This window comes from Xiphophorus couchianus, chromosome 23 (genome assembly GCF_001444195.1).
Source record: "Xiphophorus couchianus chromosome 23, X_couchianus-1.0, whole genome shotgun sequence".
In the NCBI taxonomy this organism is placed as follows: Eukaryota; Metazoa; Chordata; class Actinopteri; order Cyprinodontiformes; family Poeciliidae; genus Xiphophorus; species Xiphophorus couchianus.
Window position 1 is genome coordinate 1,202,440 of NC_040250.1, and position 288,358 is coordinate 1,490,797.

The window sequence follows — 288,358 nt, forward strand, 5'->3', positions numbered from 1 at the left end:
CTCAGGGTAAGAACAGTGACCTAAAATGATAATTAATTTAAACCAGTTTTTGCATGAGATGAGATAAGGGCATTTTGAGTGACCCGTGTTCTGTCTGAATCCGTCCCTTTAATTCCTGCATGAAGCCGTTTTCAGAACATGATTCGCCTCCCAGCATGGAGCTGCTGAAAACACCACCGCTTAGCTATTCAACGCCTCGCTTTGAAAATCCCAGAAGAAGAAAGCTTAGGTGACATTTAAGCATTTATGAGTACAAATGTAAGTCTTCTTCTTGAGGGCTTAACCTTGATGGAGTTTAAATCACTCTTGGTTTCACAATGTGGGAGGGAAGAGTTTCCACTCCGCTTCCTCTCATGTGTGGAGTTCAGCTGCTGCAACACTTCCAAAAATACACCTGCAGTGATGAAATATCCCAGAAGAAATTTATACAAATGTAGAATGATGCCTCCTCAACAGCAAAAGCAGAAATAAATGATGACTTTTTTCTATCAGGAGGAAACATTGAGGTGGAATGTGAAACTTTCTGTCTCTTCAGCCCCATTTATCATTAAACAGTTACATAGGCAAAGAATTCAATTTTTCCTCCTCATTTTGTTTTTTCATGACTGCGTATTCGAGAAAGGGCAAAAACATAATTACAGAATGCAGCAACACACTAACAAAGAAATATTGACTGTTGGCTTCCAGGAGAGCGCTGGGTGTGAACCATGCGGCGGTTTCTGTTGCTAATATCGCTTCACCCTCTATTATCCTGGAGACATTTTTCACTGCAGGCTGGAGCATTAGAGAGGTTTACATCTAAAAGGAAGGAAATAACTTTCAGGCCCACAGCTTCATCTTTACAGTGAGGAAAGACAAAGGGAGGCAGAACGCTAAACAGAGTTAAACAGAGTTAAACAGAGTTAGCGTTCTGCTAACTCGCTAACAGAGTTAGCGTTCTCCAGAGCAGGTTAGCGGAGGTGCACAGCAGCACATGCATATGCTCGTCCTGCAGACAGACGCAGCTTTTGGATGTCAGGTTGGAAGTGGAGTCGGTTCACATGGGAGCTCATTTGGCAGAGGGAGAGCCACTGGGGAGCCTAATGAAAGCACAGAGCTGGGCTGGAACTGGGACCAGTCAAACCACCGGCTCTCTCTCTTCCTCTCAGATGATTTGCAGGTTTTTACCATATTCTATATTCTATGTGCTACAGTCTGTAGCCTGAAGGGCTTGAAAATCTATTCAAAAGTGTAGCGTGTAATTTCAGAACTACATCAGTTCTAACAAGCGCATGTTTTTTTCCGGATTCCTTGGAGTTGTTTTGCAGATATGTGTATTCACACCGACTGCAGTGGTCAACATAAGCCCTCCTCATCCTCAGCTGACTTTTTTCTCCCAAGAAACGGCTTATTGACGCGTTCATCCACCCAGAGCTCCGTGTTCAGGAGCTTCAGTGGGACACAGCGCCTCATATCCTTCACTCCGTTAAAACATGGCGCTCTGAGAATTCACAGCAGCTTCAGCTTCCTGCTGAAATCCGGTCAGTTTTTGCACAGAATGGAAAAACTGAAACAGCTGCAATTTCACAGATGACATGGATTTATTTCACACAGAATTAGGGCCTTTATTTTGGTTGCAGTAGTTTGTCACTAACACAAACATTAAATCAGACCAATAAAATAGGATTTTTCATCCATGTCCTGCACTGGGTTTCCTGTTGCATGAATTACTGCATCAGTGCGGCGTGACATGGAGGTCAGCCTGTGGTTCTGCTGAGGTTTGATGTCTTTGTTGGTTCTGGTGTCTCTCATCTTCCAATAGATTCTCAATTTGGGCTCAGGTCAGATAAGGTTGCTGGTGTTGCCATGGCGATAGTACCAAATCATCACAGACTGTGGAAACTTCACTCTGGATCCTGGCCCACTCTGCTCTTTCTCCAGACTTTCAGACCTTGATCTGCAGAGGAAATGAAAACTTTTCTTTACTCTGAAAACATGACTGGTTTCGGTTCTGGTTCTCAGGTGAGACGGTTCTGAGGAAGTCTCTGGCTTTGAAGCTGGATGTTTCTTCATCGTTCTCTTAATGCTGAAGTTCTGAACATGTAACACCACCGGTGAAAACTGGTGATAAGACATAGAATCATAAACTAACTTTAAATTGGGGATGAAATGATTTCAGTGTTGGTGGTTTAAAAAGTGTGGAGGAGGCGGAGGAAAATGCAGATGCAGCAGTTCAGTTATTTCCTCTGAGGCCAAACAAAAATATGTTTACTTTCATTATGGATTTTTATTTTATGTTACCTTTTTAAATAGTTATTTTGTTGGTTTTCTGTGATGTTTCTGTCTGTGAAAAAGGTCCAGATCAGTGAATATGTTTAAAGGCCCAGTAGGTTCACCATCACCGCTGAGTTCAGGTTTTTTCTTTAGTATTTGTGTCGACTCAGTGATGCTGCTGCATATTTTTGCGTCTGTACATTGTTTGGATTTATAGAATAATATGCCGTCTCAATTTGATCAAACTCTCCATTCAACCTTCATTTAATCCGCAGCCTGCTGTGGGTGATATTACACATACAGGAACTTATTATTTCTTATTGATGCTTTTTTTCTTTCTCAGTTAGGAACTCAGCAGCAGTCCGCCGGATTAAACTGCAGATGTGACACAGCTTCATACTTTACGATGTTTACTCACTGATGGTTTCCATTGGTGATAACTGCAAAGGAGAAAAACAAGTGCAGATTTCCAGTTTCCCAGCTCTATGCTTGATTATTCATGTGATTAAAAGTTCTGAAGGGTGTCTGACCTTTCAGAAACGGCATAATTTCCATTTTGATGACTGAGGTAAATGACCCCTTTGATTGGTTGTGAATAATTACAGTGATAAGTCTGTTGGTGAGGTTTTTCCTGTGCAGCTTGTGCCAACGACTGTCCAGTCTGAACAGGAACTGCATTAGTCGCTTTAGGCTGAGACGCCCATCTGCTTTGGAAAATCGTCTCCCTAATTAGAAGAACAGAGATGGTCAAACGAGTCAATAGGTGATGAGAGGAGCAGCAGCTTCACTGTGGTCACACCTTTAAACATGCAACAGAAACACACAGATCTGATCAAAACACAATTAGCACAAAGAGATCTGCATAAAACCAATATCTCCATGGAAATGTAATTCACATTTAACCCTCTGAAATGTATCCAGGCTACACATACCGACCTCCCATCCAGTGGTGTGAATCACTTAATATTTGGAGGAAATGAAAACAATTAAATTTAATAATAATAGGTGGAAGTCAGTATTTTTGTTTACATTTAATAAAAATATATCTTTAGAATATGCAGTTCTGGTAAGATGTTTACACCTGAATGTCAGAATTAATTATTTTGAAGTGTTTAATGAAGCATTTAAATTGTTCATTTTCCTGAGTGGGATGGTTATGTGACATAATTTCAGAGATTTTTTTTTGTCCTCATCAACGTTCTTTGTGCTTCATGTCATGAGTTGCGGTGCAGATAGTGAGGCAGAACGCTTGGAGACCCAGGTAGAGGTGAATAATGATGATTTAATGTAAATAATCCAGAATTGCACAGTCCAAATCTCTAGCAGCACTGCTGAGTGGAAGCTGAGGCTCAACACAGGTAGCAATGGAGAACACGAATGGACAAACCTGACACACGGCAGAACAGACGCCAAATGAGACGAGGACCCAACAAAGACACAGACACACAGGTGACACTAAATACACAGGAGGTGATCAGGGAATGAGACACACCTGGGAGTAATCAAGGGGAGAAAGGACAACACAGAGACTCAGACACAGAGAACTCGAAATAAATACACAGAAAAACACAGATCATGACACTTAATGCTGCAGACTGATCACTGGAATTTAATGTTTCTGTTAAAGAACAAAATTCTTGGTTCTGCAAACCGTTCAGGTCGTGCAGCAGTAAAGCAGCTCCAGATCATCACACCACCATGTTGGATTTTAAGAACGATGCTATTTTTATGCGACTACTCCTCTCATACTTGTAGTAGATTACAGTTTTAATGTATTTATACATCTTATTCTGGTTAATTTAGGGCCTGATGCACATCTCTGGTCTCTAAGGGTGAGTTCATACCAGCTCTCTTTATTCTGCTGTAATCAAACCGCAGTTTGTTTGGGGACGTGTGAACCAATCAAACTCTGGTCTGGGCTCGGTTCAAGTGAACCCTGATGCAACTCAAATACATATGTGAACACCAAGTGGACTGGAGAATGCTCCAAAAGCAGGAAGTGGACTACAGCGCAGAGCATTCTGGGTAAATACAACCGAAACAAACGCGTGAGTCTAATGGGGAATTCAAGGTTTTTACCAAAGACTAAAGAGAAATCCTCCAACCTCTGTTTCCATTTGGTAAAGAAGGAAGTTGCGCTCTGTGTCAGATTTCCATGTGGTTTAATTTAGTGGTTGCTGGTGCAGCGCCCCCACAGGTGAGGAGGGGAACAGGTTGCCCAATCAAACCGGCTCTACTGGACTATCAGGTGGGAAAACAGCCAACAACCTTAAAGTCATTTTATAGTACTTTATACATTAACAGTATTATTATACATTAAACCTGCAAAGGAAAACAGAGAATCTGGGGCTGAAATCTGTGTAGAATTGCACATCCTGTGTCTGATATCTATATGATGCAACGACAAACCGTAAACTGGAGCCAGCATAATGTTAGAAATATAACATTAGGAATAATTGGACACATAGGTACAAATACATATTCATTTATTTCACATACATTTTTTCAACTTTTACTTTTTGTAGTTTTTACAATCTATATGATTCAACAACAAAATGAAGAACTACCACAACAAAGTCCAAATTTTCTACAGGGGAAAATGATGCAGATGTCACTTTTGTAAAATTGACACATGTAGTTAGTCAACCAGCAAAGATACAGTTAAAGTAAAAAAAGACAAAAATAGGACAAAAAGGTGGTTTGTGACCTGGACTAGGCCATTTTCAGGATGATCAGAGGTTCGTGTTAGGTCCTGAACAGTGTTAGAGCGTTGGCTTTTGCAAAATTATCAACATTTTCCATAAATATTTATTATTAGTAAATTCTATATGTTTCATATTATCCAGGTGGCAATCGGGGGACAGGGACAGAAACTCAGCCATAGAGGAGAAGCCCTTCCTAAATCAATGGAAACTCGTTCTTGCAGAACATTGGGGTTACAGTTTTGGCTAATGTATCCCATGAATATTGCTATGAATAGTTCTGTTGAATGAATATCCACACAGGTACATAATGAAGCATTCAGTAAACATACTGAACAGAAGAACTCATGGTGTCTTTCATTGTTCAGTGAATAAGCATGGCGCAGGACTAAACAAAGTAGGTTAATAGCTTAGATACAAATTCATACTGTACATTGTGTAGACGAGTCTGTAGTCAACCCAAAACTAAGGGCTTCTTTTAGTACATACAAATTTCAAAAAGTTAATACATGACACCTTTTGCCTTTAGGTCCCCATGGCAACAACTGTTTCCATGCCTCTTCTGAGAAGTCGCCAGCTGGCAGTTATGTAAGACGTGTAATGTGCTTTTCGCTGCTGAATCTCGGCATCAATCCAGTGATTTACAGAATGTCCCTTTATGCTAGATAGTCTAAAAAGTTTCACAACCACTTTCATTCTGTCATTCTATTTTCAAAAAAATACTTTATACTCCAGCTGTGTCCACAATCCCGTCCTCTTCCGTCTCGCTTCTATATATGTATTTATAACTTACATCATTTTCATGTTAAAACGCCGCGGACCAGCCTGTCCCTCTGCTGAATCGACATTAGTACCGTTGGACTTTGACCGAGGTACATATTCCACATCGATGTTGTTTTTATGTTTTCCTTTTCCTCTGCTCCACACAAATAGGAGCAGGAAGCAAAACAAGACCACTCCCAGGAAGGTGAAGCAGCCCATAGCGGTGGACACTAAAATAGTCTTCAGGTCCAGACCAAGGGAAATGTTGGCCGTTTCGTTGGCAGTGCCGTTGTTAGGGTCTGTGTAATGCTGGGTCCTGTTGGCGTACAGCGACCCCAGACTTTTCACTGCTAATGAAGCCATCAGGGTGTCATTTCCAGCAGTATTGGAGGCCAGGCAGAGGTACACGCCACTGTCTTGTATCTCTGCAGACTTGATCTCTAATGTGCCATTGTTGTGCACCGTCAGTCGTCCGTGGTTCCGACTCGTCAGTACTCGTCGACGTGGGGACAGCCACGACACGCTCGGCCTCGGCGTCCCTTCGGCGCTGCAGCGCAGCATTGCCTGCTGGCCCTCGTCCACAGTAATTGTTTGGGTTTTATTCTCGCGGATTTTTGGCTTGGTGCACGTTACGTAGTAAGACAGGAGCGCCTCCTTGAATTCCTTGAAAGGCCGACCACGGATCCCCTCGGGTGTGCTGCATTCTGGCTGCGAGTCTCCAAACAAAATGGAGTGCTTTTTCTGCAGGATCCACATGAGACGACAGTCACACACCAAGGGGTTGTTGTTGATCAGAAGGACCTCCAGAGCCTCGGGGGACTGGAACACGCCCTTTTCCAGGGTGTCCAGGCGGTTGTGGGAGACGTTGAGCACCTTGAGACCCCGTAGGCCTTGAAAGGCGTACAGATCGATGGTGGTCAGCTGAGCTCCCACTAGATGCAACTCTCGCAACCGAACCAGCTCCATCAGCATCCCTCCTTCGATGTGGCGGATCCGGTTGAAGGACAGGTTGAGGTGGGTCAGGTAGGGCAGGTGCTTCAGGGCTTGGTAAGGGAAGGAGGATAAGTTGGTGTTGGTTATGAACAATGTGGTCAGGTTCAGGCCATGCAGGGTATTCACTGGCACGTGGTCCAGTGAAGGCCAGTTATCGATTTCTAAATGCCGCAACCGGAACAGCTTTTTGAAGGAGTACGGATGCAAAGTGCTAATGCTGAGGTAACGGAGATGAAGGCTGACCAGGTTGTGCAGGTGAGAGAGCGCCTCGGTGGGTACAACTGTAAGGTTGCATCGTTCTAAGGTTAATTCCTCCAGGCTCAGGAGTCCACTGAACGCACGGTGAGAAATATAAACCAGGTCGTTGTCTCCCACTTCCAAAGACCTCAGATTATGTAAATCCTGGAACATGTAATCCAAAAGAATGACGATCTTGTTGTCACTGATATCCAGTTGGGTTAGATTTGTCAGGGCTGTGAAAACCCCCAGAGGGATGAGCTTGATGCGGTTGCTCTTTAGGCTGAGTGAGTGCATGTTAAACAAGGCGTTAAAAGCTCCAGGCTCGACGTAGCTGATCAGATTCCCACTGAGGTCCAGTTCCTCCAGCCCAGGGAAGTTAATAAAGTCATCAGGGTTGATCATTGTCAGCTTGTTTTTACTCAGGTCCAGGATCCTGGTCTCGGTCGGGATGCCGTCTGGGATGGTGGGCATTCGCTTGCGGTGACAGACGACGGCCTTGGTCTGGGCCGAGCACTCGCAGCGTGAGGGACATCCTAAAGAAGAGCCCACAAAGGCAGCCACTAGTACCAGTCCAAGGAATGGCTGCCAGCAGGAGACGACCGCGTGCAGCATGACTTTGTTCAGACAGTCCACCGTTCTGTCACGGTTCTGCAAAAAACACAAAGACCAGAAAAAGGTTCTTAAATACCAAATCAGGTTGGAACTAATCTGTTTTCCTGCAAAAACAACGTAAATGACACAGAATAAGACTCAGTCTGATTCTCTAGACTCATTTCTAACTTCTGGCTTTTGGTTTTGAGCTGCTAAATAATTCAAACTAAACTAAACTACTGGAACTTTTTCCCAAAGCTTTTCCAACTCGATTAGACCTCCAACATGACGAGGTTCTTCCTGCGTAAATTCAGGAGCTTTTCAAGGTATGAGAAATGTAAAAAGCTTTGATTCAGACCACAATACAAATTCCTGAAACATTCATGGTTTAATAAAACGAGGCAGATATGAGGCGCAGTGAGAAAAGGCTGCAGAGTCACATCTGGGTTTCTGTCGTCCTTCATGTCCAGTTCAGCAGAACCAGAAACAGCGACTGAGGTCATCGGTGCAACGCCGTCATCCTGCTAACGCAGTCAGTCGACCCACAGACAGCTGCACTGGAAATGTCTCAGTCACAACATCTTTGCACATCCTCAGTTTATAAACACTCATTTTTTTATTTTCACATCACAAATATTTTTGTATGAATCATTAACGGCCGTTTTACATTTATTGCTGTTTTCCAGATTCTAAACAGCTGATATGTTTTTATTGGTCAGCTAAAGGATCATTGAGTTTGAAAAGTTTGTTTCCTACGTTTGTAGTCAGACGAATCCAGCAGAGCGAAGCTCTGACCTGTTGACTCCGTTAGTGAAAGTTATGAAGAAAGCTCCAACTGTTTGTTCATTTCCTTAAATACTTTGACGTGGAGAGAAACTCCTCAGGTGGGCGATCAGAAATAGTTAGATCTAAATATTTTTTCATGTTTGGGTCTCAGGCTGGAAATGATCTCGGTTATTTTAAAATAAAAAACTCCCATCATGCGACAGTAACTTCAGAAGAGAAAGAAGTTCTGCAGCGTTTCAAACATTTCATCAGGAAGTAGTGAGCAACTGTGAAGATGAAAGACAATGATTCATGGATGTTACATGATTACAAATAAAAATCTGAAAAGTGTGGTGTGCATTTCTAGTCAGCAAAACGCTACAAATTCACCAGCTGGTTTTATGGAGTCGTTCTTTTTTTCCTGAACTTTCTTTTTCCAATTCTGCCCCAAAATCAAACAACCACAACTAAATTCAGATTACATGAGGAGCTTCTAGAAACATACATTTTCTAGTTCTTCCATAGACTCTCTGTTAGTTTTAACTCTACTTTGACTAGGCCATTCTAACCCATGCCTCTGATCTTTGGCTGCATGTTGAGGATAATCGTCCTGCCTCAGCCTCAGGTCTTCACCTGAAACATTTGGTAAATATTCTCTACTTTGGTTTGTCTTTCACATAAAGTCTCCAGATCATACGCTGAAGTTTTTGTTTTTATTTTAATGTGACAAAAGATTTTTACAGAGTCCTCACATGAGCTAGAACAGGATCTAGAAATCTTCCTCTTGTCTCGTTTTGCTTCATTTGGAGCTACTTTAGTTTTTTCTTGTGGTATTTTTGGTTCAGCCTCCAAACAAAAGAAAACTTCTGGATGTTTCTGAATTCCCTGCCTTGGATATTCTGGGTTGTACAAATGAAAATATGTGACGAAGATAATTAAAGATAGATGTCTAAGAAAACTTTAACAGTGCCATCATGATGAATATGCATGCTAATTGAATAGTCTTCAGATTTATTTCATGGTTTATGATTTCTGCAAAAAATTCCTCATTTTAGTTATAATATTGATGTAAACACCATTTATTTAAAATATGCATCTCCTCTTTCTTTTTAAAGGTCTGCTGATAATAACTACAAACAGATCAAATTATGTTGTGAGTTCAAAACATGGAAAACAATTATTATTTCACAGTGAAAGTTCAGGGGTTCATTAGTTAAATTACTGTGAGAATGAAGCTGTTCCAGAAGGAATGTCTGACATTTATCTCCATTAATTTGTTGTTTTACTTCCTGGTAGGACCAGAAATAAGGATCTCTGGTTCTGCTGTGAATTCCTCCCTCCGAGTCCAGACAGGATCAAGGAGCGTTTTCTGGAGCAGGTAGAGATCCTGAGCAGAACCTCTCTGGTCCACGAAGCAGAACTTCTGCATAACCCAGCAATGATTCGGTTTTAATTAGAGCCGAGCAATCAGGGCTCCGATTATCCATCAGCGTCTGTCTGCCCGCCATGCAGAGTGGACACCCGCAGACCTCAAATTATTCACCAACTAATTATCCCCACAGCTCAAAAATGGAGTAAATATTGTTATGCAATTAAAGTATATCTATATAATATCTGACTAAATTGTGGGCATTGCTCTGGTGGAGGTCAGCTTGTTTCACTTCATCTTGGCAATGCTGCTGTATTTAAAATGATAATATTTACTAAACCTACGTGATTAGGAATAATCTAAGAATATTTGTATATTTCTGAATATGTGCTGTGGAAACTTACAGCATGTTAACAGGTCAAGCTGATAAAAGTGCAACAGAAAATGAGTAACAACCTAAAATAACTTGGAAACAAAAGCATTTCATTTCTACAGGTGACTTTGTAAGTTCTGCAGTTTGTTCACCTTTAGTGTGTAAAATAAATGGTCACTAAATGTAAACATTTCACAAAGGCGTTGATCTGAGGTTGAACACCCTGGATTCTCATTTCTACATGTTGATGAGGATGCAGATAAAAAGCTGGTCTTTGTGCAATCAGCCAATAAAAAGCCTCTGAAAACGTCCGACTTCGTTCATCTGGAAGGTTTTCACACCGTTTGATGGCCTCCGGTTCTGATCGCTGCACAGAACCCAGTTCCTCCTCCTCGCTCTGCTCATCATGCTTTCTTTACCAGCCAATCAGCAGCAACCTTTAGGAAAGTAATTAGTGGCAAATTTAGGTGTTTTTACTTGGATAATGGATGCATAAAATGGGAAATGAAGGAAAACCATAAGCAGGAAAATAATAAACGCATCGTTATGAGTATTGATTCAGGGTGCGAATTTTCTGCATGCTTGGTTCGGCGTCTGTTCCAACTTTAGAGAGTCAATTTCTTTACAGCTGAACTTGCAGTAATAAATATTAACTCAGGAGATAGCAGAGAATATTGAAAGAAGGTAACTAAAAAAAAATCAGTTCCAGAAAGTGAAAATGTTCAATTTAAAGGTTATTTACCCCAAAGGGGAATTGAATGTTGTAACTCATAACATACAAGTTTCTTCACACAGTCGTGGATGTTGATGCTTTGAGTTAAAAGATTCATCTTTACTGTCCAGTTCGCTCAGCTGCTTTTTAATTGATGATCAAAAATAGAAAAATTTAAAAACGACTTTTGTCATTATTCATTTTCACATGAGATTAAAAAATACATCAATGTTTTATTTGTATTTTTGACTTCATCCTCACATGAAAAACATTTATGATTTGATTTGGATGTTTATTTGGTGACATGGTGTCTGAAGTGAAGATTTGTTCCCCTGCAGCAGAACAAAGGATTCACTCACAGGCATAAAAACACAAACACAAGATTGTTTTCAGATTTTTAACAGTAATAATCTTTAAAAATCATATTTTATTCCCTCTCCACTTCACAACCACAAAGACTTCAGTTTGTGGTTGTAATGTAACAAAAGTTTAAGAGGTTTAAACATTTTTGCAGCCAAGATTATTCTTACTTTCTGTGACCATGAAGGAGACACTGATCTACAGATGTTCATCTGACTGCTTAGATTAGAGGCAACAGCAACAAAATCAGGTGAAGTCAGCCTGCACCAAGCTGCAGTTACTCACATGAACACTAGAGGTCTCACATTTTACTACATTTATCACCTCAACAGGTCAACAATGAATTTCAAAAACAACACAAGGCAATAAAACGTTCAGATTGGTCTATTTAACAGTTAAACCTTATATGGGTTATTAAAACAGTAAAATGATAAATAATGATTATGTTTATTTATGCAACTGCTGCTCTAAAAGAAAAACATTAACATGCATGTTAGCTCAGGATGTGAGAGTGCAATTAGCCCACCTTTTGAAAACAGCATCAGTGAGTAATCAGGTGGGTCCTAATGAGAGGGACGAGGCGGCGCTGCTGTTATGGAGACGTTCAGCACATGTGAAACAACATGGACGCCTTTAATAAACCCATCCAGTGTCAGGCAACACAATGTGACCCGGATACGAGTCAAAACAATAAGCAGCCAAACGCATCAGGATTCAAACTAAAACAGCCAGAGCTTCACAGTTACTGCAGATGAAAAGAACGCTCGTCATAAACTGAGCTTCAGCAGGCAAACTCCATAATTCATTAACACAACCACATGAAAAAATCAACACCATCATAGTGGCATGATTTAGGGTTTTGGGACCCTGAGCCCTTAAAAGAGAAGAGCAACAGCCTCAGGGTAATAATGGCCTTCCATGCACAAATGATCCTTCTGCTTGGCTTGCAGAGCGAAGTTAAAGCTCAGTTAATCCGTGTTAATTAGAGATAAACTTGGTAGATTGAATCTGTTTCTCCTTTTCAGCCTGATAACGCTTGGTTTGGGAATGAGTCAAAGTGCGGCATCAGACAAAACAATCTGAATTCATCCCAGAGGGAAAGCTGTTCGGCTGAGAGCTAATCCTGCGTTTAGTGGCTACAGAAACACAACATTTCTGGAGATAAGCTAACGCTAAGAGGTTGCAAAAGTTAACAGCTACATGTAAAAAACAAAAGCAACATGGCGACACGGAGGACAGCTGACCTATTAGATCATAAATGAGGGAAAAACATCTATTGTCATTTATTACACAGCAGTATGTGCAACAGATGTGGTAAATATGCATATAATATGAACACTGTTGCACTAGAATATTGATACTGAAGAATAGATGCCATATTCCTTTATTAGTATTTATAGCAGACATATTCACATATACAAAGAAAATCAATACATCAGTAAATTCAGATATGTGGATTAAAGCGAAGCGACACAAAGAATAATTATTTCAAACCAGCAGAAATAAAAAAACATCTGAAATGTGTCAGTTTGTTTAGTCCAGGTTTGTCATGATCAGAGCTAAAAGCTCTTTGGTCACAGATGTATTCCTGAAGCTCTGGATGCTCTAGCTCTATGCTGGATGCTCTAGCTCTATGTTGGATGTTCTAGCTCTATGTTGGATGTTCTAGCTCTATGTGGCTTCAATCATCATCACAAACAGGATTCAGCGTAAATCAGATGTGACCCGGTGCTGCTCGTTTCTGACAGGAGTTAAAGGAATTACCAGGAAAATCAAAGAGTTCTCAGCTAGAGCTTCACAGCTGGTCCCGACCTCACTGCAGCGCCGCAACGACCCAAAACCATTCACAGCTGGTCCCGACCTCACTGCAGCGCCGCAACGACCCAAAACCCAAAACCATTCACAGCTGGTCCCGACCTCACTGCAGCGCCGCAACGACCCAAAACCCAAAACCATTCACAGCTGGTCCCGACCTCACTGCAGCGCCGCAACGACCCAAAACCATTCACAGCTGGTCCCGACCTCACTGCAGCGCCGCAACGACCCAAAACCCAAAACCATTCACAGCTGGTCCCGACCTCACTGCAGCGCCGCAACGACCCAAAACCATTCACAGCTGGTCCCGACCTCACTGCAGCGCCGCAACGACCCAAAACCCAAAACCATTCACAGCTGGTCCCGACCTCACTGCAGCGCCGCAACGACCCAAAACCCAAAACCATTCACAGCTGGTCCCGACCTCACTGCAGCGCCGCAACGACCCAAAACCCAAAACCATTCACAGCTGGTCCCGACCTCACTGCAGCGCCGCAACGACCCAAAACCCAAAACCATTCACAGCTGGTCCCGACCTCACTGCAGCGCCGCAACGACCCAAAACCATTCACAGCTGGTCCCGACCTCACTGCAGCGCCGCAACGACCCAAAACCCAAAACCATTCACAGCTGGTCCCGACCTCACTGCAGCGCCGCAACGACCCAAAACCCAAAACCATTCACAGCTGGTCCCGACCTCACTGCAGCGCCGCAGCGACCCAAAACCATTCACAGCTGGTCCCGACCTCACTGCAGCGCCGCAACGACCCAAAACCCAAAACCATTCACAGCTGGTCCCGACCTCACTGCAGCGCCGCAACGACCCAAAACCCAAAACCATTCACAGCTGGTCCCGACCTCACTGCAGCGCCGCAACGACCCAAAACCCAAAACCATTCACAGCTGGTCCCGACCTCACTGCAGCGCCGCAACGACCCAAAACCCAAAACCATTCACAGCTGGTCCCGACCTCACTGCAGCGCCGCAACGACCCAAAACCCAAAACCATTCACAGCTGGTCCCGACCTCACTGCAGCGCCGCAACGACCCAAAACCCAAAACCATTCACAGCTGGTCCCGACCTCACTGCAGCGCCGCAACGACCCAAAACCCAAAACCATTCACAGCTGGTCCCGACCTCACTGCAGCGCCGCAACGACCCAAAACCCAAAACCATTCACAGCTGGTCCCGACCTCACTGCAGCGCCGCAACGACCCAAAACCCAAAACCATTCACAGCTGGTCCCGACCTCACTGCAGCGCCGCAACGACCCAAAACCCAAAACCATTCACAGCTGGTCCCGACCTCACTGCAGCGCCGCAACGACCCAAAACCCAAAACCATTCACAGCTGGTCCCGACCTCACTGCAGCGCCGCAACGACCCAAAACCCAAAACCATTCACAGCTGGTCCCGACCTCACTGCAGCGCCGCAACGACCCAAAACCCAAAACCATTCACAGCTGGTCCCGACCTCACTGCAGCGCCGCAACGACCCAAAACCCAAAACCATTCACAGCTGGTCCCGACCTCACTGCAGCGCCGCAACGACCCAAAACCCAAAACCATTCACAGCTGGTCCCGACCTCACTGCAGCGCCGCAACGACCCAAAACCCAAAACCATTCACAGCTGGTCCCGACCTCACTGCAGCGCCGCAACGACCCAAAACCCAAAACCATTCAACAAGGTTTCACATTTAATCCTTGAAAAACAAGAATCTGCCTCAACGTTTGAGAGACATGTGGATACCAGCCATTGCTGTTAACACACAAGATACTGAAAAGGATCCAGAACCTCCAGAACCTCCAGAACATCCAGAACTTAAAGTCAGTTTGCGGGAGGAACTGGTGAAAGCCTAACAGGAGTCTGGTTTCTCCAGACGTCCTGAAGCTTCTCCACTGAACACATTTCACTCAGCAAGTTAATAAAACTTTCTTGTATCGTTTAACTTTATTTCACTAATTTATGGACTAATTGGTTTGGATTTCTCTGAGGCTTGTTGCTCATATTTGATGTGAATTTTATGCCATCAGCCTCATTTACTGGGAAACATGAGTTTTCCTGCTGTAGCTATAATCAGCATTAATTAATTTATTTTATTTAATATTGAATAAAATGTGGTGAGATGATTATGCAATGTGCAGCGAACAAACAATATTTTTTGTTTTACATTTTTATTTCCACGCTGACGGTAATCCTGCCGTCATAGATCATGGATGCCTAAAGGGATTTTCCCCCGTACAGAGATTAACCCACAGCGGCTGAGAGCTGCACCGCTTCCTGTCCAGAGGTGCAAACATCAGTGTGTCAACAAAAAGCCTGAAACCCGAGAGCTGCTGGGAACAAAGACCTACTCCACGAATCATGTCAGATTACCGCCAGCAGGCTGAGACAGACGGATAAACGGCAGGAACCAACAACGAAACGCCTTTTCTTTCATACATTCAGTAACAAACTGCAGCACCAGCTTCAACTCGCTGATTGTCTTGATCAGGTTGTTGTCTGTTTAAACCTTTTAAACATTTTTCAAAGGGTAACCCTCACTTCACGCTGAAAAGCCCGGTTAGATAAATGGATGGCCTGATTACAATGCATATGGAGCCAGCATTAACAGTGTGTGGGCTCCTGAGAGCCCTTGGTCTCCTCTGCCCCCCTCCCTGTCTGGTCAGCCTGCATCAGCTCTGAGTCAGGGGGCGTTTCATCTGCGCTCTGACTAAACCACAGGGAGAGTTAAAAGTGATGGCAAACCCCTTTAAACCGCCACCCACACAGCTCTTCCAGGCCAATACTTCCATCTAAATGGTCTAATAAAAACTAAATATACCAAGCAGCCTGCACAACTTCAGACCAAAGGAAGGTCTGAGCCACATCAGAGAAACAATGCAGCAACATATCAGCTGTAATACGAGAAGACATGCATGACTCTCCACATGCCTGCAGCAAAAACTTACAAAACTGTACGAGTGAAGGAGAAAATCAGTTCCTGTTGCCAACGCAGTTTACAGTGAAGCAATCCAAGTTTATCTGTTTGCAGTGTGATGATGCAAAGATTTACAGAACGTTTAAAATGCTCCAGCTCTATGTGGCTCTAAATTAAAAATTCTCTTATCTAAGCTGACATTTTCCGAGGACAAACAGAGATTAAATCTAAAACGATTTGCTAAAAAATGTAAAAATATTTACATTCATTGTTTAAAACTTCTTATATCCAAAAAAATAATACAGGACGGTCAAAGTCAGAGTTCAAGGTCGGTATCAATGCTGCTTCTTTAGCGTCTCTGCAGACAGACGAAGATTCAGTCAGGAAGATCAGAAAATAACACAATCACACACAGAATCTGGAAAAGGACAAAATGTTTGGCTATTAATCCTCAGCAGCTGGAGGAGGAGAAGGCAGAACATTTCACAGGCTCATAAAAAGTTCTAATTTAAAAAATGTAGAGAAACTGTGAAGCTGGTCAGTTAGATGTAAATGTTTCGGTTCAGTAAATTCTAACATAAGGCGTCTTCAGGGCAGCTGCTGGTTGATCAGTTGACCTCACATGACCTCTGTCTGATCAGCTGACCTCACATGACCTCTGTCTGATCAGCTGACCTCACATGACCTCTGTCTGATCAGCTGACCTCACATGACCTCTGATTGTGACTAAAAACAAACATCCGGCCTGAAAACATCAATTCTTCTCAGGAAATGTTTCTGTGTCTTTTGGTGTTTTTTCTGATGTACTTTAACGTAATCTCTGCTCTGGTAGCTAGTGGAGCTGTTTATCAATCGGTTACCACGGCAACCGGAGTGTGTGTGTGTGTAGTGCGAAAGCCAACAGAAAGCGAGAAAGCAGAAAAATAATGTTCATTTGTTCCTAAACATGCAGCCACCAAAATGTCTGAAAGTTCAACAGACAATAAAAACTGGACTAATTCCACATCACAATAATTATAAGTAATTAAATAAAATAAAATATTTCACAAAGTATTTATGAATCCTACAGCAGCACTTATGGGAGGTCTGGACTGCAGTAAAGACATTATTAAAGTACTAAATAATTTTTGCATCATTTAAATTCACTCCAGAATTATAATCACCATTTAGAAAAATCACAATCTGCCGTGACCTTTGAACTCAGTGAGAGAAAAGGTCAATAAACTAACAGAGTGCGAATCAAGAAGCCGTTTAGGTGATTCAACCGATTTATAGCTAGCTGTTAGCGTCTATCCGCTGCGGTGCATATGAGCATCACAAAGCCTTATTGGTTATTGATCAGGTTCCGTTTCAGCCCCGTAAAACAAAAGGAAAAAACGAAGGAAGGAGGAGAAACTGCAGGTTATTCCACCATGATGGTGGTTCTGATCCTGACTGGAATGTTTCAGTCGATAAAACGTTTTATGGCTCATCCTGTGGATCTTTTTCCAGAGGAAAGTCTCACAGTTTTCATCATGGTTAGAATATTCTCCATCTTCCTTAAGAGCAGCAGAAATTCCCTTCAGCCTCTAATGGAAACAAAACCTGAACATCAATATTACAAACATTTATTTGATTGGAGTAATTATTGTCTTCTTTTTATTACATAGACTATAAAAGTCTTAAATGACAAGAAGGTCATTCTTCCACTAGTATTGCAACCAGAACTTTACGCTATATTATCTTAAAGAATGCATAAGAAATTAAATTTACATCTGAAAGCAGATACTGATACTTTTCATAAATCTGCTATTTTATTTTTTAATATTTGGTTCATTTTGATGTTTGTAAAAAGCTGCTGACTCGGCTTCGGTCTAAAAACTGGAGCTGATATGAAAAAATAAACCCGTCTAGATGAACCAGCTGAGTTTAAAGCATCAGTATAAAATCCAGCGTCAGGTCGGTGTGTTCTCACACAAGAAGAATATAATTCCTCATCTATGTTTAGTATATGATTAATTATCCCACCATTAAACTTTCCCATCTACGCTGAATAACTCATGAGGAAGTCCCAGGTGGTCTCACTGCTGGATCCACAAACTTTTTACTTGGAATAATGCTGGGAAGGGAAGCAGTGGGAGTGAAATGAAAAGAGGAAAAACAACAGATCATTAAATTTGAATCCGGATCTGTCGGGCGGCTTGTCAACGGCAACAGCCACAGGCTGCACTCAGTCAAACGAGTGTGAGTAGGTTTGTGTTTGCATTGCCACTGGCTGCTCCAGGTAATGTCACAGCATAAACACTGTTGACTTGTGAAACACTGCAAAACAAAGCAGCGAGTTTAATTACATTTTCTTCGCCTCAAGTACAAACACAGAAGTGAGATAAGCAGACACTTGGAGCAACTTTACAACCATTCAACTTTGGCAAAGTGACGTATCGTAAAGAAAATGCTTTCATAATCAAACCATCTGCTGTTTGTGCCAAAGGTTCCCATCAGATTTCAGTTTGATGAAATGAAACATGTCCCACTTTTCAAGCCCCACATTGTGACGAAGGAGAAGGAAGCAGATTAACAGCATTTCTGCAAAATGGAGAAAGTTAAGTATTCAAACATTGTTTTATGATTTTACAAACAGAAAACTCAATAAATGAATGTTCTCTGCTTTTTTCAGTGCAAGTATATGAAAAGCATCAATTTTTTGTCATAATATAAAACAACATTCTCTATTGCTGCCTTTTATTTTCCTAACATTTAACTTTTTGAGTTGTGTTTATTAATTTAATTCATGTTTGACGTCTTTTTGCTCTATTTGCTTCCTTTGAAAAGTGACGGCATCTGGATTCACTGTGGCGCTTTAGGTAACGGAGCCCTGAGTGATCACTTCAAGCATTGGAGAAGAGTTTGTGCTTTAACTGTCAGTCTGTCAAGGCGATGTGTTCAGAGCAACGTTGAGCTTCTGAACTGGGTTTTTTGGACTTGTTTCTCAAAGCAAACAGGAAATTACAACTGGAACAACTGGATTCCTGTTTCACTGAAGGCTTCATAGAACAGACTGAGTTATTAAAATATATTTGAAACTTCTCACTTCACAATGATGCACTTGTCACATAAATCAGCATAAAATACACAGAAGTACACAGAATACATTGAAATGTATCAATATCTGAAAAATTTCAGGACATGCAAACCTTTGCAAGGCTCTGCATAAAACTATAGCAATAATCTAGTTTTATTTCTGCAAAGATGAAAAATCTATAGTGTGTTTTCTGTGAAGCTGTTCAGTCGAAACAAATAAGACCAGCAGTGATCATCCTATGTAACATCTACCTGACAACGAGCAGCTGATTCATTTTGGGTCTGAATTTGGTTTTGGAAGCAGAAAAAATGGGCAAGCGGAGGGATTTGAGGAACTTTGATTTTTGGCGGGTAGATGGCTGAGTCACGGAATCTTCTGGGATTTCTGCTTGGAATCAGAAGTCATCCAAAAGAGGAGAACTGATGAAGCTGTGACAGGGTCACGGACAGATTATTAAGGCCTGCTGGGAGAGAAGTTGGCTGGAGTCGTCTGATGGAGAGGAGAAGTCACGTCTGAGTGCACAGAAAGGTCACATCAACAGGAAGTGGCAGAACACGCAGCAGGAAGTTCATGATGGGTTGATTTCTGACAAAAATCATGCATCTGAACGCAGTTTCTGAACAAACACACTCCTTCAAGGAAGACCAACTTTCCTGATAGTGGTGACCAAACAGTGAAAAACTTTTCTAACCCGGATGTTCAGGCTGGTTGTCCTGCTGGAAGCTGAACTTTGACCCCAGGCTCAGGTCTTCTGACGCCTCCAACAGCTTTTTCTCCAGGATTAAGCTGTTGGCTTTTCCTGACGTTTCTCTGCAGTTATGCTGCTGGAAGACAAACTGACCACTTTTCCTCACCTTCTTCTTCCTCTGCTCTCCAACCTGCATTATTTGCTGTTATTCTAACTGTTCATGTTTGTTCCTCCCTAGACGCTCCGCCTGGTTCTGATTGGCTGCGGTTCCTTCCTGATGGGAGCCGTCGGCTCAGAAACTCGTTCTCTCTCTCCTCATATCAACTTTTTACTCCTGGATCAGTGATTCTGTTTCTGTTCTGTCTTCTCAAACCTCCAGTCGGTCGTAGCAGATGGTCGTTTGTCCAGAACCAGGTTCTGGTTCTGGTTCTGGTGGAGGTTTCTTCCTGTTAAAGAGGATTTTCTTTCTCTCCACTGTCGCTACATGCATGCTCAGTATAAATAAGTCCAAATGAGATCCAATATCTGCCAAATTTAAAAAACCTTTTCAACTTCCAGAGCCATTGAAAATGTTCTGATTGGCTCAAAGGTTTTTGCTCAGAGCAGCAGAGAGATATTTTACTATATTAGTAGAATATGTGACCACTGTGGCGTCTGACTGTAGATCTGTGTTCAGGTTTAAAGTGAGTCTGAAGCTGATCGTAATGAGTGAAGATCTGCAGCTGAAGCTGATTAAAAGTTACTGCATTATTATTTCATAACCAGAGATAATCTGTCAAAGCAGAGAAATGATAAATCTGGTCTGATGTAAAACCTTCCTGATCTGATCTCATCTGAGTCACAGTAACATTTTCACACATTTCTACAAAATAACTTTAAAAAAAAGTCAAATAAAACTGAGAACAAAGTCAAATCTCCTCTTTGTAATTTAGTCAGAGGTTGGAAATAAAACATTGAGCTGTTGGAAGATTTGTTTCCGTTTGTTGTTTTGTAGAAATCAACAGCGAGACATTAGCACAGTTAGCCAAATCAAGCTAACTAGCTGGCCATGTTTTCCATGATTAAATATATTTACAGTTGACACCAAATTACCCAATAAAAAGATTTTTTTTATCACTTCCTGATGTGAAATCAAAAGTGGAATCAGCTTCATTTGAAATTTCTCAAACATTATGAGGGAACCGTGTGACAACGAATCGGACCTGATAGGAAACAAACCGACGTTTCAAACCAACGCCAGCGAGGCAGAACGTGTTTTTATAATCGATCAGATGAAGACAGCGCCGGTCCAGCAGGTTCTGATCACTCAGTCAGGATTAAAGCCGACGTCGGGCCCAGCCTGCTGAGCAGCAAGCAGTCAGTTTGGCTCAGTTCTGTTCGGTTCTGTCGGCCTGCAGACATCTGGTGGATCTGAGGATGTTCAGATGATGAGACAGATTCAGGGACGGTCCTGATATCCCAGCAGCATCTATTCATGGGTCGAGTTTTGCTGATGCAGCGCTCCGTGTAATGACGCTCAGCAGATTGTTGAGGCTCCACCTCTGCTAACCTGTCAGTAGAAGTTTGTTGCCACCTGGAGCCTCTGGGCGGGTTTCATCACGGTTCTGTTAGCTGCAGATAAGCAGCAGCCAGCGCCGCTGCAGACAGACCCCTCTGCACAGAAATCATTAACTAGGCCATTTCTCATGGCTCTTCTCTGATTTTCTCCCATCATTTCCACGCTGACAGTGTCTGGTTACTTAATGACTTTCTTGACTTTTCAGAAGTGAGGAAGTTCGAAGTGCAGCTTTAATCTTTGAAGGAAGCTGAAAGGTAATGCGGAGCTCCGGATGCTTTATTATAAAAACACATTTAAATAATCTTTGGATTTATCAGTTACTCCATGGACCTTCCTCCACATCACCGCAGTTTTAATAAAATGATTTTTTTCTTTCCCCAATGCACTGTTTATGTTTCATTCTCCACACAAAGTATACTGATTATTTCTGGTTTTTAATGCAGTGTAATCAGTGTTTGATTTCTCAGATGGGCTAAAAGCTAAAGGTTGCCATATTGGAGCTGAACTCCTGCAGTAGGACATGAATCCTCAGCTCTGAGCTTATCATCTGCAGCAGCCGTTTCATAAAGCAACTGCACCTTTCAGCCTGTTTCTGGCCAGCCTGACGCCATCAGAGTCCATCTGCCGCGGCGCCGCTAATCTGCCCACAGCTTCTGCTTTTAAAATACTTTTCACCTGTTTACACAACCAGAGATTTCAGCAACATACAAACAGTCTCCTTCTACACCAATCTCTGGATCATAATTTGTCTGCATTTTGAAGACATGACTCATCTGTTACTGTTTGAAAAGAAAATATCTGGAAGACGATGCAAAACATATGATGCAGATGCAATCTGTGTTTTCAAACAGCAGGCAGGATTCTTGAAGCTGCAGAAAGTGACTGGTCCTCTGGAAGGAGTTCAGTATCAGGGAAAATAGATGTTTTATTGACATCAGTTATAATCATAGAGGAATAAATAAATAAAATGCATCAGAATGCATACTCACACACGGTTCGATGTATTAGCCAGCGTCTGCTTTTATCCACTGATGGCTGCAGCCGACATTTAGCTGCACACAGATGAGCCTATTATATTTCCTCAATGGATCTGCTGTTAAGATGATGCGTTTAAGTGCCGTTCATCATTTCAATGTTGTGTTAGCTTAGAAATTCAATATCATTCCTGTACGAAGGAGCATTTAAACTGCCCACTACAATCAGCGCTGGACCAATAAACTCTGGGTTTCTACCAGCACATCCAGAAATCACAATGTAACAATAAAACGCAACGTTAATATGATCCATTAACTCAGAAAGAGAGAGAAAGAAACAATTATTTTCAAATGTTGCTTCATCTGTCCAATCCAGCTGTTTCAGACTGAGCTGGTTGCTTATTGCTTTTTAAAAATTCAAGCACCATAAATCATCTGCAGGCTGTGGCACTTTTTCTATCATTACTGCATATGAAAGCAATTATGGCAACTAAATTAAGGATTCCTGATGTCTAATGCATAAAAGCCGGTGCTCAGCCGTCGGCCTTCGTGTTTCTGCTTCCTCTGTGATGCTGTGATAATTCACTCCCTCTAACTGCTCACTTTTTGCTCCGTCAGTCAAACCAAAGCCTGAACTTGAGTCACAAAGTGCCACCAAAAGTGATTAAAGCGAGGAAGAGTCCTAAGCTGGGACTTTTCTTCCTCTGTCCGTAATGAGGGCTTGCCTTGCAAACAGGATGAATTATGCTGCTGCTTTTCTTAAGCCTCAGCACTTCACTGAAACCTGAATGCTCATTACATCTCAGGACAAAACGGCTCACAGTTCCTCACCTTTTCACCACTAAGGAGATTAAACCTCAGGCTGACGACACACAAAGGCCTCGATGCTCTAACTGCAAAACTATTCAAACCCTTCCAACTTTTCACATTTTGTTAAATTACAAACACACTTTAATTTATTTATTGAAATGGGACCAACTGAAAGCAAAGCATACATGATACTCTGACAGTCCTAAAGAAATCCAGTCAATCTCAAGATTTATAATATTTTTCTGTAATAGCTTCAGATGTTCATTAAAACCAAATACTGGCTCATTAAAGAGTGAATTCCTGATATTCATCTGCAACCAGCTGCAATCAGCAAATACTTGAACAGGCGTATATCTGACTACTTTAGTTTAAACACCAAAAATACATAAATATGCATTAATACGGCCGGTGGAAACGTCTTATCTCCACCACAGCAGCTGATTCCTACAGATTTCCTTATTTCTGCTCTTGGAGGTTCAGCCAATCAGCAGCAAGGATGGTAAACGCTGCCCCTGGATTGGCTGCTTCGCAAAAGTATTTCAGCATGTCCAGCTGCATTTTCTTTCAAATATTTCAGATACGCTGCATGAAAACAGCATATCTACAGTTTGACCCCATCCGGGGGTTTCACAGAACCTCAACACCGACTGGCAGTAATTTACGCTCCCATGATGTTTAAAGCAACATTGTGTTCAGTCAGACAAGCTGAAGTGGTCCGTCAGCGCTGAGCTGTCCGCTGCAGCATCCGTCACTCTGCGGCTCCACAGGAGCAGATGAGTTAACGGGCCGGGACACGCTGAGGTTCTGTTGCCGGGCGGATGCGGCTCGGTAAAGCAGCAGAGACATATGTGAGCCGTTGGCGGCCTCACAAAGGGCAGCTGGCGTGGGGATCAGTGTGGTTCTGGAGGACGTGGGGAGGATCCGACTGGGTCTGCTCCATCTGTGCAGCAGCAGGACGTCAGCAGACGATCCAGGAGCGGCTCACGCTAACTGTGCCGCTACGCAGCTTAGCTGCTACAGAGTTACCCCAAACACTTTCACTACACAAAGAAACATTAGCATCAACTTCCTGAGCAGAGATGGAGGCTCCAACAATTTTACAGAATATTAATTAGTGATTGAATGAACTCTTGTGAATGAAAGATTCTGCTGAATCAGGCGCTGATGGGACTTTTTCCATTTAAAGCACTTTCCTTCATCACCAGTGAGAAATTCTTGCTGAATAAAAATACATTATTATAACCAAATTAACTTCCATGATTCTGCTGATTGATGGGAAATATTTACTGTGTAATAATTAGTCCATTTTTAATCAGAAGTCTGAAATGAATACTCTTACCAAACCCAACAGCCTTCTAACTCTGCAGTCCTGATTTCGTACCTCTGAGCCTCGCAGCGGCAGGAAGCCGCGGCATCGCTGACCGGCCGGAAAAACGAGCCGCGTTTGTCACTCAGATCCCCTCCAGGTCCAGGGAGCAAATCTGTTCAAGTTCACAAAGATCGCAGAACGCAGGAATACAGAGCAGCTCGGATGGTTTGGTCTGTTTGTCTGCTAATGCAATCAGAGGAGGCTAGCTAGTTACCTAGTCTGGTTAATTAACCCGCAGAGGTTTGGAGCGAGAGGAGGCTGTGATCTCAATAGGCCTACTGGGCTCAATCAAGGCCGCGAACTGAACACTGTATATGGCATAAAAGTGTTGTAGTAAACACATTCTCTTCCCTGTGGAAGCCCTGGGGAGCGACTAATCAAACCGCAGAGCCGCACACAACGGTACCCATCCACCAAATGAAGAGCAGGAAGGAGAGAAAAGATGAAACTCTGAACCGGGAGGCCCCTGGCCCTTTACTCCAAACCCCCCGGGACGTTTCGGCTCCGCCGCTCCCTGTCCGGATTGTTTTCTCTCCAATGATGGGAAGAAATCGTGGTTTATTGCTGAAGTTTTGCTTTGTCTGTAATTACGTGCTTCACCTTGCGTGGTTTTGTTCACAAAGAGTTAGCATGGTGCAATTAGGGCAATTTCATTGATCTTTGTTTAATCATTCAGCACAGGCAGCGATCATTAGCAGGCTGTTGTTGATTAACTGAGCTCCTGTTTTTGTCTTTTGTTCCAAAAATGATAAGCCTAGTTTAACCCAGCGCCGGCGTCTCTCTGCTATTGTTGTGCCACTGAAATCTCTTTGTCTTATTAATTCTCAACCAAATGAACAAAAAGCTCATTCTGTTCAAACTCCATGTGCTTCATACCATCATCAGGCTGTTCTAATGGCTTCTGAGCCATTAATAAAGTGTCCTAAATATGAACAGAAAACGATACAACACTTTTATTTCTACTTATTTAGTAATGATGGATTTAACCTTTTCCAAACACATATAGTGTAAAGAAAAACAAAGTAAAACACCAGAGTGATTCGTTTCCTTATTAAACTCCACCTGGACTGAAACAGAGGAAAACAGCAAAGTTTCAAATGAAATCAGCAGGTCAGAACATTTATCATCCGTCCAGGTCTTCCTGTAAATGACGACAGGGTCTTGCCCCCAAATTTCCCAGAACACGGGCAGAAAATAAATAATTAAAAGCCAATTTTTTCCCCGCGAGTCGCCTGAATGATGAATGATGAGGCTCCGGCTGCAGGTTTGAGGAGCAGAGTTCAGGCGATGGAGGAACAGAGGGACGACGGGGCAGGAGTGATGTGTGATGCTGCGGGTCACCTGCTGACCTTTTATTCTCCTGCTGAAAGTGGTTGACAACATCTGTGTAACGCTTTCTCAACAAGACGCAGAAATCTACTCAAACTTACTAACATATCAATCTATGAATGCAAATATAAAGAAAATGATGAAAACTATGTTTCAGAGCCAGAACTCTGAACGCTGCTGCTCTGGTTTCAGGCTCTTCAGTGATTTATTTAAACCCTTCTTTAATAATTACACGCGTCACATCTTTAATTATGTTTAATAATTATACGTCGGTGCACAAGTTTAAACTTATTGGGCCTTTTCTCTAATTTTCACAGGGTGAAAATGATAAAACAGATTAAAGCTGTTCATGCACCCATAATCTCTGGTTAAATGTTCCTTAGCAAGCTGCAGAGAAATGAAAGACTTTTTCTACCAACAAGAATCTGCCATCACTCCTGCTCAACCTTGGATGATTCATTTAAGTTACTTATTTTAGTGTCTATAAATGCTCCATTGGGCTGAAGTCCAAACCTAAAGTTAGCCTCTTGAATCCAGTCAAAACCTGAAACCGGCCCGTCATGTGAAGGCATGTTGGTTATAATATCCAAGAAGGATCCTGGCCAGATGCACATTTTTATGGACCAGAATGAAACCCCTGATTCAGCATGGATCCCTTTAAGATCCACTGGGATGTCCAGCGGTGGCTGCATCATGCTGTGGGATTATGGAACAAGAAACAGACCAGAACTGCTTCAAATGTACTGTTAGTTTCAGACAGTAAAACCTGAACAGAACCGGTTCTGAAATGAATGAAAGAAGCAAAAAGTCTTAAGAACAGAAAACTGCCAGTCCTGCCAAGGAGAGCGATAACATATACTAAAATATACTAAAAAATACTAAAATATACTAAAAAATACTAAAACAAATACTAAAATATACTAAAAATATACTAAATTATATTAACTCCTTCTGGAAGGTGGTTGATGGACGTATAAATGAGGTTCCTGAAGACTTTAACGTTAAAGTTAAATCAAATGTGTATGAAAACATTTGATCCTTTTTGCTCTGAATAAATGAATGAAATCATAAAATCAAACTAGTGTCCTCGTTCTTCACCTGGTATTTAGTTTTTACTTCCTGACTGATTGTCAACATTAATCACATTGATATGAGTGGCAGTAAAAATCTGAACATTTCATAGTAAAACTCCCTCAGTCCAGATCTGATGACTTTGACCTCACTGAGTTCATTTTAAATGTTGTAATTACATTTCAAACATTGAACCTGCTGATGAGGCTCTGCATCAGAAACAAACATTAAAACTCAGAATCTGCTAAAACATGAAGTCATCTTTAAAAATGGGATGAAACATTTTGAGTTTATGTTTTTACAATAGAACAGGCATAAAAGTCCAAACCACTCCGTGTGGACGGGATCAGTTTTGGCTTTAAGAGGGTTAATAATGGTTATTTTTCCAGATGAATCACAGTGATTTCAATGGTTTTGCTTTCTGTCGCAGGTCGCCTACTTACTCTGAAAAACTCTCAACAAAGAGTTTGAACTTTTTGAACAAGAGGACGCAGCTAAGAGCAGCAGCTCTGCTTTAAGCTGAGTGGATGCATTATTTATTATGTTACTGGGTTTTATTCTCTGAACAAACAGAGACGAGCATGACTTTACCGTCTGATGCTGGAGAAGGCTCCAGTTATTAAATAAAAAAGCATAAATTTAAACGATTCATAAGAAGAAACTGACCTCTATTAATCAGGTCAGTTTAATAGAGAAAGGAGAAAAGATCTGGTGTCTGTAAATCTGAAAAGCTCAACAGTAACTCAGAGATTTGACCTTTTCTGACATGTATCATGGTTATTTATCACTTTTATGGAAATTGTCCTCATCTCACTCAAATCAGCTATTTGTGTTTTGCTTATTTTTCCTTAATTTTGTCTTATTAGTTCACTAGAGTGTTAAGAAAAATGATTATTTTCTGGTGCTTAATACAGTTAATCTTACGACATGTGTAAAGGTATAGCCAACACTCTTATTTGGAACACTTTTCTGTTGAGCATTTGGGAATTCAGCTGAATAAGCAGGCCGAAGCAGGGCCCTTTGCCTCCCCCACACACAGAGCAATAAAATTTACATTCCGATAGGGATCTGCCCGTACCAGACAGAGATGACCACGAAGTGGTCCGCCCTTTTACTTAGACAAAAACCAGACACCTTTGCCATAAATGAGGGGAGTTTCCAAGTTCCTCTGAGGGCGGAGGGAGTTTCTAATTGGTCAAAGAACGGAACGCCTTGACTGCATATATTAAATAGGGAAACACCTATTTAGTTTAAAATTCCAGGTCAGCACGCTGAGCGAGAGAGAGAGCGGCCGCTATTTTTGCCTTTTTGTCTTGGTTTCGTGTTTGTTTGTCTTCCCCTTGTGTGTGTTTATTATTATGAGAAAAATGCATATCTCTGTTCCTCTGCAGCTTTGTTGTTCATTGCTTTGTATGAGATTAAACTCTGTGATCTGTGACGTCAACACGCTTTGTTGTTGTTTCGTTTTAGCAGGACGCCGTCGCTGCACGTCACCCACGGAGAACGTCACTCGCCAAGGACTCGGGAGAGAAAAGAGGAAAAGCCAAAACTTTTTGTCCAAAGCTAGCATTAAATGATCCTCTTTTTTAATAAGAGACAGTGCACAAATTACTAATGTGTGTCAACAGCACTGATTGATTTCTGGCTGGTTTGGAATAATTTAGGATTTTGTGTTTTGGACAGACTTTAAAAACCAAACTGACCAGTTTCTTTCTTTTTTTTAAGCAAAAATTGCTCAAATTTCCCCCAAAGTCCCAAAGAAAACTCCTCTTGGCAGCAGAACAAAAGGAAAACGGAGCTTTAATCAAAGGGATGATTTCTTCAACAGTTAAGCTTCCTCTCCTCCTGCTTTTATTCGTGCTGAATTTCTAATCAAATCACTTTTTTCTGCTTTCTCCTTAAGCATGAATCTGGTTCTGGCAGATGAATCCAAACACGTCACTTCCAGTCATTTTCACAAGATGAGGTGGTTTTTAAAATATTTTTTAAGGGCAGAGACAAAATATGGGTTGATGAAGCTGCCAGGCTGTGGAGTGAATGATAACCACAGCAACATGTTTCTGGCACGTTTGCTTCTCTCTGGGTTTCCTGATAAACAATAATTGACAAGTTTTAGTCTACATGCCTGTTTCCAAGTGGAGAGTCTGCCTGAAAAACATGTCAACTTTATTTACACCATCCACTTAGCAGCCTGTCTTTGCCATTTAAGTCGGAGCATTTCTGTCCCTTCTCAGAATATTTCTTAAAGCAGGAGAAAAACAATTTTCCTTCCCGACAATAAATGCTACCTGCTGAGTGTCGCTGTGTTTACTCTGTATCAGTTGAGGCGTTATTCAGCGGAGGCAACGGGAATTGGACGTGAAAGCCTGGGCAGACTGTTTATCAGACCATCCAATGTTTTATGTGACAGTTGAATCATAGCAGATATTACATTAGTTATCTGTTTTTGAGGGCCGGAGCAGCCTGCTGGTGAGACAGAGGAAATAAACGATTTCTTCAATTTATTCAAAAAATAATAACAGCTGGAAAATGTTGAAAGTTCAGGCTGTAAACGCGCTGACGGCGGATCCTTCAAGGATTCAGGTAAAGCTACGTGACAGACAGGCTGGTGGGTTTCCTTCCTTCCTTCCAGCTAAAAGTGACCTTTGACCTTCATATCTTTACCTCTTCTAACAGCTGCTGCTCTCCCTCTTCACTAAAATCATTTGTGGCTAAAAATAAAAAAAAATCTTGAATAAAACTGAACAGACTGAACCTACAGGGACAGATATGATCAAAATCATAAACAACCTGATTTCAGTCCAGTTTCTAGTGCAAATATCTTAAAAATAAGACAAAACTCAGTAAATATTAAACAAGATATAGAAGCTTGTTTTTAATCAATAATTCCTTATTATTGACAAAAAAGTTTTAGTTCCATTGGTAGATTGTTTAATTTGTAACAACATTAATCTATATATATATACTGTAGATATATAGAGATATACAGTATATAGATATACGTAGATATACCTATCTATTTATCAATAAATAGATAGGTATATAGGCAGGACTTAAATCTGTTTTGATTAAGTCTAGAAAATAATTTCTGATAAAATGCTCTGCACTTGTTTTCTTCCAAATTTAGCAGATTTTATTTTGGCCCTTTAAACTTCCTAAAGCAGATTTAAAGTATTATAAAACATTATTTAATTATGTAAACTCCCATAACCAAACTGCTTCATGAGCTTCTGATTAAATTCAACTTATAGAAAATACATTTTCTTGTGTCGTTATTGAAATGTCGTCCTTTGAAAATATTACTTTAATCCAAAATCAACTTTATTCATTTTATGTGAAATAAGTCATTCATTTCCAGTCTCTTCATAACCTCCCATCTTATTTCTTACACATTTTTATTATGTTAGATTTTCTACTCTTCATCATTATTATAAGAACAAACATAACTCTGTTTAACCTTCCATCTGTCACTGCGTCTGTCGAATTAGAGAATTTATCCAAATCCCAAAACAACTAGAGAGTTTAACTTAGATTTGTTTTATGCAAATATATGTTTGAGATTAGATTTAATTAAGATCAAATATCTGAGAGCAATTTTTAAGGATCTTAGAAAACATAAAACATAAAGCAGAGATCAGGAAATTACTGCCGTTTTAATAAAACACCCTGAAGCCAAATAAACGGACAAGACAAAGGTCAGGCTGTACCAACTATGAAAGCCTTCAAAATGCGCATGAAGGAATAAAACTCCCATCTGTCTGCTCTAAGAAATATGTGTAAATAAATATAGAAATGTAGTTTAGTGTGAGAGTGTGCCGTCTTTCCTCCCCCAGCCTCAGGTGAGGATATTATTGCGTTATGTTTTAGTTATCATGTCTCACACAGTCAGCTCTGAGAATGAATTTCTGCATGGCTGCCTGTCGTTTCCAGACCGATGCTTCACAGGAGCTGCAGCTAGAAAGACTTTCTTCTTCTCTGTCACATTCTGTCCCTTTTATAATACACAACCATTTTTTATCTGCTAAGTTTTTTCAGCCACCTGTCCACCGACAGCAGCTGAAGTTCAGTGACTGACCCTGGCTGGCTCAGCTCTCAAACCTCTCTCTGAGTTTACTGATTTTCTGACCATTATGACACCCATGAATTTCCCCACCAACTTTGAATTTAACACTCAATGAGATTTAGTTGAGCATCAGCAGAAAAAGCAAACCCAGGATGTGAAAACCTGTCTGAATGTTGAGTTTTCTGTTTCGGCTCAAGTTTCTAAAACAAGTCGAAGCCTTTAAAGTGGTTAATTCATCGCGTGGACAGGAATGAAAAGTAACATGAGGCAGATTTTCATTGATACGAGTCGATGAGATGTGAGATGGTGAATCACCAAATGGATTCGCGCCCAGACCGGCAGAATATTACAATTGGCCCACTCGTTCCCAGCCTCTGCATGGACAGACAATACAGCCTTTTGTCTTTCACAAATAACACAAAACAAACAAAAAACCACTATTACTCACCAATATTCTTAGATGATCACAGTAATATGCAAATGCGTCATGAAACATCTATTCTGCCGTGTCAACAGCACACACATGCAGAAAAACTGTTGATCGTCAAGTTGGACTGAAATATATTTTACAAGTTTACATGAAATGATTGTAAAGATGAGATTTAATATTGGTTTTCAGAATTTTACTGCTCAGTCTCAACAGCTAAGCTGGGATTAAACTGCAGCTCCTCTAAACACAACTGAGAAAATTTAACCAGAACAACAAAACGTGTCTGAAAAATCAGGGATGTGTTGATTTGTGTAAAACTGGAGGGACTTCAGATCAACGTTGTAATATTATTTGAACCTTATTATTTTCTTCTTAATCTTTTACTCTCAGTAAATATGTGTTGCTGCAGATGACAGCAGAAGATGGATGTTTGCATGTTGCTGCCTGGCCAACCTCGGTCAGGGTAAAACAGAACCGCAGCTAGAAATGGATACATATCTTTTTCAGTCAATATGACCAAAAGGGGCAAAAGCTGAGTTACATTTATTCTCAGAAACATTCATCAAATGTGTCTCCTTTTGTGTTTGTGCTGCTGGTGCATCCAGAGAGGACGTCTGGGGTTGTTTTTCTTTTGGTGGATAAAGAATTGTAGTTTAAATTATTAGATCGGTTTTGAAATAGGCTATTAGTGAAATTTTTGAATCTTATATGACTTTATTTTTCAATCTGACATCAGGTTACCTCTTAGAAAACCAGAGTGAACAGTTTGAAGCCAGCGACTGTTTTCCCATTAAATCAGCGTCGCTGTTCATTAATTGTTCTGACTGACTGCAGAAGCAAAACAATGCAAAATATCACTGACTGAGATAACAAAGTATTTCCCAAACATCCTGTTCAGGCGCGCTCGGCACTCAGTGGCATTTATGTGATTAGTTGAGGTTGAAATTAGCGACTCTCTTCTCGCAGCCGGCCTTAAAGATCCTTCCCGTTCAATTTAACGCCATGTTGCCCTTGTCCTCCTTAGCTATTTGCCTGCGCCGTTCCAACACAGTGCATCACTTCTGCTCTCTGATTGGACAGGACGCGCTACAGTCCCAGCCAGAGTCTGGGTGACCGTAACCTCTCACCCAGACTCTGCTGCTTCACTTAGCTCAGATTTAATTAACTCCAAGCAGCAGCACCGGCTCCACACCAGGAAAGGAGCAAAATTACAAACTAGAACCTCAAAGAGACATGCTGGTGATTTGGGCGCAGTTAGTGAAATGCATGGAAGACAACACAAAGCTTAAGTTGTGTGCTTTGGGCTACCATGTCTCCCTGCTCACCCAGCTCTTTATTGCACTGATTTCCCAAACTTCACTCCTTCCAGCTTCCTCTGTTGTTGTAGCTCTGCTTAATTAGGCCCCACAGTTACACAAAGCTATCAGCCTCACTTTTCCAGCAGGAGGAAGAGAGAAACAGAGACATGAGGGGGTTTCTCACTCAACTTACATAAAACTCTAGGAGGAAAAAGCCTGACATGCTATAACTCACCTCCAGCTCTCCCGCTGTGGGAGGAAACCAGCCGACAACATGCAGACACATGGGATTGATAATGCGAGTTCGACATGGCGGCTGGATTGATTCTATATTTAAAGACATGCAAAGTGGCAGATCTATTTAAAAGCAGCGTGTCCAGCTGCTCCAGCCTCTGTTCCTCCTGAATCCAGAACAATCCGCCCGGACTCCTCCACAGCGGCTCAGCAGCACTTGACAAATGTGCTAGCCTTGTAAAATGCTTGTTCAAGCACAAACATATCTGGACTATTTATCTTCCTGCTGGAAGATTTATCAGAATATGAAAGCATATCAACCACAGCCATTTCGTCTGGAATCAAACCTGACAATAACTGGCAGACATTTGGACATGATAGATGGTGGAGGAGAAGTGAAAATGGCTCTTTTCACACTAAAATTATTTCATGCTTAATATCCGCTTGGTTTCCTCCCAGTTATTCACATTTCAGTGGAGTAATTCTGATGTGCTCAGAGAAAAGATTTTCTCCTGGATCAACTTCTCCGACCTGATCAGCCATAAAAACAAATCTTCTCTTCTTCAAGATGTCGTATGAAGTTCTGTAACTGGACGCAATAAGAGCACAAAAATATTAGATTTTTCTTTATTCTAACAAAGGGATTTAATGTTTACAGGCAGATTCCTTCATGCTATATTTAAAAAGGTCGATGCTTCTTGATATAAATAGATTTTGTTCAAGGTGAGCTCTTCAGACACGTTTAGATTGTTTTAAACGTCTAATTTAAGTTTGAAATCCTTTGGGAGAATAAACCTCAAGGTGACAAAGAGCTTGACTTTTTGTCTCCAATTCCAAAAATACACAATTTAAAAACTTGTTTTTCTCTACATGTTCGGTTGGTTTCCTTAAAATGTTGCTTTTCCTAAGTTTGCTATGATTTTACTGTAAGTAAAATGAAAATATACAGATGAACAAACCAAACATGTCTCTGAAGGAGACAGGTCAGTTCTGATGACCTGAAAACATCAGAACTTCCTTTAAACTGACATTTTTTTAAGGCTTCCTGAGTTTAATAAAACAGCTAGAAGCTGAGCGGTTAGCTCCGCCCACTGCAGCGGGGTCAACAGAGGTCACAGTGGAAGACCAAACATGGGCGTAGGAAGGAAAATGATTGATGTTGTTTTCAACAATACTTAGATAAAATCTAATCTGAGACAGTATGATATATTATAGTTACAGTACATATATAACATTTATTATTATTTAGTATAATAATATGATGTATTATAGTTACAGTACATATATAACATTTATTATTATTTAGTATAATAATATGATGTATTATAGTTACAGTACATATATAACATTTATTATTATTTAGTATAATAATATGATATATTATAGTTACAGTACATATATAACATTTATTATTATTTAGTATAATAATATGATTATATTATAGTTACAGTACATATATAACATTTATTATTATTTAGTATAATAATATGATATATTATAGTTACAGTACATATATAACATTTATTATTATTTAGTATAATAATATGATATATTATAGTTACAGTACATATATAACATTTATTATTATTTAGTATAATAATATGATGTATTATAGTTACAGTACATATATAACATTTATTATTATTTAGTATAATAATATGATATATTATAGTTACAGTACATATATAACATTTATTATTATTTAGTATAATAATATGATATATTATAGTTACAGTACATATATAACATTTATTATTATTTAGTATAATAATATGATGTATTATAGTTACAGTACATATATAACATTTATTATTATTTAGTATAATAATATGATGTATTATAGTTACAGTACATATATAACATTTATTATTATTTAGTATAATAATATGATATATTATAGTTACAGTACATATATAACATTTATTATATTTAGTATAATAATATGATGTATTATAGTTACAGTACATATATAACATTTATTATATTTAGTATAATAATATGATGTATTATAGTTACAGTACATATATAACATTTATTATTATTTAGTATAATAATATGATATATTATAGTTACAGTACATATATAACATTTATTATTATTTAGTATAATAATATGATGTATTATAGTTACAGTACATATATAACATTTATTATTATTTAGTATAATAATATTGATGTATTATAGTTACAGTACATATATAACATTTATTATTATTTAGTATAATAATATGATGTATTATAGTTACAGTACATATATAACATTTATTATTATTTAGTATAATAATATGATATATTATAGTTACAGTACATATATAACATTTATTATTATTTAGTATAATAATATGATATATTATAGTTACAGTACATATATAACATTTATTATTATTTAGTATAATAATATGATATATTATAGTTACAGTACATATATAACATTTATTATTATTTAGTATAATAATATGATGTATTATAGTTACAGTACATATATAACATTTATTATTATTTAGTATAATAATATGATGTATTATAGTTACAGTACATATATAACATTTATTATTATTTAGTATAATAATATGATGTATTATAGTTACAGTACATATATAACATTTATTATTATTTAGTATAATAATATGATATATTATAGTTACAGTACATATATAACATTTATTATTATTTAGTATAATAATATGATATATTATAGTTACAGTACATATATAACATTTATTATTATTTAGTATAATAATATGATGTATTATAGTTACAGTACATATATAACATTTATTATTATTTAGTATAATAATATGATGTATTATAGTTACAGTACATATATAACATTTATTATTATTTAGTATAATAATATGATATATTATAGTTACAGTACATATATAACATTTATTATTATTTAGTATAATAATATGATGTATTATAGTTACAGTACATATATAACATTTATTATTATTTAGTATAATAATATGATATATTATAGTTACAGTACATATATAACATTTATTATTATTTAGTATAATAATATGATGTATTATAGTTACAGTACATATATAACACCATGATTTTGATATTAAGTGAAATAACTGAACTTTGTTTATTTTGGCAAAATGTACACAAATCATGTTAATATGATAGTAAACAAAATAATTCAAAGGAAAAACCACAAAAGCACCTAAAGGTCAGAAGTTTGACGACACATCAAACTTAAATTAAAAGTATCCATATCAGTATAAATACTGGTGATGTATTTACTTGATATTGGACCGATACCAAAATATGCAGAATCATAAGCGGTAGATGAAGTTAAAACAATGTCTGCTAGTTTTTCTGTTTTCTCTGGCTGACAGTGGCTCTTCGCTCATCAGTTTGAACTGCAGGTTTTCTAAGACACTGTAGAAGTGACGGCAGCGACCTGACCTTTAACATTTGGTTCTGTGTCGTCGCCTTGGAGTTTTGAGCTCCCGGCCCTTTAAAGGTCTCGGCACGTCCCTGATAGAGAGACTCTGCTAAATCAAGTCACAGGAAGTTAATTTGTTTCTCTAATTCTCCAGTCTCTGCAAAGTTACCACATAATTATTTACTGTGTAGAGCTGAGACTGAAACTGATTGCCTCATCTGACCTCAATCTAATCTGCTGCAGATTTTCATTTGAAGAGACGATGTGTGGGTTTTAGTAATAGCAAGTGTTGGAATCCCTGATTGGATCTTCCAAGCCACAGCATACTTCTCCTTTTCTAAAAGTTTATTAAAGAGCCACACTATTAAAGAGCAGTAAGGATTTCCAAAAACCAGGTAAGTGTGTGTGTGTGTGTGTGTGTGTGTGTGTGTGTGTTTATTCTTGGACACAGAATGGGAAACAGCTATGCATAATGGAAGATCCTGTGAAGAGATGGATGAGTTATTGAGGAGAGATAAAAATGAATCTGCTGCGATCAAGAGAAACAAACTGAAAATCAGTTCAGTCGTGGTGTAGAGAGCCGGACGGAGCAGAAACTATAAAACGGTTAGAAAAGCTTTCAGCTGACAGATGATGTGTGATGTTACTCCGGATGAAGAGCCTCCCCGCTATGCTGCGACTTCACATGTACTTCCAGATACATGTGAACCCACCGGCTGGCAGGGGGCCTCTTCTCTTCTACATTATAACTTATTGCTTCGAGGTTTGGGGAAAACATGCAGCAAAATCTCAAATCTAATTTTTATGCAGCAAAATTCAAGAAAGAGCAATAAGAATAGTTAAAGCAGCGCAGCTATAAACTTACTAATTCATAAAAACACTTCAGTATTTATTGATTTAGTTGGTTTGAGTGTAGCTGAAAACCCATTTTTACAGAGACAAACATCATAACTACAACTAATAATATTAGTTTTTTTATTTTTATTTAGTGTCGATTAATGTAGAAGTAATTGTAATCATCCTGGTTTTCTCTCATAAGATCATAATTATTCCCAAAAAGGAATCTAACCTCTCCTCAACAACAGCAACATTTCCTCAGCTCACTGTAATAATACAGACGTTGCAGTGGAGTGATTGTGTTTCCACTCTAGGAGGAATGATAACGAGCTGCTGCTCCTCAAACCAAACAAAGTGGAGACTCATGCTAAGTGTAAGTATGCTATGCTACACCTTAGCCCACCAGTGTAATGGAAAAGCATCATTAGCGCTGCGCGGAAAGTGACTGGTGTCCTGAAGCGCTAATGGAAACGTAGCGCCAACGTTTGGCTCTGAGTTTTACCTTCAACAGAATCTGTTGATCAGCAGCTTTCACTTTATATGACTTCCTTCACATTCCTGTCCAACATTCCCAGTTTACGAGAAACGATGGTTACCAGCTGATGCACTAATTAAAGGCAATGACTTGAAGTGAAAATAGCACTTCCTTTACAAATACATCCAACTCCCCTGAACATTTTCACATTTTATCACATTACAATCATCACTTCAATGTGTTTTACTGGGAATTTATGTGACAAAGTTTCATTTGTAAAAGCAGTGTACTGCGTCTGTGTATATGTGGTTGTTCTGCCGGAGGGTGAAGCTCCACTAGAGGCAGGAGGATTAATCCAAAATATCCCTATCAATATCAGATCGATACCAGAATGATAAGATCGATACTTTTGTTTGAGATTCCCTCTTGAAATGTTATTGTATTGTTTTTATTGTAGTTTCTCAGCTCTAGTTTTGTTGTGATTTATTCTTCAGTCATAATCTTTCACACTGTTTAGAAAAAATGCTGGTAAAGAGAAACAGAGTTTTAATCCGAACAACGTTCTGCTGGTTCTCCTTCATTCAAGTTTATGTTGACAAAAATAAATCAAATTAGGATTAAAAATATTCCTGTTCAGCTGATATTAACCAGACTTTTTCTTATTGTAGGTATTTTGAGCTGATTCAGTTCCCGTCTATTTTTAACCTGCAGTGCCAGGAAATGAGCTCTTGCTCTCCGGGTGTGAGATCCCCGAAGATTTAAATTACTGCTCCACGGTTTCAGACTAATTCTGCAAGCAAAGCAATTTAAACTTTCACAAGTGGCTGAAAAAAACAGATTTTGTTGGATAATAATATTCTTATCACATTTCAATCAGGGTCTAAATCATGACGGCTTCAGATGATTACAGTGACTTTACTCAACAACTAATGTGGAAACAACTAAAAACAAAACTAAACAAAAAACAAACTCCAATCTGTCTCTGAGAAAAAGCTGCAAATCTTCCTGTTCTTATTATAATCTGTGGTCCAGTTCAAGTTTGGGTAAATTCAGTTGAATCTAATTTATTATTATTCATTAATTCATCCAAAGTATTTCAGAACTATCTATGCCTCCAACCATCTTTATATGTAACATTTTAAAATAAACCACACATAGTTCAGATTATAGTCGCTTGTTATTTTTGGGCTTAACATATGGAAAATCATTTCTATGTGCATTTTTTAATGGTTCATGATTTATTCACAAACTAACTGAAATAAACAAGCAGAAAAGCCAGACCTCGGTGAAAATGAATCAAAATGATGGAATCTTTAAAAATAGCATCCACCGTCATTAGAGTAAACATGAAAAGCCTTCATATCATGCAATCATATTTATTCCTTTGGTCAAACAATGTGGTGCATCATAACTCTTGGGCTGAACTATCACTGTGTGTTTATCAGTGGGAATCCTGGTAAACAGGAAACAGTGAGTCCCATATTTACACTGCCTGGAGAACGCAGCTTTTAAATCATTTTTATCAATGAAACTCTGTGCAGCATATGAATTAATAACTGACTCCTGGCTGAATTTCTGGAGGAAATTAACTGCTGATTAGCTTTTTTAATTTTTCCCTTCTGGCAAAATTCAGTTCTAGAATAACCTTTTACAACAAATATAACTATCAGTTTAAAAATGTTTTACATTTGTTCTGATTCTGAATGTGATAGAATAATCATATTCTAGCTGTAAGATAGTTATGCTTTTCTATTATTTCAAAATGCAGCAAACGGATCCAAAGCCTCAGCTCTGGAAGCCATTGATGGAGACGAAGTGCAGGAACAAGAAGTTGGCACAAAGCGTGGCAGATTCAGTCAGGCTTCCTGCCATTTTGTCTCAACTCGCTCGTTCTCCACGGCGAGTTGAGACGCTCGCAACATTCCTGTCAGAAAAAGAGAAACAGCGGTGCTGCTTTTGGGAAATTTACATTTTTTTGTACCAGGCTCTGCAGGGCATCATCACATTCTCAGCTCATTCTCCACCCAGTTTTATTTTTCAGCATTGTTCTGCCTTTTCATTATAACAACTCATCTTCATGTACTCTCTGTAATTTGCCATTTGTGGTCGCCTATGGGGCCTTAAAACGGAAACAATGATGGAAAAAGACAATGATAAGTGAGGCTGGGGCTCCATCTTGGTCCGCAGCAGAAAGCCACATGAACTATGTGTTTGTACCTTAAAGTCATTTTGACTGCAGCTGCGTTTCAAAATGAGGGGATAAATCTTAAGGGAACAGATTTGAAATTCGCTCTGCTCAGTACTAAAGAGCGATATGTTCATGAATCTTTACTTTCTGCAGTTTCTTTGTTTCTCTTTTAAATATGAGATGAAGTGGGGAATAAGTGTCTCCTCAGCATCAAATCATGTTTCTGGTATGATAATGGGAAATCAAACCACAGTATTTAAAAAAGGAGGACAAAAGGCTCAAATGCTTTATCAAGGTTTTGATTCATATCTTGGATGATTTCTTATAACTTCACTCAACTCAGTGAAATGATTTCAACTTTTAAACAGCTTTCAACATTTTATGCAAATGATCTTTTTTTAATGATTATTTAGCCAAAAATCCCGAGCCGGAACCTTTGCATGGTGTTTCTGGTACGGCCAAAAATCTGACGCACAACGGTGAGCAACACGATGGACGATGACGCTGCGTCTCTTGGTCCACTGGGGTCATTTCTGCTTCTAGACCGATCTGATTGGGCGCAGGTTCAAGTTGTGCTTGAAAAAGCATCTAAACATGTAGCATCAGAGCAGATGCTAATGCTAATGTCAGCGTCCACAATCTACATTTACATCAGTTCCATGACTGATCAATTAACTCAATTAATCAAATTAACAGAGTCCCATCACTGATTTCTACCCGTCAGGGTTTCATTGGACAGGAAGGCAGATCTGTCTGGCATTTCTCTAAAAGTGTTTTTACAGAGAAGTTTGTGATCTTCCAGTGGGTGGCGCTGTGTGGAGCGACGTGGCTTACAGGCACCAACTGCATCAACACCGACACCTGCAGGCTGACAAACGGCCCATTCTTATTCCACAGAGCCACGTGTTGAGCATGAAGAGCAGAATGAAGAACGAGTTCCTGAAAAAATTCTAAATCTTCTGATCATTTTGTGTTGAAATGAGACCCAGAGTAACACACTGCGAAACTGCAAAGTAAGCAGTACTTTAGTGTAAGTGGCTGTGATTTTAAGTGCTAGGGTGAGCTGGATACTCCGATGTGACATAAAAGAGGTGTCTAAAGGTGGTCTCTTCTCCAAATGCACGTTCAGCTTCAGAATGAATATTTTATAAAACACTCCATCACATTCTCACGGAGGCCAGAGAGTCTGGAGGATCCAGACGATCTCTGAAAGTCTGAATGAAGCCATATCTCTGTCACCGCATCGTCCTCTCTCCCCATCTGCAGGAGAAATGATAAGTGCCAGATGACTTTTTAAAAACCTTAAAAGCACCCATGTTTCCATTTGTCTCCGTGCCGCTGGCTCTCCTCTCCTCTTAAATAATCAGAAAAGCTTCCTTTCTCAGCTCAGACACGAGGAAAAATAACAGGACAGCTTCTCTTCAATATCAGCCTCTCGGTATCATAAAGAATCAAGGGTTGATATTTCTAACACAGTTATTACCAAGGTGCAGCTGAGAGGTGGGTGTGTGTAAGCAAAGATGAATGTACTCATTCCACACTCCACCCCAGCATTCAATTCAGTGGAAGTGTCCTTGTGTGTGTAGCTGCTCTTGAAGGATACGCTTCTCGGAGTTGTGAGGCTGAGCAGCGAAGGAACAGACACCAAACAGACAATCACGGCCGAGCTGAGAGCATCCATTAAGGCTGTCAGTTAGCGAAGGCCTTGATTAATTGCACGCTGCACAGTGGCAAATTAAGGTAGATCTCAAGCCAAGCCCCTCTAAATAATTAGGAAAGAATGGATTGCCAGAGAGAGGAGGTTGAACACTGGCTGCCCGTGTCACTCAGTCTGTCTTACATGTAATAAAAGGTCTTAAACTGCTTAACTATGGCCAATAATTGTGTGTGTGGGAGTTTTTTGAGAAGCATTGCATATCTGTAAGAGTGACTGAGACTTGTGAGAGTGAGTGAGGAACAAGTGGAGCTGGCAGTGGATTTAATGTTTGTCTTGTTAACCTTTATCTGCAGTGCGTCCAAAGCTCATGAGTTCCTTTATTTTGCTTCTTTACATGTTTAGTTAAAGTGCAAACAGAGACGGAGTAGATTCACATCAGAACCGCCATTTCATTCCTGAATCCAGCGGCTCCTTGTGCAGGAACCCAGGAATCCTTTCTGAAAACAGTCCTGCTGCTGCAGCAGTGCCTCCATGTGGATTTCATGTTCTGATAATAACGGATGCTTTAACTTTCACAACAGTGGAGCTGAGAAGGAAGCTGAATCAAACAGCAGCAACTACATCCTGAATTTAATAAACTCCAGGGAGGGCTGAAGACGATTCAAGCACAATCTGTCCGTTCCTGTTGTTGCGTCAGCAGAGCTGCAGCCCACGGTCATTTCTGACTCTACAGCAGGGACAGCCTGACCACCTCCAGCCTTCACTTCAGAAGCAGCAGCGTTATCAACCAGTCCACATCTGCAGCCTTTTCTCTCAGCTGTTCACTGCTTTGTCATCGGTGTGTGTGACGGACACGTTTCACCTCCGCTTTAATGAGTGCAGCTGCCTTTTCTCACCACATAGCAACAGATGCCCCATTTGCACTTAAATGTGTTTCCAACATGACGCATGTTTGTAGATTTCAGCTCCAGTGAACAGCATTTTTTTCTGCAGCAGATAAACGTGAATGCAGCCGGACCTCTCAGTAACAGAAATGTTTCCTCTCCAGTGGATCTTCTTTTATTTTATGAACCTCATGTTGAGGGCCAACAACTGACTGGGCCCCAGGGCCACTTTGTATCTCAACATCTCTATTTTCAAAGAAGAAAATTCACCAAAGACAAAAACTCTTTTCCTGCAGGTCTTGCCGTGTTAGTAAATATACTTCTATGTTTGTGGATAAATACAATCATTTATATTTACTCATATGATACACTAAAAGGGTTGAGTCATATTTTTGTTACTTTTTAGTTTTGATCATCTTTACTGTTATTATATAAACCTGATTAATTCAATTACTTCCAGAAGTATTTATACAATGAAATCTGATGTCACCTTTTATTTGCTAGTAGGATCTCAACCACTCAAGAGTATCGCTGCTGCCACCGCCGTTTTGGAGGGGAACTGCGTGTTCCAGAGGCGAGCTCGCCTGGTGACTTACCGACCAATGGGAACAAAGAATCAGTCGGCAGGGGTGGCCAGTGATTGGCTCCCTCTCTGCTCTTTAGCGCCTCCCTCTAGACGTTTCCAGGCATGTCTAACTGGGAGGAGACCCGGGACGGCCAGAACTCACCGGAGGGACAACATATCCAGATTAAACTGGACGACGTCTGGGGTTCATTCCTAGACCTGTTGCCCTGGCAACCTGAACTCAGATAAGGGTAAGGGACGGACGGACGGACGGCTGTAGAGAAATACGCTGCAGCCTGTTTACTGAGTGCATTCAGTTTTTAAACCCAGAACTGTAAAATGGCTCCAGATGATCAGGAAACAGAAATCTGCAGATGAAACTTTGTGATTGCAGCCGGCGGCTCCAGAGCTGCAGTCAGTTTCCACTGTGCGGTTTATTGGTTTTGCTAGACAAACTGTTACAGAAATAAATAACTTTGTCATATATACAGCAAACTAACAGATGACAGGGTTAAGCAGTTTTTCTGTTTTCATGCAGCGTCTGTATTGAGTTTTCAGAGCAGAATCACAGCAATGGTACAAGGACAGTTTTATTTGAGTTAGGTCACAAACTATGTGCTCTTTCAAAAAAATCTACAAATATGAAATGTTGTATTAAAGCTAATCACATTCTTTACATATTTATTGTCAAGATTGATCCATGTCTGCTACTGAAAGAAGGTCAAAGCTGGGATTATTCTTTAGTTTTGTATATTCGTAGTGTGTGCTGCTGGAACTCGTCTTTCATGGACGACAACAGGGATCTCTTCTTCTAATTATTTGCAAACATGTTGGGACTGGCAAGTCTGTCCTCTCTAAAAAATGATTTTCAGCAACAGAGAAGATAATTAGAGAGATGAGCCGGTCTCTTTTCTTGGTGCAGTGATTAGTCTGGTATGTTTCTAACAGGTTGTGACGCAGCAGCAGCACCTCTGTCCTGCTCCTTTTCTTTGACAGATCGCCCTGGAGATTTTGAAAGTCCTGTGGCCTGACTGAACCCGCTGGATTTCAGGCTGGGGAAGAGGCCAGAGGCTGACGGAGACCCAGGGAGCCACTCATGTCTGAATGTATGATTTGGTGTTCAGGAGGAGAAGATAGCAGCGATGCTACCTGTCTGTATAGAAACAGACAGGTGTCTCTCTGTAGAGAAACTCCTGAACGTCTGCAATGCTCAGCTTTCCCTGCAATACTCTAAGCTATTTTATTCACTTAGTCAATTCTGCTGGATGATCCAAACTAAAACAAGTGGACACGATAAGACAGAAGGTTTTGGCTGTGGCCATGTGGGATTACAGAATGAACTTACACCGGCTCCCCAGTAGGTGGCGGTGTATAAAGTGGCAGTGAAAAAAGATTTGTCCCTGTGAAGCACAGGAGTGGCAGCATTATGCTGTGTAAGTGGTTTTCTTGAGGAGGGCCTGCTGAACTTCACACCAGCATTCACTTTACATCACTCCATTCATACCAAGCATGCATATAGCAACAGTGGAGAGAATAAACTTCCCTTTAACAGGAAGAAACCTCCAGCAGAACCAGAACCAGAACCAGAACCAGAGCCTGGTTTGGTACCAGCGGCCATCTGCCACGACCGACTGCAGGTTTGGGAAGATGGAGCCAAAACACAAAGAAGAATCACAAACTCCAATCAGACAGACGCCAGACTGGGAGTAAATTAGTTCTATTTAACTTAAAACATGTTCTAAAATATGATCAAATACCAAATAAAGGGTAATGTCTGTGTTTAAATCTATAAATCTCTAAGAGTCTGATTTCAGGAGAGGTTATCTCCTGAGATCTCCGGCATTTTCTGTCACAAATGTTCACCACAGCGACAGCCACTGAGAACCATCATGGTAATTGTTAGATCTGCCATATGTTTCTTGTTTTTGAATTGGGACTGTGTCTGTCAGTCTCCCATGTCTTTTTCACTTTCTCATAAAACAACAAGCTATTTGCTACGCAGCCAGAGCGTAAACTTCATTGTCAGCAGATCTCAGCATGTGTCTTTCAAACGCTGATCAAATGGCTTCTGAGATGTGGATTCCCCAGGAAGTGTGCATTGTTTTGGTTATCCAATTTGAGCAGTGGGTGTACTACACCTCAGCATAAAATTGGAATTATCAGCAGCAACAGGAAGAGAAAAAAAATCTCATTTTGTGCTATAGATTCAGCGTTTGAATAAGAGTAGGGTGAGACTGATGTAGTGTGACAAAACAAATACAGAAGATATGCCACCAGGGAGCACTGTAATGAAAGAACAGCTGAGAAGAGAGGCAGAATGCGGTTTGGCTCGGGTATTTTACGAGACAATGGTGGCGTGATTCTTCTTGCGAGGGTGAGCTGAGTGCGGGCTCTTGCATGTGTCCTGCTCACAGCGCCTGAGCCAACAGAGATGCAGCGAGAAGACTTGCTGCTCAATCAAAGCCCCTGGAGTAATCGCTCATAAGAACACAGTTGGAACAGGCGAGAGGATGGCCGTTTCATCCAAGAGTATTAAATCCCTGTACCCACAAACGGTACACCCCACTGAGGCAATGCAATTTTGAAGGCGATGTGAATACGAGTAAAGAAAAAAAGTATTCATAAGGCTAGTGTTGACACTAAACAAAGACTGGAATGAAGAAAAAGGGAAGGCAACATGCCTCAGTGATTGGCCAGAGGAGGAACTCCCCTGTGTCTCAGTAGATACGTCTTTGCTTCTCAACATGGCGGGGCAATTTTGTCCTGGTTATAGCTCCTCGATCTTCTCCCAAGCTACTCCTTATTTCAGCATTTCAATTTCCTCCCCAGTGTAGGAACTGAGTACTAACCTACTTCAGCCTTTCTCTCAGACAAGAAAGGAGGGAGAGTGGGAACTACAAGGATGTTAGTCTGGTCACTCTTCTGGTTCAAAACAAGAAATGCTGGAAGGTGATGTTTTTCAGAAGCATGCCTCATAAACTACACATTTCCTTGTTGCCAGAAGACGTCCTTCATGAGCGGTAATGCATCTTTAACTGAGGCTGTGTGAAATCACTGCTGCTTTCAGACTCTCAGTTAAAACTACATCTGAAGGAGACAGGTAGGAGACAACCTTAAAACCCAGAAAAACGTCTTCCCAGTGGACAGGCTTCTGGTTGGAATCAGTTCCTGTTACATTAATGGATGTTTTCTCTGTGAAAACTGTTGATGCTGTATGAATGAGAGCAGCTGCCACGCTGCAGGGCTGAGGAACAACTTCCTCTCTTCTCTAAACAAATGTTCATGTTGGATAAAGAAAACCTGAACAGATATAACCGAGTTTTCAAATTCTGAATTCATCCATTAGTGGAAAATCAGTCGAAGCCAACCTGGCCCAATGTGAAATTTCCCCAAACCTAATAGTTGCTTGTGACAGCGTTGGCGACAAGAACTGTGGGAAATTTATACCTCTGTGAATAAACTTTGGCCCACTTTTCATTACAAAATTGTTCTCATCCAGCCACATTGGGAAGTTTCTCAGCATAATCTAAGTGTTCACAGTCACACGGCTGCAGTTCAATCAGATTTATGCTCATACTTTGACTACACCACTCTGAAATCTTCAATTTATCTTTTCAGTGATTCGTGGGTGGATTGGCTGGTGTCTTTGTCTTGGTGTGTTTAGGTTTAAGGTCACAAACTGATGGCTGGACATTCAGCTTCAGGATTTTCTGCTAGAGAGTAAAATTCAAGACATCTAGTTCCTGAAACAGCCAAACACCTGAATGCTCCCAGAACATCCGGATCTACGTTACAGGATGTACATCTGGATATGGAAGTTCACAGAAGCTTTGTTTGTCTGGTCTCTCTTTTTTATTGTTCGATAATGACCTCTGACCTTTGGGGTATTGCAGAGCCTTAGGGTACATTCACAGCTGCCCTATTTATTCTACTTTAATTGAACTCATTGATAGAAAGTCCGGTTCGTTTGTGGAGATGTGAATGCTAATCGAACTCTAATCAGGACCAGAAAGTGAACTCTGGTCTCCCAACAAACCTCAGTCTGAATTCGGTTGAGGTGAATTCTGGCTCAGTTCGAATGTGAACGACAAGCGGACCGGAGACTGATCTGAAAGCAGGAAGTGGATTACAACACAGGGCCTTCTGGGAAAATACAACCAAAGTAAAAGCGAGTCCAACTTGTCTTTTTCTAAAGAAAAAAAAATAATACAACCGTTAAAATCTGACGCTATTCCATTTCTGTTTCCATTTGGTGAAGCAGGAAGTTGCACTCATTGTTTTCTTCAGAGGATTTCATGTAATTTCCTTCAGTAGTTCTTGGTGCAGCGCCCCCTCAGGCGAGGAGGGGAACAGGTTTAAAGGGCGACTCCGTATGAAAACAAACCACAGCAGCTGGAAATGGAACAAATGTTTGGTCTCTATAACTTTGGTAGGTTGGTGACTCCTGGGAAGGTTTTCTCCTTCTGTAGATACTGGTTTCTCTCAGAAACCAGTATCTATAGATACTGGTTACTCTCAGAATTAGTTTGGTCATTATTCTGGTCTGATGGGCGTCTTGACTTTCTAATCTTGATTTTCTCTATATTGTGACCTCATATTTTATTTTTTTTAGGTTTATTCTTTTAGGTTACTTTATGACTCTATGCAGGTTCTATTGAGTGATGGTAGTAATCAGAACTGGTAGTAGCTCTGACATGAAATCGATTTGACACTAACTGAATTTCCCCTGTTTGGGACAATAAAGGTTGTTTCTATTCTAACATTTTCACTTCGGCCTCAGTTGGTTTGGACAGATTTTCCCTTCATCAATGATCATTTAGAGCTGCATCTTTTGTTTACTCAGGGTGTCTATGTCTGGTATTAAAACTGTAATATGACCTGAATCATTAGAGCATGAAAAAGCAAAACCAGAAGAAATCATGAAAGGGACGTATGGCTGGGTGAGTGTATGTGATGAAGACTGGCTGCAGGAACTGATCCCCTGACAGACACAAGGTCTTACAGCCACTTACAGAAGACAAGTGGGTATTTTGCCTGATGTCAGCTTATTGCTAAAATGTTTCGACACTGATGCTCCTTTGTTACCCTCAGGAGCTCAATTGTAATTTATTATTAATTCTTTAAGTCAGTTTTATTGCCCTGAAAAGATAACAGAGTTCTACCCTCATTAGCACACGATCAGATCAATTAAAACCAATCTACAATCAGATTAATGGAGCCTCTCCAGTAACTTAACTGTCTTCTACAACAGCTCTGAGAATAAAAAGTGAAACAGGTGATTGTTTCTGTAGCCTCCTGCTTTCCCGTCTGTTTCATCTTTCATGCTTCTCATTTCTACAATATCTCAGCGTAATCGTCTTTGTTTTGGGATTTTCTAACTATTCTCTTTCAATGATCCATCGCCTTTTCTGCCTGACACTCAGGGAAAGCCTCTCTTCCTGTTGCTCACAGAAGTCAAACATTTATCCACTTCTGAGACATCCCTCCCCTTCAGCTCCCCTTGAAATCGTCCTTCAAAAGGTTTCCACACTTGCTTTCTAGTGTTCCCTGAAGACCAGAACTAGAACGAGAACGGATGCATATTAAAAAATAAACACAGTTTATTCCTAATTTGAACACAGAATTCCCAGAGAGAATTAAGGACCTAACAGTGGAACCAGCCATGGTTGCTGAAGGTTAAAATTACTGGAAAATCTAACAAATCTGGTTTTGTTTTCTGTCCCAAATTAGTGTTTATATTAGAAACCAGTTCAGTCCTGAAACCACATAAATCCTTTGAGTTCTGATGGATCGGCGTTATGGATCGATCTGCTGTGTGCTCAAACTAAATCATGCCAGTTGTGATTTCCGACCCGCTCTTCTAATCTTCATGTTCCAGCAGGCCTCGCTGTGAACTCTGACCTTCAGGTCTGTTCACAGATTTTCAAACAGATTCATGTCAGACAATCGGCTGGAACTTTCTAGCAGCTTCACTTTCTTTCTCTGAAACTAACGGAAAGTTTCCCGACTGTGTTTGAGATCAACGACTTGCTTAAATTTCTGCCTTTATTCACCCCAGATTTTTATCAAGAATATCCTGATAAATTTCTCTATTCATTCTTACTCATTTACATAAAGTCTGTTTATGCTTTTTGTTATTTATTTTCTTCATGTTTGCAACACTTATTCCCAGAGTTATTTTGCTTTATTACGCAGAATTTACTGAGTAGATTCATTTTATTTTTACCTTACATGTGTAAACAGGCGATGTAGAAATGTCTGCTCAGAAAATCTTCATGGTTTTCCCTGTTGGAATAAAACTTTCATAAATCTCAAGACGGCAAAATATTATTGCAAAATAAAATTCTACTTTCTTTTGAAAGATTTGCTTGAATCTGAATCTCTAAACTGAGTGTGAGAAGATGTGAGTCGGGTTCCTGCACTGTGACCGGACCGATCTCCCTCCAGATCGAACCTCGGCCTCCATCACTTCAGAAGGACGGAGCTTTACTCTGCACATCCAGCAAACCTTTGGGAATAGAAACGTCCTCAGACCTGAAAGGTCCCTGAAAGGTGGCAGCCGCGATGTAAGGGTCTCTCTCTCTTTCTGTTTTTTCTGAAAGTGGGACGCTGCTTTTCCCCAGAGACTTTAAGCTCCTAGCAAGTGTCCGCCTCTTTTCCTGAGCTGTGGCGTCTCTCCGAGTCTGCTCGACATTTAAAGGATTTGGGCCTTCAACTATCAAAGTGTGGCACACTGTGGCAGGAACTGTGGGAGAGCTGTGGCTTCGGCTCGGAGTTTGATCTGCCCCGGGGCAGAACAGGTCAGTCTCCTGGATTATATGAGCTTCAGGAGACACTTTAGAGAAATCCACAAAAATTCAGGTGAAGCAAATAAGTCCTGGTAGCAGATTCCTGGCTGAGAAGAGCCGACAGCTGAGGTAAGAGTTTGAATTGATTACTGGCTAACAAAAGCTCTGTGTTAGTGTTACTCTCACTGCGGGTGTAAGCACCAATGCCAGTAAACTGTAAACTTGATCTCCTTCTCTTAATCTCTTAAAAAAAAAATCAATGCACTTAAAAAATAAAAATAAACTTCTTCTAGAGAGAAAGGATGTGCAGCCATTTTCTAGCCATGTTTGATAAGCAATTCAGAAATGATATATAAAATACTTATGTGCTTCTTTGAATGATCAGAAGTCGATGTAAAGGATCTGCAGAGCGAAGGAGACCAGGTGAGAACAAAGGCACTCAGATATATACATCTATCCGTGTAAAGCCGATCTCAGCCCGGGCTTAGGAAGCAAAAAGATCCACCTCCTTCCTGAAAACATGCAGAAGCTCTCAAGATCAGAACCGTAAAGAATCTTTATGACCTCTTTGATCAGTTCTTAACTGAATCCCGCTGAAATTACACACCGCAGCGCTCGTCTGAGGCACACGCCAGTTCATCTTTTTCTAACTCTGCGCTTCCTCTTTACCTCCATCCCTCAGCAGGTTGGAGTCTCTCCACAGCAGAAAGGAGTTTCTGGAACTCCAGGATAAAGGAACGAACAAGTCTAGGATTTTCAGAGCAAACTGACTCTGCCCCAGCTGAATAATTTATATCCTGTGGATCAGACCAGATACTAAACATTAATGTTATTACCGTCCTCCATGTTATATGATGGAAACCAGACTCTGCAAATCATTTCATCTTCCTTTTATCAAATACATTCCTGGCCTTGATGCCTCCAAAGGTACACAGAACAAATGTACCGCTGCAACAGAGTTGTTCAGGATTTAACACCTACCACCGCTGCACATGGATCGAACAACAGTCTCCATGGCAACAAAAGACCAACTTGTTCTTTGCCATACGGTTATGAACCAGAAGGAGTGCATTATTTCATAGAGGTCTAACTGTGATGCCACTGACTAACACGCTCCTGTGACAACACACTGCTGCACAAAACACCTACACACACACACACACACACACACACACACACACACACACACACACACACACACACACACACACACACACACACACACACACACATGAAATTACTTACCTACATCAAGGGAAGCAGAGAAGAAAGAAGACAGGAGAATAATATTAAAGCCTCTGGGAAAATACTAAAAACATAACAAACATATATATTATTGTTTCTCTTATGCAACAAAGCGTATCACTTGCCGTGCTTAATTCATGCCAGGCACCTCAGGAAATACTTTTAGCATTACAAATAAAAGGAAAGGCACACATACAAAGGTTTGCAGCGGCACACGCCAACGCCTCGCTGAGCAACTCAAACAAATAAAGTGAGCTTTGAGACTCTGTTAGTGCCGCCACTCAGCTCCACTTTACCTGACATTTTGATTTAAAGCATGAATTAACCACATTTTATGGTAGTTTACCCAAAATTAAGCACTGACTGGAATCAGTAAAACTATACAAAACAACAACAAAGAGTAAATCATCTAAAACTGTTTTCTCTGAAGTACCAGAAAGTCAAATCATTATTATTCCCATCAGTCATTTCAGGTTAGAAAATACTAAATAAAATCTAAGGAGACTTAAACATTCATCAGAAAATATGACCTACAGTCAACCTTTCATTTAATCTGAGCTAGAAATATATATTTATTATTTTCCCCTAATTTTAAGGTCTCCTTTAACCAACAGGACATAAATTGTCTTCCTTTGTAACATTTCATAAAGTTAGAGCAACATAAAGATGAAGAAGAAGAAATCTTTTGCAGATTTTTTCATAGAGCACATCTAAAATATTCAAAAGAAAATACAATGCTACTTGTTATTCATAAAGCAGCCAATCCAGGAGCAGCATTCAGTTTCCTTGGTGCTGATTGGCTGTGTCCAGAAGAAATAAGGAAGTAATAAGGAACAGGGTATATAGATGTTAGCTAAGTGCTAGCACTAAAGTGGTTTCCACTGATCATAGTAATAATGTTGAGATATATTTAGTCTCTGAACTATTAAATTAGGCAGATATAAGTATTTTTAGGGGGAGTTTGAAGTATTTTCAGATTCTAGAAAGCAGAACGGAGGGAATTAGGTGAAAACTTTCAGCTTTTATCATTGCTCTTTGTATAAGTCAATATTTTTGTAAAATAAATGCAAAATGTATTCATCAGGCCAAGTTTCCAAACCAGTTGAGATGTTCCAGCTGGAGTGATGCTGCACTATAACTACTGGGAGGAACTGGGATTTTATGTTAGCTAACATGATAACACTCATCCTCCTGGAAGGAGACTTGATGTTAGCTCTGATGTTCATTCACTCATCCTCCTGGAGCTGAAGGCCCGGCGGCACAATCTTCCTCTTAAAGGTCATTAAGATAAGCCTGAGTAATTATTTCGTGGTTTATCGGTGATAAGCACCTGGCATGCATCTCAAGTGAATTCAATCAAACCAATTGCTGATGACAGGATGACAATACCAACAATTAATTAGCAGAAATGTTTGGTATGCTTGGTGTTGAAGCGGTGAATGTGTTAGCCTGCATGCTAAAAAGAATAAATAGCTCTGGGTCTAATTCAGTAAACATCTGCATGATAAACAAATAAAATAAATAGTATAGTGAGAAGTGGATGTTCCCTCGGTGCGGCTGCTTACCATCTCTTTTATCCAGCCCATTCACTTCGCACTGCCCTGGGATATTTGCACATTTTTAGCATTTAAATTAGATCAATTTCACTGATCCCACAACATACCCCCAAGACCTGACTTTATGATCATACTTACAAGTACATTTTCTCTCAAATTAATAAATGCTTTTACTTCAGATGCTCTTTCAAATTGCTTCCTGCTGATGCGGTTGACTTTGCTGGTCCTCTCCATTACAACAATGGCAGTAAAACACAGCATGCTACTCAGATATGCAATGCACAATTTATTACTGCACTACGAGGAGAGCAGCAACAGTAAAATAATGCCAAGTGGTTCGCTGTCTTTAAGAACGTGTAAAAGTGCTTTGTGAATAACTGACACATAAAGTCTGTGTTTAGCTGTGGAAGCAAAATGCTGAAGCTTAGAGCAGCTGAGGATCACAGAGGCTGCAGTGATTTCCACAGAGAGCGTCTTCCACACAAAGCCTCCTGCATTCCGACAGAGCGCGCTGCGCAGCATTAATTACTCAGCCAACACTTAAGAACAAGGTAAAAGGCGTGTTAATGAGATACTAATAAGGTTCCAATTTGAGTCTTTCAGCTTCGCCATCCTCTGCAGTGATCTCAAGGACTCCAGTTCTTTCCGTGACTGGTCTCTGTTATTGCTAATTACTATCGCTCACATGACAGAAGGGAGTTTAGAAACTATTATTGCAGGGAAATGAAGCCTTTGTGTTCTGTCCTTTGATGAAGGACACCCAGGCTGGTTTACTTGGTGTGAGAAATGAGAGACAGAGAAGACAAACTTCCCAAAAGAGAAGCACTTGGTTGTCAGCCAGACGCTGCACTTCCTCCGCTGCGTCAATTAAAAGTTGACGAACAACCTAGATTTTATTTTCTCTGGAGCTCCGGTCCTCAAATCCTTTAAAAACCAACTCAACCTCAGCAAATATCAGATTCACTAAACGTCACAATCGTTTTTTAAAACAGGAAGACAAGAGGACTCCCACACCTCAAAATGACAAACAATGACTGAAGGAAAATGCCTGGATGTCTTTAACTTAGAAAAAAAAGTGACTGCTGCCAGAAATGAAAAAGTTTACTAACATGTCAAATTATTTGTGTCAGTATTATTCATCCCTTTACTTTTTCCTGGTGTCAGCTACACCTTTCCATTTCATCCCTTCATTTCATGACGTAAACAAACCATTTCATAACCATCCACTTCAAAATGAAGTACAAGGTTTTTTTTGCTGTTGTATTGTTTTCGTGACTTATGGAGATAAATCGTCATGACAACCCTTAACAGCTGGTATCAGTGATGCCTTGCAGCAAGAAGGTCAGGGGTTCAAATCCCGGCTGGATCAGTCTGCATGTTCTCCGTGTGCGTAAGCAGATTCTCTCCTGTGACTCCGGCTTCCTCACACAAAACCTCAAAAACACTTTTAGTCTCACTGGTCTTACTTATTGCACTTGGCTTTGAGTGTGTGTGTGTGTGGGTGTGTGTGGGTGTGTGTGTGCGTGTGTGTAGCTGTTTCTGGACCTCATGCTGTCAGATATTTTGAAATAGAATCATAAAACCAGACTCTCTGACAATAATCTCAATGACAGAAAATCGGTTTAATCATCTCTGTGTTTTGGTGAATCGATCAGCTATGAATGACTTTTCACTCAACAGCAACACTTTGTACCTGGAAAACTGTAAAAGTATGAATTAAAACTGACATTAGTTTGTTAGTAATTGCTTCTCACACGTTACTAAACAACCTCCTCACTAAACATGTTGCAGTGCAGAGAATAAAATGATCCTTTGCTTTTATTGTTAATACTGGATGTTAATCAGCAAATTCCTCTGATTTTCAAACTCTGATCTTTGGGTTTCAGTTCTTTGGGTTTTGACGTCTGTCCCAGGTCCAGTGTTAGCAACAATAAGCACATTTGTATCTTTCTTCAGTTTGCATTGTTCGATCATATTTAATATAAAAATAATTAACACTAGCAATAACTGGCAGTCCAAATACAGAATGCAGGACTTGTGCCAGAGTTTGAGAACTAAAGTTTAAATGGTAATCTTTGCAGATCTGGAGCAGCAGAGCCCATTAACCACGTGTCCATTTTCCTGGCAGCTGCAGAACCGCAGAAGTTTAGTTTGTGCTTTGAGCTCTCCAGAGTTTTCTGCTAACTGCACATCTGAGCAGAGGATCTCCAAGAAAGGTAATGAAATTTCCACTTCGAGCTTCCTGCAGGACCAAAGTGCCATTTCACAAGCCTGTGCACCACAATGAACCACAAACTGATAACATAAGTCAAAGGGAAACTTTAACTCGTGGAGTGTAGCAAGTGGAGGAAAAGCAGACGGGGATGGAAGCTATTCTCAAAGACATTTGAAGATACAGCAATTTCTCGGAGGCAATCATTTGATGCTCTCATCCTGTGATGGCTGAGTGTCACTACTTTTGCGCTCCCATCGCTCAAGTGCATCCAGCACTCCAAGAAATTGATTGTTGGAGGATAGAAGTAGAATACTGCACACGTAGAAAAGTATACATCTATCTCAAAGTAAAACCGTTTCTTTCAGCTCAGTGATTCTGCCAGAGGATTTCTGTCTCATTGATGCTTGTAGGTCTTCAAACGCTGTGATTCTATATATATAAAGATCCAAATTGAAGGATTTACTTATTAGGAATTTCTATTAAACATGAGAAAACAGAAATCGCTGCTGTTCTACAAGATCTTAAATCTAAATTTCCTCAGAGATTAAAATCCAGTTTTGTGAGCAGACCTCCAGTCAGACCCCTAACTGGTTGATATCTGCTCAGATTTCACATCAGCTGCTCCGTAAACCTCTTGTTGAGTTCGACTTGGCCGTATCAGCTACAGGAACGGATTAGTTCAGCAGATTATTTGCCTCCTTTGAGCAGGTGCCCTATAATCATAGTAAGCAATGATTACAACAGACTGCGCCACCGGAGGTTTTACTTCTCCTGATCTCAAACATCCAGAGCCCGGCTCCTCCGCATGCAGATGACTGAAGGTCAGATGAGGTTTAGTGCGTAATGAACAGCTCTCAGTTATTACTGTGGTCCTGTCACCAAACGGCTTTAAATAGATTAATTCCTCCAAAGTGTTTCATGAAAAGGCTTCGAATGTTCAGGCTCAAGCAGCTTCCAGAACATCCTGCTTCACATGTCACATGCGTATCTCTGTTTTTTGACTAAAAGAAGAAATGAAGCCTCAAAGTGTGATAATATTCTGACACATAATGTGGTAAGACATAAGAAATATTGAAATAAATGATTCTTTCTTCAATGTAGCTGACGGCTGAAGCCCCCTTATCACATGAAATGACAGTCTGTGGCATTTGTTTCGTTTTCCAGACACTAAAATGATCTAATAAAGTCTTTTGTTCCCAGTTTAATACTTTCCCCTCGTTCTTTATTTGAAGAGTCTCACTGTGACCTAACACAGAGCACTCGACAACTTACATGAAAGCTCTCTGCAGCTAATCTTCTGGCTGCTTTTTGTTTTTTGTCTCTTTCATTAGCTCAGAAGATTTCTCCTCCAGTCACCCAGATTGTTTTTCCAGCGCGGTCAGTAATGATTCTGATCATAATGGCATTTTTGCAAGTATCACTTTGTTGATAATGGCAGAAAATGTTATGAACTGTTTTGTTTAAAATGGCAAAAGATTTGAGTCAGATATTTTCCTTTAGAATGGAGACATTGTATAGCAACAGAGAAACTATAAACTGTTTAATGCCAGTTTATGGCCTAAAGCTGCACACATTAAAACAACATCAGACAATAAGACTGAACAGATGAGAGACCAAACTGCACGTAATTTACAAATATAAGTTCATACGATCTAGAGACTTATGCAGAAAAAGTTATTGCATATGTAAAAGATTATTGGATATTTCTGCAGATTAAATAATAAAACGCAGAACTTTTCCTGGAAACATGAAACTCCTCCAGTTCAGAGATGCCTGCTGGTCCGGCTTCCTGCTCCGTCTTAAATCACTGCAGGATCATTTGACCTTTAAGACAAACCTGTTTTTCTTCAGGAATGAAGATGACAAACCGAAGGCCTTTAAACCAGAGGCTGGTTTGTTAGTTTGCCAAGTGTGTTATAATATTTATAACACACTTGGCTGTGAGCTTCCTTAGTTCTTGTAAAATATTTTATTTGTTACTACTTTGTTAATAAAAATTTTCCTTCTTATTAACCTTAACTTTAAACTGAAGTAATGCAAAGATCAGATCCAACAGTGGAGACTAAACAGAAAAGCAGAAGGCATATTGAATTCAGTCACATTTTTAGGTTGCATCATATTTTTGCTCTAAGCTGCGTTTTGTGTGCAGCGTTGTCATGCTAACTCATTGTAGCCTAAAGAGATTTGCTCCTGCATCCTAAATGCAGGATCTATGCATTTTTCTACCTTCCTAGAGCGCTGGGAGGGAAGAGATGGGCATCCGCCTCGTTTGCATTCTGCACAGGATGAACGATTCAGGGCCTGTCAGGGAGGAGCTCGCTCCTCTGAGGTGCCTTTGAGAGCTCAGCAAAAAGAGATGCATGCGAGGAGTTCTGAAGTAGGGTGAACTTCACACTCGCCTAATCTCGAGTTCGGATCCGTCTGTCATTCGGCGGAAGTGCCAGCTAGCAGACCTGGCACTAATTCAATCGCTGATTGTTGATTGGCAGGAGAGCAAGCCCTTGGGAAGCAAAAAGAGTCTCTTTTGTCCTTAAAGCAGGATGGAGGGTAGAAAGGCGGAGTGTCTTCAAACTGAACCAGACCAGTGGCTGCTGCCGGTTGGAGGAGAAACTTCAAACAGCAAACATTATCAAAAGGAATCAACTGGTTGCTGCTCCAAAATACAGACAAAGCCAGCATGCAAATGTGTCTTTGTGTTTCTCCTCCACCTATACATGATTAACATAGAGGAGGACAAACAATGACACTTCTATGGGTGTAATTCAGGGAACGGTGAAAAACAAGCTGCTGCTGCTGGAAGTTTAAACATCATGTTGATGTTGATGAAATTTCATTTTTCCAACTTTAAATTCAGCCGTAAAATAACAGGAAAAACAACTCGGATGGTGGCAAAAACAAAAACAGCAGCATTTCTGAAATAATCTGCATGTTATCGTCATGATCATCCAGATAAAACTAGAAACTTTTCTTCAGCATCATTAGAAGCATTTCAAAATAACAAGTTGCTCTTTATTCATCCCAAAAACGTTTCATCATCAGATCTGGACACTTTCCCCAAGAAAGTAACATCTAGTAAAAGTTTATATGGAAAATAATTTCATTAAATTCAAAAAATGCTGTTCAATCTTTCAAACCTTGATCTAAAACGCTAATTCACAAAAACAAGTCAAAGTCTCTAAATTATGTTCTATACCTGGAAACCGAGAGGAACATTTGAACGTCTGAAGATGGAGAAGATAAAGTTAAGATTGTAACTTTATTATTGATTTTTCACTTTTAAACCACAATCCTTGACAGAATGAATGAATGAATGAATGAATGAATGAATGAATGAATGAATGAATGAACCAAAAAAGAATGAGAGAAAACTATCCTTCCACCTTTCACATCACATTCATCAACCCAAATTAAAGTTTTTTCATGTGATTCTGGAGAAGTTTGAAGATGATACCAAATATGACTCCACCTGATTCTCTGAACCGTCTTATGGGGAAAGTCAGGCAGAGTATCTGAAATGAAGCCTGGAGGTAAAAATCCCTGATCTGAGGACGTGTGGAAACGACAGGAGGATCTCCATGTTCGGCCGTTCGGACCGCGGTCCGGACCGCCGTTCCACGCTAAGCCACACAATCCTGCAGAGCTCCTGAGGAGGATCATCCCTCCAGCTGATGTAGAATTCAAACATTTGGGAGAAAAGAAAATATTCTGCTGAAACTGCAGGAGTTTGACCATCAGTGATGGAGCAAAGATTTAGTCAAACATCATTTAACACATGATTTGTTTTACATGGTTACACATAAATCTAAGGATATTAAAATGTATTTATTTATTACCAAAATAGTTTTTTTTTCTGGTAAATAATCAGATTTATCAGACTGAACAAAATTCTGATTAATAAAAGCTCCTGATTCTATTTTAGATCCACAAAAGAGTAAAAATCCTTCAGATCTCGTCATTATTTACCTCAGGAAATGTTACACTAATTAATTGTTATTCATTGTACAAACATCATGCAGGACAAAACAGTCTAACTTTAAACTCAGCAGTTATTAATTACATTCACTAAACTGCACTTCCAGTTAAATCCACAGAAAAGCATTTTTACATCTGTAATGTATCGGAGAACTGCACAGCTTTGACTTATTTGCAACAACAAACAAGTATTTGTAACCTTCTCCACTGAAATGGTCAAATCCATGCGGCTCTCTAGAAAAACTGATTCAGAAAGTGAAGATAGGGCCAGTGAAAGGGCAGCGAACACATTCAGCCCACCGAGTTCAATCTGCTTTACCAACTCAGAATAACATACATGGCTTAGAGAGAAGCCATGACAATCTATTGGAGTAGGTGCTTTTAGAAACTGCCATGTGCTACACGCAGATAATAAAAAGTAGTGTAAAAAAAATGCATGCTCTAATTTCAAGCTTTCAGTGTGAATCAGTGGAGGAAGAGCCCGTTAGCTCTGTTCTGAGCCAAACGCTCACATAAAGGCTTCCGTGAAATGTTAGGTTCTCAAATATGCACCCAGCTACTGGATTTATGCAGAGTGCACTGCCAGTGTTGCATTATGCATTTCGCTCGCCTAGTTTAAGAAATGCAAATCACCTCAAGTTGATGGAATCCAATCAAGTTGATGGAATCCTTCCACAGACATGACCATGAAATATTTGTGAATCCTCAAATGTTATTGATGCGGCGAAAGCAAACGGAGGAACGAGGAAGGCAGAGACGTAGGACCGAACGAGTAGAACGCCTTCAAAGTCCCGTCATGTGGAAAAGGACGCCAGCTGTTACCGACTTTCTTTCCTGCTGTTATTAAACAAGGGATGAAAGATGGAGAAGCACCATAAGCAGCTTTCTAAATGAGCTCAAAGAGGCCATTTTGCAGAATAATGTGTTCTTCACGCTGGGCGCCGTTCTCATGTCTTCTGGAAGAAGGTTGTCAAACTAAATGCCAAGCAGAATTAAAAATGTTCCTTTTCTAGAAATGAATGTTTTTAAAACATTTCTGATTTAACGTTGGAATTATTATTGTGCAGATACTAAAAACAGAACAGGCTAATAAATTAGCATAAGATTAATTTCATGTAGATATTATGCTATGTCCACACAAATCATAGAGAAGATGGTCGATGTGCTTTATGTTCACTCAGTGTTACATCCAACTACATGTGGAAAGTTGAGTGGAAGGAAAAATGTGGCAAAAGCAACAGGGATAACCAAAGCCTTTAGAGGATCTTAAAGCCCATCAGAGTCTGAACAAGCAGCCCACCTGCATCCAGGATGTGACTGTCTGCTCCCTGAACAGGAGCTTTCATGGACAGAAGAGAAAACAGCTGCGTTACGCTCAGACGTCCAAATCCTTCAACAGTTCAAATGGAAATCAACATGAGAGACCAGAACCAACATGCAGATGAGCTGGGAGTTACTGAAGCAAACTGGACCTCCATTACTCTTCAGCAGAACCTCACACTGCTGCCCTCCGTGGCACGCTGCATGAATGCAGTAATTCATGCAAAAGGAGCCCAGACCTGGTGCACAGACACAAACGTAATATTCAGAAGCCTGGCATTCTGGTAAAAATGTCAACCTTATTTATGTGATGTCATATCAGATCATAATTATAATAATCAGATTTTATTTTCATCAGAACTACAGTAATTTTCTGTATGATGATGAAACCTTGGAAAAAAAGCAAATGAATCCAAAATGATCATAATGAGTTTGTAAACCTGTTGGTGTTTGTCCACAGATTTGCTATGAAACCATGGAGACGGTTGTAAATGACAGATGAAGCCTGAGTGAATAAAGATGCTATCAGAGGAGCCGTCTGATCAAACTCCATCAGTTCTTCCCCCAGAAGCCATTTGTCCTCAGTCTCCATTGTTGTCCCATCAGCGCAATGTCACACAGAAAATTGCCACCCAGCTTGCAGGCTGAGTGGGAAGATGAAGAAGAAGGAAGTGACACGACTGTTGACTTAAATTGTTATCGATTCAGCTGTTTGAACGTTTTTCTCACAAAGGTTAAAAGTCAAGGAGGAGCAGAGGAAGAGGTGCTTTCATCAGTCCAGCTCTGTCTATTAAACAGCAATTCAAATCATAAATCATCTTCTGTTTGTTGCAGCTGAATATTTAAAACCTCCTTCAGTTTGTGATCTAGTTCTGCTTTGGCTTCTGGAAACGGCTCCAGTCGGAGTGATTGGGTCAGAATAAAGATTTAAAGCTATTGATCTGGAAACAATGTACTGTGAAATATTTTCTACAAATATTGACACAAATCTGACTTGATTTTCACCACCGGTTATAAAAGTTATCGACTGCAAAAGCAAGTGGACCTCTGCTCTCCATGCAGACGGCTCACAATAGCAAATGGCCTGTAATGGATCATGAGCTCAGATCAATAGCGACGCCTGACAGTTTCTATCAAAAACATCAATGTAAGTTTGGACACAGAGGGAAGGAACCAATGCAAGAACAAAATGGCAGAACTCCAGTTGTTCTGTTTTAATACGGGTCCATTAGCATCTAATCTAAAAATATATTTCATCTGTTTGAAAGTGAAACTAATAGATTCTCTCCACACAGTGATTTATTTATTTCACACGTTAAACTTTCAGTAATGAGTTTCTTAGAAAAATAACTGCAAAGTAAATCAGTGTAGAATAAAAACGATCGTAAAGAATCTGAATTATGACGGCAGGATTTGGGCCAGGCTGATGAAAGTGTTATGCTTTTTAAATGTAATCATAAATAGTGGGCGTGTCACAGTGGCTAACAGCTGTTATTGGTCATTTAGCTCAGTTATCCAGAGAAATGCTAACCTGACAGAAAACTGATTTTATTGGTAAGAAATGTTGAAAATGATGCATCACTGTTCTTTCATTCCAACTTACTGTGTTGTTCACATTAAACCAACAGAGCTGCTGCTCCTCAACTTACATTGAGTTTGTGAGAAATGTAAGAAAATGTGACCAGGCTGCAGGGGAAACGTTTCTGTGGCAACAAGTTTAAACTAAAGCAGGAACAACTGAGAGTCTCTGTGACAGGAAGTCAAAGATTCAACATCTTCACAGTTTGTTTTTCTAGTATCTGGTTCTGTTTGAGTCCAGGCTGCTCAGTGAGCAACGGATCAATAGTTCTGTTCGTTCCTGGTTCTGTGGTCACGCCCGGCGTCTCACAGCAGAGATTATTACTTTAAGTTCCAAAACGTAAATTTATTTTTAATTTCTCTTCTCATGACATTTGGTCTAATTAGTCACCAGCAGTAATGGGCACCACTAGCTGTAAAGTACAAACATGCTATTTAGGGAAGCTAACGCTAAAGCACCAACTCCAGCCACGTTTAATCATCATGATGCAACATAACAGCATTACTGCCCTCATTATAACACAAAACTATAGGAAAGATTCTTAACAGTCCAATAGCAAAACTTTAACGGATGTCGAACTTTATTCAAATAAAAGTTTCCAAATCAGCCAAGTAAATTAGTGCTTTAGAAATTTATCTGGAAAAATTATTTAGCGGAAGCTAAATGTGCTAAATATTTTCACTACTGACACATTCATTAGCAGATCAGTCTTCTGTTTTTTAAAATCAATATTTTGGTTCATTTTGTTTTAACAGTTGCTCAACCATCAGCTGTCCAAGTCAAACAGTTACAATCTAACTCAGACGTTAAACTCTGGTCCTGTTAGATCAGGGGTCTCAAACTCCAGGCCTGAAGGGCCGCAGTCCTGCAACGTTTAGATGAGCCTCTGCTGCACCACACCTGTATAGAATAATTAGGTCATTAGCAAGGCTGGGAGAACTGAGCTACACCAGGAGGAGGTCATTAAGTCATTTCATTCCAGTGTTTTGTACCTGTGGCACATCTAAAAACTGCAGGACTGCAGCCCTCAAGGCCTGGAGTTTGAGACCCCTGTGTTAGATGAAGGTTATCAAGTCAGCTGGTTTTCAGAGCATTTGACCAGTTTGAAAACAATTTTACAATATTTTAATATTTCTTCCTCCGTGGCCACTGCAGAGGAAACAGACTGACATTTCATCAACTTCTGCCATCTCTCTGACATCCTAAATATTTGTTTTATTCCACAGCCAAATCAAGCTATGAATATTAAAACCACCTAAATTTATAACTGTCACAACAGAATCTCCATATAATTTTTGTGATTTATCTAAGTAACGACAATAAAGAATTTCAGCAATAATCTCTTTGCAGAGAAAATTAAATGAAACGTCTCTCCGGGTCTCTGTAGGATTATGTTTTAAAGTAGAACTATTTTCAAAGTGCATTAAAATAAAGGGAAGTTGGAAAAGAAAGGAGATGAAATATTAAAGCCTCTCCTGGGCAGCAGCAGGCAGCATCAGTGTTAACCTGACCCAGCTCTGCCTGTCGCCAAACGCAGCTTCCCAGCACTGAAATATTAACCACCTGCAATCTGTAACACATGCAGCCGCTGAACGGCTGCGGCTTTCCGGTTTGTCCACGGCTCTGATGATCTCTGATTAATCACTCTGGGTTGCAGCTTTGCGCCATTTCCTGCTGATTTTGTAGTTTAAAACTCCGTGTGGGAGTTTTTAGAGTTTCTGTGTTTGTCGTTCTTGTCAGTTGAACTGTTATTTATGCTATAATATTCTAACTCCACACCTGGAGGGCCGCTGCCCTGCAACTTTCAGATGAGCCTCTGCTGCACCACCTGAACAGAATAATTAGGTCATTAAGGCTCTGAGACCTGATCTACACAAGGAGGTAATGAAGCCATTTGATTCCAGCGTTTTGTACCTGTGGCTCATCTGAAACCTGCAGGACAGCGACTGGAGGCCTGGAGTTTGATTCAGTCTCACAGCTCTGAACAAGATTTTTGATTCAAACGTTTCTTTAATCTGCATGAGGGAAATAATGTTTCAGATTAAAGTTGGTGAAGAGTCTGCTGAATATGTTTACATCATGTTGGGATTTTATCTGTAGGAGGAAAGAGGCGGGACTTCCTGTCTGCAATGGAGCGTCTGCCTCTGCTTCAGGACTTCAGGCTCTGGGAAACAGAGGAAGGTTTTCCTGTTTCATAAGGAATCAGGACGTTTTCCTTGAATAATCAATGTAGATATTCAGAAAGCGACAGATCAGTGATGCATGATGCCGGTTTCCCTCTCCGCAGACATCTGACCATAAATCTGCTGAATATTGGTAACAGTGGCTGATTGTGAAACTTGGACAGTGACATCATGGCAGAGCATTCAGAGCATTTCATGGAGAGGAAAATGTCAGACAGACTTCCAGTGCTGCACATGTTTCTTCTTTTGATTTGAAATAAAGTTGCCTGGAGGAAAAGTGACGAGATGAAAACGGACTGGACTCAGAACAACAAGGACCTCTGCTTTCTGACTCATCTCTGCAGCTCTAACAAGCCTTCCTGCAGAAAGGCCTGGTCTCTGTCAAACCCACGGTAGCATTCACCATCTTCATCAGCGCTCTCCTCCTCATCCTCCTCTCAGGCTCATTCATATGGTTAAACTGCAGACATGCAGAATGAGCGCAGGCTCAGCTCCTCTGCTCTCTGACAGAAATCCTCTGACTAAGATTCGCTCTGCCTCTGAGAAACAGGCTTTTATTTTGACAGAGACAGACTGAAACCAGGAGAATGGATCCAAATGTTGTTCACCTATCAGAACCCAGACACATTTCTCCTGAGAGAAAGAGGCATAAACATACGATCAACAGATCTCATAGCTCCTGATCAGCTGCTCGATCACCAGGCTGCACAAAATCACAGGAAGTTCTGCTTCAGTTCTGGGACCCAATGTTCTGTTAGTGAACGTAAACTGGTGCCGTCCAAAGATTTGGCCAAAAACATGAAGCTAAAAGTACATGTGGGAGACGAGAATTACATTTCTCTCAATTAATACATATAAATTATTTGATTGTCACAACAATAAACTAAACATGCAATAATTTGATTGACTTTTTAAAAAGTACCAAACTAACAAGTCTGGTTTGGATTATTTACTCTGAAATTAAAATTAAGACAACCAAGACAAATACTTTGTTTCCAATGGAAATCTCCTCCAGCTGGATTAGTTTGAAATTATCTGCTAAAATGACCATTTATCTTAATTCTTATTTAAGAACTGAAACTAGGAGATATATTAATATTTTTCCCACATTCTACAGTTTGAAGCCTGCTGAGATGCTCAAGTCAGAAAATATCAACAGGCTCGTTCATATTTTCTCAAATTGGCAAACGATAATTTATTGGTAATATGTGCTCCACATAAGGCAACAATAACGTTACTGAAGAAAGTTAAGAAGATAAAGATGGAACAGTTTGCCAATAAAGACTAAAGAAAGCTTCTAAAAAGCAGCATGAGTTTCTCACTGCGGGCCGACCGTCAGTCCGACATGTTTCAGGGTTTAACGTTTCCTCTTGGGCTGCAGGGGAACATTCTCAGAGTTTGCATTCGCAGCCAGTTCATGAGGATTCCTGATAATCCTGCAGACAATGAGTTCAACCCTGCTGGAAACAGACGGATCAACAACAACCGGTCACAACGACACCAGGACCGGGTCAAGCTGGGCCCGCTTGCTCATCCATTTCCTCTCCCAGAAAGACGCATGGCTGCTGACAGTCTTCATCTTCAGGTGGCGGATTTGTGTCAAGCTTTTCCCCCAGAACTCATTATCTTGTTCTCATTGTTAGAAGAAGCAGAAAGCCCCATTTCTCCGTGTTGTTTCCTCTCAGACTGGAGGTCGAGCTTCACAAACAGCTCAGAGTATTTCATAATAAATCACTGTTAAATGAGACAGTGTGAGGGTCACACTTTAATCAGCCGCACCATAAGAAACAAGAGACAAACGGCTGTTAGTTTTAAATCGGCCGAGCGCGTTAATTACAGAAGCACAGCAATCCTCCCCCTTTAGCATGTTTTTACATGATACAACCAAAAATATTTACGTTTTTTTTTTAGTTTGGGTTAATTTCTAAAAAAAAAAAAAAAAAAAAAAACAATCTGAAAAGTGTGGCCTGCACCTGGAATCCATTTCTACCTGAAAGTCTCTTGGAGTTCATCTCATCCACAGGATGAAAGTTTTACCCATGGTGCTTTTCAAAACATCTCAAATTCAGTCAGTCTGGAAAAAAGTGAACGTGAACATCAGCTGTCGGCCAGATTGATGTCTGGACTTTGACTAGGCCATTCTAACATGAGTCTCTGTTTGATCTAAACCATTCATAATATCTCTGGCTGTATTGGTTGTGTTGCTGTAAATTATTTTTCTTAAATTTAAATGTCTTGTAGAAGAAAATGTATCCGACCGATTAACAAAACTTTAATATTATTCATATTTTTACCCTAAAAACACAAATGCAGCAGACGAATATCATTTTCCACAAATTTCAACATCACATAGATGAAAATATATTTATTTTACAAAAATGCAATGTTTTATAAATTTTTTTAGACCTAAAAGTAGATTTTTTTTTTTTCTGCACACAGACATTTCTTAAAAGTTACAAGTTGTCTTTTTTGAAAGGTCAGGTAAGATTTGCAGCTCTGAAAGAGTTTTATGTCGCTGGACGGAGGATGAAAAGGCTCTCTGGGTTGTAAAGGTTGCAGACCTATCCCTGTAAAATACATGCAGGTGTTCCTGCGTTCAGAAGGAGGATAAACCTGAACATGCTAGCAGCCAGGAGGCCGTTCAGCTAGCAGCTCTGCTGAATATGAATCCTGCTCTGACCAGATGACGATCTGCGAGGAAACGCTTTTAAAGAAGCAGCTTGTCTGCTTCATTATAGATTACTGTAGACTTGAATCATTTAATTCACTAGAAATGTCAAGTGTCAGATAGCGTCCTGCCCGGATGGAGATAGGCTCGGCTACAACTAATTATTCCTGAATCAATACAGGAGGACATGAAACATGTTTGGCTCGCTGTGTTTTCCTCTCCTCTCCATCAGCGCTGATGCGATAGGATTCCTCTTTACAATGAATGGAAATGTCGAGCGGGGAACGTTCCCCCACACTTTACGGCCCGTTTCCCCACATATCAACACACACCGCGCCGTGAGCTGTCATAGCCGTAATGAATAGCAGCAATGAAAAGCAGGAGGAATAAGATAAATAAAATAAAATATTGCTTTGTCACCGGATTCGTTCAAACTACTTTAACTGGCACACGTCTTCCCGCTGTCAGCACAATATCTGTTAGAGCCGAGCGACCTTGCCGCATTATCAAGATATTAATCATGGGGTTGGATGCTAACGCCGGCTGGAAGCCCTCAATCTCCATTCAGAAATGCTGGGCTGTTAGAAATCTCCGGACACGTCAATGCATATCTGAAGATCCTCTTTGTATTAGTTTTATTATCACTTTTCATCCCATGTAATTGCCTGTCAGCCCCTCCTGTGTCCAATTACGTGAAATCCAGCAAAGCACATTGCCATGCCATCAACATTATCTTTCTTTATTACGCCGGAGTCACAGAATGAAACACGCCTCACCGGAGCGCTCAGCTGACACGAAGAGGACGTCGCTTTCCTACCAGCTGCTTTTATCCAAACTAAATAAATCAAAACGTCAGGATCGTTTTTATTATTTCACATCTCCTTCTGAGGTGGACCACCGCTCCGGTTGGTTAGGAGACAGAATGAAAGCTAAAGCTGTTAGCACCCGGATCACTTCATCAGCTCACATTAAAATATTCATTCATTACTCCAAAATAAGAGTTTACCAGATAATTAAACCCACTTTTGGTCTTGTTCAAGTTCCAGTAAAAGTCCAGAATCTTTCTGTGACGTTATGTTGGGAATTCCCAACTGGGATCCTTCCAAGGAAATTATGGGAATTCTTATGGTTTAAGTTACAAGTCATTTCAATATAGTGAGACGCTTAATCTGCTTTTCTGGTTGTTATAGAAATGCTGTACTTATTAAACATGACCTAAAAGAAATGTGACATTGCCTTTTCAAGCCTTGAAATCGGGTCTTTGTGCAGAACCTGCAGAGGAAGTTGGTTCTAAAGCATCAAAGACTCAGAAAGAGACATGAAACTTAAACGCCTCACCTTCAGATTTTATTTGAACATAAAACTTAAAACCACACTAATTCTGTTGATCGATCAAAAATCATCTCTGTAAAACTTGTTGAATTTTGTGGATGAACTTTAAACAATATGTGAAAAAGTCCAAATGGTATGAGTCTGTTTCCATGGCGACGTCCAGACTCGGTCAGAACCGGTACTTTTAGCACGCATTTGTGTTGGTGATTGTGACGGCCGTGCGGTGCTGTTGTATGTGTGTGCTGTATAGTGCAGGCTGCTTTTCCATTAGGTCCTTGATTGTGGGAGGTGCCTCCCAGACCTGGATGGTATATAAGGAGCGCCGTTCCATCAATCGGTGTGTGGCTGGCTGACAACAGAAGCAGACGATCTGGACTCAGAGGCGGCGCTGACACCTTGTGTTTTTTAATAAATGCCTCGCAAGAGGTTAAAAACCGTTGGGTTTGCCGTGTCCTCCCTACTTTTGTTGCGGCCATCCGAGCCGGGCCGTAACAGTGATAAAAACTGAAATCAGGAATCTGTAACATCTATAAATAGCTACAACCTTTCAATTAAAATTAATTTTAGTGAACAGGCAATGATCTGCAGATATTGACAAAAGGCCAAAAGAGCCAATCAGCTTTAACCAAAGTGACATTTAGTAGGCCAGTGATGTGCCTGCAGGGAAAAACCACTGACTCACATTTCCAGTTTTTAGAAAAGATTTCTTATCAGACTTATTTTGCTTATTAAAAAAAGTTGTTATATTTAAAAGGACATTGTGGACTGAAGTCCTGATAACTCGTCTAATTGTTCACCAACGTATGTAAACGAGGCGGTGGCGGCTGCGACTGCTGGACAGGAAGACATCGGCTCTCTGAGTTCATGTGAGTTTGTGAATTTCTCCTTCTTTATATGTAGCCTCAAGATGCTTCTCTTACATCAGCCATCTGTTCAGCAATCAAACAGCCAAATCCACTGATCTGAGCCAGATCCTCCATGACAGGCACACACAGCGATGTGTCATACATGCTTTTTTAGAGTTTAAACCTACTCAAGCTCACTAATGGAGTTTAATGTCCATGTTTAATCAGGCCATTCATCATTTGAGCTGACATAAGAGTGGGAACGGAAAAAAAAGATTTCTGTATCAAAAGACACAATAATAGAAACCTTCATGTGAACTTATGGTCGACAAAAAAAACATGAAAGTTTCTGTTTTAAGGAGACATAATTTAGAATCACCTCAAAATGTTCTTGCAGTCTGCATGATGTTTGACCTGAGAACAGTTTGAACATTCAGAGCAGCTCAGCAGGAAGACAGAAAAATGTTGGTAGCCTTTATTTTCCTCCCAGGAAAGACAGCGAGCTTCTAAAATAATTAAAACAGAACTAAAACCGACAGTTTGGAGATAAAAGGTGCCATGAAGAGCTTGATGTCTGGCGTCATGGCAGATCATCCTCCTGAGAACGGACGAACGCTCATGTTTTGAAGTCCTGCAGGGCGACACGGTGCAGCCGGGAGTGGTTAGAGAAACGACAGAGTCTGACAGCCGCAGCAGAACTGAACCCGACAACACAATCAACCGCAGAGCCGAGGTTCTGCAGGAGAACCTGGAGGCTCATTTACTGCACAGGCTGGACGTGACAACAGTGGTGGATAATCCAACCACATAAACCAAACAGAAAATGTTTTCATGCTGTAATTATGACAAAATACTGACAACAAATAACAGGAATAAAAAGTGACTTTTCTCCCTTTATAACCAACAAACTTTCATTTATTTTGTTGAGATTTTTGTGTAAACTTTACAGATAAAACCTGGATTTACAGAACATTTAATTTGTTGAGCTGCAGTCAGAGTGGATGTCCACCATCCAGGAACATCAACTCAGAAACAGCCAGAGTCTCAGTTGGATAGACCTGGCCTTTGACTAGGCCACTCTCACATATGAACATGCTTTGATTCACAACCTTCTGCAGTTAGACTCAGACTAAACGATTTGATTCTCCAATGAGGTGAATTCTGATGGAAACTGGTTACACTGGATTTTAATTATCTCAGAAATTTATCATGAATCCAAACTGGTTGAGAAAATCCAGTTGAACTTAAAATGATTTCCCTCTGGCTGAGTTTGTTCCTGTCATCAGTGACTCCATCATCTGACGTTTTTATCCAAACTGAATCTTTCCTATAAAGACTCTGATCAACAGGGAATACTCACTTGGCTTTTTGGTGCCCTGAAAAACGACAGGACGTCTTTTTCTTTTCTCTGCTCTGTCAAATGACCTTAATGTGTCACAAAAAGCCCCCCAACTCCCCATTGCTAATGCACCGGCAGCAGATAACCCAGCAGCTTGGAACGGATCTTACAATGTAAATGTTGAATGAAATAAAGTCAATGTTTAACATCCAAAACGCCAAGAAACCGACCAAAAGCTTTAAAATACAGCCTGGATGTTTCTTTTGTAGATTAAGTGAAAATAGAACCAGGATGTTTTATGAGACTCACCTCTTTCAGAATTATTTTATTTATAAAAATGTAATTTTCTCTGCGTTGACTCTCTCTTTTATTTAAAACAGAGACAAACTGCTGCAGCTGCAGGATCAGCACAGAAAACTGGGCTCTGCATTCAGCAGGGAAACATGCAGGAAACAAGCTTTACTCCTTCTGACTGAAAGAAAGTGTTGACACATCCATTTAATTCAGTCTATAAGCAGCAGCAGCAACTTCCAGCAGGAACCTGCAGAATCAACAGACAGGAAGTTGGTTCTGTGTCCGGGGGGGGGCGGACCCGGAGACCCCAAACTACCAGGAAGAGTCACCAGAGGAACCAGCCGCCTTCATTGACAGGTTTCCTGTTTCAGCATTTATCCTTTACAGAGATAATTCAAACATGGAGTTGATGTGACAACCCCGCCACTAGGGGTCAGGGTTTATTTCTGCTCTTCAGGCAGACGGTTCAATCTGCGACCCGGCCGCAGAGCGGTTCTGGTCTGCTGAGCCGGGATTTCTTCTGCACAGAGTAACTCAGTTTGAGGATTTTCCTAATGAAGAATCTCCGTTCACAGCTTTTCCCCTCAGCTGTTCATGTGACTCTCAGATCACTTCCTGCTCATTTGGTTCACGATTTCTTCCAGAACCAAAGTTTCCATTTGTTTTATGGAGGTCCGGTTTGGAACCGAGGTCAAACTGGCTAAATATATTACTAAATATTCACTGAATATTTAGTGTTCAGATGAAGAGATTTCTTCATTTCAGTGACAGAACATTTCAGTTCTGCCTGTTTGTAAAATAAGTGATAAGAACCGTCACACTTTAAGCAGCAACAAAACGAGCTTCACTAAACTCTGACCTGAACTTTTCTTGCTCTACATGAAGGTTATAACTTTTGGTAAAACTCTAATTGTTTTATTAAAATATCAGAAACTATTTAAACCCAGACTTTATCTCACCTGCAGAGATTAAGATTAAACATTTATAGAAGGCCTTTTTTTCTTACAGTCTGACAAAAATTCAATATTTTGTGACAGATGAAAATCTTGTTTTTTAAAAAATTGATTATTATTTTTTTGCATAAACAGAACATGTAATTTCAATTTAAATTAGTCTAAAAACCAACATCAGATTAACAGAAACATAAACAGATAATCTGTAAATGTAGGTGAGCATGCTAACAGGTTAGCTTCCCTTGGTAGCCTGGACTAAATAGCAGAAGTCATTTCCTTTTTAATGTGCTGCTCTTTGACGTTTAATGCCTTATTATGATTGCTCAGCTGAATTTTGTTGTTTGTAAATTAAATAAAAAGCTTTGGACACCATTATTATTCTGCAGCTTTTCATTTGAGCTAATATTAGCTCCAACGCCCGGCTGCAGTCAATTACCCGGGTTTTGGAAAGTTAGATAGTGACCTTATCCAGGCTGACAAATGGCCAATTTCTTCACACCCCTTTGCATCCGAGTATGTGTCGCCTTTTCTTATTTATTGCTTCTTTCTAAATGCCACATTTGCTCATGTGTTGCTGCGTAGAGGGTCGCCTCTCTTTCATTTCTACTTTTCACTGCGTTGCATTTAAACTTTTGTTGTGTTTGTCTATCAAACCCAAGACAGAAATAGATTTAATGTGCGTTTCTCTGGGCTTGTTTGCCTTTTGGATTTCATACTCAAATTAATCGAGCATCATATCTTGAAATAGAGCAGACACCTTGTTGTGGAACTGTGTAAATATAGTTAAGGACGGGCGGACTGCATTATTTTTACGGTATGAGCCAGGCATAATCACCTGTACCAACAAAGCGATAATGGCCTGGCAGTGCTCTTGCTCATTTCCTTGGGGTAATGACCCCTCAGAGCCACTGAACCTTCTGTGTATACTTATGCTGCACTGGAAGGCGTTTAACCGTCTCTGCAGCCCACATGAGAGGTCAGGATCACCTTCAGTCAGGCATTAAAATAACTCTCCCTCACACAGCCTATCACTCACGGCCATTTCCACTCCCAAATGAACACATAAAATGTACTCTTATGCGCTACCTGCATCATAAATTTCCCAGTGAATTGATGAGTTGTCCACAGCGGAAAGCGTTTCAGGAAGAGGAGCTGATGGTGGAGGCAGTTTATTTCAGCCAACACAATCCCACAATGCAGTGTGGTTTCCTTCAAAATCATTATGCTGAATTAATTAAGTAATTAATTAATTGCACCAAACTGCAAAAGTTGAGCAGCAGCAGAATGACATCATTCCACTGTAGAGAGATGAGATGAGAGTCAATAACTGAAACATTACGCTTAGTGAAGTGCTATCGTTCATTTTCAATGATTATGTTTCATAAGCAGCTCGAAGCTTTCAGCCTGGATTTAAAGACACTCAGTGTTTCGGCTGTTTTGCAGTTTCCTGGAAGTTTGTTCTAGATTTGTGGTGCACAGAAGCTGAATGCTGCGTAATCCATGGACTGAACACACGGGTTTTATTTATTTAAAAAATAATAATTTTCTGCTCAGAATGACAATATTTGTATATTTAATTTGGGACATAAGTTGCCAGTTGACTGTAAAATGGAGGTTCTGGGTTCAAATCCCAGCCTGTGTTTCTCTCTGACTGTTAAACTGTTTGTAGTTGTCTGTGTGTGTGTGTGTGTGGGGGGGGTGCGTACGCGTGTGTGTCTCTGGATCAGCAGATCTACACCATGGACGGATGGATTCAGTCAGTTCATATCCCTATAAAATCACATTGATAAAATCGGTGATCTGTTGGATTTTGTCAGGAGTAGCTTGTAGAAATGATCATCCTAGTCCTGGTCTTTATGAATTTTATCCCAATAATTTATAAACATCGGCGAGAGGCTGGTCCACCCAAGGTCATCAAAATGAATCATTTTAATTTTATTTCATTTGATTTCAGTTTTGGTTTTTTGTGTGGGATAGAGAAAGTCCGGCTTTTATAGATTGAAGCAGCTCTGATATGATGGTTTATCTTACGGATATGATTTGATGTATTTCATGTTTCAGTCTGATGCCGAAGCTTTCCTCTAACGCTGACAGCTCAGCCGGCCGCTTCCTCCACAGCTGGTTTACAGTTTGATTTGAAAGAATTTGCCTTTAATCTCCATACAGTAACCCGCCGCAGGAGGAAACTCCCCTGCCACTTCACGCTGCACCAGCCTCTTCCAGATCTCACACAGCCACTCATCTATTTCCCACCCTACTTTCATCTGAGTTGTGAGGAAAATCTTGCATGAAATATTTATTTTTCTCCGTATTTCTTCCTTCAAATCTGGAGTTTCCCTTCCAGTCACACCTGCTGATCCATGCCGTATTTTCAGGCACGGCTTTAGCGTTCAGAAGGTTCAGGTTCTGTAACGTTCAGCAGGTTGGAGATGCATGGCTGCACATTAAAGGCTGGAGAGGAAGAAAGATCCAGTCCTGCCTGTCAGCAGCACCGACATGCGGATATTTCTCCCATCTACCCTCAGAGTTTATCGTCTGTTTCTGCTCAGACTGAGGAGGAAACCTAAAGAAACGTTCATAAGAGATTATTCAGTCAGTTAACAATGAGAAAAGATTTATCTCCAGTTAAGTTTTCATGTTTGATCTCATTAACACAAACTTCAAAGCATTTCTATCTGAATACAAATAATAGACGTGATTGTGAAGTGGAAAGAAAAAGCTGCATAATTTTCTAACTTTTTCTTAAATAGTCTAGTAAACAGCCTGCATATGTTGTGTTTTGTGTTTTCGGCCTATTTTAGATTAATTCCACTGAATAAAATCCAATGCCGCCAGTTCCCTTCTGATGCTGTTTAACTGTGAAGCAGAAACCACTGGTGTGTAACCGGATCCAGTTGGAATCAAACCGAACACATCCAGAGCTGCAAATGAACGACCATCTATTAAATGGTCCAGTCAAAGTACATACCTTTGAAAGGATGATGATTTCTAAAGGCATTCTGTCCAATCTGATTGAGTTGAATCACTTTGCAAAAGTGAACAAAATCTCCAGTCAGTAGAAGTTCAAACTGATAAAGGGAAATCCCAAAGAATCTGCAGCCAGAGGCACACCACACTTTTCAGATTATCATTATTATTATTTTTTTACATTTAGGCCTCTGCTTTGGTTTCTCACCCAGAATCAACAGGGTGAAGTTTATATGAGAAGGAACGTGATGGGAGCTTCTGCAGGTAAAATTAATAAATGTTAGATGGTAAAATTAGGGATCAATAATAATTGATCAAATTTTCCACTTGTAAAAAAACAACTATTATCATTCAGTCCCTAAGAACATTTTAAAGCAGAATAACATGTTTGTGAAATATTCCTAACTTATGTTTAAATACAGTTAACATCTAAAAGTGTTTTAAATTTAAAGGGAAATTATTTTTGTAAATTTGACTCTTAATATTTAAAAGAAAGTTTATGAAGCAGAAAAAATGAATAGCTGAAGCGTCTGGACTAGTAATGTTAAATATTTACAGAGGCTGTTCAGAAATACTATCTTTATTCACCAGATGCCACAATTACTTTAATGTGGCAAAACTTCTGAATGTCCCAAAATTCAGACGTTTACATACGCAGATGGTCCAAAAATAATTATTTTAATCCAGTAGAAAAGCAAAACGAGCTGCAAAGCTCCTCAGACAGGAAGAAGCCAGAACGTCTGGAGAAAACTGAACGTCCGGGAGGAAAAGTTTGTTCTGTCGGCAAAATAACACCTGGAAGAGTTGGCAACAGTTTCCACTATTTCATAACATCACCTGATCCTGAAACAAGATGAAGTCTCCTGATGTGTGTTAATGTTTCTACATAACTTTTAAAAATGTCAGAATATTCCATGTTAGCAGCCCGAACACACAGACCATCAGTTCAGGTGAGGCTCTCTCTGCAGTCATGACCAGGCTCAATTTCTTGTCCCCAATTTCAGAAATACTTTACAGACCAAACGCCTGCAGGAAAAAAGTACGGAGACGCATCATGGAATCCATAAATAATACAGCACACATAAATTAAACATGGGTTTGTGATAGTCGCTCACAGTTGGAGGACTGAGATGATTTATCCCTGCTTCCCCTTCTAAGATTTAATTAAAAACTTCAAATTTCCTGTGAGAAGAAACAACAACAGAAACTAAAAACAACCAACAAAAAATCTAACAAACATAACAGAGAGCCACAGGGAGTGGGCCCTCCTGCTTCCCATAATGCACCCTGTTATTACAGGCTGCTGTAATTGCTGGTTGTCTGAGAGGACAAAGCTTCCAACAGTAACATCTAATAAACACTCTGGCCTCTTTTATTCAGCGCTGCCTTCGTGAAAGGTCACAACTCCGTTTCCTTCAAGGCCCCAGACGCTTTCATGTGTATCGGTTTGCATTTAACAAGACGGCAGATGCATCACAAACGGTGGTGGAGACACGGTTAGTGGCAACATGGCGGATCAGCGGAGGACGGGAAGAACGTCTGAACTCGGCATCAAAACGGGAACGCAGATTAAAGCTGCAGCAGGTCATTTATACAAATATGTTCCTACATTTTTGTTCAAACTGTCACTATGTCCTGACAGAATCACATGAGACGGATAATCTGTGACAGAAACAAAACGCCTCTGCCTTCTGTTTGAGGTCCTACTGCCACCTGCAGAAATACACTGCATCCAGTAAAAAACAACCAATCAGAGCCGGGGGGAGGGGCTTAGTGCAGCCAATTACTTAAATCTGCTGCGTTACAGGTCCTCGCCCACAGCAGAGCCAGCCGAGAATGCTAAGACCAGTTAGCTTGACCACCGCTGACGCCGGGGAAACCGGCAACCTTAACCAGCGTTAAGTGCTGAGCAGGCGGGGGTGAAAGCATCATTGTTGAGTTTAATCCAGATTAAACTGAGAAATTCTTGTTTACATTAATAAAAACTGAAACTAAACATGGAATATTAACCTGTCTGGAGCTCATTGTTCAGTTTTTGATTCTGTTTTGGTTGATCAGAAATGCTCTTTATTGTCCGTCAGTGAGGAAAGTCTGTCTGTCTGTCTGTCAGCAGCAGCTCAGTGATAAATTATGGTTTTATTCTGACAATAAAGAAATTCTGCTTTTTGTTTTTGGTCTGATTATCTCTGCCTGATATTATCCTTTGTCGTTTTTTTTCTGATTTTTTATTTTATGTTTAGGATTTAAACCAATTTGTAATACAAACAAACCCAGGAAATGTTGGTCAAACTGTCCAATGCAAAGTGATTTGATTTTGGATCAAATTCAATTGATGTGTTTGTGTTTCTTCTGATGTTCCTCTTAGCCAAAGATATTTATTCATCCTTATTTCCCAAAGCATCCCTCTGTTGCGTTTCCAACCATAAAGCTAATTCTTTCTGTAGCAGAGTTCACATTGTGGAGTTAATGCTCTGCATTTCCACTTATTTGTAAAATAAACGATAAACTGAGGAGCAGCTCAGAGTGAAGACGGGTATTTAACTCCCGACCCGTTACCGTAATGATGGACTCACTGCGCTACGATCTGCATCTTGACTTTTAGCTTGACCTCTGCCTGCTGAAGTTAAACCAGTTCATCCTAATTAGCACACAAAGCTAACGCCGCTCCACTGACTGGTTCTTCACCACGACGGTAGAAATGTCGAATCTGACTTTTAAGATCTCATGACGTTTTCTTCATTACTAAATATCTGATAAGGCTCTCCGGTGGGCCGAGCAGCATGTTGATGTGCCGCTCAGTGATATGTGGGTAGGAGGTTTGAACTGAGGAGGATGAGGATGATGATGATGCTCCCAGTCACTTTGAGCCACTCACCAAATCCTGCTTCTGCTTGATCATTCTTGACATGCTGGGTGAATATTCTCTCATCAAGGCCCAAACATCTCATTCCTGCTGTTTCCCTGCTGGCCTGTCAGCAGCTTCATGACCACAGAGTCAGGAAGGAATCAGAGTTTTTCAATAAAACCAGGAGATAAGAAACGATTCGTCTGAGCTGCAAAATCTGACAAAACCTCTAAAAGATTAGTCAGGCAAACTTTCTTTTATTGATTACATAATGATAAATTAATGAGTTTTTTAATATTTAAAGGTTTCAGATGACAATTTCCACTATCTCCACCCAACTGCTGTGCGCCTTACAGAGAATCAAGCGCCCCATCCAGTCGCTGCAGTCAGATCTCTAAGGTAAACCTGCTCACATCGTGATCTCTGTTCAGACTTCAGCTGAAATCTTCCACAAAGACTCATTATTCAAAGTTTTCATGATTTATGTTTAATTCAGGAAAAAAAAGATTTTCTGATCATTTAATTCAATTTTTCTTACGTGTTGGAATACATAGCTAGCCTATTTCTTTCACTGTTAAGTTAAAAGTAAATTATTTAAGAAACTAGTTAAATATTTAAATCTGAAATGAGTTTCTTGTTATTTGTGATGCTTAATGTTTGTCTCATCTGTTTGTAGGTTATCAACCTTCTCAAGTTGCACTGCTGGTGAGATTCACTTCAAAAGAAAAGATGAATGAAACAACGTGAAGCTGAAGTGGCTTAAGAGTAAAAAACCTGACAGATCATCAAGCTAATTTTAAGAGAGTGCAGTTAGTAGTTCGGTTTGTGGGAGGAAGCCAGAGTACCCAGAGAGAAGCCATGAGAGCCCAGGAAACCATGCAGACTGTCGGCAGAAAGACCGCAGGCTGGGATCCGAACTCAGGACCTTCCAGTCTGTAAGGCAACAATGCAACCCAGCAAAAACAAATATTTCATCTAATTATATCAAATAGAAAAGCAGTAGCTTTAACCCCACTATGTGCTTCAGGGATTTTCAGTTGTCTAAGAATAAAGAGGCAGAATCCTCCTACCAGTTGAATCCCATTCATCATAAATCCTAATGAGGTTTGAACCGAGTCTGGCTGTTTGTTTATCAGCTGTTTGCAGGCTTCCTGCTCCGGCTCGGTTTTCTGTGTATGAAACGGCGGCCGTGCTTCCCACTGCGCCTCGCTGCTCTGTCACTACCTTCCTCATTCACATAGATTATTTTTCACTTTCATACCTCAGAATGAGCAGCCAGATCTAATAATACCATGGCCAATTGATGCCGGGGAAATGTACCACTTCATTGGGGAGAGGAAAAAAACACAACAAGAGTTAAAAATACAAACCATGTTCTCCATCAGCAAATGTCAGCAGTGGAACCTTCATGCAGCTGCATGAAAAAACGGCAGATGAGAATTTTCATGGGAAAACATGAAAACATGCATGATGACTAGCAACCTTCTGTCTGCAGAAATGAACAGAGGAATATGAAGACTGCTCTGTTAGAATAAAGGCCACAATTTGATCTGTCCGCTTTTTAATTAGAATTAAATGTTTGCTTGACATTAAACGATAAGGGCTGATTAAGAACGTTAGAGTACAAGTAATGTTTGGCCCAAACATAATTAAGTTAATAGGATGCAGCAGCTTTGACTTATGCAGCGTGCTAAGTGAATTAATCCCTTTTACCTGGGGAGTGATGGTAGGAGAATGTTCTCTGTCCTGAACAAAGACATTCAGAACTGGGCCTAATGCCATTAGGACCAGTACAACCAGTACAGGGACAGAACAATACAGAAAACCTGTTAACACAAACCAGCTCAACATTTTCCTCAGTTTGTTCAAACAGGATTATTTTCTCAACTAGAGTCACGATCAGTGGCGGAGCTAGACTTTTAAATTTGGGGGCCCAGTCAGATGTCCGCCCCACTCTGGCTCCGCCCCTGGTCACGATCAACACGATTCTGCCTCAGTTAAATATTAGATTTATTGGCAGATGTTTGTGAGAACCAAAAACTATTTAAACAACTAAATTTGACACAAAATGCCACTTTGAATGATTAATATTTATAAACATGCTGCTATGATCTACAGGAAACCATAAAGTAATTTGTCAGCTAACCCAGGAATTTTGAACAGTTTTGAGTATTACTCATCAAGTTACAGTGAAGGTTTCTAGGCGTGACTTTCTAAATGTCGGTTTTAGGGGAAAATATGAAGACCAATATTCATAATTTTCATAGCCTCCTTTTGATCTTATTTTAGGTAGTTTTTTTATTTAACATCCTCAGAGATTCTTTCCAGAGTCATAAATATGTTTATAGGAAAGTTTGAAGAACTGTAGCTGTCACTGAGTCAGTTAATAAAATCAGCATTTATTCAATCACTGGTAAAGTTACAGATTAGCCTCAGAGTTAGCATTCAGGAAAAGTCATCAGTGAATCACAAAAATGTCCTGGTCGTTTCATTCAGTGGAAAACTGACATTTATGTTATTTAATATTCATTCTGCTTACAGTTGAACTGACTACAAAAAAACTTAACACCCATAATGCAACTGGCTCCAGCTTTACACAATAATACCTTTGCTGCTCTGGATGTTTATTTTAATCTCTGCTTAGATCTTCTGAACTGATGTTAGAGTTTAGAAAGAAGTTAGTAGAAGCAGCAGCTGAACGATCAGCAGGTTCATCCGACGTCGCAAAGCATCAAAATAACATCAGATTTTAACTGGAATGAAACACTTTCTGATTAGGATGCAAAACAAAACGCCAACCTTGGATAGCTCCTCCCACGAGTCGCCGCGATGTTCAGATTAAATGTTGAGACGGAAGAAATGACATTATCTGTCTGCAGACTCTTAACACAGCTTCACCTCTGCTGCTTTTCTTTATCTTTCTACCCTTAAAATGAGATGCATCCTTCTCCACAGCCGTGCCACTTTCATTTCATTCTGAGCATTCAAACACATACACACACACCAACGAGTGCAAATGTCTGCGCCCCCACACGGACACAAAATCATAAAGTGATGCATGCAATCTAAAATCTGACAAAAGCTTTGGAACCGGAAGGCAAAGTTTGACTTGTGAATAAAACCTCCTGTCAGGAGAATCTTTTTGTTGCTTGAATTCTGGAACTGACTTCAGAAATGAAGGATTTGCTCTCAGATGTCAGGCATGAAACGTAAACGTATCACAGGAGGGTTCAGATGTTCTGGGTTCTGCTTCCATCAGGACTGGTTTTCATCAGTAACATGCTCTCTTTTCAAAATAAAAGCTAATATTCAGCAGGATGGGCCTTTGCTTTGATCATGGCACATATTACCGGTACTTCTATAAATTTCTGTAGAGAAATCATTTCTCTCATTAGATCTTGAGGAGACGATTTGGACGGCTTTGGAAATTCATGTGAAACATTCCCAGTATGGATCAGTTTGGACTTGGCCAGACCAAGTGTGAAAACTCTGTGTCACGCTCCTTTAACGCTCCTGCACAGTTCGAACCATAAGAATCGTAGCATTATGCTCCTCCTCCACAGCCTGGTGCAGTGGACACCAGCATGATGGATGGATCACTTCACGCAACCCTTTCCTCCTCCATCACCGGTACCACTGCTCCAGAATCCAACCTCTGTGCTTCCATCCAAACCACCTCTTTTCTCAGATCAACTCTCTGATCTGTGGATTTCTCCAGACAACAAGGCTTAGACCCAAAGCCTTGATTAGATTTCCCTTCCTCTCCAGAGGAAATCATGAGGGATGTGCCAAAAATCTGATTCAAGAAAGAATCATCACTGTCATTTACTGCAATTCAAAATCAGCTTAAAACGTCATAAAATCCATTTTATAACAATGTGAAGCGATCTGACGCCGGTAATGGAACATAGGCAAGTGCAGAAATCACCACAATAAAGAGGAAACTACAAGATGAAAAAGAATCAAGTCCCGACAGAAAATATTTGAACTCATTTTGGATTTTACCGAGAGAAGATGGAGCTGGACATGAGCTTCACTACGATCAAGGTTCACAAAATTAAGCTTGACAACTTTGGGAACAACGCTAATGCATGGAGCTAAGCAACAGCAGCACTGTGATATAACGACGCTACGCTACAGCGACGCTACGCTACAGCGGCGCTACGCTACAGCGACGCTACGCTACAGCGGCGCTACGCTACAGCGACGCTACGCTACAGCGACGCTAAGCTACAGCGGCGCTACGCTACAGCGACGCTACGCTACAGCGACGCTACGCTACAGCGGCGCTACGCTACAGCGGCGCTACGCTACAGCGGCGCTACGCTACAGCGACGCTAAGCTATGCCATACCCTCCAATACAGAGCTCTGTGATTGGTCAGAAGGTTGTGGCCATGTTTTATACAGAAATGTTGATATTTCGTTTCAACTGGTCCACTTCCACTGTCCTGTTTTAGTATCTGCAGACGACATGAATATGGCGCGTGGAGCGCATGGAGGTGATTAGCTGGTTAGCATTGTTAGCTCTGGTCTCATGTTCCTCTTTGCTTCACAAGGCTGCAAATTATATGTGTCGCCTGTTCTCTTTCCTCTGCAGCTCTAATGAATTTAAATAATACATGAGGTATTTTCATTGGATTACTATAATGAATAACATTTTTGTGGTATTCTAATTTAATATCATATGATGCGCAGTAAAGTAATATGTCCAACATTGTTCTGTGGAGTAATAATGAATTCAACAAATCAGATTTTATTACTACAAAACTCATAGTAAGTCAACATAACATCCACTCAAACAAATTGCATTACTCATTTATGACGACCAGGCCTTAGGATATTCAGTTGCAACCACCTTTGCCTCAGTCATGTCTTATTAGTGTCAAATTGTGAATGTATCTGTAATGGCTTCCTTCCTTAAACCAACGTATCCCCTGATATTTCAGGAAGCACTAAGAGGCCGAATTAATGAGGGATCAGATCTGACTTGGATTCCAGGGGTCAAGCCAACTAATGAAAGAACTGGTGACCTCCTGCTGTACTTGGATGGAAGTCAGAGTTATAAAAAATTAAGAAAAAGATGATTTCAGAAACTTTTTGAATAAAAACATGCTTTTCTTTCACCTCAAACTTGACTTAAATACACAATAAAAACTGAAATGTGTCCCTGAAACTCTCTCCTTGAATTGATTGTTATATGAAACTCTGCAGCGATGTACAGACACCCTGCGAACGACGTTCTCTACACAACTCAACGGGAAACACACCGTATCTAAAATCCATGACTGTGAATTATTTATGAAGCTTTCTTTAGACGCTCCCAGCAGTTCATGGAATCACTGCAAACTTAGCAGCACCTTTTTGTGTGACCGTGTGTCCAGAGCCATTTGTTTATGATGCGGCCACATTTCCTGCAGTTTTAAAACACTTTTTTCCTGGATGTACTGCTGCAAACTTTAAATAAAAGGTCAAAGGTCACAGAGTGGTAGATGGGGGAGAATCTGACTCAACACTGCTGCAGTGAGCTGGAGCACATAGAGCCAAAGACACTGCAGGAGATCAATGAGTCCAGGGCCACCGAGCTGCAGGTCTGAGATCAGACAAAGTTCTGATTTCTGATACAAAACAGACTGACATGATCATAAAACTGCAGATCTCAGCACCATGCTCAGGAAAATATTTAATATTTAATCTGACGAACAAAGTTTCAAATATAACTAACCTCTATGTGAAGACATGGCCCCGCCCCTCATAAATGTAGAAAGTCTCTGCAAAATGGGAGGAGCCAAGAAACGCTGAGAGGCGTGGCTAAGAGTGGCGATGAGGGGGCGTGGTCAGGACGAAGACAGACCTGGTGCTAACTTCTGGTCTGTCATGGTGAACAGAGAGCTGAGCCACAAGACGAATCCTTCCATTCACCCACTGATCTACGTCTCCATCCTCATCTAGGGTCATGACCTCTGGGTAGTGTCATCTGGGAGGGGATGAGACTCCCTGCTTCTCCACACCAAGAGGAGCCAGGGGCCCGGACAGAGGGTTATCAGGTTGGGACGCCTCCATGGTGAGCAGCAGAGACCCAGAGGAAGAACCGGGACTCGCTGGAGGAACTATGGTTCTGATCTGGGAACGTCTGGGGATTCCCCCGGAGAAAAGGGCGTCTCTCTGCTCAGGCTGCTGCCTCAGATAAAGGAGGGATGGACTGAAATGTTAGCAAGGAAGCCCCAAACTGAAATATAAAGTAGATGTAAGGAACACAGAGTCATGTCACGGCGACCGAACACAGAACAGGAAGAAGGCCGCAGGTTTGATGTCCGCAAAGCTTCCTTTCTTAATCTAAAAAAATCCATAAAATTTCAGAGAAAGATGCATGAAAGTGGCATTTTAAGGCTCAGATGTAGAGGTTGTACAACGAAGCAGCTGAGCTTCACCTCAATGTGAGATCCACGGAGAACCAACTGAGCAAAAACAAAGTCCACCGAGCGCCAGGCTACCCAGAATGCACTACTGTTCACAAGGAACTTGACATTTCACCACAACTGCCAGGATAATGCTGCAGCACATGTTGCATTTTCTCTGGAGTTAAATTAACAATAAAACTGATGGAAAATCAAAACAGAACATATGAGCAAAGATAATTACAGCTGAGGAGCTTTGAGGTGTAAATATCGCGAGTGGAAAAGTTTGACAGAGAGCTGGCTGTTTAATCAGAAAAATCACAAAAATATATTCATCTGAATTAGCAGGGCTCTTCAGATGACAATAGGATCAAAAGCAGGTGTTTGATTTGAGCTTTGATTTGCTGTTGGCATCAACTGAACCTTTTGATCGAACACAAAACCACAATCAGGAAACCATGACGACCACAGAGACATTCAGGAAGGACAGTGGGAGGACAATCAGAACCCCGAACTGGATCAAACTTTTACATAAAACGCCAAAGTCTTCAGTAACACTTTATGAGAGAAACCAACACAAAAAAATGCAAAAGAAATAATTCAGGATTTGAACTATTTTGTGTTAATAAAACTCTGAAATCCTGGTTTGTCTGTGTGCTGTTGGTGATCCGGGTTTCCAAACACAAACATAGCAGCAGCTCAGCTCTCGACCGGTGGGAAAATGTTGATGTTCTTTCTGCACAAAACACTCAAACTTTTCCCCAAAAAACAGCTTAAATCTCCCGTTGAGCCCAAACAGAGAACCGGTAGATAACCTCACGACGAGCCGAGTTCAATTCACGTTCAGCGTTCTCACCATGCGAGCTCCGCTCCAGAACTCAAAGAAAATGTGCTTGGCTGGGCAAAGAGACCATTAATCGTTAATAACAATTAGTGGTGAACTTTATAAATCTGACTTTTATAGAGGAGCTGTGAGAAGAGCGTCAGGATGGATGCAGTTCGCCACAAATCAAAGACAGAAAACAAGGTGAAGAAAGTGATCTGATCACGAGTTAAAAACAACTTTTGTCTCAATGAAATGGTTTACATCAAAAACATGTTCATATATCAAGTTGGTCTAGTCAAAGTCCAGATTTAACTCCAAAAGTTACTGTAACAACCAGTTCATGGTTGTCATAGTAACTACCTCAGCTGATGGTCGGTAGTTTCTTCATCTCCTTTAAATAACTGACAGACATATCTGAGAAAACGGCTGAAGAAACAGAAAACATGGAACGGCTGCAGCTGAAAGAGAGAAAGAGCCTGGAAACAAAATGGCTGAAAAGGAGAGAAATAGCTTGAGTGCTGGCCTTTATCCGACATCCCACAGTAACTACACAAGTCAGCTAAGAGACTGTAAATGTTGGCTGCTTACCACTTTCAGAAGCAATCATCCTCTCAGCCATGCTCTGTTCTTCTCTCTCTTCTTCTGCTGTTTCTGCTTCCACTTTTGCTCTTTTATCTGCAGAGCAAGAAACGGGAGGAAGCAGACAAAAAGTCACACTCCGGCTAGCAGCAGCCACAATCACTGGAGCTATTGAAATGCTGTGAAAATGTTTCTTAATTTACTCGGCTCATGGAATTGCTGTGTGTTTACTGCAGCTATAGTTTTGTACTAAATTGGAGACTAAAGAAGAGAAAACTGAAATACAGGCAGCTAAACACAGACGACTAGTGATTATGATATAGTTATGTATATATGTTATGTCATTAGGTCTTGGAGACATAATGTTGTTTCATTGCTGTGTGAAATAAGGAAGCAAACAGGGAAAGAAACAGACCCATAACCAGAGAAGCAGGAACTCCAGTCAGACTTAAGAATGAGTCGAACTTTACGTTTGCTCAAGCAGATGATCTACTGACACTGAGAAACGATAAATACCAACAATTCAAAGGACGGAACAGAAATCAGCAGTTTTAGTGGGATAGAAATATAAATTACCTTTAAAAATATCTTAAAGTCCATAATTGATTCCCCATCAGTAAATCTGCATACAGAAATCATCAAACTCTGTGTGAACGTGACGTTTCTGTCTGGAGTTATGAGGATGTTCTCTCTATCCACAGGCAGCGTCACTGATATGTTGATGAATCTGTTAGGAGGCGCAGGCAGATCTCTCTGCCTTTTCACACATCAGCTGCTATGTTTACTAGAATTTAATCACCTGCTAAATTAACACAACCCTCTGCATGCACAGGGAACAGAAACAAGTTTATCTCCCATTTTATGTAGAAACAATAAATTATTAGTATTTCTCACTAATTGACAATGTTTCACATCTTCTGGTTCAAATTGCTTCTCAGCACAAACACTAATTGGAAATTAAACATCAAGAGTTTAAACTGAGCAGATTAATCAGAGCTGATAGAAAATCCCCTTCAGGATCCAGATATTTCGATTTTAACCACAGAATTTAAACTTTAAGTTCAACAGGTGCAACTAATGAATGCAGCAAAACACATTCCCTCATACTATTTATGAACATGTTTATCTAAGGTCATTGAAGTCATTTTGTTCATACATTGGTGCATAAAATACAAGTCAGTTACTGAGCACACCATTGAAAAGTTCATTTCATTAGTTATTCAGTTTAACATGTGAAACATTCACACTTTACAGCAGAATTCTGAGATTAAAGTCCTGATTATTTTCTTTCAGTGGCCCTACTCCTCTTCTGTACACTTCTTCCTTCCACTCAACTTTCCATCAGAATGCCTGGACACAACACTCTGAACTGAAAGCGTCTCTAGTAACAATGGCTCCTAGTTTATCTTCATTGTGGACGTCATCAGTGACTGCCGGACACCTGGCCGGTCAGCCATGATTATTTACTCCATAACAGGCTAATTACACATTATTCTTTGTTACTGGCCGTACGTAACGCTCATTTTGAGATAAACTGTTGTTCTGTGGTTTTGACTCCCTCTGTTGTATAAAGGCAGAAACAAGTGCATGTTTGTTTTGTTGCTGGTGGCCAGAGGACATGCAAGATAAGAAGAGCTGCTCCAGGACAGGTGTGTGACAATTTCTTGACTTGTTGCTTCAACAAATCTCTGCTAGGGGATTTAGAAAACAAGACGAAGCCGCTAACAACCGGAGAAGCAACCAAAACGCTGCTGTCAGAAGCGTCAGACGCTCGGACAGGCAGAGGGGTTTAGGAGCTCCTTCACAGGATCTGAAGGATGCCGGGAACTAAACGCTGCGGCTTCTGCTTCCCTCTGATTCTTACACAGCTACAAGATAATGCTAGCTTGTTCTTTTGTCTAGAAAAAGCAGAGCCAGCGTTATGAGGAGTCTTCTTCACTGCATTATTGTGACTCTGGCTGCGCTGCAAAACGGACCTTTTCTCTGCTGTAATGAGTTCCCCAACCAAACTGTAGAAGGAGGTGATTATGCTAAAGGCTCAGCTGACTTGGTGATTTAATGAGAAAGAGAGCAGCAGAGAAATGTTTCCTTTCAGTGTAAAGACAGAGAAATGAAACGTGAAAAAGTTTGACTCAGGACGCTTCAAATTAATTAACTTTGACACCTTGAATGCCATAGAGTTTAACTACAAAAGACACCTTTCCATTTATTTTTTGATAATGTGCGTCCCGTTAATTACCAGAGCAGTGTTCCCTGTGATTCCCACAGATTACTAATGAACTTTAAAAGGGTCATTTTACCGCATTTCTAATTATACCCTTATGGACTGCACTTGATATCACTGATGATTAATTGAAAACTGCAACGCTGAGCCAAGCCAGCCGCTCAATACTTCATCTAAAATGTTCACATTTTATGTATTGGAAATTCCTTCTTCATCATGTTCACAAAGACTTGAAAGTTTACATAATTGAAATGAAACTAACGTATCTTCCAAACAAACGTAAGGGTTAAAACATTTACGACTGACTGCTTGTTGCTTCGCTGGTGCAGATATTTTTGGATTTGAAATGAAGTGAGTTCATATTTCACCATGAGACCCGTCTACCTTGATGCCAGAGGCAGCTCTGATTTCAGAAAGTCAGTCACAGCTTGGAAACCGTCTGCAGGTATCATTTTATTTCTGCAGAGCAGAAACTGCAGTGGAACATAGAGGCAGCCAACTGCTTCATATGACATACCTGTAACGCCGAGGCCGGACACAGGAAGGACAAGAAAAGATGAAAATGAAGAGTTAAATCCTGCAGGAAGACGCATCGGGGGAAACGATCATTTTAATTTGATCCTCACTTTTATTTTAGAGGCATGTTTTAGTCACAAACAACATATTAAATGCACAGCAGAGCCGGTTCTTCACATCAGCTATTTGGGTCGCCACCCAGGGAGGCATCATGTTAGGGGAGTACCATAAATGAGAAAATAAACATATCATAAACAATAACAGATTTGTATGAGACTGAAGATAATGAGTTTCTCTGGATCTTGCTGAGACATTAGTCCTTTAATCCTGGAAATGATCTTCAGGTGGTAGAAGGCCGACGTAACTGTCTTTATGTGGCTCTGAAGGTTCAGGTCAGAGTTCAGCCTGATCTGCTGACTCCAGATCGTTCCAATCGTGTCCATAGATAATTTTATATATATATATATATATATATATTAAAGAAGAGGCTTCCCAGGAGGAGGCCTGGGGGAACCCCACAGATCAAAGGTTACTCATTGACCTGAAGACCTGAACTGAGCCGTTCAGGTTGTTAACACCAGAAAACATGGATTACCTCCACGACTCACCAAAGACACTGAAGTTGGTCTCTGGTTTGAGATTCCCATCCACTGCAACACTTCACATCCATTTCTCTGCTCTGTTTTTTAGCTACTCGTTGTACATCTGACATGTCAAATATCAAGACTGGGATCTGCCCTGACCCCCGATCAGACCTTCACTGTTACTTCAACTCTTCCAAGGTCACAGAGCTTGAAGCCGTGCTACATTAAGGTCATCACCATGTGCATGCCACTCTCAGTTTCTCCTTCAAATCAAGTAATTGTGGTTCACACTCACACCTACAAAATATCATTACATATAATGGGGAATAATAACCATATACTGACAATCATTCTTTCTCCTCAGAAATAATGGCATCAGTTCACCTGCCAAAACATGGCCTTAACTCACAGGGATGCATTAAGACACCATTTGCCACCTGGAATCAAGATGAATATCAATCATGATTATGGCTGCTATCTTTAATTATCTGGCCACAAAAAATGTTTAATATGCAAGAGCACCTGGATGCTGTTAGAGAGATTGAGGCTTCATCAGCATTTGCTCTTCAGAAGCAGCTCCAGCCCATATAAACTGAGCTTTATGTTATGTGGAATGGTGAGGGACAGATCGGGAAATGGGCCACTCCTTTTTCTACCCCAATTTACTGAGAGGCTAACAGTGAGAGAGGGCAGATGCATCTCTGTGGGAAAAACTGCAAGAAAAGTTTGAAAAGAAATCTATTGTGTTGTGTTTTTAGAGATGATTCGACTGTTTTCTGTGGGTGTTTTTCAGGAAATCAGTAACAGGCAAAATTACCAAAACATTAAAATAATTCATCCCCCTGTTTTCTAAGTTTGTGCTTTTTACTAATGATACACCACTAATAAAGCAAAACCAATTGCTCTGCACAGCTGGACATCTTTTATATGTGCCTTCACATCTCAAGCATTTGACTGCTTGTAAATACATGCCTGATTTAGACTTCTTTACAGTCTGAAAGTCAGCGGAGCTGCTGACAAGAAAGCAATTAATCACATTATCATGCCAATTAAAACTCGGTCTGCTCCACTAAAGGTAGAGAGCCAGCAAGAGGAAGGAAGATGTGACATTGAGGTACTTCAGGAAGTACGTTTAAACCATTAGGTCTTATCTATCACTCCGATCGGTGATTCGCAGATTAAACACTGAAGTATGTATCCTCTAGATAATTCATGAACTAAATATAAGTGTAACTAATTAAAACAAAACCTTACATTCTGTGTTTATCCATCCAATCTGACTGAGCTTCAGTTGGAGGAGGATGGGTGAAATGTTCATATTTAGATGTGAAAAGTTATGAAGAGGAATATCTCAAAACCCCTGCAGATGTTACTACAGAAAAATCTGGTTCCAAACTAACTGACAGATTTTATTTAGATGTGATAATGCACATTAGTGAACATGCAATGTTGCCATAAATACACCAGATCTAGCAAAATACTCATTTTCATCCATAAAAACAAACTGCACAAAATACAGACATTCATACAAACTTACATAAAAATACTAAATATATATAGTTGGGAAAAACTGGGGAAATATTGCCTGGATATAGATTATTAAAGAGCATTTGTGTGTTTTTCCTCTTGTTTACCATCATGTGAGATACATAGAAATATGTGGTTGTAATGTGATAAAGTTTAATACGTATGAATACTTCCTGATAGACATTCATGTCAGGTTAATCAGTTAAGGATAAATGTGATTGTGCTTTTAAAATTTCCACTTTATAGTCCAAGATTTGCATCTTTTCTAAGGAATTTATTTTTACCTTTCATGACTTCCATGATGAGAAAACAGAAAACCTGTCTGCCAATAAGAGTGACCTCAGAGTGAGATGTTTAGACAGCAGATGCATGACTAATAAATAGACGACAGTCAAGATAAACTCTGAGCCCATAAAGATTTTCATCCTGCAGAAAACAAGCAGCTCAACCAGCCGGTTGGAGGGAGACATGCTGGAGACCCCAGAGGCCCAAAAGCAGACGGCCACTCACTTTCTGCTTTCTAAAGAAAAGACGTGTTCGACTTAAACATCGGCAAATCGCCAAACACTGAAATTTCTAGAATAACTCTTATTTTATTTACAAAAAATAAAATTGTTTTCTGATGTGAAAAAAAAATCACAAATTTGTAAATGTATGAATTTTTACAAAGTCATAAAAGTGAAATTAATGAAAATGTTTCTGAGGTTTTTTTGGCTGAAATTCACTAGACTTTGGTGTTCGGTCACTTTTACCTAAAATGGCCGTAATACTTCATTATATACAGACAGAGCTGTGGGAGAGCTGGGAGTGTGTCCTGGTCCCAGTGTGTGCTGGTCCCAGTGTGTGCTGGGTGTGTGTGCTGGTCCCAGTGTGTGCTGGGTGTGTGTGCTGGTCCCAGTGTGTGCTGGGTGTGTGTGCTGGTCCCAGTGTGTGCTGGGTGTGTGTGCTGGTCCCAGTGTGTGCTGGGTGTGTGTGCTGGTCCCAGTGTGTGCTGGGTGTGTGTTGACCCTCCAGAGAATTAATGATTATATCTAAAACCCAAACACTACATCATGACAACCTCTACAGAGAACATGTATGTCTGAATAGTGAATAATGAGATTTTTTGGTTACTTTATTAAACAACTGAAGCTCAAAAAGCCTTTCAGTAATTCCTGGATGATGAAGCCATTATTTTGTGGGAACATCTGTAGATTCATTTTAAGGCAACACATCAAACCCATTGCTTACTGCAGCGACACGTTGGAAACTAAACAACTGGTTTGGTGAGAAATTTCAACAAAAATCAAAGTTAGTGTGTTGCACAGTTTAAAGGCAATTCTGCCAAATATTAAGTTAATGTATGTAAACTTATGAATTAAAAAAAAGCTTTAAAAATTCTCCAAAAATATTTGATCTCTCATTCTTGTGTTTTGCAAATAAAACTAGAAAGAAAACATTTATTCTCTTATAATGTCAGAGTTGAAAAAGTTGTGTTGCTGTTCATCTCTGATTCCAGCTGAACTTCTTAACATCCAGCCTGCGATGGTATATTTGTGCTTAAACAAGAAACAGACCGAAGAACTTCATCTTCCAGCTGGATATTCTGTGAAGCAGCCGCCCTCTGGGGAAAAAGAAATAAAAAAAATCTCTTCACGTCTCTGTTTGATGGGTAGTTTCAGGATTTTTGGGAGGTTTTGCAGACTGCAGTCCTCTGGGTTTTAATGAATCCACCACCTGCAGCTGCACCAGTTGTAGCAACGTGTCGACACAAGCACAAATTCAAGGTGCTACAAACCTGGAGGTGAAGTTACTTAAGGCATGTAACAAATAGGATCAGGTCTGCTCTGCACGTTTTATGAATTATTAATGTGTGCATAGATAAAAAACTGAGGTGAATAAACATTCAGGTCTCAGCTTTGGAGCCGCTCTTCACCATCTGCAGCAAATATTCAATAAAGATATAATAAAATACTAAAATAGCCTCACATGTTGATCATTCTGAAGGTTTGATGTTTCCTGTAAATCCAGAGACGTTTCCCACCGTCGGAGCGGACGGATCCTCTGTGTGGATGTGTTCCCCTCTCAGATTTTGGGTTTCCAGCCACTGATCCTGACAGTGGGCCCCTCCAGGGGCCTCTGCATCAAGTGGAACCATTTTGACTGGTCCTGACTCAGGGGGCCGCAGCGTGACTCCAGAGAGGAAGAAATGAGCAAAGCGGTCACATTGTAAGCTGCACCACTCGCTCCCGATCCGTTCCTGTTAGCCGACTCACTGGCCTGAACCTTAATGAGATGCAGCAACACTCAGACACATGTAGCACGTCTGATCTAATTACACAAGAAAGTTTTATTGTCTCCTGCAATCCGTTCTGGCATCATGAAATTCACTCCAAATGGTTTTTTTTTCTTATTTCCATCTCTTTCATCTCTAAAAGAAAAGAAAATAGTGTGATGAGCAGAGACAGCTCCAGCCTGGCAGCAGAAAGCAAAGAGTGTCATGTTTATGCTAAGGATGATGATTAGACTCAGAACAAATATATGAAGCTTCTTTCTTCTCTTTGTGCTGATCTTACATGGATATTTCAGGTAATTCACAGCAGAAGATCAGATTCATTTTCACCATCAGCTGTAAGCGGAGGTTTCTTGTCATAACGTGTTTTTGGTTCAATAGAAACCACAGTTCAGTATGATCCTACTGTATTTACAGTGCTCATCAGTGGCATGAAAGAAATTTTATTGTTTTCTTGGATGTTGTTTTTTCAGGGTGGAACCATTTTGCAACACATGACTTAATATTGACTACATTTATTTAGAAATCTAGACGTCCTTTTTCTGCTGCTCTCCTCCATCAGCTCTGCACACCGGTGTGCCTGAATAGGCCACTTCTTCTACTGGGATAACCAGACGGGATTGTTGAGTATTTGCACACTGCTGCCACCTAGTGGCCGGAGGCTTGTTTTTATTGGCCTAAGTTTATGACATCTAAACCTCATTTACTTTGTTTTTTGTTGTTTTCTGTGTTTTCCCTGGTTCTCTCTAAATGACATTAAACCAAGTACCAGTGGAATGGATCTATATACAGTATCTGAGCCTAAATGTGTTTTTTTTTTTTAAATCTGTGTTAAAATTTAATTAAAACCTTTTCACCAATTTCTTGTTTTTAACATTTATTGATTGTATTTCCTGCATTATTTTTCTACCCTGGTGAGAGAAAGGTCTGAATGCATAATTAAAACTCTAAAGTTATTATGAAATTAATACCCTGAAGGGGGGATGACAGAAACTGCATTTTATGCTACTTATGCATCAACTCATTACAAATCTATATAAAGAAATTTATTGTCTGAGTGAGTTTTTCTGGAGTGTTGACCGACCATAATTCAGTTTGAGAACTGAGGTTGTCGGGTGTTTCTGTTATTCCTGATTAATTACTACGGATACGTTTAAGGTTTAATTACTGTTTGTTAAATTACAGAAGCACAAAAATAATTTATATGGAAATTAAGCTCATTTAGAAAAATTAAGGTGGTTATGAAATAATTCAACAATATTTATTAAAGCTGCAGTTTGTTTTTTCATTTGATTTCACAGTTTTGGCTTTTTAAAAGTTACCAAACGTCTTCCAGAGGTTGTCAGAGTGAAATGAAGAACAGTTTGCAGTTCTTAGCTACACGACGTTTCTCTGCAAACTGCAGATGTTTTCTGCTAACAAACCGTTTTAAACAGGTTTTCTGTTATTTGCTTCTATTCCTGTTTTATCTCCTAATTAAGAAGGTGGCAGGCTAAGATTGAGATTTACTGTAGATGGAGGGGCTGAGGAAATATTTGGTAAACAATTTTAATAAAAGGCTATTAATTTTAGCCCCAATGTATTGCTTTCTCATAGTAGCATGTTGGGTCCCTTGGTGTGTTTTATTTCCATACCAGTTCACTTCCAGGGTTGTACGTCGCTGCAGCAGCTCCAAGTGACTGATTGCTGTTATTAGTTCTATCCTGGTGGGTCGGCTTTCTGCGAGCCCTCAAAGGCGCTGGCTGGTGCTAAAGGCCTCTAAATGTGGATCTCAGAAGGTCAATTTTCATACTGAATGAAACAGAAATGTTCAGGGAGATAATTATAAAAGTCAATTCCTGAATTTTTTAATTTTGCAAACTAGATTTCTAGGTTCATCCAAGTCGTGTCTGTGTTCAGTTCTGAGGTTTAAATTAGCGACAGCTTCCAGAAAGTCTCCAGAAAAGCTGCACATTCAAACAATAGCCTCCAGTTTCATTTTATGACTGTTTCACAGCCATAAATAGTCTGCAGGTATATAAGAGCCAAGTTACTTTCACTGCTCTCTGCATTTCACCCTCCAGGCACTATACAGCACCATTATAGTTTCTTGCTTCACAGGAATTGGTATCATGTGTTCTTTTGATTTAACTGACCGCTGGACGAGTCCCTCTGTTTATCTCTAACTGTTGGACAGTGTGTGTTAATCACCAAATGGATCAGGTGATGACGTCATGGGGACAAATACGGCTTCCATGATCACTGGACACCAAACTGACAGGTTTGGCAGGCGCTGCCTCCCCTTCAGCTATCCATAGTGGGGACTATGAAATATGGACAGCAGAAAATTGAGATTCATCAGGCACGCCTGCCTTGCTCACTGAAATCTATATTCAATTTTAGAGCATCTGTCATGGCGGTGGCAGGCAGAGGCATGCTGGGATTGAGAATCACTTAAGTGCTCTGAAATTGTATGTAGTGGGTAAAAAAATCTCTGTTTATCTCTCAGTGTATTTGCCTGGTGATCTGCTGCAGCTCCTTCTTATTCTATATCTATGGGTGAATTGGTGTAAGAAGAGGCCTGGCCGGCAAACAGAAAGGCTGTTTGATTCTCAGGTGAATTACGTTCACAAGAGTTTTCAGCCTGAAGCCAAACTGAGTCTTAGATTTCATAAGTTTGCTGTTTCTAACATCCATTCCAGCTAAACCAGTTAATGATAGTGCTAAATATAGATGTGCACGTTTATTATGGATGTGTTCATATACAAGTACAACATGAATTTCAGACACAAAGTTTAAACATGTGGGGCTGCTTTGCTGCAGGAGGAACTGGTAAACTTCATAACACAGATGGTAAAACAAGTCCAGTCCTGCTGACCGGTTCTGTCAGCAGGACTGGACCAGAACTCCAGAAAACTGGAGCGAGAAGGTCTGACCCAACAGAGAGTTCAAAGGCAACGCCACCAAATGCTGAGGAAATGGATGGAAATGTCTGATTTCAAAGACATTAATAAATAAATTCAACATATTATTTCTCTCATTATTGAGCCATTTGTCAAACAGAACAGATTAATAATCCTGGCTTTTATTTTCTGTAAATGGAAGCTGCATAAAAGCTCTTAACCCTGGAAAACCAAAGGCTGGTACTGAAAATGATTTCCTCAATGTCTCATGTTTTGTTAAACGGTCGATAATCATCTGCAGAAACTCCAATATTTGGAATTATTTAATGTTTCCATGCAAAATAAAACCAAATAAAAATGTGAAACCGTATTCCGGCTACATGTAACAACAAAGACAGATTATCACTTTAAAACGGCAGAAGCCAGGAAAACAGACTCTGGTTTCCTCTGTTGGTGCTCTGAGGCGTTCATGATTAAGAGGAAGGAATTGGCTAATTATCTTCAGAGCGCCGGGGCACAAAGGTCAAGGTTTTATCTGCAGGTTTGGTTTCCAGCGGCTGTGCAGTGGGTCAAAATGAGGCTGAGCATTCTCATTACTGGCCATTAGGCTGAAAATCTGTCAATAATAGAGCTGCTGGAGTAGTGTGTCCTTCTGACACACACAGCATTAAACATGGGGCCCCCTGGCTGGGGCCCCGCTCCCTCACCTGATGCTTTCCTTCTCTGATGATGGAGGAAATATGAAAGCTGCTGGTAATTGTTGCTCTCATCTGCTGACCTCAGTTTGTTTCACCACAGCTAAAGCTCAGCCGACTTTCCACAGCAGCGCAAAGTCTGAAAGATTACAAAACATCTTTGCTACAAAGTGTAACTTAACATGGAAATAAACTTTTTGGTTGATAAAAGTGTGTGAATAAGTTATGTAGCAATCAGACGTAATGAACAGTTTCTGTGCAGAAAAAGAACGTTGACGTCACACAGCAGCGCATTGTTTATGGAGTCGTTTATGGATCGATTTTAACGTTTATTTAGAACTGAAACAGCAAAACCACAAGGTCACAACAGCACAAGGTAAGCTAATAAAAAGAAAACAGCCAACAGCAATGGCTTCTGGTGTCTGGATGAAAAGCCAGGAGTCTGAATGTGAAGCGATGAGCTTCACTGATACAGACTTCTTTCATAATTTTATGGTTATAATTTTCATTCACTGTTTATGTCCAAATTTACTGCGTCTGGCTTCTTCTGGTGCAGAATTATGAGACACGTCTCACATTGAGGACACGCTGACCGGCTGTGCAGTTTGGTCATATCAGATAAATTACAATATGAGCGTTCAGACTGCAGACACTTTAAAAACAATCAGACACATTTCCAAAATATGAGCACATATGGAAGTGGCTCAGATCTGATGTTTGGCTGAACAGATCAGAATTGGGCCGTTCAGTCGGTGGTGAAGAAGCTGATATCACATTTTCCTGCTGTGTGAACGTAGCTTATAGTTTCCTGTGTAAATTTTGACAATTTTGTGTAAATTTGTTTAGTTCTGCAATATTTTGCCTAAAATCATCACAGAGTCTGTTTAGGCAGAACCGTCTTTTCATCACACGACGGTTCAGGTTTAAATTCATCTCAATCTGCCAGAAATATCAACTGGAAGCTCAACAATTTTTACCAGCGTTACAGTTTATAAATCTATTTTAATCAAAATGTCCAACTTTCATAGACAGGAGTCAATTAATTATATTGCATCAGAATCAACTAGCAAATAAATATTTGTGGCAGGCCTGTTATTGTATCAATATATTTATAATAATTTAACATGCAGATTTTTGCTTACTGAAGGAATTCAGCTCCTCCGTCTGTTATTGTTCAAACATAAAACGACCTCCATGTTTGCGGCTCGCCGTCAGTCAGTCTGTCTGCAGCAGAACGGCCTCCGTAAAGATCTTTATTAGTCTGTGGCGAACAATGAGCCGTGTCAGCTGACAGAGGGAGACCCCCCACTCCTCATTCCAAACACTGGAAACCAAGGAAGTGACAATCAATAGAAATGCTTCATTTGTTTTATGTGTGCTGCACACACCGCAGCACAAACAGACTCCCTTCACTTTGTCGTTTTAACACATTTCCACCCACAAACGTGCCGTTTGTTGAGTCGGCAGGCTTGTTATGGAGGCCAGACGCAAATGATTACAACAAAAACATTTCTATGGTTCTGTGTGCAAGACTTTCTCAAGCAGTTACTCTTAAAAAATTTAATATTATGCAAAACAAGAGTTAAACAGTGAAGGTGAATGTTAAGCAGACAAAGAGACACGTTTTGTGAATACAAGTAAGAATTTAGTTAAAACTGAAAACATCTGAAAAGAAAAGGTTACTGCAGGTATTCTGTAGTATCATTTATAGATACATGTTTCTATTTAAAACACCTTCAAAGCTTTTGTTCATTTTTGCTTCCAAAACTCAAGAAGAAATTAAAGTTAATAATTATAATAATATAATTCCAATTAACATGCAGTTGACAATATGTTGCAACAGTTATTAATTGGAAAAAAGAAGGAACTCGGTCAGAACCGGAGTGTGAAGACTCCCATCACACACACACACCGAGACAACGCACACAAACCGAGACAACGCACACACACCCAGACAACGGACACACACCGAGACAACGCACACACACACCGAGACAACGCACACACACCCAGACAACGCACACACACCCAGGCAACGCACACACACACCGAGACAACGCACACAAACCGAGACAACGCACACACACCCAGACAACGGACACACACCCAGACAACGCACACACACCCAGACAACGCACACACACCCAGACAACGCACACACACCGAGACAACGCACACACACCCAGACAACGCACACACAGCCAGACAACGCACACACACCGAGACAACGCACACACACCCAGACAACGGACACAAACCCAGACAACGGACACACACCCAGACAACGGACACAAACCGAGACAACGCACACACACCCAGACAACGCACACACACCCAGACAACGCACACACACCCAGACAACGGACACACACCGAGACAACGCACACACACCCAGACAACGCACACACACCCAGACAACGCACACACACCCAGACAACGCACACACACAACGAGACAACGCACACAAACCGAGACAACGCACACACACCCAGACAACGGACACACACCCAGACAACGCACACACACCGAGACAACGCACACACACAACGAGACAACGCACACAAACCGAGACAACGCACACAAACCGAGACAACGCACACACACCCAGGCAACGGACACACACCCAGACAACGCACACACACCCAGACAACGCACACACACCCAGACAACGCACACACACCGAGACAACGCACACACACCCAGACAACGCACACACACCCAGACAACGCACACACACCCAGACAACGCACACACACCGAGACAACGCACACACACCGAGACAACGCACACACACACCGAGACAACGCACACACACACCGAGACAACGCACACACACCGAGACAACGCACACAAACCGAGACAACACACACACACCCAGACAACGCACACACACCCAGACAACGCACACACACCGAGACAACGCACACACACACCGAGACAACGCACACACACACCCAGACAACGCACACACACCCAGACAACGCACACACACCCAGACAACGCACACACACCCAGACAACGCACACACACACCGAGACAACGCACACACACACCTAGACAACGCACACACACCGAGACAACGTACACACACCCAGACAACGCACACACACACCGAGACAACGCACACACACACCTAGACAACGCACACACACCGAGACAACGTACACACACCCAGACAACGCACACACACACCGAGACAACGCACACACACACCGAGACAACGCACACACACACCGAGACAACGCACACACACCGAGACAACGCACACACACCCAGACAACGCACACACACCCAGACAACGCACACACACACCGAGACAACGCACACACACACCGAGACAACGTACACACACACCGAGACAACGCACACACACACCTAGACAACGCACACACACCGAGACAACGTACACACACCCAGACAACGCACACACACACCGAGACAACGCACACACTGATCCACTTCAGACTGACGAGTGGAGTCAGAAGTAGAGACCAGCCTCTGCAGTCATGCGATATTTATTTTGGAGAAGGAACCTGAGCTTTGTGGACTCGGACGAAGCGGCTGCCGCGATTCGATCCAGAATAAATGGAAAATAAAATGTGAAGATGGAAGTTTTAGCTTTTATTTAACCTATAAAATACAAAAATTTGATTTTTTGCCCTGCAGGTCAAAATTAGTCGGCGTATTCTGAAAGTGAAGTTTAGCTTTTCCATTCGATCAACCATGTTGGGACATCAATGCATTTCTAGTTCAGTTAGTTTTAATTTTGCATCCATCTGTTAATGTAAATTAAACAGCTTGATAACCAGAAATTGTCATTTGCCAGCTAAGAGATTCATTCTAACCAATTATTTATAAGAATCCATTTTAAATGTGTTCTGATTTGTTGCCGTTTGATTTCATTGATCCGTTTTTCTCAGGGTAAAACCCTGAGTGGACAACCTGCTGCGTTTTCCTACTTTTCATTGGATGCAACAATTTTACAAACAGTGTTGACATTTTGAATTATTCTCAGCGGTTCTTTAGCAACGTTTTTCAGATTTGATTTAATTTAGGTGAGTTAACTGAGAAAAGTTATGTGAGGAGAAACAGCTTCATTCACACAGAACCTCAGAATGAGAAGCAGCCTTAAAAAAAACTATTATTGTGAGGTTTGTTCCAGAGCTTGAGGTTTATGAAACTTAATGAGATTTTCAATAAATGTGTATGTTTATGCTAAGTTTGATGCTGAATGTTTAATAAGCAGCTGATTCCTGAAACCTTTTTAATAAGCTGACTGTAAATAAAAATGTTCTGCAGATATTTCTGTGCTCTGGTTGCTGCGATCGGTGCGGTCGCTAGGTGGAGGGGAATGCAGGAGGAAACGCTGCCAGTAGGAGGCGCTCTGCTCCCCGTCAGCTGCTCACTCATGGAGTTACAATCTCCACACTTCACCTACTGGAAACTGCAAACACACTCAGAGTTTATATATGTATATATATATTACTCTACAAATACTGAAAAACATAACATTTGCTTCTAATAAGCATGATTTTAAAAAGTACAAGGATTTACTAAAGATTGATTATGTTTAACTACAGACAGAAGTTGATGCTGCAGTGATATTATTTGGAAGCAAACTGTGTTGCTGAGTTAATGATCATTTAATGAGCAATTCATTTTAAGCTCCTATCTTATAAAAATGAAAAGCAATCTGAAATTAAAATCATATTCTATTGTCCTTAAGTGAGATAAAGCATCCGGAAAGCAGGATGGTAGTTGAAGGAGTTTATTTGTTCACAGCGGCGCCTGAAATCAGGCAGCTATAATCAACTCCATAAACATTAAAAAACATTTTATCAGGCTGGACTTTTACTGATTAAAGAAAGTATTCACGCCCTTACAGTTTGATTCAGTTTTTATTATTTCGCTACAGGTAAACATTTCAGATCATGACAGAACTGTCAATATAAAACTAAAAGAACCTGATTAAATACATTTTAAAAATTGTTTTTCAACAGATGATTTTGACAGTTTTATTTTGAAAAATTCTGGAGAAACGTCATCCGTTTGATTCTGTATCCCAGCTACGATGTGAATGGAGGGAAGACTTTAAAATCTCTCAGCCTCCTTCATGCTGTCAGTCAGGTGCTGTTTAAGTGGTTCCATCCAGAACCTGGTTCTGTGCGCTGGCCTGGTTCTGGGAGAGTTCAGGCTCCATGCAGGCGGTTTGTTGCTGCTCTGGACGTATCGATTCCCCAGTGGACAGTTCTTTGCTCATGGATGCGTTGTCATTTGTCAGCGATGTGAGCGAACCAATTACAGGACTGTTCACAGGCAGCACAACACACTCATTTATTATTTATAGATAGATCCTAACAATGAATGTCAGAGACAGCTATTCTTCACTCCTTCCCCACGAGATTCTACATGCATGCTGCCGAGTGGCCCGCTGCATCACTTAGCCTGACGACTGTCGATAGGAGGAGAGTCCCACAGAACGCATCCCAACGCCACATTTACAGGGATTTATTACTCTGACTGCATGGAATAAAGAACCGGAGCAACTCTCAGCATTTAACAGGAAAATTAAACCAAAGCAATCGTTAAAATGACTTCTTCTACTCTAGAGAGGCTTGTTAGATGCAGATTTTCTTTTGCAGTTTTAGTAGATCCCACTTCAGAGAATCCAACTAATTCATTACAATCATAAAGAGGTCAGAGTTGCATTGTGTCCAGTAAAAGCAAAAACATTTGGGTGGTTTAGTCGGCTGCCATGTTTACTCTGACCAACAGAATGCCTTCAGAAAACCTGATAGGAGACCTGAGACTGGAGCTTCTCCCTCCAGCAGGACAGCAGCCTGAATATCCAACCAGAAAGGCAACAGAATGCTTATGAGTTAGGATGGCCTAGTCAAAGCCCAGAAATAAATCTAGCTGTGTGTCTCTGGCAAGTCAAGAAACAAGTTGTATAAAAATTAGCACAACTTCAGCCTCTAGATATTGATAAAGAAATATTTGTAAAAAATTAAACACAAAATCTAAAAACAAAAAAAACATATTACATGTATATTTTTTTCACCTTCTGTTCATTTCACATTTTTGGCACCACTGTCTTGTTTCAAATATAACATGGAAGAAAAAATATTAAGGTCTGTGGTTGAAGCATGTTAAATTTATAAAGGTCGAAGGTTTCTGAACTTCCATCCGTCCACATAATGATAGATTTAGGAGGTTTCTGTAATTTTTCTGTCTTTATGAATCATACAAGCATTAAACTCTTAACATGGATCCACATTCGTTACACATTTAAGTACAAACACATCCCAGTCTTCCAAAAACAACCCGATCTAAGCTTTAAAAGTTGCACAAATATCAACAACCATCAACTAAATAAAGTTTTGAGTTTTGAGCCGCTGACAGATTCTCCAGTGAGACCAAACCATCCGATTCTGTTACGAGTAAAACCCAAAGTCAGAGGAAAGTGGACCTGTGGCCTGGAGGTCACAGAGTCTGGAGACTGTTGGTCAACATGAGAGAGTGACTACTCCATTAGGCATTCACCAAAACCACACAGTTTACCAGGACGCCGTCAAACAGCTCTTCTTTCAAAGTAGAGTCCAGCCACACAAACAGCAGTAAATAAATCAGACTGGATTACGTTTCCTACCTGGAGCGTCCGGCGGTTTACTGACAGCAGCAACGCTAATCCACCACTACGCAGCCAGAACCGGACAAGCTGAGGCAACAACCACCGGAGCTATTTTAAGTCCTGAACTTTATCTTCCATCTCAAGTCTCCCAAAAAATGTTGAATATTTTTCCCCACAATGAAACAGACACAAGAAGTGAATCCAAAACGGATCCAAAAGTTTTCTATGTTATAAGATCAGAAGACAGAGGAGATTTTTCCACGCAGCACACTGAGGATCTATTTGTTAGGTGGTGGAGGGAGGAGGAGTGATGGAGGTGAGTGGAGGGTTCACTTCTGGTATCAGGTGTCTCCTGCACTTTTCAAGAGAGATGGTAATGCCAGCATGTGGGGCTTGTGGGCAAATTAAATGGAGAGACAGAAAAATGCATTATTGATCAGGGTGATGCAGAAGTGTCTCGCTCACAGTACGGGATCAGGTTTGGGTTCAGGGTAATTAATCCTCCGGCCTGAATAAAAGCACAGGAACTGATCTGCAGCCCGTCTCTGCTTCTGCTTGTATGTAAGTCTGTTTTTGCCTCAGCGCCGTGAAAATAGGTCGCTAGCTCGTGGGCAAAACCGGTCCAAGGCACCACTGGGCTAGCTGGGGCACACTTAAACGCTTCCTACTCATGAACACCCACAAGCATGCAGAGAGCTGGGTAGGAAGGTGAAACAGACGCAGAGAGCACCTGGGCCTTTTTCCTTTCTGCCAATTTGAGCGAAGCAGGTGTCAGATTTAGCCTGAAAAGTGAAGCGTATTGAGGAATTAGACTCTGTAATGCTGCTCAGAACACAGAATCCGTTTATCGGATAAACCGAGACGTTCATGTTCTTCATTTTCTTTTGTCCTTTATTTGCTTTGTTCCTCAGTAAAACATTAGAATAAACACAAACCTGAAATTTTCTTCCATCTGCCAGTTTTTTTATTTATGGAGCCGCTTGCGAAGCATTTTTACCTAATTTTGCATTTTCAGTGGGATTAAAGTCTGGACTTTGAGTAGGCCGTTCTGACACCTGAATCTGCTTCATCTAAACCATCCATCGACTCTCTGGCTGCATGTTTATGGTCGTGTTCCTTCTGGACGGTGACCTTTCACCCCACCAGGCTCCAACAGCTTTTCAGCTTCACCCTGAATTTACCTCCATCCATCTTCCCTTCACCAGGCCACCGCCTTTGATTCTCATCTCCCTTCACTGCTCCATCTCGGATTCTTCACATTGGGCTACATTTTTCTGGTTGAATTTTAACCAATCGGTGATCAGGAGGAGGATCTCTGGTACATCACATACGTCACTGCTAAACGTTAGCCGGGTTAGTCTTCCCTGTCCCCTCAGGATGCTGCTGCCACCACCATGTTTCACTGTGGGGATATTAGGGCGATGTGTGGACAACGTTCTGCATGAACAGCCAGTTTTCCTGTCATCTGAGCGAAGCGGCTTCTGCTACATGTCTGCTTCTGTGGCTTGTGGTGAAATTTAAATGGGTCTTATCAGATTCTTCAATCAGGATTTTTAATTTCTCACTTTTTGCAAACAGTCAAGTTTATGAAGTGCACCACTAACAGTTACCCTGCTGTCAAATTCTTCCTCCTGAGCGGTGGATCTCTGCAGTCCACCCAGAGTTACCATGTTTGTCTGAACGGCTCCAGAACGTTCTCAAACTGAAAACACAAACAAACTGATTCATAGTCTGATGTTTAGAGACCTTTTCTTGTATTCTTAATCTCCGTTAGTTTTAGGCCATATGCTGCTTCCACTCAACACAAAGGCCTGGTTATGTTTGTATAAATTTGCAAGTCATTATTCGTCATCATGAATTCCAGTGCGAAGAACTGGAGCAGATGGTCATCTTTATGCACTTAGAAATGAAAACACATCAAAAGATCCCATCAGCAGGTTTATGTTGAAGTGGGCCGGATCCACGGTGTGTGTGGGCTAATGCTGCACCTCTGCATCCCCACAACGTCTCCTACAACCACAGTCAGGGTTTTAAGTCTCCTCTACCTTTACAAATGCCGACACTTTCTTCCATATTCCAGACGTTTTCATGCAGGACGTGTCTTTGTTGATCTAATGAGTCGTATTAATATAATCCTTCTCGTTCTCCTGCTATCTTTAAAAGACACACATGGTTCACACATAACCATCCACTGCAGATACCACCTGTTTTCCCAGAACAACTGTTCCATCCGTCTTTCCGAGTGTCACCCAATTAAAGCTTTTTGCCCGTGATGAAATGAACCAATTAAGCAGAGCACTTCTGCTTGGGCAGAGATCCATCTCCTAATGGGTGAGACTCGCTCACAAGAACGCCGCGTCCGGATCGCCTCTGCACCTCATTATCATGCGGCTAATAGCCATCACTCACACCAACGAGGCTCACACTCGCACCAAGCAAATGGGCATCCATCCATGAGCTTCGGTGAATCATAATTCTCCAACATTTGATTATCTGGAACACAACACAAACATGGTCCATGGTGGCAGATAAAATTAGATGGGTTCAAAAGCACAAATACTCAACGCTGAATCTTTGTTGCAGAAAATAAGATGATAAAGGGCAGAATTGAATCAGATAATATTACAGAGTGAATCATTTAAACGTTATTATCCTGCATTAAATAATCCTCCTGACTCAAGTCTTTTTGTTCCAGGTAAATCATTCACCATCAGCTACTGGGAGAGAAACCACCTTCAAATGGAGGTTAAAGAAACACATCATTTTTTGAGATTCATAATATAAATATTAATCTTAAAAACTTGCATTGGAATATTTTTATATTATGCAGTTCATGCTGAGCGTATTGTGACTGGATGAGGGAATTATCTCAGCAGTGATAAATTTACAGTTCAGTTTCAAACTGGTCATCTTTCCTTTGGTTGGTTGTTAAAAATGAACGAGGAACGACTAAAATTCAACTCATAAAATATAGAACAGAGTGAAACACTCAACTTTTAATCGGTAGTTTTCAGTTTCACCTGTTAGTGTAAAAGGAAATAACAGCTTTATCGGCCCTTACAAAGGTTTTCTAATGTAGAATCAGAAAGTTTCTTTATAGCTTTGTGACACATTTTGATTTATGTTAGAAATTTCAGGATGATCTTTTTCCATAAGGTCGACATTTGATCAGGTTTGTGGGTCTAACTCTGTTAACAGAATGGAGGACTTTACTGTAACTGAATCAGCTGAGGCGTTCGAAGACATGCCTTCTTGCATTGCTCCAACACACTGGGCTCTTTACGAGGCGCGGTGCGGCTAACTGGTTTAGCCCCCTCCATCATGAGCCGCCGCCCTGACTGATCACAGATGATGCAGCAGGTTTCAGGTCCTGCTAAGATCTCCGTTTGGCAGCTGGAAATCTAACCTGACCGCAAGAGTCTGACCCACTTCTACGGGTTTTTGTTGCCAGATTATCCAGAACCTCCAAATGGTTCTACTAAAAGACTCTGGTTTCATTGCAGCCGTTTAGAAAACAAGTAGAACAAATGAGAGTAAAACAGTGGAAAACAGTAACAGGCTAAAGCAGCTCCTTTCAGAAACAGAAGCAGGGATCCTTCCAACTGAAACACACTCAACTCTGAAGATGCTTTATTGTCAGGATGATTTATAAATGCAACACAATAGATAACAAAATGATCAGAATGTTTTGTTCCATAGAGGACAAAACATTATTAAGCTTATTAAGTCTGGACAGCAAGTCTGCTGTAGGCAATCGTTTCCAGTTCAGATAAATGATCATTTATTCAGCCCTCATTTAGTTAATCATGACGTTAGTCTGAGAGGGGCGGAGCTCTGGCGGAGGGGCGGAGCTATGAGGGCGGAGCTCTGAGGGAGGAGCGCTGACGGAGGGGCGGGGCTATAACGGAGGGGCGGAGCTCTGAACACACCTGGAGGACATGCTTCTTTGTGATAACGCTCCATCTTGGAGGTCATTTCGACCTCAGCAGGAGGCGTGAAATGTTTACAAAAATGAGCAGTTTATAAATTTTTATAAATTCGGCTGAGATTCCTGAAGATCGGTGAACAGTTCTGAACTTTGTGATGTGGAAACCGTTCTCTGTTTGTCCTGGAGAATCGTCACATCGACAGTTTGAAGGTGACCGGCTCGTCATGCACAGCAGAACAGCAGCGTGCATCACGCCTGTGAACAGGAAACTTTTACAAAGTCCCATCAGCGTGGACGGACAGACTTCAGATTTACTGATTTTAAAAGCTGATTGGCTGTTTGATCACTTCAGTGTCACTTCCTCTCAGAGTTCGATTCCAGGTGGCAGAAATGAAAGTATTTGAGAACAAAATTGCCACTCGTGTTTTTTTACTCCAGCTTGGGGTGTACTGATGTTAACTCTAATGTGTAAAACAACCTCTGCTTTATGTATATTAGTGCTGTACTGTATGCATTTTCATACAGTAACAACATTGTTTGAAGGTTATAGAGTGTAGCTTTTGTCCAATTTTGAATTTTGCATAGTGGAACAAAACTCCTGAGAGGCCTAATTTGCAGAAACCAGAGGTGGAGTGGGCACCAGCGGCTCACTTTACCCCCAAGAACGGCAGCTTTCAGCAAAGAGGCAAAGACAAGGTTAGAGCTGAGCCGCTACGCTGAAATATACAGATAAAATATGCTACAGGCATTTCGTAAAGATCTCATAAAAAACCACAAAAAGGCCAAAAATACTATGTCTTCTTTAGAAATTTGGAAAATCTCCTTATGCTTGTTATCAAAAGACTATCAATTTTTTATTTCTTTCACATCATTCAATATTCATTAAAAGTGCACTGGAAAGCTCATATTTTAACTATTTATACTTGTTTACTTACAGCTTTGACCTCAGAATGATTACATTATCCATAATTTGTAGAGTGTGCTCACATTATGAATATTTCATGGCAGAGGTCTGAATCCTGCCCTGAAGATTCACAAGCAGCATGAAGAAGCATTAAAATGTTTCGACGCTGCCGTTAAAACCAACAACAAATAAGAAATACAAAATTAGACACTGTAAATATAGGTGACAGAAATATTAATATCCTTAAAGATCAGGCGATGCTTTATGAGTTCATTTGATTCTGAATTTATTCGATGATGTTCCTCCATTAGGTATTGAAAAATGGATACACTCTGTTTAATGTCTTTTTTGTGTCTCTATACTTGGACAAAACTCTTCTCTCATCTTGTGTGTGTGTGTGTGTGTGGGCATGTGTGTGTGTGTGCGGGTGTGCGTGGGCGTGTGTGTGTGCGGGTGTGTGTGTGTGTAATCACAGCCTGCATCTCTGAGATTAGCTCCCTGTTCTCTGGCTGCCTGAAGCTCTCTGGATGTACAGTAACAATTCGAGTCGAAACCTCAGAACAGATATCCTTTAAATTCTCACGTTCTGATTTATTATGATGCTCTGGAAGCAGAACCGATAAGAATGTGGATTTATTCACCATACATACACAACCTCGCTATTTTACATTTTGGTAACATTATGAAAAATAAATCAACTTTATTTATTCATTTAAAACTACAACCCCCTCTGGTTCTGCCCCTGTTTCTGCCCCAGCCCCTGTTTCTGCCCCTGCCCCTGCTCAGGGCTCTTGTTGAGTTATCTTCTTTCTCGCTCAGAGCTCATTTTTCTGACACTGCCAGGCTGAACAGACTCTTAACGCCGAGCGCTTTGTGCTTTTCAATTCTTTACGCCTCGAAGTGTTAATGGGTGAAGAGTCCCTAACATTTCTTTTCTCATGAGGACAAACTTAAACCTGAGAAAGTAAAACTATTCAGTTTGGGTAAATTATGGTCTGAAATTATTTGCAGTTAAATTTTGACAGTTAGAAGATTTTGACATAAATGAAATTATTCCACACTGGAGTGGATTGATTATGACCTTATCAATTTATTGGAGATTAATCCCACACAGACCTAGAATAAAACGGGTCAAAATTTGGTTCCTCCACTCAAACATACACGAGACCTGATGACCCAGAAGGACAGAACCAATCGGACCCGGATCGGTGAACCACGCTCCACCAAACATCCCAGAGGAGGATGTAGATCCGACCGTTTGAACCAGAACCTCCAGAACCAAACTGAAATAAATCTGAATGAACCCGGCATACCGCCCACACACACACACACACCACACACACCGCCCACACACACACCACACACACACACACACACACCACCCACACACACCACCCACACACACACCGCCCACACACACACCACCCAAACACAAACCACCCATACACACACCACCCAAACACACACCACCCATACACACACACCACCCAAACACACACACACCGCCCACACACACACACCACACACACACACACACCCACACACACCACCCACACACACACCACACACACACCGCCCCCACACACACCACCCACACACCGCCCACACACACACACACACCACCCACACACACACCGCCCACACACACACCACCCATACACACACCACCCATACACACACACCATCCACACACACACCACCCAAACACACACACACCACCCATACACACACATCGCCCAAACACACACACCACCCATACACACACCGCCTTTACCCACACCACCCACACCGCCCAAACACACACCACCGTCTCTCACAGTGATACAAAGATATCAGCAGGAAAACCAGCGTATCCACCTGAGTCTGAAAAGATTAATCAGGTTAATTGATTATTAAAATAATCTTTAATTGCTTTAGTAATCACATCACTAACTGGAGTTTACTGACTCTGGAAAAACCCTTTTGCTGACAGAACAACAGTCATAATGGGAATTAAACCAAAACTCTACAAAAATATACATATTTTGTATTTAGAATAAAAAAAACGCACAGCTGTCAATGGTTCACAATCTGTAAAAAAATCTCAAATTAAGCACCTTTTGTTATGAAGTTATTAAACGGAGAATTAAAAAAATAATCAGCAGCCGCTCGCTGATTGATGTTCAGAAATCTGAGACTTTTGTTTAGCTGCAGATGAACCAGAAACTCCAGAAAAATGTTCACTACTGAATACAATAAAATGCTTTCATTCTTATTTAAAAAAGGAATTTGATTATTTATTTGCATCTTTTAATGTACATGTAATGTTTAAAAAATGCTTCTGGAGAATGTGCCAAGTTTTTTTTAAATAATCAATAGAATGATCGATTACTAAAATAATTAGTTAGTTTGGCCTCCAGATCTCCCTAACTTTACTTTAATCAATAAACTGAGATTCTCTGGACAAACAAGACATGAAAATGTTTCTCTCTGATGGAAATGTTCCTGTAACCAGGTGAAAAACAGAAAAACAAAGTTTAGACTGCAGGAAAGTTAGAGTGCAACGAACACCGTCCCAGAGACGACATCACAAACTCCAACAAGCTTTGCAGAACAGATTCTGCAGCAGAAGCAGCAACTCAGCAGAAACTCCCCATGGAGGCCACAGCACATCTCCAGAGGTCAGAGGTCACGCCTCAGCGGGGCGGGGCTGGTTTTGATCCAACGCAGCAGCCGGCCTCATCAGTATTTATATTTATACAACAATTCATGTTTCTTCATTTACTACTTCAGGCGCCGAGCCAGATGAGTTTTTGTAAAGCAGTTTGTCTGTCAAACATTTCCTCAGAGGAAATTAAATGTTGTGTTTTTCCTCGAAGACAATAATGTAAGGTTTGAAGGAGAAACACGCAGTCAGAGACGCTGTGCACCTGCAGCCGCTGATGATTCAATCTTCTGCTCAAGGGTGTTTCAGCAGAAACGGCTTTATTCTGCATGACAGAGAACCATGAAATCTCAATCAGGAGACTGTTCAGCTGAGCAAAACAAACCTGCTGCCCCTCTGCCATTAATCAGAGGCATTTGATGCATAAAAGGTTACTCCAACGGTGAGTGGGAAAGGTTTCCAAGATCCAGAAAGGAATTGTCTCGTTCCAAGACTTTACCAGTTATATTCTTACCACTAAATGGGAAAATAAAATCCAGCAGACATATTGTTACATACTGTAGTTTTCCTATGCTGCACAGTGGCTACTGTAAAAACTTTAGAGCATGTTTGCAGCTTTGTGCTTTTGTTAAAAAGATGTCTGCTGCAGACACACGTGCCAGTACATCTGGTCACAAACATCTGGATGCGGTTTAGCTGAAATTAGGCAGCAAACATTGAATATTTTCACCTGAATTAACAAAGTGCTCCATTTAGTGGTCAGAAAAACAGAAGCTGCCAACGCTGCTCTGCATGTTGGCTGCAGAACGGCTGCTGCAGCGCATATGGCCTCTGACAGGAAGACGGGTTCATTTACAAATCCTGGAGGTTCTGCTGCTCCGACGTGGTTAACCTCTGCAGCCGCTCAATATCTGACTGAAAATTCACAAACATTTAAATCTCAGCAATATTCACTTAAGGTGAACTGAAACAATGGTAAGAAAATGTACACATTTCATGTATTTACTCTACAGACCTTAAATCTCACCAATAAACACACTTTTTACACCAACTATTATTATAAGATATTATTTAAAATATATATTTTTAATGTGCTAAAATTAAAGTCATTTATTGGTGCCAATTTTAAAGGTGGCTGTAAATGTACACAGTTTATTAATTACAGGTGGAGGAAATTTTATCATAAAGGTTGTCAGGTAAAAATATAAAACCAAAGTTCCCAACAAAACCTGTACTGAAAACTTCTGACCACCCTGATTACAATAATTAGATGGTTGCTAAGCAGCAAAAGGTAAATAAATCTTCCCATAACTCATTGCTTTACAGGAGAAGTGTTGGCTTAGAGCTCAGGTATTCAAACTTTTTATCACTGGATGAAATTATTAAATCAAAACTACCAGCAGACCAAAAGAAATCAAATGATAGTTTTTGGTTTATCCAAAGCAAACTAATGGCTGGATAAACTTCAGCTCACGGATCCATTTACCAGGAAATGGAAAAGCAAAAAATCACCATGTTTTATCTTAAAACATGGTGATTAAAAGAAAAATCATCTCTATTTTAAGCCTCATAGTCATCTCAGCTGTTTACATGTAGAAAAGAAAATATTGTTCTGCTGGATCAAAGGTGTAACAAACAAACAAACACACACACACACACACACACACCTGCACACTCTCATATGAACACCAGTATTTAAATATGTATTTGTAGGTACAAACATGCAATCACAGCTGCAACTAAAGATATAATTACAGCTACACTCATGTCACACACAGTATGCTCTGCAGTTATGCTACCAGAAGGAAACAGTGCAAATATACTGACACTAAAAATGAGAAACAATGATCACAGTAAAGTAAAACTCACATACATTTTGTTGAACCTAACATTTTCTATTTTATTTTGTCTAGTTATTAGAGATAAAATCTCTCCAGGGGCATCTGAGCTGCACTTTCACACTTATGGCTTAAGTTGAGACTTTTCTATCCTCCTGCAGTGGCTAGCTCTGCTGCAACACCACTTAAAAAGGAAAAATGAATGGACATTTGATTTCAGCTTTATTATTTGTCTTATGTTAATGTGTACATCAGCTCTATAGTCAACATTTTGTTAGTATGTACATTAATAAGAAAAACATTTTTATGACTTAGCGTATGGTTGTTACACGTTATGTACAGATTTTACCTCATTTCGGCATTTAAAACATTTATTTTCTGATTTTTCTTGAGAGCTCATAGATAACCAATCTTAGCTGTAGATTTCTTTTTATTGATCTGCGCCTGCATAATGCAGCGTATAGTTCCTTCATGCAGTGATTGATGCGGCCGGCCGCAGACTGCCTCAATCTCTGCCTAATGGCCACTAATCAGACGAGTCGAGCTTCAACTTTATCATCTGCCAGAAAGAGTCACACCTATTATGCTGTTCTCTCATTACTCATGTAAATACACATTATGGTCCTAAATGAACAACAACACATTGCCTCCTAGTTAATTGACAGTAGTGAACAAAACAAGGAAAGATTTTTCTTTTTCTTGGATCTTTGATGATTTTTATGCTGTAAAAAACCAGGCATAAAAAGAGGCTCCTAATAAAACCATGATTTCCAGTTAAAATGAGAAAACATGCAGATGAGTGTTGGAATGGCTGTGCTGTTGTTTTACACACCAGAGGTGTTCTGAACGAGCCGGTCACGGGCCCGGATGGTTCCAGGCCTCCCGCCTGGATCCACACGGAGCGCCACAAAGAAAAAAGCTCCTGAGCTGAAACTGAAACACCAGCTGAAAGGCGTTTCTGGACCAATTACACTTCTCCAGCTTCATGATTATTGGGGTGACTTTGGAAATGGCAGGTACATGATTACAGTCATTTTCCTTTTGAACAAACTATGTGATCTGAAATTAGCTTGAACATTGGAAAAATAATGGATTTAATGATAGTTGGAAATATGTTGATATATATTTTCAAAGGAGGCTGAAGTTTGTTTTATAAGTATGAGGCTTTATTGATTGTCTATTGTGGTGAAAGCCACTCCATCCATCCATGATGGATAGGAAGCTGGTAGCTAAAGCCAACAGTCAGAGCAGGATGCAGGATCCTGAACAAACCTTCAGTCGATGAGTAAAATCAACTCAAACAAGGTGATTTTACCTAATACCCCTCCTCTAATATTTCAGATTTTTTCTCTTTTGAATGCAGGGCTCGTTTGATAAAGCCATAATCCTGCCGGGCTAATTCTTCATATAGATATTTCACATCGCCACATTGTTCTGAGCAGTTCAGCTCTCACTTCATTTGGATTTCAAATGAGACTCAAATATAAGGAAATGCAAATGGTTGAGAAAAGGGGAAACAAATCAAAGAGATCCATCACTGACCTCAATTTTCTGGGGCTACTTCATAATTCGGTTTGATCTGAATACATTTTCTTGCTTTTCAAGGCAAGCCCCACTGATTTGCTGCAGAATCACAGTCACCACTAATGAGAAGGGAAAGACTGAAACCGTTTTAAGGCTCGTCATCCAAAACATAAATGTAGCTTTTTCACACTAGTGAAAAATATTTGGCACAAACTGAAACTGTGGTATGAGAAAGCATCCGTCTGCTGAAGTACTCTTATCTGCATCCTTTAAAGATTTATATACATGTCCAGCAAGCAGAGGTTCAAGCTCTGGTTTTATAGATGGACTGTTTAATCTTTTGCTATTTACTGTATGAATGAAGTCATGAATCATTAACTAAATGTCTATGAAGGGGCAGAACCAATACAGAAATAAATATTCTCTTTATTACAAGCCTGCGGATAGAGGAATCTACACAGATGAGCTTGTTTACTTTTCTCTGGTGTTTTTGTCTCCGTATCGTAGAAACGCTGGACTGAGCCACTTCAGTCACAGACAAAGAGCTGAAACCCAGATTGATGCATGCAGTTTCTCGCTCTCTGTTTTGGTGCATTTTCCAAAGAGGTGTTTGGATGCTGAAGGTGTGAAATGATCATTACTACCTGCTGAAATCTGCCTACAACACCATGGCAACGGGAAACAAATGCAACCATAAGATGTGCTCCAGTCACTGGGAAGATAAAACCCACACCAGTAAGGACTGGGAGTGAACAGACACTTTCACAGTGGTCACTGCTCAGACTGGTGAGTCCTGGAAGTTCAACACGTTTCCCACACACAACTATCAATCCATAAATCCCACTCAGCGGAGAGGCAGAGGAAGCTAAGTCTGCAACATTAGAGTTAAAAAAACATTTGGATTTTTTTTTAATTAATGTGAAAGTGAAAGAAAAATGTAGGTCATCATATCTGGACGGTAAACTTAAACCTGTCCTAGGAAACAACAATCATCTGAGACCAAAGGAGAATTTAGTGACACATTTAGTTGTTATTCATGTGGGATGGAAAAAATAAAGCACATAAAAACTTTCTAAACCTTTCGGTATTTTACCCTTTAATGAACTACACGGCACTTGGTTACATTTTTCAGTGGTTTTGCAGCTTTTAGACAGAATAAGAGGAAAAACTGTAAACCTGTTTATCAAGGTAAGACCTAGAATCAGATATTTTTTATTCAGTGATGAAAAATCTTGAGCTAATGAGAGAAAAATGTTTCTAATCAGAATGTAATGAGAAACTCAGTTGCATACAGTACATTTTCTGGATGAACTGTGGTTATTTTGACATGAAATATAATAATTTATTATCAGACTACCAAGGTTTAAACATGAATATTATAGAAAATATGCCTGGAAACAGAGATTTCATTTTCTAAAAATAGAAATACATCCATATTTGGTGATCAGCAGCATGGTTTGGTTCCCACTGGACGACCTCTGGACGCATTAGACACTTGAATCATTAGGAAACTGAGACATCATTCATATCTTTTAGCTCATCTCTCAAAACGTGATTAATTCCACTTGATGACTTTGGAAAAAGGTGAAGTGAACTTGGCTGTCCTCCCACTGGTTGAGGTCTCTACAGACTATTGCTTTCTAAATCATTTTTTTCTGAAGGGCAGCAGGGTTAAGTAGGTTCAACAGAGCAAATAAATAATGAATTCAATGAGGGTAATTAAGAACGAACAGCAGCGGAGCAGAAGATGACCTCACCGTCCCTCATAAGGCATCATTCTTTATAAAAAAACTTTTTCCTCTTTATTTCTCCATTGACCTAATTATTATTACATTATTATCACTCATTTTAACAGTCAGCTCCACTGCTGTACTGGTGAACAACCAGTACATATTAATTCAGCTGGAAAATGACGGGATATAAATACGTTTTACTGAACGTCGGTTCCATATTCAGTGTTACTGATTGATCCCAACATATCTAGTTTTAGTTATTCCTCCTTCACCGGAAGTTTCATTGCTGAATGCAACAGTTTGTCTGAAATGAGGCAATATGTGAATAATGTTAGTTGTTCTGTAAGACACAGTGTTATGATATTATATTATCTCTGTTTCAAGCAAAAATATGTACAAATGCCAACTTTTCTTCTGTTTCTCTACTCAGATGTAGAAACTGAACTGTGTCGTTCAGTATTGGAATACTATAAAAGTTCCTAACCTGATTCTCTGCACCAGATGATTCAAAAAACAAGCTAAAGGTATTTTTTAAATTTTAGTTTCGTCATTACAATGTCTGGAAAATGTGTGCAAATCATTTTAGTGCAACACTTTCCAAAATGCAAAAACCTTTAGACTTTAATTACATTTTTATACAAAATTAAATTAACCCAAAACAATTACTGTCAAAACATCCTATTTTCACTTATGAAGTACTCCAAAATAATAATAAAACATAACATCTATAAGGTTGAACTTTGTTTCTGGTTAAATGTTTCAAAGCAGAAAATCTTGGTATATAAATAAACATTATTCCTTTTATATGGTCCAGATTTTTTAAATTCTGAACAGGCACAGAAATTCACATTTTTTCATTTTCTATTGTATAATAAAATACAAAATACAATGATGATAATAATAATAATACAATAATAATAATACAATAATTGAACTATTTTAGTGCAGTGGCCATTAAAAAAATAAAACTGTTTCAAGGTTCTGAGACTATAGAAAACATAAATTTGAATGTTTTTTTCTTCCTTTCTGAGCATAAAATTTTTTTTAATATTGACATAAAACAAATATATACAAAATAATGACTTATTTTTGAAAATCACCAAAATGTTCGTAGAGTCCTTAATGTTTTGTGTTTTGATAAAATGAAGATTTTTCTTCATCCAATGATGAACGGATATTTATATTGGAGAATTTACACTAAATGAGAAATGGTCCAAAAACTGAGACAAAAAGCAAATTTCTCTTCATTTAAAGATGTTTCAGGCAGAGTGAGGAGGAACTGATTCTGGGCCGCAGCGGTCACGCCAAACAGGAAGCTGTTCTCCACCAGCTTCCTGTTCAGAAACATGTAAACATCACGATTTAGGAGAAAACCCGTAGTGGTCTGCTATTTCCATTCCAGAGCGGCGCACATTTAGATTCACTTCAAGCCAAACGCTTTAGACTTTCTTTTATTCATGGGGTGGATAACAGCGCCACAGCTCACATGACACAGGTCTCTACCCTCTTCTGCTTCGCTGCGTAAAGTCACGCTCCGGGCTGCAGCCGCTCCGTCCGGCTGACAGCTGGAGCCGAGCGCTGCTGCTGGTCTGAAGACCTCCCCTCCTTCCTCCCGCTGTAAATATCCAGATGACAGAGAAATCTGCTAAACTGAACTGGTTCCCATTGATCTCCAATCAGCAGCAGAGTAAATCTGTTCTATTTACAACCGCTACTTAGCGCGCCGCTCCAGATGCAGTAAAGAAGCGCAGCTGATTGGACGAAAGCCCGACACGAAGAAGAGATAAAGACAGCAGAGGGATAAGAAAAATTCATAAAGAAAATGAACTTTGACACAAAATATGGTGCAATAGGACATGTTGTTGATTCAAATATTTGGATTTTGATTTGTTTGTGTGTTAAATAATAAAGCAGAAAATGGTCAGATGTGGGATGTGATGACGAAGGCAGTGGAGGTTTTCTGGCCTTTTATCCTTTTGCATGAATTTTCTTTGAGTTAAACTGAAACCGAAGATCTGCAGTCTGGTAAAAGAATCAGCTCCTTAAAGATTCCTTCTGTTTTTGTATTTTGTCACAAATGTTTTAGATAAATTAAAATGCAATGGACAAAATAACCTGAGTAAATCCTAAATGATTTTAATCGAAGGGAAACGTCAGCCTGACCTGACAGGAAAAGGTTGGTTCTCTCTGAAACTTTTAAATGATTGTTCCACTGAATATTAGTAAGAATTGGCAGCAAATCTTTTGAAGCTCTGCTTTACCACATTAGAATGTTTTTCCAGCCTGTTTAAGGTCACAAAATCTCATCAGAACCAGACTTTGACTAGGACAGTGTATAACCTTCAGCTATGGTTGGTTATTTTTGAGCCATTTACAGACGAACCAGCTGGTGTGTTTTGGATCATCGTCCTGCTGAAGGTCACAAACTGATGGATCAACCATCTGGAGATCTAAATTCATGGGTTCATCAGAAAGTTGTCCAGGTTCTGACCGTCCCAGACTGAGACGGTTGGTTTTAAAACCAGTCGATTTTAATGGTTAGTGAAGTGTTAGGATGAGGAGGAATCGGAGCAGAGCTGCTGCTTCTCCACATCGTAAGCAGTCAGAGGAGGTGGTTTGGGTCTCTGATCCAAACGCCTTCAGAATAATTCCTCTCAGGTTTTCTGGGTCACTTTCCACTGGAAGAGACTCCAGTAAAGACCAAGAACTTACTGGAGGAGCTGGGAAGGCCTTGGGATCCCCAGAGTGAACTGGAGGGAGTCAAGATCTCCAAAACATGGAAGATAACAGACGGGAGAGCAGTTCATCATGAGTTACTGTTCCATTTTCATGTCAGGATGAAACTAATTCATAATTTAAAGAACAATTTGCTTTATTTTCCTGGGTTGTCTTTGTATTATGTTACAAATTGTTTGATTGTAAACATTCTAGAGCAAAAAAGACATTTCTAACAGGACAAATATTTGTTTTACATATTTTCACTGTTTTTCATGAGCCATAATTCATCAAAAAGGAATTGAAATGCAAGTTAGGGCCTGGCTTCATGCGTGGCAGTGATTTATCTGTTTGTATGCAAAACTCAGATGACTGGCAGAATATGTGAGAGATGAGGAGAGGAGTGAGAAAAGCCACAGCAAAGGTGTGAAGACCTATTGAAATTTTCACAATGACAGTTTCTTTACCTCATTAAATTATTTAAATGTTCCAAAAAGATGGAGATCTTATAGGAGGATACAATTCTCATCTTCTTTAAGCTCTGAAGATAAAAAATAAAGAAAGAAATCCGTCCAACCACTGAAAAGGCACAAAAAGCCTCAGGGAAGAAGAAAGCAAAGGAAGAAGAAACTAGTTGACCCAAAGTTGACTCTGGATAAAAAGAGATAAAAAAAACCCAAAGATAATGTTTGACTGTCAAAAAATGTTATCATTTCCACACGTTGTATATTTCCATAAGTCTTCCAGATGACTGGGATCCCATTTGTTCTGCACAATCAACACAGAGCACAAAGAAAACAAAAGAAACAGGATTTTAAAAACATGAGCCTGGAAACGACGTTCAGTAGGAACATTATGTAAAGAGCAGAACCTTTACAGCGATTTTATGACATACCAAGCAACATGTGGGGATTTTAAGGTCCTGACGCTGCACCAGAACGCTGCAGTGTGTGTAAACCGCTCCTTGCTGGAATGTATTTGCATAGTTCTGATAAAGACATCATAAGCGCGGTCAGCCGGCTCAGACTCTCCCACTCCTTCCAATACATCTCCGAAGTCGTGTGTTAACTCGGCCTGGCAGCAGCGATCAAATCCTGTTCCAGTGGAGAGGGGAATGTGTGGGCGATCCCACTTTAGCAAGAGATGGCCAGATGAAAGCGCACAGACATGCTTTTGTTCCAGGGAGCGAGTCCCGATGCAAATAAAAAAAATTAATACAAGCAGACTCATTTAGATTTTCAATCCCAACAATCAGAATCTGTTGTGTTGGTCTTTATGAAAAGACAAAATTAAAATCTGTTAACAGAACCAAGAGAAATAAAAAAATTTTCCTCAGTAAACGACAGGACTCCCTTTAAGGAACAGAACACATTGAGCTTTTTTAAAAAACTCAAATCAACACCTCATTACTGAAGTTATCCTCATCATCCAGATGTATCTGAAATGAGCAGAGAGCCTTTGCACTCACTTAACAAGCCACTCAAAGAGTAATTACCAGATGGAGCAGCAGCCTGTGGTGTATTTCCTACAAGAACTTCTGATGTAAATTTTAATTACTGACAATTTCTCTCCTATTAGACGTGTTTTCAGTCTGAACAGATTTTGATTGGACTGTGTAGGTCTCTGAGTCCCCATGAGGAGACTGAAAAAGACTCGTCCTCAGATGTTATGTAACGCAGCGGCGCTCTTTAGCTGGAAGGCTTTTCAGAAAATCCTATTTCTGCTTGTTTCTTGGTCAACTTGGCGATTTGGGAATAACTGCTCTGTCAACTGTGTGTTTCAAGTGGGCAGCAAAAGTAACATTTCTGTGGATTTTTCCTTTTATATAAAACTTTGGCTAAAAAAATAGGAGACGCCACAGAAAGTTCAGCTCTTAAAAGGATCTGACCTTTATCCACTCATTAGTATAATCAGCTGATTTAAATCTGAAGTCACTGAAACATTTTTAATGTACTGTTTATGCAAACATGCATCCTGAAACTCATCTGTTAACTCAGCAAATCACGTCGCTTCGCAAATCACGAGTTCACGTTGGAGAACTCTGGAACGTTTCAGCGTTTCGTCAACTTACAACCTCAAACTTTTACATTTTACTGCAATTTTATCAGAGATCAATACAAAGTAGTGGATTATTACAAGGTGGAATAAAAATGACATATGGGTTTCACATTTTAACAATCTGGAAAATGTGCAGTTCCTTTACTTATCTCCTTTAGTCTGTTACCCCTAAATAAAATCTGTTCACAAGAACTTTCATCCAATCAGGTTTGAGTTGTTTGCCTCAAGTGGACAAAGGAAAAAGATCTTCTGGATATACAACTGACTCAGCGGCTAAAATGTGAACACAAATAAGAGTTTTCAGTTTTTTATTCAGAATTTTGTTTTAAAAAATATATTTTTTCATTCTGGTTCAAATTATTGTTGTTTATTCCATAAAATCATAATAAAGTATATTAAAGCTGTAAAAAACAACGCACTGAAGCTATTTCCTGGTCATTTGTGAAATTAAATATCTTGCAATATTTCAATAGTTTTTTTGTCTACTTGTGGAGTTTAATGACCCAATCATGTTGGAAGTTACAATAAACCTTAAGAAACCAATCAGGTCCAGTTCTAGTTGTACCAGCTTCATCTGAAGCATTTAATAACATATGTTTCTAAATACTAGAGCATAAAGTGAATCTCACCTTGATTCATTAGCGCTGGTTTTCTAACTGCAGCCAACTGGGAGCCATTAAAAGCTGTGACCACAGACAGTGGGAGCGTCTGAAGCTCCTCTCTCTCTGCAGGTTGGTTTGTTTTTCCAGTCAGCCTGTCAGACTTCACTGCTCTCTGTTGTTTACTGTGGTTCTCATTAACAGCGAGTCCACTCAGCTCAAAGTGAAGGCTGCAGCGCGGTGGGAGGACCAACACGGCTCCAACCAAGAAACGTTTGTCTTCTAGCTTTTCACTTAACTGATTATCCAAAAAATAAATGAGAAACCATTTTAAAATCTTCAACTAAAGTTTCTCTTCTGCTTTTCCAAATGAGACATTTCATAATTACACAACAAACTGGCCTGACGTGTTGCTTTTACTTTGATTTTCTTTCTGCTACTTTGCTTTGAATGTACAAAATAAATGACAGTTAAAGCTGAAAATAAGACAAATCTGCTCTGAGAAATGTTTAGACTTTACATTCATTTTCCATGCCTGCTTAATCCCTGCAGAGTGTTAGGATCATGGGGGGGTTCCTGGGTTCCTGTCTGCCGCAGCATGGGAGAAAGTTTTAGGTCATTTATTTGAAAGCATTAACTGAACATCAGCAACAGGAGCAGGTCAGCAGGTCAACAGAGATACACAACCATGCACACACACACACACACACACACACACACACACACACACACACACACACACACACACACACACACACCCTATCGGTAGTTTAGGCTAATTAAGTCACCATGCAGGCCTTTTGGTTGTAAGGAGAAGCATCCAGAAAGAACCCACAGAGCAGCTGCACTAAAATCCTAGTTTGACATCAATCAGGTGGAAATTACCTGGTGAAAGTAGCAGAGGGCTGCATTCAGAGGGACCCCGGCGTTTTGGTTTTTCTCTGTGACCTGCTGCAGAAACACGCAGACGCAAGTGATGCCACCAATCAGGAAGGCGGAGCACGTCCCGCTGCTCTACCTCCGTATATCTAACAGGAGTCTGTACGTGGCATGCAGCGACGCCTTAATGAACTCTATTCTCTACTGTGCTGTTGAAAAGCCAATGTGACATTTAATTAACAGCAAAACATTTGGTAAGCATGCATGCCCTTATCTGGTGCAGCCATGTTTCACAGCCCATTGCTCAGACAGAATCACAGTCGAGCGGCGTGGGACGCGGCGCCGAGCGCCGTCCAAACACCCTGCAACCACAGGACGGTCACAATGTCTCACTAATTTAGCCCATAAGACAGGAGAGGCAGGAACCGCTCCAAACTGGGCTCCATTTGCATCCGCTGCTCCTCCTCATGCATGTTGATACTCGGCCTTTTACTGTCCGTTCTGCTTTCCTTCAAGTGACCAGAAGGACTTGAAAGGTGATGGCAGAGATCATTACATCACCAAACACCCAGTGGCCATTGTTCTCAGCGACTGCCGTGGCGGATTACCGCCGCTGGCCTCCACAGAGGAGTGGACAGCGCATGGACGAAGAGGAGGAGCTGAAACGGAGAGGAGCAGGAGGAAGAAACCACAGATTTATAACAGAAATTAGAAAAGGACAGAAAAAGGACAGAAACAGGTGGAGAAGATGTTACAATCAGTTGCAGTTTGTCTCTATCCAAACTGTTCTATCTGCTGGAATACCTGGCATTTCTATATCAGCAGCACAGGTAGCATTGGCCTACACACACACACAGAGATAGTAAAAGGTCAAAGGTCGAGGACATGTGATAGATTTCAGATCTTTCTGTTATCACAGGGCTCAGGAGAAACCTCTGTCTGCTGAATGCAGGAATCGTCTCACATTCAGTTTGCATGAGGACAGAGCCGCCATGTTTCCTCATTCCTCCTCTGACCTCCATGTGAGATGGATCAGAAAAAGATCCATCAATGTAGAAAGTATTAGTAATTAGATACATAGTTAGATAAAGAGCCTTTGGCAAAACGCAGGAATCCCTGCATTTCCTTCGCTACCAGCACAGCTCCATGAACAGGTGACAGGTGGGCTGAAATCTCGCCTGTTTGCCGCCAACTCTGTGGATCCAAGTCATGTTTGTAGTTTCTGACTTGTCATCTGGATCCAGACTGGTTGACAATTTGAAGATCAAGCTTCTGCTGACGCCTCCCCATCTGCTGCAGGATTTCCGACTCTTCCAGTCGCTACAAGAACTCGCTTAGGATCCATGGTGGCAGAAAGTGGTTTCCATATGCTGCAGTCCTGAATAGATAGTGTTCAAATTAATTCGGGCATACTGCCTTATGTTATCAATAAAGTATTATCTTATCTTTTTATTCCTTAATTTTGCTAAACCAAATAAAAGCCATGCAACTCAAAAGGCCTCAACGTTATTTATTTAGAAGCCTAATTTTACCTAAATTCACAAAACATAGTTTAATTTGAGAGGAATTACACAACAATTACAATATGACCCTAAGGCCACTCAAAACAATTATTTTAAGCTTTTTATTTTGTGTAGCATCATTTTCTGACAGAAATAAATAACGACGCAGGATCAGCTGTCTACATATTGATTATTAATATTTACAGTAGTAGAGGTGAGGAGAAAAATGAGCCTTTTGGTTTTGAAGGACATTTTAAACCAAATGCAGAGAATTTATGATTTACCAACAATAAACAAAAGAAAAACATTATGAAGCAAATAAAGTTGCAGAAACCTTTCAACAGTCTTTCACTAACAATTCAGATAATTAACCATGTTTCCATTTAATGTTCATTTTGATGCATCGCCAACAAAATATTGGTGGAAATGACAAACATTAACGTAACTTTCTCATTTCCTCAAAGAGTTTTTATTGATGTGTTTGGCTTTCATTCACAGCATGGAAACATTACATGGTGACCATCCAATCCTCTACTAGACACACAGAAAAGATTGTGACATCATCGCAGGAGCAGCGTAGCCGTTCCTGACGGAGCAAACCGAATCCCTCACCTCTGCACTATTCAAACAGGGGCAGCATCAAAAACACACACTCTTCAAACTCACACAGAACCTCGTCTGGCACAAACTCCTCTTCCTCACATTCAGGCTTGTGACACATTTTCAAAATGACATGTAGGGTATGAAAACAGGAGCAGAGTGACAGCAGCTTTAGACACAGCAGGTGGAGAAACATATCACTACAAAACTGGGAAAATTACAACCGACTTCCATTTTCAGACTGGAGCTGCTGAACCTGGTGTTTACACCTGCCTGCAACAATTCAGCACTTTTACCAACAAAACTTTTACATCTCAGCTGCACTGAGCCTCCTTATTAAGATCAACAGCTTTTTATTTGGAGTGCATTTTACTGCATGATTTATTATTTCTTAGATGGGATTCTGTGGAACAGCAATAAGTTTCTGTATTTCCTCTAGAAATGTGTTTTCTGCTCTGGGGTCTATATAACAAACCACATGCACAGGAGAAGGAGAACATTAAAGATATTGCAAACCTCAACTCTGTGCATCATTCAATATACGAAAACCAGCGAACCTGCAGAGCAGACAACAAACATGCTTCATGTAAACATGAACACAAACAGAGCAGGAGACAAAACCGAGTAAAACAAACTGAATGTGACAACAAACAGGTTGGCCAAACCACGAAAACAGGGAATCACAGAAAGAAAAGCCCAGGAACAAACAGCCACCAGCCGCAAAACGCAACCCCACTTTTTCATTTTGCTCAGTGACTAATGCAAATAATGCGCCTCATACAAATCCCACATATACAAACAGGAGAATGAGAGATCAAATAAATAAATAAATGAAAGAATAAATTTAGAACTGGGCAAGGCAGGATGGGGAAAAAACTCAAATGAAGGATGAACTGGGGAAAATTGGAAAGCATGAAACGGACGTCAGGATGGATTAGTGTAAACACGGTTTTTTGTTTTTTATGGGAACAGATTCACATGTTCATGTGGTGAAAAAAACTTTGTACAAAACCTGAAGCTTCAGTTTTTACCGGTCACAAAAGTAACTGTTATATAATCAGTGATTACTTGAAAGAAAAAAGTTAGTAATTATAACTTCTATCAAGCTTATGAATATAAATTAATTGAATTCTGATTTAGATGTTACTTTGACCACTGAAAGCTTCACATTAGAAAAAGAAAATGAAAACTGTTTTGATTTTGTTGAAAAAGAAAAACACTGGAAATGAACCGTTTGGTTAATAGAAGCTTCAGATGGAGCAGCTGCAGACTCACAGGAAAACACTTTGATTTTACAATGTTGTCAAATATTACAGTGTTTCTCTCATGCGGTAATTTAAGCCAGTAAGTGCTCAATGCAGCCATGCATGGACGCCTGGTTTTATAATAATGCTGAAAATTGAATCATCTCTTTCACTTACAAGCTCTCCATATTTCTGTATTTGTGGACACATATGTCAGCTGCACCTTGTGCTGCAGACGCCTCTGAAGCAGCCGTCAATAAAGCATTCATTGTCACACACTGTGCCACGTTATTAACGGCCATCTTCATGGTAATCTCTCAAAGACATCATTGATGGGGCCCTCCATAATTCTTTTACAGTCTGGCCCGTGGGATGCATCCTACAGAGAAGAAGACTGAGCTCTCCCACTTCACTTTAAATCTCTTCTTGTGCCCAAGATAAGAGTGGAATTGAGTTATTGAGCAGACAGTTTAAGATATAAGCTCCTGCTAAAGGGCCTCTCAGCACAGTCACAATCAGAAGAGCCTGGATGGGAGTTTTTACCCGTTTGACTGCTGCAGCACTCTGATTAACCCCACATAATGAGACTAAATAATGCTCTGTGTTACTGGAAAGCTAAAATGAATTTATGATGTTGGATTTCAGCCACATATTAAACATCTTACTTATTCTCAGATTGCCCACCAGCTGGTACTAAGCTGTATTAGCTGCTCTGGCTCAGGTATGCAGGTGGCCAATGGATGATGTCAACACTTTATGTTCAAACCTTCATGACAATTACAGAATAAACTGAAGAGGAGGAGCAAGTTTGTTTTAAGGCTAATTGTCATAATCACCACAAAGCTTTTCACTGTTTAACAGGACTTTGCTCTCACTGGTTCCCAGAAACAGCCGACAGCCTGACATGCAAGCAGCAGCTGCAAAAGGCTCAAAGGTAAAAGTGGGAACAAAATCACAAGGCCTGACTTCAGAATATACACATAATCCTGCACCTGTGAGATCGCACATTATTTTCTGCTGCATCGCTCCAGCTCCGGGTGGAATGTCTGATTTTAAGTAGGAAACAATTTTATCCATATTGACCTGCCGTATGAGAAATGCATGGACATTAAAAACCTTTGAGATGTTTTTAAAAATCATTTTTACAGCTCAGCTTCAGCTCAATTTATTTTTCTAATATCTATTGTTATTTTTATGTCTTTTAGTCAAATATATTTGACTGTTTTCTTAATCGTACATCCTAGTTTTACTGGAACCAGTAAAAATCTTTGGTGCAAAAGCTATTAGCAATAATAAAAACTTCATTTATTGAACCAACTTTCTAGTAAAAACAGCTAAAAGCAGAATAAAATTCTAAGTTGGAAACTTGCTGAATTGATTGGATGAAAATCAAAGGAAGGTGTGAAGAAAATGAAACCAGAGGAAATAAAAGAATGAGGCATCCATGATGTCACAGCAGTTTGTGGGAAACCAACCTGCAGTATCCAGGTGTGCATTTATTCACTCAGTGAAAATAAAACTAAACAAAATGCTGGAGCCATATGAAGAACCAGGCAGCCATTTGTACATTCATGCCCTGAATGTACAAATGAACTTGTAATAGAAGAGTTTGGATATTTCCTCCCCTGGACTGACCAGCAGGTCAGATTCACCTGCTGGTCCGATCTGATCCACGGCCGTGTGGACAGGAATCTGGTATTCAGAACTGTGTGTGACACGTCTGGTGCTGAGAGCTGCAACATCTCCGACTCAGTGATGACAGAAGTCCTCAGAGACACAGAGACGGATAAAAGACGATGAAAAAGCCTCAGCGCCTTCACTTTAACTTTGAAAAGTCCGAAGGGGAAGTTAAAGCAAAAGCATCAAACATAAACAGAGGAGCTTTTACAGATCACCATACATTAAAATTATTGCTTTATCATAATCATAGCAATAAAAGCACCATTCTTAAAAGTCTGACTGACTACATAGGCAAAGGAAAAGTGAGACCAAACCAGACTGTCTTTTCCAGCAGATTATTTTCACTAGAGAGATAAAAGCTGCTTTTATACAACAAGAGACCGAGGTACAAACAATATTTTTCTGAAAAATAAATTACTGAGATAGAAAAAGTTTTCAAGTCAGAAAAAAAATCTAATGAAACGATTCAAAAAACCACTGAAAGTAAACTATAGAGGCAGAGCAGGTTTGTCTATGAGAGCCAAAAGGTTTTACAGGCTATCAAAGACAAAAGAAGGGAAAAAACAAAGAGCTCAATGTGCTGAACTGTATACAAGAAAAAAATATTAAATTAATTAAATCCACTTTTCAGAGAAAGTTTAATTTTAATCCCAGTTTCCAAACAGGAGAAACGAACTGATAAGTTTTAAAGTTCGCAGTGTGTGGCCGAGTTCAGGAAGCAGATGAACTGTGTGGAAAACACCAGCATGCAGCGCTCTGTCAGCCTGAAGAGGGCGCTGTGATACATTGTGCTGTCACACAGCGGCTGTCAAATCGTTGTTTTTCCTGATAACACCGATGCTGCTGCAGGTCTAGTAACGCCATATCAGTTTCAGAAGTTCATTTACATTTAGTTGGTTCTTCATGTTGACGTCCAGCTGAATAAAAATATTAGATTTAAACTGATTTAAAGTCCAGTTTAAATCAACATCAACATGACCAAGCGAAGAAAACAGCCTCTGTTAATCGTCTCAAGGTCGACGATTAACCAAACAAAAGTAACATCTAAGCACTGGTTAAATAAGGGGATAGTTGCTGTTAAGGATTTATACATTAATAATCACTTTGTTTCCTTCACGCAACTACAATCAAAATTTGGTCTTCCTTCTAGCCATTTTTTCAGGTACTTGCAAGCTCGGAACTTTGTAAAACAGCACCTCCCCCACTATGAAACCTTACCGGCACAGCATAGTTTCTACGAGCTTATAAGAAAGCCCTCTACCTCTAAAAACCTAATTTCTCAGTTTGTTAATCTTTTCAGTTCATCCCCATCTACTAGGCATATAAAAGAGGCCTGGGCTTCTGATCTACTTGGTGAGATTTCGGATGAGCAATGGGATTTGTCTCTTTCAAGAATCAAGACCTGCTCCATTAACTCTAGACTGCAACTTATTCAATTCAAAGTTATCCATCGGCTGCACTTTTCTAAAACTAAACTCAATAGGCTATTCCCCTGCGTCTCACCAAAATGCGACAAATGTAAATTAGATGATGGGACTCTGGGTCACATGTTTTGCTCCTGTCCTAAACTAATGGACTTCTGGTGCAAGATTTTTGAATTTTATAGCAATGCTTATGGCAAGCCTCTATGTCCGGATAGGCATTTGATCATTTTGGGTTGCTCTAAATCCTCTCTCGCTCTTCCCATGTCCCTACAACAGTCTCTAATGTTTGGTTTAGTGGTAGCAAAGCGGGTTATTCTACGGGAATGGAAATCCTCTACCCCGCCTTGTTTTAAGAAATGGCTTAATGATATGGTGTCCTGTATCTATCTTGAGGAGATTCGATACTCTTTGTCTGACAATCATCAGACGTTCCTGGATGTGTGGGGTCCTTTCAATAGATACATACAAAATAATAGGTTAAAATAACTGTCGTTTACATCTGGACCTGTATTTTCTAATAATTTATTTTACTCATTTACCGTTTCGTCATGTTTATTGTGATTATAACTTGTGTTCATCTTTTCTTGTTATTCCATATTCCATGGTGGGCTGTTTATTTCAATGTCCTCAGAAATGTCTCTTACTCGCTTGGACTCTGTCTCATGCTCGATAACACTCTACAATCTGATGTGCATTTTATCCTCTTATCAGATCCTTTGTTAGCTGACAGTGTTTTGATTGTTCTGTTCTGTGGATTTTTGTTTTGATGATTCTGGTTAGCTGTTTTTTTTTATATCCTTGTTGTTTTGTCCTCTAATTTGCCTGTTTATTCTTGAAAATCATAAATAAATATAAAAAAAATAAAATAAAAAAATAAAAAAGTAACATCTCAAATTTTTGGCTGCAACAAATTTATAACTTGATGTAGAAATCTCAACAAGTATTCTTCTGTTTTAATAAGCTCATCTATAAACCATCATAAATTTGATTTATTTAAATGAAGCATTCATGCCTCAGCAGAAAAATAAAATCAACTTTGTTATTTGGCAACTTTGTAAAAATAAATGTATGAATTTCATAAAATTCATACATTTTTAACCAGTTTAGAAAATGAGTTGTTATAGTTACTTTGAATGAACTTGAGTCTGAACAAGGTCAAAATTATCTAAATGACTCAGTAAATTGTTTCTTTGGACTTTCAGTCTTGTGTTTTTCTGAAATGAGACGGATCATAAAACATGTGAGCAGAAAAAATCCATGAAACTCAACGTTTTTTGTCCAAAGTTACTGTGAACGCATCGTGATTGACTGAGCTGTCCAAGGTCCTGAAACGCTGCAGCACAAAGAGAAGCTGCCGCGCTGCTGAATCCGTTTCTCTGCTGCTGTTTTGCTACATTAGTCAGAACAGACAACTCTGCTGGCACGTCAGCGCTTTGCGATCGTCCTCACCCTCTTGTTTGTCTGCCACATCCTGCTCACTATATCAGTCAAACGGCTTTGACGAGCGCAGAAAGCTTTGCAATATTCACAAATCCCCAGGCCTTTCTAATTGCATGCTAGCGACGCTCTGAGCATTTCCTGACTGAACTGTGTTTTGCATGTCTGTCAGTCTAGCACACCAAATTTTCGAGCAAAACCATTCCCAATGTTTTGTTGAATGTCAGTGAAAAATTTGTATCGTTGCGATGACATTTCAATAATGTATTATTATCTTGTCAAGGCATGTATTACAGGGATGCTCAGGATGGAAGCTGAGTGGAGAGGAAACGGTTAGTGAAGGAAGGAAACGGCGCTTTGATAAACCCTGCAGTGTCAGAGGAAAACCACTAAACCTGAAGAGCTCAATAAGAAGCAGTAAATGTGCTCAATATGCTTCTTATTATTGACCCCTGTGAAGCTCAGGTACCTTCTATACACTCGCCCACTGGCTGTTAACATTACATAAGGGGAGGGAGGTATATAGTGAAATGTCTTGCAGCAACCCTGTGCTTAAAAAGCCTTCTGTCACACATCCAGAGTACATGCGGCTCGGCGCAGTCGCACGGCTCCTCCCTGGATTATTGAAGAGCTTTACTGCAGATCCTGCATGTTGAAGGCCGACAGGAAATCACAAAAAACTTTTATTACATCCAGGACTAAAAAATCTAACCAGAGTTTTGGTTTCTTTTAGGGTTGTGGTGACAATTATAACGCCTACATTGTTTATAGATTTATCCATGATAAAAATACATATATATATGTAAAGTATTGAAATGAGCTACATGGCTCTCCTCTCAGGGCATCATTTTGTCTGACATTCTCAGATGAGGAAGAAAAATGTTTAATCACATTTAACAGCTTCTTATTGGATTGTTTTAAAAATAGGTTTTTATAAAATACTTAAAGTAATCAATCCTGAACTCAATCTACATTAAAGACATGTTTTTTTTTTATCTTACTAAATAGAATTAGTAAATAATATTTCCATGCCTTTTTTAGACATTAGGACGGCCTTCCAATAAAAGAACTTGAAACACAATATTTATAAAGTAGCAGCCACTGCTTCTAGATACAAATTAAATTCAGAGAAGAAGAAAACACAAATCCAGTTGTCCTTTGTATTTCTGACAAAAACGATTACAACAAAATAAATCTCAACTAGCTTATGTCTTATTAGCCCTGGACAGGAAACCAAGCCAAACAGATGTTTACTTCCTCTTAGATTAACTTCCTCCTTAATCGCCTCTGCTCTAAAGAATCAGCCATGCAACCACAAATCATGCGGTGAAACATAAAGTATCATGATTCATTGGTTCTGCTGGTGCTCAAGTCCAAGTTGGCACTCCATGTGTCAAATTAATCCACTTCTATTTCCAGTGCTGGTGTTTATGCCCAAGGCAAACGAGGAAATCACAAGGATTTTCTAAGAAAAGAAAGAATCTTTAAAACATGTTCAGGCACACTCATGCATTAGCAGAGCAACATAAAGATAATCGAATAATAAAACACATTTCCAGGTATGAGAATTCAATATTCAACTTGTGCAAAAATAAAAGTGTAATTTATATCTTGTTAACAATCTGTGTGATGGCTCTAATGACTGAGGAGGAGGTCAGAGAGACGCTATGGCCATGTTGGTTTGGCGGTATGGAAACTATTCTCCACAGTGGTATGAAGAGAAGCCCTCTGTAACCTCACAGTAATCATTTTTACAGCCCTGCCTTAATTAAAATGTCACATCCACTGTAGCGATATACAGCACAGATCTCTGCAAATTAAAAGAGAATTAGGCTGGCAGATGTGGCCCTAATGGCCTAATCATCACTTTACATTTTTCCTAGTAAAGAGTTGACGCAGAGGAATAGTTTTGGAAATATCACATCCATGATTACAGCAAAAGTGATAGGAAAATGAAAACTTACACTTTAAAGACACATGAAGCATTTCTGTTCAACTTTCAACCACAAACAGCAGATCAGAAAAGGTTGACAGTAAAAAGTTGATATACTTTCTACTAGGAAGTCATCAAGGCCTTCCAGTTCAAACCAGACAGTTCAATTATTAGTTCAATGGTCAAAAACTGAAGAAAGGCATCAGCAGGAAATACATTTTAAAATCAGATTTGTTTATCTGTTCCAGCTGTTCAGAGTTATTATTGCGGTTCTTAAAACATCTTTAACCATTTTGTTCATGTTAGCATGCAGCACTCTGACAGCTTAAGGGTCCATGTTCATGAGGGAATACTGCTTCCATCATGATGCGCCTTTTTACAGCGAAAAACAGAAATACAGAGGAGGGAAATGCCACAATGGTAGGAAGCAACGTTTTCAAGCAGAAAGTTGCCTGAAGCGTTGCGCTGACTCACCATCCCGTTCTTTACATGGTGCCACGTCTTCCCATGTAAATAAAGGTCATGAACTCTGACCTTTACGTGATTTACAGTAAAAGATCAGAACACAACATCACACAGGACGACGTCCACCAGCAGCTTTTTCACTTTTTACACCTTCCTCATGCTAGAAATTAAATCTGGTATGATTAGTAATCAATATTCAATAATTATTGACCTAAAACAAGCTCCTGTATATTTATGATGTCTATGTCTTTCAGTTAGTTTATTTCAAATGTAAGAAGATATTTGCACTGGAAATAATTTTGTGTTTTTGCAGTGCTTTATGTTAGCACAGTAATTCAGCTCTGCTACTGTAATAAAAGCATATTAAACTAATTCATATCACATATTTCTACCACACAGGACCTTGTGAAATGAATCCCAGGTTTTATAAAGAATCTAGACTGAAATCTAACTGAGGATGAGAAGCAACATGAGAACTTGGGGCTCCACATCCAGTCTGATGGAAGTTGGATGGGTTTGCAAAAAATAATTGATTTTTTTCATATTTTTATATGCTTTGGTTAAAAAAACTTTTAAAAGTCAGTTTTGCTTCTGCTTTAATATCATTGCCTAACCTGCATGATTCTACCAGATAAAATCACAATAAGATGCATCAAACGTTGTTGTAACGTAAAAAGCTGAAGTCTGACGGGTGTAAATACTTTTTTAAACCAGAATGAAGCTGAAGAAATGTTACAATCTTCCTAAACCCGATTCAAACAGCAAACAGAACCGGAGCTGGACGCCGGCCCAGCCACCAAACCGTTCAAAACGCATAATGAGACATGAAAGGATTATTTTCATACTTTCCCCCATAATATATAATAATCTGCAGAACATCTCATTAAAATAAATGTTATTCTGTCAATCTGTCAATCATGGAAGTGAAGATAATGAAGTGAAGCCAAATATATTTACAGCTATTTGCATATGGTGCATGTTTCTGTTGAACATTAAATATGATGCAGAATAATAAAGAAAAAAATTAATATAATGTTCATACATTCAGTGCTCTGGATCCATTCTGGATTCATTTGAAATACAACTTTAAATATGTTTTTATTCTATTTCAGTGTTTATGTAATGAAATATAAAATAAAAACATGCATTCATCATAGATTTACATTTTTAAACTTTAACTTGAAGTTTCTGATCAGCTGCTGAACAGACTCACTCTCTCCTTCCTCTGGTCATTTCCAAACTTCCTGTGTGAGATTTCCAGGTCGTCCTCTCATCTGTTCCACCTGCAGTGTGTTTATCTTTCCCTCCACCGCTGCAACCTTTTCCCCTCAAAGTGTAATGCTGAGAATGAATGTAGAGAGACCAAATTAAAGGACCCAATTTGAAGCGGCACCACTTCACTGATAAGCTGTACCAGTGATCTGTGAGAGCACTCAGGGTCTGCTACATTATGACAATACAGAGGAATAAAGCGGATGAAAGAGAATAGTCTGGCAGGAGCAGAAATCAGATGGGCAGAGGGAGAGGAAAAACAATCTCAAGTCTAATTGTGTTACGCCTCAAGGCAGCGAGGGAGCAGAGAGACATTTTCTTTCTACACGTTGTTCAGCACAGTCCATGATCACATTCATTTCCAGCTTTTTTGTGTTTTTTTCTCACTTTTGATGCATTTATTGAAAAAAGGGCATGAAAAGCAAATGGTGGAAAACATGGCTGGAGTTATGGGTTATGAGCAGAACCACATAGCTGTGGCATTCAGTGTGTGTGTGTGTGTGTGGGGGGGGGGGGGGGGGGGGTGATGCATTTAAGCATGTTGTCTGGATGAATCCGACACCTTTTGGGTCATTGTGTGTCATCTTTGTCCTTGAGGAAAAAAATAACATTTTATAGCTTTAAAGCAACATGGAAGCTAAACAAAGTCGTATTCAGATTGAATCCTATTCAATACATTAAAAACTCAGACAGGTTTAAACCCACATTTTGTTTTAAAGTGTCGTTTCATTGGTCTGATGTAATATAACCACCAGTGTCATTTTTATTAGGAAATTAAATTGTCACATTTAACAGAAATAAAGGCTGGAAAACATCAGTTTGGGTGAAATTAATCTGTATCTGTGGATATCCTGGTATTAGTGACACCTATCAGTCACCTATTAATAAAACACTTTAATATCTCAAACACAAAGTATTCCCTAATATGGATTAATACACAAACGCTGCTTTGAAATTATCAGTCACACCTTTCAACAAAACCTTCTGATCAAATTAATGAAGTTTTTAAATCTTCCCATCACTAATTATTATAAAGCTATATAAGAATTAACAATTGTGGTGTAATAAATGTAAAAAAAATCTAGCATTGATTTCTGGATAAGAAATATATTTCTTTTATCTGCTGGGTTTCCTAAAACGTGGAACAGAAGGAGCTCTGAGCTGCAGGCCGAGTGTGTTCAAAAAAACTTTTAAGTTTGATTTTTACTTACATAAAAGGCATTTATTCCTGCTTTTAACTTTGCTTTAATATGGAATACCCAAACAACTACTTGAACTAAAGTTCTAAAGGGTTCAGAAGTAACTTTGAGTTGAGAGAATAACAACTTTCAGAAAATCAAATTTCACTCTCACATACCTCCTGGTCTTTGTAACGATGTTCCAACAATGTTACAGAATGAAGAAGTCCTTTAGAAAATCCCCAGAGTGACTCTATTCACAGGTCACTTACTGCCAGGCCTGAAAGAAATTGAGAGAAAGAGAAATCAGAGAAGACATGGAGAGTGAGCTCACAGCTTTAACTGACTCAGCCAGCAGAAGCCCAGCCATCCAGGATAAACATCCTTGAAGAAATGTCAGTCCAGGAAAGCGCATTAGCTAACCCACACCAGGGCAGCCGCGAAGAAAAAACTCCGGTTGACATATGTACAGTATCTTTCTCCTTGCCTGGTCAACTTGATCATTTCCCCGGCTAAACAGCTGCAGCTGAACGGCTCATTACTCCATCATCCAGCTGCAGAGCGACAGGACGGGATGCGTGCCTTCCCCTCAGCCAGCGGCCGGGTTTTAGACTCATGGTGCTCGAAAGCATCAGCAGCAGTTTAAGGTAAGGCACTAAAGGCTAGCAGGAATTAGCTGACTGGAGAGTTTAGCCAGCCTGCTGTAATGAAAAGAGAAAGTGTCTTTCTTCTTCAGGCTTCTGCTGGTCATGTGCCAACATCAGACCCGACCGGCGCTAATTTACCCACAGCAGCTAACACACCAGTAACCGGCTATGTGGAAAATATTCTTGCTGATTTTTCCATTTGTCAGAAGTAACACGGCGAATGCAGTGTGAAGTCAGGTAAAACCAGCTCAGCCAAGAGGAAAAGATGATTTTATTATAAAAACATTGCTGAGCTGAGGCTACAATCATGTCAAAGCTTTCACCTCATCATTTAATAAATCATATAACCTTCAGCAGCAGCAGCATCACTTCACTATCAGCTCCTCACATCCTCTTGACTCTGCCTCACTCTGCTTCACACTGCTGCTTGAGTTTCATGGCTTTTCCAGATATCTAATTTCTTAGCCCTCCAGACTTTGACTGGGCCATTCTGTTGTAGATTTGCTGCAGGCTTTAGTGGCTGACCCAGATTGGACCAAGCTGTGCAACAGATGCTTCATGTTTGACTCTGAAATGCGTCAGACGAGCTAAAGAGCAGCTGATTGAGCCAGACAGAAACAATCCCAAACCACCCGCCCGCCATCACCGTGCTCACTGCATGGTAAGATGTCTTTGTTTTGTTTCTGTTTATGATCAAAACTTTCAATCATTCGGATGAAGCTCTGACATCTTTGTTTCCCTGGGAATCTCTAACAACAAGCTGTACTTGTTCAGTCTTTCACAAACTTCACCACTAAAATGTTAGGAGCGCCATCTACAGCTTTCATGCATTTTGTCACGTTGGTCGTTGTTACGACCCGTCTAGGGGAACCAGATCATAACATGAAGGATCCATCCTCTTCAGACCTCAAGCAGCCAACACAGTTAAACATAATGTTATTTTAAAAAGATGTATTTTTGATTGAGATGTTCCAACAAGTGGAGCATACGGCTTCAGAGAGAGCTATGATGCCGAAAACTACAAACAAAAGGAAACTATCTGAATATTAACCGAAACTTACCTAATTGAAAGTAAATAAACCAAATGACAAAAACTTTCCTCCCTAATTAAGAAAAACGTGAGAAAACTAAGCAAACATAAACGGCAGCTCACTCCGACAAACTCCAGGACTTTTACAAGGACAGACAAACTGTGGCCGGTTGGGATGAGCTGAGGATGGATGGCAGGAAGTCGAGTCCACAGCTTTTATATCCATCACCTCAGGGAGGCCACCAATTGGGCGTCTACGTCTTCTTCTGGGAACCAATCAGAGACAGGCAGCTGCACACTCATATTTGCATAATTAAGTTAACGACGCCAGTCATAACAGTCGGTCTTCTGGGAATCTATTCCAGAGGAGATCTGTGTTTTCTTATGTGTTCTAATGATAGTTGATCTTTTTATATAATCTTCCTAACAGTAACAGGATGTTAATCATTTCAAAATGACGATCTGAACCTTCCCAGACTGACTGACTTCATCGGCTCCAGAACCGTAAACCTAAAAATGTTTTTCCAGCTCATTTCACTTCATCAACGTTTAACTGGCAGAACCTGAATGCTGGCTTCCTTTAAGCCCGTGGAACCAGAACATTATCATTTCCTCTGATTATGTTGATCAGGAGACATAACAGAAATATTTCCAGAGTTATCAGGCTGCTGGTCATGGAGTGGCAACCAAGATGGCTGTAAGTAAAGCATCATCAGCACAGATCTGCTGTTTGTCTAGTGGCATATTTTACAGATCCCAAAACACAGAAGGCCTTCTGGGAAAACCATCTCTAGTTCTGCACTCGGTGATTGGCAGGTAGAGAGGAGTATCATGGTTTCCTGAGAGCAACACAAAGGAAGGAAACGTTGACTGAAATCAGCCGAGGAGCCAGCCAACAGGACACTGGCGTTAAGCAACAAGCTCCAACCATACATCAATTTTCCATAGCAGCTTAATCCTGTTCTGGTTGCAGGGGTTGTACCTGAAAGGGATTAAAGTGGTAAAGGCAGGGAACACCTTGAACCGCTCTGCTGTCCACCACAGATTAACCCAACACGCCTGTCTCTGGACGTCTGGAGGAAACTGGAGATTCTGAGAGAACTCTGTCATGCACAGTGGGATCATGTTAACTCCACACAGAAACGCTGCGGTTACTGCAGCACTGCACAAACCAGCAAAACTGTAAAACTACGCTGCAAAAGACAACAAATCACAACAGTTAATAAAACCTTTAACTCAAACAATCATCTTAATGTGTATGCTAAATACAAAAGTAGCATTGCTGTAAAAAACATTGACATTATAACCTTCATTTGCTGTTGGTTATGCCTTTTACATTTTTCTTATTTTTCTCCCAAGAATGTGTAACAGAGAAAGTCTAGACATAATCCTATTGAAGCTGAAGCCTTTTGTGTTTCCTAATAATTTCTCTCACTGAACCAAACTAGACATATTTAAAGAGGTCGCAGAAAGTCACTTCTGGGTTATTTTCACAAACACAGAAACTCCCATGGAGCTAGTTAGCAGCGCCACATCAGCAGAGGTGAGGACAGTGGCTCACCTTCTCCTCTGACTAAAAATGCTGCTATTTCCATCCCACCCAGCCAACAGGCTAATCCACTGCTGGAGGATTTGTGAGCCACAGCACAAAGTAATTGTGCTGCAGCAAAATGAGTGTGGCCTAATTGGAGGAAAGACTTAATGAGGGACCAATGAGGATTATCATGTGTGGCTTAGAAAAGGCCCAGGTAAAGGGAGACCCGGTCAAAACGATCAGGCCGGATCAATCCAAACCAAAGAGACAGAAAACAGCCGCGACTCGGGAAACATGCAAATTTCTGTTTTAATTTACATTCAGACTGGAGATAAGTCAGTTAATATAAATATTACTGAGGATTCGGCTGCAGGTGCAGCAGCATTCTGATGCAGCCATGGGAAAAAATAATTATTTTCTCTGTGTAAACCGACACACATCCTTTCAATATTAACTTTTATTATGTTATATTTTAGTTGCGTATGGACAACAGATAAATTGTTATGCATCTGAAACAGCAATTTGCAGAAACTTTTTTAATTAAAAGAGACTAACTGCACTGTAATGAACACAATGGTGACATTTAATTTACTGTGAGATTATTAGTCTTTTTATAAATATTCTGGCCTCTTATTGTTTTTTCTTTCTTCAAGCAGAGTAAAATATTTAATAAAAAACAAACTTAATATTCTCTTAAATGCTTTAAATACTTTGTAAAGTGAGATTAGTGATCTGCAGCTCAAATAGATCAAAGTTTCTGATTTTTCAGTTTCACCATGTTTGATTTTATACTGTATGTTATAAATGTCAAACAAATTATAATATCAGAGATTCACATCCATTGGATGTCGGATGCTTGTGTATAATTCACCATCACATTACATTATTATATCTTTTTTTTTCTTAAAAAAGCACAAGTAAGCAAGATTTTTATCAAACCTGCATAAATGATCAATAATCCCATGTAGCTCTTGCTACATCCCAGTGAAGCAAGAGCTACACTGGGATGGTTTAGATGTTTACAGCATAGTCATGTGTTAAAATGGCCTAGTCAAAGTCCAGACTAAGTGCAATTTAGATTCTGTTGTAAGACTTTAATATTGACACTTGCAGGAGTTGGTGAGGTTTTGAGGAGGAGGTTCAGCCCTCTGGGGGCTGCAGGGATCTAAAGGTCAGAGGTCAGTGGCTCCTGTGGGGATGGAGGTAGAGATTTCTACTCTAGATGTGAAAAGCTGATGGAGACGTAAAAGATCTGCAGCTCTTATTTCAGGGAAAGGTGATGCTAGACGTTTTAAGTCAGAGGGGCTGAATATGGAAGCAAAACATGTTTACATATCTCCATTATCAGCAATTATGTGCTACTTTGTGTTTGTTGATCCTATAAAATCTTGTAATTGTTGCTTTAAACTGGATTATTGATCAAACAAGCAGCTCCTAATGAAAAGCCAGCAGTGTGTGAGCGGCTCTGCTTCAGAACTCAAGTGACTCTCCACCGTCTCTCCAAACTGTTTATTTCTCCAAGGAGCCTGTTTGCACTTGACAGCCACAGATCAGATATGACTGACCAAGATAAATGGTTAGGCTCTAAAGTCAGATCAATTCAATCCAGCAACTGTCGTCAGCAGGAACAAAAGGCCATGCTGTCAACAAGCCTCCACTCACTTCGCTGCTCATTCCACGTCTTTCTGTCCAAACATGGCAAACTGGGAATGTCCTCATGTTTAAAACTAATCACACATTACTTCATTTCTCTGTGCTGTAAGAAATAAAATCAATCAGGTTGTTATTTTTTAGTCGACTCAGTAGATCTCGGCTGCTTATTTATTTTGGATTAATCCCACAGATCTTATTTATTTTAACAGTTGATAATGTTTGGATGCAGGTCATGATTATTCAGCCTGAGAAGAACATTTCCTATGAAGGAAACCCAACAGAGCTGTTTGTGCCTTAAAATCCAGCAATGACACAAACCTGCCAAAGGAAGCTTTAAGATCTCTGCATTGATCCACAGATCAATTCAGTTGCATATGCAACATGAAAAGCATTAATTTCTGCTCCTGCTTTGTAGCCGGTTACCAATAGTTTTCATGTCAGAATTTAGCATAAGAATTTTCTATATTTCTGTGGAGGCATGCTCATCCAACAGAAACATTCATCTGTCAGGCTGCATTCATCCAGTGAGTGATGCTGAACAAGACGAGTGCTCTAGATGTATTGTGAAGAGTCACTTTAAAAATGACTTTTATTGGGTTTTTTATTGTTTTTCATAAGTTATGTATTACTGGAAGTTTAAAAGACCTAATTTAATTTAGAAGTTTTTATTAGCTGTAAGCCATAATCCTTCAACTTAATAAAAGTTTTACTTTTCTTCACTTTATTTAAATAAAAAAAATAAATTATGTAGTAATTCATTGAGATTCACCTTCTGTGTTGAGTTAAATAAAAAGGTTTTTATAACATCATGGCACTATTTGAAAGAAACTTGAATGCTAGACGGTGGAAACGTCAACATACTTTGAGTTAATAAGACATTATAAACGAACTGAATGCTTATGTAAAAATACAGCTACCCTGCCATGCATAATGCCTAAAGTGGTTTTTAAACGCCTCTACAGTCTCCCGCTCCTTCCTTTTATCTGCATTTCTTCAAAGAGAATAAATAAACTGAACACAAGAAAAGCTAATTCAGCTGTCTTACTTTCTTAAACACAAAGGAAATACAATTAAAACAGACATGGAAACAGGGAAATATTGGTTCAGAAGGTCATTTAAATGTCACAAATAAATTGCAGAAACTTGCTGAGAAGAATTCCATCTCTGGAAGCTTTTCTGTTCAGAAACGGCTTGTATAAAACAGAAGCACAGCCAGGATCAGAATGAAGCGCTCTGCATTTATTCTGAACAATCCCCAATAGGTCAAAATGCACTAAAAGATCCTCCCCCTTTACACACAGCCTGGGTCAGGATCATCTGCTTCCCCATGCTGAGCGCAGTGGTTGCTGCAGCAGTGAGGTCCAAAACAAGCGTTTAATGCTTCATTAGCTGTAAAACATTGTGGCTGAGTGAGACTCCTGTTGTGCTTCAACCTTCAGACCTTTTATAAGGGTCAGCGGTGAACACCGTGGAGGGAGGAGCTCATTCCTAAGAGTTTAAAACCTGACAGCAAATCAGGTTGAATTTCAACACAAAACAAGTCTCCCTCTCCTCCCACATCATCCCTATAACTTTATAGTACAAATGTCACTTAATACCAACTTCTAGCTCAGTAATTCTGCAATTATTCATTTACCAACTGTATCTTCAACAAAAAGGTTTTAGTTTAGAGTTTTAGTTTTGCTTTGGTGTCTTATTTTAACTGAAGACAAACCTTAGTCCTGCTAGACTCCTCCATGCTTCCTCTCTGTCTCTTTGTTTCTATGCATGTGTGAATTTAATGTTGATTCAGAAGTGCTAGCCTAAAGCCCTGCTGCCCTGCAACACACATGCTGCTGATGTGACTCCAGGAGCCCTGATGTGATCGTACATGCCACCAAATCCACAGCTAATTGGACACTTCTTTCACAGCAGGCCTGTGGTAAACAGCAGCAAGCAAATAACAAGCTCACGACAACCAACAAAAGGAAAGAGCTCCGATAATAAACCTACTGCAGATGCAAGCTCTTCTGCGATGTATTCCTGCACAGAACAAATTCTTTTTTTAAGCTTAAGCCTGAGAGTCCTGCTCTGCTGATTAGCCTTCCTGTGGTCAACAGCTGCTTTCTCTGCCCATTTCTGTCTTTGAAATGTTAAGCAGGTCCACGACTACTGCGATCTTCATGCCAAGTGGACATTTTATGCAGAAAATGTTGAGCGGCCAGGTACTATGGGAGGATTGCACATGATCAGAAAGGATTTCGTGGCTGCAGATTGAAGAAAGCGACATGAGAAACAGAAGTGTGATTGTGCTGGATGTCTCAGTTTCCATAATCCGGTCCACAAGAGGCTGTTTGATTGCAAGCAGATGAGAGGATTTAGAACGACGCCGAGCAGAAACTGTCAATAAACGTAGCTCCAACACAAGTTAATATATAATGTATACAGTCAAATCCTCTGCAGACCCAACAGAAAGCCTCCACATTGTTCCCACATTCCAACATTAGTTTCACCTGAAGTCTCTTCTAGTCGGATTATTAGAGGCCCAAAGCAAAGTCTGGCTTAAGAATGACAGATTTTCCTATTTAACATTCATCATGCTGCTAATTGCATGATCCATATATGACTCAGACTGTTAGTCCACGGTGCATCAACCCTGTAAAACTAAACGTATTATTTTTTATACCAGCAACACCTCCACCTTCTCCAATTCAATAATGTTTAGACTGTAAAAGCTGCTGCATTTGATTAATATGTTACTAAATATTTCATAATCTACCAATATGACCACATTTTTTAATTTGTCCAAATAATTAAGAAAATAATGTTTCATTTTGCTAAAAGCATCCAACTAATATTTTAATAAAAAGTTTTTTAACAAACAAATGTTTTTGCTTCAGGCTTTTTAGGTTTAAACAACCCGTTTCTGGAGGCTCAACTTTATGCAAAAGGAAAAAAATCTCATTTGTTCTGATAAAATCTGCTGATAAAATCTGGAAGCTGAGCACTGACTGTTCGTATCTGTGGCTCTATGAGGCCCCACATGTTGCAGGAGGAGCCGGTCCAATCCCTCGACACCTTCGGCTCTGATAAACTGGAAGTGTCACAAACTGAGGTCGCTGCTCTCCACTGCTGGTCCGACTGACGGGTTCTGAATGCAAACCAACCGGTTCACGTCCCTGACCCCCGAGGGTTCCTCCATCTGCTTCATCTGCACCGCCTCACCTTTGACCCAACACTCTGTCATCTCTCACAGCACCGCTGGGGAGGAGTGTGTTCCTCTTTATATCATGACAGATTGATATCATCATCAACATCATGTCCAAATGTCGACTTTTAAAGTCAGAGACAAAGTGCAACAACCAAACGACGGGTCAATTCTGCTCTGACAGGTTTAGAAATCAATGATCAATGATCAATGGTTTGGAGATGAAAATCCAGCAACACAAATTTCTTTCTTTCTTAATGTTTATTTTATGGTTGTGTCTTTAAAGAGAAATCTCCATGATTTAAGTACATGGTGGTTAATCGAGGGCGTGCTGAGAGAGAGAGAGGAGGCCTGTGACCCTGCAGGGACCTGCAGGAACCTGAACCTCGTTCCAGATTCAGGTTACAAATCTGATCCAAACCCAACATCTCTACTTTACTCACTACTAGCTAACTGATATCCATTCACTGCATTTTCTACTTTCAAACACTGAAAAAAGATTTTTACTGCAGCTGTCGCTAAGTTTAGATGGAGGGCAGCCATATTGGATTTCAATTTCAGATTCAATGAATTCGTTTACATTCCCACTTAGAATTGGAGCTCTAAGGACACCACTCTGTTCATTTTATTAAAAACAACAACTTCTGAATAAAAGTGAGACAAATCAACCACCTTAACCCATCTTGCAGCACTACTGGATAATATTTTCTTCCTTTATTTTGTTTCCTTTTTAAGTTTGCATAAGTGGATAAATGCAAAGATTTTACTGAAGAGCTTTAGTTTGAAATATTACTGAACATGATGAACTCATAATGAGCTCATATCTTCTTACCTCGTTCATGGAACATTATGCATTTGAAATTCCAATATCACAAACACTGTGTAAAATATCTGTGGTTTTAAAATGATTACATTAGAAATGTGCTTATAGAAAAAAATCCTGCATCCATGGACACATTCTTGTTACTTTGGTATTTCTCTGAAAGTTCCCATGAACATCATGAGCCTAGTCAATCACAACATCTGCAATGTCTTTGCTAAAGTACAGATTAATATGACACACACCACAAACACCAATAGGTCCAGAATGGATATTAAACCGTCAGTAGGTCCAGCTACCGGCTGAGTGACCGCTGTGAAAACAACTCGCTTCTTTTCTTCCTCTCTCTTTTCTACCTGCTCCGTTTTCCATCAGCTCAGAGCCAGCCTTGTGAAAATGTAATTTCATGGGTGAAGATGAAGTAGATGATTGGTTTCTGGACAATCAGAATTACGCTGCCTAATCAGTCTGGAAGTGACACCCAGATTCACCTCTTTCCTCTGAGAACAGTTCTCTTTCCTCATTTTCCACAGTTATGAGTCATTTTGTGTTAATATTCTGACCTGGATGCCAACATTAATGGGAGCTTCCTGTCATAATCTGTGGATCCACAAAGACGCACTCCAACACCGAACACAACATGTCGATGATGGGATGGACCTAAATTAGGTACGTTTTTAAATATCTGAAAAGTGTGGCATGCCTTTTGCTTATAGTAGTTCCCAATAACATCTGCATTGCATTTACAGCTATAATATTTTGGGTTATAATTCTACCATCTTTGTACAACTAGATACTCTAGCTCTAGATTTAGGTCTGGACTTTGACTAGACCATTCTAATGAATGAATCTGCTTTAATCTCAATTTTAACAGTTTCCCTGGTCCTGCCAAGGAAAAGCAACTTCTAACGTCAACAAGAGAAAATCTCAGCACTTCCTGTTTGGTTCAATATCAATACAATGCAGGGCGAATCTTGTTGACTGTTTTGATGTACGAATTAAGAAATGGATGGAGAAAAGTGCTGAGGAGACTGTTTTTCTTTTTTTCGTATGTTTTTTTACAGAATCTGATCCAGCTGAAGCTAAAACTGCCACTAGAGGAATTTTGAACAGATTCACAGACTATTTTTTTAAATTTAAATATAAAAGGTTTATATTTTTGTACATTTTAAGCTCAACTATTTCTGAGTGTTGAGTCTGTATACTCCAGTTAATGATTAATGACTTAATAAATTAGCTGACAATTATATGATATACAGTATATAAATCTCTCTCTCTATATATATATATATATATATTTGTATATATATATACAAATATATTGTATATATATATATATACAGTATATTTATTTATTTTTTTCTGTTATCTTAGGAGTTAAGATGTGACATTTAGGTGAAATGACTCTAAAGTAGTATTACGTGTAAATATGACCACAGATCAAATTAATTTAAGAGATTAAAGCAAAATTGAAAAGTTTGATTCTTTTATATAAAAGTAGCTTTTTGGTGAACATAAGTGCTATTTGGTATGTGATGCGATGCGACATTACAACCTTTCCTGCCTCAAGCCTCTGCATGAGGAGCACAGAAACAATCCCAGCTCAAACATTCATCTCAAAGATAAAGATCAATGTGGCGTTAGCAGAAATGTCAGACATTATCAGCATCCGGGACAATTAATTTCTCAATGTCTTCCATTGACAGGTACTTCCTGGTTTCAGTTCCCGCTCACCGTACTTCTTGCCATCAATCAGCTGCAGCAGTGACTCACAGAGGCGCCCGGCAGGTTAACAAGATGCAAAATAAATCCATTAGTTCATGTCTCATTGTCTAGCATGATTTTTTATATATTTCTCAGTTGTCACTTTCCTTGGATAAAATCACTGCATAGATTATGGTTAGGAACATGGACTGTGACCAAACTGCCTGTTTTTTTTAATACTTTATAAACTTTTTTCTGCTAACAAATTTAAAAAGATTTTTAAAAATCACAAAAACCAGGAAATATTTACTTTCCTATTCACGCTCACTGCAGATCACTTAACTTCACGGCTCTTGTCTGGTGGAACTAGTTTGGAGAATGCATCTATTGTAGTTAAATATTTGTTTTCAAATGAGTGTTTGTGTTTTCTTTTTTTTTCTTTTATTTAATATTTTTTTTATTTTTGGGTTCCTGGCATCAACATTTTAGCCATGCTGCACACCAGCTGCATGGTGAGGCATCCTGGTGATCTGTTTCCAGATGTTTGACAGTTTAACTACAATAACCGAAGGCGTTAAAAGCAACATTTTCTCCTTCTCTTTTCCCGGCGTAGACTTCAGGTTTTGCAGCAGCAGACACGTTAACCTGAGCAGAATAAGGCAGAAAATCAGCTCTGCTGCTCTGATTGTTCGTTTGTTCTGTTACTGATAAAACTCCAACCTCACACATCCACTAAACTCATTCTTCCCTTTCTGTCTCGGATTTCTTTAAGACGTTTATATCTTTTCATAGCTCTGCAGAACTGCAGGTCCCCATGACAACAGATTGAAACGTTTCAATCAATACCAGATTGACTTTTTGTTGCAGCAAACGTAAGGCTACAACTTAAATCAATGAGCAGCTTTCACTAACTTAATGGAAGAATGTTTTAGTTTTTGTATTTCACACTATTTACATATGAATTCTTTAGTCAAGGAGAAACACTTTTGTACAAGATTTACTCTCAACCTCCAAGAAGTGAAGTCCTGATGCTTTCTGTTTCTGTGATGAGTTTGTTTTCTATCATTAATATCTGACAGTTTAAAAATGTTGACTGTGTATGTTTTGTATGTTTGCTTCACTTTTTGGTTCTGACATCCTACAAGCCTAAAGATTACACTCGCAGGATTTTACACCGTCTAGCAAAATGTTTTGAATCTGTTTTATGAACTCTGTAGGTTTTTAATGTATTCTCAACTTTTGACATTTTCTCAACATAAATAAAAAGCTTCAACACATTTTAAAGTGATGCATGCTTTTCTAAATCTGTCATGAAAAAAATCTGAAACATTTGGTGCATCATTTGATCTGAAACGGCTAAATTAATTCTAGTGAAATCTGTTGTCTTCAGATGTTGCATCATTAATAAATAAAACCATAAGAAGTTTTCATTTCTGCAGTAAATATGAAAATACGTTATTGAAAAAGAAAGATCAAATTCAATTTTATGTCTACATGTAAATACAACATGGGAGGGAAAACTAACTTCATATCCATTCTCTGGATCAAACACGGTGGTGGTTGAATCATGCTGTGGGGATGCAGGGTCAGGAAGGCTGAGTTGATGGGTGGAGCTAAAGAACATGCCGTCCTGGAAGAAAACCTGAGGCGGTGGTGAACGGCAACCTTCCAGCAGGACGACGCTGAACGTACAGCCAGAGATACAACTGATGGCTTCCTTCAAAGCAGAGTCAACTGCAGGCCTAGTCAAAGTCCAGTCAAAGATCCAACAGAAAATCTACAGCGAGACAGGAAAAGTGATGTTCACAGATGCTCACCATCCATTCGGACAAAGCTTGAGCTGTTTAGTGAAAAGTAATCTGGAAAACTATCCAGTGTCTAAACCTGTGAAGCTGTCAAGAGACATGTGGTTCAGTAAAGTACTGGCTCTGGGAGGCCCAACTGAAATGCACAACACACTTTTCAGATTTTCACTTGTACATAAATATCGATCATTTATCATTTTTGCTGGGATGGGTTGGTGATCTGTCCAGGGTTCAGGGCCCAGAGTGAAAAATCATTTTATTTTTCACTCCTCTGCGTTGATCACATTAAATCCCACTAAAGTACACCAAAGTTTGAGTTCATCATGTGACAAAAAGAAAAACAACTCAACCTGCTAGTATACATAAGGACGACCTACATTCAACAAACACCTCTGCATCCTAAAATACTAAACAGCTACTGTAGTACAAATCATCAATTTAAACTGTAATTCCACCGTTTTACTCAAAAAAGCAAAACAGCCAGAGTATCCCTCCTGGTTCAGAGAAATGCCAGAGCATTTAAAGATCAGGGACAGTATAATAATATATATATCTTATATATATTCAGGAATTTGGTGAATTTAGACAGAAGTACACTCCAACAGAACTCAGCCTGTAAATGAAAGCCTGATGTTTCACATGGAGCATTTAAAGCCACGCTGCCTGGGAGACACATATTGTATCTCTTCACATTGACTCTTTCTATAAATGAACTTCAGGCTTCATTGAGAAGGATGCCATCCACTCTGTAAAGTCACAGAGAGTGGAGGTGCACTGCAATCCATCACTCCTTTCCCAGTGTTTTTCACGGTGAGGTTTTCCCACTCAGGATCTGTTTGGCTGTTCGCCATGGCGACCGCAGACCTTCACACACCTCAATGGGATGGCTGATGTGCAGAAAATGATGGAAACTGCAACTTTGTTCCTTTATCTGGCTGCTCAGTGTAATGACTGTGAAGGTATTAGTGATGATGGAGACTAGACCTGGCTCTGACCAAAGAGCCACAAGCCGTGTGTAATGGGGTGAGAAGTTTGCTTTAGGACAAAAGTAAATTATAGCTCTCAGAATCGATAATGATAAGTAAGCCAATGAGGCTTTTCTTCATTGGCTTTTTAGGAAAGTTATGGATTTTTCCTTTTTAAGAAGTTTGATTTTAGCTGCTGACATTATTGATTCTTTCAGCTTTAATGGTTCTTTAGTCATACAGCAAAACACAGAAGAACAAATAAACGACACACCACAACAAAAACTCTGCAGTTTAATGGTGAGTTCAGGGTAATCCAACATGGCCGACTGGTAAAAAGCAATGGCGATAGTTTGTAGACTATATTTAACTAAATTTATCTTTGAAAAGTTTCCACTGGCCACCAGAGAGGCATTCAGATGAACAAACTCTGAGTTTAATGTATAAAAATACACTTCTGCACCGTTTATTGAGCCACCTCCTTTTCAGGAAGCTCCACCTTCAACCCCCTGGAGGGGAAATGTGTCCACAAAAAGCTCATTAACTACAGCCCTGCTCACCCAACAGCTCCCAGACTGTAAATCACAAACATCTCGTTATGTTCTGGCCTGTCATTTACACGGTAACAAGGTCTTAGTTGCACAAGAATGCAACAGACTTGACGGCAAGCTCCGGAGAGAAACTTTTTAGAAATGCAGTGTGAATCACGTCCATGTAAACACAAACCAACAACAACTGGAAATGATTTCCATGCATGTTCAGGTCCAGTTTTACTCTTGCAAAGCACAACAACAACGGCGGACCTCTGTGTTCTGTTTGTTCTACTGCATCTCATGTTAAGGCCAAATCTGCTCCAATGCTGAACATTTATCATGTCAGCAAACACACACAGCGCGTGCGCCATTATTTACACCTCAGTACAAGCAAAATATTAGGACAAGCTGCTACTGGATCAAAGTTCACAAGGTGCCACCTACAGGCCTGGCATGTGCACTGCAGAGTATCCAGTGCTGTTGTGTAAAATCTATTTTTGTGGATATGCAACGCTCTCTCATCCCTTTAGAAAACAGTTCAATGCAGGACAAAGAAGCCTTTTAGATGTTAGCATGTGTTTTCTTCAAATGACCCATATGCTGGTGGATGAATTAACTGTTACTCCTAGCTTATTTGTCTGTGGTGCTCCTCAGTAATGTTTTACTCAGTTGTGCAGTGTGTGTGTAAAAACACAATAGTAGGTAATTATAGTGACCTTGCAGTGAGATGCATATGGTTGTAGCTAAATAAGCATGACTACTGGTGAATGTGTGGCTTTAATCCAATCTCTCTTTCCCAGTCAATGAAACTACATGATGTCCCTGTAATCACCAAGACTGTTGGCGGCTGGAACCGTCACTGAACAATCAAACCCAGGGAACAATGGCTGTCGATTTCATCTTAACACACAGACTGGATCTCAGAAATCCAAGGTCGCAACCAACAGGAGCTGATAACAGTCTTCCCATCAAAAGGCTTTTTGAACTTTTTCCAAAACAAAGTTAAAGACAGCAAAATGAAGCCTTTTATTCTTCCATTCTCTGACAGAAACAGGAGGTGGAAATGTGGGGAGCTTTCTTGGTAAGTGAGAATAACAAAGGCACAAGAGGCTGTTAATGCTGACCCACTCAACAAATGAGGCCCCAAATGCATCTTTGTCATTAGGCGCCGCATGTGTGACATACTCATTAAATTGCATTTTATAGGCTTGTCCCACGTCTTTTCCAGTAGCGAGGAGGTAAACATCAACAAACTCAGGAGGTGTCACAAGGTGAAGCTCATTAGCTCGACCACAAATGACTGCAAAGACGAATGTTAGATCAGAGAGCTAATGTTTTATCAGACAGAATTCATTACCCTGAAATCATTAAGACGTTGCTGGATGTGCAGTTCTGGTCAGAAGTTTACATACATCCCAGGCGTGAATTTCATATTAATGTTTGGATTTTAATGATGTAAGTAACCTTTTCTCAAAGTGAGAAAGCACAAAATAAAAACAATTCAGTAACTTTGTGAAAGCAAGAATTGTTTGCAGAGGTTCTGACTGTATGTGGATTTTCTGTAAGGCTCAAATTTATACATAAACTTACAGTAGTATTTTGTTAAATAGCCTATAGGAAGTTGAAAATACATTATTTTGTAGCTCTCCAAAGCCTTCTGGAATAATTATGGGTAAATATTCAACTAATGGTCTTATTATTAATTTAAATCGGTTGGTTTGAATGCACAGACTGTATAGTCCATAACATTTCAATGCAGTTGAAATGAGTTAATGACAGCGCCTGTTAACCTGGTTGATCCATTCTAACATTGTGTCAACCTTCAGGCACGGTAGTGGTTCCACAATGCTGCGTATTTGCACATAATCGATGGATTAATGAAAACATATTACTTCCAAATTCTGGAGGAAGAGTATAAATATTACAGTCTGTATTTGTAAATTTTACCTTTTTTGAATCATAGAACATCCACAGTAACTTCTGACTTGTGCTTATAAAATATTATTTTATGTTGTTTTATCCGTCCAGCAGGACTAAAATCTCACCAAATTAATCATTAATAGTCAAAAACGTGACATTCAAACATGAATGGAGTAGCTGTGAAAAATCAACCAATTGAAGCAACAAAATGTGAATATGAATAATGAGGATATATTTTAAAATGCTCACTGTAATGAATTTCCAGGGGTTTTAATTCTCTTTCCGTAAAAAAAGTAACATGTTGGATATCTCTGCTGTTCGTCAGACGCAGTTGAAACAGAAAGAACCTTCAGCAGTCTTCTGATCCAGCAGTGCCAGTGGTCAGCTGCCCCTTAACCACAAAAAGCTTCACCGACTAATTACTGCAGTCCAGCTGCCTACACTCTACAAGCACTCAGGCAGCTTCTCCTCCAGTCTCTTCTGTAATTACCATCAGTCTTTATGCAGCTGGGTAAGTCTAACACTTCATCTGGAACTCTTGTCCCTTGCATATTTATTGTTAGATCAAAAACATATCTGAGTTAAGTTAATGCTAAGGAATCAACCACAAAAAATTCAAATTAAGGAAAAAAAGTTTATTGGATTTCATTTTGAAAATCTTATTGTTGACTGCATATTCCAGACTAGAGATGTAATGTAATTACAGGTCATGTTCTCTTTCCACCAGCTGCCACCAGATAACTGGCAGTTAAACTTTCAAAAACTATAAAAACAAATATGAAGCTGATCTCAAATTTTTAAAATTTTTCTACTGAACTTTTTAAATGTCATGCATTGATTTACATTATGAGTTGATTTGTTTTAGATTAAAATATTTGTTTGGATGTCCGAGTGCCTCGTACTTTATTGTGTTCATTCTTGTGTGTAAAGAAAGACATTTTATTATTTGAGGCATGAAAAGTAATTCAGTTGTTTGATGGAATGCATGCTGTACACTCTTTCATACAGAAGATAACTGAGTAATATTTTTTGTTCACTTGTAAGACGGTTTAGTTGACTTCAGTTTACACATTACATCTATAAAGTTTTCTTTCATCACAGCAGGTCCAATAAAACATGTATTCCATCTTCATTTTCAGTGATAATCAAAAGAAACATAAGTCAAAAATACTGGTTTTTGTTTTCATGAAAAGAAACAGTGATGAGAAGAAGTCCGCTTTGGCTGCTGAAAGCTGCTCTGCTTTCATCCAATCGTTTCTTGCTGCAGACGCTCTTTGCTCCAATCCATCCCAGCTTGCCATCCAATTCATATCCCTGCATGGCCATATTGCAGAACTATTGTATTGATTTTTTTTCTTTTGTTTCCACTTTTTTTAACTTTGCTCATAGAAGCCAAATTATCCTGCTCCATTTCTTCTCTTCTTAAGAAAAATAAACTTTTTACTTTTGTAGAACATTGTAATCTGAACATCATTCCTTTATTTCTCATAAGCTGCTTTAGCAAATCTTTTTTAGCTTTGAAAAATAAACCTAACCTCTATTGTGACATATGCATATTGTAGCATATCTACTTCTAATATTCCTATTATTAGATAACACTTGCATGAATGCTGCCTTGTTACAAATTCATAGATGTGGTCTCTAAAAGATTATCTATGGTCTGCTGTTAAGCTGCAGCAGCCAGCTGCGCCCCAGCCACCTAAAAGCAATCTATACAGCATTCACTCCCTCCAGACACTTGGGAAGCTCACTTAAAGACATCAATACTCCAGGAAATGAGACACAGAGCAATGGCTTCAAAGACTTAGAAGTCAGACGGCTGACTGGGATATCCTTACATCTTGTTTAAGGTGTCGCTGCTCAATGCAGGAGAGTTCACTGAGAAAACTGTTGATTCTCTTGTTAAGATATCAACTTGCACAGACTTCCCATCTTATAAAAACTGTATCTGATAAGAAAAGCCTGAGCTAAGACTGAAATTGTTCATACCAGTGGCAGATTTAGATTTCAATCATTTTATTTTGTCTAAAATAGTTTATCTTCATATTTAACATCTCAAATAACTACCACCAAAAAGATGTTCAGTAGTTTAGTATTATTCTTAAAGTGACACTATATTTCCACCAAAAGCATAAACACAAACAGAATATTAATGACAAGCCTATGTTCTGCATAAATATGTTTCTGTGCGCATTTAAAACAGAACATCAGACTAAAAGCTGCTGAGTAAAAATCTTATCTGTATCAGCAGATGTGGTCGGCTTCTGAAATATTCTTAGTGCTATAAGTTTAAAAATCTCCAATAAACAAAAATGTTGCATTTAAAAGTTATTTTTTTAATGTAGGAACATTTCAGTTCTATAATTCAGTGAATGGGTAACAGAAAAAAACAGTTTCCTAAACCAAGCTCGCCCTAGTCTGATCCATTTACTCTCAAAAAGTTGCAATAAAAAGAAAAAGAAATAAAACACGACAACAAATCAAGCACAAAGCAGCTCAGCCGAAACTAGCCTGAGAGTGATGACTTTAAGTCCAGTACAGTCAACTTGTGCATTAATCTGCAACACCATGGGAATTCAAGAGGAAAGCAGTTATACCAAAGGCCCATATCTGAAATATGAGCTCATAAGGTAACAATTTATACAGTGATTTATCCAATAAAGTCAGGAGAAAGGCTGTCTGAAAGCAAAAGCTTGTCGACTGAACAGACTGACATTCTTCCCTGTAATTAAATGAACTCAGTGCCAACCCCAGTCTCCCTGTAATTCCCCACAATGGGCAGAGGTGGCTTGTGGGTAGTAAAAAAACTCCTAAAATTCTGTCAGCTTTCAGTTACAAATTATAATTTATGCTCCAGTTCTGACTAGCATTGTTACTGTGATCACACTAGAAATGCCTTCTTAACGTCAGTGAACTGTGCAGCGACCATACACTAAATGGTAAATGGACTGAACCTATATAGCGCTTTTCCAGTCATTTTGACCACTCAAAGCGCTTTACACTAGAGTCACATTCACCCAGTCGCACTCACAAACACACACACATTTATACACCGATACGCAGATCGGTAGGCAATTTGGGGTTAAGTGCCTTGCCCAGAGGCACATCGACATGTGGCAGGAGGAAGCTGGAATTGAACCTACAACCTTCCGATCGCAAGACGACTACTCTACCATAGAGCCACAGTCGACCCTATAAAACATTGCAGTTGTGATCAGAAGCAGCTGATCTCACATTTACACACATATTTGGTCATAAAAGTCACCTCAAACTAACTACACATTTGGTCGATGGAAAGAGTCAACAGATGATTATACAATCTGTATTTTTGTTGCTTCAGACAATAAGTTGCAGCCTGAGTTAAATATCTTTGATAAGAACAATGACAGAGAGAGCAATAACTGATCTAATACATTAAAACAACCTGAATACTTACAAAGAACAGGTAATATAAAACTATTAGAATATTAATGCAGCACTTGGAGTCACATTGATGGTCTGCCTGCTCACTCCCTGCTTGACTTTTTACTTGAGGTATGAACACATGAACACAACAGCCTAATCTTCCTTTTTTGATGCCCAGATCCAAACATTCAGTGATTTATCCCATCATCTTGGTTTGTTTCTGCAAACAGGAGATAATTCTCTTCCATAAAAGTTGCACATTGTAAGCGATGATCAGCTTTAACGTGGATGAATGCTGCAATACGTTGGCCAGCCTTTGCAAAGAAACATGAGTTTAATTTGAGTCTAACCAATTGTAAGTCACAAATCCTTTTAATTGTCTTCAGTTTTCAGACAATACTGGATTTACCATCAACAAACTGTCAGCCTTGTTCACAACAAAGAGCTTCAATTAACTCAAATTTCTGTTATGTTCCAGCACCTTTTCATAACTCTGTTCACAGCTGCAGATATTTAGGAGCACATAAAGAGGATTAACTCCTGTTGCAAATATTCAGATAAGTTTGCTGCCGCTCCTCTGGAAGGTTACCCTGTCAGTCACACAGCAGCTTCTTAGCAGTCGCTGTCATACCTCCTTACTGCGCCTGCAACTAAGAAAGACAAATGTTGCGGGAATACAAATCAGCTGACTCAAGAATGACAGAGGAGGGATTTGACAATAGCTCAACAAGTCAGTGATAAAAATATGAAATATTACTAATGACAAATAGCCTGCAATCCATCAGCTTCCTCTTTTAGCAAGTGATGCAATGTGAAAGCATTGGGAAGTAAATGTTCAGCTACAGTCTAATGAATGGATGTCTCTTTTTCAGATGGATGACACAAAAACAACAGAAATGTGTCTCAATGCCAAATTTCAGAGCAGTCAAACCGCAGCATCTCTAAATCTGCTGCTCCTCCCATGAATGACTGGATGTGTGATCAACACCTCCCAGTTCTGTCTTCATGCGACTCCTCATCACTTCCACTCTCCACTTCCTATTTATTCATGTCTAGAGAAGCAAACTAAGATCAGATCTACTTTACTGAGGGGAATTCCTTGATCTGCGCAGTGATTCTGTTATGGCGATGAAGGTGAACACAGAGGATCACTGGCTTCAACGTTTCACATGAAGACGTTCAGCTGCTGAAATATCAATAAGACTGTAGCTTCCTCAGCCTTATGATGCTGGTTGTTCTCTAGAGAACCACTGAATTTATACTGGGATTAAAATAGTCACACATTATCTGACTGTGTGACTCCTAAATGCAGCTGGTTGCACTGGATTTTATTCAGGGGTGTCAGAGTAGAATGCCTGATTACAAATCCACACTTCTTAGGAGTTTTATTGGTGAAAGATTATTTAAAAACTGTGTATGTCTTTTCTTAAGCTGGATAATTAGAGTTTAGGAGATATTTTGTTGCAAAACTTAAAGGGGTATAAATAATTTTAAAAGATACAGTGCAACATGTTTTTTAATTCCCTCATGAAGTTGATCATAATTGGAATATTTCTGAAGCTAAACCTTTAGACATCCTCGTTTGCTGGGTTCCTTTCTGACGTCTTCATCCTCACAATGCTTCACATGTTCATTCCTCCAGTGTCTTTATCTGCTTCACAGCTAGGTGGCAATATAAAGTCTGAAGCCTGGTTTTGTGTTGATCTACATAATTCCTGATGGATCCTTTCATGCTCTGCCACCTCCTCACCTCTTAGGATGATGCTGCTGCCTGCGATTTCTCTGGAGGAGCCTCTGATGTGGCAGCCTTTGCTCTCCAGCTACTGCTGGGCCCCTGGCAGGACTGAGGTTGGGAAGTGATGATGTGTTTATAGAGGGAACGACATTCTAACACACATTGCAGCTCACATGGAAGGGTTTCAAACAGGTGGCATCAAACGGATTTGGATGGCGGCTTTGAGAGCTATCAAAACATCTCATCGGTGGCGCCTTTTTCTTCTCCGTCTCGTACGGCGGCTAAAGCGTACAAACCAGAGCGAAGAATAACAGTCGCTTTGATCTTCTAATGAAACTCTGATGATGCTTGTAAAGTTTTGTATTGTCTCACCATAGTGTGTCCTATAAGCTCCTTCAATAACATGTTGTGTTCATGAGGATTACAACACCAGGCAGCCTGTTGGTGTCTTGCTCCGACGTCTTTGCATGTGCCAAGAGCTTATTAAACTAACTTCAAAGAGACACATCAGATCTTGGTCTTGGTCACTGAGTGCAATACAAACCCTGATCAGAAGCTAAAAGAAACTAAAGGTGCCTTATGGAGGTAAAACGAGTAGGAAGCAGCTTTTTTCACTCCGAATAATAGAGAGACAATCAGCTTTTACCTACATTTATAGAGGAATCTTCTTCAGTTGTGGCTTCTCAAGTACTTCACCTCCTCCACTATTAAAATTTTATTCTGTCCTCTCTGTGTAATGCACTGCATAACCAACACATTCTCCTTCTATGCATCACTAAGTGGTTTTACTGACTCAGGCCAAACAAACAGGGAAAGGACACAAAAAGCCATTCTAAACGCTTCACCACACACTTTCACACTTCTTTTAATCTCTGCATGCGTTGCTTCCTGGAGGCGTGGACTCTGTTGAAGTTTGAAATGATTGGGTCTGATTGTACCTGATCGTTGACGTTTGGCCATCATGTATGTAATGCACCAGACCGATGAAGCTGGTTTACAGCCGTGTGCGCTGTAAACAACCTCATGGTGAATACGGCCACCACATCTTCGCCAGCAATAAAATACCTTAAGCATTTATTTTCCACCGACTTTAATCACAAGATATTTGGAAATGTTGCCAAAATGAACTGAATTGTTTCATTTACTTCCTCCGTTGCCAGAAAAATATAAAACATAATTTGGTCAGGCTTCCTTCTCTTTCAGAGGTTCTCATATATGAAACAATCAGCAATAAAAATCTTAACAGATTTTAGAGTTTTTCATTCTAATGCCTGAAACAAAAACAAATATGTGAACACTGATGCATTGTGGAGAATGTGTCTAATGTGCATTTTCATGTATTTTTTATTAATAGTTACCGTATTTCAGCAGGCGTGTGTGGGTGTGTGTGCGATAGCAAGCCTTAATTTCTAATTTTGCAGTTTCTTTTTTAAAAGTTCCAGCCATAAACTGGATTTGCAAATTAGCTAGTGGCTAGAAAACCTTCATAAAAACAGAAGTTGCTTGTTTTTATCGTGACATTGTTTACTGTGCTGCTCTTGATTAAATAAAAATAAACTGAACTGAATCTACATCATCATTTACAACACATCCTGTTCACTGATTGAGATAAATAGGTGAATGGGAGAAATCCCAGAAGGAGCACTGAAGGGAGATGAGAATCAAGCAGAATTGAACAGAAAATAAATGACCAGACTTGGACGACTGACCTTCTCACTCCACGTCTTAATGAGGAAACCTAAACCTGCGATCTCGTTGTTTTGGTCACGATCCAAAGCTAATGACCAGAGATGAGGGCAGGGGCAGAGATCTACCAGTAAATCTAGAGCTTCATCTTTCAGCTCAGCTCATCTTCATCACAACAGATGGTACGGCGCTTCCATCACTGCAGACGCCACAACAACCAGCCCATCGCTCTCCAGCTCCACTTTGCCAGGACAAAGTTCTGCCTAAAGACCCTGATGAAGAAAGCACCATGACCCCCAGACTGGGGTCATGGTGGTCTGATCCTCAGCTAACCAGGCTGGCTGTCAGGATGTGGAGTGTCCAAAATGCTGATAATATTTTGTTTTAATTTCCCAAAAAGAAATTAAAAGTAATAGGAAAATTGAAAAGTAGCATTTACAGGACAAAAAAAAAAACAAACAAAAAAAACATTTTATTTCTTTGCAGAGCCAACAAAGGATTATGAAATCATACAGAAAATGTTTTATTGTGTAAATGATAAATGTTATTTCTGTCCACTGAAAGGGAATGAAACAATTTGGCTGAATTTGAACAAAAGCAATAAACGTTCCTTTCTGTTCCATAACTCCCAGCAGCCGCCTTGAGAAAAAACATGGATCCAAACTATTTATCACAGAGCCAGGGCAAGATGTCTACTAATCAGTTTTTGTCACTTTCTACCTGTCATACTGTGTTTGAACATGTCTGTGTTTTCTATCTCCTCTGTGTTTACAATAACCACATCAAAACATGGAAAGATCATTAGTTACAGAATTTTTTTTTTTTTTTTAAAGTCTAAGTTTTCCGAGTCACGGATTTGTTGATAGATAAATAAATTCATTACCTTGTTTTGACTCAATGACACCCCTTTGTGTTGCCCAGACAGGGACAAATTGTTGCCTGCATCCTCATTCTGTGCGTTTTACACGGCATTTATTGTCCCTCATGGAATCATAAAGATGTCTGACGAACCAGTCAGTGAAGGTCAGAGTTTCTGCCATCACAGAACCAGTAAGTCCAGCAAAGTAAAAGCATGAAAGGGTTTTACTGGATCCCACTAAACCTCAGAGAACATCTGCAATGGCAATTAAAGCAACATGCATTTACTGTTCCATTAACAGTAAAATGCAGTTATACTGTTACAGGGAAATGTAAACAGTTAACATGAGATTCTGCAGCGTTTGGTTGCTTTCTGTTCCACAGCAGGATGTCTGCTCCTCCAACCAGGCGCTGCGATCTGGGACTCCTGAGCGGCTCCAGTGGTGAGCAGCGAGTGGACAACCTCAGCAGCTTAAAGTTGAGGTTCAGGACTTGGCATCTATAATGTTTCTATTTTATTTGTCAGATTGCTTATAGATAAATACAGAGATGACTAATATTTAAAAATTGTGTCACTAGGGAATTGAAAGCCGAGCAGAACATTCTCTAAATCATCACAGAACATTACATTGTTCTGAAAAAGCATTAATGCCTCTTGATTTTCCTCCACATTTTGTCACATTATAGCCACAAACTTGAATGTTTTATTGAGAAGTTTGTAACTAACTGTTAGCAGGAGCAGCAAATATGTAGGGATTGTGTTCCTGCCAACTAAACAGTGTGCATCTAAATCAGGACTGCAGACCTGAGACTGGAGTTCACCTTTCAGCAGGACAGGTGAACATCCAGCCAGAGATACAATGAACAGCTTACATCAAAGTGTATTCATCTGTTTGGATGGCCTAGTTAAAGTTCAGACTAAAATCCAGCTGAAAATCTGTTGTTAGAATTGAGATGTGCTTATTATTTACCGTCTCCATCCACTCCAAAACTCCAAATCTAAAGTCAGTCTCTAAAGTTAAACCCTAACTCACGCTACAGCCATGTGGAACAAACATTTTTTGAACAATACATCATATTTTTTCCACTTTGCAGTTGTAAGCTAATTTTGTGTCTGTCTGTCTGTCTATCTATCTATCTATCAATAAAAGGCCAATAAAGTTCCAAATGTTGAAGAGATGGGAAAACTTTTGCACAGAGTTCTCTGTTTTCAAAGCCTCAGAATAGTTTAGTACAGAGTAGAAAAAGTCTCGCTCATGTAAAGTCGACTGGAGGCTTTAAAATAGAACAGTAACATATCGGAGCCTCATCAGGCCCTTTATGGGCCGAGTTGACGAAAACGTTCAGAATCAGGGATATTTATTCAATCTTCCTCTCTCATCATCACATTAAAAAGTAGTAGTCACAGAGAACAGCACGTTCTGGTGGCCTAGTTTAAAAAGCCACCCACGTATTCAGCTGCTATCAGTGCACCTGCAGGTGTGCTGGAGTGTATATTTATACCTCTACAGCGAACCGAACACTGGAAAGGTACAAGATTCTTTTCCCATTGTGTCACAGCTTCCTTAGAGGCCAAATTACTTCTGCTTCCAAAACACGTAAAGATAAGCAGGACGGGGATTTGAAAAGAGGAAAGTTTGATGTTGGAAGTTTATTTTCTCTACAACACCTTTTTTTCCCTTACATGTAGCATCTAGCACACTTTGCCTTTACTGCAGCCGAGGTATCACCAATATTCATGACTAACATCTGCTACAGTCATGCATGAAATCCAGCTTTATTTCCAACAAGGCTCATTTTTTATTTTAATTCTGTTAATAAAAATGATTAACTTACATCTCACGTATGAAGGTGAAGAACATTTCTGCTTCTTTCCAGGAGAAAGAGTCGACAGCACCACGTGCAGAGTTACTCTGAAAGACAAGGAGCATAAAAATCATTAAGTACATAAGATAAGCATGATAAAACGTTACAGGAATATTACTGTTCGTTTTGTAGATCTCTACATCACAACCAAAAAATTTTACATTTTGTTTTACAGCTGCAATCCACAAATAATCCCAACACGCTTACTTCAATACTCCCTCTAAGCGTGGATTTCTAAAGCTAATGATCCAGTAAAATTATTATAGAAAACTATTTTGAGGTAGATTTAACTGCAAGTTCAAATAAAAGTTTGGCTCTTTACCCAGTTTCAGGACTCTGAGCATCTTTTAGCGTTATTTACTTGCAGACGAGCCTCCTGCTCCTGTGAGTCTGAACGTTTGGCCATTCTTGACACACAGAAGCCGCCGTCTCAGTGATGTTTGCTGGGGTTTGTGCTGCAACAGCCTTCCTTAAATCCCATCAAACATTTAAATGTGGCGACTATAAAAGCCTCTCGGGGTCCAGTCGGGATCTTTTTCTCAATCAAGCTTTGGCTGACTTTGGAATGGGACCGAGATCACAGTCCGCTAATCCACAGGTTTAACCCGTCAACAGAAGGCGTCACATCCCTCTTAAACAGACCTGGAATTACAGAGAATCAACGACTCCAAAAACACCAAGTCTGGTGGAAAAAAGGCTCCACATCAGTAATGACCTATTTCCATGTTTCACCAGATTTCTGGTCAACCAGTCCCGATACTTCCAATTTGCTTTCACCGGTCCATAAGGCTGCCTCTGAAGTGTTTTCCAGATTTCTCCTGGCATGGTCCAGGTGGTTTTTGGTGTCAGTTGTGAATGAAGTTCATCCATCAGGTCCTTGTTTCTTCAGTGTGGGTCTTCTAATTACCACTGGATCGTTGTACCAGCCTTCATCAGTCTCCTGCAGAAGTTTCACATAACCAGGATTCTCAGAGCCCTTGGTGACATTTGGTTCTTTTTTTTACTGCCAGGCAGGTTTGCTGTTGATCCATATATTCAGGTTTCCTTCTAACCTTTCCAACTGTGTCTTTTTTTTGTTTACTTTTTGTAAATCCTTTAACACCTGAAAGGTTTGTTGATGCCTCTGTGGACCTGGATGAGGTGGAGGTCGTTCCTGCATCACAGCTGAGCTAAATGAAGTCTCGTTATCGTCTTTCTGACAGACTAATTATGTTCCAGCTTTAAGCCACTCAGCTTTAGAAACAGTGTTTAATAATAATGTTGAATAACAACGATATGGCGATTTGAATGAAATATGGGACTACGCAGAACTTTATGATTCTTCTGTTGCCTTTTTGCATCACTTAAATTTTAAAAGAAGTCACTAAAAACAGAATAAAAAACCAACTGATTATTTCCTAAAGTCTTTGTGGGGTTAAATATTTAAGACCACAATAATAGATCCTGACAATATAACATCTTACAGCAGACCAACACACATTATAGTGATTAAGAGTCATAGTCATTAATAATTCATTCATTTTACTTTTTTTCCCTTTTCACTCATTTACTGTTTTCTTGCACCGTGGTGTATTATAAATAAATACTTTATTTTAAACTGTAAAAAAAAGTTAAGATACAAAATGGAAACTTTTCCAACTTATTTTATGCTTTTACAAATGTTCTTTCAGGGAATAATATATAAATGAAGTTAGTTTGATAGTTTCACAGAAAAAAACATTAAACATTAATTTTTTCTAGAAGTGCTCTAAAATATTTAGATCTACCAGGAATGGAGGAAAACTGTTAATTGTAATGATGATAATATAATCTGTGGCTCAGATCTGTTTTCAGCTTCATAATGTAGGAAAAATGGCACCTTGTAAACGTCTCAGTATAAACTGGACTTACACTGTTCACCACTTTTCTGCTTGTCTAAATGCTATTAGAACCCTTTTAATAGAGGCTTATTTCCAACTTTAACAAATGCATCATATTTTCTCTCATTCAGGCCTTTACTATCTTTAGGTTTATTTAAGGCCTGTTGGATGTACTGCAGCATTTTGGGACTTCTGGGTCAGCTCCCTTCGCCAGTTTGCACTTGTTCGGCGTGTCAGACGTTCAGTTTCTCCTCAGTATCTGTTACTGATAATGGGACTTTAAAATGGCGTCTTTTTATAGCTCTAAAGCAAAGCTTGTCTGCATTGGAAGCAGAGTGCCGCACTAATAAAACTAACCCGGTTGGTAGTCAGGCTCTGGCATAGCGAAGCAGCTCGACTCGTCCTATTAACAGCCTCCCTACAGATCGCATGAGGACAGGGCCAGCCGGGAGGAACTGAGCGCTAGTGTTAGCACCAACCACTCACAGCTTCCAGGTGGTTTTTACATTTCAGCAACACACACACTTAGAAACAGAGCTCAGTAATTGGCAGCTCCACAGTCAGAAATGTGGCATTAGAGACACCAGCCACATATAGTTAACTGTATTTCAGGAGCATGAGTGGGAAGCACTGAATCTTATATAAAACTGCTGACTAGTGATGAATGTCTTCATTTTCCTACAGTGGCAAACTGCAGTTAAAGATCACTAAAATAATATGGCATTGTTGCATAAACTGAGTTTAATTGGAAAGAGTGTGAGACTCCACTGTTTTTTCTGATCCCCTGATAAAGATAATTGCAAAAACTTTTTAGAACTGATCTGGTTTGGGATTAGAGGAGATGGCTTCTAACTTACTTCTTAATTAGAGAATATTTGTCAGCAAAAATATCAGTATAAATAATATCAGTCATCTGAGGACAAATACAAAAGGTAATGCGCCAGTAGAGACCAGAAAAAGCTTCAGGTCATTAATAACTTAAAGTGGTGGAGCTCGGCTCATGCTTATTAGCACTTAAAAAATTATTCTCAACATGTGGCTGCAACTACCAATCCAAGCACTCAGAAAAGTTCCCAAGCCATGCTCCATGTAGCTGGAGGAATGAGCTGCAGAAGCTGCTGCTGTGGCCCAGGGTCGACTGAAGCAGGTTGAGTGTGTTACTGGATGCAGGTTGAAGGCAGTGTGTACCTGACAGGCTGTCAATGAAAATCCTGGGATTGTTTTTTCTAAAGAAGGAAGAGGAGGAAACAAAGACGGAGGAAGTGCAAGCTGCAGCTCACTGGGGATATATTCATCAAGATTCCAGCTGATCCACATGACTGTGTTCTGATGTGTAGATTATAATATGACAGCACAACTTCATCAATATGTAAAAATGATAATATTGTAGCACTTCAGAGGTCACTGTGGATCATCTCACAGCAATCTGTGCACAAATGCAAAGATAAGTTGGATTTAATGTTGATGATAGCCTGATTGCTCCCACAGGTGTTGTCATGTGGGTCTTCATTCAAGCTGTAGCATCATGAGAGATGGCGCACGCAGCAGCGCATTCCTCCTCCTGCTGCTGATAAGCTCATAATGGGAGCCAAGAAACCTTCAGTGTACAGACTGAGGTCTTCCAGAGCCACGGTGAAAACATTCTGCTAATAAACAGAAGATGCAGAGCAGCGTCTGACAGGCAGCACAGGTCAGGCAGCGCAGCCGGGTCTAAATCTTGGGTTAAGGGCCTTAATTCTGCTTCAGTAAATGACCTGCCTGGTGACCAATCTACAGATTTTAATGAAATGAACCTTGGAGCAGAGGGATAACCACAATATGTCAACCAAAGCCATGAGACCTTTAATCCTGATCTTTAACTCAATCCCACATTTCCTTGATGCTTTCAGTCCTTTTAGTTGACTTCCTGTCAGCATTTCTCAACATAATGAACGGTCAACATGAAAATATGTAGCATATTTGATGTTACTAGAAACTTGCCTTTAACAGTTTCAAAAGTTCAAAGTTCTCACTGAGCAATCTTGAACATTTTCAGTTGATTTCTGGATTACCAAGCATTTAAGGTGCTTTAATTTGTGAATAATTTGTGCAAATTATGCTTTTACCAGAAACATACCAGACAGCATAAAACCACCAAATGGTCATTCACTAACTTTTATGTTTTTACTACAGTAGCTATAGTTTATTCCAAACAGTATAGAACTAGAAAAGTCAAATAGCCTCCTGGTTCACACCAAATTACTGACTGTTTTCTTCCTGATCTAAAAATCCAAGCCCAGTTTTGTCTGTTTTAATCACATCGTTTCAAAGCATCCAGGTGAAAAGGATTTTGGCAGCACTTTCTGGATCCATTAGCTCATTCAGCCTCTTTTTCACCAAAGGGGTGGATTGCCTGTCCTGGGAGGGGATTTGTGTGGAGTAAGAGTGAGAGGACACGGAGAGACAGAAGGAGAAGGGAGGACCAAAGTACCATAGGGATGAAATTTTGAGTTTGCCAAGGTCAGCATAACACTCTCTATGAAATGAAAGTCTGCCAAACACACACAGACCAGCAGGCAAACACACACATACATGCAGCATCTTGCTGCCCATATTAGCTCTGCCCTGAACACAACCTGCTGAGAATTGCTAAATTACCACTGAGCTCACACTTGGCTATATAGGTCTGTACACCCCCACACACAAACACACAGACTGCTTGCTTTCTCCGTTGTGTCAATAAATTAGTCTCTGCTCATTTTGAGTTCCCCACCTTTGACCTTTGTCTTTTCTGCACTAAGGTGAGGGCCAGCTGTCCTGAGTCCTGACAGCTGGCGTTTGTCTACTGTTTGCCAAGGTGCTCCTCATGACTTCTGACCTTGTTGGTAAACTAAATCCTCCATTTACTCATAACTTCATGATTGTTTGCCGTCATCTTCTGAAAACGGTTTGCTGGGAATGAAGGTAATGTGAGGCATCAGGAACTGTGGTTGTTCTCTGAGCTTCCAGTGATTTTGGAGCAGCTCACTCCGTCTGCAGGTTATTTTCCTTGAACCATAAAATGGCTCAAATTGGAGTTACAAAAATAAATTTGCCAAATGGATCAATTTCGAAAGAAAAAAAGAATCACGTTTTTTGATAAAACATTTTTGAGCTTGGATGATGTGGTTTTTTTGGCTGTATAGAAATTGTTGTATTTTGCAAAACTGCAGTGGAAACACTTTTCACATCATATAAGTCATGTGATCAACTGGGGGATGAGAACAGTTTGTGATTCTAGTCTAGTCATCAAATGAAGGAAGTTCATGTTATCCTCTTGCATGTGGTTTTTTGCTCCTTGTAAATTTGGGATGATAATGGGCCGGTGTACCAACAGCTTTGGTTTTTCCCTCACAGCTGCAGACAACAGCAGCACTTGGTTTGCTACAGACCAGACCCTGGTGTGTGTATCCATCTCCTGCTACATTCTAGCAGCATTTGGGAAGACTCCAGGCCTCCAGGACTCCAGGACTGCAGGACTTCAGGACTGCAGGACTCCAGGACTCCAGGCCTTCAGGACTCCAGGACTGCAGGACTTCAGGACTGCAGGACTCCAGGACTCCAGGACTCCAGGCCTTCAGGACTCCAGGACTGCAGGACTTCAGGACTGCAGGACTCCAGGCCTTCAGGACTCCAGGCCTTCAGGACTCCAGGACTGCAGGACTTCAGGACTGCAGGACTCCAGGCCTCCAGGCTCTGCTGCTCATTCTAAGGGGTTACATCATTCTGATTCATCTCTGTAGTTCCTGCTGTTGGTTCAGGCTGCAGGAGGACAAACTGACCACTTTCCCTTAGTCTGGAATTCTGTTCTTCTCCTATTTTGATTGCTTGCTGTTATTTTAACTGTTAATTGTATAGTTTTTTCTCTCTGTAGAAACTACACCTGGTGTGGCATTCTGGTTGGGTGTCACAATGCTGCCAAGAACTAAACGTTCTCCTGCTATTAATGCTTTACCAACCACTAACATAGAAACTAGACCTATATTGGTTCATTTTTATGGATCTTCTCTTTCTGCTACTGAGCGAGTCTCTGGTTCTGCTGGAGGTTTCTTCCTGTTAAAGGAGATTTTTTCCTCTCCACTGTCGCTACATGCAGGCTGTATATGAGGGATTGCTGTACAGTCTACTGTTGCTACATCCTCCATGGTCAACAAATGTCCAAAGCAGTCACTTTAGATGATTTCTCACATTTCAACAGCATAATTAGCTTGGACTGATTCAAGGTTCTGCATTCTTATATGTCAGAAATATTAATAATCAGGGTTTGTTGGTGTACATTGAGTTTCCCAGCTTGTCACTTGAATCATAGTCAAGGCTCTGGGAGTCGTACAGTACTTAGGAAAGAGCCACTCTGATCTGACTGATACTTTCTCAGTGTGGTTGTTTTAAACCATTTCAACAATATGAATATCTGACTTACCACAATTAATTTAATATCTATCATTGTTGTTAACACAGAGAACAAGTGGCCTAACAGTGCTATAAAAGGTTGTTTAATGTTTTATCATAGCCCTTTTAGCACATTAAATAATCATGCTTTAGTTCTCTTTCAAAATTTAGGAAAGAAAAAACCAAAACAATGTTCTTGGATGCATGTTAAAGCAGTTATCAGTCTTAAAACATTCATGCTTATTCATTATAAAAGAGTCAGTTGTGACAGGGAGAACAAGAGAAGTATTCCTGCATAACAAGGATATTTAAGTCCCTTATAAACAGAGAGCATTTTCCGATCCTTCCAGGGCAAGTCTTAACCACCAGAGTGCCTTTTGCAATTTTTTCTTTTTTTTAGATTCCTCTCCCTCCATTTCAAACATTCCTTTTTCCACCTAATTCCATTTGAAGCAATATTAAAGCTGTGATGGAAATATATTTTCATACTTCTGCATTTCCTGTCTTGTGTTTGCATTTATCATCATAATTTCTTAGGAGTTTTCTGAAGGCAATTGGGGCTAAATAATTGATGGGGCCTGAAAGCTGTTTGGTCCCTGCAACTCCTATAGGAAAAAAAAAAAGAAACTCCAAAAGCTTTGAAACAAGTGAAAGTCAGCAAGCTTTGCCTAAAATTACAGCTGTGTTCCGTCATGCCAAGCATTCGGAGCTGAAACAATGGAATACAGTTTTCATTACAATGTCAAGGCCTCGCAGGCAGAAACATCAAAGAACCAATTTGACTCGGCTTTAGGTTTACCAAGAGAGAGATGCAGATAAGAGCAGTTTCAAAGAGAACATGAGCATGGAACAAGGGGCTGAATTAATCACATAATACAATGTGCACCTCAAAGTAAAATATACTTTATATAACTCATACAGATTTGTCATCCTCTGTTCAAATGCTTTGTCTTTAGGGAAGTCTGTGCAGGGTTACAAAAGAGCAACTAAACAAGTCTGCTAAAAGTGCTAAAAGAAAGTTTAGTGAAATAAATATTTTTTATATTAAAATTTCAGATAACAGATTGAAAAAGAGTAAGCTAAAAAAATTAAATGTGTTTTTATTGTATTTAATATTTTAATTTTTCCTTGTGTTAATTTGGCAGAAACAAAACTGGTGCAGTCCGTCCATTTTACTGTAATATTGATGTTCTCTGTGTGCAACAAACTGAAGAAATTAGTCTAAAATATGGATATTTGCCTTTTCAATCTGTTTTTATTGTCTATGAATCAGCTGCATGACAGAAGAAGATTGTTCAACCTTTATATGAGCCAAGTTATTAGAAAATGCATCCTTTGCATTATGAACAGAAAGACGACTGCACGGCCATCAGAGCAGAAAGTCTAATCAGAATTGTCTTGTGCTGTGGCAGTCGAACGCGAAATAAACGATTCTGTTCCCCTTTCCTCTTTGACAAGGTAATACATTTTCTTGGATGTTATTTATGGCCCCCCAGGAAATTATTGTGTCAGCAGCGAGAATATTTGTAAAGTTATCCAAATTTAAAACATAATATCAGTATTAATCATCTCAGAAGAATTCTTCCTTCCCTCTCATCGGAGTTCAGTTGCATAAAGAACAAAATAAATGAAACTTAGCAACAGAGAACCTTGTTGAAAGAGCAACACAAACATTCATATATTCACATCTACCTTTACTACATGCTCTATGCATATATCACATTTTCAGCAAGTTCAATCAGTATTTTTACTTGTACAGTTGGTCAGATGTACTGGTAACTCCATCTGCATGAAGTACCGACATTCTGTCCTGTTGACATCAGAAATTCACCATTTAGGACTTCTACTGGAAAAGGCCTCTGTTTCTATTAGAGGCTCCAGATTCGGTTGATTTTTTAACAGAATAATCAAGGCTCAAAATAATTAGGGTAAGCTTTGTCTTAATTCAGCAACTAAATGTAACAAAAACTTACAACAAGCAGCAAAGAAATGCACTGGATGTTTATAGGCTTATGAAAAAGTTTTTAATTTAACAGAAAATGAAGGAATAACAAGATGATGTATCACAGCTTATATCCATAACTTTTATCTGATTTTTATGAAACTGAAATGTGTTGTTGTGATGTGTTTACAGTCACAGCAAAATAGGAGTTCTCACTTCTGACACATTTAATTAATCTATTGAGAAAAAATAGATTAGTTTTGAAAAGCAGCCAATCTATCTCTACCTTACTACTTTAACCACTTTAAACAGGTTTTAAATGTGTACAAGTTACTCTGAGAAAAGGTATGTGTTCATATGTACATTGCGCTGACAATATTTCATTAAAAGAAATGCTGTTTTTCTCACAGTGAAAGATTTTTTTCTGTTCAATCTAATTTTAGCTTTAAAAACACAAAAAGAAATGCATTTATAATTTTTAATTCATATTTAGACGAGGGTTTGATATGAAATAATCAGGTTTCAACATTTTAGACGTATCCTGTGTTCAGTGCAGTTGAAGGGAATGTGAATTGTATAATAACTGCATGATCAGGTTTATTCAGCTGGAAACTCTTGTTGAACTTACAGGTTAAACCCATCTGGGTCCCTGAACATGTTTTATCTGATTGCTGTGTTTTATTTTTGAATAACTGTCTGTGTTTATCCAATCTGAATAAAATGTGCCCAGACAAAATGAGTCTTTATTACGCTCCTAAACCTCTGTTCCTTCAGCAAAGCAATACCTTTTGCACACATTGAAATTTAATTTCACATTCATCCACTAAAATCTACATTTTAAAGAAATGTACATCTACAAATTTATATGCAGTTGGATTGGAAAAATACTAACCAGTTAAATCATCTGGAAATTAAATGCCAAAATAGAAAACACAGATAAACTCCTTGGATTTACAGTATAATGTTTCAAAAACTTCTTCCACTGCCAAGTCCCTCATCAATCAATAAAACACCCTGCGTGTCATCACTCTGTTCCTACAGGATGAAAAGACAATGTAAAGCAGGGAGAGGATAAATTAAGACAGACAATGCCAGACCTTTGTGCCACTGACTGGGTTTCTGTAGCACCGCAGTGGAACAGAGAATGTTAAAAAATAGGACGATTTTTCTTCTGTATGTGCCATCTCCAATATGAGAATCCTTAATTACACACAACACACAAAGGAAACATTTGGTACTGTTCTGCTGTTCTCTCGGTAGAAAATGAAGCATCTTGTGGGCTGCAGGAGCAGAGCGAATCTCAAAGCAGCAACTGTAACAAGCAAACCCACAGAAAACCATCGGCTGGAAGAGAAACCGTTTCAGCAGGACCATGTGAATTTAACCGTGTAAAATACCTACTCAAAAGAATTATGTTCAGTACGTTATTATCAGCTTTTATGGACTAAGAATACAAACAATAAAAACTAAATCCATCATCTCTAAACACCGGCACAACCCGTTAGGGTGGAGGGGGGCAGATTCCTGTCTCCAGTGATTATTGGGAGTGAGGCAGAAAACACCCTGGACAGGAAACCCTGGACAGGAAACCAGTCCATCACAGGTCAGCACAGACACTCACAGGAAAAACACCAAAAGACTAAATAACAGTCATTCAGCATGAGACTCTGGCCTTATCTGGTTCAGTTCATTCAAAGGAAGAGAAGTGGAAGCTAAATGATCAATTAAATGACTGCAGATTACAGGAATGCTTTCAAACTTAAACAGCTCAGTCTTAATAATGCTATAGAAGTTGGTTTATATAAATGTCTCACTCAAACTTAAAAATGTTCTCTTATTTCCACTAACTCGATACTTTACAGTCATATTGAACAAAATGTATAGGTAGTAAAAATCACAACCTAAAAATGAAAAATTCATGTTGAATCCAACAAACGGTACAAGAATGGAGCCTGGAGGAACCTCCATATGGGATTTATTAATTTTATGACTTCCAAATGACAGACGGAGTCCCAACCAGTCAAGAACTGGACCAACCCACAGAACCAAATCTCACTCACATTTCCCGTCGGTCTGTCAGTGTGTTAAATTCAGCTATTTCAACCCACAACTGACATCCAAAAATATAAAGATAAAAGTTTTTCTAGTAATATTAAAAAGAATGATCATTTAAAATCAGATACAGACTCAGTGTGATGTAACTACAAACCTGATGGAAAGATCCACAATTCTGAATCTCTACATAAACTTCTATTCCAATTGTCTTGGTCAAAAATAACTTAAATACTGTAAATGACATCACACCTGGACCAATAAATGTTACATTTTTCGCTAAAGTTAACTATTTAACTAAATATACGAGACTGTTATACAATAACAAAATGTCTTCAGTCAGAGGCTTTTTCAGATTTGTTATAACACAGACTGCTACAGGAGATCCTTCCTGCACAGTAATAAGCATCTACAGATACTCTTTGAAGAAACTTGGATAATAATAGTACAATAATGTCTAATTTCCCTTTGGATATTATAACGGATGTTAAATTGTGTCATTGACTTTCTGCCCAGTGATGTTAGCATGTTTCACCTTCCAGCTTTCTTCTCATCACTCTGACACCTGTGTGCACAACCTTATAAAACCTTGCAAAAGGCATTTAAATGTCACTCCAGAGTCCCTCTGTCTACCAATTACTGTGCAGCACTTATTTGAAAATGACAAACCTGAGCCATAAATCTGATTTTCTGCAGCAAGAAGAACAAGGTTTAAAGATTTATTTTAATATCACCCATTTATGAATGTCAATCTTCTGAATTATTATTTTTTATCACATCATACTTGCCATCTATTTTCAAGATAGAAAGTATCTTGAAAATTACTTGCTCTTATAGGTTAATTGTGTGTTGAGTCAAATAAATTCATAACATTAGGATTGTACCTTTTTAAAAAAGTAAAATGCTGCTGTTGATCTGGTGACTTTTTAAAATATTACTGGGACTGCAAACTAACTGCACAGTTTGTTCACTGACCCAAACAAAGCTCACACCATCCAAGTGTTGTCTGCGCTGAAGCAGCAGTTCTCTGCATGCGTGCTCTTAGCGTTTCCTGGTACGTATAGCAGAATAAATAAAACATGTCATGAGAAAGCTCTGGAAACTAAATGTGCATCTCTTTTGCTCCCATGAAAATTATTTGTCTTTCCTCCGACACTGGCTCAGAGTCATTGGGGTTTTCACAGAACGTAAATAAATAAAAACAACAAAGTCTCTATTGGTTGAGTTGGATGTTTGGTTCATTCTGTGGAAAACTGAAAGCAACAGACAGCTAACATGGCTGACCAGGGCAGAAAAGACCTGGAGCAGTATTCAGAGCTGAAATATTAATGAAGATAAAACTAAAAACACTTAACACTAAATGCAAACTTCCAAAGACAAACTGCAGCCACCAAAACTGAGGAACAGATTTATTACCTGCTCTGTATTTATGACATTTTTACACCAGTGGAAACCTACAGATGTAAATCTATATTCCTCTCATCTGACAGCTGAATTCTAGTCTGTTTTAGAATCAGCTTTACCCACATACTCATTTATAATTTAAATGTCAACAGAATATAAAATATGCTAAATATTACCACACTTCTGTAGCCTGCAGAAATGCACAGTGCAGTTTAGTTAAATACACATTGCCCTGGTGGGAAAGCATTCTGTTTCTATTGAAGTCAATGGAATATAGTCAAAGCTCGAACATTTAATAGGGCAAATTAATGAGAATATAATACTGAATATACTGTAATAGAGTCTACTTATCACATTGAAACAGTATTTTATAACTAATGTGTTCTAAAGTTATACATTTTCGATCTTTTGCTTCTTTATGTGTGCAACTTATGAGATTACTGAGTCAATTCCTGCAGAGCAAGCACAAAAATAGGAAATCCTGATGCATGTGTTTTAGTTTTGGGTCCTTGGAGCGTCTTGGCTTTTTTTCTTCTTTACCTTTTATACACAGAGGCTTATCTCTCAACTGCAGTGCTTTGGTTTTTTGTGCTCTCATTGTTGTGCAACTATTCAAACCCAATCTGCCTCTGTTCCCAACAACAAATCAGTGTTTGGCTCTTTTTGTCTGCAGGCCTAACCAACTGTCGCTTTCTTATTCAGGCTCTCAACCTCCTTGCCATATTGTCCTCAGTTTCTCATTGTGTTTGTCACCGTCTGCCTCTTGTTATTTATGGAGACCCAAACTGTGGTTGGGCCGAGCGGGCCTGGATCGACGCTACGCCACAGCAGAACGTCCCAGGAGCTTCTGGCCTCCTGCCTCACCACAGCGTCCTGTACGGAAATCCAACGTGTTCGACATTTTCATGTGAGGATCAAAGGATATATTTGAGGTTTAAATAATATTTTAAATTAATGTTTTTGGGGAATTATCTGTAGCTTATTGTGGTCCTCTGACCTCCTGTCTCCATCTGAAACGTTTTAGGGAACGAAAGAGCAAACTGACCTCTGGATGAGTACAGGGCTTCCTAAATAATACGAAATAACTTATTTAAAATAATTCAAACATTGGAACAGTACACAGATTCAATCCATACAAAGTAGTCTATTTCAACCATTCATTCATAGTTTACATTATTCTGGCTCACAGCAAAGGAAATAATAAATAAAATAAATTCACTTTCTTAAATAAAACATATCAGAACAATAACATTATTTTTAACACAGAAATTAGGCCTCCAGTTGAAACCTTTAGCTGTGTTTTCTGCTTCAACCCCAGTCATTTGATTCAGGTGTTGGACCAGGGACACGTCTAAAAGCTGCAGGACACCGGGCCTCCAGAAGAACCCAGGGTGAAATGTTTATATTCAGGCTCTTATTTTAGCTTCCTCCCCTCATGTTCCCTTTCTTTTTCCAAAATAACTTTATTTCAAATGAGGAAAATTCAGGATGAAACATGGAAAGCAGAGGCTGCTCCAAAAGCATGACTGTTAGGTTGATTGGTCTCTAAATTCTCATTTAATACGAGTGTGTGTGTGTGTGGCGTGTGTGTGTATGGTGGTTTGTCCTGTCAGTCGGTGTGTTGTCCTGTGATGGACTGGTGACCTGTCCAGGTGACCCCGCCTCTCACCTGATGGCTGCTGGAGACAGGAACCAGCATAAGTATTGGATAACGGATGGATATGAATTAAGATGGTTAAATAATTAATAACGCTAAAGAAAAAACCTACGTCAAATCAAAACAAGCCATGTGGAAAAATGTTTCTGTTGAATCACATTGTTTCTTTTCCCCTAATTTTCACTTTGCATGTAAAAGTATTTTGGTTTTCAAGTTTTTTTTTCCAAGATTTGAACGTGATCCAAGCTGTTCATTCACACAAACAAAACACCACTAATGCATCTGCAGCCAAAATGTTAACAGAAAGCAACTAAATCCACCAAAAAACTGAGAGGAAAAAAAGAAAGTTAAACGCAGTCAGCATGTTTTAGTCACAAAAGGAATCTCAGCCGGAACAACAAGAGCGCTGCTGATGAGCCGGCGAGATGGGCGGAGCTGAAGGTAGGGCCTGTTCTCCACGTGTGGTGAAAATCACAGGAACCCTCTTAAACTCCACGCTTTTCTGATGTTAAAACTAATTAACATGAAAATCAACTCAGGGGTTTCATTTAGAAGATTAGAACATGGTGCAGCGTTCAGCAGCAGAAAAGGTCTGGGCTTAATGACTGAAGAGCTTTGGAAATAACAGTCCTTGTGTTTTCAGCGTCTCAAAGATAAACCAACGTGGGATAAAAGGCTTGTGAATGAAAATCAAAGGCAACCACAATAAAGTCTGGGACAAATCTGCTTACATTCAACATAAATCTCTTTTCCTGCAGGTTTAAAACATCTACAGGATGACTTCTGCTCCCTGTATCAGCTAGTAGAGCAGCTCTAGCAACGCACTATCATTCAACCAATTTAGAAACCACATGGCATGTCTTTTCCATTTTCACCCATGGCATGCATGGTCCTGGGTGAGCAGGTCACACAGAAATATTAAACCACAGGCTGCTGGAGTTAATGCATACTGTTGGGAGCTGTGCTCTAAGCAGCGGGCTTTTAGATGCCTCCGCTCTGAAGTTTCCATTGTCAAAGGCTCAGGCACCAATAATCACTCACTCTCTCTGAACCATTAGGTTTTTGGCCGTAACGGCAGTCTGGTCTCACAGAAGACATTTATTGAGCCGCTGCTTTGTTGTACAGCTAATTAGGCAGACCTTGTGGTTTCTGTACTCCTAACATGTATTAGCTTGTTTATCCGACCGAGTGCACACCAGCCACCTTTTCACATGGTCACTACTTGCATGTATACCAGCAAAACAGGACACAAGAGACAAGATCCCCAAGGTGTTGATCAGCTGCTCCAACATTTCTGTGCCATACTCAGTTTCATAACGCAGCATAACTGCTGCAAAGACACAAACTTCTTCAAACAGATGTATGTGCATTCTAAAAATAAATACATTTCTGTAGAGTTCAGTATAAACATGTTAAAGGGTTTGTTTTAAATGAAAAAACTCTTTGACTAACCCATTCCCTCCTCACCTGTGGGGGCGCTGCACCACGAACCTCTGAAGAAGACACTGATCACAACTCATAGCATGTACAGTAAATAAAAATGGAGTGGCGTCAGACTTAGTGGTTGGATGATTTCTCTTTTGTCTTTGGTAAAAAAAACCACAAGCCGTTTCTCCCACTTGGGACTCATGTTTGTTTAGGCTGCGTTTACCCAGAATGGGTTAGAGTTGGGGAAAGGACAATATTTATCTAGTCTTCCTTTTCGAGTGTTTTCCACTCCACTTGCATCAAACATGCATTTGAACTGCAGCAGAGTTCACTTCAACAATCCGAGAAGCTAAGTATTCAGGTGGACCAGAGTTGACTTTCTGGTTTGCATCTGACTTCACACCTCCCCAAATGAACTGTTCTTTTTAGGCAAACAAACTAAAATTCAATTAAAGCAGCTGGTGTGAATGCACGCTTACATTTTGAACCATATAACTAGTTCGACTTTAGATTTTGAATAGAGATGGTAAATGTTGCCTTTCTTAAAATACAGTAGATCAATCTCTAATTTAGCAAAAGAATGACAACTGTTGAGTTGGATGCTAGCCTTAGCATCGTTAGCCAGCCATTGCACATAGTTCTGTTCTCTTACAGTTTGCACAACACATAAAGGGGATTACGCCTTAATGCTCAAACATGCTAAGAGACAACAGAATTAGGGCTGTTGTAAACTAATATTTTAGTAATCGAGTAATCTATTCATTATTCTTACGATTAATCGAGTAATCAGATAAAAAAAAAGATAAAATAAAACATTGGTAAATCTAACATAACAGCAGTATTTCTGTCGCATATCAACATTAGTCCAATTTTTCACAGTTGAGCTTCCCTAACAATAACTTTTCTGTAGTTAAGAAAATTAACTCGTAACAATAATAGCTCACTTTCCAAGTTAATCTGAAGAAAAGTTATACAAAAATCTGAAAGTATTTTTGTATAACTTATTGAATTGAATTATTATTCAATTCAATAATAAAGAGGCAGGCTCAGAAACACGCTTATAAAAAATGTCTATACTCCAGCTTTTGGTTTCTGTATTCATCTTCAGTCAATTTAATAGATGAACTCTCACCTTGTCCAGACATTTATAGCTTCTGTGTTTATGTTATTGACAGGATTTGACTCCTTCGTTCGTCACACACAGAAACTCATCTACCATCTACGTGCTGCCACGACGTTCTCCGCCACCCATTTGTTGAGACCAGGATGATATGAAATACATTTTCCGGTTCGTCCGTAAAGCTACACTTATGTTAATCTTCTAATGCGCAGTCGCCCGCAGTGTACAGTCTATCCGCTCACCTGTATAAATACACCTGCGGCGCTCTTCCCCGCTGTTGGCTCTGAACCGCCACCAGGCAGCAGCTCTGTGAGGAGAAAAGCTGCCGTACTCCAGACATTGCACCAGTTAGTTTAAGGATGCTTATTGGTCCCTGAAAAACGACAAAGACCCAGACATGATCATGAATCAATAAAATCCTCCCAGGCCAAACTTGAAAACGTTAAGATGCTAACACTTAGCTTCCATCAACAACTCAGGAGGAAGTGAGAGCTAATTACTAAGTAATAACCCGGCCGGAACACGGTGCGCTAAATAATAAAATATAATTTAACGAAGCTTCAAGGCAGATACATTTTCCTCGAGGAATTTTAATAATCAAGGTACTCAAAACACTCGAGGAATCGTTTCAGCCCTAAACAGAATGCTCATGCAGGGAATGAATGACTGATTACCTGTTTCCCAAATGCTCATGCAACCCTTGACAAGATGCCTCCCTGGGTAGCAAGCCATAACAAAGCTAAACTTTGCAGGATATCATGCCAACTGTGGATGAATATGCCTAAAACTTAAGTTCTGTTTTCAACCAGATGTTAAGATTGATTGACTGATGCAAAAGGTCTTGTGCAGGTGAAGTTTGTCTCATAAAGTGCTGCTTTATGAGATACTTTATGCTGCTAACCCTAACCATCTTCTATAAGTTATACCCAGCTGCATTAATGTTTCTCATTACTCTTTTCATTACTGTATACCTCTACATAAACTTAATTAGCAACACAAATCAACATTCAGCAACAAATTTTTAACTGAATTACCAGCACTTGCGATGTCATAAGTACATTTTTCCATGCAATTAAACTAAGTAATGATAAATATACTACTAAAAAAAATAAAGGGAACACTTAAACAACACAATATAACTCCAAGTAAATCAAACTTCTGTGAAATCCAACTGTCCACTTAGGAAGCAACACTGATTGACTATCAATGTCACCTGCTGTTGTGCAAATGGAACTTTGTACAGAACAAAGTATTCAATGAGAATATTTCTTTCATTCAGATCTAGGATGTGTTATTTGAGTGTTCCCTTTATTTTTTTGAGCCGCGTATAATAGAAGCAAAGCATTGCAATGTGGATAAGTCAGTCTTGGAGTGGAATACTTTGCATTGGTAACAATTTCCTTAAAAACAGTTTCTGATTCAGGGAACCGTTTATGAAAACAAGAAATAAGGATTCTTAGATTTCCCCCCAAAAATCGGCTAAAATCTTTCCTTGTTTTTATGAGCCCAGGAGAGATATCTTTCAGACTAACATCTGAAATGAAAACATGGTGCACTGTAGCTTTAAAGGTCCTGTGATGCGTTTTCCTAACAGGCTTACTGAACACTTTCTACATTGATTCAGACACAAACATCTACAGGAAAAGCCTCTCGAGTTTGATAAAGAGTCTTAACAGTAACCATTAGTCTGCATCGTTTTGGATCTCTTTACTATATGATCAGAATTTGTTTCAGCTTTAGAAATATCCTGATTTATGTAAGTCAAACACAAGGTTACATAAGTGCACTTCTGAGCAATACTGAGCCATGAACATATGCTGATCCAACAAGAGCGGACATGCCTGTGTAAACATCAGATTGTAATATATTAATAACTTATTCATGTTTGGATTGAGCAGTCACTTTTTAAAGATAATGCATGGTGATCTCAGGCTAAGAAACCGGTCGCAGCGTTATGACCCTGCTTTGTAATCTAATCCATTCATAACCACATAGTTTTACTCGACAAACAAACAGCTGTTCATTGTAACGCTGGTTTCTGCTAAAAACACGAGCTCCAGTTCAACAACTAGGCTGTTCTGTGGCATGGCACTTGCATTTTAATAGCAATACCATTTAGGACCAAATCACTGAAGCCTAAATTCTGACAGCTGTGTTTAGGTAATAAATCATGAAATGAGCCGAGGCATAAAAATAATTTTAAAAATGCATGTAATTATAAGCATGGTTCAGTCAATCTGGGCTGGCATAGAAACTCATGCCCACGCACTGATTTTTAATTGCTCACTTCACAGGACAATTCATGTGAGCACCTGGGAAAGGCATGTCCAGCACCACAAAGCTAGGTTTCAAAAGTTTAAAATATTATTTATTTATGAATAAATAAAATGGTGGGTCAAACATAAAATCAGATCAAAAACAAAGATGTGAAGAATTAGGAATTTGTTCTCTTCATCATCCAAATCCATGATCATTAAAGTGTTCTGGTGTGTGAAAGCATCCGCTAACATATTATCCATTTATCTATCCTTCTATGCAAATTAGTCCACAAAGTAAATTAGGATATTAATAAAAGAATTGGGAATAATGTAACAGCCATATTTGCATTGGAAATTCCCTCAATTTTTCTGTTATTTGAGATGTTTGTGAAAGTCTGCTCAAACTAATCAGATCAAATCCAATCATTATCAAAGAACATTTATTGCTCTGAATTATGAAGAACTTTTGTTACTGCTGGGAATTCCTTAAAATACAGAAATGTGTCAATTAAAAATAATTACTTTTAGTACTTTTAACTAAAGCTGACAACTTATTGGTCTTTTTCAAGGCTCAGTCCTTTCACACAAAGTCTTTTCCAATATCTCTGCAGAATCCAACAAGGAAACAAGCTCTGTGCTCACAATGCCATTTTAGTATTGATAGAAAACACAAATTATTATTCTCCATTTGAGTTTTATGCTTACATGAGCTAATATGCTTGGTTTAGCTAACAAGCCTTCATTGCCCATTAGAAACAATATGTCCACTAGAATGTAAGTGGCATCTCAATTAGCACTGTCTAAATATGTTTTTCTGTTCTCCAGTAAGCTGCTCCTTCTGCTCAGTTTGCTTGGTCACAATGCATTGCCTTCCTACGGCCACCTACCTCTGTCTGCGCCACTTTCAATACAAATTAGTAAACATAATGGAAATGATCTGCTTCCTGCTGGAGAAGGCTGTTGTTCTTATGTCGATGCTTAAACATTTATTCTCATGCCAAGCTGCTTTACACACCCTCTGAAACATTTATACCAAATTTAAACTGGTCCTGTTAGAACGGACTTCCTGTATTATATCTCTCCCATCATAACAGCCTCAATGAGCACTCAGTAGCTTCTTAATGTGAGGTTGCTTCTGCAGAAATGGATATTGGCTGCATTAGCTATTTAATTTCCTGTAAATAACCGCAAGAATGCAGCTCAGATGACCAATCACAGGGGGGTCTGCGCCATCTCCATTTCAGATGTTGTCTTGATTATCAGAACATCGCATTATCGTCTTATTGTTTAATTCATAATCAACTGAGAAAATACTTTCTTTAATTAAATGTGGATAATCTTACAGCCAGCACAGAATATTGCCCTGATTATAACTTTGTCAGTTGGATTTATAGTTGTTTATCTGATCGTAATTGCACTACATTATATTCCAATTCAGCAGGGCAGACTGGTGCTAAGAGCTATCTTATTGAAAAATCATTACCCTGTCCTCACCCCAACTGGTTTCACTGTTTCACGGGTCAGTTGTGTTCTGCAGGTCCTTTCCTTCAGCAACACTGTTCCAGGGATGCAGATTTTATGTAGAACTCAGACTCAAAGGGAAACTACCAATGATATGAAAACACCTTTTCCTCAAACTGAACTTATGCCATGAACTTTTTCATCATATTTGTTACTGTTCTCCAAACTAATTTCAGAAGGCTGGAAAGAAGGGGAAAAAACGCTTCAAAAGATTGCAGTGAGCAAAATGTCGCCACCTCCCAGGGTGGCAGTGAGATCAAAGTTCCTCCTTTAGAGGGTCAGACAGACAGTCTAATACAACCCACAGAGGATCTTTGGAATAAGCCCTTGAAACCCAAGGGTATCCACTCAGAGCTCAGCTGTAAAGCATACATATTGGACCTGTCTGCAGGAGCATCCTGCGCTTTCACTCCCATCCTGCTGCATTACGTGAGCTCCCTGTGTTGTTAGTTCCACAGCTGGTATAACTCCCACCACCACACAACGAAACAAGAACATTCAGCTCCAAACATATCAGCATGGGTTTTCAGGTCTCATTAAAAGGCTGAAAAACTAAAACAGAAAATCTTCAGGAAGCCTAAAGACCTAAACTGAAGCTCTAAAAATGAATATCATGTCCTGAAATAAAAATGACCTTAAACATCTAAATAAATGCAGATACTGTAATTACCTTTCAACTGAATGCTTTGCCAGTAAAAACAGCAGGTGATATTTGTTTGCTTTGCATTTCTAATTACTGCTGTTGACTGAAAAACACCAAAAGCATAAAACAAAGCAAAGAAATATTAACACATCCACTCTTTCTACATACTAAACTCAATGAAATTCAAGAAAAAAAGCACATATGAACAAGAATATAAAATGACGAAGAGCTTGATGAGACCTGACCAGTGAACTGCGATCTAAATAATAAAATATCTGACTTCTTTACCTGACATTAAGTGCATCAAAAACTAAAACTACCATGTTTTAGTTTTTGTTTGGTTTTAATCACAAAACCAAACAGCATGTTTTTATTTTAAGATTAGTGAAAATCAGGTCAATGCTTGGGACAAATGCTTTGATGCATAAAATATTCAAAACTGCTGTTTCTATTTAAGAACCTGAAACATCTTTTTTATTCAGCTGTCAATGTTTGTTACTTTAACTGTTAAAAATGTACACAAATACTTTTACGTTTTTTCATAGAAGGAAAACTGAATATTCCCAACGGGACAGTAAGACCTCAAAGTAAAAATGGAAATTAGTATTGGTCAGTAAAAATCTGATTTCTACTATAAGGGAACAAACAACAAAAACTGCAGTGGTAAACATGATGAGAAACTGACGTCGTAAACATTTTATTGCAATACAGACTGTCGACATAAAAATTAAAACATTTAAAATGTCAGGATCAATGTCTGATCAAAATCATTAACGATGCCGGCTGTATTAGGCTCAGATATGGTAGAATATTGAGGCATGAGTACACACCATCTACTGCATCTTGTTCCTGCAGTGACTCTGACCTACTTTACATCTAATGAAGTAAAGCCCCTTCCTCTTCAAAGTAGAACACACAAGGTTATCTGAGCTCAGCATCAATAAGGAATCATAAGCTTTCAAAATTACTTTCACAATAACTTTCATGCTTTATATTCATAAATGTTTTGAAGACTTGCTGATAGATTCACGTTTTATTTATAATCAATCAGGAGTTTCCTTTTTCGGAGCGTTAAAGATGGTGAATGAGTGTTGTGTTCAGGGAGTTTGTGGATCATATGACACATTTCTAGATCTCAGTGTTGAGAGGTTCGGTTCATTACTGAGACATTTACTCCACCTCATGAGACGGCAGTGACAGGAGTAAACGCTTCCTACTGCCTCAAAGACTTTTCTAATTAAGTTTCCTATTTATAGGAGACAGAATCATCCTCATCACCTGACAAATTTTCAATAATTGTCTGGATTGTTTGTCAATGTGTAATCATCACATTTTCAAATCTAGCTGTCTGTAATATATATTCAGCAAATGCATACTGTTAGAGGACAAAATTATTCATTTGCTCCCTATTATGTTGCAGTATTGCAAACAACATCTGGATGTCAGATATCATTCAAGGTTAAGAATAATTAGTCTTCACTTCAATGAACCAGAAACTGTGAATTGTTTCATTTCTTTATGTCATTTGTTTCTGTGGGTATAGCACTGAATATCTTAGAATATATAATGTTAATTTCTGGGAAAAAAAAACACATCTTAATTACTGGTGATTTATTTTGTTAAATATATAGTAAGCATTATCTCAGGCTTCCATCTGGCCTCTGGTTCCAGAACTAAAACATTAAAAACCGAACCATGGCTGACTTAAAGAACCATGTTTTAACGGCGGGTAAAGAAGAAGAGTGTTCACGTTTAACTATTGCTCTGTCCCGCTGCGTAAATACAGCCGAGCTGACATGGAGCCACATGTTATCCATAATAAAAACACATGATGTGAGCTGCACCGTGTGTACAGTGGATCCCTGTGTTTACGGCAACTACAGTCACCCGGAAATATCTACAATACATGAAGACATGACACCCCCTCTAAAAATGCTTAGAACTACATGATTTAATAGCTCAAACATCAAAAATACCTTAATATGCAGAGTGGAAACCATCTTAGCACCACTGCAGAAGCTAACCTCTGCAGTCTGCCTTATCGACTGTCTTGCAAGAAGGAGAGAATGGACGACTCTCAGCCAATAGCATTGCGCCTTGGCATTTCAAGACGCAATGCGTCTTTCATTGCCAAGAAAGACGCTTTCCTGGCAATGAAAGCCAAGAAGGAGTCTTGACTTTCAAATGTTCCCAAGACGCAGCTTGGGAACATTTCAGCTTCCCAAGCTGAAATGTTTTTTAGATGTTCTCTATGGAAAAATCACTAATTAGGCTAATTTTATGTGAATAATTTGGAGTTATGTTCCATAGAAAAACCTTAGTGAACCAGGCGGGTTGATTGTTGTTCCCTGCATGTCCACCAGCAGCAGAGTGTTGGCTGTGGAAAATGACATGAAGCAGAACTCAACTATCCTGTTTGGTCACACACACACTGCCGCTGTGTACACACTATTTACACACACTCCTGTGCACGCTCACAGAGGCACTATTACTGACAGTGGTAGAGAAACCTAACATTGCACAGCAGTTAAAAGTAACACTATCATCACAACATTCAGCAGCTGTATCACAGTAACATGTTTCCTAAGTTCCTACTTGGCAAAATAAAAATTGCTCACTTTCCTTCCTATCAAGCATTTATCACTCTGTGTTCTTTCCACAAGGATTAAAGTGCTTTTCATTTCAGCTGAAAGTTCAAGAAGCACAATTACTATTTCTACTACCCTGCTTGTATCCTATTAACCCAGTAAGACTGTGATGTTTAGCTTCTCCAGGTAAAACCCAAGACCTAAGCCTACAGAATACCTGTTGAAGACGGCGTCTCTGTGTAGAGCTACTGGGTAAGGATTTAACAATGATTCTGAAAACACACGACTGTTTGCTAATCAGCTACACAGCTTTAATCCCTCCAATATTGACAGGAATACAAATTAGACTGATAAAACCAAGATTTTCTCAGCTGGGATCTGCACATCAAAGACTTCTCCTTAAGCAGATCCAGTCATTACCAGTGCTTTGACATCTGAGTAACTGTGCAGGCATTGCTATACCCTCGCTCGAGCATGACTTCTGCCCATCGTTTGATGCCTATGGAGTGCAGACCTTTGATCTAATTTTAGTGCTTTGCCCTTCACACAAATACTCATTACCTGTGGCAGACTCAGAGAAGGTGCCTTGCCCGTTGGATGTATCATCAATTATTAGTCTGTTGGAAATAGAGCAATAAATAAATGAAGGGATTAATTGAATGGAATTCCACAGCAGACATATTGGATTGTGAGCCCATCCATCCGGGTTAGGAATATGTGAGGAAAATGTTCTTCTGTGATTAAAAAGACCATTCTGGTGATTTCCTCTGGATGTAGGACAGAACCAGTTCACACCCTTCAAGGAACCTCCTTCACAACTAACATACTGTTGGAAGGCTCTTAAACTTTATGAGGATGGAATTATTTTTAACGTTTTATGAAAAGGATTTTATGGTTTCAGAGCGTTTTTTCAAACACAAATCTAAAAAAAAACCATTTCAATTAAAATCTGTGCTGTTCTTTCAGCTAGTTACATTTCTTATCATCTGCGAGAAAAGTAAGGTGTGCAACAGATTGCAGTTGAAGCTTCTCTGCTCATTTTCACCTGAAGTTGCATAAAATCCCAAATACCAGTCTAAGTCACAATATCACAGTTTCAAGGGAATTTTTGGATGTAATATTTGGCAAGATGCAGTGTGAAAAGTCTCAGGCATCTGTAAATCTGCTATATTTTTGCAACTGGGTGGTCTCCAACTTATCAGATACTCTGAATATTCCAGATTATCTGAGATGCTAAAGTTATGCTTTAAAATGTGCTATAATTTTCCAGCCCTGTGAAAAATAAAATAAAAGCACCTAATCATTTTAATGGACATGAGCCTTTATCCAATGTGCTTACATTCAGAGGAAAGTCATTAATGTCAAGATCAAGAATAAAGCAGTTTTAATTGATGTCATGGTGAGCTGCACTCACTTCTATTTCACCATATAAACAACTGCATTGATCTGGTTAACCTTCTCATAAAAGGGAACTTTACACCTGAAAGTACAACAGGCAGTGCATTCACCTGCATTCAGTCATATTTAAATAAATTAATTTATTGGTGCTTTTATGCATTTAAAACAGGCCAATCACCAGAGTTTAACATTTACCACATCATATCTATGCTGATGATATCCAGCTGTTTTCCTATTATTATTTGTATATGTATTTTTTTCATTTCATATCTTATTTAATGGAAACAGCAAAATTATGAAATTGTGTTTTACATCAGCAGAATATGGACATATTTTTGCAGACATCTTTAATGGAAGTGCAGCTTTAGGCTCTAACTGCAGCTTCGTTTTGCTGACTGTGGAGGTTTTTAGAAACCAACTGAAAACTCTTGATTTCTCAAACTTTTGTGTCATGATTTAACTGTGCTTCTTATGCTTGACTTTATACTTTGTATTGCTTAACGGTCCTTTATGCAATACAGAGCTTTCTGACATTTCTGTGAACAGCGCTTTATAATGAACTTACTGCTTAATACTATAATTGTAATAAGTCACAAATCGTGCTAAAGTCGTGTTTTTCTCCAGTAATAATGGTGGATGAGACAATAGTTATGTATTGTTGTGTTCCTTGGTCTTCTTAATGTCGTTTCTTCTCTAATTTTGTCTAACAAACCTCTGTTGCTTCACAGACCAGTTGCAGAATACTCAGGTTAAATTACACTCAGGAGGAATCTGTTTATTAATGAGGTGACTTCTGTTGTTGTTGCTACGCTGCAGAATGACAAACGGTTTCTGGTAAATAAATTATTTGCCAAACTTCTACATTGTGAACTGATCCAGTTCACTTCAAATTCTTCTTTCCAGTGGAATATTTTACAATGTTGCATTAAACTCCAAAGGAACGGAATGCAGCAGAAGATAATAAATGTTCCTCATTTTTCTCCTCTCTCTGTGTTCACATTACCCTCCATCTGCTTGTCTCATCAAAGATTTTCTCCCCCTCACCAACTTTAAATATTCACTTCGTGTTCTTTCAACAATAGCTTACAAACACTTGGAAATAATTGAGTCTCAGCGGACTGACAAAAAAGGGAGCAATGATGGTGCACAGTGGAAGTGATCAAATATGGCCTTGAGCCAACCGTCTTTGTAGATGGTCTTTGTATTGCCATTGATCTGGGGGTGGATACACCCAAGGAATACATTATTTATGCACACTTTTTTCCCTCCCGACTGTAGGGAGTCGCAAACAGTAATGGGATAAGATGGGTGTCACACTGGACAAGGGGAAACCGAGGCTGCTGAGTACACGACCAGCCCTGAGGACCAAAGGCAGTGGCCACAAAATAGTGATAGAGGGCTTTCATCTCCCAACAGAAGGGAAATTGGTAGGATAATGTGCTCCTAACTACTGTTCATGAGGTTCTGTGCTAACATATCTATGGGAACACAAAGTTATTGTACCAACTTCTCAAACTTTGATGACTTAATCACATGTCCCTGCAGTAAACTGCTAAAACCATCAAATTTTCTCTCCCGCAGGGCAGACAAGTAACTGTGTTATTATCAGCTGTGCAATCTGCTTAGTTTGCCTCATGCGGAACGTTCTTGTGTTGGTGCTTTAAATATGTACGTCTTTAATGGGAAACAGTAGAAAAGATAACTTTGGCAACTCTGCTTTTGCATTTGTCGTCTCAGGGGTCATTACGTTGCCAATTAACTGTGTTTTTCTCTTTACATAAACACGTTGAGCCGACTTCCTGACGCGGTCATATACTGGGATCCACTGTGCTCTGCTGAGTGCTTTTAGAAAAAGCATCCTGCCATGTTCAGCATCTGAATTATTCAAATGTCTGTCAGTCCTAAGTTTTATTCATTCATGTTCCTGTTTGTTAGATTTCTCTGTTTCTGTAAAGTCCGTGGGGTACAAATATGCATTATATGAAAATATGACCACTGCATTATATTGTGATTAATTTCAACTACTTGTGTAACAGAACATACTAACAACCTCCATTACTGCAGTCATTTGTCCTAAGAAAACGTTTTTTTTTTCTAAAATATATCAAATATAGGAAAGTTTTTGATTTCCATAATAACATAAAAAGAAGTAAAACTTATAAAATGAATTATATCTTTGGGTGAGTTTTTTCTTTTACTTGAGATGATTATGGCTTTTGGCTAGTGAAAACCCAAAATAAGACAAATGTTTTATATTTTCTGTATGTTTACTTAGTGGGTAAACACAACCCAGATTCAGTTTTCTGCACACAAGCAACCTACATCCAAATTTTCCACAGCAGTCTCAACAGCCCAATTCCAATATTTTCAATCCAAAACCTTAAAGCTGATATATCATGCTTTTAAATCTTTCATTTTCACATGCAAAGCATTCACTTATGGTTGATATGAAGTAGAACAGCAGTGCTTTGGTCTGGTTTCCTGGTTATTGTAGCTCCACAGATCCATCTGTTCTAGTTTGTTTTGCTGCGATCTTCTTAAATGTGAACAGACATTTCCCGCTGCGCCCCCTCCAGGTGACCCAGGGTTCTACTCCACTCCCTCCAGCCATTTTTCTAGTTTGATAACTGCGATTCAATTGTCTACCGGCAGAAAAACGTTTTATTCCCAAGTTTATTAAAGATGTCAACAACAGAAGACTAGTCCATTAACCTTCCATGTAGGAGCCAGAGTCTGACCCAGAGCACATGCATGTGAGATGCCCAATGAAATATTAATGCTACCACAATATGAATGAAGTAAACAAAGCCTCAACATAATTAAGGAGTTAGCAGGAGCTTCAACAACATCACAATGCATTTGGGTCATGAGTTTCCACGAAACTGAAGTTAGTTTCCGATTGCAGCTTCTGAAATGGCTAAAGGGCGATTCCATTAAAATCTTTGCTACCTTCAGCATCTTTAATCTACTCTAGTTTAAAAAACTACAACACCTTCAAACCTGGACCAGATTATTGTTAAATAATAGCAGAATATTTTAAACCAAATTTGTGATTTGTGAAACCTTTATTTGAATGGTGAAACCTCAATAAGGACGATTTCAGTTCTCCTTTTGATCTGGACCACATAAGAACTGAACTCCTCTGAAATTTCCATTATTTTGCTGTTATATCCAGTTTTAGTTTTTTGTTTTCTCTCATAAAATATACTGAAGGTAGTTGAAAAATTAGGTGAAATTGCCCTTTATTAAAGTTTCACAAGTCAAATATATGTTTCACAAATCACAAACTGGGTCTGAAATATTCTGTTATTAGTTGGGAATAATCTAGTCCAGGTTTGAAGAGTCCAGGACTTAGTCTTGTAGTTTCTTTTAAACTAGAGTAGCTTAAAGGTACTAATGGTAGCAAAAATTGGGTGGAATCGCCCTTTAGCCATTTCCCGAATCGGAAGCTGCAATCAGAAACCAACTTCAGCTTCGTCGTGTTCCCCAAGACAAGAGAATGGCAAAACGAAAAACCACATCATTATATTCAAAACCTGCAGTAGTTGTATCATCAAGGGGGAAGCTAACAGCTAGCACACAGCGCAACATTCATGTCTGAACTTAGCTTTGTTGTCATTTTAGCTATTAGCAGCTCACCGATTTGCTGTCTTCTTCCTTTCCACAGAGAGAAGAAACTGACGCCTCAATCAGGCGAAATCTTTCGGAAAATCCCTCTTGATACGGACATAGCAGAAGCAGTGGTCCAAAAACGGACTTTCCCCGCTGATGTGGGAACCGTCCTGAGAAAAAATTAAGTTTAACCAGAAACTTCGAAGAGGGGCGATGTAAGGAGTCCTGGGCGTCAACACGCTACAACCGAACAACTTCTGCATAACTGAACTTCTACTACAAAATCGCTTAAAGGGAAAAAAAATGGCGGACACACAAAACTGATGAGCCGGAAATTAGGACCTTGATTAGCAAATGCGGTGACGTCATAGACAAGAAAAACGTTATGTCGATCCATAGTTGCCTGTGTAAACGGAGCTCTGCTGTGTGAAGCTCTTCTTCTGCACATCGGGGTCACTCTGGGGTCGTAAACCGTTCACACTGAAATCTGAATGCAGTCGCATTTAATTAGCCGTGGAAAATAAAATTCTGTTTCAGGAAAAACTGGGACTCGAGCTTCAGGACCTGTTGTACAATAGCCTGAGATCATCTGCATTATTGGTTCTGGTAACACGATCGTTGGGTCAAACAAATTAATATCATTAAGATTAGTCAGTTTTAACATCATTTAAAGCCACAGAGGATATTAAACGCACGATCTGAAATGTATATTTTTATTTAGAGAAATGTAAATAAAACAATAGCAGCCAGTAAAACATAATTTTGTTTTTCTTTTATTAGAGCCACTGCAACATAATCCTCTGTGTACATGTATGGCTGTGCTCCAGGTTGCAACCAGTGAGACCAGTTGGGCAGTGTGGGGCCCCATGAGGTGTCCTTGTTTCCTCCCTATTCATTCTTCCATCATGAGCAAAGCCCCAAGTGCTGGGGGATTTTACACTAATATATGCTCATTGATTTGGAAATCACAGCCAGAACGCTGGCACCCAAAGCGGGGAATTACACATGTTGACAATAACAGTTGCTCTTGTAGACTTGGAAGTAAAGGTCAGCGCTTGAATTTGGAGGTTTAATTCCCAGCTCTTCAAACTGCACTCTGTGTGATATCTAATGTGGCAGCCTGACTGAATGCACTCTGTGGGTGACGAGGATTTCTCAAGACATGTGCATTTAATCTCTGCCATGAGTTGCACACATTATGAGCCTGGCGGGATAGAGCTTGGTGTCATGCTGCTGTCGTCTACAATTTTATTCTTAAGGGCATTTTAGGTTTATTTATTTAGGCTCCGGTTAATGAGCATGAGTGTGTCATTCACAGGACTTGGTGTATAAGATAGAATTGCATAAGTTCTGAAAATTATCCCTTTTTTAAAAGAGTATTATCATTAGTCTAATAATAATAATAAAAAAGGCAATTAAAATTAGCTTCCAGCAAAATCATAATGAGAACTCATTTAAAACAAATATAATAGAAATATTAAAAACATGAACATTAAAATGTGTCTATGAATAAATAGGCAAAAATAAAATATGTTAAAATAATTGTTCACAAAATATGGCTGTACATATGCACAGTTAGAACTGCTGCCTTGCAGCAGGAAGGTCCTGGGTTTGAATCCTAGCCTGGGTCTTTCTGCATGGAGTTTGATGGTTCTCCCTGGAAAAGCTGATGTTGTTTTATGGGGCATATGGAGTTCTAAAGGACAGGACCTAAAATTGAGCCTTGAGGGACTCCACAGTGTTCTGAGACAGAAGTATTCAGTGCAACAAAAAATTATAGAAAACAAAACATATTCCAATAAGACTTGCTGCAACTATGCGCAACTTGACACAATATGAAATAGTAAATTCATATCTAATAAACTGACAATCTAAATAGGAAATTATTTCATCAGTTTCTTGCTAACCTTCATAACTAAATAATTATCCACATAATGCTATTTACAAAAGGCTTCAGCATTCATTAAACTATTTAAATGGATGAGTTAATTAGAATATTAATCAATGAGAAAGCTAACATTTTTTACTGACCTGATCACAAAATAACTATGTTATTGTTCAATTATTATTTAAACCAGTGAAAAATACTTATTAACAAATATATTTGAACTGCACTGTATTTAATTTGAACTGTTTGGACAGTTTTGGCAGTCAGCCTTAAAACGTCTTTCTTATTTTCCATCTACTGTAAGTAAACCAGGGAACAACACACACAATAGCTTTTCTTCAGACAAGTAACCGAATCTTCAAAGCATCACTGTGTAACCGAAAGGCGAACAAGAGTGCGACCACAGCAGGCAGAAGATTACGTGACAGCATCAGAATCTCGATCACCCCCCTGAAAGACTCGGGAAGGTTTAGGGTTTCGGCTTCACAATAAAGCCTCTTGTAACACGCTGAACAGGAAGGGAGGAGGAAAGGATGCAGCAGGAGAGATAAAGACAGCCGACCAGAAGACAGATCCATTCACTCACAAGGCTCCTAATAAATCTTTTGTCTGACATTTTACAAATCCAAGAAGGAAGCTTTACATTAAAATAGAAACACTGAATCATACTAAATCCTTTACTGAGTTTATGTAACAGCCTGAAATAGAGCGAAGGGTGACTGCACTCTATAGGAGAACAGGAGAACATTGTTATGAAATTGGGTTGGTTGCCTGGTAGCACCGGCTGGATGGAGGCCAACTGTCGCTATCTTAATAGAAAAGAAACAGAGGAACAGAGGTTTAAAGCACAGCGTAGTGCCTGCACAGGAATTAATCCCAAGTATTTTTCCTTCACTCGTAAATTTTAGCTCCCTGAGAGGAAAACACTGTGAGCTCCAAAGAACACTGAACTAGGCGCAAAATGAAATACAGAGCAGTAAAAATAACCACTATTATCCATTTCTACACTTTTCAACTCATGTTTCTTTAAAATGTTACTTTCATCAAGGAAGCTGTTTTATTAGCAGGAGGTGAAAACACAAACAGAAAACAAAGTGAAACATTATTTTAAGCTGCACCACCTGCAGGCAAACCACTTTCCAAACCATCAGGGATTTTAAGTTTTAACTTGTTCCCACAAACTCCTTCAAATACAAAAAAACAATCAAGAGTCCACGACACGTTTCAGTCAGAGATGTTCACAAATCAAAGTCAAGTCTCCAGAGTCTGACATAAACATCTTCACAACATCCAGATCGTCTCCTTAGGCTACATGGACAAGACACTATTAATAATACACATTGCTTAATAGCTTCATATCAGATAATATTCATTTAAATCTAGTAGTTATTGCTAGCTGTGTTGAAAATGTATCTAATGTAATATTTACCCCATTTGGGATGTAAATGGACATTAATTCTCTAAGAAAAATAATGTAAAGAGATTAAAAGCTGCTGATGTTGAATTTCTGCTTTTTAGTGTTTGTAATGACTGAGTTACCAGCTGTTTATCCCATATTGTCCTTTTCTTTATTATATTTTACAGTAAATCTGGTTTGGAGGGAGATTTCTCCTCACTGAGCAGACGATTTTAACAGAAAATTATTTTAGAAATTCACATTTAGGACAAGGTTTAGATAAATAAGTGCTAAACCTCTGAAGGAATAGAACAGGAAGTTTTTCTATCTGGATGTTTCCAGCTGTAACATTGCAGCTAGCTTAGCAGCAAGAGAACGTTGGAAGTAAGTTTCATTTATTTTGTCCTGAAATGAACCAAAGTTATTTAACCTAGATAGACATTTATGTATTGGCCAAATACCTTTATGTGGCCAATATTATGAAGTTACAGTGAGGTGCCGTTTGTAAAATAACAGTCAAAAATTAACAGCAATAATTTGGGTTATTTACCTTATCATAAGAAAAGACAATGGGGGGTTCAGTTGTGAAAAACATTCATTCACTCATATCTGGCAAAGTTTCAAACATATATTTATCAAGCTAAATATTTTGTTTACCAATTAAATATTTAGATCCCATTTATTTGTTGTCTAATTATTTAGTTTGAAGGTAAATATTTAGTTAGCTAACTAAATATTTAATATTAACTAAGTAGGCCACATATCGGCTTCCTTTCACTCGTCATTACATCATGTACATAAAAACTGGTGGTTAGAGTCAAGTCTGAGTCGAGCCTGTAATGTTTTAGTTTTGCAATTTAAAGGTGACTCACGTCAGAGTCTCAAACCCAAGTTGTCATCTCTGACCTTAGTGCACATCAGGGTTCAGTCCAAAAGAGAAGAAGATCAGCAACATGTGGGTCGGCTGTCGTGCTGAGAGCGTTTTACAGGCTGGTGGAGAGAACACTGCAACAGTCCCCACAGAGGCTGAGGACGAGTCCATGTCCTGACATTTCCACTATTGTTACAGTGAAAAGACGACGTATCCAGATCTACTTGAGAGGCATTAGTGGGGATATTGTGAAGGAGGCAGTGACCTAACCTTTCCGGGCAAAAACCTGGTTGCTCATGGCGAATAAAATTTAAACTGCTGTCTGTATGATACCATCAAAAATAAAATTATTTTTTCTTCTTTGCTGTTGCTTGTCAAAGTTAACACACAGTGGGCATTTTCCTAAAACTACAAACACAAAATTCAGACATCCAACTAGACTGACAGGCTGGATGAGGAGCATTAATTAAGTAAACAGACAAGAATCTGCAGCGATCTGCAGTTTGGGCAGGAGAATCTGGTAACTGAGTAACAACTACAATTTTATGTTTCTTGTCTTGGTGGAAGAATGGCAGATAGACAGCTGTTGTTGACATATAGCAATAATATGCACTGTTTGTAGTTTTTACTACCCATGAAAAACATATGCTTTATTAGAGAAAATGATACATATATGTAGAGTAAAGGAAGCTTGACAGTTATTGGAAAGATGGATTGAAGCTAAAAGCATGGTAATCTTGGAACACAGAAAACAAGGTCTAAAAGCCTGAAGTCTTTTTTGCAGTGCAGAAAAACCAGTCATTACATACCAGGTCTTACATGTCCAGGAAACGTAGATTTTGAAACTGAGCTGATCAAACTTAGTCCAGATGCCTAAAAGTTTGTAAGACAGCCTTATAGAAGACAAAACACCTAAAATGTACAAAAACCTGACTGAAGCACTCTCAAGGTCTGTGTTTTGTACTCTTTCTTTAAATTTTCAGGATAAACATTTTGGGGAAAAAATCTAGACATCCAGGTCTGGAAATATAGGTGGTTTTTAAAATAAATATGGAGGGACTCTGATGATACACAGCGAGTCAAAGACTGAATACAGTTACATTTTCTGCAGAGCAAGTGGACGCTGTTGGAAGATGTTTGCCACTTTTCGAGAGGCTGTCTAAGATACTTTTCATTTTCCCAGTTCCATGTCGGTTGCCATGGTGCAGCAACCTCTGCCCCGTATTCTTAGCCAGCCGGCTGCCCCCTGACCTCTGTTAATGCTTCTTGTTCGACACACACTGCCCTCGGCTGCTTGCCCAGGAAGGTCATCCTTCAAAGTGACACAGACAGCAAGGTCACCGTCAGCGAATGCTGTCGGCAGATCAGTTGTCTCGTCCAGGTCCGTCTCTCCCCTGTTACTGTATCCCTGTAGGGCTCCAGTGCCACCAGCAGTCACTTAGCACGTCATGTCTCCAGAAAAATACCAGCTGATGTTTCTTCTCCTCTGCAGAACCGTGGCGCTGATTCCCAGCTTCCTGGTCCAGTCGTCCTCACTTCCTGTGACGCTGAAAAAGGGACGTTAACCTCTCTAAGACGCTAAAACCACGCAGCAGAGCTCACAAAGACGACTCCGGTAATGTGCTAAACAGACTTGGCCCGTGCTTTTATTCATGTCAGCTCTAATAAGATTTTGAGTGAGAATTCCACTTCCTGTTTGGCATACACAATTAAACCTGAATCCTATCCTCCTCATGGGGCTCTCTGTGATGATGAGTAAGCATATTCCATAAATGACCCAGCTGTTGGAGCATATTGTGTTTCGCCTCATCAGGGATTCAGAGGGACTGATGGCAGATCAGCTGCAGTCGCTCAGGGCTCCGTCTCCAGCCGAGCCACCGGCCGAACGGCCTGCGCCTCAAACGGCCTGCGCCTCAAACGGCCTCCTGTCTGCTGCAGCCAGGTGCTGCTGGGGACGCTGCCCAGATGTACGCCTCATTACAGCAGGAGTTAGACAGCATTTGTCTTAGTAAATGAAAACATTAGTCTGGAATGTGATATTAAATGAGAGTAATACTTAACTGCACATAGTTAGGAATTTCTGACACACTGATGATTAAAACTTGAATCTTTGTGTAGATTCATCTCCTGATCTATTTGAATAGATTGGAATAACTTGACAGAAGCCTGACTTCAAACACACTTTTGTAGCTGAACAAGATTAAATGCAAACTTAATGCTAACTGTATGCAAAGGTCAGAAAGAGAAAAACAGAAGTTAAATCTGAAACCCTGAGTTTCATTCTGCGATCATTGATTTTTCTCCCAGGTCCTTAATGGACAGGCTAAAAATATGCAGCTTCTGGGTGCAGGTTTTATTTTGACAGAGGTTCCTGTACATCTGCTCTCTAAGAACAAATCCAGAATCCAAGAAGCATTTTAAAAACAAGCTTTGCTGAATTCATGTGTAGTGATATTTTCAAGAACCTGATATGTGTTTAAATGTCTGTATAAAGAGATAAGTGCAATCCAGGTGATCCTTAAAACAAGCAGAAGCTTAGCTGCTGCTGTAAATGCTCGTATCAAATATCACACATGTTCAGCAGTTTGCTGCTCTGTGTGCAGACATGTCAGCTTTTTCTCTGAAATGAAACAGGAATGGACAACGAAACAAAATACAGAAATAACTACCACATCTTTGCACATTAATGTTATCATTATAAAACATTAATATGTGAGGTTTTAATAAATATGATCTGTTCAGTTTTCATTGACCCAAGCAGAAAAATACAGAGCCTCATTTATTTATGCCTGCTTTGACAAGCCCAGTATGAACCTCTGACAAGTCCTGCAGAATAAAGGACTTTATTCTCCATTAACACCATGGACTCATTTTAAAGATAATGTATTTTAGTTCAAACCATAATTATCTTCCAGTCTGAGCAGAGTAGTTTTCCTGTCAAGATGTAAATGTGCTTTTCCTTTCAAATAGCTGGATAATGTTGTCTGAAAATAACCCACACATGACTATATTAAGCAATTTCAGGAGAAAACACTGGATTCTATAAAGTTGAAGTAAAAACTGTTTTCAGACTTAAGGAAGAACTGCTCAGATTAAAATAAAATCAAACATTGCATTTATTGCTAGCTCACCTACACATGGTAATCACTGCTTCATGAATATCACACTGCAGAATTACAAAACTATGCAAACATCATAATAGCTTTTCCACATTTGTCTCTTTACAACGACAAACTTTTCATTTTATTGGAGTTTTATGTGATGGACATTCAGAGCTGCACATCTTCCAGACTCAACAGCTTTGGGCATCTAGACTGCAAGTTTGACCCATTTTTCTGAATAGGACCGGTCTCATCACAGATTGTATATGGAATTTAGGTGTGGACTTTGACTAGGTCATTCAAACACTAGAATATGCTTTGATCTGAACTATGCCATGTTAGCTCTGGCTGTTCTGGAAGGTAAAATCTGATCCCAGTTTAAAGTCTTGCAGGTTTTCTTCTAAGAATGTATTTAGCTCCATGCTGTAGTGGAGCGCCCCATGCATGATGCTGCCACCACCTTGTTTCCCTGTGAGGATGGAGTGAAAATGTAATTGTTCTCACTTTCAAACATAACAACTTGCTCCTCATGTTTGCTGTGTTTCTCTGGTCTGTAACAAACTGAAAAGAGAACGTCTTGAGTCTTTTCTTCCATACGGGCCGGGTTTGTGGAGTACCTAGATAATATTTCTCCTATCTGAGCTGCAGATCTCTGCAGCTCCTCCAAAGGCCTCCACAGAGCAGCTGGATTTATACTGAGATTAAATTACACAGGATGGGTTCACATTTTGAGTCAATTAGATTTTATCTGCAGGTATTGTAGCACACATGCATGCCACGCTATTCTGATATTTAAATCATTTCAAAAACCATAAATTATTTGACTTTCATTTCCATTATGTGTTCCAATAAAATGCACACAGGTTTCTAGTTGTAACATAACAGTATGAATTATTGAGCAAATGGGATGCCATAATAATCTACAGGATTATAAATGTATACAAATGTTTGTGCTGATAAATATTTTAGCCAGATTTCTGTTATCCAGATATACTACAGTTAATATGTGAATCAGGAATTAACATGGAAACATTTACTATTCAAACTCATATTTTCCTATTTTAAATAGGATGAAATAATAATCTGTCTTTACAAATGAAGATGAAAATGCAAAGAAGATGATCTTTACACATCTCTTAATTCATATTAATGAGGCTTATTGTACATGTCTGCACCTAATATTAAGATCATAAGTCTGATTTATGACATAACACACGCACCATGTTAGTAGCAAACCTAAATGGTGTATCTAATTACTTGATTTATCTTATTTTAAAGATGTCAGTATTTTGGCCAGTCATTAGCTCATATTCTCGCTCATTCTTTCTGAAAGTATTCAATTAAAACCCTGGTGTTTATTCTCCTATTGTTGTTTCTGTTGATTTCAGAGCAATGTAAACATCCTGTCAGGCAGGCCGGATAACCACCAAACAGAAAAAAGCTGCTTCTCTCTTCCCTGCCGTTCTGTGATTCAGAGCAGCACAGCCGCTCTGAAAATGGAGGGCCTTGTCTTTGCCTCCTTTATTAATGTCAAAAATGTGGAGAGAAAACGGGCCGCGTGCTGCAACACAGAGAGAGCAGGATTATGGATTCGCATGCAGGCACTCTCACCTGGGCACACACACACACTCACACACACGCCGCTTATGTATACAAATGTTAGACGTCACAACGCAGATGTGTACGAGGACTCGCACTTACACATACGGGCCTAATCCTCATCATTTACCAAATCCAAAGGGCTGAAATAGGCAGACGCAGCATCGCTAATTCAGAGTTAAAGCACATACAAGAAGAGCAAAGTCCGTATTAGTGCTTTCCTTCAACCATGCTGCTCCATATCAGAGGGAATGCGTCAGCTCTACCATGGTTAACACTCAATAAAACATCAAAAGGGATGAAGCTCAGAGGTCTGGACAAATACACACCCACACACACACCAGATCCAGAAAGTCTTTCCCTTCTCACACACGTACATACACCCCTGTGTGCATATTTAACAGCTGCGTGGTGTGGGTGAAATGAACAGCCAGAACAGACAACTGGTTTGCATCCCTTTCAAGGGAAAGCAAAGAGACTATGTCAACTGAATGCTAAATTTCAATTTCAATGGAGCGTTTGTGTGCCGAAGCTTCTTGCAATCAAGTCTTATATCCACTGGAACAATTGACAATCTGGAAGCCAGGATGGACGAGTCAATGACAGGTACACAGGAGCTGTCATCAACTTCCCATCAGGCTCCACTTCCCCCCAGTGGATGATTTGAAAGAGGAGAAAGACTCCTTTTGAAATTTTATATCCAGAGGCAAAGGCATTTAATGGTCACTGTTTGCGTGTTACATGAGGAGGTGGCATTATGAGCATGTGCCAATGCCAAAAAGCAAGCTGTGACAGACAGCTCATTCATTATTCAGGGATTTTAAATATTTCAGGGGAGCGACAGGAAGCTCATGAAATAAATATTTCAAACACTGCGTTACAAAAGGAGGTAGCCTTACACTTGTCTCATATTGATTAAGAGGGCAGTGGATTTGCTCCTCATGAAAAGAACATGTAGGCATGGAGACAGCCTCCAGAAAGGCTTCATTTCATCTAGAAACTGAGGAATGTTTTTAAAAAATCATTAAAGACTCAAATGAACATTTAAAAAGAAGCTAAGGAATTTTTTTGTAAGAGAAATGAACTGCTGAAGCAGGAGGGTGAAGGTATAATGTAGGGCGTCGAAGATAGTGCAGCGCTGGACACAATCAGCTCTCTGTCCACCGCGATAAAAAGAACAAGGCATCCTTTAAAATGCAGCCACTCACTGAAAAGTAGCTGCTGCCCAAAACTAATTCTCCTCACGCAAATTCAAGACATCGCAAAAAGCCGGGAGAACACAACTGCCGCAATTATGCCCCCCTCCTCTCTTCCCCTCCCCTCCAGCAGCAGCAGCCTCCCCTGGTGATACGATGTGGCACCGGAGGTGGGAATGAATCGCTTCATAGACAGGCATCTCCTTTCTCAGCAAACAGGCACAAGTATGCAGATAGACACAGATACATTCTTCTCTGCAGAGGGGAGTAGCCTGCCAGCAGCCATCAGAAAAAGCAATCATGTTCTCTGTGAGCCATGCAGGGAGGCTGCATGGAGGAGATGGACATCCTAAGTTTGACGCTTCAGCAAAACTGATCAGAAACCAGAAAAGATTTTTCCTTCTCATGGGGCTGATTTGGTCATCCACAGCTTATGATTTCTGTAATTTAAGTCATAAATGATGATGAGATATTTATTTACCTTCCAATATTATCCAAACTCCAATAGTCCAAGATAAGCCGTCGGAGAGCTCAGTGCTGCTCCACAGAAAAGGTGAAAATCCTCAGAGTCTCAGAATCAGAACCACATTTAGAGCTTCTTCTGATCACAACTTACTTTTACTGGGAAACATGTCCTTCACGCAACCTGTGTATAATCCACTCCCTTATACTTTCCTGGTTGGAGACGATTTCCACTGTGATATTCCAGCCTGACACGGTGAAGTAATGTCATGTATTCTTCTGAAAGAATGGTGAAGGGAAAAACTGAGCAGGAGGAAAACAGGAGAAACTAGCAGCTCCAGTGCAGCGAATCCTCTGTTCAGCAGCTCTTCTCCTGCCTTCAGAGGGAAATTCAGCATCTGCTCTTCATCCCTACATCAAGAGGAGGGTGTCCCCCCTCCTCTCTTTTAAGGATGGAAACTTTCACGCACCTCCACCAAAGCTGTGACATGTGACAGTGGATGCCAGTGAGCCTGGATTATATCTTCTTTTCCATAGTATCCTCCTTCATCAGTGGATTTGATCCTTTCTTTCTCTCCAGTTTGTGTTTTCTGCGGCTCGCTCCTCTGCGATGCTGAGGAAGCGGCGGAATGAGATGAGCTGCTCGTTCTCCCGCTGTGGGGCTCTTTCTCTCTCCCTCTCTTTCCTTCACCCTCCCTCCCTCCTACATGCTCCCTCCCTGCTTCACACTGCACCTCCCCACCTCTCCTTCCCCCTGCACACACACACACACACACACACACACACACACACACACACACACACACACACACACACACAGTTATGCACTTCTCTTGCTCTGGCTCTTGACAATTACTGCTGTGCCATTTCCAGCCGTGTCAGACAGAAAGGTTCACCGCCCATGCTCCTTAGAGAAACAAATAAGGTTTGATAAATATGTAAAATCAAACAGATATGAAGAGAAGGAGCAACAGCATCGAGCAGAGAGGCAATCGAATCTCCCTTCCTCATCCTCCTAACCTGATTGCTAAATATCCCTGGGGCTGATGCTGCTTTGCATCTCATCTCTTTGTCATAACTTCTCTGTTCAGAGGAGTCGGCTTGATGCTGGCCAACTGTCAAGAGTGACTGAAGAGGAGGACGAAAATAGCAAGCAAGAGCAACACACTGCATGGAAACAAGGACAATGCATGTGCAGTAGCAGGTGCAAAGTTATATAATTAGCTGCTTCAGAAGAGTAAGCTGTAGCCGCTGCATGTGCATACTCAGTAATCAGCTGACAACCTGCAGCACGCCGCCATAAATAATGTAAACAAAAAGAATCTGTAACATGAACGTCTCCCACTGAACCTGAATCTCACATATGGTCCTGCAGAAACCCGCAAGGCCGTTACTGGCATAAACCATTTGTTTTGTCCTTAAAGGTGCATGACAGTGAAAGATTCTGCTCTCACTACACACCTACTGCGAATAAGTAATGATACTAAAGCAAGGCAATTATTTTGCTAAACTTGTGCTTCCCAGTAAGTCTGGGTGTTTGTTTTGTGTGCTGTGTAACCCCTGACACCTTCATCTGTTTATATGAAATGCAGAATAACAGTTTCACCTCTCAGCTATGCATAAAGCAGGAAGTATAGGAAGTACATGTTAGGATGTATATTTTTCCAGTTTTCACATTGTCTTGATGAGAGCACTGCAGCCCCGACGCCCTATAACCGAGGAAACGTATCAGGACTAAATGTTGAACTGCTGACTCCTTCAAAATGGTTAACTTTGTTCCCCCAATATTTTGCCTACTGATTTTTTGGCTACTGCAAGCTTTAGTTAATAAATAAAAAAAAATGGTTTCATACTCTAATTCAGATAGTGATGTGGAAAAGGCAGTAGTTTGCAGCCCATTCTCACATCAATCCTTCAATTTGAGCAAATATATTTAGTAGATAAAAAACTCATGCTATAGATGCAAACAGAGTATTGAAAACTTCTCTTTTTTACGTCATTACTATAACCAAGATGACAACATTTAATATTAAAATATTACATCAAACCAATACAAAATGTATTGATGAAAAGTATGTTGAATACCTGCTTTAAGGTATTCAACATACTTTGATATATATTTAAATATATTTAGTATATTTAAAGAATCATGGAGCTCTGCCTGCACAGTGTCCTTTCAGTACTTCAGCCAACAGAAGAGTGTTTATCTGGGTGACTTGTTGCTCTTATGGGTTAATCAATTTGTTCATCAAATGCATAATAAATTGACGGAAATTTTATTTTCCAATATCATCATGTCTTCCTGTGTTGTGAAAATGAAATATTGTGAGGCGAGTATTAAGCAGATATGGATGCTGAAATTGTGGAGAGATTATGTTCTGTTTTCCATGTTCTGCTAGTAACTAACAGACCTTCTTATTGGTGGTTTTTCACCAGTGCTGCCAGATGGCGCAGTGTGGTTCACAATGTCTGTGAGTCAACTTAAAAATGTGACAAATGTTCTAAAACTGGAGACAGCATTCAGTAAATGCAAGTGTCTTTACAGAAACATTGCTGTTTCTTTTGACCAGACTCTGAAACGCGGTGGAGATAATCCCCTGGCTGAGGCAACGCCACCAACCAATGCAAGGGCGTTCATAATGCTCCCTAGCAGTCAGAGGAAAATGAAGAATGGAGCATTTTGTATTATGTTTCACTAAAAATAAATGATTTATTTTATTTTTATATCATGATAGTCGCGCTTTATTAAATTAAAAAAGGCACTTTCAACTACATGTTCATAAATAATACATTTTTAAAACACTTTTAAACTTACAATGCAGTTTATGTGGTACATGATCTCAAAGCAGAGCATAATTGTGAAGAGGAAGGCTGATGATTGTCTGAATCTGACGGTTCTAATGCAGCTCAGTGGGAATTTAAAAGCCGTTTAGCTTAGCATGTTGAAGCTCTTCCTGCAACAAAGCTCATTATCAGACCAGACGTTTACTGTGACTCAGCTCAGACATATTTACTCTGTCCTGTCAAACTTTATTAAGAGTTCTGAATATTAACCACCTTTACCTGCTCATGATCTTGGTGCATACAGTCTAAATTTTCCAATCTTAGTGAGACATTTCATATCCCCGTCTAAATATTTAATCAACTAACTGTTTATATAGGAGATGAAGACCAAATTTATCTCCTTTAATAGTTGAATGTAAGTGAAGGTGACATTATTTCCATCCCAATGAGGAGGGAAACTCTCTTACATCTTTATTGGCAGCAGGAAGACGTCTGTGTGAACTTGATTATGACTCATTTATGTCGGTTGTGGAAGTGTTGTGTTCAGTTCAACTCTTTGCTTTGTTTACCTCGCATGTCTTGCTGCTTTTACTGAACGGGGCGTTTTCAGGATCTGGACTCATTTCAGAACCAAATGTTGTCCAAAACTTTTAGCCTTGAGGAAAATGAAACGGCTCATCTCCTCCCCATTGATCAACAGCAAATCTAAAGGCAGACATGTTAAGGGAGAACTAATTGGGGGCGGGGAGCATATCTCATTAAGCCTCATTAAACCTCATTAGGATAAAGAGGATAAAGATCAGAAAAAACTCCAGAACATTCCCTCGATTCATGATAATAAATATGCAGCCTGAACGCATATTTACGTCTGCTTCCTCTGGTAACTTTATCAAAGTGGAAGGAAAATATTTGCTATGGGTAGAAGAGTTCCTACAAAAAGAAACTCAAATATTTAGTTGTAAAAGCAAAAATGCATTTATTTACATAGCATGCTTGTAATAACTGTAATTTAATATAATTCAACCTTAAGTAAAATTCCGATTGTGATGTCCAGAGAAAACAAACCTGAGGTTATTGGAGCAGTTAAAGAATACAAGAGAAAACATAATGAATGGATTCCTGCAAATGTTTCTTTTTAAAGCAAATGTGTGAAAGTTGAATTGAAAAATGTCAACAATAATTTCACCAGAGCCTTGTAAAAACAAGCCCTTTTTTTTAAAACTCTGGGCCATTTCCTATTGCTTGCAGGAGTGTGTTGAAGTTTGAAATGATTGAATGTGATTTTCCCCAATCACTAACTTTTGACTGTGACGTATTAAAAGCACCAGGAACGTAAAGGAAGACATGCTGCTCTCTAACCAACCCCATGGGGATGTTAACCCATTGGGCCACAACGTCTTTACTAGAAACAGCGTGACAAACTTTCCTCTTGACCCGACTTTAAATGCTCAGTGTCTGAAAGAGTAATCAGCATGAACTGAAGGCTTCGTTCATTTCCTCTGCTGTCATTTCAAAACTACAACCTTAAGCAGACAATGATCCAGATGAAATTCATCCTGAGAAATCAAACTCAATAAGAGAAATGCCAAACGAAGCACTAAAGGTAGATGAGAATCAAAGGGAATTGTGTGAGTTATTAGAGGCTGGATATAAATGTGTGTCATACTTTTATTTTTCCTGGAAACAATGCTGAAAACCATCCATCATTGTTATTTCCCCTCATACTTTGTGTTGCTCTTTGAAATACCATCCCAATAAATATCAGTAAAGTTTTCCATTCTAAGTGTGACAAAGGCATTTATTCAATGATGGTTGACAAAAAGTAAGATGTAAGCCAACATAAATCTGGTTCTCACTAGTTTCTTTACAAAATAAACTACAGAGCTGTTTTTCAAACGCAGCTGAGATTGCACAATTAGCTGTGTTTGTCTTTCATGTGGTAGAGAAAGGGAGTGACTAACCACTTCAGAAACACTGTTGCGCCTGTCCCACATATCCTCCTACACAGATTCACATCGCTGATCAAACTGTACACATACCTGCTATTGTCTCTCTGAACTGTGTGAAAAGATGCACATTATGTTTCAAGTCTTCAGAGAAAACAATTACGTTAGCCTTGAGTTTTATTTTCAAGGATTTTCTTATTAATTCTATGGCTGCCATTACATCGACTGTGTTAACATCTTCTTATTGAGTTCTCAACCATTCTAGATATTTAAGGTCTAGTGTTCATTACTTCAAGGTTATATCTTGATTACAGGCTGGTATCCCATCATAGTTTCATTTGCTGTTGTAAAGATTGTGATAAATCAAATGCATCAGATATAAAAACACATACATGTCGAACGGTACAATCAAAATATGACTTGAATTTCTTATGATCCACTTTGCACAGTTAGAATAAAATGTAAATCAAATGTGAGAAAAAAAAAACAACATTTCCTGGAAATTGCTAAAAAATCAAAGTAAAAAAGTGTCAAAAACTCTTTTTGTAATTAATACAAAACTTCTAGCAGGTGTTTGGATTGGCTTGCGTTCAACCAGCTGTGACAGCTCTGACAAAAACCCATTAAGATACGTGACCTTGCTCTCCATTGTGTCTGCATGTGTGTTGGCAAGCAGTTCTTTATAGGTCTCAGCAGTCTGCTTTGCTTTTGATCGAGCAGGTAAAACACACACCCTCAACTCTAGTTGATATCCATAAAATATGTGGAAAAGGTCTCAAATTAAACATGTCACACTATCAAACTTTCATTTTGACCCTGAAACCTGCCATCCAAACCTAAACATGGTGATTTTAATAAACTCCATGTGAAATCATGTTGAATCAGATGTCTAATACAAACACCATTAGACATAATGTGAAAGGCTAATTAAATAAGAATAACATAATGGCAGATTTGTTAAATGTTGCTTTAAGTAAAGTATAAAACTAGGACCAGCATTTCTCTTTTCTGCTACATCTTTGCATCTCAAAAGGTCAGAAATGCATGTGTAGGCAGCTGAAGATGACTACAAGGTATGTAGCAGTGAGTCATATGATGATACTCTGCATCCTCACACTAGAATGGATTCAATAAAATCTGTTAGGAATATAAAGAGTCAACTATTCATCTGCAACAGAAACAACAACAATTTGATCTATTTTTACTTTAATATTTAAATGATTCTCTAAACCATATCATTTGCATAATGCAATTATGATATAGGTGACACATTTTCCTTGGTTTTAAAGGCTACTGATGCTTGACAATATACTGTAAGTAAAGTACAGTGGAATCAGACATTTGTAGCCACTCGTCATCGACATGAATATCATGCTAATTTGGGCTTTTTATAATTTATTTAACTTGTTATTTTTCCTGGAAGTTGCAGTGTTAAAATAAATAACTTCCCTGAATCCTGATGTTCCAAAGATTCTAAATTACACATAGATAATGAAAAACAGCCTCAGTAATATTTAGATAAATGTCCAGTCAGTTCACATTAACAAGCTTCCTGCATCATTCTGGTTTGGTTTTTGTTCACTCACAGGGTTGAGATCTGGCCGTTCTAAAAACTTCATGTTGTGTTATTTCATCACAAATCCAGTTTTGATGATAGTTTGGGATCATTGTACTGGTGGGAAACCAGTACAGAGTGGGCTTGAAACAACTGACCCAAACTGTGCCTTCAGAAGAAAGTAAATTGGTTCCAAACTTTAAGAACCATTCAGGACGCACAAAGGTTCAATCCTTTGGTAAACCTGAAGACGCTGGATCTCCAGCCTCAACAAAAAGAGAAAAGCAAATTCTTCATCAACACAATTATGTTATTTGGCCACAAATAAACAAACATAGTGGCTAATAGAGGCTTTCAATCCTAAAACCATCATAAAACCTGAAAAAGATGGTGCTGGTACCTTCATGTTGAAAATGATTGAGCTTTAAAACCTGAACATGTTCCAGGAAACCAACCAGTTTAGACCAGCTCTCCCATTTGACCCATTTCTGATAATAATAGTGATAAAAATTTCCAATCTACAGGTAGAATTATACCAGAAGCTTGTTAATATATAAATTACTTGGACTCAAACATGACTCTGATCAATGGAAAACAGAAACGAACCATTAAGTCAGTAGTTGCTGTTCCTTAGAAATTGCTTCGAGTGTGTTGTTCTTTTTTCCTTTGACTTTTACAGATCTCATAGTTTATTTTCCTCCTATAACTTGCCTATTAGATTCTTTTGTACAGATCTCCCAACAAAATTATGAATCATGTTGCTATAATTTAAGGGTTCCTAACCTTTAAACTGCAAAATGACAGACCACACTGAGAACAGAATATTGTGCTTAATGCAGCAAAGGAGGCGATCTTAGGAGCAGAGCTTGAAACATTATACGCCGCTGCTGCAATTAGAAATGACTCAGAGTTCAACTATAATTCTCCATATACAACATAAAATGGTTTCATATTTAAGATGTAAAAGTTATTTCTTAAGAAATGCTGATTTTCAAAGTCAGTGAAAATCTGTTTATAGATCATAAACAGTGCAGTCACAATCACACTCTCAAGTTTTTGCACTAAACATTTCAGAGTTACTGTATGCTGTAAATCACAACACAGAAACCATGCAGACATTCAATGCTTTGCTCAATTCTGATTATTTCCACTCACGCCAGCGCTCTAAAATCAGCAGTTTTGGGGGATAATGTAATTTTCATAAATAAAACAATGCAGAAGCATCTGGTACACATATTTATGAAAATGGATACAGTACAGCCAGTAGTGGGAACACATCTGGCAATACGTTAATGTGCTAATGCACTAATGCATCAACAGTGGAGCTCATTTTTGCTAACTTTTAAAACATTTAGCGCACTTAGATAATTTAATTTTTCTGGAGAAATTCTGAAGAGTGAATTGACTTGGCTGCTTTATAAGCTTTCAGTTGAATACATTTCTGGTTATGGTAAGAATTATTCAAGTAGTTGTTTATATTCATGCTCTTATTTTGAAGTGGCTTAAGATGCTATGCAGCAGTTCCGTTTCCTGTCCTGATATTTCCTCCCTCTTCCTCTTTTTGCCAACAATTTTATTTTAAATAAGAAACATACAGGAAAAAATAAAACCCACAAAGTAGAGAAGAAGAAAGAAACATAAACACAAAATCTAAGAGCATCATAGAACGTCCATACCACATTTTAGTGGGACAAAGGCATGTTTATAAAGTACAAATACTGCACACGCACGTAGTAATCAGAATGCATGGAATACTTCACTGACTGAGTCCTTCAAATACAAACTATGATAGTGGAAAAGTAATGTAAATATTTCAAATACAGCACAGGAAGGATGCTTCATGTACAGGGACACAAAAGGTTAAGTGTAGTTAGCTACAAAAAACAAAACAGACAAATTTTAAAAAAATTATGACATCCAAATGTAACAGGTGGCATCAATGAGTCTCAGAAGTCGTTCAGGTGGGTCTCAACCAGATATTTTATTTATTTATTTTTCTGGGGGAAGAAGGGAAAACAAATGAACAACCTCCTCAACTCCTTCTCCCTGCACTCCGACTCCACAGCAGCGCAGAACAACGCTCTGAGGGAAAAGGGGGGCAGAGGAGCTTCGAGGGCTGGGATAGACTACGGAAGCCTAGGAAACACAAACGAGGCGGAGAGCAGAAGGGCGACCCCCGCAGGCAAAAACAACGAAATAAATAAAAATAACTGAATAAGATAAAATTCACAAATTCTCAATATAAAATGAATAAGAAATAATAATTTACAAAGAAACACATTTGTAACTCTGTTACACAAACAAAAACTAAAATGATATCTATAAACATTTTGTTCATTTATTTCAGAAATGGACATTTTTCTAATTTCCAGGCCTAACTACTGAGGTCAAAACCTCATTTTGCTTCTTGCAATTCGCATTTTTAGGTCTTTTGAGAAAACTTTAACTCTGGCTGGGTCCTTTGAGCCGAGCTGACCAAAAACAAAAAGCCAAAGTTCATAAGCTGGAGTTTGGCTTCGACTCACAACAATAGCAACAATATTCAATGACATGATTTATAGCAATATTTTCTGGTATGGAAGTGATTTACACTGACCCATAGTCCATACAGTTACTCAGCAGGTTAGGTCATTCTGACTCACTGTGTTGATGACTTTAGCCGTCAGTCTGGCTGTGGAATAAATATTCCAAGGGTGAAATTTAAAGTGATCTAATCCCATTGTTCTGGCTGCCAGTCAACATGACCCGGCATTGACCCCATAATAACCACCTGGCACAGCCTGGATGCCACCTGAACACTGATGTATGTATAATAATCTATAATTATCACTTAAACCTTGACAGAGGTTGTTCTGTTCTTCAGATCCAGTCTCCTCATGTTCAGCTGTCAACCAGAAAACTCCGGTTCCTCCATGACAGAGCTCTGCTTCTTTAGCCAAGATCCACCCGCAGCTCCATAGACAGTAAAGCAAATATAATATGTTCACCATTAAGAATGAAACATTTAAAATTACAAGTAAGCCCTGCAGACTGTGCTGTCCTTCGCCGCTGCCTGCTGTGTGCTAATGGCTACATATTAACAATGTAATAATCCATTTGACTTTCTGCAGTTTCATAGATTCACTGTGTTGGAGTCAGGATCAGTTTTCTCCCAAACGGTAAAGTCCTTTTACTCATCGAATTAAAACTATTACCTGCCTGACCTCTGAAGCTGCTGTGAGATAATATTGTGTTTTTGTGTAGAAGAAATACTTCATCCTTTAGCTAACATCATATTTTATGCATTTAATTGCTCAAAGCCTTGCATCACTGTTAATTATGAAAAATCTTACAGAACACAGAAAGGCTTCTGACCCCCGTCTTTATCCACCTCATTTACATTCAGAGGATTGTTATTCATAAACTCACAAACCAGAGAAGAAATGTGAGATTGTTTTCCCTCTATCATTAATAGTTTTTCATTTTCTTTCCTCAATTTATTTATGATTTCACTTGTTCACCCAAAGCTTTGATCTTTACATTTAATCTGTTTTAGTTTATAAAGTCCACTGACCTTAACCCTAAAAACTCAATGAATTTATTTATTTATTCATTTATATTTTATTGTACCTCCATTAAAACAAGTTGAATCTGGTTCTTTTATAATTAACTCAGGACTTACAGATACTTCATTACTGCTCAGATATGTTTGGCCCAGAATCTAATTGGCTCTTGAACAAATTTACACATCCCAGGTCTATTTCTGTCTCAGCTCTACTTGTGGCTCTGATTGTGTCGTTGTGTGTGTGCATCATTAATGTTGGTCCATTTAATATCCATTTTACCTCTGGAGGAAATGTTTCATTGTAAAATGATGCTTGTTCTCTGTTACTGTTGCACCTGCTGCACTGTGGGACAAACAATGTATTAACATTGTATGCAAATGATTATGATAATGACGGTATGTCAGAGTTATGGAGAACAATTCAGAAAATGTAAGATATTTCAAAAACAACAACTAAATAGAACAATACATTAATTCAACATAATATATATTTTCATTTAACTAAGTTATGAGTTATCTATGAAGAAAAACAAAACAAAGGAATGTAATCAATTTTCATTGACATTTTATGAAAAGATGGTATTTTAAAAATGATTTATGCCTTTTTGAAACATTAGTGGATAAATCTTTTTTCTACATTAAAGTCAGACTTCTTTTATAGTTACTGAGCAATGGCTGGAAGCACTCTTTGCCATCACCCTAATCTTTAGCTCCCTGTCAGATTAAAGTCTGGACTCTGAGCAGCTGAAACATTAAAATTATTTTCAGTCAGAAGAGTCAGGCTGGTCAAACATGTTTCGGTAAACGTACATGGGTTATGAATAATTTGGGACTGTACATCCGTTTTCCAAACCTGCTTATCTTTGCAGAAAGTGGCAGAGCTTCAGTTGTACATTTGACTTTTTATGGACTTTTGTCGTTTTGTTGGTTGAGGATTTGCAGGTTTGGACAATTATTTTCTCTGCTCTGGACGCTGTGCAGCTGAAAGGACTATTTTATTCTTTCTTTTTCGCATTTGAATAGTTTTGATGTGCCACCATGGCAACAGTGTGTTGTTATTCCAACTGCGAGCCGCTGCTTAGCATTTAAAAAGCTGAAATAACACCTGATCTGTGACCTCAAATCCCAGAGGAGCTGATAAGAAGACTTCCTGGATGCAGAGCAGGACGAGAGAGCAGAGAGAGGAGGAGGAAGGTCAAACCATCTCCGTTGGTCATAACGGGAAATGATCATATCCAACTCCAACGGCCAGATAGATTTAAAGGAGCAGCAATAGCAAATGAGGAGGATTAGCAGGGCTTGCCCAAAACGGATGGTGTCATCGGGGACATGTTAGTGTGGAGCATCATGTCTGCTGCCCGGAAACTGAGCTGCTAGCATGTCATGACAGTAAGAGTCTTCAGTCAGAGGCCTCTTCAGAATCACAGCCACACTGACTGCTACTGTAGTCTGCTGGTAGCAGTTTCATCTCTTCACTGGTTAGAGTTACAACATTTCACATCAGTTTGGGATAAATAAAGTGTTTTGAATTGAATCGAGATCACAGGAAGCACAAAGGGTAAAGGGACACACACCCCCACCCCCACCCCCGCACGCACACACACACCCTCACGCACAAACATGCACACACACACGCGCGAGTGCACCCCCCCACACGCCTGCACACACACACACACACACACACACACACGCCTGCACACACACACACACACACACACACACACACACACACACACACACACACACACACACACACACACACACACACACACACAAAATCTGGGCATTTAACCTACATTAATCAAACGTTACCTTGCTGTAAGGCAACACGGCTACCAGCTGTTTGTAGTGTTGTTTGTACATACAGACCTATTCGATAAAGCAGAATATTAATGAAAAGTGGATTTATTTCAGCTGCTCCATCACCACATGAGTTACATTGATTAATTAGACAAAGACTGATGTTTTAACACCTTTATTTCTCCTAATCATGGTTAATCTTTTGCTAACAGCTAAGGAAACAAAAGCAAAGGAGGCTAATACCTGCTTAAAGTTGTTATTTTCAAAAGGAACCTAATCTGACAAATGAGACCCATAGGACATATTTCATAATTTAATGAATAAAATAAACCCATCTATCTATCTGTCTATCTAGTCGTCCTCATAAATTGATACATTCTGAGTCAGAATTTGCATCAGCATTTTTATTGTGGCTTTTTTCTGTGCAAAAGCAAGAAAACACATCCAGTTGCCCCCAGAGAAGGACGGAAAATATAGCACCAGGGAAGGAAGCCACACATTGTATAGAGGACAAGGTGACACTGCTGCATGCACTTCACTGCTGACTCTGTACATAAGTCTGGAATACAAACATTTTTCCACTATGGCCACTCAGAAAGCGTTATACTTGTGAGGAAGAAGCAGCGCTCTCAGGGAACATCAGGTAGTAGGTGGCTGCGTGGGATGAAATGCCTGAAATAAGTTATGGCCACAATTATGGAGGCTAAAGTGGTGTGGCACACAAAGGTGTCTCTATTGCTCATTTCTTTTATTTACTATGAGTGGCTAAATGAATGAGAAGCCATCTTGCTGTTTGTGTTCATGCCTTTCATTTTACAAACAGTATCAAGTGGTGCCTTAAACTGCTGTCTGCTAAACAAGTGAATAATGAAGATTTAGATAACCAATTAGGACCTTAAACAAACTCCTCTCCTCACATCACTTGAGCCAGCAGAGCACAGTTTGCAGCTTCAGCACAGCTCTGCGGGATGATCTATTGCCATGTACATATTCCCAGACATCATCTGGCCTCATTTGTCAAAGTAAGCTTATATAATGAAAAATTATATCTGTAAGGCAATGTATCTGTGGCGCTCAGGGGCACCGTGTGTTCTCACTTCACCTTTGTGACTTTTCTTTGAGTCTCTGTCTGATGGGGACAAACAACATGTATGCTGGAAAACAAAAGAACAGCAACATGAGGGGTTCTTTAATGTGATTTCCCATTATTTCCCACATGCATTCTTCATTCTGGTGCTTTCACATCACCACTGGCACTACGGTCAGCCTACAGGAGATGCCTGCTGTTATTTATTATGTCTTAATAACTGCATGCCTGCCAAGTTGGAAAGTGGTCAATAAGAAGAAGTGGCTGTGAAAGCGCTTCGTATTAAATGTGTCAGTGGTTGTTGAAAATAGAGTGTGCCTCGCCGCTCTGGGAAGTGAAGAAAAACTGCATTTGTATAAGGTTCACACTCAAGCCTTATTTGACATGCATTAGAGTTCAGTTGTAGTGTTTAGTCAGAAACTTATTTTGCTTGGATCGGAACCAACAAAGTGAGAACGGATTTCTGCAAAGTGAAGGGGCCTACAGGCAATACAAGTCTGGGCTTGACACAAGAGGAATGAAATAACAAAGATGCAGAAGAAAATAAATTAAGTTGTAAGACGAACATTATGCACATTTTGGCCTCTATGTATCTTATAACCTCCATGTTTACAAAGAGTATGAATAAAAAAGTCAAGGTGTGTTTTTGAATTTCTCTGAGTAGATTAGGAATAAAGAACTTTAGTCTCTTCTTCTCTGTGTGCATGCTGCAGTTATCAGTGTCAATTTAACCAAAACCAGAGAACCGCAGTAGCTGCATCTCCATTACAAAAACAAAACTTTGTTCATATTTCACTCAGGTCAAAACATTTGGTGTTTCTATTGAATAAGAAACACAATTAAAATCACATCTGAATAAGTTTGTTCCCACAATAAATTATAAAATGTGATGCGCCATCATTGTCCTACAACAAAACATTTATAAAGTTTTATAATCACAACATTTTGCCTGTTATAGGAAACTGTAGGATCATTTAAATCAATAATAAACATAATATAAATATAATAATAATAAATGATCTTATCTTATATTTATGTTTATGTGTTTCTAGGTTTCTTTTGCTGCCTGATGATCTGATCAACCCATGATGTGTCATCTATAGATTTAATGATATTTTAATGCACCTTTAATATTGTTATTGTTGTGAAACACAAAAGGCAGCGTCTGCATTAACTGCATTAACTGGAGCTGCGTTTTAAGAACATGGAAATTATGCAAAAGATGAAGTTGCTTCTTTTAAGGGCATATCTTTGATAACAAGTATGCATAAATCATTGCTGGCATTTTTAGGTTTTCAAGCAGATAATTAAGTTGGAGACACATTTCTGACACCATGACAGCCGTTTCAGGAAGACCTTAAACACAATCTGCTCCACTCTGTTGTTAGTAGAAACAGTCTGGAACTGCAAAGTGTCATAAAGTGCTAATAATAGAAATCTGATCATATTGTCAGCAGTAAAGCCATTTCTGCTGAATCAATGTGGCGTCTCCTCCTGCTGCGACAGAAAACAAACAGCCAAGAATCAGGTCAGACTGCAGGAACCTTCAGACGAACAAAAACCAGTTCTGATGCCCATTCTGGTCAAAGGTCACCCAGACTCCTACCACTATAGCTGCTGGTCAAAAATCAGGTTAGGACAGCTCATCACTTTAAAAGATAATGATGACTCTACAATTTCTATACAAGCTCCCTGATCTTAAAGTCCCTGAATCATTAATCTCATCCATTAATCTGAGATACTCCTGATTTTCTCCTCTTCATAGAACAAATCAACAAATAAATCATCATGATGTAAGATCACATCTGAGGAAAAGATGTCACCATCGGTATTTTAATTTGCTAATAGTTTTTAGCCTTTAAAGTACTCTTCTTTCCCTAAATACATTTTTCTGGACAAATTCTAAATCTCCAATTTCCTTGTTGAATAAAATGTGACTTTATGTTGAAGTTTTATTTATCGACTGTTAAAAATGTTTCAAGTAGTTCGATGTTTATATTCATGCTCTTATTTTGAAGTGGGATAAGTTCAGGTTCCTTCCCTCATGTTCTCTCCAATAACTTTATTACAAACAAGAAACAGAAACAAAAAACATGGACAATAGAGGACAAGATATAAACAAACACAATTTACAAGGGCATTATAAAATATTATGCAAATTGTAATGTAAAAATTAAATTGGGGCTTGATGGTATTGTCTTCAAGGAAGGTTATAATTTGAATTCAAGTTAGCGCTTTAGCATTAGCTTCCGCTAATAACTGTGTTTATAAGCGCTGTAAGATTAGCAGAGCCGACCACAGACAGACAGACAGACAGACAGGCAGGCAGGCAGGCAGGCAGGCAGGCAGGCAGGCAGACAGACAGACAGACAGGCAGGCAGGCAGGCAGGCAGGCAGGCAGACAGACAGACAGGCAGGCAGGCAGGCAGGCAGACAGACAGGCAGGCAGGCAGGCAGACAGGCGTTCACAGATGCATTAAAGGACTTGTTAATTTTCTGACGTTGGTTTTGAATAAAATGTGCACAACTATTTCATCTTCCTCAGTCATCAGCCAGCAGAAGAAAATTCCCTCCAAATATTGGAAATAGAAATCAGACTCATTAGCGTTTTGAACTTCAAATAAAAGAAATATTTAATGTCTACTTTAGGATGTCTCTAATATTTAAAGCAAGCTGATGTGAGTTTTGAATAAATATAGGTTCAAAGCCAACATTAACAAGCTGCAGTCTCTGAGTATATTACTGTGATGCCTTTGGCAATTTTCTTTTTCATACTATGTCCATAATCTTCTAATCGACAAATTTATCTAGTGATTTTTATTACACAGCACTACAGATAAGTATTTCCTTTTACCCACATTTCAAGATCCAGAGGCTCAAAGGTACTTCAAACAGAGGCTGGTTCCACCCTCATAGTTATCACATTTTCTATTTCTATGCACTTCATGGTCTGTTTGATGTTATTCATGAGCTGTAACTGGAAGTAATACAACTGCAAGGGGCCAGAAAATGTTTTTGAATACAAAGTGTGGGCTGCTGTGCTTCAGACTCGTACACTGAGGCCTCCCTGCCCTTAATAATGCTCGGAAATTAAATGTCGCCTATCAGACATTTGTAAATCCCTTCTGTTTGTGGATCATGGGAAGGTTTTCAGTTATTTGTGAAATCCTGTTAAGGGTTGGTTTTAACATGTAGAGTCATAATGTGGATGATCTTCTTGTTTTTGATATTGGTTTATGGAGGAAAAACAAATGCATGAGATTTAAATGATGAAATAAATAAATAAGACTTAGACTGCAGCAGGCAGTGAAGACATCAATAAAAAAACATGGTGGAATAAATTTAATACATCACGTTCTCTGATGGTTTGATGATCAGTGTTACACTTTAAACAACTCCAAAAACTATTTATTCTGTTTGGAGATTTGTTTACATTACATATTTACATTTGAAGGTTGAACATAGAAGAGCAACACAAACATGTTGTTACAGATTTAACAGTTAGTTCTGGACTTTGAGTAGGCCATTGTGAAGCTTTGACCTAAGCCACCATTTATCTGCTGGAAGTTGACCCTGGACCCCAGTCTCAGGTTTTCTTCCTGGATTTATCCGTGACTCAGAAGCAGGAATAGATAAGAATCAGATTTTATTCTGTTTATCTCCATTCACATGAATCCTCCAATCAGCTCTGTCCAGTTCCTCTGGTCCTTTTTCTGATTTTCTGTGAAGAATGTGACTAAAGGCTGACCTGACATCAGATTCTTCCACCTCAGCAGCGGCTCAGTGAAACTAGAGTTACCATGGGTCATCTCTGAACTGTTCCTCTGATTAATGTTCTTTATCTAAAGCTATCAGATTAAAGAGGATGGACAGAAATGCAACAATGAGTTTCAGGTTGGTTTTCAGAAAATAGCTTGAAATCCAAGCAGCCTCCTTTTCTTCCTGACCAACTCCTTGTTCAGATCCATCACAAAAATTTCCACATCATGCACTGAGATATTTCTGCAAAGCACTGCAGTTCTCTGGGCGACTGACATGACAGAACTGGATTTTAGAAATCCTGTTTGTCATTGTGATGTCAGATTATTAAACTGGACTGTAATAACTGATCCTATTGCAGTTCTTTATGCATGACTATAAGGATTTATTACTGTACATACAGTATATTTAAAGTGTTGCTTTCACTGACAGCCTCTAAATAAAAGAAGTAGTGAAGGGTGGTTCGGGCAATTTTTTAAAACCCTTGCAGAAAAAGTAGTCGGATAAAAGACTTATAATGCATTTCTCACTACTCTGGGGGCGGAATAGATTAGCCAATGCTGCTACAGAAGGTGGCTTTGTAATTTTTCTTGAGACTGTAGATGATGTTAAGGTTTGTATCTCATTATCATTGCCACCAAAGCAATTTTCAGGTCCTGCTGAGATTGTTGTGGCACAGCAGGCGGAGAATACTGAGATGTAATGTGCTTATGAAGAGCAGAAAAAAACTCTGAAACCTTTCCTGCATGTGATTTTTCTCTCTCTGTGCCATGGCTCAGATGTTTCTACTGAGTATTGTTTGTCATGATGCAGAAAGGCCTCAAATATGTCTTTTTACATGCAGTTTATGTTAAAACGATTGATTTTAGTCTGTGTTCATCATACTGCTGCTTTTCATTTGGGTAACTCTTGTTTTAACTTTCCCACAGCTTTGAGCCCAAGAAGAGATTATCCTTCACCCCTGCACTGTGTGAGTGGGACACAAAGTGCGTCACTTTTTCAGCTCTAATTTGCCAAGCCACTCCCAGCCAGTTCCTGCTCCCTGTTTGTTGTCTAATTCACATGCCACTTAGGCTCTGTGCTGCTGTCTCTCTTTGTGTTCTCCAATTGCATTTTTCAAAATCAGCTTTGTTCCAGTGCTGCCAGCATCAAAGTGCAATATGCCTTAGCACTCACTTCATGTCAACATGACATACAAAGCTGATTATCTCTGGCAAGAGAGTCATTTGGTCTTGTCACTGCGGAGCATACGGCAGCCATATTGCTTTATGAGTTTGTTGGCTGAACATGCACAAAGCTTTGGGGGCTTTATGCTGGTTTGTGCTATAATGAAAGTTGAATCCCCACTACAAATGTCCTTGATTACTGTTTTGTTTCCAAATGTTTGATAGGACGAACATCCATTAACGCAGACGCTGCCACGAGTCAGCAGGGTACGCTCGCTCCTGTCTGTGGCTCCTTTTCAAATCGCAGGCTGTCTTTGCATCAAAGGTATTTAAAACAAACAACAAGCAGACATGATGCAGCCGCCACAGAGGCGCCACGTCTCCAAGGAGGGAGATTATTGCTAAACTTGGGATTTCTACTGGAACAGACTTTGGAAGTGGGACATAAAGCAGGGATTACACTGAACAAAGTTTTTACTCCGAAACCAACTTCAGATGGCGTGTGTGTGTGTGTGTGTGTGTTTATATAATTCTCTTTCTGATAAATGTGCTAGAAGTGGGAAATTTAAAAGATTCAGATGAAGGTTTAGCTCCAATCATGGAGGCAGTTTTTACAAAATGCAGCAATCTTGATGTGATCAGGGTTGGTCAATAAGAATTGTAGATTTTTATAGATTAGAAATAAATTTTGTTTGTTCTGTATATGTAATAAATATTTATTCCGGACTTAAAATACTGTATTAATAACTGATTTGTCTTTGATACCTAATTGAGATGGAAATATTTATGCTCTACATTTCTCTGAAAGTTCAAAATATTATTTTCGACATTAACATTGCTCAGTAAATTTTCAAATTAAAGTGTTTAGTTTTTGAATGTTTGTCCACAGATGATTAATTGGAAACACAATAAAAGTATTTTATCAGCTGGATGATCAGTTATATTAAAATAGAGAGATGAAAGTTGAGGTTAGTGTCAGAAAACTTTTTTCTCCTGAGAGAAAGAGATCCGACTCCAAATCCCATCTCTTCAGAAAACATTTTTCTGTCTTGTATGAGTTTTTCATTATTTCTTAGCTTCTTCTTAGTTTTATGAAATTGAATTTAAGGTGAATGTCTGAACAGAGTGGAAAATAATGTATGGTCTCCAAAACAGGATTTATTTTAAGTTTATTCAAAAAATGTTTACAGAAAATATCTGCATTAACTCTCTAGTACAAAATGTTTCCTGGATGGTTATCAAATACTTTTGTGTGAAACTAGATAAATTTATTAAACTTAAGGATTATTAATTCTTGTTTATTTTTTGGAAGTAACCAAAAAACAGAATAATACATAAGTTATGATAGATTAGCACTTTCTGAGCGATATTACAGCTTTAGAAAAAGCAACGAAGTAAATTAAAATACTCAAATTAGACAGAGGTGATGAAGTTCCCGGTGAAGGGAAGGCGTCTGGACTAGGCCGTGTTTGATGAGATGCTCTGATAGTCAAACATGGGGAGGTTGTATGTAACCTTTCCACAGAACCGGTTTTAATGAGGCCTCATTGGACTGGCAGTCTGAAAGAGGTCAGGAATGTTGTGTAGGGTGCAAGGAGAGACACAGATTACATGAAAAACTAGGCCAAAGTCAGCCAGAAACTCGGCACTAACAGCGTAAGCTAAGCACACATTTACAAGTGTGCTGCAAGGCAGATTATAAAAACTAATCTCTGAGTACAAAAGGCTGATTATTTATTTAACAACTGAGAAACAAACTTTTCATCATCACCATAAGTATCGGTTTCCAACCACAGTTTCTTATTCAACATGGGTTTCATTTTGGATTGATGGATTCTGTTTCTGTGTTAATGATATTTGAATGTTTACACGCAATGATTTCTGCTGCTTCAGCTTTTATGTCCCATTAAAACGTTTCAGGTGAAGCAATAAATACCAAAAACATTTTAGTTTTGGTTGGATACGTTCTTAATCAGAGGCTTTTCGAGCATGAATGACCTGAGTAAGGTCACGACGCAGAATCTTAATCAGACTGAAGTCCAGACTTTGACTAGGCCACCCCATAATGAAACATAATTCAGAGGTTGAGTTGCTTGTCTGGCTGTAGCTTAAGGTCACAAAATGCTGTGTGAGCAGGAATGTGAGGCAGGAGCAGCATTTCTCGGGTCGTGGATTAGACCAGACCGTTACATGACCACCGCCTCGTTTCATGATTCAGTTTGACCTTCTTTTTCTGTAATGCTGTGTTGGTTTTACCCTAAATGTAGCAAATGAACAACTTTCAAAGTCAACATGTGAGAAGCTGTTTTCCCATCTGAATCACTTTGTTTTTTTTACATTTTGAGACCAATCAAAGCTACATTTTAACCTCAAGAATGCCTGAGACGTTGGATGCAAATAAGGAAAATTAATTTGCTACCATACTAAACTAGATTAAAATTTTCAGCAAAAAATAAATATAACTGAACTGAAATTGATCAACTAAGCAACTCAAGATGTTTCCTTGTTTAAAATTGGCTCTAAGCATTTAGGGAACTTTACTTTCTCCTCTTTCTAAATCTCGTCTCGCTCCAGGATGTGCTGGACTCAGGACTGTTTCTCACTAAACGTTTTTCTGACTGTAAAACCCTCAGAAAGGAAGAACAGAGTTTATTCCTCTACCTCCACTCACCCAGTCTGCAGGTTCTTCTTGTTCAGCTGGATGTTTTAAAGCTGTCTGATTAATCTGTTTAACGTCAGACTTATTGGTCTGTAGTTGAGGATCTGGTTTGGATCACCTAACAGCTCTGGTTGTGAAACAAATTGATTAGTGAGGAGAAGCAGCTCAACCAGATATTCAGAAGTCCTGTTGGTTAGCTTCCTGATTTACTACCACAGGAGATTTTCTTTAAACATTTGAGGCAAAAACGACATTATTATGATTAAAAATGTTCCTGCTCTGGGTTCATTTTTACTCCCTCAGAGTTTTAGTCTGGTCTTGATCTCAGTATTTCAGTACGGAGGTCTTCTCCACAATACTGAATTCAATTTCTGTGAATCAACTTTTGTTGGTTAACCTGAACTTCTGCTGGTGCAGCAGGAGCAGGAGGCTGCTGTCTGATTCCTCATCTCAATCCATTTCTTACTGCTCAACAAAGCTCACTAACCCCAAAAATACTTAAAACAAAACCAACGCACAGGAACTAAATGTAACAATGCTCCGTAGGTTATAATTTTAAATAGTTGTTATTGTGAACTCACTCCAAGATGATTCAGATGAGTTTTCTATTCTCCCAGATTCAGATCATGGAATACAAACAGGACAGTGGTCCAAACCCGGGACCTCAGCGGCCATTTTAGATGAGCTTCATGCAAAACCACTGACTCAAGCGGTTGCATCAGCTGCATAACTCTGTTATTAAATAATTCATTTACTTCAGGTGTGCAGCAGAAACATGAGCTGAGGCTCCTGAGGACCAGAGTAGGAGACTTGTGAGATGTAAAAATGAATTTCATGGTTTTTGTTCTAATATACAGAATCATATTTTCAAGAGAAAAATGCAAAACATCTTATTCTTCCAAAAATTCCCTCCATGAATATACAAAGTGTATTATTCAGGCTCTGTCATTTTCCATTGACAAGCTGCGTGAGGATTTATCTTGATGTTCCTCCATACAAACACTCACAGTGTTCCTCTGTGGAAAGATTCAGGCGTCACCAGATTTATGGTCAGCGTCTGTCTGGCATTTAGCCCTAAATAAATGTAGAACCCTTGTGCAACCTGTTTCCTAAAGAAAAACTGTCCCAAACCACTGACTTCATGACTGGAGTCAGATGTGTTTCTCTGATGTCCTTTCTAAAGCAGAGCTTGACCTTTGTGTGGGGCATCTTCATTTGTTGGCTGTCTTTCAGTATCTGCCAGCTGAAAGGTCACCTTCTCTTTGACAGGATGGAGAAAAGCATCACAGTTGAATTTTAAATCTGGAACTTCCTCGGCCCACTTTTCATCAGCACTGGTCAGCAAACATTAGAAATATGAATTCAAACTACTTTACAGGTTTATAATGGTCTGTTTACAGTTGTGTTAACGTAAAGTCCTGCACATAAAACATAATGATGGTAATGGTGGTCAGTAAGCGTGAGGGAAACAGGAGCTTTCTCAGGGATTTGCAAAACTTAACCAAATTATTGCAGAGTGTCGTTTCATTCACATTTCAATATTACAGACAGAAATTGGTTTAATTTAAAAGTTTAAAGCTGTTTTTCTGTACGACTGATGGCTCTGACATCCAGAACAAAACTACACTACTTTACTATATAGAGTGGTTAATAAAAGCCCTGCATTATTTTCCATTCAGGAACCAAACACCCACTGCCTCTAAGCACAAAATGTGCTTTGACTGATCCGAGCGTCGAGTGACAGATATGGAAATGAGTCACAAGTACCCACGCACACTTCAACTGTTTTAAGCTTTTTTACAAACAGTGGTTCAAACAACAAATATACATTTGCTGAAATTGACTGAAATTTGTTTTTTTTGAATTAAAACACAAATGGAATTTCACATAAAGAGCATAATCTGACAAATATGTCAGATATGATCATTAATAAATTGTCCAAAGGAAACATGCAAAAAGCTGCTCAGCTTTAAAATTATTAAAGATTTTCCCACAGAATACTAAAAAGGGTAAAAATATTTTTTTCAATAAGCTATTTTCCCCAAAATTAATAATCCTATTACAAGGTTTTATTATAAATGAAGAGATTACTGTCAGGTATCTGTTTTTAACTGCCTTTCTGGAAACAACCTCATTGGTTCAATGAAATTATGCCTAATTCTGAATGAAACATTAATGCAAGCAACTTTTCCTCTAATTATTCTGTTTTTTTTACATTTCTGTTTTACCCAAAATTTCATCTCAATTTTCATTTCAACATTATCAATAATTATGTTTGTTTTTTTCTGTAACAGAGCAATTAATCAATCAGTCAATAAACAAACTGAGGCTGAAACAGGAGGGATAAATGATGGAGCAAAAAGTTCCTCTGGATCAGTTATTGTATGTAGTTTTGTTTAAAAAACAGATTCATAACTACATATTGCATCTTAATTTATAGTTATTGCTTCAGTTTAACATGCTAGGCTAGTCTGTGTTAGCATTAAGTCACAGTTTGTGTTTTTAGAGTAAACACCATCGAATCATTCTGTTAAAATTTCTGGTAAATTATTTCTGTTAAACTCACCACTGCTTGTTCCTTTGTTCAGATCCAACATCCACGAGGTGTGTGTGTGTGTGTGTGTGTGCGGGTGTGTGTGTGTGTGGGAGGAACCGGCCAAGCACTTCCTGTTTGTATAGGCTCATGACATCACTGATTACATCACTGGGTCAAACCAAATGAAGGGTTTTCTTTCTGTAGTTATTAATCTGTAACATTTGTTTTGCATTTTCAGTTTTGCAGAGGAATTATTGGATTAACAATCTCATTCCTATTCTTACTTAGGTTGCATATTGTTTGAACTTTTGTTATGGTGCATGCTGATGGAGTTTCAGGTGTTTCAGTCCAGAAAAAAATCCAGGGAGATTTTGACAACTGGAAGAAATGAACCCGTCTGTAAATAAAATCCACCAAGAAGAAACTGAAAATGTCTGCAGATGCTGTCTACCTACTGACTTCTTCACAATTTACTAGACTCTCATACACCAAGAACAGCTTCCACAGCTGAGCAGTGAGGAAAAGTTTCCTCAGATTATTGTCTGAGACTAAACAGCCACAAGAAGCTTCCACCCAAAGCAAAGATTAGATTAGCTACAAGGTTGGATGTGCCAACGTTTCCTCAGTTTTAAAATCTATCTCTGTTGAAAACATTAGTTTAGCAAGTAAAACAAAGTTGTTTTACTGTTTAAATGTATTCAAATACCATTTTAATAGATGTATATACAAAATACATTTTCAAAAATGTGAACATTTTTTTGATGAAGAACAAAATATTTGATGAAGTGTCTTAATTTCTTCACTACTGTTTAGAAAACCAAGTAACTGGACAGAGAACACATTCACAACCAAAACAGAAGTTTAAATATTGAACATAATTATAATAAATGCATTCAATAATGTTGAGAAAATTCAGATATGAATATGGTGACCATAAAATCTTGAGTTTAATGAGTCACAGCAAACAGTAGCCAGCTTGCTGTTGGAGAAGCCAGGAAATATTTATTTTCCTTTTTGGTCTTCAACTCTCAGCAAGGCCTGTAAACTGTTAGGAATGAAATTACAGCCAGATGGCTAATAGACTACACATTGTACGGCAGATTTTCCTAAAGTGCAAATACAGCAGCCTGAGATCCATCTCCCGTTTCACTGTTTCTGGGTTTATTTAGTATTTTTAGTGGGAGAAGGTTTTTTTGATCTGCAGTGTAAAATCTCAATGCGTTCCCTGGTGCTAGTTTTCAGTGAAAAACTGCATGAGAAAGATGTTTCATTTAGCAGCTTCTCTTTGTTATGGGTCTGTTGTGTCTCCCAGCTTGGTGCCATTGATTCTCCTGGTGAGAGAGAGAACGAAGCTCCTAATTCTCCTGTTATCAGCATTTCTCGGTCTCTCAATCAGGCCTTATCTTAGCATGCTGCTGCTTGTATAATGACCATAATAAATATAAAGAGAGAAAACAACAACCCTCTAAATAAAACTATCTTAGTTTTCAGACAAACTGTTTAAATGAAATGAATATATCTACAATGTAAAGGAGCAGAAGATTCTGAGAAAATAAATCTCTATATTTTAAGAGTTTAAGATGAAAATGGTTGATCCTGAGCATTTCTTACATTATGAGGTGTTTAAAGAAACGCTTCACTAAAACAATTATTCCAATTATTCATGGGAGTGAGAGAAAAACCTGCAAATACATTCGACAGCCTCTACAAATGTTTATAATTGACTATTTTAAAAGTTCAAAGACAAAATGTGGAAACTCTTCAACAGAATCTGCAGTCTTTATATCCCACCTGCAGACACAGCCAATCAGTGCCAGGGAAAATTAATGCTGCTCCTGGATTGGCTACTTTGCAAAAGCCAGCCAATAGCGTCTCAGGTATTATTGATCATTGATTATTGATCATATGTATTTCAACTTCTTAACCTGCATTTTCTTTTGTATGCTTGATAAAAGATATCCATGAAAATGTGAATTTTACACAAATATTTCACAGAAAGCTGACCTGTTAGTTTCCATGAAGGTGTAGTTAAACATTCATGTGTGAATAAATGATTATTTATGGCCAGTTTTTTGTGATTGTGTGTTTCTGACTGTGAAGAATTCAAATCTAAAACTAATGTGAAGAATTTTGGTTTGACATATTTTATGTTTAATTATCAGAGAAACAATAACTTGAAGCCAGCAGTTTGCTTTGAGACAGCAGCTCTTTCAGGAGGAATCCTGCAAAATGCAGCAAACTGCTGGGAGATGATTGTGAGATTTGACCCAAAGCAAGATGTTCAAAAAGTCATTTTACCAAATAGTGAGGAAACGTGAACCAGAGTTTACAACATTTGAACAAAGTAAATAATTATCCATTGTGCTTTAATTCAGTGTCCATATCTGGTGTTTAACTTTATACTCAAACTGATGAGAGTTTGAGGGGAATTATTACAAGATTTTCACTTTCTACAAGAAAATAGACTTTGAATGATAATGAACCTTTTGCATCTTTTTTAAGCAGTTAATCAAACAGAAGAGGAATTTTAGCAGCTCTGAAAAACTGGTCCACTCGCATAGAAGTGTGTGACAGCGGAGCAGAGAGATAATTAATGATGCCCATCTAATGACCGTTTGTTAATAGTGGCCTGGAGCGAAGGGCCAAATGGTGGCTTTAATGAAAACCACTAAACTGAATCATTCATGAGACTTTCATCTGTAAAACTCTGTAAGCTGAGCCATATTTTAAATATTAGTCAAAATTCTCCAACCATGCTTTGGGTTTTCCTGTCAGAGTCAAAGAGTTGCTGCAGGTGCGTTCGCAGGATTCTGCCTTGTAATTTAGGTAATGATAATAAGCAAGTGGCCTTTATGATTGTCAGTTATTGGAGAAGAGCTGATTTTTAAATTACTTAAACAACACATGATTATACATCAGAGCAGTCCGATTTGTTTTTAAGGCTTTCAAACAAAATGGCTTCTGATTGGACCGACTGCCTGCTACTGCATTGATTATATTTCTACAATTATTGGTAAAAATCTCTAAACTTCTTAATTTAAAACATTTTGGAGTAAAATTTTAAAACTGTAATCTGATAGATTGCTATGAATTATGCTGCTAATCTTCATCTCTCTTGCAGGGCAGAAAAAAATGTGAAGAGTTTTTGCATTTGATAACATTCATTATTTTATAGGACAAAGTTATGTAGTCTTTGTTGCTTGATTACTGAGTAATTAAAACACTCAGTGATCAGACAGAGACCTAACACCAAAGAATTAGTTAAAAAAGCAACAACAAAAGAAAAAGAAGCAGATTATGGAGTGTTGTGTTGTGTTGGTAAAACTGGTGGTTGTTTTTCCAGGAGAAGCAGCGTCAGGCTGTGGCCCTTCAAAGTAAAATGAACATCTGTAAAAATCTGTTTTCACCATAAATGATTCTTAATTTTGTGCTGAAGAAAATTTCCAACAGCATGATACTGCCACTTATGGGATGTCGTTTGTAGGCCACACAGCCAAAAACCTACAAATAATTTGGGTAATTTAGCCTGAAATTAGAGAAAAAAATGCTTTTCAAAGTCAAATGTTCACAATATGATTCATTCATTTATATACTGTATGTCACAGTTTCAAACTTAGCAAACTAATTTATTTACCAACTAAAAATTGAACTCCATTCTAAAAATGTAGTTAGCAAGATGCATATTTAGTTGGATGCTTAATAACCTTTACAGGTAACAAAAACCCCGAACCGCCATAAACAGGAATGATTTAAACTTCCTGTAATGATCCAAAGAACAGACAGCAGCTGCAGCAGGACCACAGGTGCATCATGGGACGTTCCAGCTTCCAAATCATTTACATAAAGCTCCACAGCAAAGGTTTGGCGACAACAGGCTAGAAGCTCTGGAGTGGTCCAGTCAAAGTCCAGACCTCAACCCAGAAGAGAATCTGTGGCAGGATTTGAAAAGGGCAGGTTACAGCTGATCCCCTCCAGCCTGACTGGTTAGCTTAGCAGGAAGAGAATTTCTAAAAGCAATAAAAATGGTAAAACATCCAGTGGGGGGAATTATTTTATAGACAGTGTAAAATAATTGTCACTCTGCATCTCCGTCTAACTGCTTTGTACCATTAAAGATCTCACCCTTTAAATTGTACAATGTCATCAATCTGAATGTCCAAGGAAGTAAAAAAAAAAGCAATTAAGCATTATTTAGTGATGAATGTTTTTCTACTTTACATAACGATGCGCTGTCGTTTCTCATGCACCTTTCCAAAACGCAACATGGAGGCAGCCATAAACAACATCCGTCGACAAGCAGGCGAAGATTTATGAGCTCCAGTCATGTTTATCTGTGACAAGTAGGACAGAACGGTGGACGGTGAGCCGCTCCGAGGGGCTTAACGCCGGAGAGAGGGAGAGAGGTAAAGACACGGGAGGAGCGAGGAGGAAACGCTCATGAACGCCTTGCAGTAAGCAACGGGCAAATTACTTTGGGGAGGCGTTGGGGGGTCATATGATACAAGTCAGCTGCTGATGCTTTATTTTCCAGTTGCTCACATCGCCAGTAGGAAAACAGAGAGAATAGTCAAAACGTTTAGCTTGTGCCAAGCTGCTTGTCCTACTTGTTTGTCCCAGATCTGCTGATGCAGTCTTCTCCCCGACTTTTCTTCTCCAGCTGTGGGCATTTATTATTCACACGTTGCTTTTGATTTCAGCTTCTTGCTTTGCATGAAGATTAGTAGTTATGTTTTCAAAGCACTTCTAAAAAAAAAAAGATAATCAAGGTGTTTGACTCTTCTGCCCGTCTAGTCTACACCACAGAAGAAGTCAATGTGTTCTTCTGTGGCGTCGAACACATTCAGTTCACAGTTCATTCACTCACAGTAGATCTGCATGTTGAGAAGATATTAGGATGTAATAGCAACAGAAAGCCAGCTGGATCACTGCTGTACATGAGGTAGTTTAGTGCTGCACTTGTTTTAAGCTTTTATGATGTAAACATCTTGCAGCTGAGTAAATTTTTAATTTCATACAGTATAGCCATCAGGAAGGACATCAGTATTCGGCTTGACGCTCAGGTCCAGGAAGCTCTGCTTTCATTTCCTCCACGTCACGCAGCCATAAGTGATACTTGACAGAACATCATAACGTGGAGCCAACTGGGCTTTGTGAAGTGGTTCTCACAAGTTCATAAAAATCTTATCTGAAGATGTTTTAAACGATGTGATTAGGCTTCAGAGTTCATATGAAGAATCCCACTGGTTGATAACTCATCCTCTTTATAATTAATTTCTCTCTCATGACACACCATATCAGATTGTGTGCAGATACCCTAAGACACATTATGCAACGATTATGGTGAGAATTACACTGTGTGGGGAGGAATTATTAATTTGATCAACATTCTGTGTTATGTTGCAGTCGTGAACTGAGTGGATTTATTTGCTTTTCAAATGTTTCACAAGGTAAGTTTGACTTTTTCTGTTTGGATAAAATGGAGCTTTTCTAATATTCTCAGAAAAAGCATCTTTTCTGCAGCTTTTTCAGCCTTAAAGCCTCTTTGCTGCTGGTCAGACTGTGACTTGACCGAAGTCATTACTCCGAGGTCGAGTCACGGTTCATTTAAATTGTGGATTTATTTTACCGTCCTTTATCATTTCCTGCAGCTCAACATTTCCCGTAAAATACTCCATATTTGCAGCTAAAACTAAATTATAATTCTGTCGAGGCCATCCATCCATCCATCCATCCATCTTCTTCCGCTTATCCGAGGTCGGGTCGCGGGGGTAGCAGCTTCAGAAGGGAGGCCCAGACTTCCCTCTCCCCAGCCACTTCTTCCAGCTCCTCCGGGGGAATCCCGAGGCGTTCCCAGGCCAGCCGAGAGACATAGTCCCTCCAGCGTGTCCTGGGTCTTCCCCGGGGCCTCCTCCCGGTGGGACGTGCCCGGAACACCTCACCAGGGAGGCGTCCAGGAGGCATCCTGACCAGATGCCCAAGCCACCTCAACTGGCTCCTCTCGATGTGAAGGAGCAGCGGCTCTACTCTGAGTCCCTCCCGGATGACTGAGCTTCTCACCCTATCTCTAAGGGAGAGCCCAGCCACCCTACGGAGAAAACCCATTTCGGCCGCTTGTATCCGCGATCTCGTTCTTTCGGTCATGACCCAAAGCTCATGACCATAGATGAGGGTGGGAACGTAGATCGACCGGTAAATCGAGAGCTTCGCTTTTTGGCTCAGCTCTCTCTTCACCACGACGGACCGGTACAGCGCCCGCTTGACAGCAGACGCTGCGCCAATCCGCCTGTCGATCTCCCGCTCCCTTCTTCCCCCATTCGTGAACAAGATCCCGAGATACTTGAACTCCTCCACTTGGGGCAGGACACCCCCCCTGACCCGGAGAAGGCACTCTACCCTTTTCCGTCTCAAGACCATGGCCTCGGATTTGGAGGCACTGATCCCCATCCCGGCCGCTTCACACTCGGCTGCGAACCGATCCAGCGAGAGCTGCAGATCACGATCTGATGAAGCCAAAAGGACCACATCGTCTGCGAAAAGCAGAGATGAGATCCTGAGGCCACCAAATCGGATCCCCTCAACACCTTGGCTGCGCCTAGAAATTCTGTCCATGAAAGTGATGAACAGAATCGGTGACAAAGGGCAGCCCTGGCGGAGTCCAACTCTCACCGGAAACGAGCCCGACTTACTGCCGGCAATGCGGACCAGACTCTGACACCGGTCATACAGGGACCTGACAGCCCGTATCAAAGGGCCCGGTACCCCATACTCCCGGAGAACCCCCCACAGGGCTCCCCGAGGGACACGGTCGAACGCCTTCTCCAAGTCCACAAAACACATGTAGACTGGTTGGGCGAACTCCCATGCACCCTCCAGGACCCTGCTGAGGGTGTAGAGCTGGTCCAGTGTTCCACGACCAGGACGAAAACCACACTGCTCTTCCTGAATCCGAGGTTCGACTATCCGACGGACCCTCCTCTCCAGGACCCCTGAATAGACCTTGCCAGGGAGGCTTAAGAGTGTGACCCCTCTATAATTGGAGCACACCCTCCGGTCCCCCTTTTTGAACAGGGGGACCACCACCCCAGTCTGCCAATCCAGGGGAACTGCCCCCGATGTCCATGCGATATTGCAGAGTCGCGTCAACCAACACAACCCTACAACATCCAGAGCCTTAAGGAACTCCGGGCGGATCTCATCCACCCCCGGGGCCTTGCCACCGAGGAGCTTTTTAACCACCTCGGCGACCTCGCCCCCAGAGATTGGAGAGCCCAACCCAGAGTCCCCAGGCTCCGCTTCCTCAGTGGAAGGCATGTTGGTGGGATTGAGGAGGTCTTCGAAGTACTCTGCCCACCGGCCCACAACGTCCCGAGTAGAGGTCAGCAGCACACCATCCCCACTATAAACAGTGTTGGTGCTGCACCGCTTCCCCCCCCTGAGACGCCGGATGTTGGACCAGAATCGCCTCGAAGCCGTGCGGAAGTCTTTCTCCATGGCCTCTCCAAACTCCTCCCACACCCGAGTTTTTGCCTCAGCAACCGCCCGAGCCGCATGCCGCTTCGCCCGCCGGTACCCATCAGCTGCTTCCGGAGTCCCACAGGCCAAAAAGGCTCGATAGGACTCCTTCTTCAGCCTGACGGCATCCCTCACCGAAGGTGTCCACCAACGGGTTCGAGGGTTGCCGCCGCGACAGGCACCGACAACCTTGCGGCCACAGCTCCGATCGGCCGCCTCGACAATGGAGGCACGGAACACGGTCCACTCAGATTCCATGTCCCCCACCTCCCCCGGGACGTGTTCGAAGTTTTGCCGGAGATGGGAGTTAAAGCTCCGTCTCACAGGGGATTCCGCCAGACGTTCCCAGCAGACCCTCACAACACGTTTGGGCCTGCCAGGTCTGACCGGCTTTCGCCCCCGCCACCGGAGCCAACTCACCACCAGGTAGTGGTCAGTGGACAGCTCCGCACCTCTCTTCACCCGAGTGTCCAAGACATACGGCCGCAGATCCGATGAAACAATGACAAAGTCGATCATCGAACTGCGGCCTAGGGTGTCCTGGTGCCAAGTGCACATATGGACACCCTTATGCTTGAACATGGTGTTCGTTATGGACAATCCATGGCGAGCACAGAAGTCCAGCAACAGAACACCGCTCGAGTTCAGGTCGGGTGGGCCGTTCCTCCCAACCACGCCCCTCCAGGTCTCACTGTCGTTGCCCACGTGAGCGTTGAAGTCCCCCAGCAGAACAAGGGAGTCCCCAGGAGGAGCACTCTCCAGTACCCCTCTCTAAGGACTCCAAAAAGGGTGGGTAATCTGAACTGTCGTTCGGCCCGTAAGCACAAACGACAGTCAGAACCCGTCCCCCCACCCGTAGGCGGAGGGATCCTACCCTCTCGTTCACCGGGGTAAACCCCAACGTACAGGCGCCGAGATGGGGAGCAACAAGTATGCCCACTCCTGCCCGACGTCTCTCTCCCTGGGCAACTCCAGAGTGGAAGTATGTCCAGCCCCTCTCAAGGAGGCTGGTTCCAGAACCAGAGCCATGCGTCGAGGTGAGACCGACTATTTCTAGCCGGAACCTCTCGACCTCACGCACTAGCTCTGGCTCCTTCCCCACCAGAGAGGTGACATTCCACGTCCCAAGAGCCAGTTTCTGCAACCGAGGATCGGACCGCCAGGGTCCCCTCCCTTGGCCGCCACCCATCACACAGTGCACCCGACCCCTTTGGCCCCTCCCACGGGTGGTGGGCCCATGGGAGGGGGGGCCCATGTTTCCTCTTCGGGCTGAGCCCGGCCGGGCTCCATGGGTAAAAGCCCGGCCACCAGACGCTCGCCATCGTGCCCCCCCTCCAGGCCTGGCTCCAGAGTGGGGCCCCGGTGACCCGCGTCCGGGCGAGGGAACACCAAGTCCAAGGTTTTCCTTCATCATTGGGGTCTTCGGGCTGCACTTTGTCTGGTCCCTCACCTAGGACCTGTCTGCCTTGGGTGACCCTACCAGGGGCATGAAGCCCCAGACAGCATAGCTCCTAGGATCATTGGGGCACTCAAACCCCTCCACCACGATAAGGTGGCAGCCCATTCTGTCGAGGCATTTCAGCATTTTCTTCTGAACTCTAAAGTGCACAAGGTTCATGAGTGCCCACTCTTAGACCTTCCATCTCCTCTCCTTTTTTCCCACCAAGTCTTTCCGATTCAGTGGCTAACATGAGAAGGCTAATCTTGCAATGTGCACCTGCTGCAAGGATCAACAATAAGCCTGTCACAGGGGGAAAGTAAACAGCTAGAAAACCCTTCGGCCATGTGCATTTCTGTTTTCTGTCAAGTCAATTAAGCAGCAAATGACCCCTGACTCAGCTGGAATACGACACGTAGCACAGGACTGCCTTTAATTCATCAAAAATAATGATCAGTCTGCTGATTGCATTTACTCAAGCTGAAAGAATACACAAAGTTAAAGAAGTGTGTAAACAGAGACCGCTGTTTTAATCTTCAGATCTTATTGTATAAACTGGTTATTCAGAGGAAACCTTTGATGAATCAAACTGAGATGATGATGATGATGATGATCTCTGGGTCTGTGGACACACAGCCACATGAAGAGGACTAGGCCATAACTGAGTGTGTGACTGACTATAACTTTGTGTTCAGAACTTCGTCTCCACCAGAACAGAGAGATCCTCCTCAAAACAAACCATGGATCACCAGAGACCTGAAAGAGCTGAGAGACCCAGAGCCTCTGGAGAGATGAGGGAAGTGATCACAAAACAACAACAGAAAGGAGGGGAGTAAGATGCTCTTACTCAGCTGCAGCTGGAGAGGCTGAACCGGACCAAGGCTGCAGGTCCAGAAGGCGTCAGGCCCAGATCCATGAAGGGTTGGGAGTCTAACCAGGTGATAAACAACACAGAGAAATGGTTTCTTCATAAAGCTGAAAACATAAAGGACGACCCAGAGCATCATCTTCTTCAGACTGTTACAGAGTGCCTTCAGTCAGAAGCACTGTAACACTGGCCTCTACAGGAGATTCCTCCTGCCACAGCCATCAGCTCCTACAACTTCCTGCAGGATCTTAGATACGACTTTTACTTTAGTGTTGGGATTAATAAAGTATTTATGAATTTAATTTACGGAAGAGCAACAAGAAGAAAGTCGCCGTTAAATGAAAACTACCTGAATGAACTGAACTGACGTTTGTTATACAATAAATAAATATTAAAAACTTCAAGGGTCTTAAATATGGAAGACACTGCAGGGTGTTATTTTACTGTTACTGGTGGATTTTTTGAAGATTATTCTATCTTGGGATAATTCCTGCATATTTTGATGATAAACTGTCATTAATGCATTAGATTCTTCATAATGTGTAAAGACATGCAGACACCAGCTGTGAGGCTGAGATGGTTGGAGCTCATGACGCGTTCTGCTGCTGTGGGATAAATCCCAGTGTCAGGACTCAAACTGTGACCTGTTGCATGACAGATGGACTGTTAAAGGTGCAGAACTGTACAGAACCCGAGTCGTTATTTGGGTTGAAGTAATTGTATCGTTGTTACTGTGAGCAGGCTCAGTTCTGCTTAATGAAGAAAGCTTTTAACATCCAGGACCAGAAACATCTTCTTCTCCTTCTGTTAATGTGTTTAAAAAATATTATTATTTATTGGTGGCTTTCTGTAATAACTGTATGTGAGTGCAGCCCTGGCATGTTGTGCTCATGCAGTGTGTCTTCTGCAGTCACAGTAACATTTCTGGACTGATGCTCATGCTGACATCCAGAAAAAGCCTAAAGACACAGATTGAGTCCAGTTACTGATTTCACCCTCCGGTGCAGAAACACAGCAGGATTCTGATAGATTCAACACATATTTCATTGTGACTGTATTTATAATCCAAACATGTTTTAGCTTCTAAACAGTAATATGTCATACAGATTATTCTCAATGAGAGACTGCCCTCAGAGTGATCATAGTTTTTGTTATAAATAGATATTAAACTTTTTTAAATGTGCTGTCACATGAATATTTATACTCTGTTACTAATCCGAAACCTAAAGAGGAATTTCATACAAGACACTTTTGGACAATATTTTTGGAAAATATATTTGCCTTCTGATTAAAATAAATAAAATTAAGTGAAAAACACATTAAATTCAGGGCCATGAAAAGTAAAAACAGACATAAAATATAAAAACTAAAAATGATCAAATCAAGGCAAAATAAGTTTCTAGATGAGTTAAATTATAATTTATACATTTTCCATGTTAAATCAAGTAAAAAGAAAAAGCTTCGTAGTATAGAACCCTGAAGATTAAAAAATCTTCAGTTTTTACATCTTTATGTTTTAAAGATACAGAATTAAAACCAGCAGAATTGTTTTCTATATATTTTTGGCAGCCGTCCTCCTGCTCTGCACACTCAGTGAGTCACATTATCCGCCTCATAACCTCTGACCAAGTCCAGCTGAAAAAGGTTCAAATCCGGAGAGTTAACTCTCCTGTTATGTTCGTTTCTGAGGTACAGCAATAATGTTTGTGGGTCAATTTGACCCGGGGAGTGTTTAATCATGCAATAATGTCAGAAACCAAAACATTTTTTTTATCTGATTATTAACTCCAATATTAACAATTTCAATCAATATTTGTGCAATTATGTTTTTTTTATTTCTCAGAAATAAAGGATCAATGACGACAACTTACTCATTTACTCATTTGGACATAACAAATTTAATTTACATTTTTTATGTCCACTGAAAAAAACTTAGACACAAAAAAACTATAATTTCCTTGAAATTGATCTTTGGTAAATTTCTCTATATTACACTTTTTTTTTTCAATGGGTGATTTTTATAATTGAACTTGTGGCCTGTAACTGTAACACTAACTGTAACTGTAACACAGTTACCTGTAACATACTGTTCAGAGTCAAATTGACCCGCTGATTAAAATGAAGATAAATGAGTGATGCAGAGAGTATTTATGTTTTCCTCCACTTCTGCTGAGTGTCACTCAGTGTGGGTGGAGTTTGTCCACAGGAACAGAAAAGATTCCCGTCAAAAGTTGTGTGAACACTTTCTGCTTTCTCGCAGTTTCCTAGTGAAGTAAAGAGAATAGTGAGAAAGTGGGCTTGTGTGTATCGGGGTGTGTTGTGTGTGTGTGTGTGGTGAAATATGGTTCATAGCTGCAAGGAAACATATATATTTTACATAGATACTGTTCGGGTCAAATTGACCCGAACATTTGCAAATGTGTAAAATGAAGAAATTTTCCATTTATATGCAGAGTGCACCTATTAGAATAGAATTCAACTTTATTGTCATTGCACTGTCACAAATACAAGCAACGAGATGTAGTTTGCATCTATCCAGAAGTGCTCTATGAGATATAAATATTTATTTACAGATGTACAAGACTATATATGTATGGACTATAAGGGGTTATAGCAAGAGATATAGATATTGTGTATAAATATAAATATGGGAGCTATATGCACAGATTATACAGATTATACAGAATATATAAGAATGTTAGGGAATGGATTATACGTATATGTACTGTATATAATATAGTACAAGATAAATAATGGCAGATAAAATTTACAACAATAAGCCTGCCAAAGGGGGAAAGTAAACAGCTAGAAATATTAAGACATATTAAGACAAATAGAAAAAGTTTCATGCAAAAAATACTTCCAACTATTTTAAAAAATGCTTTCAACTTTAAAACGGGTCAATTTGACCTGGAACATAACAGGAGCGTTAAGATGTATTATTATCTGAAGGCTGTTGAAAATGTGAGCAATAACATTTCTGAAACTTGATAAAGAAATTCAGCCGACATCATGTTACAAGCTGATTATGTTGTCAAGCCAAGGGCTCATATTACATCTCATTACTGTTGGGTTTCTACCAAATACTTTCTAATCCGTCCTCTTTCTGTAATTCACTCTTCTGCTTTCTGTAAAAAAGAAAAATATCATTCTGGTTCATTTCTACAGCTGAATTATTGCAGCATTAGAACTGGTCATATTGATGAGGAGGTGAGTTTATGACAAATATTCATGTTGGGGCTGCATCACCTCACCACATTACTCCATGCACTTTAATCATTTCTTCCTGCGTCCTTCATCAATAATATTAATTATAAAACATCTAATCTTTGCTTCGGTTTTTGTCCCCTCAGACTGTTGTCTAAAACTGAATTATAAATCTTTAGATGAGGTTCAGACCAGCTGATTCTCTTTTATCTGCTCTGGCGTCTGACATGATCTCATCGTTTTATTGTTTTAATATAAACTGATTAAAACTAGATTTTTTCCTAAATAACATCCTGTGGTTTCTGATTTGTCGTTGTCGTCGGTTGTTCTTGCTGTGGTCACTTCACGGTGCTGCTAAATGCTACAGCTACGTCTCAGCTCCACCAAGACAAAACACTTCATTTACAGAACGTGTTGAAAACAGGTGACAGGAAAACAAAATATATATTAACTTTCTATTCTAATGACTGCAATTCATCATTAAAACGGCCTTTACATAGATAATATAATCACCTTTTTTTCCCAGAGGTTTGAGGCAGAGTTTTCAGCGAGTCAGCCTTACGTTTGATAAAAATGCAGTTTGAGGATGTGGACTAAGCAACTCAACTCCAATCAGCCCATCTGATCTGCAGGGTCAGCTGCTTGAAACATTGCTGGCACTCGACAACCCTTCAAGCACTTTATTACAATCTGAGAGAGTCTGAGAGCCTCGCACCAGCAAACATAAATCTGATCTCTCAACCAGTAATTTCAGGCTGAAATATTTCAGTCATCTATAGTTTGAGTCAAGACAACTGGGCCTGAACTCTTCTAAAGGACCAACTTCCTTGATCGGAACATTTTCACCTGCTTTACAGCCAGAGTTTATCCACTTGTTCTCTCTCTTGAATCATCTGGATACATCTAATCTTGTATCTGATTGGCTGTTCAGAGAACAGCTGACACATTTCCCAGGTCTGTTTATGATGTTGTGGGCTGACCTGCCTGTGGTTTGGGGTCAAAGTTCAGGTGTGATTTGAGCTTTCGAGATGCTAATCAGCAGCTCACCATTGTAAAAACAAAATCTTTCTGTCATAGTTATGCATTAAAACAATTGTCCAAAAATAAAAATGCATGACCAAAACTCCTTCCAGCTAAAATCCAAAACCAGAATAAATGATGTCCCAACCTAAACATGTCTGGACCAAAGTCTGCAGACAGAGCAAATCAGAACTAATGTAACAGAACAACTGTAGACCAATTACATACATAAATTTACAACATGAATCTTTATATATAGCCACCGATAACAGTGTAAATGTTTACTAATAATCAAAGTTGAAATATTTTCAAAGAAAGAAAAAAAGCCCCAGTCAGAAATGATGTTCTTCCTCGGTGTTCTGTGAGTTAAGACACTAATTATCTGCACCAAGGTTTAAAAAGGGACTTTTATCTTTTCCTTATTATGTCTTTAATAAATAAGTTAATACATCACAATTGGCTTTGTATTAAAACGAGGTTGAAAAAGATGTGACTGAAAGAGGAAATGGAGCAGAAGCATGCAGAGTTGTCTTGACGATCTCATTTGTCAAAGGGCCCAGCATTGATTTCAGGAGATAATTGTTGAGTGTGTGATGAAGGTCATTTCCCTGCTTTACTGAAAATGAGAAAATCTTCAGAGGAAAACTAGCCTGCTCTATTAGCAGTTCATGAGCCTATAATTATTGGATTATGATATCTTCACCACCTCAGCTTTTTCTTTTTACATAAAGGCCCAATTGTACTTTAATTCTTATGTCTTTATTTATTAATTGGTAATAAGTAGTTACAGTATTAAGTTACTGACGATTTTTTTTATTCTAAAACAATCTTTTAGAAACCTTCTGTGTTGTTTTATTAAATTAATATTTTTTCTACTTTCAATCTGGATTATTAAAAGAGAACAAAGGTTTAAACAGAACAGCGTGTTTAAAAGTCACAGTGCAACACATTTGGATGTCTCTCACGGCTTGCAGACATTTTATATCGTCTGAGAAAAGAACATCAAGAAATCTCACATCAAAGCCACCTTTAAATCAGCTTCTCGTTTGTCATGTTTTAGGAATTTGGATTCACTCTTTTGATGTAGCTTTCAAAACCACTCAAAGCCACAATGTGAGTCATCTGTGTGTGTTCTCCAAATGCTTGCATAAGGCGTAAAATGGATCTAATTTAATGCACAAGTCAGAACAAACAGTCTGTCCAAGCTAAAGACACCCGAGGTGTTTTCAGGTCCAAACTTATTTGAGCCTTTAAAATCTAATTCAAGTTCATCAAAATTCAACACTGCAGCTCATATTTCAGCCATGGAAAACAAACCTGCCATTTCTTTAGTACCATTAATACAACATTTCTATGTCTCTTTATGGAAAGCAACACTGTGAGCCACATAAACCCCAAAACTAATTTCTTCTGAAATGTTTTGAAGGAATAATTACTCATTATTCACATTACTGAGCCAAAAACCGTCAGACCTGTCATTCAGCCGTTAGACAACGGTAACCTGAGCGAATACAAAATGCAGTTTTTAAATGGAGTTAATTAAAAAAAGGGATAAAAGTTATACAAGCCATGTTGACTCCACCTAATAGCTGCTTCTGCCAAGCATGAATGGCAGAGTTCAGATAATACCAGCAGCGTCATTTGGAGTAAAATCCAGACTTCTGTCTCTGAAAAAGGCTTTTCTCTAAAACTGTTTTGTGGTGGATTTGCTGAATTATGTGAAACTGAAAGTCAAAACCTGATAGTTGGTCATTCTCCTTCAGGTTTCATTAAACACTAGAAATATGGCAACCCCAAATCAACTTATTCTGCTGGCTGAGGACTCGGTAATCTACTGATGGCGTCTAAAGCTTATTTACGAGTAATTATACTTTAAATAATGACTTATTGTTTTAAACTGTCACTCAGAAGGATGGCCCTCTGAAGCCACGCAAAAAACTCTAAATTTGGCACAAAAACCTGAAATTTATTCAATTTAAATAATGTTTTAAAGTGTGACTTTTAGTTGGAGGTTTTAGGTTTGTTTTGCTGTTTGGTGATCAGATCATTAAAACGTCTTATTGTGATCATTATTATGCTGGTTGTTGAATCTGTCAGTGATTATCTCAATTAAACATTTTGTTAGAGTTGAAGTGTGAATACTGGGATTCTTATGTGTGTATGAATTTTACCACTGCTGATTTAAAAGATGTAATCAGTTAGCATTGAAAATAATTTGACCTTTGATAGATCTGAGACAAAGTATTTCATTTGACTGATTAATTAATTATTACCAATTATCGTTGCCTTGATTGTCTGTTACAAAACAACTACTTGTTATTAAGTGCTAAGGCTGGGATTTAATTAATACAACTGTGATTACATGTAGATAACAGTAGGACAGAAACAGGACAAATGGATTTCCTCTGGGTCACACAAAGTGAACGTCTCAGTGGTGACCAAAAGTTCTGCATCTGATCCCAGTTCCTCCACAGAACCGTCGATCCTCTCGGCTCTTTCAGAAGAGTGTACAGTTTTCAGAAGAGCAAACAACCTGACCAGACACAAGAGCTCCCAAAGAGAGGGCCAATTTTAAGAAAACGCTGAAAAAGCCCAAAACATTTCAGACGGAGCTGAGAAAAAACATCAAGATGAAACCTGAGGGTTCGGCGGTTTGATGTTTGCATCGAAAGGACAAAACTTCAGGAAAAGTAATTTCATTACTTTGGGTTTTGTTTTAAGCTGTTAAGAGAAACCTTAGATCTAAAGATAAAATAAATCATGCAGAAGAAATTAAAGCCCTAAGCTCTCTTCCCCAGGAGGGAGAAATCTCCCACTGGTCAAACTGGAGAATTCCCAACAGTAATGGTTTAGTTTTCTTTTAACATATTTGTTGTTTGGTATAAACCAATTAGCCTTTAAATATGTTCATGTCAGTCCTTTGGGATGTAAACTTATGCTGAAGCCCCATAGATTAGACACATTTTAATGTGGCATAAAAGGTAAAGGAGTCCATAAGCTCGAATAAAAATATTTAAATATTTCTCCATGTTTAGCTCCAGGAAATGTTTCCTTTATTATACAGCACAGTTTGTTTTTAAGGAGTGTCTGTGGTGATATTCCTGCAGTCAGAACCTCTTCTTATTGTCAACCACCAGCAGTGACGCTTCTTCAGAGCTGAAGCAGCAAACATGAAGAAAACTGAGAAGGCTGCACTAATTAGGAGTGCAGCAAAGCCTTCAGTGGAAAACATGAAACAGCAGAAAAAATGTGTTTTTAATGCTTCAAAAGAAAAAAAATCTGTGTTTGGATGGCAGAAGACACTCTGAAAGAAACAGAAATATAGAACAAATACAGATTACCATATATATATATATATTATAAGCACATATATATAACTGCTCTCACTGCCAGAAGTGTCTGTTTTTAACGCTTTAAAACTTTAGACCCATACTCTGAGTGGCTGATTTACATGTTTTAATTTGCAATCCTATCACTTATTGAGTTGATAATGCACACTGCTTAACAAAGAGATGTCATATTCCTTCCAAAATGGTTCAGAGTAAAAAGCTTGAAGAGGCTGGGAATGCCAGGCAGAGCCGCTCCAATGATGCCTTTCACAAAATGTTATTGATTGGAGCTGAAATAACCAGAAATTCAGACCAAAAATTGCAGTTCCACTTTATACAGACCACAACTGAATAAATTAAATGTGGAAAAGAAGGAATTAAAAGTATGACATGTCCACTTTAAGAGTGAAACTTTGTGTTTGTAACGGCTGTGAATCAGCAGTAAAAACCTACAAATCCCTTCTGTCAACAACCTGCTTACAGGTTTTACATCAGCTTCTTGTAAATTATGAAGATTAAAGAAAAAATCGTACACTTCAGGATATTTGTATAAATTTGACAAAAAACAATCACTTTTTCTTAAAATTGGGCCTGAATGACTTTCATTTAATCCTCAAACTGCCACCAGAATATTTCTTGTTAGATAGACAAAATAAAACGATAAAACATAACACTCCCACTGACAGCAAGATATTAAAGTCAGCGTTCCTATCCAGTATCAGCCATGACTGGCTGACATGTGCTGCTGTACCACTCAGTGCATAATATGAAAAAGAGAGTTTATTAAAGGCTTCCCTGACAATGTACTGAGTCCATCATCCCAGTCAGCCTTTAATTATTAAATGAAAAAGCTCCTTTGTGCCATAAGAAATAGAGATTTTTACTCAGGATGATTAACATGTGTTGATGTGGCTCCCATTGTAGTGTTTGGCAGCCAGCTTCTCTCTCTGTGGAGATGCAAACATTCAGTTCATGTTGAACAAGGCTCACAAGAAAAGAGTGGGAGCTGTGAGACAAGCAATTGCCTGGTAGCTAGGCAACCCTGGAGAGCTGCTCTGGAAGACCTTGAGATGTCTCCCATCATGTCAAAAGCAAGTATTACACTTTGGGAAGCCAGCGAGAACTCTGGATTTTTCTGATCTACTCAGAGTTTCTCAGAAAAAGTCAATGAGATGAATCAGAATTATGAGAAGTGAATAAACTTCAGATATGATTTTTAACTAGGTCACCTTTGAGAATTCAACAGAAAAGACAATTAATTAGCAATATTCACAGTGATAAAATTATTGATCATGATTTCAAACAACTTTGTGGAACAGAAACTCAATTCAAGAGTTTTCTGATAAGAAGTCATGTAAAATGTGCTGTGACTGTCTCCTGCTACGTCTCACCTCTGTTTCATTATTCATGGCTGTTTGGCTTTACAACACGGACATCTGAAACGCTGCGCTCCTGCTCATGCACAAATGTCTGGCTTTGAGGGACTCCGGATAAAAGCAAAGCAAAGTGATTCACCTGTGGCGAGAGGAGCTCTTTCCTTTTAGGGGTTGCTCACCCACACACAATGCGGGTTCAAAGTGTCCTTATTGCAGTGAGCCAAGGACAAAGTCCGGACACAGACTGGGAGAAAAGGACAGAGGAGAGAGGAAGGAGTGTGAGAGGGAAAAGCACAGTGACACAGGAAATGGAAAGAGAATGGGCCAGAAAGTGCTGGTGATGGAGGCAGGAATAGAGATGGGTGGAGGGCGTAGGGTGAGGACGGAGTCGCTCCTCCAGATGTGAGAGCAGCCTGAGTGTGGGCTCTCAACGAGAACATTTTTACTGAAGAGCCTGTGAGGAGCCTGTTGTTAGGTGTGTTTGTGTTGCTAAAACTCCATTTCTAAAGGAAATAAATAACATATGGAGGAACGATGAACATACATCCTTTATCAATATCAAAGACAAAATATCACAGAGGAAGAATATTTCAGTTGCCATGATAAAATTATGTTTTAAATTTAAGATTGTTTTGGTTTCTTAATCATGAGAGAAAACAGATGAAATTATATTGTAAATGTTATAATTATTCAGAAATGTTCACAATAAATAATAAAGATCTGAATTTATTGTAAATTTCCTGGAATCAACAAAGATAAACATAAACCAGATGAGATGTTAAGCTTTTCAGAGCCAGAAAGAATCTTCTGGAGTCGTTCTGCTTCCAGCGCCTCTGATCAGTTTGCTGATCTTACCCATTCCAGAACTGGTTCTGATTTATGTTTGGGATAATATCCCAGTGAGAACAACTGGTTGTTCACAGCTGCTTTAACAACCATTTACTGGCTGAAGAAGCAGAAGAATTTGGAGGTAATTCTCTAAGATGTTCACACAGCAGGACAACATGATCCGAACCCAATTGTGTGACATATTAGATTTTTTGATGGCAGTCTGAAAGAAACTAAATCTGATATGTAGCTGATGGATTTCAAAGTGTCTGCTCTAGTTTCTATATTTTCATCTTTTCTTTACTTGTTCTCACAGCACAAACAGGTGGAAAGCTTCTGAAAGTGATTTGGTGCACAAGTCTTTGCTTATTTCATTTTTATTTCAGTAAAAAACCAAAGAAATATATGCCTTCAAGACGCAGCAGCATTAAAATGATCAAATTAAGTTCAACACTGTAAAATTTATCACATTATGTGAATACAGCAATTTAAATAAAAAGAAACAATCCCAGTTTAGTTACTTGCATCAAAGATTTCCAAACCCTGAGAGAAGACTTTCTGCATGAAAACTTCACATTTTCACTAATTACAGGATTTCTCCATAATCTACACTGGTAACAATGATGCAACGAACTTGCAAGAAACTCTAATTAGAAGAAACCCAACAGCAATCATGTTCATGAGCCTTCTTCCCACTGATTTCATCCTTGAACGATGTCAATGCGGTCCTCTGGGACAAAGCATGCTGTTAAAGATTCCATAATGAAGCACAAAAAGAGAGATGTGACCTCAGCACATCCAGGTATCTGCATGTGTAAATACAGTCATGCTTCTCTTACTACCGCTCCCCTCACGTTGTACAGCAAAAAACACAATGTTATGTAAGTTTCTATGGCTTAGAAACAGCAAAACATATTCATGTGGTTCAAATCAGAAAACAGAAAAACTAGAACTTGAGATGACTGGGTAATACATGAAGTGATGTGGAGAGCTGCATCATCTGTTTATACTGGGAAAGAGAAAAGCAATGACAGAGAATATATTCTCTCTGCATCTGCTTCAGATTTCTCCAGGCTCTTGATAACATTTTTTTATTTCTTAGCTCTTTCATCTGGTAATTTCATAACCAGTTCATGATCATAAAAAAAAATGGTGACGGAAACACCCAGACGGGGGGCTACTTTTTAATAATACATGAAAATTCAGTTGGTAATATGATGGAGTCACTGTTTCCCATCAGTAAACACTTCACACCAACCAGTCACAAAGGCTAAACGGAGATTTTACTGACATTTGCTTTTAATGTGAAAATTTTAATTATCAGCAGTTATACAGGAATCATTACTCATTACATAAAACCCAGAGAGTTACAACAGAAGAGAGTTAGGATCCACCTTAAAACACTTTGAGATGTCTGAACTGAAGAGATTATAAAAGTCACAGGCATCAGCGGATTGTTATGAAATAGAAAAAATATCACCAAAGAATAGTAGAGAACCTTTGGTCATATGTATAAAAATATGTTTACCACTGCAGCTGCTGATGCCTTGTGTGAATCACAGAATGCAAAAGCTTTTGAGCTCAATATGTCAAACTAAAACAAAATTACTCATAGTGATACTCGCAAAGGTAAAAACATGGAAAAGATGTTCAATTCTGACAGATGAAAATTGCAGGAGCTACTTATTTTCCTTTCTGAGAATCTAGTCTTGTTTAAAAGATTACATTCACCTCAAGATAAACAGAACTGAGACCAGAACAGCCCAAACAGCAACAGAACTTTTAAATAACTGAGGACATCAGGGCTGCTGATGTTTCAACGTCAGGAGACACGATGCAGGAAGCCCTGCCACCGTTAGCAGCAAACCGCTTCATGTCGTCTGATCCACCAATCAAACGCAAGAGATTAAACACATGGGCCAATGGTCATCGCTGTCATTTTTAGCCAACCTGCTCGACAAGACAATATTTTATTTTCCATATTAAAAAGAAAAAACATGATGAACCCACAAAAAGAAAAACTATGACGCAAAAGTTTAGATGTTTGCTGTTTACTTGTACACAGTACCTTTATTAGTATAAGGTTGTATTTGACCTTTGGCTCATTTTGTCACAACTAGAAACTTTCATGTTTTTAAAAGATAAAATAGTGCATATGTATAGAGTGGAAATGGATCCATGGTTTGTTGTTTGACATAAGCAATTATTCTCTGCATACTTGAGGCAAAGTAATGACACTTGGAAACGATAATTCCTGCAGTTAGCTCAGACAGTCACCTTGCATGATGAGATCATTTTGCATGACATCATTTGGAGAGACGGTAAGAGGAGCAAATCAGGATTTTCACAAGGCCAGAGAACATGTGATGTTGCTTGCAAGTGTTGATGGTGATGATGATAGGTTTGATAGTGGCTGTGTGTGCAGGAGCTGCCTGATGAATATCCCTACCCCAGATGGCTGGCTCTCCATGAGACGCAGCACACACACCAGCGTGAGGCTTCAGCGCTCGGCCTCCATCTTCCCATCAAGGTCACCGTCAGCGGCGAGGGAGAGAGAACCACGAGAGAGTTTAACATTTCCTCTGCTGACAGCTGCAGTTTAATTGTTACCTTGTGAAAAAGATACAGCACTTTCAAAGAAGTGCAGACTTCATTCTATCTTTAGCCTTGTGTGGCGTGTCCTAAATTCACAGCATCAATTCAGTTTTTTAAAGATTCAAAACAAGTTTTCAAACTGCTTGTTGTAATGGAAAATACCACTGAGCGTTTCTAAAGATGCTGAAGACTTCATTAAGTTCAAATGTGCTGCAGATGTGATAACTTACTCGTTGGAGCTGCGTCCTCATACTCATGCTGCTCTAAAAATAATACATTGGTTTGTCAATACTGATGCAGTCTGAGGTGCTGAGCTGGATATAGTCACATTAAACGTTTCCGATCATTAAACAAACCTTTCTATCATCCAGAGAAATCCTGACTGAATAAAAAAGCACCGTTGTCAAAAGCTGGTGTGATTTATGAAAAGGTCCAGGTCTGACAGTAATCTCCACTGGGTGTGGCTAGCAGCAGTGATCCAAACGGTGGCTAATCACACTTCATTCAACAAGATTTTCATTACCTTTTCAAAACTTTAATAAATGACATCAACATTTGAAATCAGGTATTTCTATTTACTCAGATTATCTTTGTCTGATAAGTTATTGGTGATTAAAAGGAGAATCTGGAGGAGCACAGCCACTGTGCTGCCCTGTAGTGTGTGATGTAAAAAACAAGCTTATTTTGAATACAAATCTCTGCTTTTAATAGAAACAGCCTCAGCGGAGCAGTGAAACTACTGAGTCAGAGCGTATAACTTATGTGTGCCTCCAGGGTTTAATGTGCACAGTGCTGTAACAGATGGCTTCTTTAAGTCTTTCTTGAGCAAATTAAGAGATTTGATCCTGAGCTCTTTATACAAGAGGAAACGTAAAAAGCTGAGAACTTCACTGTGCTTTGTTTGAAGTCAAGGCTGAGTTCATAACCAGCAGATGTAATTTTGTAACCACTAGCCCACAAAATACAACTTTTAAGATTAGAATATTACATCAGACCAATAAAAACATTTTAATAGAGAAATGTATGAAATGAAGTGTTTTTAAAGGTTGATGGCACTTTTAATCTGACAAACGGTCAGATTAGAATGAATGTAACTGAGCATAAAAAGCAGAAACTGTGCAAAAGCTAGAAAAATATGTGCAAATCCCTGCAAGGATAAATGTTTTCTGAGTCTTACAGCTGCTGGGAGGAAGGACCTGTGATGACGCTCCTTTGTGCAGACAGGATGCAGCAGTCCGTCACCAAAGGAGCTCTGTAGTTCAGCAGCAGCTTCATGAATTGTGTGGGAGACATTGTCCAACAGTGTCAGAGTTCCCAGCTGCACTGGGTCTGGGGAACATGCTAGGATGGAGCTAGCCTCGCTGATATGAGGAATATGTTGCTGAACAAGGTGTAGCAACATATGTGCCATAAATGTATCAACCACAGCAGAATTCTGCATTATTAATTTATTCTCTAATCATTCTTTAAAAATGAACCTTCACATTCTCAGTTTAGCCCTCATTCTGTGATTTAATAATCAGGGCAGTGACTGAAACATTGAACTGTGGCTCAGTGTTATTCTCCACTGCCAACTTTGACACAAGTTATTGAGACAGTAATAAATGAGTCAGCACAGACAACAGATGAATCACCTTCTCACTAAAGATTGTAACTTTTGCTCCTATTATATGAGAAAATGTTAACTCTGTCAGTTTTTTAAGGCATCTTCCCAAGTAGAGTTGATTAATGGAGAACCTTGGCAAAGTCAGTATCCAACACCAAGTCATGCACTGCAGCAGAAAGCAGACAGGGAGGAGCAGTAACACTGCCATGGATCCAGAAACGCTCCAGAGGTTTTTCTAATAAAATAAAAAAGGCCTAGATCGTAATTTTTCTTCAACATTTAGTGACAGTGACCCAAGAACACCCTTGAGCCAGGCAGTCATCCAATAAAAATCACTGCTGACACTGAAAACAGCAACGTCTCCAACCCTGAAGACTCCGTCTTAATTCCCAGTAAAACATCCAGATGATGCACAGCTTTCAGAGGACATATTGTAATTCTGGCAGCCATGAAGAGGCCGACTCTCGCTGAGCTTCAAGGATAGAGCAACTTGACAAACTCTGCCATCTCCTAACCATTTGACATTTATCCTAAAGGCTTCAACTAAACAGCCAGGCGCTCGATCAATCGCTGACCCATATTAAAGCAGCTGAGGCTTGGGTCACTTTATCTTAATGTTTAAACCACATGGGTGATATCTGTCAAAAACAGGACACAAGAGCCAAGCCTGCTTTTGCATTTTCTAACAATACTGTGACACTTTATGTACCAACAAGCAGCACTGAGCCGGACTGTTAATCAGCTCAGAGACGGCGCCGCATTATTCTCACTCTGGCATCTTTACATTGGTTGCCTGTCAGCTTAATGATTGATTTTTGAATGTGATTGATAACTTTTAGTGCTTGTCAAAGGCTTTGCTCTCAGCCATATTTTGGACCTTAAACCGTCTGTGAGCCATTGTTCAGCCCCAGGGCCTCAAGCTGTCGCTGCACTGGCTCAAATAATGGGATCTTTCAAATCGTCTGTCAAGACACAGCTCTGCTATTACTTAATGCTTTTTATGTGCTGGCGTTTCCCCGTTAGCCATGTCTTTTTACTAGCCTTCTTGTTAAGTTCTGCATAAAGATAATGACTACATTTAAATATATGCTCTCGGTAGATGCCCCTTAGGCTGAAATCAGTTTATAAATGCCCCCTCTTAGCTTTAAAGCTATAGACGGATGGAGATGTTGGGCATTAAACAAAACTATTGCTTTCTAGGACATGTTTTTCACAACATGCCATTCAAATAAAACCAGTGTTTACCTTTTACGATGCTGATTCAAGAAGCGTTGATATAAATGTTAGGTTGACTGATGACAGTTTATTTATCCTGAGGTAGAGTGAGAATGTATGGTCTGTTGTCTGATGCTTCTTTGGGAGGAACCAGTAATTTATTCATGGTTTATTCCACATGTGATAAACTGCAGTCATAAACCAGAACAACAATAAGAGAGGGCCCAAAAGAGAATAATTAAATTGATCTTATTGATGCGTTCAATACGTATTTTACTGATTTTCAGCCTAATTTGTAGCTGTTAACGTCTAGATTTGACAAACAGAAATGTTAATTCAAAAGTCATTTTGTGTCTATCTCACTGAAATGAAAGCTGAAAATGTTCTGCTGTCTGATCGACTCAGACGGGACAGATAAGCCTCTGTACTTCAGATCAAATCCATGATTGTTATGTAGACAAAATGAAAACTTTTAAGGAATATACTTGATCCTAATCATCATTGAAAATTTCCAAAAATAATTAGTGGAACATAAAATAACTAACCAAAGAAATAATATGAATCATTCCGGGAGCTTATTATTTTCTCTCAGGCAGAAATCAAACATACAATAAGCTCCTGAAAGCTGTCTAATTTTTGAAAGCCTCCCTTTAGAATACATTTTAATTAAACTGAATCCTTCAACTTCAGAGAATTGCAGTATTGTTTAAAGAACAAAATAGCATTAACACTTCATACTTATCACTGCGAGCTAAAATAAACTAATAAAATTTAATATTAAATTCATTAAATCAATTGTGTTTAGTTGTCAGTTTAGACTCAAGTGTTTCCATTTTTATTGTTTTTTGCTTTATGCTTTCTCAGTTCTGTTGTGTTGGACATTTCTGAAAACCTACGTTGTCTTTCATTTTGCAGATGCAACAATTATATTGTCATTAGCTTAAAGTCATCATGTGACATGCAGGCATTATGTTTACTGCAATATTTGGGAATTAGATAAAGATGAGTGAAATAAAGGTGATCATTTTACTGTTGATCCAAAAGGACATGAGTTCAAATATACAAGTGTTTTAGATTATGATCAAATGGAGAAAACGTTGAAACTTAAATGTTTTTCTCATTGCGTTGGTCTGATAGGATTTGGTTTGTTTGCTGGATGCTCCTGTTTTTTAACTGTTTGGGTCCAAGTTAACTAGTTAACCCAGTGATGTTCATGTCCAAACAAGTACTGGAAGTTTTGGATCAAAACCCAATAAACTCAAACCACTGTAGATATTAACAGAAACTGTAATCCAGTAAGATGTGCTAAATACGTCTGGAAAATTCTCCTTTTCAATTAAAGGTCAACAAATTTGGAAGAATTTGCCAGCAGGAATAAAAGATCTGAAAATGTTTCACTCTTCTTACATCTGGGATGAAAATCATCTTAAAGCTGCAGTTTGTAACTTTTATAAAAAAATGTTTCTACATATTTGTTAAAACTGAAACTCTGTCCCAACAATAGAACATGAAGCAGATAAACCAAGCTCCTCTGTGGTCCAACTGCCATCTGCAGAAACGCATCGCTCCCAGTGAGAAACATCCAATCAGAGCCAGGAGGATCTTAGCGCTGTCAAACATGCTCAGGTACATGCTGCTCTGTCAGGACGTAGTGACAGTTGCAGCAAATATGCAAAACATATTTTTTGAAAAGTTACCTGCTGCAGCTTAAACCAGACAACTTAAACAGCTTCCACTGGTCAGAGGCTTTTTAATATATATTTTTACTTTTTGCTGTTAGTGTTTAAATGTTTCTCTAATTTTAAATATTTCCATCGTTTTAGAGGTTTAATTTTTAAAAAATGTATTCAACTTTGCTCAGTCTGTAAGGCGTTAAAACAAAATATCACTTGGTTTTCTATTCCACGATTAAATAGATTTTTAAAAATAAGGAAAGACCACATTATTTTAAAGATATTATGTACTAGTTTTAAATTGGTCTATTTTGTAATATGTCAATTTGCTTCAATATGTCAATTTGCAAACTGCTTCAATTGCTGTTTCATTAAACTGTCAATAACTTGTTCCTAACATCGACCCAAATATGGAGGGAAAAAGTGTGTTTAGATATAGACTTAAACACATTCAGTAAAAAGGGAACTGGGTCAACTTTACAACCTCTGCATCATGAAAGTTGTTTCAGGTTCACATATGGATCTCAAAACGAGCGAAGGGAGATTCTGGAAGAGCAGCGTTTATCCTTCGTCATGTTTGCCGTTCTATAGTGGAAACAGCTGAGATGAAAATGAGAAGAGATTAGAAAAATGAAAAGTCCCTCAGGGCCATGTCAGGAGCAGAACCAAGATCCCAGTCCTGATAGAGATGATCACGTTCATCATTGTGTGCTTTTCATTAGACTTACATGAGTCCTCATCACTCTTATTGTCATCCCAACACGTCTTTACTCCCCAGCAGTGATAAGAGGAAGACGCTGCTGTTCTGCTCCAGAAGCATCACAGCTAATCAGGAGTTCCCCGGCTGCAGCCTTGTTGTAATCAACCCTTTCTGACCAGAAGGAAATGTGACTCAAGCTTCGGGTGTGTAATTTATTAACCCGTTCATGCATGAATTGCGTTAACCTCACCCAGCGTTTAATCCTCTTTTTCCAGTCATCCTTATGCATAAAAATATTTAATAATAATAAAAGTTTTACTAATTAAAGATCAACATTTGTTTCAAATATCTTTGTACCAGCACATTTAAAATCACAAGGAAAGTTTATAGTTTAAAAATAATTTTTAATTTGAGTGGAAATTATAACATGAACACATAAATGTACTAAATAATGTGGCAACATTTTAGCTAAATAAATGAAACCTTTCCTCTGATTTCAGGGCTTTCTTGCTCCTGCCTCGTCCTCTTCAGACCTTTGATACTTCCTCTTTTATTACATCAACAATTTACACAAAACAACAGAAATATTATTCACAGCACTAAAAAAAAGAAATATCAATCATCAGTTAAGTGATTGATTCGCAAACCTCACTGCAATATTGTGTCTGTTAGAGGCCCATGCACACACAGGGTTTATTTGAGCTTCCAGAAATCTGATGTTTAGTTATTTTTGGCTCCAGCTTTGTCCTTTTCTGAGAGACATCCATCAGCCCTCCCTCCACCATCATCCAAATCTGATTTAGACATCAGCTCCACGACCTGCAGGTTTTCCTTAAGTCATGTCCTGTAGCACAGTCTTACAAAATAAACATCAACCAACTGAACTAATCTGTTACCAACATAATACTAAAAAACTGCTGTTGCAACTGTTGGTTAAAATCTTAAAATGTAGCCAGTGATACATGACATCCACTCTAATGGATGGATGCGCCACGTTGAAGCCAAATGAAGAGTTGACAGGCTGAGTGGAGGCTGCAGAAAATGTAATATTAAAAACAACCAACAAAAACCAAGTCAGACAAACGGAGATGGAGGAGAGTTCACTCAGGAGAAACAGGCAAGGTGAAGTGAAGCACATGAACCGGTAAGGAAACTGTGAAGGCTTTAACTGTTCAGAGAATAAATGAGGGGCATGAGAACCAGGTGTAATTAATCAGGGCAATATGGTGCAGCTGGGGAAGAAGCAGATCAGGGGAAACTAAACCAATTTAACACAGAAAGGAGGCTGTATGATCTGAACCAAAGCAGTAAAGGATGAATTAACCAGAAGAGGAAAAGAAATAAATAACTGAAGAGAACAAAACAACACTGGTTTTGTTGGACCTCACATCCTCTGACAGTTTTAGTTTAGTTTTTCTGTCCTGATTGAACCACAACGTCTCATCAGAACTGAAATGTTTCATCTGTCAGAAAGAATTTCCTCTGTTATTATTAATAATTTGGCTTTTGACTGTTAAACTAAGACATGGCGTCCAGCAGGGCTCCATTCTTGGCCCTAATTTATTTTCAGTTTATATGTTGCCACTTGGAGTTATTAAAACTCATCAACAGTTATCCAGTTATCCATCCACCGCTATGCAGACGATCTACAGATCTACCCGTCTCTGGTTAAAAACCAGAATTAGTTGTTTTTAGACAAAGACAGAATTAATTTGATTAATTTATTACTACAGATATCACTGCTTTAGCTTTTATTCTGACAAAATGGGTCAAAACGTTTAGGGTTGAAATTTGATAATGTCATGAACTGGTGTGGTGAAGGGCAGTGAGGCAGACGCAGCATGAGGTGATTATGGTGATTTAATGGTGAAAATAGGCTCAAACAATATCCAAAGTCCACAAAACCTGGCAGCACAGTTGAGCGGAATGCTAGGGCTCAGCACTGGTAGCAACAGGCTACATGCATGGACAAGACACATAGACCAGGACCCGACAAGGAACAAGGAACACAGGTGGAGTTAAATACACAGAGGGTAATCAAGGAAACGAGAGACACCAGGGAACAATCAAGGGGAGGACAGGACAACGAAGAGACTCAAGGACACAGAAAACAATAAATAAATACACAGAAAAACTCAGAACATGACAGATAAGAGTTTTACATTTGAAAGTCAGATTGATTCTGTTGTGCAGGAAAACCTTCCTTCAGAAACTTTTGGCCAAAATTAAGCCTTTTTTAAAAATAAAGGCCATTCATCCTCATTTTGTTTTATCTATTTATTTATTTGTTGCTAAATTGCCTTCAGCTCATCTAAAATTCAGCCATCTGTCCTTTAACTAACGCCTCCCAACATGTCCACCTAACTCAAGTCTTTACTCTGTTCATTTAAGAATTGATTTTAAACATTTACTGTTGGCACCTCCTAGTTTTTCTGACCCTTTAGGTATTTGTGTGACGGCAGTTCCTTGATTTCATCCAGTCAGCTTTTAGCCCAAAACGCCGGGGATCTCGAGGTTTTGTTGGTTTTGGAGGTTTTGGTGGATCCAGCAGGCTCCAGGCTCTGGAGCCTGCTGGATCTTTTTAACATGTTGCTTTTTGAAACTTACTTTTCTGGGATCTTTTTGAATATTGTTATGTTTTAAGTGCTTTAGTCTCTGAAGTTGGGTTTTTGAAAGCTTTGCTCTTTGAGTCTTACTGCCAGTCGTGAATGTTATAGATTTTGTGATGTTTCGTTGGTTGACCTGTAGGTGGCACTGTGTGCAGTGGAGCAACTTACTTAGAAATGTCCTCATACAAGCAGAAAACGTAACTGTAAAATACCATTACACTGTATTAATCACCATGCATGAAAGAGTTAATGGTATGTTGTTTAATTCAAAACACTTTTTATAGAGAATGTTTGATATCCAGATACTATATAATATCCTAATAAAAACAAGACATCATTAGTATTTGGTAGCCTGTATTTTCTAGCTCAGTTGTCCATAACACAAATGAAACATCACATGCATCAGCGCTAACTCACCACCGGCTCTCCAGAGGTCTAGAAAGACATCAAGAAGTGTTTGAGAGAATCGTTACCATCTGCCCTTTCTCCAGCTATTCCCCAACCAAGACTTGAACTCCTTTAAACTCAGCTGACATTTTTCACAGAAGGAGGGAGACATTTGATTTCTAATTGTGATACAGATCATAAATGGCATGCAGTTTGCCCAGGGGTGTGTTTTGTGAAGTTCTGTGTCTCTTAACGTGTGAGACGATTTTTAGATTTGTAGTGTTCCTATGAGAGCTGAGGGAATTTCAGGTGATAGAAATCAGTGACATTTAAAGTCTCCATAATGAGTAAAAGGTGAGTAAGAATAATAAAAGAAGAAGACATTGAGTGAGCAGGAAAGCAGAGTCATATTTGGCTGCAGGCTCCAGGCTGTCCGCTCTTTTTTAGGCTCTTTAAATGATGCAGCCTGGTGCTGCTCAGCTGCTGCCGCGGGTAAGAAATGTGGAAAAAGGCTCTATAAAGACACCTAAAGTCACATCTATTTCAGTAAATAATTTTATTCACTTTAAGCATCAACTTTAAAATCTAACTGTAACCCACTGCCTTTTAATGAGTCTACATGAGGGGAGCCTATGTCCTGCAACTTTCAGATGCATCCCATGAATGTGTCGTTTCCAGGTCTGTGCAGAGCTGGGTGACTGAATGCTGATGAGGGAAGGCTCGTTAGAATCAGATGTGTTGGAGAAATCGCATGATAGTAGCTCTGGAGGACTGGACAGAGGCACAGCTCATCTACTGCACTGGTTTCATATTACTAAAATTATTTAACTTGGTGGTGATATTCTGGCAGATTTCAACCTTCTTTGTTTCAGAGGTATTTTCTGTTTAAGTTCAAATTTAGACTGTTTTGAAATGTACTTGATTTTGTTGTTTTGCTAGATGTGAGAAGTTCAATCAGAGGGTCAGTGGGGGGCTGCAGCCGATCCCAGCTGTCACCAGCCAAAGACAGGCCAGCAGTCCATTACCGGGCCAACACAAGGAGACACCAGGTAAACAGCCATGCACTCAGAGAAACACAATCCTCTGCTCATTTCTGAATTCCCAGTTAAACTAAACGTTTTGGACTGTTGGGGAAAATCAGTTCCTGGAAGTAAAAGAAAACACTGACATGGAGAAAATTTGGAAATTCCCAGCTGGGATCTCCAGTCCAGACTCATATGGCGCCTTCTTTCCTGCTAAGCCTGCTCCGTAATTTAGCTGCTGCTGTCACTGGATTTATCTTGTGTAGGTCTATAAATACTAATCAATGCAATTAAACTCAGAGCTAAATTTGACATGAGTTATTTTTAGGGGATTTGTTTAAATGCAGTGAGTCAGGATAGTTAGCTACCTCTCTGTGTCTGTTTTTGATACATTTCTTGAAAAGGTTCTTGGTGCTCAGAGTTAAAAGGTGATCCAAAGCTTTGGCCTGAGTTATGAAACAATTGGACACGATGGTATTGATTGATTTTTATTCCTGGCAGGGTCTCGGTTGCTAGAATGAAAAAAGGCTATTCGTACAGAAAGAGTGACTCCTACTGGCAAATCTTTAAAGAATCGCCCATCTATGCAGCTGCACTCTGCTGACGCTCATTTCTGCTCATTGCCCCACTTCTAGCATCTTGAGGCGTCCATGTTCAGCCAATGACCAAAAACCAACAGGTTTCTAGCTGCACACCAAAACAACAGCTGAGATAAAAAGAACCATGTGGATGAGTAAACTAGCAGAAAAGGAGAATTTTTTTTAAACGAGATAAAACAAAGTTAAAAATGATGCCAACTTAATCTATAGGTCTTGGCATTGTTAGACACAAGAACATAAATATAAAGAAAACTTTCAAAAGCCGTTATAAAAAAATACATCCTAGCTTCCTTGTAACTTTCCGTCAGAAACACAAAGACAGGAAGGAAGTGGATGTCGACAGGCGAAGCTTTAAACTTTCGAATGTTAGACAACTAGAGCAGTATTATTATGTATATACATTAATTCAATGATGGAGTCACACATTGGATCCTGGTATGAAGCCTCTTGAGAAATGCAAGTTTCACTAGAAATTAAAACATTCCTGTCTTAAACTGAAAACTGCAACATGGTTTCTTTCTCTGTGATTGTCATTTACTGGCATAGGAAATGACAGAGACTCTCAATTACACACTTTAAACGTGTTGGCAGAGTATTCAGCAGCACTGTAATTAAGGCTGGAGTAAAAAGGACTCTCTTGAAATGTCTACCCTGCTAAAATGGGTTAAAAAGATCACTGGGATGCAGTTTCAACAAGATTCTTCCTGGAGACATGTTTAGTTTGAAGAATTTCTTTATATTTTGAAAGCCACTTGCTCACTTTGTGACTGGCCTACTGCTTTTAAGTGTTCATTCCCTACACAGATCTTTAAATTGGTTTTGGCACTTTTAAAAACAGACACCAAGCAAAACACATTCTCATTCAAATAAATCAACTACAATTCCCCAAAATATTCCTAACCTTTTCATGGTGAGCACAGCGGTGGCACCGTCATGATGTGGAAATGCTCGTTTTTCAGGAGGGACAGAGCTGTTGGGAAGAGTGGTGGAGATAAATGATGGCAGTGTTGGAAGAAAACCTGGTGGAGGCTGCAGAAGACTTGAGACTGGGGTGAAAGTTCATGTCCAACAAGACAACCAACCAGAACGCAGCCGGACGGTACGCAGCCCCTCCCCTCTGACTGAACTTCATCTATTCTGCAAGTAGGAATGAGCAAAAATGTCACTGATTAGATGCAAAGCTAGTAGAAATATAACCCAAAACACACGCAGATGTAACTGTAACTAAAAATACAACATATTCACTCAGGGGGCTTATTCCAAATGCATGGCTGTTCATAGGTAAAACATGTTGCAAATCATGTTTCATATCCCACTTTATATTTATGCACTAGTCTGTGTTGGTCTGTCACACACAATCCCAGTGGTTTGGTTGCAAGGGAAGAGCTCTGACTGTTGCAACGTTTTAATGTGCAGATTCTGACGATGAGTTGCGAAGCTTCAAGTGTCAGCTCCAGGCAGCCGATCTCATTAAGTCTCTTATTTCACTTGCTCGGTTTAACGCGTTCAGTAACATATCAAATCCAAATGTCAGCTTCTAATGAGGGGGAGAAGAAAGGGTTTAAATATGGGATGGAGACATGAGCATCAAGCCAGCATCAGCTCTTATTGTGTTGATTACAGTGACTGTTTGCCATTCCGGAGCTGGTTTATTAAGATGCATAGCGCTCTCTGATTTCATGATGCTGTAACTCTTGGGAGCAAATGGATGAATCACTTTTTTATGAACTGGTCCACAGTATTATCTGGAAAAACAATCAGTGTTGCCTCTACATGTTCCACATCAGTAACATGACTCATCATGATACCGTTGTTTTTCTGTGAATATTGTTTTATGATCTCAGCTTTTATCTCTCCTTCTCCCATGTATTTCTGGGGTCAGCTTAGTAATTTGCTCACCTTTAGGTCTTCCTCTTATCAACTAGCTAGTATGTAAAACATCCTGTTGTGAACTTAGAATATTTCTTTATCAGATTATTCCAACATAAGTGTTATTATACCATCTCCAAAGTATTCTTGTTGATTTAAATCTTTATGTCTGTTGGTGGAGTCTTCCTGCTCCAAGGTTATCACCTGTCAGATCAGATCTGCTTCCTACAAAACATCAGTTTATTTCAAAAACACTTAAACCTGACAGCCTTTTCATCTTAGGTTTTAAAAAACTAAGATGATTTCTTCATGTCTTACGTTTTTACCTAGACCTCATTTATATCTGCTGCAGAAAAGCCTTTTATTTCAGTCTGATAGAAAGATACAAGGTGTCTTCTAACTTAAGATTTGAGATTACAGTGTACAAAATTCTGGTTGAATCTTAAGACCCACCAATACCATGACCTAATTTCATGCTACCCTATACTATTGTCTGTGAAAGATTCCCTCACCTCAGGATGCCAGACACTTGAAACTGAAAGTGAAACTGTGAAATTGACCTACTGTGCAAATAATTTGACTAATAATTATTTGGTTTGAAATGAAATTTCTAGATGGTAAGTTGGTCCCTAAATATGCAAAATGTAAAAGTAGTGTACCTCATTCAAATAATGCAGCAGCACGCTGACAACTTGGATCCTAATATACATGCACTTTAAAAACCAGGATGCAGCAGAGGTGACATGCACACTTACTACATGCAGAACTTGATGCTTTACAATATGTACGTTCTCGTCTCTCTCTTAGGCTCATGTAATGTGTCAGAGTAGAAAATGAGAAAATATTTACTTTTAAAGACATGGGGCTGTTTTTGGTTTCTCTTGCATCCATCTCCATGCAGTTTAAACACATTTTTCTTTAAAAAAAAAAATAAAGACACAATTGTATTTACTTTTTAAAAATGATTTTTGAAAGAAAGACATGGATACTGAAATTAACTCCCTACCCTCCAGAAAGACCTCAGAATGCAACATGGTGGTTTAAAAAAACTAATTAGAATCAAACTCAATGAATTTAAGATTAGAGCCTTGTGGATCCCCTTTTTGAAGATCTTTTAACAAAACTAAATGCAATACAACTAAAAAGTTACAAGTTATTATCAACACAAATTATATTGACTTTTCTCCTGAATAATTTTTACTTTTATTGACTGACACCAAAACCAGACTAAGCAGATCGAAGCCAGCGTTCATCTGTCAGACACAAATAGAACTGCTGTTAAAATCTCCCTGTTTTCAACAGGAGCAGATTGTCATATTTAACAAAGGGGCTGGTGTTTACACCGCTCAGGCACATTTCAGCAGAGTTTCTTAAATAAGTCACTTTTTTTCTTTTAAAGATTTTTTTTGCTATTTTTGGTTTTACAGAAGAGTCAATGCGTCAGAATATTCTGTTACCTTTAATAATTTATCATAGAATGCAAATGTTATGCATTTTCTTCAAAATTCTTGTAAGGTTGAAAACAAAAACAAAATAAGAGATTATTGAGGAAGAATTTATTAAAACTTTGAACAAAACGTTTGGCTCGGCTCTTCCTCAACACAGCCGGGTTCTTCTCGGCGAGCGGGCCAGCTGTAAAACGAAACTAACAAGGCGTGTTGACGTCACAGATCACAGAGTTTAATTCATACAAAGCAATGAACAACAAAGCTGCAGAGATACAGAGATATGCATTTCTCATAAAATAACAACACACAAGGAGAGACAAAAAACAAACACGAAACACACAGACAGACAAAGGCGCCCAACGTGGAGAGAAAAAAGATGGCAAAAACTCTCTCTCTCTCTCTCTTTACACTTCGTTTTAAACAAAAGGGGTGTTTCCGTATTTTAATCTATGCAACGAAGGCGTTCCGTTGTTCAACCAATCAGAGACCTGTTTTCGGCCCCAGAAAAACCCCGGAAACTCCCCTATACAGCTCAGAGGTCTGGTTCTTATCTCAGTAAGAGGGCCACTTCGTGCTCATCTCTGTCTGGCACGGGGAGAGGCGCCAAGAAGTCTCTTGCCCCCTATCGGAATGTAAATTTATTACTCTGTCTTCAGCGGGGGAGGAAAAAAGCCCTGCTTGTTTAAATGTCTGCTATTGTCAGCTCCCACATGCTCAACAGAAAACTGTTCCAAATAAAAGTGTTGGCTATACCTTTACACATGTTGTAAGTATTTTAGCACTTAAATAATCATTTTCCTTTACAAGAGCAACTACATAGAATAAAGTAACATTTATCTCCATAGAATGACTAATGATGGATGATGTTTTGGACTGTGGAGCTGAGGCGGGAGGCTGGTGGAGCTGGAGATGCCAGAATGAATCTGCTCTGCTGTTGTGGCTGTTTGATAGTGACATCCACCCCAGTGCACCTCAACAAATCCACAGCTTTTCTCCAAGACAAGTCGAGTGTGAGAAGGTTGGCAGTTTGCCCTCGGCTGATAATGTGTCATCATAAGATTTGGTGTGAGGCAGTGCACCTGGATTTGTGCATGTGGATATAGAAAACACCTGCTTGTAGCGCTGCACACTAGGTGACAGTTTTCTGCACTGTCACAATTGTGTAGAGCAGGAGATTTAATATGAAGAGCAGATTCATTAAAATGATATGAGGGTTTTGTTTATTACTACTAATAAACTCAACTGGGATATACATTTTCTTGTTTCTAGATACAGTTTTAGACATTCATATTTTTAGTAATTTACGGTGAATAAAAAAATTTAAGAAACACCATTAACAATTCAATTTTCCACCAGAAAACTGTGACATTTCTATGTCTACTTTAATTGTTTAATTCCTGGAAAAAGTAATAAAATTTTTCTTACCTTAATTTACTAAATCAAGAAATGATAAAGAAAAATAATAAAAAAGTTAGGACACCAATAACTACTCTACTAGGATTGAAATAACTCCAGTGAGAAGCTGCTAGCAGTCCCTGACCCCAGTCTCAGAAAAGTTTCTCTTTCAGCTGTGAGTTTCTTTTAGGAGTTTAATGTTGAAATAATTCAGGTTCAAACTTATCTGTCCAAAGAACATCAGGATTTTTTCTCGTCTAAATTCTCAAAAGCAAACTTGTAAACATGAAGTCTGGTCTTCACGTTGATGTTCGAGAGCAGATGTTTCCACCTTGGACTACTTCCATGGAAGTTAGAACTTGTAATCTGTCTGTCTGTGGAGGAATGTGCTGATATATAAAGATAGCAAGAGCAAACTGTAGGAGCAGTGAAGGTATTTTAGTGCTTTCTGACTTCTTGACAACCTCCAGAGCATCTTACAGTCTGCTCTGGAGACATCGATGTTTAAATGAGTTTTTAATGCAGACTACCGTATTTTCCGCACTATAAGGCGCACCTAAAACGTTTCAATTTTCTCAAAAGCCGACAGTGCGCCTTAGATATGGACCAATATTGAGCCACAGCAGGTCTCGCAACTACGGTAAGCAGCCGCCGACTTCATTTTCCCCCGTAGAAGAAGAAGCGCGCGGTGCATGCTGAGATATATGGCTGCATGAAGCGTGCCGTTTCATTTCCATTTGTGTTTGTGTAAAGAGCCAAAATGGCTCCTATTAAGAGACACGCTTACGACGCAGAGTTTAAACTCAAGGCAATCAGTCATGCAGTAGAACACGGGAACAGAGCAGCAGCGAGAGAATTTAACATGAACGAATCAAAGGAGCGGAAGTGGAGGAAGCAACAAGATGACCTGCGCCAAGTAAAGAAGACTAAACAGTTTCCGAGGGAACCAAAGCGAGATGGCTACAGTTGGAGGACAAACTTGAACAGTGGGTTGTTGAACAGAGAGCAGCAAGTAGAAGTGTCAGTACAATCACTATTGGAATGAAGGTAACAGAGCTAGCACGCGAACTTATCAATGAATTTAGAGGCGGTCCTTCTTGGTGCTTTCGGTTTATGAAAAGACGTAATCTCTCCATCCGCACACGAACTAATACCACGTCACTGACTTTACCTCAGGAAAATAATAAAACAGCCGTTTATTCATTTTGGGAATGAAGGGAGTTTTCAGAACGCTGGTTTGTATTCTATTAATAAAGTTTGACTGACCTATCTGACTGTTTTGTTGACATTCCCTTTAGTGCAGCTCCATCTAATGGATGCATAACGTAACCCAGCCTCTACTGTAGCGCCTATTCTATGCGCCTTATAATGCGGTGCGCCTTATATATGAAAAAAGTTTTAAAATAGGCCATTCATTGAAGGTGCGCCTTATAATGCGGAAAATACGGTATTTATAATCAGAGGATTCCATCCCAATGAGGATTTCTTCACTTTCCTACAAACTAATGGCTGTAAGAGACTTGTCCTCTACCAGTAAGTGATTTACTATATAATAACTTAAAAACACAGAAACTCGGTTAAAAACAAAACAAAACAAAACATTGTCCTTATGAGATCTGGTGGTACATTTTACCAAACGATCATAATTTTTTCCATTTTTACAGAATTCATATTCTCCATTTGCCATGCTTTTTTCAGGAATATTGTAGAAGAGGAGTGAAGGTGTTAACCAATAAATAGCTTCAGTAGTTTGAACTGCACTGGTTTCATGGCCTTTGTTATCGAGCAAGGTCACTCAGTGGGCTGCAAATGGCACCGAGCCATCATTAGTTTCCGCCTTTGCTTTTCCAGCTTTAACAAATCTGCTGGTTTGCTGTGAACTTCAGTTCAAGCAGACAGAAAAAAGTGAAATCAGTTTTTGGGGGAATTTTTTGAACTGGTAAACTGCTGAGAACAGCTCTCATTCAGGCGGCCGTATCCTCTTCCTTCAATCACATATTTGTGTTTTTTCTTGTTTACATTTATGGCAGTATTATCATAACATTGAGCTTGTGTGTCTGTGTATTGTTCGTGTTTGCTTTTAGGCTAAATCGTGAACTGCTTTGAAAGCCATGCAACCTGGACTGATGTAGAAGAACTACCAAATTTCATGCAAGAAAAATGAAGCTCCACAAACACTGTTCCATTAAAATTTTAACAGCATCAGGCTTCACGTACGAAGCAGGCAGAACTGCAGCCATAGAAAATCCTCAACAAGGTTACATTCACAAAACATACTTCCTAGTTTTATCCCATCTGTAAGCCTAAATGCTAAAGGAGATGAGCAATTAAGCACCATGGAGGCAGAAAACATCCCAGAGAGGAAGCAGTCTGCAGCTGCAGAGCATGAAACAAAGATTTTAGTTTGGATTGCAGCTCCAACAAACTGACTGACTCTACTGAGACAGACGTCTGACAGACGAGCTTCCTGTTTGTTCAGCGATCCAGGCAGGTTGGTGACTTAAACAGGGAATATGTATACAGGAAGTGACAGCTGAAAGACAAAGAATGCAAAACTGACACAAAGCATGATGCTAAAGCACACCCATAACAACAGTTAATTTAGGATCACTGCTTAACATATCAAGCATCACTTGGACTGGAGAATCTGGAACAGTGAGAACATTATAAAACAGGAACAAGAGTGGAATCAAGGAATTTATGTGGCAAATTTTGTGCCAGAGAACAGAATATTTCTTCAAGCTTTCCAATAAAAGAAAACAACAAAAGTGATTTTTAGTTTTGCTATTTTCTGTCTTTAAAAATCATCAGTGAAACGTGTTTTAGCAGCATCTGTTTGAATTATGTTCCAATATATCACAGAAAATAAAAACCAGTTTTCATCTCTGATTTTTTTTCTAATGCAAAGGAAAATATTAATATGAATGAACACAAAACCTGATGCATTAAAATGCAAAGCGTTCTAAGCAGCGCTGTGTCCCCTCAAGGTGATCTGTCATGCTGCTTATTGCAAATGTCAAAACTGAGGAAACTGCATTCTTTTCAGAGTTTTTGCACATCAGACTGGATTTCATTTTGAATCCCTGCTAACATGGAGACCTTCTTTCTCCTTCCTTTCTCATTCTGAGAATCAGAGTTTGGTGCATTGCTGGTTTGGGAAGCAGTTGTAAATGTTTGGATTTTCGCCATAAATCAAGGCCGGCACATAATGTCATTTTTATTCAGCAGCAGAGGTTCCTTTCAGTCTTTGCCAGAGTAACCTCCCCTTATTCAGATGTAGTGTATTGACCAAAGCAGCAATAAAGCAACTATTAGTTCAAATGATTTATTACTCTTCTGAAACATTTGACAACCCATATTTTTATTGAAATTCAAATATTCAGTGTATCTAAAAGTGTATTTCTCTTTATTCAGTTCTGTTACATTTTAAAATGATTCCCATATTTTCATATTTTAAATTTTTGTGTCAATAGTTTAGAAAACTTTTATATTTCTCAGAGAACATATATCAAATGAATCACATCCTGCATGGGAAAATTATCCCTTGTCACTTTTTTGGATTTTATCACATCACATTAGAACTACAACCTTCAGTATTTTTATAGTTTTTATTCTAATAAACATAATATGATGAATAACTGGAAGTAAAATAACAGATTTGCCATTTTTACAGATGAAAATCAGAAAAGTGCATTGTGCATTTGTAGCTAGCCTCTCTGAGTCAGTTTGCTGATGCGACTACAGATGAAAATGTTTATCCATTTTCTTTCTGTTCAAGCAGAACATCTGACAACATCAATGTTTTAATAAATCGTGAAAAGCTTCTAGTTTTCCTAATGTATAAAACAGTTTTATGATGGTCTAACATGAAATCTTATTAATAAACAGGGGGTGAATCTTTTTGCACTGAAAATGATTTCATCTCTTCTCCATCCCAGGTGAGACAGCATTAGACCGTAACCAGCTGATGGCGGTTTAAGGTCAGTTAGGGTCGACATCAGTAACCTGTGAAACTGTTACTGGAGCCCAAAATGTGAAAACTCCCTCTGGTTGTGTCCTGCAGCCCAGGACTGTGTGACCTTTGACCCTCAGTGTGAGACATGACCCTTTAGGGGAGCGGGGTCTCTGGGGTCTGTTTTATTCTCTGTGTTTATGAAACAGTCTAAATCATTCCTCACTGTGCTAAAAGCCTACAGTAAGAACAAGTAGAGCAAAACTTTTTCCATGTGTTCTTGCTGTTTGTGTAATCACGCTGTGGGGACTCTGCTCACACAATTACTCTTCGTGACTCATCTCTCAGCTGGGGATAAACAGCAAGAGCCCAAAAACTATTACATTTCTGCTTCTCTGTTGAGGTTCAGACAAACTGGGTCCCATAAACAGAATGATAAATGTTTGTTTTCACTCATATTCAGTAAATTAGGATAAATACTGAAACTTTTTTTTCTAATAACTTTATTAGTTTACTAATGCATGTTTTGCATATATAATACAACTTATTTTAAGAATGCATACATTACCATAGACAGTTTCCGGTTTTGTAAATAAGGTGGAAGCTAAAGGTTAAAAGTGCATGTGTGCCTGTGGCATGACAACTACAGCACATTAAAGCTGTCTCTATTAAACCTGAAGCTTTCTTTAATTATGATTATTTTCTGCTCACAGCTGATGAAAATACATAAAATATTAAATCACTAAAACAACATTTCATCACAGGAATCTGGGCTTAATGACAACAATTTCTAGCACCTGGTTGGTGATTATCTCAAGCATTTGTGTTTCAAAACTAAAGATCATCATGGAAAAAAATAACTGCATTAAAGTTTATTGTAAATTAGCTCATTTGACTCTGTTTTTAGCCCAATTATTCATTCAGAGTTGGGTTTCTCCAGGATTTCAAGGCACACTTGTTGAATGATGACACATTCAAATTGTAGATTTTATTTAATAATTCATGAGCAGTGTAGCACAGAATCTTATTTGTACCCTGAATGTTGCGAAATAAGCAATAAATAAACAGAAATTATATAGCAGAGCAGGTCCGCACTGGGTACCACATTTGGAAACATGGCAAAGAGCCTGAAACAGGGAGAAAGTGGCAGACATTCTGGACAACAAGATCTAATCTGGAGGGTTGACAGGCAGAGTAATAAACGTCTGATTCATTCCCAATGATGGACAGCTAATTTTCTTTCAACATCTCAATGATTAATCCCCCCTGCAATGTATTTTTATAGCTTTAACTGCCATAAAATAGACAAGGCACTGTTGAAGGTCTGAGTAATGGTGGCAGGTTTTCAAATTAGAGTCCATGTCCCTCCTCAGCGTGAGCATCAACACTAGATGCACAGAGGAAGGCGTGGCACATTTCCAGGACACTAATGTGAAACAAAAGCTTCTGAGAGGACTTTCATTTGCAGCCTCTCCAAACTCACTGCTGGGTATTTTTATTGGCAGACGTATAAGCATAAAAGCAATTACAAAGCGCCCGTGGGGTGAGCGCTAGGTGTAGCCCAGACTCATGTGTGAACAAGGTGTTTGCTTAGATTAACTACTGGTGTTCATTTTCACTTATAAATCTTGTTGATGAGACTCAGGGGCTTTTAAAGAAAATGGTTCTTGCTTGGGACATTGCGGCAATGAGAAAATTAAACTGGTGGGCAAGAGTATTTCTTAGATTTAGTTTATATTTCTAATAAAAAAAACCCTGATTTATTTAAAAGCACATAAACTTTGTTCAGTGTGATCTGATAGTTTCAGATAAAATATTAACATTTTAAAAATGTTTTGTGCCGTTTGTTCTTCACAGTAATCTCATAGGAAATAGGGAGAAAAGAAGAGAATAATGTGGTAAAGGTTCAAAGGTCAGAACCAGCCACCATTCTCCTCCATTACCCCACGATCCGCCCTTAATCACAGTATTTAGGTGATCCCTGAGCCTTTAGAAGCAGTTAATTGGGGCCTGCCCATAGCAATGCATGGCAGGCACCTATTATTCTACACCCAATAGAATGTCTCTTTATTTATATTTTATTGGGGCCTGCCCATAGCAATGCATGGCAGGCACCTATTATTCTACACCCAATAGAATGTCTCTTTATTTATATTTTATTGGGGCCTGCCCATAGCAATGCATGGCAGGCACCTATTATTCTACACCCAATAGAATGTCTCTTTATTTATTTATTTTTCTTCCATCACCGTTAATGCGGCTCGTACCGCTGCGTGCACCCCCACAAAAGTGGTATCAAAACGTGCGGCTCGATGCCGAGAAGGGAGCTATTATTTTTATAAGGAATTGGACTTACGATGGCGACGTAAAAAGCGTCAAACGAGCCAAATTTCCAACTGCCAAAACGCAGAGCATAACTGACACCAACTGCCGCTTTTTTAGAGTGAGAAATGAAGAGAATTTTTGAGCCCAAAATAATTTTGAAATCGCCCTCACGCCCACAAATATCGCCCAATTGGTATCAAACTCGGTCATGACATCGATACGCATGCCTGCTCCGGTAAAATGTTTTCGAAATTTCTCTAGGGCTTACGGTTTTCTGTCACGGTGCTTCAGAGCAAAGTCATGCGACAGGATTTTCTGTCGCTCTCTCAGGCTCTCTCCCATGTATTTCTGAAAGATTTCTGTGCTCTGCATACACCATTTTTGTCTCATCACTGCAATTACTGTGAGTGAGCTACAAATATGAATTGCGGTACTATGGGAGACGACAAATAGCCCTCTCATATGCTTCAAACGCTTTTCGAATATGTATTACGGTTCCCGAACGGGAAGGAGTTGTTCGGACTGCTTTTTCCATATAAACCAATGGGGTGTCTCACAAAGATAGAATTTTTTGTCCACCTTTCTGTGTCACACACACATGACAGTTAGCAGAGGATTGATAACCATAGCAACGGAACACAGGAGGGGATTGGCTGCTGGTTAGGACTACAAATACGCATCACTGTACTTCTAATCAATACTCAGTTAAAACAGAGGGCTGAGCTGCCATTTAGAGCTACAGGCTGTTTTGGACAGTAAATAACGGATTTAACCCAAACACTGTTAGACATTTTAATTAGTGTGATCATTTAATATGAAGCTTATGTATTTTTCAAAATAAAAGCCTCAATATCCCCCTCATGTTAATGCACCGCCGTAGGCGGTGCAATAATACTAGCATGCATTATATTTTTCTTTCAGGTTAGGGAACTGCCTTGCGCAGCAAGGCAGTTCATTAGCATTAGCCTTTTACCTTAAATAAGCTATTAGCTATTTTCTTACATATTAGCCATGTTTAATATACTGAGTGCAGTAAGTCAATTACAGACAACATTCTAATGATATCCCACATGCTATTGACAGCATGTAGGGAAAGATATGTTCAGCCTGCTTTGATCAGAAAAACTATCTGCTTCAAACAGAATCCTGTCTCTCCCTCTCTGTCTCACTCACATGACAGCTGAACTGCTCTTTAGAACTACAATGACTGAAGGTTAGAACTACAACATGGCGGACACTGAGTGCCTACAAAAGAGGTCTGAGCTGAATGTCAGAACTACAAACATGGTGGAACTGTCAGTTACTACAGAGGAGGACTGAGCTGGCCTATAGAACTACTTGTGTTTTGGGCTTTTTATAACTGATTTTATCCAACCATTGTTACACATGGGATTAGTGTGGCAATTTAAAATTAAGCTTAATGAAAATTTCAAAATAAAAGCCTTGAATATTTTTACATCATGTAATTGCTCTTTTTGGGTTTATGTGACTTTTTCATCCAAAGCACTGATACACATGGTATTAAATTGGTCCTTTGAAATGAAGCATAATGAAAATTTCAAAATAAAAGCCTAGAAATATTTTTACATCACATAACTCCTCTTTTGAGCATTATATAACTGATTCAACCCAATGAATATTAGACATGGGATTAGTTTGGCACTTTGAAGTGAAGCTTAACAAAAATTTCAAAATAAAAGCCTTGAGAAGTTTTACATCATGGAATTGCTCTTTTTGGCTTTATGTGACTTTTTTATCCAATGCACTGTTACACATGGGATTAGTGTGGCAATTTAAAATGAAGCTTAACAAAAATTTCAAAATAAAAGCCTTGAGAAATTTTACATTAGGTAATTGCTCTTTTGAGCAATAAATAACTGATTTAACCCAGCAATTGTTACACATGGGAATAGTTTGGAACTTTGAAATGAAGCTTAACAAAAATTTCAAAATAAAAGCCTTGAGAAATTTTACATTAGGTAATTGCTCTTTTGAGCAATAAATAACTGATTTAACCCAATGACTATTAGACATAGGATTAGTTTGACCTTTGAAATTAAGCTTAACAAAAATTTCAAAATAAAAGCCTCATCATGCCCCTGAGGTTAGTGCACCGCCGCAGGCGGTGCAATAATATTATTCTGCATTATCTTTTCCTCTCAGGTTAGGGAACTGCCTTGCGCAGCAAGGCAGTTCATTAGCATTAGCATTTTAGCTTAAATAAGTTATTAGCTATTTATTTGACTTATTAGCCATGTTTATTCTACTGAATGGAGTAATACCATTATAGAAAACATCCTAGTGATGTCCCACATGCTAGTGACAGCAATCATGCTAACATTAGCATTTTTGCTAATTTTAGCTGATACACTGACTTTATCATACTGAATGGTGCAAGTGAATGTTAGTCAACAGTCTTGTCATTCTCCTCATACTATTGCAGCTTTCTCTAGCATTCATGCTAATTTCTAGCATCAGAACGCTGGGTCCAAACCGACGGGCACACTTTGGCAGGCCCCGGTTAAATTTTTTCAGGAATTTTCTAGTTTATTTATTTTTCTTCCATCACCGTTAATGCGGCTCGTACCGCTGCGTGCACCCCCACAAAAGTGGTATCAAAACGTGCGGCTCGATGCCGAGAAGGGAGCTATTATTTTTATAAGGAATTGGACTTACGATGGCGACATAAAAAGCGAAAAACGAGCCAAATTTCCAACTGCCAAAACGCAGAGCATAACTGACACCAACTGCCGCTTTTTTAGAGTGAGAAATGAAGAGAATTTTTGACCCCAAAATAATTTTGAAATCGCCGTCACGCCCACAAATATCGCCCAATTGGTATCAAACTCGGTCACGACATTGATACGCATGCCTGCTCCGGTAAAATGTTTTCGAAATTGTTCTAGGGCTTACGGTTTTCTGTCAAGGTGCTTCAGAGCAAAGTCATGCGACAGGATTTTCTGTCGCTCTCTCAGGCTCTCTCCCATGTATTTTCATATATTTCTCAAAAATTTCAGATCTCGGCACACCATTTTTTTCTCTCATCGCTGTTAATACTGTGAGTGACGTAGAGAAATGAATCGCGGTACTATGGGAGACGACAAATAGCCCTCTCATATGCTTCAAACGGTTTTTCAATACGTCTCTCGGTTCCCGAACGGGAAGGAGTTGTTCGGACTGCTTTTTCCATATAAACCAATGGGGTGTCTCACAAAGATAGAATTTTTTGTCCACCTTTCTGTGTCACACACACATGACAGTTAGCAGAGGATTGATAACCATAGCAACGGAACACAGGAGGGGATTGGCTGCTGGTTAGGACTACAAATACGCATCACTGTAGTTCTAATCAATACTCAGTTAAAACAGAGGGCTGAGCTGCCATTTAGAGCTACAGGCTGTTTTGGACAGTAAATAACGGATTTAACTCAAACACTGTTAGACATTTTAATTAGTGTGATCATTTAATATGAAGCTTATGTATTTTTCAAAATAAAAGCCTCAATATCCCCCTCATGTTAATGCACCGCCTATGGCGGTGCAATAATACTAGCATGCATTATATTTTTCTCTCAGGTTAGGGAACTGCCTTGCGCAGCACGGCAGTTCATTAGCATTAGCCTTTTACCTTAAATAAGCTATTAGCTATTTTCTTACTTATTAGCCATGTTTAATATACTGAGTGCAGTAAGTCAATTACAGACAACATTCTAATGATATCCCACATGCTATTGACAGCATGTAGGGAAAGATATGTTCAGCCTGCTTTGATCAGAAAAACTATCTGCTTCAAACAGAATCCTGTCTCTCCCTCTCTGTCTCACTCACATGACAGCTGAACTGCTCTTTAGAACTACAATGACTGAAGGTTAGAACTACAACATGGCGGACACTGAGTGCCTACAAAAGAGGTCTGAGCTGAATGTCAGAACTACAAACATGGTGGAACTGTCAGTTACTACAGAGGAGGACTGAGCTGGCCTATAGAACTACTTGTGTTTTGGGCTTTTTATAACTGATTTTATCCAACCATTGTTACACATGGGATTAGTGTGGCAATTTAAAATGAAGCTTACTGAAAATTTCAAAATAAAAGCCTTGACAATTTTTACATCAGGTATTTGCTCTGTTGAGCTTTATATAACTGATTTAACCAAATGACTATTAGACATGGGATTAGTTTGGCCCTTTGAAATGAAGCTTAACAAAAATTTCAAAATAAAAGCCTTGAATATTTTTACATCATGTAATTGCTCTTTTTGGCTTTATGTGACTTTTTTATCCAAAGCACTGATACACATGGGATTAGTTTGGTCCTTTGAAATGAAGTTTAACAAAAATTTCAAAATAAAATTCTTGCCAATTTTTACATGAGATTATTGCTCTTTTGAGTATTATATAACGGATTTTATCCAATCACTGTTATACATGGGATTAGTTTGCACCTGGGAAATGAAGCTTAACAAAAATTTCAAAATAAAAGCCTTGAGAAATTTTACATTAGGTAATTGCTCTTTTGAGCATTATATAACTGATTTAACCCAATGACTATTAGACATGGGATTAGTGTGGACCTTTGAAATTAAGCTTAACAAAAATTTCAAAATAAAAGCCTCAACATGCCCCTGAGGTTAGTGCACCGCCGCAGGCGGTGCAATAATATTATTCTGCATTATCTTTTTCTCCAAGGTTAGGGAACTGCCTTGCGCAGCAAGGCAGTTCATTAGCATTAGCATTTTAGCTTAAATAAGCTATTAGCTATTTATTTGACTTATTAGCCATGTTTAGTATACTGAATGGAGTAAGTCCATTATAGAGAACATCCTAGTGATGTCCCACATGCTAGTGACAGCAATGATGCTAACATTAGCATTTTTGCTAATTTTAGCTGATACACTTACTTTATCATACTGAACGGTGCAAGTACATGTTAGTCAACATTCTTGTCATTGTCCTCATATGATTGCAGCTTTCTTTAGCATTGATGCTAATTTCTAGCATCATAACACTGGGTCCAAACCGACGGGCACACTTTGGCAGGCCCCGGTTAAATTTCTTCAGGAATTTTCTAGTTATTATAGTTACTTATTCCGCTACCGTTAATCCGGCTCGTACCGCTGCGAGCCCACCCACAAAAGTGGTATCAAAACGTGCGGCTTATTCCCGGCATTGGAGCTATTATTTTTATAAGGAATCGGACTTACGATGGCGACGTAAAAAGCGAAAAACGAGCAAAATTACCAACTGCCGAAACGCAGAGCCTAACTGACACCAACTGCCGCTTTTTTAGAGTGAGAAATGAAGAGAATTTTTGACCCCACATTAATTTTGAAATCGCCGTCACACCCACAGATATCGCCCGATTGGTATCAAACTCGGTCATGACATTGATACGCATGCCTGCTCCGGTAAAATGTTTTCGAAATTTCTCTAGGGCTTACGGTTTTCTGTCAAGGTGCTTCAGAGCGAAATCATGCGCCAGGATAACTGACGCTCTCCCAGATTCACTTCCATGTATTTCTGAAAAATTTCTGTGCTCTGCACATACCATTTTTGTCTCATCACTGCAATTACTGTGAGTGAGCTACAAATATGAATCGCGGTACTATGGGAGACGACAAATAGCCCTCTCATATGCTTCAAACGGTTTTCCAATACGTCTCTCGGTTCCTGAACGGCAAGGAGTTGTTCGGACTGCTTTTTCCATGTAAACCAATGGGGTGTCTCACAAAGATAGAATTTTTTGTCCACCTTTCTCTCTCACACACACATGACAGTTAGCAGAGGATTGATAACCATAGCAACGGAACACAGGAGGGGATTGGCTGCTGGTTAGGACTACAAATACGCATCACTGTAGTTCTAATCAATACTCAGTTAAAACAGAGGGCTGAGCTGCCATTTAGAGCTACAGGCTGTTTTGGCCAGTAAATAACGGATTTAACCCAAACACTGTTAGACATTTTAATTAGTGTGGTCATTTAATATGAAGCTTATGGGTTTTTTTTTCAAAATAAAAGCCTCAATATCCCCCTCAGGTTAATGCACCGCCATAGGCGGTGCAATAATACTAGCATGCATTATATTTTTCTCTCAGGTTAGGGAACTGCCTTGCACAGCAAGGCAGTTAATTAGCATTAGCCTTTTACCTTAAATTAGCTATTAGCTATTTTCTTACATATTAGCCATGTTTAATATACTGAGTGCAGTAAGTCAATTACAGACAACATTCTAATGATATGCCACATGCTATTGACAGCATGTAGGGAAAGATATGTTCAGCCTGCTTTGATCAGAAAAACTATCTGCTTCAAACAGAATCCTGTCTCTCCCTCTCTGTCTCACTCACATGACAGCTGAACTGCTCTTTAGAACTACAATGACTGAAGGTTAGAACTACAACATGGCGGACACTGAGTGCCTACAAAAGAGGTCTGAGCTGAATGTCAGAACTACAAACATGGTGGAACTGTCAGTTACTACAGAGGAGGACTGAGCTGGCCTATAGAACTACTTGTGTTTTGGGCTTTTTATAACTGATTTTATCCAACCATTGTTACACATGGGATTAGTGTGGCAATTTAAAATGAAGCTTACTGAAAATTTCAAAATAAAAGCCTTGAATATTTTTACATCATGTAGTTGCTCTTTTTGGCTTTATTTGACTTTTTCATCCAAAGCACTGGTACACGTGATATTAGTTTGGCCCTTTGAAATGAAGCATACTGAAAATTTCAAAATAAAAGCCTTGAATATTTTTACATCAGATAATTGCTGTTTTTGGCTTTATGTGACTTTTTTATCCAAAGCACTGTTACACATGGGATTAGTGTGGCAATTTAAAATTAAGCTTAACAAAAATTTCAAAATAAAAGCCTTGACAATTTTTACATCAGATAATTGCTCTTTTGAGCATTATATGACTGATCTAACCCAGCAATTGTTACACATGGGATTAGTTTGGCCCTTTGAAATGAAGCTTAACAAAAATTTCAAAATAAAAGCCTTGAGAAATCTTACATTAGGTAATTGCTCTTTTGATTAATAAATAACTGATTTAACCCAATGACTATTAGACATGGGATTAGTTTGGACCTTTGAAATTAAGCTTAACAAAAATTTCAAAATAAAAGCCTCAACATGCCCCTGAGGTTAGTGCACCGCCACAGGCGGTGCAATAATATTATTCTGCATTATCTTTTTCTCTCAGGTTAGGGAACTGCCTTGCGCAGCAAGGCAGTTCATTAGCATTAGCATTTTAGCTTATATAAGCTATTAGCTATTTATTTGACTTATTAGCCATGTTTAGTCTACTGAATGGAGTAATACCATTATAGAAAATATCCTAATGATGTCCCACATGCTAGTGACAGCAATCACGCTAACATTAGCATTTTTGCTAATTTTAGCTGATACACTTACTTTATCCTACTGAATGGTGCAAGTCCATGTTAGTAAACATTCTTGTCAATTTCCACATGCTATTGATTACGTTGCAGCTTTCTTTAGCATCAATGCTAATTTGTAGCATCAGAACGCTGGGTCCAAACCGACGGGCACACTTTGGCAGGCCCCGGTTAAATTTCTTCAGGAATTTTCTAGTATCTTTATAGATTTATTTTTCTTCCATCACCGTTAATGCGGCTCGTACCGCTGCGTGCACCCCCACAAAAGTGGTATCAAAACGTGCGGCTCGATGCCGAGAAGGGAGCTATTATTTTTATAAGGAATTGGACTTAGGATGGCGACGTAAAAAGCGAAAAACGAGCCAAATTTCCAACTGCCAAAACGCAGAGCATAACTGACACCAACTGCCGCTTTTTTAGAGTGAGAAATGAAGAGAATTTTTGACCCCAAAATAATTTTGAAATCGCCGTCACGCCCACAAATATCGCACGATTGGTATCAAACTCGGTCCTGACATTGATACGCCTGTCTGCTCCGGTAAAATGTTTTCGAAATTTCTCTAGGGCTTACGGTTTTCTGTCACGGTGCTTCAGAGCAAAGTCATGCGACAGGATTTTCTGTCGCTCTCTCAGGCTCTCTCCCATGTATTTTCATATATTTCTCAAAAATTTCAGATCTGGGCACACCATTTCTTTCTCTTATCACTGTTAATACTGTGAGTGACGTAGAGATATGAATTGCGGGACTATCGGAGACGACAAACAGCCCTCTCATACGCTTCAAACGCTTTTCGAATATGTATTACGGTTCCCGAACGGTAAGGAGTTGTTTCCAATGCTTTTTTAGTTCAAACTGGCTGGCTCAAACAGAGAATTGTTTCCACCTGCATGTCTCACTCACAGCTGACAGTTGGCAGAGAGAATTATTTACCATAGCAACGGAACTCAGGAGGCTATTGGCTGCTGGTTAGGACTACAAATACGCATCACTGTAGTTCTAACTATAGTGGAAGACTAGGAGGACTGAACTGGCCTTTACAACTACTTGCTGCTATGGGCTGTATTTAACTGATTTAACTCAGTCACCGTTACACATGGGATTAGTTTGGAACATTAAAATGAAGCATACTGAAAATTTCAAAATAAAAGCCTTGAATATTTTTACATCATGTTATTGCTCTTTTTGGCTTTATGTGACTTTTTTATCCAAAGCACTGATACACATGGGATTAGTTTGGCCTTTTGAAATGAAGCATAAAGAAAATTTCAAAATAAAAGCCTTGAATATTTTTACATCAACTACTTGTCTTTTGAGCATTATATAACTGATTTAACCCAATGACTATTACACATGGGATTAGTGTGGACCTTTGAAATTAAGCTTAACAAAAATTTCAAAATAAAAGCCTCAACATGCCCCTGAGGTTAGTGCACCGCCGCAGGCGGTGCAATAATATTATTCTGCATTATCTGTTTCTCTGAGGTTAGGGAACTGCCTTGCTGCGCAAGGCAGTTCATTAGCAATAGCATTTTAGCTTTAATAAGCTATTAGCTATTTATTTTACTTTTTAGCCATGTTTAGTATACTGAATGGAGTAAGTCCATTATAGAAAACATCCTAGTGATGTCCCACATGCCAGTGACAGCAATGATGCTAACATTAGCATTTTTGCTAATTTTAGCTGATACACTTACTTTATCATACTGAACGGTGCAAGTACATGTTAGTCAACATTCTTGTCATTGTCCTCATATGATTGCAGCTTTCTTTAGCATTGATGCTAATTTCTAGCATCATAACGCTGGGTCCAAACCGACGGGCACACTTTGGCAGGCCCCGGTTAAATTTCTTCAGGAATTTTCTAGTTGATTCTTCTGCAACAGGTATGAGATGACACACCAGGCTGCCCTAGCAGATCATTTAATTAGCGCCCTAACTCCAGCCAGCGTCGCCTCTCCAGGCGCGTTCTGGCTCCATGGGTCTGGCTGACGCCTCATCAACCTCTTCCTCCCAGCAGCATTCAGTAGCAACTTTTCACCAAACCAGCAGCTTCATCTAGAGATACAGTAAACAATACAGCTAGTGTCATCACGGACATGGGTGTTATCAGCAGCAGGCCTGATATAAAGGTCACGACCTCTATATCAAAGCATCATGAGTCCCAATGCTGCCAACTCAAGAGCTTCAGAATTACATTTCTCAACATGCAACTCATCCTTCAAAGACAAAGAAAGCAACATCTCCAGAGTGGCAGCATCCTGTTTCTCTAGAAACATTCAAAGTCTCCAGTGTCTCCTGCAGCACTTCTTTCATCCTAAGTATCACACGTTGTCTTTGTCTTCATCTCCACTGCCACTACCAGCATTATCATGGTTTTCAGTACATCCAGGATCATAATTATATCCATCATCATCTTCTGGGCATCATCATTATTACTGATATCAAAATGATTGGTTTCAATGTGATGAATTGTGAATATGTGTAAAAAGGGCAAAAACCATTCCAGCAATTATGACCAGCTATTAAATGATCCCTATATCTATTTACCATCAAGATCATTTGTAGAGATGATTTAGTAATTTATTTTACATAACAAATAAACATAAACAGCATCTTGAAAAACTTGATTGTCTCACTTAAGATTATTAGTAGATATTACAATCTTCTGCTTGCAAACTTACAAAAATGTAAAATTCAAATCAGGTCTGATGTTGAGGAGAAGATGCTGAAAAAATGAATAATTAATAAGTATAAGAATCTTCAATTACAAAGTAAGTAACAGTCATAAAACTCATGCTTTGAAAATATAAGTGTTAAAAGTTGAGACTAATTGCTGGTGCTGCTTCCTGCTGCTTGTTGGTTTAAATCTCCACAAAGAAAAAAAATGTTTCAGAGTTTATTTCAGCAATGATAATTGTTGTTTCTAGTAGGATGATGAGTGTGTGGGAGTCTGGGTAAGCAGCTTGTTTTGTGTTCTGGCACAGGGGCCATTTTTCAGTTAAAAAACATGTGCTGTGTTGAACTACACCAGCTAACAGTGATCATATTGGAATGGAAATCCTTCTGGGCTGATCTGATCATAGGACGACAGCTTACACACACAGGTCATATGATACAAGTCTTGGCTTTTTATTTATGTAATTTACAGATAAATAAAATACATTTATGTGTAAAGTTAAAATGTTTGAACATTTTAACTTTTCAAGGTGGACTGATGATGACATAAAAGCACTGTGTTTCAAAAACAATACCTTGGTGCTTGTATAAATGTATTGTTGAGCAGAAGCATAATCCGATGCCCAGCAGGATTGTCATCGTTTCTTGACATCATGGTTGACGTCCACCAGGAATCCACTCACCTCACCTTTGCTCTTCATCTGATGCATGAACACAGCGGCGGCAGAGGAACCTCCTCTACGCTGATGATGATGTGCTGCCAACCCAGAGCAAACAGGATGTCAAAATTAAATGCAAACATGGAGCAACTGATTGAAAGAAAAAAACACTGAACATCAACGAAACTGAATAACTCAAGTGCGGTCCCCAGACTGGCAGGGCAATCAAGATGGATGGACAGGAGCTGGTCAAGACCACAGAGTTCAAATTCCTCAGCTTCCTGCTTAGTTCAGAAGTAGACAAAATGTTCTTTGTCAAAGGCAGAACCAACGCAGCGTGGCTTACGGCACAGTCACACCAACTCTCTTTAATCCACTTCATCAAACTCTAATTAATTTGCCTAGAAACTCTGTTTCATTTAGGAGGTGTGAATGCAGAATCAAACTGTGATGCGGACCAAAAAGGCAAAGTCTGGTTCGCTTACACCGATGAAAGGCTCATTCTCTGTTGGTTCCTGGGTTTGTCTCAAACCTCTGAAACAATTTAACTGGATCTAAAGGTGGCAGCTTGGTTGAGATGGCTGAAATCTGGACAGATTTGGGTTTGCAACTTTAAAGTGGACAACAGTCTTTGTAGTCCCATTTAAATAGACTACAAAGACTGATGAGAAAGCTGGTCAAACATTTTGCTAGAATTATGCTGGAGCCTTGTTAATAGCTACAAAAAGTGTTTTCTCCAAGACATTCATCCAAATATTATTTGGGGTATTGTTTATTAATGTGACCAAGTATTTACTCCTCTCTGGCAGAAACATTGTTCAAACACATCATTAAAACCAGAAAATCTTTAATGACTATACGATCATGTTCCAAGTTGTACTCTCAGCACACAAATGAAGCCTCTGGTCCAGGTCAAATCCAAATAAGTTTCAGCACCAGATATATTCAGGGATGTTAACTGAAACGTTATTCAGACACAAACATGTGCCTGATGTGCTAGAGCTGCACTTATTGCAGAATTATTTACTTATTAGTTCAAAAAGTTTAGTTACGTAAGCGCCACAACATCAGAAGTAAAAGAACTTCATATAAATTATTAACAGGCTCATGGAGCTCATTGACAGAGAGGCAGCTGAAAAACAGTCAGTGAAGCTTTTAACCCTTATCTTCTTAGGTCGCACATTGTGTGCATAATTGGGCATACTGTTACATTCTGCTGAGCAGGTGGGATTCCTGTGATTAAAGGAAATAAGAGTGTTGATACTAAAAACTGAAATGTTCTGGCAACTGTCAGAAATCAGGGCAATAAACTGATCCTGATATTTTGGTGTCAGGAAAACCTCCAGAGACTGAAATGCGTCTCCTTCGAAATAATTTGAAATTAGCTGGCAGCTGAGCCAAATTTAGCAGTTGATTTTTACATAATCAGGTTTCTCAGAAACTAGGAGAGAGAAAACAAACAAGGGGGAACTCCACAGCTGAAGGTAATCCTTTACATTTTTAATACAACAAGGTTCTTATTTATAGTGTATTCATGTTCTATCAGCAATAACATACACATTCTAAAAATATCCAACCACCAGCTACATGTACAGTTATCCAGTATCTAGTCAGGTCTAAATCAATTCAGATGCATCCTGTTTAATTTAATACAACAACACACTGTACAGCTAATATAAAGTCAACTGATGGTATAATGCCAAACAGCTGAAGGATTCTATCTAATGCAGCCCAACTGACTGCATCTGGTTATTAACTTTATTGCAATTCTTCATCCTCATTAAGCATGTGGCAGCAGTGGAGAGGAAAAACTCTCTTAACAAGAAGAAACGTCCAGAGAAAAGCACTGAGCCAGCAGCAGGTCATGTCAGCAGTAGTTCAGTGGCATAGATAAAAATAGTTTTAATGATATTTATGTGATATCTTTTGTGTCTTCAGTGTATGTTGTTTGATCTGATATTTTAATGTTTTTTTACAGCAGTCTCAGTTCAGTTGTGATGCCTACATAAAAAAGCTAACCTTGATTCATCTGTCCTTTAAAATTCTTGACCCTTTTTAAAATCGCCTTTCTTACAAAATGTCCTGCAGTTTTTAAAAGAAGCAAACATCCTTGAAAGGTTTCCGTCTGGTTGTAATATTCTTCATAGTACTGTAACTGAAAATTTATTCTATTAAAATCACATTTAATGATCTTTTAATGGCCACTGATTGAGGAGACTCTGCTCTCAACCTGAAGCATCAGAGGCTCTGGATTGTTTTCTTCTTCAGCCACATTTACTTGTAAAGCTCCTCAAGAATCTATTCTGAGGCCAATATTATTTTCTATTTATATTTTAGTTTTATATTTAATGTCCAGAAAATATATTTCTTTTCACTGAAATGCTGAGACACTGATTCAGTGTCTCAATGAAGTCACAATCCTGGATAGCCTCAGTTTCCCTAAATTTCAATAAGAAAAGATGGAGGCAATTATGTTTGGGTAAAATGGTAACCACAGTACTTCTCATGTGGATCTGCATAGTCTGGAGCCTTTTATTAAAGCTGCAGAAGGGAGTTTTGAGAAAACCGTCGACTTGGCCTGAAGACACCTTACCGACTCATTCCCTTGACCTCTGCCCCCCCCCCCACAGCGCCGCCTCCAGAGAACTCAAGAAACCTGCGGTTTTCCTCAGACATTACGATGTTTCTTTGCCATTAGTTCAGCTGCAGCTCAACAATCTTAAACTTGAGCAGCACATACACAAGCATGACTGGCAGTGCTAAGACACTAACACTATCTCTGATTGGTTGTTTCTGACCAGGAGCCATGTATTTCTGCAAATGGTAGTGGGACTGATTTTTGTCACAGATTGTCTCTGTTATTCTACTGTCAGGATGTAGTTTTAACAAATATGTAAAAAAAAAATACACTCTTAAAAAAATTACCATCTGCAGCTTTAATTTGCCCCTTAAAAATGTATGGGTTATATTTGACTCTAAGTTTACCTGTGAAAAACAGATTTGTTCAACAACTGTTTATTAAACTGAAGTTTTTATTTACATAAATTAAAATCATTTTTATCTTTTGAAAACTTTGAACGGACAGCCCATGCTGGTGTTTATCAGTGGAGCCTCTCCTGACTGCAGTACTTCTCCTCCCTGTTCATTTCAGAATTGATTTCAAAGCTTTATTGGTAACTTAGAAGGCAGAGAACGGACAGGCTCCTGGGTATCTGCCTGACCTCCTGCAGCCTTTTGCGCCCCCCAGATCCCTTAGATCTAATGATCACTTGCTTTCAGCAGTTCCAAGGTCTAGACAGACTCATGGAGGTGATTGAGTGTTTAAGGTTGCAGCCCCTAAACTGTGGAATAAACTGCTCCTACACATCAGACAGGCCTCACTGTTGATGTTTTTAAAACTTATTTAAGAATCCATAAATTAGTGTGAGAGACATGAGGCTGTGCTAAATCTCATGTTCTCTGAGTCGTTGACAACTTCAAGACATGGAGGAGGTTTAGATTCTCCCATGTTGCATTCATACTGATGCAGTTTTTATTTGCTAAGAAAGTACATAAAGGAAAGTGTTATTCATTTTAGCATACCATATCTCATCATCTCTTTAATGCAAACTCTTAACACTTTAGCTAAAAATAAAATAAAGTGTGAAAGATGCATATACTGCTAAAATCCATAGGCTTTGCAAGTCCAAGTGTGGAAGTTGCAGATGAAGCTCTCAGTCAGACACAGCAGATGGCAGGCTTAGTTTGAACACTTTGCCACTTCAACAGTCGTCCCCTCCAACTCCGCCTACATCTACGTCAGCCGTCTCACCCTGAACTTTACATATCCAGCCTAGATGAGGCTGGTGGATTGCTGGCCTACTTGGATGTGGGAGGAGTTGGACTTTCCAGTCCAAGGGTTTCAGCAAGACACACTTAACTGGCTCAGTGGATGGATGGCACTTTATATTTGTGTCTGATGCAAGTGTGTACTGATTGGATATTGAGCTTGAAAACAAACATGCCATTTATTAATCAACACTTTGCCCACCACAAAAACCTAATCTGTAAAAGCTTGATGTGAGCTGAAGACCAGAAGGACACATGAAGTCAGAACTATTTAGACACTTAGTGAGCTCAGTCTGTTGAGCAAAGACTGGGGAGCTATTAACTGTTCTAATAGCTTTAACTATTTTTATTCTGCACAAATAAAATATACTTTAATATTTAAGTATTTTAGCTTTCAACTGCATCCATTGTTTTCACAGAACAATATTTTATCTCTTACACAAAAACTATAACTACAAAACTGAAAAAGGTATAGTACTTTTAATGCTGTGTCTCTCTAATAAGATCACCGAATGTCATAACAATATGGTGGTTTTTGCAATAACCCATAAAAAAATGTTTATTTTACAAATAAAGACACCAAAACAAAGTCGTTTGTGTGAGAACCGTTTCAAAACGTGCAAAACACAATTAAAAGTTGAAAGTGAACTCAGCAGTCCTTCAGCTAGCTGGATACAAACACAAAGTCCGCTAGCATTAGCATAAATGAGCCTCCAGAAATATGTCGTTTTCTACACAATATTGATCACAAACTGCACAATGTGACTCGCTTCTACAACTTCTTCAACTATAAAAGGAAACTAATATATATGCATCAAAATACGTTTGTACTGACCTGAGATATATAAAAGATGAGACACACGTCGAGCTTCATTTAGCATCTAACAGGAAGGTTTATTCTTCTTCTGTGTGCCCAACCTTTTCTGTTCCACCAATGTGCCAGGCGCCCCCAGCGGTTGTATGTGGAATCGCACCAAATAACTGAAACAACACTGATTACTTATTACAACGAGAAATTAAAGACAGAAAAAGAAAAATAATGTTGAAGTGCCTATTTTTATACTTAGTGTTTTCGGGGTAGGGTTGTTTTCACTCCTCTACACATACATCTCCATTAATTATTGCATAAATACTTATTTAACTATTTTTGTACTTATCTGCTATTTCTTTATCTGTCTGATTAGAAATGTAAGCACTTTCTCTAGTGGAACACCAACAATATTATTTCTGCACATCTTAACCTAATAAACAGGAAAGTACAATTACCTGAAGGACGGCCAATGACACTGCTGATTGTTTTGGCATTATGCAGCAGGAGAGAGATGTAAGACTGATCTCTTTCATTTTCTCAGCTAAACACAGCCAATTATAATCATGAACTTCCCGTTTAACATTGAGTCGTTTATTGCCTTTAACTGAAATGAAGCAACTTTGTCCTTTTCCGATTTGGGGTAAAGTGATGTGTTTGTAATTTTCAAACTTGACCTTTACAACAAAATATGGAGCTGTGGCTTTTTAAATAACTCCTGCAGCCGTGCTGAGAGATGCACATGGAGAGCCATCTGGAGGAACCGCTGGCTTTTATAGAGCTGAGACTCTGCTGGACATTATTACAGTGTTTGTCTGAAACCATGTGAGCTCTGGACACAAACATGTTTCTAATATATTTATAGATGTTCATATATGAGAAAAGTGTAAAGGGATAAAATATAACATGGATGTAGGCCCATCAGCTAAGAAATTATGCATCAGAACCACCTTTAGTTATGATTGTGGGAACAAACTTGGAAGTTGACTTTGGCTTTCAAGCGCTCACAGCATACAGACATAAAGTCTAAACATTAAACCTTAGGGGAAATAAAATAAAGATGAAGGATCAATATGTACATGTATTTGGAGCCATTTTAATAGAGAAAGAAAAGAGAAGACTTGTTGTGACAGTGCAAATATGCTTATTTGTTTCCCAGCAGAGTAACTGACTATATAGGCAATGCAGTTTTCATTGTGTTCATCAGCCTGTGGGAAGAAACTTTAGGGTTTCTTTCTTTTTTTTTTATCAGAAAGCACCACTCTGAAGGTAAAATTTTAAACACTTTGTGTCCAAGATGTGTGGGGTCTGCAGATGTAGTAGCAGCCTTTTTCCTGACCTGTTTACGTGATGAGTAGAGGGGAAGTTACCCCTGATGATCCTCTCTGCAGACCTGATGGTTCCTGCCATTTGGACCGGTCCTGTTCTGTGGATGAGTCAAAGCAAACAGTGATGGATGAACAAGCGACAGACTGAATAACGGATGATTAGAGGAAAAGTTCAGGAGTTTTTCAGACGGGTCTGCTGAGGGAGAAGAAGAGTGAAGGAGAGGATTTTAGCTACTGAGATTGTAAGTATTGGTGTTGCTTTAATTACCAGCTAACAGCCAGAAACATGAAGTACTGCCATGGAGTTTTACCTCAATTTTCTTTCAATAATTTGTAAAACTTTTCTTATTTCAACCTGTTTGTGTGATGTTATACATTGGGTTTTGAGGTGATCTTTACCAGACGTCTTTAATAGAGATTAAAAGGAACCAAAACCACAAAATTCTGAGCTGAAGTATTTTATTTTCCTTCATCTCCATTTAGTCCCCACTGCTGAGTTTATAACGATCTTCAGTTTAGATAAATAACTGTAATTTTATTAAATAGGATATTGATTGTTGTGGAATTGGACCCCAACTAAGACAACAGCTGTGCTTTCACATCTAAAAAATCTTGTTTTTGTTCCCCTCTATCAGATTTATTTCATAGCTTATTTACTGGTGGCTGAAAATAATCACACAAAAAAACAAGTGCAACAAGATTTATTAGAGCTTCATATCACTGAAAATGTCAATGCAAGGCCTGAAAGCAGGTGTTACCTTTTATGGAAACGTCCTGCTTTGTTCAGTGGGAAATGTCCATGTCCTTTTGTTCCCATTATAAATGAGGTTTAGGTCCTGCATGGATACTGAGGATGTAGCAGTCAGTCCACAGAGAAATGAACGCAGCTCATGTTTACTCCCTCTATAAAGAGGCTTCTCCAACTGTAACCTCAGCGCACCCCCAGAAAGCTGAATTATATCTGTGTCATAACGAATGGGAGGTGGAGAAATCAGGACACCAGGAGGCCAAAGATGAAACAAACAAAAGAGTTCAATTAAACTTTCAGGTGAAAGAGCTGTAAGGCAACAGCGAGAAATAGATTCTCAACTTTAAACCTGGTGTAACATAAGCAGAAGAAATGGGAACAAGACACACAGGACAATGATCTGGATGAACAACAGAAGGAAGATAACAGGGGAAAAACACACACTGATGCTTAACAAGTTTGACTCTTGCAAGGAAAACTGAGATTAAAGTTGATGCTTAACAAAAATGCAAACAGTAGAGAAGAAACAAGAAAACAAAACATCAAAATTCATAAAGTAAAAAACTATGTAGAAGCTTGCTGCAGCTCTCTTTTAAGTTAAATAATAGATTGTAGCTCTTTGCTTGTGTTTCTCGCTTCATGTCTGCCAGAAAAAATCTCCTTTTTAGAAAGAAACACTTTAAGTAATAAGCACAAAACAATTATTCACTTTTAAAATGACAGAAAATAAGCTGTTTTATTGCACAGCCATCCAAAAGTATTGAAACTAGGAGTGTATTGTGCCAAGACAACCTAAAGTCCTGAATCAACTGTTTGGAGCCAAAAAGCTAAAAAAGCTTTTAGTCTTTTGACTAAAACTTGAATAAGGAATAGCTGAGAAAATTTTAATCACTCTGTTCTTTATTTATGTGCTGACAACAAGCTACTAAAAAATTATATTCTCTAAGTTTCTTCCTGTCTTTCTTTCTTCTTTTATTTCTCTGACAGCATCAAGACAGTTTAACTGCAATATTGTTGCTAAAAACTGTTATGAACCACATTCTCAGAACATTTTGCATTACTCAAAAAACTATAGATGTGTATAATTTTCCATAACTTCATGATATACAGCAGGTGTGAACATCAAGGAAATGCTCACATCGGCTTTATGATCAAATAAAGTTTGGTTAGAAAGATAATGGTGGAGCATTATTTAGTGTGAGGCAGAAGTGCAGTGGTTGAGTAAAGTGATAAAATAAAATGACATGCAGGTGGAAAACTGACCACATTCAGTGAGTTTCTATGGCGATGACTCCTGGCTCACGTGGAGCTTTTGGTTCCCTGGTTGAAGGAGGAATACCCGCCAGACGATGAGTGTTATTGTATTCTGAAGTTCACTGAAATTAATTAAGTTCTGTTGAAGAGTGGATGCTTGTTGTTCGTAAACAGCAGTCCCTACCTCACAAACAGACATTTCCCAGCAGCCTCGTTGCTGTAGTACCTGGTGAATGCCCACAGGACTCTCAAGGTTTTCCTTTTGTGTGTCTGTGCAGCAGGCAGGAACGCAGAGCTCCTCTGCACCCAGTCTTGTCTGCGTCATTTGAGATCAGATGCAAAGAGCTAACTGGCAGTGAGAGCTAGAAGGATGATCCTCTGTGAAGGTCACTGGCTCATGTCTCTCCTCTGACTGCTCTTCAGAGAAAAGAGGAAAATGAAGTGTCTGTTTCCTTTATATGTTTTTTTCTGTTCCCAGAGATCCTTTTCAGTTTTACCTCTGGGTGTTTTCACTTTTCAGTGAGAGGGTGATGATGGGAGGGTCCAAAAAGCTTTAAAATCCTGTCCTCACTCTTCACACAAAGGAAGGAGAGCAACTGAAGACTCCTTGGCCAGACTGGACTCTGCAGAGAGGACAAGCGCTCCAATTCAGCTGTCAGTTACCTAACCTAACAATGGTCTTTCCCATTATTCTCTCCAGCTGTTGAGGCAAACATTGTTTTCCTCTGTGAGCATCACTGAGCTTTTCTTCCACAGCAGGTACACATTTCTGCCCTGGAAGTTTTATTCCTTCTCTTTACTAGTCTTTAGAAAGTATATATTCTTTTATCTGGTGCAGAAAGGCAACTTAAACTCACTTTATCTTCATTTCTTTGAAATTAAGGCAGCTTGAATGTCAAACCATGTTTTGCTAAGATGTTGCTAAAATGAGGAATACTATTAAACTTTAGTCTTTCATTTTGTGGAAAAACAGAATGTGTCTTTATTTCTGTCTCAGCAGACTCAAGGCAGTTCTCACACTTATGTTTCTATTTCTGTAACATTTTCTGTGAATGAGCTTGTGATTTAGTGACTTTCTTTCCTGACTTGTTCCCTGCAGGGTAATGATCGTATCGCTCAGGGTCGGGCCCCATCAGTCATTCACTGCATGCATCAGTCAGAGCAAATTCAGGTCCAGAAGGAGGCTTTCACTTTGGGTTGCTTCCTGTTAGGAAACCCGTCATGTTGATGGGAAAATCACGTAGAATGAAGTAATCTTATTAGTCGGGGTATGCATTTCTTGAAGCTTCATGATGATCACCAGAGCTACTTTCTAATTTGTTCTACAAAATTAAATACTACTGGTTTGTTTTTTTATCGGCTCAGTATTCACCAAGGTGTCCCGTTATTAAGAATGCAAACTTTAAACTTTTTGTTGAAAGGAGGAAGGATTGTTTACCTTACTCACATAATGTCATGAATTATCAATGCAAACAGATATGTGAGTATCTCCAGCCGACTACATTTGTGTTGTTTTAAAGTCTTTGCATTAGTAAATGCAAAGACTTTACTGCAGTCCAGATCAGCTGATCTATGATCAACAAAAACAACATTTCTTATAGGATTGATGAAATGAATTTGATTTTAAGTTCATTTCAGATCATTTTTCAACCTCTCAGTATTATAAACTTAGTTCACAGTCCCAGACTGAAGTAGCTTTTATGACATGTAATTTTTAAAAATATATAAATCATGAGACTAATAAACAAATTGGATATGCCATAACTTAGCATTTAAACCTTCATTATTGCTAACTTAACGACAACTTTTTAAGCTCTTATTCTCGCTCACAAAAACTGTATTTTGTGTTGCTCAGCTTTTATTTAGTCTGTTTTCAGTTTTATTCTTTATTTATATTTTCAGAAAGAAAAGCAATTGGAAAATGTTAATAGAATGAAGAAACATGACAACATCAGTGTGAGTCTTCACTGAAATCCTGACTGTTAAAAATCTTCACTTATGTAATTTAAAGACAAAGGCTGGGGGCTTAACTCAACTCCCTGGATGACAGAGAACAAAGTTAAAAGTGACAAAATGTCTTAAACTGTGAGTTCATTTCTGTTTCTCTGCTGGTCAGAGCACAGAGGAAGTTTAGAGCAATGGAAGAGACATAGATCTTCAATAACAGATCCTCACACATAGAAACACCTGAACCGCTTCAGCAGAAAAAACTCAAGTCGCTTAATGGGTTAATCCTTATGATTATTAAAATGAACTTATGATTAACATTAATATTTTCATTGTTATATTTGTGAGGTACTCTCTTTCTTTGAGTATGAAGTGCAGAAATACAAAAACCTACTCCCTCCTGTCAGTGCATACACGCCTGCACACCCCCACGCACTCCCACACACACACGCATACACACACACACACACACACACACACACACACACACACACACACACACACACAGTACTAAGTGGCGTTCAATTAACCTGTCAGTCAAACACAGTTTCCTTCAAGTTAAGATTCATTTATTCCATCAGTCCAAGGTGAAAGGTCTCATTTTTGCTATTACTTCCTTAAAAGCCTTCTTGTGTGCAGCAATGTAGATCTAACAGACCTAATGAGAGGAAGTTTGGACCTCACTGTGTGGAAACCGACACACTGATGCACAGGCTCAACGGTTATGGTGCTTAAACTGACATTAATTGAGAAAAGGTTCTGCTTCATAGAAGGAATGGTTTAAGAACACTCTAAATGATGTTTCAGGAGGTTGGATTAACTTCCTCTGCTACAGTTTAGTTGCTTCTATTGCAGACAGGATTAAGCATAAATTGAATTATTCATAATTCCTGGTAAAACAGTTGCGTAAACACAACATCCACAACATCCACCACATCCACAACATCCACCACATCCACCACATCCACAACATCCACCACATCCACAACATCCACCACATCCACCACATCCACCACATCCACAACATCCACCACATCCACCACATCCACAACATCCACAACATCCACCACATCCACAACATCCACAACATCCACCACATCCACAACATCCACCACATCCACCACATCCACAACATCCACCACATCCACCACATCCACCACATCCACCACATCCACAACATCCACCACATCCACAACATCCACCACATCCACAACATCCACAACATCCACCACATCCACAACATCCACCACATCCACCACATCCACAACATCCACAACATCCACCACATCCACCACATCCACAACATCCACCACATCCACAACATCCACCACATCCACAACATCCACAACATCCACCACATCCACCACATCCACCACATCCACCACATCCACAACATCCACCACATCCACCACATCCACAACATCCACCACATCCACAACATCCACCACATCCACCACATCCACCACATCCACAACATCCACAACATCCACAACATCCACCACATCCACCACATCCACCACATCCACCACATCCACCACATCCACAACATCCACCACATCCACCACATCCACCACATCCACCACATCCACCACATCCACAACATCCACCACATCCACCACATCCACAAGATCTACAACATCCACAACATCCACAACATCCACCACATCCACCACATCCACCACATCCACCACATCCACCACATCCACAACATCCACCACATCCACCACATCCACAAGATCTACAACATCCATGTCTCCTTAAAAGTGTCTTAAGAATTTACAAACACAAGAAGGATTTATTATTAGGCTATCAGGCGATGCCCTTTTTGAACAGTGGATTGATTACATAGTAATAATAATAATAATAATAATAATGTTTCTTCCAGACATAAACAAAGAGCAGATATGAAATTTCTGCTAATGCATGAATAAACTTTTTTTTCTTAGAAGCAATAGCTATAATAATGCAGAAAAGTCAGAAGACATGTTTCTTTTTGTCCATCTGTCCCTCCGTCCGTCTGTTTGTCCATCCGCAGTGATTAGGCAAGAGGAGGATACACCTTGGACGGATCGCCAGGACAACACAGAAACACAGAGCACTAACCACCAACCATGCTCTCACACACTCGTACCGAGGGGCAACTTAGACCCTAATTGCCCTAACAGTTGTGCTCTTGGACTCTGGGAGAAAGCCAAAAGTAGTTTGCATTTATTCCACCATGCGGCCCCATGAATACAGGAAAAACAATGATTTATTTATCATTATTAGAAGCTTTTAACGGTGGGGTACTGCGAATTTAGAGGAACAAAGTTGGCATCATTTCTAATTTAAGACATCAGAAATTACATAAAACTTTCAAAACATGAAGAGGCTATGTCTCCTTAAGCAGGTAAAATAATGTCTTAGCTGAGGAATGACTTCTGTTTGAAGGAAAAACTTTAAAAAATGTAAGAACAAGAAAACTTAAGTGCAAAAGTCTAGGAAGAAAATGCAGAAAATCATGTTTATATGTATAAACTTTATTTTTGCTTCTTCCATGTATCTACTAACAGAATATAAGTGCATGTACAATTTGTCTATGATGTAAATATTAGTTATTTACATCAAAGTGGGTGTGATGCCACTTGAACAACAGGAGATGAGTCCAACATTTATCAGAGGAGGTGCCATGCTTCGATCTTTTCTGATGGGAAATTGAATTTTTCAGATTACAATTTTGTATCAAACTGAATTGAGAACAAACAGTAAGTTTTGTGAAGTCATAATTTTAATCACAGAACCAATAGGATTACGGAGTAGCGACGAGCGCTGGGTGTTTCCCTCCAAACGGTCTCTGGTCTGCTTGGTGTTCATGTGTTCAAACAGCACCAGAGTTCACTTTAACCAAACCAAGACCGAGTTTGTACAGACCAGAGTTCGACTGCGTGTTCACACTGTACGGACTCAGCAGGCCAGGTTGAATGCAGCCCAGCTGAACTCCTTTTAGCGATGGAAGACATAATCTGCTTTAGATCTTTGAATATTTGTAAAAGCAAATGTAAACATGTATTCTAAATTAATTCATCATCACAATATTCAAATGTTTCACAATCCTCAATCCCTTGTTGGTTTTGGACAGTTTCACATAACAAATCTACATGAGTTCAAGATCAAAATCTGTGCAGATTATGAAGATCAGCAGCAGGATGTCCCTCCTTATAGACATTCACAGTTTATTGTGAGACATGATAGTTATGTTATTTTTTCAGGCCTCAATCAGAATAACAGCATAAGACATGAAGTCTCGCAGTAACCCAGATCTGCTCAGAGGGAGGAAAGCTCTGCATGATGAAATGTTTGTGTTTCATGCTGTGATTAGTTAGATACAAAAACATCATAAAATGTTTTGTGAAACCCCCAAAAAGCTTCTAAAGGAGTTAATGTTACCTTCATATATGAACTCCAATATTATCCAGTATGAGAGAAGGCAAAGTTTAAGCAATATAACTAAATATTCATTATTTTTATTTTTGAGATGAAAACGTATTCCTTCTTTTACAGCAACTGTAAAAAAAAGGATTTGTTTAGCTGTCAAAAGAAAAACAAGGCACTCAAAACCTGAAATACGTGTCAAAGACTGCTGAGCTAAAAATTGGTGTAGAAATATTTTGAAAATTGATCACTCATGAACAGCGGCGCCGTATGGGGAGAAAAGTTATGACAATTCCAAGGGCCCCTGACCTACACAATTTAATTTTTTTTTATTTGTTTATAGAAATTTTAAAAACTGTGGCCCATTTCAATTACAAAATTAATTATATTGTGTTTTTTAAAATAGTTTCTAGCAGTAAAAATTAAATGTTACCCCTCATGTTACCTGTCTGGGACCAATAAGCACACATCTGTATTTGCCCTGAACTGGATGAAATGGTTCGTTGTTGCTTGGCGCTTGGCGGTGACGATGTTCAGCAGCAGTCAGTAGAAAACAAGAACGACTGTGGCTGTTACTATGCTGCTAAGTGTCAGGTTTGAATCACCTGGAACATTGAAAAAATGCAAGAAACAGGAAAAGACAAGAGACTTGGATTCTTTTCACTCGCGAGGAGAACAGACAGAGATGTGCTTCAGTTACAATCTCCACCTTTTCTGAAAGTTTCACGACTGTGTTTCGATGTTTTTTACAAAATGAACATCTAAAAACGGTTGCATGAGTTTGTATAACATCCATGTTTCTCAGGGCAGAAACGTCTTTTGCTGCAATGACTTTTTTAGGGAGGATTTGTCTCTTGTACATAGAGACATAGAGTACGTCTTCCTCCACATATTATTTGTCAGTTCAGGAGGATGTCCATGTCCAGGCGATGGAGATCTGGCAGGAGTTCAAAGCGTAGTGTGTGTTTTCAGAACCTAACCCTGTTCTAAACTGGACCAGGATGTTTTGCTGTGTTTGGTCTCCATGTTGCTGCGTCTCTGATGTTATTCAGTGGTATTAAAACATGTGCTTACCAAACTTCTCCCATTTTTATTTGTATGTTGTTTTCCTTCCATTTCAGGAGTAGATGACACTTATGTGTCACATAAATTTTTTTTTAAAACTGATAGACGTTTGTTGTTCAAGAGATGTGAAT

At 39.3% G+C, this 288,358-nt stretch overlaps 1 protein-coding gene and 1 long non-coding RNA gene across 7 annotated transcripts in view; one reads left to right on the forward strand and one right to left on the reverse strand.

The window, feature by feature from the left end:
* Nucleotides 1-4,722: 4,722 nt before the first annotated feature.
* On the reverse strand, nt 4,723-197,943 carry lingo2 (leucine rich repeat and Ig domain containing 2). 6 transcript variants are annotated; one of them, XM_028009485.1, is made up of 6 exons: nt 177,263-177,272; nt 168,068-168,075; nt 158,856-158,930; nt 133,717-133,817; nt 84,659-84,745; nt 4,723-7,598 (listed from the first exon to the last, which is right to left on the reverse strand). In XM_028009485.1, exon 6 carries the CDS (start codon nt 7,560-7,562, stop codon nt 5,745-5,747), a length of 1,818 nt encoding a protein of 605 aa, XP_027865286.1. In that variant the 5' UTR covers nt 7,563-7,598; nt 84,659-84,745; nt 133,717-133,817; nt 158,856-158,930; nt 168,068-168,075; nt 177,263-177,272; the 3' UTR covers nt 4,723-5,744. The 6 variants fall into 6 exon arrangements, with proteins under 6 accessions (XP_027865286.1, XP_027865285.1, XP_027865283.1 ...); XM_028009484.1 differs by lacking the exons at nt 168,068-168,075; nt 177,263-177,272 and adding an exon at nt 197,442-197,942 and having other exon boundaries at nt 158,856-158,932; XM_028009482.1 differs by lacking the exons at nt 168,068-168,075; nt 177,263-177,272 and adding an exon at nt 197,307-197,942 and having other exon boundaries at nt 158,856-158,932.
* Nucleotides 197,944-287,679: 89,736 nt separating this feature from the next.
* Nucleotides 287,680-288,358, forward strand: part of LOC114138779 (uncharacterized) — a 13,083-nt gene continuing 12,404 nt past the window's right edge. The window contains exon 1 of the long non-coding RNA XR_003594297.1: nt 287,680-287,749. This is a non-coding gene — a long non-coding RNA (uncharacterized LOC114138779). The remainder of the gene's footprint in view (nt 287,750-288,358) is intronic.

Excerpts from the sequence above, each read along its gene's own strand:
- lingo2 (XM_028009486.1), bottom strand. The coding sequence starts at position 7,562 with ATGCTGCACGCGGTCGTCTCCTGCTGGCAGCCATTCCTTGGACTGGTA.